Source organism: Aquila chrysaetos, chromosome 15 (genome assembly GCF_900496995.4).
Source record: "Aquila chrysaetos chrysaetos chromosome 15, bAquChr1.4, whole genome shotgun sequence".
In the NCBI taxonomy this organism is placed as follows: Eukaryota; Metazoa; Chordata; class Aves; order Accipitriformes; family Accipitridae; genus Aquila; species Aquila chrysaetos.
In genome coordinates, this window is record NC_044018.1 from 1,938,426 (window position 1) to 2,177,978 (window position 239,553).

General features: G+C 43.4%; 4 protein-coding genes and 4 long non-coding RNA genes across 12 annotated transcripts; 4 read left to right on the forward strand and 4 right to left on the reverse strand.

Annotated features, from left to right (window-relative positions):
• The first annotated feature begins 2,074 nt into the window (after positions 1-2,074).
• LOC115351088 (serine/threonine-protein kinase PDIK1L-like) lies at positions 2,075-13,029 on the forward strand. 2 transcript variants are annotated; one of them, XM_030037422.2, is made up of 5 exons: positions 2,075-2,112; positions 3,619-4,245; positions 5,309-5,525; positions 7,525-7,777; positions 10,677-13,029. In XM_030037422.2, the coding sequence occupies exons 2-4, from the start codon at positions 3,700-3,702 to the stop codon at positions 7,758-7,760; spliced, it is 999 nt and encodes a 332-aa protein (XP_029893282.1). In that variant the 5' UTR covers positions 2,075-2,112; positions 3,619-3,699; the 3' UTR covers positions 7,761-7,777; positions 10,677-13,029. The 2 variants fall into 2 exon arrangements, with proteins under 2 accessions (XP_029893282.1, XP_029893283.1); XM_030037423.2 differs by lacking the exon at positions 2,075-2,112 and adding an exon at positions 2,712-3,082.
• Positions 4,242-17,180, reverse strand: LOC121233819. The gene is made up of 4 exons (XR_005934022.1): positions 17,080-17,180; positions 15,035-15,040; positions 14,768-14,918; positions 4,242-4,493 (listed from the first exon to the last, which is right to left on the reverse strand). It is a non-coding gene; the product is annotated as an uncharacterized LOC121233819 (long non-coding RNA).
• On the forward strand, positions 14,810-19,934 carry LOC121233818. Its single transcript, XR_005934021.1, has 4 exons — positions 14,810-14,926; positions 15,254-15,349; positions 17,082-17,225; positions 19,823-19,934. It is a non-coding gene; the product is annotated as an uncharacterized LOC121233818 (long non-coding RNA).
• LOC115351089 lies at positions 19,923-21,935 on the forward strand. Its single transcript, XR_003926692.2, has 3 exons — positions 19,923-20,032; positions 20,443-20,502; positions 21,737-21,935. It is a non-coding gene; the product is annotated as an uncharacterized LOC115351089 (long non-coding RNA).
• Positions 21,936-22,166: 231 nt separating this feature from the next.
• On the reverse strand, positions 22,167-113,813 carry ELP3 (elongator acetyltransferase complex subunit 3). Its single transcript, XM_030037421.2, has 15 exons — positions 113,707-113,813; positions 112,115-112,214; positions 111,087-111,225; positions 108,559-108,629; positions 106,103-106,166; positions 104,155-104,223; positions 102,125-102,279; positions 81,235-81,396; positions 77,786-77,912; positions 61,544-61,737; positions 55,994-56,084; positions 52,710-52,775; positions 47,287-47,514; positions 44,698-44,779; positions 22,167-24,266 (listed from the first exon to the last, which is right to left on the reverse strand). The coding sequence occupies exons 1-15, from the start codon at positions 113,723-113,725 to the stop codon at positions 24,190-24,192; spliced, it is 1,644 nt and encodes a 547-aa protein (XP_029893281.1). The 5' UTR covers positions 113,726-113,813; the 3' UTR covers positions 22,167-24,189.
• Positions 113,814-117,451: 3,638 nt separating this feature from the next.
• FBXO16 (F-box protein 16) lies at positions 117,452-158,941 on the reverse strand. Of its 3 annotated transcripts, XM_030037870.1 has the most exons (10): positions 158,852-158,916; positions 157,747-157,887; positions 150,463-150,606; positions 144,209-144,244; positions 135,821-136,027; positions 134,326-134,490; positions 133,217-133,422; positions 126,873-126,978; positions 122,065-122,290; positions 117,452-119,913 (listed from the first exon to the last, which is right to left on the reverse strand). In XM_030037870.1, exons 3-10 carry the CDS (start codon positions 150,556-150,558, stop codon positions 119,846-119,848), a joined length of 1,110 nt encoding a protein of 369 aa, XP_029893730.1. In that variant the 5' UTR covers positions 150,559-150,606; positions 157,747-157,887; positions 158,852-158,916; the 3' UTR covers positions 117,452-119,845. The 3 variants fall into 3 exon arrangements, with proteins under 3 accessions (XP_029893730.1, XP_029893731.1, XP_029893729.1); XM_030037871.1 differs by lacking the exon at positions 157,747-157,887 and having other exon boundaries at positions 150,463-150,608; positions 158,875-158,941; XM_030037869.1 differs by lacking the exon at positions 157,747-157,887 and having other exon boundaries at positions 158,852-158,932.
• A 192-nt stretch (positions 158,942-159,133) lies between these two features.
• On the forward strand, positions 159,134-224,641 carry FZD3 (frizzled class receptor 3). Its single transcript, XM_030037662.1, has 7 exons — positions 159,134-159,238; positions 164,342-164,867; positions 189,871-190,067; positions 191,641-192,658; positions 216,821-216,969; positions 218,890-219,123; positions 219,817-224,641. The coding sequence occupies exons 2-7, from the start codon at positions 164,679-164,681 to the stop codon at positions 220,028-220,030; spliced, it is 2,001 nt and encodes a 666-aa protein (XP_029893522.1). The 5' UTR covers positions 159,134-159,238; positions 164,342-164,678; the 3' UTR covers positions 220,031-224,641.
• LOC115351182 lies at positions 216,973-231,489 on the reverse strand. 2 transcript variants are annotated; one of them, XR_003926731.1, is made up of 4 exons: positions 231,307-231,489; positions 227,782-227,860; positions 226,711-226,889; positions 216,973-217,037 (listed from the first exon to the last, which is right to left on the reverse strand). It is a non-coding gene; the product is annotated as an uncharacterized LOC115351182 (long non-coding RNA). The 2 variants fall into 2 exon arrangements; XR_003926730.1 differs by lacking the exon at positions 216,973-217,037 and adding an exon at positions 225,402-226,168.
• Positions 231,490-239,553: the final 8,064 nt, after the last annotated feature.

A 239,553-nucleotide genomic window follows, 5' to 3' on the forward strand; every position in this document is an offset into this window, starting at 1 on the left:
GCTTAATTATTTTTTTAACCCAAGTGTAAAAGTAATGATTCTCCCCGATAGCAGGAGTGGGTTTATGGGTGATGCTGGGTGAGGGGTGGGAAGGATGGGGTGGTCCCCTCACAAGGGATGGGGAAAGAGGCAGATTGGGGTGGCTGTGCTAGAGGTCTAGGAAAGCCTGCCCAGGCAGAAAAGTTAAAAAGAAAATGACTTTTTCCCAGGTTAAAATACAGAAATACAGCAAGCAGATGGGTGGCTGGAAGGGGAGAGGAGGAGGGATGAGCCGTGGGGTCCTTGCTGCGGGACATCATGGCAGCCGAAGGATGCTGCCATGATAATAAGGGAATAAAAATCCACCAGAGGCAACTAAAATCCTCCCCGCCAGCCGGACATGGCTGGGAAGGCGATGGGGTGGTACCCAACATCCCACCGGGCTCATCCTCCCTGTAGCATCTCTATTTGGAACCAGGATTTGGGGCTGATGTGCCCCCGGGGGGTGATATCGCATCCCTGGGTCTGGGCTGCTTGTTTTTAAGATGGAAGGAAATATTTCAGACGGATGCTGTGGTTTTATTTCAGATTGGGCATGCCGGCTGTTATTAAAACCAATATTAAGGGCGTGTGATGGCCACGCAGAGGTCGGCTGCGGGGGAAACCTCCCCAGCCTTGCTGATTAATGCCGGGAGACCGGGATGCTCCGGTCCTCGGGGCTGACACCCAGCTACAACCCCCGGGTCCCCATCGGTGTTCCCTGGGATGATGTGTGGGACCACTGTGGGTTTTTATTGGGTTGCAATCCCTAATGCAAGTGCAACCAGGGTGGATGTTCCAAGTGTTTTCTCACTGGATGACCACAACAGCCCTTATTACTGGGATGGAGATGGTCCCAGCTGCCTCTTGCTGGTCCTTCTTCCCAGCCCCATCAGTGTTAAGGGCTTATTTAGGACACACATATCTCCAGCAGCTCAACTGCACGCCCATCTCGTAAAATTGTATTTTAGTTTGGAAATGTGGCCAGGCGGAGTTAAACAGTAGTGGGAACAAAATGTGGGATGGTCTGAAATCCCGCCCTACTGAGAAATTTGCCTGTCCCAGCCATGCAACCAAATCCAGTCGATCTCTATAAATTAAAATATCAGCAAATGGCTCCATTTTCTGGCAAAATTGGAACATTAAAAACTGTTGTTTTATTAACTTCTGCAGGTGCGGTGGGGAAATCCCCATGCCCCATCTCGCCCGTGGACACCTGGTTTTCTCTCACGGCTGCAACATGGAGAGAAATAAGAAACCAGCTCGAAAAGACTCATTTCCACTGCCTGAAAATGCTGCAAATGAAGAGAGATGAGCTGGAAATCAGCCTGCCCCTGGTGAAATCCCATTCTCCTCCTCCTCAGCACAGTCTGAACCCCGACCTGGGGCTGAGAGCAAGGGGGTGACCCCCCCCAGTTTGGGGTGAACCCCCAAGTGATGCTCTGGGATTGGGGCGCATCCTTCTGCCGCTCTTTTCGAGGCGTTTGATGCCACCGTGTCTTGGGGGGGGTTCTGCATCAGCATCCTGATATGGGGGGGGTGGGTGAAGCGAGACCTGGGTGGGCTGGGTACCCTCTGGGTGTCTGCCAAAAGTTTCCAAAAATTTGTATTTAATTTTTTTTTCATCATCAGAGATAGGAGGCGAAGGCAGGGAAGCGGCCTCGCCTCGCTAACCACCGCCGGGACAAGGGGACGGACGGACGGACGGACGGACGGACAGGACACAGCCTTTGCCGTCGCGCCCTGCGCCGGCCCGCACGCGCCGCGTTTCGCGGAGGTTTGTCCTTAGCGGGCAGCTGTGGTCCGCCGCAGAGGCTTCTGGGATTTGTAGTTCCGCCGCTCCGCCACCACCACGCAAGCGCAGAACCTTCCCCGCCCGCACTGCTTGAGCCGGGGAAGGAGAAGCGTTCGCTGATTGGTCCGACCGCGGCCTCGCTCCCCCTCCCTCCCCACCTTCCCTGACTTGCGATTGGTTCGGCCGCGCCTCCTTCCTTCTGGTTGGCCGGCCGCCACTAGTAGGCGGGGCCGCGCCTCTGTGGCGGGAATTGCGGCGGCGGCGGTAGTGGGGCCGGGCGCGAGCGGGCGGCGGTGGTGGTGAGGAGAAGAGGGGGGGAACGGCTGGGGAAGGGGCTGAGGCGAGTGGAAGCGGGAACGAGCCGGGCCTGAGGGGCTGGAAGGGAAGAGGACAGGGGTCCTGAGGTGGGACAAGGGGTTTTAGGCCAGGTGCTGGGAAGAGGTGGGCCTGAGGTGAGGCAGGGGCCTGAGGTGAGGCAGGGCCCTGAGGTAGCCAAGGGGTCTTAGCTGAGATGCTGGGAAGAGGTGGGCCTGAGGGGCTGGTGGAGGTGGGGAAGGGGCTGCGGGGGAGTGGGGAAGGGGCTGAGGTGAGGGGAGATGGGGAAGGGGCTGGGGAGCGGGTTTGGGGGGAGGTTGGTGTTTGGACTGTGGTGGGGGATGCTTTGGAGAGGAGTTGGGGGCTGAGGGCTGGAGAGTGGGGAATGGGGTGGGAGGGCTGGGTGAAAATATGAAAGATTTGGGAAAGGAGCACGGCTGGGGGATGGAGCTGGAGGAGGGAGGGGGATTGAGAAGGAAGCCGGGATGGGCTGGGAAGATGGGGGGTTAGGCTGGGAGAGCTGGACAGAGGGTTTGGGAAGGGAGGAGAATTTGGGGGGAAGTAGGGGCTCTGAAGGCAGCAGCAGGTGGGGTAGGGGGGAGGTTTGAAGAGGGAAGGGTTAAGGGGATTGGGAAAGGTACATGGGGGGCATGAAAGCAGAGAATGATTAATGTGTTATTAGGGAGCAAAACTTGGGATGGTGCTGAAGAGCACTGGTGCAGGGAGAAGTGAAATGAGTGGCTGAAAAGGGAGCAGCGTCATCGGGGGATAGGGCTGGGGAGGGGCAATTGAATGAAGGACCACGAGAATTGCAGCGGGAACCTGTACTAGACAATGAAGTGAAAGATGACCTGGGGTGGGGGGCCTGGGAGTGGGACAGGGATCTGGAGGTGGAGGGGAAGTGCGGTGTAAGGCTCGTGAAGGGGTTGGAAGAGGGTGAGCTGGAGAAAGGGGGTGAGTATCAGGATGTGGACTGGTAGAAAATTGGTAGTGGAAGGGCAGGGAAGTGATGTAACCATTGACGGATAAGTAAATTTATGAGGGGGGAAAGTGAGGGTGAAAGATTTAGTGCCAAACTGGCACTTCTGGCTGACTTAATTTCTTTAAAAGTCAATTCTGGTAAAAGTAAGTTCAGCTGTTACCCAGGAGGTCTTGCCTTCCCTCTCCTGCCCTGCTTAGGAAACGTGTCTACATAGTTCTTTTCCTTTCTCGCTAAACTTTGTCTGCTGTGGCCAAATCGATGTCACTTCCCAGGTGGTTGCATCCCACTGTGCAGTCAGAATTGTACTTGATAATGTCTCAAAGTTACCATGGATATAGGCTTTCTCTTAAAACCCCGTTTTAGCTGTCAGTCCTTGTGCAGCTGCATCATATACTGATGCATAGCATATACCACTAAAATTTATGCCAGGTGGAAGTATTTGCTGTTGATTGTTGGTAAGCTGCTTTGTTTGGGAGAGTTTTAAGCTTTTTATCCCCTTCTCTTCCAGGGCTTTACTGGAGGTGACGACTGGTTGTCATGAGTTCAAATATTTTCTTCTGATTTGCCATTCACTGGGCCGAAACGAGGGATGGCTACGGAAGCCAAGTACAGCATCGTTCGAGAAGTGGGCCGAGGGAGCTATGGGGTGGTTTATGAGGCCATCGTTAATCAAACTAGAAGCAAAGTAGCTGTAAAAAGGATGCATTGTAACGTGCCTGAAAACGTAGAACTGGCTCTGCAAGAGTTCTGGGCCCTGCAGAGTATCCAGAGGCAACATGAAAATGTCATCCAGTTGGAGGAGTGTATCCTGCAGAATGGCCAAGTCTTTCAGCCAATTAGTCATCGTTACAGGAAATCAGACAGCCATTTGCTGCTAATTGAAACCTGCCTGAAAGGGCGGAGGTGCATGGATCCCAAATCGGCCTGCTTTCTGTGGTTTGTGATGGAGTTTTGTGATGGTGGCAACATGAACGAATACCTGCTGTCTCGCAGCCCAGATGCTCAGCTCAACAACAGCTTCATGCGGCAGCTCAGCAGCGCCGTGGCTTTCCTGCACAGAAACCAGATAGTGCATAGAGACCTGAAATCTGATAATATTTTGATTTCTCATAGACGTGGAAGTCCGGTAGTAAAGGTAAGGGAATAAAACTTTGCTGTAACAAGTATGTGATCTGCATGCTTACGCATCATGTGCTTTGGAATGGGCTTTTGGTATGTCTTGTGATACTTGTAATAAGCATACTCAGAACATCTGATATCAGTTGTGGGTTTTTTTTTTTTTAGGAGTTTTGGAAGGAAGTAGAGGTCATGATGGTGTGTTTCTGTAATGTCCTTCATCCACTGCTTATCCGGTTGAGTTCAGGGCTGTCTGGCTTCTGTACACTAGATAATCAGAGAGATCACGATCAGTCAAAGATGAAGCAATATCTTCTGTGCCCTTAAACTTTTAAGAACACACTGCCCTGTTACAACAGCTAGCGTGTCCAATATTGCTGCCTCAAGCACATATTGGTGTTCAGGGGAGGTGGGGAATGTCTTCATGCTTCATGTTGGTGCCCTCATTGAGGTAAAGACTGGCTAGCTGCCTTTCTCGTAGCACCAGACTGAAAGTCTATACAGCTGCTTTTCAGAGAGCTGGAAAAGCTGGGAGCCAGCTTGCTCCTGAACTTTCAATCCCGAGAGTTCCCGTAGTTAGACATAAAATAATAGGTCAGTGCATTCAGATAATTCATGACTTGATCATTCAGATCAATAATGGTATTTGTACTTCGACCTGTAGAGCTGTCAAGGGATAGTTAAATCAATGTCATCTTAATCGCTATGGATAATAATGGTAATGCAAGAGATTCAGTGCGCTCACCGTGGAACAGTAAGAGCCACTTCTACCATTGATGTTGTTCAAGATATGTTTATGCCCAATTAGATGTAATCAGAGTGAGCTTCACAGAAAGATAACGCTCAGATACCCGTTTCGCCTGTCTTAGGAAGGGGAACAAACAACAGGAAAGGAGTTGGGGAACAGACAACGAACAGGAAATAATCAGCTCTCTGTTTCACGGGGGTTGCCACACAACAAGTGTCAGTGCCATGCTGCGGTGGATTTCAGGGTGGAATTCACTGAGCCGCTGTTTGTAAACATGCTTGTAAACTTGGTGTTTGTGAATAAGTTATTTTGCTTTTCTTCTTATGCATTGCAGGTAGCAGATTTTGGCCTCAGCAAGGTGTGTCAGGGGAAAGGGAATGTGAACCAGCATCGCTTCTCCTCTGCTTGTGGGTCAAATTTCTACATGGCTCCAGAAGTATGGGAAGGTCACTACACGGCAAAGGCTGACATATTTGCCCTTGGGATTATTTTCTGGGCTATGGTTGAGAGGATCACCTTCCGAGATGGGGATACGGAGAAAGAATTGCTTGGTGAGCATCAGATCAGTGCTGTCCTGTTGTCAGTGGATGTTCTGGATCTGTAGGGATTCTCTGAGAGGTGTTCTCCCAGGCATAGTTACAAATGCTGTGCCATGTATGCTTTGGATGTGGCTTTTTCCAGGGATTTGCAAGCACCTTGCAACCCAAAGAAACCCAAAGTTGGGGGTTTTGGGGGGGTTGGATTTTGCTAAGAGAGCTGCAAAGAAATCTCTTTTTCTTCAGCATGCATTGCTCCTAATTTGGTTGCTTCTCTTGCAGGGTTTCCAAGTCTTGAAGACATATCACTAAGGCAGAGGGAATGCTTTTTATATTTACAAATCATTATTTTATTTGGAAGATCATTCCTTCTGCCAGATTTTTCAAAAAGACTCTGGGGGGTTTAAAGGTTAAGGGAAAGATCACTTCTGGCTTCTCTGCTGTCAGGCCTTCATTACCCTAAGGAACGCTCTTCAAAAATGGATTTGGCCCTTATTGTCACTAAAGAATTGTAAGAGAAAAAAACCCCTCGTAGCCGTTGGTGAGGCATCTGTCTTACAGCTATGCTCTTGATAGAGGATTTAGTATCTGTCTACTCCTACTTGCTCAGAAATGCTTTTAATGCTCTTAAAAACCAAAACCTTTCTGGAATTGGGCTTATGGGTTTGCTTGTATCCTTGACTTGGCATAACCAAGGGATGGGATCACTTGGAGTGCTGAAAGGGTGTTCCAAGGAGCCAAATAATAAACTGGGAAAGGATGTTTAGATACGCTTCACTGCCATCTGGCTGGGTTTCCTCACGGTTTAGAGATGCAAGATCTTTCAGGGATGACTCCTGATGGCCTGCTCTCCCTCTCTCTCCCCCACAGCCTCCTTCCTCCAAATCCCCCACATATATGCACACTTGAATTACTTTGTACTAAAAGATTTCAGAAAAGTATATTGCAGTGGAAAATCCATCTCAAGAGGAGAGAATGCCAGTCATTCACATTAGCATAATCATTGAAGACATCTACCCAGGCTCTGAGATCATAGTATACCTGTCTGTTTTTCTTTTAAATGTTTAAATTCTTAAAAGGAATTTCTACAGAGGAACTTTGAGAAGCTACTGTGCTACCCCTTTAATTATTTTTTTTATCTTCCAAGTAGGCTCAGTTCTAATTCTGTTATTTATTTCTTTTTAAAATGCCAAACATTGATAAATGTTTTAGTTCCTGCCTACAGAAACAAGCAAATGGCTGCAGCTGAGACCAAAGCATGAACAGATTTCATTAAAATAGCTACCCGCCAACTTGAGATAAGGAGTTTGCAAGGCCAACCTTTTCTACACACAGACAGGTCACTGCCTTTGAAACATTTATTCTTTGCTTGGTGCAGGGGCAGAACAGCTTGAGTGAGCAAAGCTGGGTTTACTGTCTGTTTTGGAAGCCAGTTAATCATTTTCAACAAGCGGTGAAATTATTTAGATTACCAGGAGCAAATTTACATTCCCCTTCCTTAATCTTGCTGAGGAGAAGTTGGCTAAGGGTAAATGGCATATGCTGTCATTTTAATTGAAAATTGTTTGACTAACTGAGCAAATAAGTTTTGTGTTTAACTCTTTCAAGTCACCACAGCCAGGCAGTCTCCCTCCCTCTTCCAGAGCTTCTGAGTCTGCTAGGAGGGTGAAACGGAGTAAAGTGGAGGAAGTTCATTTCAGTGGCCCATTTTCTCTGCAGATGGTCCATATAACTGCTTGACGAGCACGCCATGCTTAGACTTGCTCCCTCTGTTCCATGCATGGCTAAGGGCACAGCCTTGTGCAACACCTTGATTACTATTTGAAAGTAAAAGCCTCTTCTGATAACAGCCTTTCCCAATATTTGACTTGGCGGTTGCCTCTTAATAAGCGATCTTTCCAGTAATCTTTCAGATGTTTTGTTTTCCAGATTGTCTATCCGTACTGCACATGACAGCATTTTGTGTAGACTTTCTTCTACCTGTATAACCCGACTCCTCCTAATCTGTGTTCAGGAACTTACATCTGCCAAGGCAAGGAGCTTATTCCCCTTGGAGAAGCATTGCTGGAGAATCCCAACATGAAACTACAAATTCCCCTGAAGAACAAGAAGTCCATGCCGGATGATCTCTGCAAGCTCCTGCACGATATGCTGGCTTTTAACCCAAAGGAAAGATTGGATGCCTTCCAACTAGAAGTCCGAATCAGGCAAATCTCCTACGGCAAAAAGCGTCAACGCTCTGTCTCATAGAGACGAAGGACGTTCAGGTTAGTGTTTCTGCCAGGCTGCTCCCTATTTAGTCTGAGCTTACAGGGGATTTTCTGTTATTGACCTGCAGGCCAAAGCCCTCTAAATCAAGTGTGACCTGTAGCAGTTCTGAAATTTCAGCATAGAAAGATGCAGTCAAACGAGAAGAAGAAAAGGCTTCGATAAACATTTGGGAAAAGGAATTTGGCTGAAGTAGGCCTAACAAAGAAACTTTTCCCTCCTTAATGGTGTTTGTTCAGGCAATTGGTTGTGCTGTCTGTATTTGGGCCAGCCTGTCCTTTACCCTAAACCTTATCTATTCCCATAAATGAGGGCAGATTTCGGCCATCACTCCAGCATTTACCTGTGCTTTTTTGTTGCTTTTACAATATATTTGCTAACTAAGTAAAAGCTGAAGTGGGCAAAGTTACTGTATATTTGTAGGTGTGCATCTTAAATATGGTATTCAGGTATGATAGTACCTGTCACATTAAAGACAGATTTATTTTATTTTATTTTTTTAATTAAACCACTCTTAATGCTCAGAGCATATCAGAGCTGGGTGCACCAGATGATAGAGGAGCTTCCTGTCCTGAACTGTTCAACATGTAGAGGCCTTGAAGAATGTCTTGGAAAAGGCTGGGCTGGAAGTCTGTTGGTCTTGCCAAGTCCTGCAGCAAGACTGTTGTTTTTATGTGCCCACTTTGAAAAAAAAAAATTGATCCTAATCCTTGTGAGTTCTTGATGGCCTCTTTAGTATCCGCTTTGATGGAAGTTTGAATGTCCAACATAAAGTTCAAGATGGTCTGTCAGATTCCATGTCTTTCAGTAGAGCAATGAAAATACAGAAGGCAGTTTCCAGGATTTTCAAGTCCTGTCTCCTGCTGTCATGGGCTTCATATTCTAGAATTTATTTGATAAATGCATCATAGAAATAAAGGTTTTTGTGTCTGATACTGTCACTGGGACTGAGCATCTGACTGTCCTTATAGCTAAGGACATTGTCCTTTGCAACACAAATGCATTTCCGATCAGTTTAAATACCCTTGATCTTGTGACAGACTTGTCCTTTAGCTTAAAATGTTCTTCTCCTTCCCGGGTGTTTGCCCGTTCCGAACTGTTTTATAGAGAACAATTGTAACCTTAGCAGCATTTCTTCCTCTCTGAGGTTGGTTGGTTCCATCAAGGTTGGGTCCTCCATCTCCTCCATATACAAATAATTTCTGTGCTTACCCTAGATGAGTCTCTTCAGGTCCTTGTAAAGCGCTAGCGTTTACTGTCTAGTCTGGAAATACTCCTCCTGATGTATTCCAGGATCACATCTCCCTCCTTTCATATCTGTATCAGTTAATCCTCTCATAATTAGTTTGTATCCTAAAGCCTTTTTTGACTTGAGTTGCTTCAAATCAATAACATTCTGGGTTAGAGCAGTTACTTTTGTTCACAGACGCATGACCTTATGTTTTCTATTACAGAGTTTCAACCCCTGTCAGTTAGAAGAGACAGTGAATGACCCTGAATATTTTCTCGTCCTTTTTTATAACCGTAATACCTCCAGCTTTGTGTCATCGGCACACTTCTAATTGTGCCAAGGCTGTTAGTGAAAACGTTAATTAAACAAGTCTATTGCCAGTGCCAATCTTGATAAAACTCTACTCTAGCATCTTCATTTCCAAATTATCCGATTCAGTTTTCCCTTGGGACAGGTTAACTGCCTTACATCTTCCTTTTTACTAATCCCATTCTTCTGCTGTGTATCTAATACTTTCTTGTCTGGCACTACATCAAATGCTTTACTGAAATCTTAGCGGACAAGACCAACGCTTCTTTTTATCCAGAAAAATCAGTTTTATTGCTGAAAACTACTCGATTATTCTGGTAGGATCTGCAGTTCTGGGGACTCCTACCTGAAACAGGAGGCCTGGCATACTCCAATAGCAACAGTACCACTAGTTGGCAGGCCAGCCCTGAAGTGGTTAGCCTGCTAGAGAGGAATTTGCAAGGATAAAGAGGAAAAAAAGGCTCCAGCAGCACAGTGTCAGGCTTACTACTGTTGACTTTCCTTTTTCATTATGAAACCATAATGGTAAATAGGTTTGCAGACTAGGTTCAGAAGAAAAATGCCAGCACAGCCAGGACATATCCCTGAAAACCCCTGTCTGTCTCGATCTTCTTCATTTATTTTATTTCCCTGTTCGGTAGGAAGCTAGCTGAATACCTACTATACTTGCTTTTGGCATGTAATCGGAGTTGATGCAGCAATGACTTGAGGCACAGCGCTCCACGCCACGAGGCGCTCGTCTCACGCTGTTGAAAATGCTGTCAGCTGCTGTGTTAGTGTGGACTGAAATGAAAACCAGCTCGCCTTTCTAAAATGGGGTTCTCTTAAACACAAATTCATGGATGCTTCAGTCCAGAAAGCAGACAGATTTCATATCCGGCTTTCCTAATCTAAAATCAGGAGTAGCACAGAAGCTGAAAAGGATTTCTTGCAATGCTAAATCTAGGCACTTCAGAAGAAATTCTCCAATAGCAACTTCGAATCAAACAGGAGATACTTTTTTTTTTTCATAACGCTTTGTTATCATAGGGTAATGAACTCGACAGTGTAGGGCAGCCAAACACTAAATCTCCTCAGAACAGCATGAAAAACATCTAAATGAGTGTTCTTTCATTAATTTAAAGATAAGGATATGGATATAACTTGTGATTCAGGAAGTCCTTAAGTTAAACATTGCTCAGGACTGGGATTTTTGCTGAGGAAAGCCTGCTTGTGTATGTGCCCTGTGCTCTTCCTGAAGTGTATGTATGCTATTGATGTCCCCAAGGCAGAACAGTGGGCCAGGGGACCTTTGATATGGCCCAGTGCTTTCACCAAAAAGTCTTTTATTTTGCAACTTCGGTGCCTTTCTTTTGCAGGTATCGTGTCCCGCTGTGATCTGGAGGCCTTGGAGATGGCGAACAACTCTGCCTGCCTTTGGAATGAATGCATCGATCAGAAGACCATTGCCGGCTTCCCGTTCTCCCGAATGGTTATATTTAAATGGACAATAAATTTATTTATTTGTACAGTAATTTTAAGAGCAGAGCTACAAAAAACTTATTTTTATGTAAACCTTTGGTGTTTTTATATTTACGGTTTTATGCAACGAGTAGCGTAGGTGAAAACTTGGCTGAGGTGACCTTGACTGCCTGGCCATACTGGGCACAGTTGTAGAGGAGTTTCTGAACTCGCTCTTTTTAAAGCAACCCTTGTGCATCCTTTTGTTGCCGTCCTGTGACTGCCCTTTCAAAGGATGGGAAAGAAACATGCAGAAACCTTCTGGAGATGGGCTTCTCTGCCCCATTGCGTGTTGACTGCCTTTCCAGCCCTGGCTTCTCACTGAAAATGCCATGTCGCTTGTCCTTGGCACAGAAGTTGTCGTTAGGAGGCTTAATTGGAGCTTTTTTTTGTGTAATTCTTCACTCCATGCTGCTTGGCCACGTAACTGAGTGATGTCTGCTGAATGAGCTGGCAAAGTGTTCAGTGTCTATTCTGAAAAGTTTGAGCAGAAACAAAAATGTATTTTCTTCACAGTAGCTTTTGAATATTCTTGCTTAGATTAACTAAAATGCTTTCTTAAAATAAATACAAAGAATGTTAAAGATGCCAACTCTTGATTAGAACGTATGCGTCACTAACACTTAAAGTAGTTTAAGGAATCATGCTTCCTGCTGTGTTAGCTGCTTGTGCCAGCTGTTCTTACAAGGGAAATGAAAAGGACTGAACTGGAATCTTGGCAGGTAAATGGGGAGTCTAATTTGCACCCTGTTTGAAAAATATTTTAATGTATCTGTAAACTACTGCTGATCTTTGCTTTTCTTAAGGAGCTGGGAGCTCCTGGCAAAGGTTCCTCCTATGCTCTTCTGTTGTGCAGAGGTGAAATAGTGTCCTTCAGGGACAGCTTCCTTTTGTAGGAAAGGAATAAACTGCCAAAAGAAAGATAACATGCTGAGCCCCTCTGCGTCACCTATGCCACACAGAGGACAGAAATACATATATTTCTGTTAGATTATATATTTCTTCCCCCTGTCCTACTCTACTGAGATTGTGGCTGCAATATAGAAGATTCTGTATTATAAGCAGTGTGTCATAAGCTAAATTCATGGAGAGGATCTTTCTTCCTCCCATGACTTTATCCAGAGGCTCCACTGGCCTTCCATGGGGAAGCGTAAGATTTTTCTCACCTGCTTCTCCAGGCTGTAAAATATGTTTGTCCTGCACAAACAGGCATTGATGGACCTCTGTCCCCATAACAGATAACAAATGGACTACCCAATAGGAGTGGCTGCTGAAAAGAGCTGCTGTGGGAACATTTAAAAAATAAGTTAATTCCAATCTTTAAATTAAACTTGACTTTTGAATTTAGAGAATCCCTAGTCACATGCTGCTGATGTGTATGAAGTTTGTGCAGCAATGACAGACACGGTTGCTTTGAAGCTCATTCAGCTCTTGACACCTCTGCAGACAGATGTTATGGTGAAAATGGGGGTCTGGATCTGTTGTTGTTAAGAGCCACAGTCACCCTGTTCTGGAGAGCACTTCTGTCTTCTGGTAGGAGACGGGTCTGGCTTTGATCGCAGCTCTATACCTGCAGTACAGCCCGGTCTTACCTAATTCTAGTTGTTGCCTTGATTTCTAACTTGTCCTGTTCTGGGGAATCATAACTTAAGACCGTACGCTAGGTTTTCCTTTCCACAGGTTTCGGTTACAAGTACTCTTCTGCTTTGCAGAGCTGCTATTCTGAAGTAAGGTTTCTTCAGCCTTCTCTTCCTAACCCTCTAGTCACTGCTGCTCTATTGTCTGCTCTCTGCCACCTCTCCTCAGAGCATGCTGGTGGTCTTCCAGGGCTGTTTTGAGTTGAGACCAGTCCATTTTTCTGGGATACAGATAGGTTTGCACACCCTCGTGACGTGAGAAAATTGCAGGGCACAAGAATGGCTGGTTTACTCATTTTCTTCCTTGTTTTGCCATGCTAGGCGAGTATCCTCACAGCTGCTAGATATTTTTAGCTAGTCTGTACGTATGCTTTAATCACTTGAAACTCTGTACTTTATAAATTAATAAAATGCTGTGGTTTTTTACTAATGCATTATAAAGTGTGGTAATACTGAGCATCTCTTTAGAATCACATGTGACACTTTTTTTTTTTTTTTTTTTTAAGGTACCACAAGTTAGTAAGTCTAATACCTAGTGAATTGGTAAATGAACATATGCAATGACAGCCTCTAATTTAAGTGACTACTTCTTAGGGAAGGGCGGGGGGGGGGGGGGGAGAATCGTGGAGCTGCTGCGTGTAGCTCTCTGAAAACAAGCTTGATATTAAAAAGTGATCTAAAGGGTAAATGTAATGTCTGTAGCCAGGAAAGGAACAGAATAAAATGGAAAAGTGCATGAATCCGTGGTATTCTCCTGTTTCAAAAGCTGTATGCAGCTCATTAATAATAATATAGCTGAGTGGAGAAAAAGAAAAATACAGAGAAGTTTGTCAAAGAAAGACCTACAATTTGGGAATGGGGGATGGGAAGTTTGTTAAACTATGTATGTTACAGAGAAAATGAACTCCTCTTTATTGAATGGATGTTCCCGCCTCGTGCTATGAGAGCTAAGGGGGTGCCCAGGGGATGCGCAGGTTTCACGCAGCACATAGCCGAATTGGTAAACTCCCCGGTCATAGCAGAAGTGTCAGAGGGCTTAAATCACACTGATTTGTGGAAGATATATCTACAAGCGGTTACTGAACAGTGGTTTCAAGCAACCTTTGGTTCAGGGAGTTCCTAAACTGTTGTTGAGCTGCTCTCTCTGACGTGCCTTGTTTGTGGACAGTTTTTCTTCCAGCTCCTGGGGGAGATGGCGATGCTGCTGTCCTTTCTCACCATAAAGCGCTGAACCCAAAATATTGCTGCCCATCACTCCTGTTGTGGTAAAGTAGCTGAGTCTTGGTGAAAACCGCTGCTCTGGCAACTGGAGGAAGGTATTTGCCAGTGATAGCTGCTTATGTGACTTCACGTTTTAGGAAGAGAACGGTGCTGTCGAGTGCGTCATGGGGCGACAGGGCTGCAAGCGGGTGCCTCCGCTCAGCACCCAGCTCGCTGGGCTTTGACACTTGATTTTTCCCTAGGTCAGAGCATAGGCAATGATGACTAAGGATGTACCACTCTTTTTTTTTAAACTACGGTCATAATCCCTCTTGAAGAAAAGAGAAAAGAACAGAGAGGAATGTGGATCTGTGATTCAGCTTTGTATTTCAAGTGAACAGGTAGTGAAGGTGAAGCTGTGTTCTGCTTTGGTGGGGAAAAATGTGTAAGTTAAGTTCTCCATTTTTATTCTCTCCCCTGCAATGAGCCTCATGTGCATTGGAGCGGTTTGTTAGAACAGCCTCTCTAAATGCTGGAGTTGTCCATCGAGGCAGGCAGTTAAATTGATTGCTTTGGATTACGGATGCTTCAGACTAGTTAATTCTTTGCAATGGGACAAATAACATCACTCACAGAGATGCAAGATAGCTAGAGGCTGAATTGATCCAGGGGAGAATTAAATACTTGCTACTGTCCCCACTCAGGATCAAGTCAGTCAATACTATTCTATTTTTCTCTAAAATTAAGCATTGCCTCCAAATCATTCATTAGCAGAATCCTCCATTAATCATAAATCCCAGCACATCTCACCAGACAGCAGAAGTAGAAGGTCTTTTTTTCTATGTCTGTTAAATACATCATCATAGCTGGTAGTCTTACAGCTGCTGGGAAGCATTTTTTGGAACTAAATAAATTCACAGGTCTGTTAATCACAAAGACTAATGAAGGCGCTGTGGACGCCTGTCACTGAGCAGTTATCTGCAGGCAACCAACATGCAGCTGGGGTGGCTGGAGGTGTAGATCACTCCAAGGGGGGACACAGGAGCTGGTTGGATTAAGTGTCTCATCTCCGCAGGGGCTCAGGAGGAGATAAGGAAAGCAGATTTGCCGACCTGTTCTCGAGGCTTGGGAAGGAGGAGGGACCGGAGGTGCGGCGGCCGGCTTCAGCGAAAGCTGCAGGCCGTGGCGTCGGTGATCCTGGGTCATCAGCTAGAAACGTTCCCTTCGCGAAGGGTTCAGAGGAAGAATGAGATTTCTTCACGGCTGGAGAGGTAAGAACGAAGTTATTGACTTGTGTAGGTGCAGAAGTGAACTGGCGTCACTCATGGACTGACTGATAGAGAAATTTATTTTTTGCAAAATAAAGAAAATGGGGAAACCTGCAGCTTAATCCATCAGAGATGGATACAGACTATTTCCTAATTAAAACCTTCAGCACTGGAGCGCTCAGTTCACATTCCTTGTTCCTCCTCTCTCATCCTAAACTTTGAACGTGTTGCTCCTTTGTTCCATTAAATAGCTGCTGCCTCCCCCATCAAAGGAGGCTGGTTCTGCAGCGCATAAACCACTAACGCTGGATTTGCATTCTGTTTGCAAAGCATGATCCAGGTACTCTGGCGGGCGAAATGTAAAGACACCTACGTGCCATGGCTGACGTTGCGCAGGAACATCATAGAGAGAGAGGATTTGAAAAGGTAATGAGCTCGTGCGGTTCGATCTGTCAGTCCCCGTTGTTCTTTTAAGATTCTTCGTATGCTCTTAATTGATTTTGCTGAGGCTTTTTGAAGTTGGAAGCAGTGGATTGCTCTCTTTTAAACTTACTTAGCTTTCCTTTATTCTCAAAGAGCTGCAGATCAGGGAATTTAGATTAAATTGTTTTTAAATGGAAACAATGTGCAGTCTACTGGTATTATTCACACCTCCTCGCAGTGCTCCTGCTCGGCACAGCCTTGTGCTTGCTCCCTATCCAAAGGGCTGTTTGCAGAATAGCCTGGAGCGCAAAACAGCCGGGTTTCCCAGGAAGACAGGCAAGAGGGAAGGTGGAAGCCACCATCCTGCTATGTCCTGATGTACACACGGGGTGTAAAACCCAAAAGCCATCAACATGTGCCTTCTTGCAGCTTCCCCAGCAACTCTGAGGTTTAAGTTTTTGAGAAAGTGGCTTTGTGGATGTCTTGCAAACTGCGCTAAGCCGTGATGTGTGTCCCAGCCCCAAAGCAAGTGACATGGACACCCACATGCCCTGTGCCAGGATCAAGACCCTGGTTTCATTGCTCTGCTACCTCTGTCTCCCCTAAAACTTTCTGGGACAGTTGGCTCCCAAGCAAAATAAAGGCATCAAGGTTTACTTAAAGAAACTATACTAACAGGAAATAAATTTCTAGAACTGCCCTGATACACACAATGATGCAGGAGTTTGAAATCCCAGTGGCGGAGGAGAGGGAAAGGTCTCCTAAGGATGCTCCTACATGAGGATGTGTCCCAGGAGCAGCATACTGAGCTTGTGTTTCACCACTGGCCTCCTGGGAAGGGAGCTGAAAGGGCTGTGCGATGCATTGTCCTTCCCGGGATGAAAATATGTGTAGGGAAAGCTTATATGGTGTATATTAAGGCTTGGACCTAGATCGAGCAGCCAAGAACCATCAGTAGGTATTTATGATGCTGGTAGACATAGCCAGAACAAAGCTTTTATTTAATTTTCATCATGGTATCAGCTGGATTTGGACAAAAACAAGATCTGTACAGATTCTGGGAGGAAGCATCAATGAAAACAGGCATCTACAGAGGAATTTGTACACATCGACTTCAAAGTTTTATTTTTTGTTTTACCCTTTTCCCTTAAACCAGCACCAACTTCTGCTGAAGACATGTGCTGAATGAATTTAGCTGTCAGTTTGTGACTGAGGAGTCTCAGCCTTTTGCTTACAGGAAAGATTGATGCTAAAACCACTACATTTGGCTTTTTCCCACAATTGTCAAAAAACTGAAAGAGGGGGAAAAAAAATAATATAAAACCAAGTGTGTTGCTGCAAGAGTTTAAAACCACCAAAGTGCAGGGGCTGGTGGCCTTTGGCAGGGGACTTTGGGCATGAAATCCCGCAGAGCCATCCGCACCCCTGCACCAGCTGGCTGAGATGGGGAAGGGACAAAAGAGGAAGCAGGCAGCAATGTCGATAAATCGATGCCAAACCACTTCTTTCCCATTTGGAAAAGGACTTGAGATGAGCTCAAAGATTTTGTGCTGCTGTTTACCCAAGGTCTGAGCAGTGCTGTTTTACCTCGGCTTTGTTTTTCCAAACCTCCGACTCCTTATTCTTATTAAACAAGGCTGATGAGCACAGCCAGATCGTGACTGCTGTATTTTTTAAAATCGGGCTCCTTTCTGGCTCCTGCTTCTCTTGATTTAATTTTCTCCTTTTCTTACAGATTCGCCACAGATTCCCTGAGCCCCTGGCGTGACTGCTTATTGCACTGAAGGCAGGAGGCAGCCCCTGCTGCTGCCTCACGAAGGATGCGAGCGAAGAAAAACAAAATCCAAGCTGGCAGAAGGGGATTGATCCTTGAGAGCAGGTCAGATCCCTGCCACCCTGTGCCGCTGGTAATACCCAGCCTCACTGGAGAGGCTGCCCAGTGTCATTAGGTATTTCTGGGTTATGTGCTTCTTTTTTTTTTTCCCCTTTCCTCTATTTCTCTTTGGTTTTTTTCCCCAGTTCACTTTTTTTTGGTGAAGAATAGAGCTGCTGGGGTCTCGGGAAGCAACAGAGCTAACCGTGGCTTAGAGTTTGCAGCTGGACACAGGATGTGCCAAACAGGATCTGTAAACAGATACTCTTTTATTTTCCCCAAACTGAGCAGCATCTGTTCTGCTAAATTCACTCCTTTCGAATGCAGAAGGGCCTATTGGATGTAAAAATTGCCCTTAACGTTAATAACAGCAGAGCAGCTGAGCCACTCATACCCTGCTTTACAATGTTTATCTCGGTGTTGGTGTCCTCTTGTTTTATGGCTCAGCTCCTGTAACGGTGATGTTTCACCTTGGCCATCTTAGGCTTGAACACCTCAAGTTTTTGAGGTATCTCCCAGCTGCTCTTAAATTTCCAGCTCCCTGCTGCTGTTAGGCTGCGGTCAGACATCCTTCTCCTGGAGCCAGATCTCCTACCTGTCCAGAGTCGTTCAGCGCCGCGCTCTGCCAAAAGCCACCGGCACATCAGATCCCGTGGCTCCCAGCAACAGCTTCTTTTTTTGTGCCTCAAGAGGTTGTTGAATCATTGTGTTCACCTAGTTCATCTTGCCTGATCTGATCACTTGCGTAGCTTCAAGGGGCAGGAACCGCTTCTGCCTGCAAAGCTACAGGCAGCGAGGACAGATGTTGTACTGGGATGACCAACAGGCAGCTGTGGTCGGCAAAGCAACCAGCTGGAGGTATCCATGGGTGCGTTGTTGTTGGGGATACAGGACAGAGGGTTGTGCAGGTGCTGTGGCGGATCTGTTTTTGTTTTGGTTTTTTTTGCTGCAGGGCTATCAGGTCCTCCAAGCATAGGCTGAGCACTGAAGTGGAGAGGACAGAGGGGCCCAGAGGTGCCTAAAAAACATAGGCATAGAATCGGTTAGGTTGGAAAAGACCTTTAAAATCATCAAGTCCAACCGTTAACCTAGCACTGCCAAGTCCACCACTAAACCATGTCCCTGAGCACCACATCTACATGTCTTTTAAATACCCCCAGGGACGGTGACTCCACCACTTCCCTGGGCAGCCTGTTCCAGTGCTTGACAACCATTTCTGTGACAAAGTTTTTCCTAATGTCTAATCTAAACCTCCCCTAGAGCAACTTGAGGCCATTTCCTCATGTCCCTACCTGTCTCCATGCCCCTAATTTAGAGATTGCTTGCAGCCGGGGCAAAAGCTGGGGGCAACAGCATGCCTCGGCAATGAGCTCAGGGTACTCTTTACCTGGACTTTGCTTTCTTCACAGGTGGAGCCTGTGCTGGGTGGACCCACCTGGATGCCTGCATGACCCAGGGCAGCAGCTTTGATCCCTCCTGTAGCTACCACCCACTGGTGTGATGCTGCACTCCACCAGAAAGCAGGAGGTAACAGCTCCCCAGGGTCCATGCAGCAGCAGATCGAGGCAGTCCCACATCCTCAGCAGGGTTCGTCTCCCAGCAGCTCTCCTGGGCAAAGATGGGCTTCTTCCCATGGCTGTGGGGGAGCAAAAACCTGCTCTGCAGCCCTTGAGCTTACAGTGAGAGAGGTGCGCTTAGCAGGCACTTTACTAATCGCTCCAGCACTGCTAAGGCAGGGGCAGAAGACAATTTTAAAGCAATCAGGAAAAGGCATATAAATAGAAGCGAGAGAAATATTGAAGCTGGCAGAGCTTCTTTTCACGTCAGAAAGCACGACAGCAATGAAATCATGGCGTGAGCCCTGGTGCTCCTGCCCTGAGCAGGTTCTTACCACTCGAGCTGCACCTGAGCTCCCCACCACCTGGTACCCATGTGCCACATCTTGGCCATGTCCCATCACGGGCAGGCAGAGAGCTTTAGCCTCCCAAAAAGTTAGAGCAGGAAAAATGCAACAGGCTAAAATTAATGCAGAAATAAGCACGACTCACCTTTTTCTTCTCCTTTTATCTTCTCCTTCTTCAAAGTATTTTAAGCTGGTCACCACTGTTTGCCCATGAAAGGAGAAAGCAGCTTCCATTAATGACTTGCGTTCTTCATGCCTGCTTGCTTATTGACCCTTGCTGGTGCCCTCTTGCTTCCAAGCATCAGCCTCAAAACCCATTTGCCTGACCGAAGCTGCGATGAGTTACTGAGTGGGGAGGACGCAGCACGAGCAGCTGCTCTGCAGCAGTGCCCTGAATCCTCCCTTGGCACCATTTCAACCTGGAGCAAAGAAATTTGGGGCTTTCCCAGCCCCAGGTTTCATTTCCACAGGTGTGGGATCGGCCACAGCCCTTGGTCTGTTGGGGTTTTACAGGCAAATTGTGTTTTCTTGACTTTGTTCGTGACCTGAATGGTTGCATAAGCCCTTGTCTGCTTAATCGACCTCATTCCCATCATGAAGGGAGAGGAAGGAGCTGCAGCTTGTCAATACAAATCACCTTGGTGTGGGGTTTTTTTTTGTTGTTGTTATTGGTTTGGTTTTTTTGTTGTTTTCCATCCAGGAGGCTTCAATCCACTCTTCTACTGAGTCCCATCTAAAAGATACCAGGCTTTACCACCGAAAGCAACACTGTCTGCATTTAGCTGACCTCAAACTGGAGAACAAGTCATGGCTGCACAAGACAGACACATTTCATGGGCTGCAGTGAAGCGCAACTGCTCCCGGATTTCAAAGCTGCTCTCCCTTTCGCAATTAATTACACAACAGCTCTGTAAAAATGATGTACCTGTACTTAAATGGATGCTGTTTTCATGGAGGAAAAAACTCCAAACCCTAACATAATAATCCAAAGTGTCAGAGTATTGCAAAAAAACGGGTCATAGCCAACTGGAAAAGTTCTTGGCATGGCTGAGTGGCTACCAGGACCCTGCAAATGAGCAGCCTGGCCAGGAAAAAGCCAATACACCTGACCCAAACTAAATTGTAGCTGACAATTTCTCTTATAGTAAAGTATTTGGTGCTCAGAAATGCTTCCTCCTCCCTGCACATCCAGGGCAGGGCCCTCTGTTCAACTTCAGCCAGAAGTGTGAAATTCTAAGAGAGTGTGTGTGTGTGTGTGTGTGTGAGTGTAAAAACAACAGGAAAAAAGGCCAACTATATGTTTGATTTATTTCCTGGCAGGGATTGCAGAAGCGGTCAGCCAAGACAACTGATGGCACCAGGACTGCACTTCGCCTAAATGTGAGTCATTCATTGCAAGCCGGCATTAATGACACCGAGCGCAGGCACCGGCCTGGCAAAGAACATGACCATGTCCGTCCTGTACAATCCTCTCTGCAAAGAGCTGCTGTCTGTACATCTGCGCTGTCACAGCAACATCACAGGCAGGGCTACCGGTAGGAAACTTGCTGTGTGTCTCTAGCCACATCAGGACCCTCTGGGTGCCCCAATTTGTTATTTGGATACCTGGTCTCCCCATATTAATAAAGTCTAGCTCAAGAGGTGGCCACAAAGCTTCAAGCATCACCAGGGGAAGGCAGGCACAGCCCCTTTTCTCCCAGTAAGGTCTCATGTTTCCTTTGTGCCTCCCCCTTTTTTGCAGCTAAAGGTGTCTGAAATCCTACCACACTTCGTGGCTTTGTTACTGTTCGTGCCCGGTGTACTTTAAACACAAGACAGCCTGAAACCTTTTAGAATTGCTTTCGAGGGAAGCATGGTTTTGCTCTTCCCTCCTGGCAGCCACGGCCCAGGCACCAGAGTGCACCGCAGGAAACGTTCTTGACTGAATTTACATCCAGGCAACCGCAGTCCCCACGAGCCGCACTAAAACCCATGGAAATTCACACACACCTGCTAACACATCCCTTCCCCAGCTCTCCGTTGGCAACTGACACATACTGCTGTATTTTAAACTCGGGCAAACGCATAGAGGGTGAGAAGCCGCAGCTCAGGCTGCCACGCCAGGGCCTTTCCTCAAACCATCACATCCCCTGGGCCATCCCAGGCTGCCCAGCGAGGCTTTTGGCTCGTGCGGTGGCAGGGGACCCGGCTGCAGAGCCACCGCCTGAGACCCTCTGACCCCATCCCACACCCCAGCGGTGCGCAGAGCGGCAGCAGACAGGACACAAGCCAGGAACATGCGGTGGAGGAACTCCCTGTCCCCGGGTGGAAGCAATGGCTCGGAGAGAAGTACAAACCAGCTATTCATTTGGCTGCGTTTATATCAAACGGACAAATCAATACATCACACTTCAAAACAAACCCGAGCCTGTGCAGACAAGCCCGGAGAGTTTCGCAGCAGCTGAGCCAGTGCAGCATGAAATCACCCCAGAAAGAACACACAAATGGGAAGTGAAAAATAAGACACCCCCCCCCCTCCCCCCGCAAAAAATTGCTTTATTGCTTGATAAAGCTGCTATTAAACTCAAAATGCATTGGCCTTAAAAAAACCCCAAACTTATCTGGTATTTCCTAGATTTGCCGGAGGGCCACGCTTTCAGACACACAGGAGCAGCGAGCTTTTCTGGCCAGTACCTGAAAAAAACTGGGCTGTCAGAGCTGAAAGCGTCAGAGTGATTCATAATTATGTCAGTGGTACCAGAACAACAAATTTTGCGGAAAATTTTAAGGATTCTGCACAGAAATTGCATCCCCTCTCAATGCATCTCTTTCCATCTCCTCTGCTTTTACAGTGTCAGAAGCTTAACATGCCCCATTTACCAGTGTCTTGGAGGATGAAAAAAAAAACAACCATTCAACAAATCAAGAAGCAAGAACCTCCGTCTCCCTTCTTTAAATCAAACCCTCCGTACAGGGCAGGAGCCTCAAATATGCTCAGGGTTTAGGTACCAACAAGCTGGGCTGTGGTTTTCACTCCCCGCCCCTTAAAACACAGGACACCAGCATTTACCTTCAATAATAAAAACTTTATTGCCAGGTGTTTCAGTTCTCTCCTGCAAGGACGCACTTTTTCGGCGCTGCCTTTGCCGCTCGTGCGTCAGCAGACGTCAGCGCGGTTCTGGCCCCTGACCCCGCGAGTCACCGTCGGGGAAAAGCAATAGATCACGGTGGCAGAATCACATTTACTGCGCGGCGCGGCACCGCCGCCGCAAGAGCTTTCCTCCCGGAGCCGCTCCTCCTCAGAGTTAATCACGTGTGTCCGAACGCTTGTTATTGGCGAAGTTTCCAGAAGGCTCCTGACAGAGTCATTTATTAAAGTAACACCCAAAATGTCAACTACAAAACATCTCTACAAGCCGCTACTCTGGATTTCAACCCTATTTTTGATTGACATACTGTGAAAAAGAAGCGGAGGAGGTCAGAGCTCCAGCCGCTCCCTTCTGATTTTGTTAAGTCAAGCAGGCAGCACCAGACACGCTGCTTTTGAAAACCCTGAATCGCTGACTTCAAAGGACACCCACTTGCCCTGCATGTCCTGGGCTGTCCCCACCCCACCAAAGGACTGGGGAGAGGTGAGGAAGGTGCTGAGCTCTTCACTCAGGGTCACAGCTCGCTCTCACATCCCATCTCACTCCATTTACAAAAAGAAGCTTTAATTCTATCATTCCTGATAGAAATCCCAATGCCCAGAAAAGGCAACCATTGCACCCATCTCCAAGGAGGAGGATCTGAGGAGCTACAGGGCAGTCAGCCTCACCTCCGTGCTGGGAGAGGTAGGGACCAAACCCTCCCCAAAGCTCTTTCCTGCCATGGGACGGAGAGTGGAGCAGAGCTGGGAACAGCCAGGAGGGATCCCCCATGGGCAGATCGTGTCTGGGCAACCCGTCTGCCTGCTGTGATGAGATGACGGCAGTGCGGATAAGGGAGGGACGTGGATGTTGTACACCGTGACCTTGCCAAGGCCGCTGATGGTGCTGTCACACGGCATCCTCGTGCCCAAATCAATGGGTTATGGGCTGGGAAAGCGGCGGATCTGGTGCTGGAAATACAGACCAACCAGCTGGAGCAGAGACCATGAGGATGGTTACGGCACTGGAGCATGCAATATGCGAGGAGAAGCTTGGAGACCAGAAGCAGGCTTTTCCCAGAGGTGCACAGTGACAGGCCAGGAGGCAACAGGCACAAGTTGAAACACTGTGAACTCCAGTCAGATGTTAGGAAAAACTTTTGCAACATATGGGCGATCAAATATTGGAACAGGGACCTATACGCTGTGGACTCTCCATCCACATCCACTGAATATCTCTACCCTTGGAGATATTCAAGCATCGCCACCCTGATCTAACTGGACCCGCTTTGAGTGGGGTTGGACTAGAGACCTCAGAGGTCCCTTCTAACCTCAGTTACTCCATGGCTGTGTGTCCCTGCAGGGATTCAGTTTAAGTTTTAATCTCAATTCCTACCGCTAGCAAGGTAATGGCTTCCAATCCTCATGGTCTCCTACTGTAAAAGGATCAAACGGCATCGCTTGGGACGGACAGAAAGCAGCCAAGCCCAGCATAAATAAATACACACAGAGAAAGAATTAATTCATGTTGCAGAATAACGCACACAATTTAAACGCTGAAACATTAAAAGCCCGCTGACAGCATCATAGAAATAATAGATGTTTTTCCCACTAGGCTGTTCAATAGGGTCTCCAAATTCAGAGCTTTCAGTTCACCTACGCTTCGGTCCTCTATTGCAATGCATCAGAGCCCGTCCCGGAGATGCGGTGGGCTTACGCAGGTAACGAGACACAAGAATCGTCCCCAACCTCTCCTGGGGCAATGGGCAGGTCTCAGAACTGCTCTCCCCAGAGGAGATGCCCTATTTGCTGATGTGGGTTCTAGCATAAGAAAGTCCTTCGCGGTTGGCAGGCTTTGGTTTTTGGCTTACGTCTGTCATCTTGAGCTTTCTTTCCAGGATGAGTCTTGTCCCCTCTCCTCTCCTCCCAGCAGCTGGTCGGGGTGAGGACCTCCTGGGGCATCAGTCCAGCTTTTTCACCATGTAAGGCCCTTCCAGCTCGTAGCCGATCTTCCTGTAGTAGTTCCTTGTGCCAACACCTGTGAGAAGAATGATAAAAAGGTTTAATTCAGTGTGATGACAAATGAGTTGGAGAAGCCAGGGCCAGGCAGGAAAGTCATTTCCATGGAGGGATGGTGCCGAAAGGAGCTCGGCCTCTCCGAACAGTTGGTGCTGGGCCTCCCCGGCTGCGGTGCTGGAGCGGGGGTGTTGCATCTGGACTGATGATGGTGTTTTTAAGGGGGGAAGCGTAGGAACATAGCTGTTCTATCTGCCCTGAATCATGCAGCCCATCCTTTGTCCTGAGAAAAGGCTGCGAGGGAGAGAGGAATCAACACGGGAACAATGGTTAAACGTGAGTCGAGTTCAGAGTACCCCAGGTATAACAAAACCCAAAAGACAGGCTCTTGAGAGGAGGCGGCCCAGCTGCAGGCATCATTACCAGGAACTGAAGGGCTCTAAAACCAGACAAACTGTCCAATTGCTCCTAGAAATGAGCTCAGCTCCACTTCAGATAGACAAGTGGGCTCCGCAGCCGCAATCCAATTTCCTCATTGAAAAGGACAGCTCCGAACGCCTCGGTTCTCGAGCAGCCTCTCCCCTCTCCTTCCTCTCTTAACGAGACCCCGCAGCATCCCTGCCCAGGGTGAGCCCAGCCCCACCGACCCAGGCTGCCTGACCAAGGCGTCCTGCCGCAGGATGCTGAGCGAAAGGCAAAGTCCAGCACAGCAGCCTTCCCCCTCACCTTATCTAATTACTCACAGATGCAGACATTAGTCATCAGGGGAGGGAGGAGGAATTCAGCATCACAGCATCATTGTCGGCACAGCTGGTGGGTAGGGACAGAAGGACAGATAGGACACTGCTCTCCATCAAGAAAAGCAGCCCCTCTTTCCTCTAATCTCATCCCTCCAGCCAGTTCCTGGAAACTGCAGCGCTTGCAAATGGCTCTCCAGGAATCGGCTGCATCTCCTATGCAGGGAGTGACCCGGTGCAGCTGGTAACCCCTTCCTGCCCACACATCGCTGCGGCGATTTTACCCATCGCTGCTTTGACAGATTCGTTTAAAATAGCAGTAATTTATTTCCTGAATGCACGTTACAATAGTGACCAAACAGCTTAAGCACCCCAGCTCCAGACAAACCCCCAGCCAACATCCTACAGAACCATTATATTAATTTAAGGTACGGAAAAGACACCTGAAACGCAGACCAGAGATGTCACCCTGCCCCTCATTCCAGCTGAAGCTGGGAAGAGCTTGAAAAACCACAAAGAACCCCAAACTGGGCAACACCTGAGCAAATTTACTTCCAAGCAGCAGCAAAGCAGCAGAGCACCATCCTCAATTAAAACCATCCTGAAGAGACCCAAATTCACTCAGCTTCAGTGTGAACCTGAAGCCAAGGAAAATATCAAGTCTACTGCACACACGTCCACTCCCCTCTTCCTGATCTCTGCTCGGGAGTGTCGTGATGTCCGACCTGGAGTAAACCATCACCTTTGTCATTATCTTGCCTAAAAACCATCCTCTGGGTTCATTAGCAGAGATACTGGGATATGACATACAGATTTAGGCAGTAAAACAGCAGAGCCACCTCACCCGTGGCCCAGAACAACTTGGTTAAAAGGATTAGCGAAATCTAAAGCTGAAGAACAACCCCCTTGAAGCTAAAGGACAACTGAGGAATTCAGCTGAAGGTATTAAAACCATCTTGATCAGAGTTATTTAACACTTCCCCCCCTTTTTTTTTTTCTAAAGCCCTTGGGAAATGTGTGGATTTTAAAGGCGGCAGTTTAGGTTGCATCAGAGCATCGTGTGCTGCCTCCATTAATCTCAGAGCTATTAAGTGGCACTAGTTAAGCACCAACTCTTCCTCGTTTGAGGGCAATGGGTTCAAGCCATTAACAAGAATGATGATGCAGTTGGTCAGCCCTGTGCCCCAGGGGTCCCACGCTGCGCCGCTTTGCGAAGCATCTCCATCGTCATTTCAACCCTGCTCATAGCAGTTACTTCTTGCACAAAATTACTGTCCTTCAACAGGAAAGCCTTCCATGAAGAGGAGGCAGAAGGCTCAAGCTGAGGGCTGCAGGCTGAAGATATGGCATGGTTTCCCTGCTGCCCAGCTCTAATTTGGGATGTCTCGCTAGCTCCAGCGCTGCAGAAATGTTTTGAAGGCAAGAGGCTTTTGAGGGGAAAAGCTCTCACCGAGGCATCCTGTCGTGGTTTAACCCCAGCCAGCAGCTAAGCACCACGCAGCCGCTCACTCACTCCCCCCCCACCCAGTGGGATGGGGAAGAAAATCGGGAAAAAGAAGCAAAACCCACGGGTTGAGATAAGAACAGTTTAATAGAACAGAAAAGAAGAAACGAATAATGATAATGATGACACTAATAAAATGACAACAGCAATAATGAAAGGATTGGAATGTACAAATGATGCGCAGTGCAATTGCTCACCACCCGCCGACAGACACCCAGCTAGTCCCCGAGCGGCGATTCCCCGCCCCCACTTCCCAGTTCCTATACTGGATGGGACGTCCCATGGTATGGAATACCCTGTTGGCCAGTTTGGGTCAGATGCCCTGGCTGTGTCCTGTGCCAACTTCTTGTGCCCCTCCAGCTTTCTCGCTGGCTGGGCATGAGAAGCTGAAAAAATCCTTGAATTTAGTCTAAACACTACTAGCAGCAACTGAAAACATCGGTGTTATCAACATTCTTCTCATACTGAACTCAAAACATAGCACCGTACCAGCTACTAGGAAGACAGTTAACTCTATTCCAGCTGAAACTAGGACACATCCCAAGAAGCAGCCATTGGGTTTGTGTCTGGATGGGTGAAAGCCAAGTGTCCAGAATTACATCCCCTGGAGCATCAGCCCATAACTTCGTGTTGCAGCACAGCAGGACGGTGGCAGGCTGCCCTGGCACAGGGGCAGTACGTACATCTGGAAGCAGGGGGAAAGCAAGCAGGCGTGGAGGTACAAGCCAACGGGACAAGGACTTCTTGCAATCTCATCGAGTGTAGCAGGAGTGGATCAGTAGATGGAAGCACTTGGTGCTCAAGCCCACACCTCTATGCTATATGTGACTGCGGGGGGTGACTTCAGACTAGATTTTTGGTACCCTGGACTACATGTCCCCACCACACACTTGGTTCGAAGTCGGCCAAAAAGCCATTCTTTCAGACCCCTCTGCCCGCTTCAGAGGGTGGACTGCGTTTGACCTGCATCTGGAGCAATGCTTGTGGTTTAAATTCCTCTGAAATGAACTGTGCTGAAATGCACAAAAACCTCCCTGCGAGCCAAACTGGTGCACAAATGAGGATGAGGATGGGATTCACTTCAGCTGCTCTGAACCCAAAGGCTAACAAACCCAGTCTACAATATTCATTAGGATGCCATTAATATGAAGGTATCTCCTTGTAGTCAAAGTATATCAGGGAAATCACAACCAGCACAGAGGTTGGGTGTTTTGAGATCAGCATGGCACAACTGGAAGAGAAACAGGGTGTTGAAACACGGAATTAAAAGCAGACTGACAGCCAGAAACCATCCACAGCCTTTCTCATCCATGAGAGAAGTACAACACCATAGGCACTGTTAAATGGAATAAAAGATCTGTGGGACACTAACTGCCTGTAAGTCATGCAGAAGGAATCCATCTTCACAGACCTCTCCATTGTGAAATTATCACAACTTTGTATGAATGCGAAGTCCAAAAACCCAAAGTTGCAGGATTATGCTGCTGGCTTCTATTCACAAGGAGAGCATCAACACACAGTCCTAAGAAAATCAGAGCTACAGCTGTTAAAACAACGTGCCATTTCATCTGCTCACAAGTCATTCTAGGGGTAAGTGCTGGAGAAGCAACTTGTAATGCCCAGCATACATTCGATACTTGTCCACCAAGCATAGCTGAAAGGAAGGTCTCAATGGCAAAAGTTCTCTTCCCAAATCTTTGCTGCTCTAATTTACACCAAACATACCACAGAGCTGGTGGGACCTGTTCAGGCAGCAATCTTCCCACTGCTCCAAGTCACACCCATGCTTTCCAGTGAAAAGAAACATCATCCAAGAAATACCACAAAAGAAATATCATGCAGGAGTGGAATAGTAAGGCCAAAAGCTGGCCCAAGAAGCTTTTTGGCTTTCCAAGCCAGAATTGGCTGCATTTCTCATTCTGGGTCTTTAAAACAGGGGTTTAAAATTTAAATATTCCCTATCAAACTGTGCAGGAGAGCTTAGGTTGAACTCAGCAGAGCAGATTTCAGCCAACCCCTTCCAGATTCACCACCAGTGATTTGGTTGAAGGGCAGAGGCTCTGATCACGCCTGCCTGGACGGAAACCCATGGCCAGGGGCCAGCTGAGGCTTTTTGGAAGCGTCCCTCACTGCAATCTTCAAATGACACATCCTCTGGCAATGGCTGCTGGTTCATTTAATCGCCTTTTGTCCTCTTCTTTTGGAAGCATCTGAATAGTGGTGAAGCCTACTGATAAAACCCCAAACCTGGCTTTTCACTGTAACATTTAAACCTCAAAATTAGTTAAATATATTAAAAAAGTCTGCCTGTAGCAGGGGACAGAGAAAAGTGACCACAGCATCAGGGTTAAACATTCTTCTGGCCCAGAAGGACGAGCAGTCGGCATGGGACTGCTACCCAGAGGACAGCAGAAGTCGGATTTCATTGCCCATGTGCAGCAACCCCTGCCCATGACCTTTTCTGTGCAGAGCCCATAAATACACCCTTCTGACTCAGCCCTGAAATATTGCAATGCAGCATCCAAGGCTGAGTATCCTCAAAGATTCCTTCACCACGGCTCACTAGTCACAGAATTAAGTGAAAATGAGATTGTTTTCAGGATCATTAAAGAGCTACTAATAGTTCATAAAATTTCCATAGCAGAGACTTACCAAGGCACACGAGAGACTTATCTCTACACAGGCCTCGACATCTTTTGGCAACGACTAAAATCTTTTCTGAAGATGCACAGTCAAGGCATATCATGTCTCGAATCTTCTTTCCCCCTCAAAATACTTCTTAGAAGCAGTTAGCAGGGCCCTGTGTGCAAGACGGTGCACCTGATTTAGCTGAACTTTCCAAGTTGTCTCAATCCATTAATGCGCCAGCTGCAATTCTGGTGATAGCGAAGCCTCTTCCAGGTTTTTCTGGGGAGTAACTACCTGGCTCGCCACTTTGCCTGAAGAATGGAGAGCCCCAGGGTCACTGTGTGGACACCCGCATTGCCTGTAGGATCTCTGTCCTTCAAGGGTGCTGAGAAAAGGATTCATGGTTAGTCCAGGCAACAGGACAGGAAAGGGCGATACTACGTCCACCAAAGCGCTATGGATTTCACCCAGAATGAGCAGTGAGTCTCAAGCCAGCCGCAGGGATTTGGGATGGCCACGGCTGCTTCTCTCGGTATCAGAAAGGACATTCCCCCCATGACTGCCAGTGCTGCTGCTGGCACAGCGATGCTCTACAAGGGGAACGCTCTGCCACGGTTGGAATATAATTTCTGTGGTTTTGAAACGGGACAGAGAAGGAAGGAATAAAGGCTTCTGCAGTCACCTACAGTACTTCCATGGACATCGGTAAAACACAGCGATGGCACAGAGCTGGGCAGGAGGCTTGGAAGCCGCTGCTGCTGCCACGGGGCAGACCATAAACATCTCATTTTCAACACAGCTAGAAAAGTGCAGAAAGAAAACAAGAGATCTAAGAGAATCTCCTTGGCCTCCAAGCGTGTCTCCCATGATCAGACCAAGGCTGCCAAAGCACAGGAGGACTGAAAGGCTGTCATTCAGAGATCACAAAGCTCACATTTTAGAGACTCTCAAGACTCGGGGTCGGGTGACTTGGAGCCTGACATCAGTGATGAGCGAGCAAACACAACCCTCTTTTTACCACGGGTCTTGGTGGAGACTCAGGCTACTAAAAGAGCAGTTTTAGGTTTTTCTTTATACTCCTTGCTTTGACCTCCACCAAGTCCAGGAAGACACTTCGCTAGCTGTTAAACAATTGCCTTGTTGTGAAATCCACTGCTATCCAAAACCTAGACTCCGCGCAGGACTTCAAAGCAAAGCCGACACTTACTGGCCCTTGGCAGCCACTCGGGCAAGTGTCCAGAGCTTGTTTCGGAGCAAGCCCTTGCTCTTCAAGTTGGCAGGACCTGTTTATATGAGGAAGGACCAAAACTAGGGTTTCAAGTCCATAAGAGTGGAAGGAAAATAAGATGAGAGAACGTTTTCTTGCCTATTGTGTACTGGAAGCTGACCGAAAAACCCCACACCATGTTTCTGAACTGATGCACGAGTTAAGAATGCACAGCAGATCCATCCACGACCTGATGAGTTTGCTTTGGCATTTACACTTTTCACAATGCTGGATTTTATCTTCAGGGAAAACACGAGGCTGTTTCATGTGAATCACTACCAACCAACCGCAGAGAACAGTAACAATGGGGAAAAGGCAAAGGATTTGAGATAACCAAAACGCCTTATCAGCACTGAGGAAACCGGAAAAAAACAACATTCTTAACACTGCTGAGAAAACCTGGGCACGTCAGAGCAATCAGAAAAAAGTTATTAATTTAAGAAACGAAGAAACAATCCCTACATCTACCCCTGCAGCAAAGATTTTTTTTTTTTTTTTTTTTTTTTTTTTTTTTTTTTAATATTAGATAATTGGCAACTCATTTCCTGAAAGTTCCTAAAGATACCAGGAGATAAAAATCCTCTGAAAATTAGAAGCAGGGGCTTTTGGAAATGTTACCCAGTATCTTACAAGTACAGTGCTCTCAATTTTCAAATTCACATAGAGAGAAAACACAGACATGTTCACTTTTCTTTTAAAACAACAGATTCTGTTGAGAATTACTGAGAACTACTAGAACTCTGGCAGTCATCAGAAAACATAATCCAGGCAATGTGAATGGAAAATAGGAATATGATTTTTTTTTTTTAAAGATAAGTGAAAATATTTTTGTATCAATTAATCTGCTTTAAAAACGGAACACTGGAAACACTCTGATTTTTTATTTTCACCCATAGCACACAGAAGCACCAAGGTCTGAAGCATTCTCCCCCCAAGAGCGACTCTCCCCATGTGTTTCAACAGTCTCTAGAGGGACTAAATCCAGGGATGGGAGAGTTCAGTATTTCATGACCTCTTCTTGCTGCAGCAACCACAAAGAGCTAATTAGCGTCGCAGTTGAGTTGTGATTCAGACATATCTTTATGTACTTACATGATTGTTAGTATCACTGCGTGTGAAGCATTTCATAATCCTTTCTCTAGTAAGGGCTAAATGATTAGTAGAATCAAACCCACTAACAGCAACTGTGCCTAAGCTGTATTTAGTCTGTGTGTTGCTGTTTGTTGGACCTGGAAGAGAAATCCTCTGGTTTTTTCCGTTAAATGCAAGTTGTACTTTCTTCCTGCCCAGATTGCTTCCCAGAGATTTTAAATTACTATTTTCACAACACCTCTGTCTAGCAGGGAGGTACTGTCATCGCCATGTCCCAGAAGAAGAGCCAAGATCCCAGGCAGCTGGGTAATTTCTCTAAAATCACAACACAAGACTGTGATAAAAAAAAAAAAAAAAAGAGAGAGAGTTTTGCAGCCTGGGTCTCCCTTCGTCAGCTCAATAACTCACTTCACTACTGCAAAACGCTGATGGCCTTTCAGATTTGAGATTGGATTATTTTTGAAGCCATGACCCACAAGCAAAAAGCCCTGAATATCCCTAGCATGCCCTCCCAGCCTCCCACACAAATCCAATCCCTGCTCCATTTAAATCCACTCTGGATTTGATGCAAATGCAAAGAGATGTCGTCCCTTTCTGATAGAGCTGATCCTTCCTCCAACTTGTGGTCAGCTCTTGGCCTTGATAAATAAAAATGAAGGAAGAAACCACAGTACATAAATAGCACAGGAGACCTTTACCCTCCGCTTTGCAACTTACTCATTATACAGTACAGATGTAATTTAATTTAACTCAGTTTAAATCTAGAATGCCTTGGCATGATTTAGGACCTGGCCAATTTGAAAAACTCTTTTTTTTCCTCTTTTGGAGCTCCCACATGAAGGGCAGCATCCCCTCATTTACCTTCAGTCCTTTCAAACAGAGATCTCTAATCTAGCAAACCAGGTCCCCATACGCACGCCCAGTTCAGCCTGTCCTCCCGCTGTCCCCGGCTGCGTGCCCAAGTGCTTTGCAGAATACAGACACAGCAGCCCTGCTCTGGAAAAGTATTTTGGTTGTAAGAATTATAGTACCTTGATAGAATAATTTAGTGAACTGCTTACGAAGTTTTATTGAAACAAAGCAGATGTGCCACATTTCCTCCTATCCTGTCCCACTGCAGAATTTGTGTTGGTGAAGGTGCAGAGCTAACAAGGAAAACCAGAGCAAAAGCTTTATCATATTAACAAATGGATCGCTCAGGGATTTTCTGATTTGTTCTTAAGGCCAAATCTCAAAACCAAGACTGTCACCAATAACCTTTTTTTTTTTTTTTTTTATAATGAAAACAATGAAATGAATGGAAGAATTAAATAATTGATTTTACAGCATTCAACTTTTGGGGTGCTTCTTAGCATACAGGAGATGCCCTGGCTAGAACTGATTTTTAAATGGCAAGTCTGCAAGTAAGACCCATCCTAGAGCTTCCAGATGGTGAGATTACATCTCATTGATCTCTTTATTATAAAGGCAATATTTCATTAATGACTGCACAGGCCTGCCCAAACCCAGCTGCACTGAAAGCATCCACTGTCTGGAGAGAAAAGCCACCACACCAACACTGCCTTTAACTGCAATAGATGAAGCCAGAGATGACAGATCTTCTGACTCTAAAGCAAGCAAAATTAAATATTTAAGAGCTAATACCGTAACTTCTCTTACATTTTAAAGTGCTGCCACCAGGCATTAAGAGAGACAGGGACAGTGAAATGTGTCTGCTACTCAACCCGAAATTTGTTCACTTAAATGTTTGTGAGATTTTACAACTACAGGCTATGTAATGTCTTGAGGCTTCTTCCAGGGATGGCTGCTGAAATATCCAACCCAGCTGGTAAGGTATTACTGAGAGATTGGGGATTTAGGATGACTCACCAAGCATGTGAGGCATTCACAATCGATTTTCCTTCCTATGAGCTATGAGATTTTAAACACCAATGAAGAAACACTCAGCAATCTTGAGAGTGAGCCTACCAGTCATTAAATGAGCAGTGTCCCCATGCACCTACTTCATTAGAGAATCACAAAATGGTTCAGGTTGGAAGGGACCTTTCAAGGTCATCCAGTCCAACCCCCTGCCATGAGCTGGGACATCTTCAACCAGATCAGGTTGCTCAGAGCCCCGTCCAACCTGACCTTGGATGGTTCCAGGGATGGGGCAGCGACCACCTCTCTGGGCAACCTGGGCCAGTGTCTCACCACGCTCAGTGTAAAAACACAGCACATGGCTTCAGGAATTTGCTTCAGTACCTGTCCAGTGCAGGAAGGTAGGGATCAGAAACCAGCCTTTTCTTCTGAACTTCCCCTCTTACTCATCAGAACAAGAATAAGATCATTAGTGTTATAAATATGAGGTCTCTCTACTAAAGAACAACTGAAAAAGTTCCTGTAGATCTACAGTTTAATAGTGCAGATTGCTACATCAGATGTTAATGACTTCTGGTGTGTAAAAGTAGTGTGAGAAAAGAGCAGAAAGACCCCAAATGCCGAGCAGGAATCCCTGTGATGTGTTCCTGTAAGCAACAGGCACACTCAGCAGTTCAGGTGGCTCCACCTGAAGGTTATTACCATATGTATTTTTTATAAAAAGCATGAAAACACTCAAAAAAATAATACTAGTGATTAAAAAAAAGCAAGAATGACCAGGCAGGGAAAAATCCTTTGTGATCTCTTCCCGTTTTCACATGTGTTTGCTTTATTGTCCCTCTTGGAAAGTGCTGACAGTTCATGTGTTAGTCTAGACCCAACAGCAGCGCAAGCAGAGAGGGTCAGTCAACTATCAATTACGTTTGCATCTCTGCAGTGCAAGGAGGCCCTGAAAAGGCTCAGGAGTGGCAAGTAATGAATTAATACAGTTAATAGAAGTTAATACTAGCTAGCCTCTCACTTACAAGTTTTGCAGATGACACCCCTTACCTGCTCTGCAGAAATACTGTTCAGCTTAGTTCTGAACAAGCACACCAAGATGGGCGGTTAATGAGGACTGTGCACGCTACCGGCGATTTTTCTCCAGCTCTTCCCCAGCTACTCAACTTCTCTGACGATCCGGCTAATGAAGCAGGCCGGCGATGCTTGACATCACCTGATCCTCCACGCCTACCATTCAGAAATCCATCCTGCCTTCCCATCGCCACCTTCAGCCTCAGCGCACTCAGGCATGAAACATCCCTGGCCTGTGTCCATGTTAATTTTCTACTTGACAGAACACAAATAGAAGCTTGGTCTGGGGGAAAACTGATCATCTTGCCGCATAGTAATTAGCTTATAGCAGGGAACGGCAGCGGTGCCAGACCTCCACACCGCCGTGATAAGGCTGCTACGTCACCGGGATGGAGCGAGGCTACAGCGAAATCTCGCTGCAGGGAGACATTAAACTACCGCTTCAGAAGATGAGGCGTGCTGGTGCGGATTTGGCTGCAGTTCCAGACACCTCTCCAGTCTCGGGAGTAAATCACCAATGAGGCTCATTTAAAGGCGACTGGAGACGGCACAGGCACAGGTGACAAAATGCCTGCACTTTAAAGGAGAAAGGAAAGGGTGCTTATTAATGGACCTTGGTGCATTCGGTTTGAACAGGGCAAGCACCTGTGATAGGGGAATTCAATCTCATCCCCCACCTCCCCGAACAAGCGTCTTCTGTACAGAGATAAGGAGACAATCCTGTTGGTACAAGCCAAGCTAGTCTGCTTTTCTAATGCCAGCATAAACAGATAACGCTGACAGACGTCACAGCAGATACTGCAGACGAAAAAGCTCTTCCGTGCAAGAGCACTGTATTTATAGAGCTAGCTTTTAGTGTTTGAAAAAGTAATCTGCAGTCTTACAGCACATAAATATTTGGTCTGTGCATTCCTGGTCCTTGCCCTTGGAGTAGCCAGCAGCCTCACCTACAGCATCTCAGCTTTCAGATTCACTAAACCAAGGAGGCAGCTCACCTGCTGCAACCAGCATGCTCGTCAAGGACAATCAGTAAGATGCCAGCCTGTTATGGACAACATGGCAGTATAACGGTGCTATCCCTCTCCTTTTGGCAGCTGATTTAGGCTAGGTAGACAGGGATAGAGACAGCTACTCAATAGCTGGATACCTTCAATTCCTCTGCTGTGAATAAAGGGAATACTCAGTGGTAGCCTCATCTTAACTTCATACAAGAAACTCAGGTTATGGAGGTAAAGTAAATAAGCCACGTACTGTCAGTGTTAAATGCTGCTGGTACTGAAACCACCAACCTCTGCTGTGTCCATAGAAAGTGAAGTTGGAGGCAGCTACTTGTGCTCTACACATGCCAGCGGTGTAAAGTTTAGAAGAAAGTGGCTTTCACACACCAAAGACGTGTGAAGGGCACACAGAGGCAGTGGTGGACAGTACAACTGGAGTTTGGAGATGGTAACACGGAAAATCCACATATAAAGCCCACAGCTATACCTGAGACAGGAGGAGACATATCCTTTAAAAAAAAAAAAAAAAGCCAACAAGAACAGCAATGTTACACACAGAGTCAAAGCAAGACATTTTGGTGCCAGGACAGGATGTCAGTTTGGCGCAACCCCAATGCTTCTCACAATGAGGAGCAGGAGATTAGGGACTTGGCGAGGAGCTAGCAAAGCATAACAGCCCAGAGCATACTCTGAGCCAGGAGGAGCGCAGCGTAAAGCCAGGCTGCCCGGGAGCAGGCAAGCTCTGACACATAGATGTCTCGCGCTCGGTGAGTGCCAAGCTGTGTGTCGGCTTGGGCTGGTCAGAGCCGCCCAGCTATCGGCCAGTTGTGCTCCAAGTCTTCAAGGTAGAGGCATGGAGGCCACGAAGCCCAGCCAGGAACGACAGCAGCAGTAGAGTAGATCCCTTTGCCGGCTCAGCTCTGGGCTGTGATGTTTTCTCCCTCCCTGGATGAGCACCCAGGCTTTGGCCGGTGGTGCTGAGCCCTTCCAGGGGCAGTCAGTCCTCATGAGCGACCTTGAACGTGTGTGCGCTGCTCTCACACTGTGCTGCTATGTTCACTCACTCGCACCCTTCCGTCTCTGTAGACCTGCTGATTACAGCCTCTCTCCAGATTTCCTAGATTGCTACAATAGATGACGCATACATTAGAAGAACAGAAATATTTGGGATGGGAACTTTCCCCAAACTGCACCTGCATACACATTATTTATTTAAGTTCACAAAAATTATTTTAAAAGGAGGTAGGGAAGCATTTCTGCCACATGTTTTTCAGTAACACGTGTGACTATGACACTTTAAAAGAAAGAGGTATCAGTCTTGTAATTTTATTGCTCAGGTGCTTCAAGTAATTGTGAAGCACTGACTCGAATCTCTCTGGTCATTGTCACTGCCAAAGGTAACCACCAAAATCAGAGGATGACATCAGAACAATTAAGTTGCTGCTTAGAGGAAACACAAAGGACCCAGAATGAATCAATTTGTTTAAGCACACTCAGTCAGGAGCTTTATGCTTCTGTCATTTAGGAGGGGGAGGACCCAGGACTTCTAATATTTCAGCATTTGTTGTATGTTACATTTTATATACTCATCACTGGTACTGTTTTAAAGAAACGGTTTGAGGTACTTGCTGCAGGATTAGGGTCAGAAGGGGTTAATTATGGGATGTCAAGCAGCAAAGTCAAAACAGTGGCAATAGGAACCCTCAAGGAGACAACAGGAAAGCTTTTAACAGAGGACGGTCCTCTATCCACCTTCACCTAGACTGAACAATTACTCCTCCCAAGCTCAAGGTACAATGGTGAGGTAGTGCAACTGACCCCAAAAAGCTCATGGAAAGGGATGGGGAGAGAAGTTTATCAGTTGTTGCAGGCAGACAGACTGGCAAGGCAGAAAAATCCCTTGAGGGCTATCAAATACAAAGGCACCCTCTCTGACTCTAGAAGTCCTTGGGCAACAAACGGCTGGAAGCTGAGAAGATATTTCCATGCTTACTTAATATTTCCTCCCTTCCCCAGACACCCAGCATCAGCAGCGTCAAAAATGACACATTGATCCGACCCGCTGCAGCCTACTCATATGTTCTTCGGGCAGAGGCAGAGTCTGAGGTAAATACGCTGCAAGTTGGACTAAGAGACAACAGGCACGAGGGCTGCGTCGTACTTGCGGCGTGGGATGAGGGTGCGTTCGTCCTAAATCATCCTCTGGATGCTGTGCAGTTTCTGACAAAAAAACCCCTCCATTGCTTGAGTCACTGCGTGCAACTGCTCGCCACTGACTCCCAAAGGGGAGCCTGGCAAGCGCTGATACCTACGGACCGCAAAACGGGAGATACAGCCTCAGAATAAAGCTAAGAAAAATCCCATCCCAAACAGAAACAGATACAGGTCAGCAGAATGAGCGGTCAAAGAGAAGTGGAAGGGAAAGCTTCGTTGCGGATTAGAGTAGCATCATCCTACCAAAAGGACAGAAACCCCTGAATACAGAATTCAAGCAACGGCTATTGCCAAAAGGGAAGAAGTGATTATAAATTCAGCAAGCTTATAAGTCCATCCACTAGCCTCAAACACCAAGGTTTCTTACATTTTCAGTGCCTAAGGACTTGTGGACATCAGAGGAGTAACATGTTTAAAATTGTTTCAGTGTAATTGAGGTTTGGGGGGTGCTTTTTTTAAAGGGAAAAAAGATGCAAATTCAAAGTAGGTATAACTAAAAGCAAAAAACAACAAACCAAACCACCACCAACAAAACCCCACCAAAAAACCAACAAAAGGCAAAGAAAACACACATGCAATCACATGCAATTACTAATGCTGGAAAATGGAAAAACAGACATTTCAGATCAGACCTCCCCAGAGCTCTGAATAATGGAGTGATGCCTCCAGGGTCTACCATTCAGCTACCCAAGCCTGCATACTAATATACTACTCACATCAGAAGAGTAGAAAGGCACCACTCATGCAGAAAATTACCTTAAATGAGCAACGACTTCATGATAAACAAGCCACTCGCTTTTTTACTTTGCTCTTTGATTTAGGTGGTGGGGGGCACCTCCTCCCTACTGCTGAGGGGCAGACAGCACACTTCTGGCTCTGCACAGAAACCTTGCAAGCAGGCCACAAAACCACCTTGTTCTTGTGAATATTTAATTCTCGTCGCTTTAGTCAAACATCCAGATATGAGATTGCATCTTTGGGGGAAGGTTGTACCTTGCAATCTTAGCATCCAGGGTCCAAAGTATCCAGGATCACTAGCGTCCAGGCTTTAAATAGAGCAGAGAACCCGCACAGTGGCAATACCAGAGGTATAACTACAGCGTCACGCACAACATGAAACCAAAGTATCTATGGCCGATATCATTTCCCATCCCATCGGTACCCTAATTTCCCCATGTGCTGCCAGAATCCAAAATGCCCTTCCTAACCTGGCTTGCAAATGCGCTAGCAGTGCATTTGTAAGGGAAGATGAGCATTTGCCATTGACTCCATAGTCGATTAAATGCAGTTCTCCCACCGGTCCTCTTCAAATGAAGTGATATTTAACTAGACACACCACGAGGCAGCTGCTGTACAGCCTAGCTTGCTTTGTGCATCATTCCCCGGTTCATTGCCTGTGATGACTCCTGGGTGCCTGATGCAGGGGACCTCAGATTTTCCTTTGTTTGAAAGTAACCTTCCATGGTTTTAGGTACTGTCGTTATAAGCAACGGCAATACTGTTAAATCCTGCCGCATCTTTTTTCCTTTTCTGTCCGTAAATTGAACACCCCTAAGAGCTAAAAGACTTATGATGAGAAGACAGGTTCAGCTATTTACTCCAAGAACAGCCAGAAGAACAAAATGCTTTGGGAAGAGTCTGCTGGGAAACTCTGAATTTTTATTTTTTTTCCCCCAGGAGTGCAAACTAATGTGCTCTGAAGAAGCGCAGGAACTGATGGCATTCATTTGTGCAGTCTTGGTTTGATTGTGCTTTTAAAGGAAAATCTGCTCACTGTCTCATGAATACCTCTGCTCCTGACGCAGGGAGAGGTCCTCACCCTGCTCTGGGTAGGGCGATCGCAGCTGATGAGGTGCAGAATGCTGCCCAGATTGCAGGGTGAGACTGGTAAACCAGGGAGGAGCGCTAGTCTTTCTATAACAGCCATTAGAGATGAACAAAGCACACTGGAGATAAACCTGCCTTAAGCCAGAAGTAATTCTCGGCTAAAGCAGCAGTTAAAAAGCTAAAGCAGCAGTTAAAAAGCTGGACTGCAAGCGTGCTTCCAATTTGGGTTATAAACACAACAAAGAGTTCCTTGAGTTGTGGGTTTCGTCTACACTCATAGCTTTGACTAAGAACAAGCTTTAAGCCCTTAACCCCTGGTGCAGCCTTGAAAAGGAGGATTACCACTTGCAGGCAGTTTAAGAACAGTGCCAGTCAGAGAGGAAGATTCCCATGAAAGAAAACGATATTTATTTTTAAATCCCTGAAAACTGCTATTGCTCACAGTTCTGATTCAATGCTATTTATACTGCTGTGTATTACAAGTCACTAGGATGGAAATCACCTTCATTTCATCATTAATCTGGTCTCTAAATACTTTCTACCCAATCTAATTTCAGAATTTGTGGGTTTTTTAGTTGTTTGGGTTTTATAAACAGGGATAGTTTGGGCTGAGATTGGGAAAAGGGTTGTTGAGGAAGGAAGAAGCACAAAGTAGGTCTCCCCACACATTCAACTCCTGCTCACTTCATTTTGTGTAGGGTTTGTTTTACCAGTTCTTCCTCTGCCCACTCTAAGGAAAGCTCCCACAGCTGGAGGCCACACAAAAGCCTTAACAAAGTAAGACAGGTTCCCACTTTCCAAAACATGCTCAGCTGGGACGGATGCAAGACAGGTGGAAGTCTCTGGTCTGTATTATGCAGAAGTCAGGCCACATTATAAATCTTTGTTTGTAAGATACATTACGGTGTATATATAAAAAAAGCTTCCTACCAGAACACCCTTGCAGAATGCTGGCTTTTCCAGAAGTGTCCTTGCTTAAGGACAGCAATATTCCTGTTCACGCCTGCACCGAAATCCCAGTTAATACAGTATCAAGCCTGTTTTAAAAGCTGTTACATTATTAAACCTTCAAAATTGAAGTTCATCAAGAACTAGAGGATTGTACACAGTAGCTATTCCACAGCACCAATCCCCTAGTACGGGTTTATCCTTGGCTTCTTCCAAATCCCCCTAATTAATTTTTTTTCAAAGGCCATCAATCTGAAGCAGACAAACATCAGAGAGTCAATTCATTAACATTCCCATATTTCCACTTATCTTGGGCCACTTCTTCTCTTATTAATAGCTAGTAAGATTGGCATTTCTAAAAATAACCAACCAGCACTGGAAGCAGAACTCCAGGGAGCCCTCCCAAACCCCATCAATCCTCCCAGCAATACTTCAGAGTCTCGTCCTAAGGTCTCCTGAGTACACCCTGGCAGTTGGCAATCTCCGAGGCAGCCCATGAATCAACATCCAATATGAACTACGAGACGCTGATTACTCAAGTAATTTATTACTTCTAGGGTGACCAAAAGGCTGTTTACACGAGGAAATTAGGATACTTTAGAGTACCGTCAACTGTGCCCTGAAACTTTACCTCTGATTTATATGCCAGCTCAGTTTCTCTCGCCTTAATGTTCTTCATCACAGGTGAATTTAGCACTGGTATGATGCATCGGATTTACTTTTAGAAAGTTCTGAACCTCCGTTTTCTCCCTAACTGCAAAAGGCAAAGGCAAGTGTAGCACAGTTTCCTTAAACACATGAGACAGTGTGCTCAAGCAGCACCAACAGACTGGGAGATGAGTCACCGACTATAATGAACGATTTTATCTCTCGTGGAGACTATAGAAAACAGGTGGTATTAGTTTAATTTCCATTCACAGCCCTGCGACTGTGGATTCCTGGCTGCAGCAGTATGCTTAGGAGAAAGATGTTGGGATCAGTCACCCCAATCTGATTATTATGGTCTTACTGATCTTAATCAGGAGGCAATCATGAATTACTCACTTGTTTCCCATTTACATGTTTGTATCAAATGATTTTACAGTACTGCCTGATAGAGAATATAAAAATGCGAACACTTCACACTGAAATATGCCACTGACTCACTGCTGAGGGGAAAGGAGTTTTAGCCCTCCTTGAAGCAAGAAACGAGCAAGTACAAGACACAACGCCGGACCTAACGAAGGGGACATCTGCATTTGCAGGCAAGTGAAATAATGTTTAATTAAGAGTATTGACTAGGTTATACGTGGGAAGGAAGCAAGCAGAGGCAGAGCGGAAAAGATTATGCCTGAAGTCCTCCAGGGAGTCTGGACAAAAGGAAAATTGGCTCTGGCAGCTAACATGCTCTGCCATGGAAGAAAGAGGTTTCTAATGAGAAAGGCTCTAATGGACACAGCCTGAGATGTCAGGAAATGTTGAATACTACCTTGATCAGGATGGGCAGCAAATCAGCTGGACAGGAGAGAGGCGTTTCTAACATAACCTCACTAAAAGCAGATTAGTCATATGGTGGTTTTCTTCTTTCTTTCCTGTTTTTCATAACCTCTTGTAACTGTATTGCCCGTTTTGGATGTCGTACATACATATTTTCATCTGAATTTACCTTAATCTGGCTTGAGTTAAATGCATTTCCAAGGCAACTTCAAGCCATGCTTCAATCAGCCAGACTCCTGGACCCCTCCAGAATTATCTAGCTCCCCAAATTCATTCCCTAAAGGGTCAGAGGGCTCCCCACCAGCTGCATGAGCTAGGGATGGGTGTCTGGTCTCACATCTAGAGAGACAGGAATATCTTCAGTGATCAATAGTGCAAAGCAAGGCTCTGGCATACAGCAAGATACCGGGGGGACACCCAGTCGCTTGGGGTCCCTAGGAAATGGGCTGTCCTAAAACAATCAGTACGAGATGCCCCTACTCAAAGCCAGGGTAGGGAACAGTCACAGATGATCATAGAATCATTGAATGGTTTGGGTTGGAAAAGACTTTTCAGGATCATCTAGTCCAACCCCCCTGCCACAATGGCTGCTGCTAATTTCTAACCAGAGCTGAACTTGAACTGATCTTAGAGATGAGCCCTAACCTTTAGCCAATAATGAAAACCCTTCCTGCTGTCCTATCTTAAAAATACATGTATTTCTTTTTGAAGAAATCAAAGACAGAGTTTGCTACTTAGACATAACTTTCCTAAAACGTGTTACGAGTACAGAAATTCAACTGTCCACTCTGTTACTTTGCTAGCAGGAGCCCTGAGAAGGTTTCAGCCTCAATGGACTAGCACTGCCCCACGCAGTTCTCCGGCAGAGTGCATGCATCAGCATGGACCAGGGACCATTCCCTGAAGATGCAGTTTGCATGTTCTGGCACTATTTAGTTGACTAGCACTGATGTAGCCCTTAAGTGCAAGACTGGAAAATACTGTTGAACAAAAGGACATCGTTAAGCAAAACACTACAACAAAGCATTCACAAAAACACGCAGTACTAATGAGAGAGTCTCCTGTGAGAGACATCTTCAAAGCAGATCTCCCTTACACACTTCCCTCTAGACAGTAGTCAAAATTTTGCAGTATGTTGGAGATGTAACCTTGCAATAGGTTCCCAGATTAAAAATGTTTTGAAACCAAAATTAGCAAAACCAAGTTCATCCTCCGATGGAGAAAGAACTTCTAGCTGCATTTTTATTTCAGATAAAACCTACAGGAGAACTGAAATTCAAGTGGTAACATCTCCAAGGAAACAGCTGGAAAACTTGCGGTCTTTGCAGATGCTGTAGTATTCTTTATTCAAAGATAAACTGTACTATATTGTACTTTGCACTCCAGGGGAAAAAAATTTAAAAGCACAGACAAGGTCTTAGTAGGATGCCACAAACTGTGCATGCAGCAAAACAAGACTTCTTGCACTGGATCTCAATGCAAAGAATATATTCTTTACATCAGTTTGCTAAAATACAGCTAAAATGAGTAACATGAATGCTTTCACAAATCATTTTTTAGTAATTGCTGTACGTTTTCTGTTCTCGTCAAAAGAAATGTTCTTTAGCACAGAGGAATCACGACTTCCTCTCTCCAGGCATCCCAAGCCAAGACGCTACAAGCAAAACTGAAAGAAACCATTTTCACTTTCGCCTCTCTCCTTTACTGAGGAGCAACGCGGTATGGACGTTTCTTAGTCGTACGAAATTCCCAGTTCACACTGACACCCACGCAGCAGCAACAGGGAAACAGGACTGGCGTATGTCTTAAGCAAACAAGAAATAGGGAATCCAGAGAATATAGAATTATCTTTAAGTATCTGGCTACTGCCTGCATGCTCTTCTCACTCATACTCTGGCCCTTGTCACAAGTACTTGTTGAGACAGCCCACTTCAGCTTTTGAACATCCAGGGACATTACACAGCTGGAAACACACAGAGAAACTCTTCACTTCAGCACTCAGCAGCTTGGATCAAAGTTGTGGATTTCTGCTTTTGGGGTTTTTTTTGGTGGGGCAGCAGATGATGATTATTTTTTTTTAAAAGGTCTGTATTACAGCTATTCTGTTTAATTCCCCCAGCACACATTAATCTCATGCCAACAGGAGTTTCCTCTTCCCGTGCAATTCGCCAGCTTCCCCAGTTACATAACCTATATGCCTATAAAACCTTTCTATAGCTACCATAACTGCTAATGTAAGATAAATTAAGACACAAAGGTAGTCCCGACCTTGACTTCACACACACGCAATGAACTGACGCCACTCTTCTTAGTCACAATGCCTTGAAAATGAAATAGGAGAAAGGGCTGCAGCTCTTTCTTATATAGCTCCCTTCTTCATGATAATACTTAATGTATCCTAAAAGCACATCTGTCCACCCTAATGACAGTACTTGCAGAAAGACTCTAAAATGGAGGCTGGCAATTTTCTATCCTCATAAGCTCTGGAAAGCAGCCTTCGACAATAACAACCTGCGACGGGGCCAAATCAGCGAGGTCGCAAATAGCAGTGTTTGAAGGAGGAAGACACCCCTGGTGACACAGTCTGTCTCCTTCGGCACTAGGAGAAGGGTGGTTCCCCTCAGCGCGTCCTCTGGTATGCTGCTTACAATAATAGTATTGTCTGGACAAAGCTACGATGGAATTTGACTCCATTATGAAGAAGCAGCTGCTGATGCTCATTTTCTACCTAATACAAAGAAAGTTCAAAGCAGTGGCGTTGGCTGCAGTGGGTTAATTTTCAGATTAAGATATATACACACACCAAAAAAAGGATAAAGCAAAGGTACCTGAAATTACAGCAATTTTCCATGACCCATGCTCCTCCTTGGCTATTCTTTCTGCCTCCTCCATTAGTAACATACCAAATCCCTATAATGGGAGAAATAACAGGAAGAAGAGATAAGTTCTGTAAAAATAGAAAACATAAGCAAGGTCAGAACGTAAGCATTAGTACAGTTCCAAAAGACTCATATTTTTGGCACAAGAATGATCCTGTGATCACGACTATTGCTGAATATTGCAGGAGAGGGCTTGAGAAGAGGTGTACCAACACTAAGCTTTAGAGTGGAGCTTTCTCAGGGATTTTTTTCTGATCATGAAATTATTCATAGACAGTTCTAGTGTCTGACTGCTTCTTAGTGGCAGAAACAGAATGAAGTTAAATCCACTGGTGGTAAGTCAGCTTGGTAGGCATTCCATAATTCCTGTCGCTGAACAAGTCTATCCTGCTGAGATAACCAATCCTAAATAACAATCACCCACCTTAACAGCTACCTTACTAGACCTGGGTTTGTGTTAGTGAATTAAACAAAGCCAGAGCACAAATGCCAGATGCAGTTGCGTATGCTGTCAAATTGCGGAAGGATCCCAGTGCCATTCTGACTGGGGACATCAGCTGAAACAGATGTGGCCAGACACTACAGACCCAGAGACAAGCCCGGCTGCTGTTCACTTTTCTGATGTACGTGTTGCCTTAGCGCCTTGTAATCTTTATTTCCACAACCCCTCCAGGAGTCAGGAGCTGTTACCGTGCTCGTTTCAGGATGAAGAATTGAGGCACGCAGCAACCACGGGGCTTGTCGGGGCTACCCACAAAGGCTCCATCAAACCGCTGCATGACCCTTGCACACCTAGGCTAGGCTCAAGCTCTGTACCGCTCTCCCAGGCTCAGCTCGTGACACAGGACATGCCAAATCAAAAAGAATTGCAGAAGAACGTGTTAATATTCTGGACCAGATCCATGCCTCTATTTACATTCGGAAATCTTGCACAGCAGGAGCGCTACTGGAATCACAATAATGCTTCAAAATAAGCAAATAGCCTTTCTACTCTAACAACTTCGTTGTCCTATATATCTGGGTATAATTGATTGGATTAATTCACTCCAAACATTAGGATGCAGGAATTATACTCAGCTCTTTGTTCATCTGTTTTCCTGACAAGATGTACCAAATGGGGATGTGGTGACACTGAAGCACATGTGATTTAATTCTAAAAAACATTTAACTTACAGGCATTTTTAAATAACACACAGAAATCTTCATTCTAAAACGTCCTTCTAATCAGAAATTGCCCCTGCAACTGTAAAGAACACTTTCTGATTAACCTCTTGAACACTGACTATTCCAAATGAACATGAGTGCGTCATATGCCACGAAATTTCAATTTGCAGCCTATTTTAATGTTTGTAGTTGGCTACTTCCAATTGATTTTTCTCTCTCTCTTTTTTAAAAATATTTTTTCAAATACTTAGGATGACCACTTTTTTCTTCCTAAATTTTTAAGTGTTAACTATTTTATAGTGGAAATATCCACTCCCCCTGCCAGCCACTGCCTTATGGTCACACATCATCAGTATCTAGCAAAACTGCATCTTAATGCATATACTCGGGGAAAGATTAATAAATACAAGGAAGTTAATTTAAAACATCAGCCTTGAGCACTTCTGGCAAAGAGGACAAACTGATTGCTTTTTTAAAAGCTCAGTCCAAAGGTTCAAAACCTACCAGAGCAAAATTTAATTCACATTTTTGCTCACTGCAAGCCACAGCATGTTACATGCAGCAGAAGGATAATGTGCCATTTTCATATGAGTCACTGCAAGGAATTAGAAACACGGCTTTCCACTCCATTCTTCACATGCTTTAAGATATATATGAAATGGTCTCACAAGTGTGTCTGAAGCAAAAAACTGTCTGACCCAACTAAGAGAGTTTAGTCAGGAGTCTCACCAAATCACTTAAACTGATAAACATCTCGGAACCAAAGTTGGATTTCTTCTGTTTTGGTAGGAAGAATGCATTCAATAAATGTTCCTTTGAAAGAAAACTGGGTAGTACCAAATAAAATCTCACCTTCCCACATGTATTTCAGATTTCAGAAGTGAAATTAGTCTATTGAACAAGATCAATTTTAGAAGGAAATAAAAAGACACAATGGATGTACCCCCTTTGTTTTGTTTTTACTCCGTTTGCAGTCAAGTCTGATGTATCATACAGGGTATCAAAGGAAAGATATTCAGAACCAAAGGTGCTTAGTCCTCCAAAGTCAAACTAGCACCAGCATACGTGAGCTCGTATTGTATGGGCATGAAGAAACACTGATAGCATTCAGCCATGCTTTTTTTTTTTTTTTAAATCTCAGAGCAGTTGCAATTGTCTAAACATGATCACACTAACAAAAACTCAGAAGCAGCATGATTTCAGCAGGTGAAATGCAAGAAGAGGCTCAAATTCAATTCTGTTTCTATTGCAGCGGATTGTAATTCAAAGCAAGTGAATGAATCTCAGATATTAAAAAAAATTCTTCTCCAGTTGTGTTGGGGAGAAGGGTGCAAGAAAGAGGCACAGATGAAAAATAAATATGGCTTGGAGTACCTGGTGTTGAAATTTTGAAGGATCCCGACTGCTCACGGGGACAACGCTCCCATACACGTGCAATTCCCGGACAATGGAAACCCCTCCTTTCAGCTCAGGTCTGAATGACTCTTCTGAACACTTCCGCAGTCGTAGGAGGCCAACAAGAATATCCTGCTCTGGATCTTCATAGGACAGGAAGGTCTCCCAGCCACCATTAGCCACATAATCTCTTCTAACTAATTCAATCTGGTCAAAGAGTACAAATACAAAGAGGAAAAGAGAAAAGGACAACTTCTTTAAAAATATTTAAGCAACATGTTGAACAGACCAAAACCAATTTCATGGATCCATAAACTATTACAATTCAGAGGAAGCATGCAGTGCTTTCTTAAAGGCCAATTTAATTCTAGATGGATTTTAGCAGTACTGGATAAGAACTGCTGTTACTGCAGTCATATTAGAGATAAAACATGTGACTACTTTAATAGAAACGTATTTGCCAATGGGACAGAACTAGTCTTCTATTCCTATTTGCAAGCTTTCAAGAAGGGCTGGTAACCCCCATGGTTTCCTGTCTGTAAGTCAGAAACCTAAAACCTGTATTTCTTGAGTTACTCAAGTTTCATAATCACTGCAAAATCAATGGGGGCAGCAACTCTTGCCTCTAACCAAGGGACTTGCTCTAATTGAAATTCAGGTCCAGTTACAAACTTGCTAATATAGAATGAGTAGTTTTGCATCTGCCTTCACTAAACCTGTGTTTAGGTCCATGTCTCTACTGCTTTGCAAAAGAAATGGCTTGAGATGTCTACAGAACACGAGTCTTCTAAGCAGTAGTCAACTACTTTACCAATTAGCTCCTTCCAGCACCGCACAGGATCTACCTACATGAGCAAACTGTGTAGTGCAACAGGAGTGGGTCTGAAAGAGTTGGTGTTGAGTGAGTATTGCATTACATGTGCTTTACAGAATCAGCAGGAAGTGTTTTCTTACTCATTCAGATAGTACTGAAGACACCAAAACCATCCAGACGTGTACCCTGAGAACTGACCAGTGACAACATATTACTTGCCCTCAAATCCAATTTTTGATAGCAATCTAGACAAAGGCAGCTCTGAAGATCACAAGTGGAAGGGAAAAGTGAAGTGAGAGTAGGCTGCTCTGGAGAATACAATAAAGACCATGCCTGCATAGAAGAAATAACTTCTGCAGAGCACCAAAAAGCTATAAAGAGTAACTGGTGGATAAGAGAGTAGAAAGAAGAAAAAACTGCTTTTTCAGAGAGTCCTGACCTACCATCATCAAGGAGCAGCCCCAGGGCCCAAGATGAGACTCCCTTACAGCCGCATGAGACCTGATCAAATATCACATAATGGTAGCTGTGTTTATAGGTAGCAGAGTTACCACTGAGTTAATTTGATGTAACCTGTAGCCGGTGATGATAATGTCACATCTCCGGTGACATAGTGAGTCACTCTATTTGCATTTTGAATTGCTATGAAATAGCTGCCCATCCTTGCTGTAGGGACTCCCTTGCCCACCTGTAACAACCAGCTGCTAAGCAGACCAAAATTATTTCCCAAATTGCCTGGCTCAACAGAGGAGTGGCAGGAATAGTTTGCGATATTGAGAGCCTGGTGACAACACGGGATATGCTGGGGGGGTTTCAGTACAGACTAGTCCCGGTTCTCTTCCAAAGAGCTAGGCACCCATTAGCAGCTGGCACACATTAGGTGCGCTCCTGGAAGGCACTTTCTAAATTAAATCTGAACAGAATCTGGTTTCTGTGCTTCCTGGTGCTGTCAAAGTGGGGAACAATCAGAGGATTTGCTTCAAAAGCAGCCCCCTGATCGGAATGAAAACTGTCACATAGGTACACCTGCCATCATTTTGACAGCCTCCTTTCACTTTAGGACTTCAAACATGAATGGCAAGTGTCAGTGGATGCCCTGTGCACCAGCACTGCACTGGCGTTTCTAACATTTACATCCCGACAGTACAGTATAGGACTGATCCCTATGTATACCTTGCCATGCTCTCCCCAGTACTACTATAAAGACTAAAGCAAAAGACCTCAGTGTTTTTTCTGCAAATCCTCTAATACCCAGAAATCCATGAATTAAAGATTTGTTTACAGAAAAGCCATAAGGGATTCTGTCGCCTGCCTGCCTTACTCTGTGATGAAGTCTGGGTGAACACAGCTCACAATTAAATCCCTTACTGACTACAGAAGCAAGGCTCATTTCAACACTGACGTACAGCTCACGGGGTAAGCGCCCAAGCAGATGTCTGCCAATGTGCCAAGTTCTCCAAGAGCACAACTCCACTCCAGCTTGTGTGTCAGGCTGACACACACTGATCCAGATCTACCACTAGGTACACAACGCCCCTAGTAAAATGGAAATGTACAGGAAAATAGCAGAGCATAAGTTTTTTAAAATACCCAGATTTTGCAGTTAGTTTCATATGTGGAAAAGCAGTTAGGTTGAAGCTTACTGCTAATGTTTGAAAAAAAAAAAAAAAAGGCAGAAAATATTATTAAACACTGCTATACTAAGAATTCAAAATGGCAAGATTGGAGAACTCCTGGTTTCTCCTGAAGACAAAACAAAACAGGTAGAAAACATGGCTCCATTGCCTGTCCTCTAGCAGGGACTAGATGCTGTGTTATGCCCACATTAAGTCCAAAAGCCACTTGCAGACAGAGATAATGCAAGACTACAGGAACCTTCACCAGGAGGCTTTATATTGTGTGCATTTTTATAGCATCATAAGCACATATCAGGTAAGCTGATCTGCTCAGAAAAGTCCCTACTGATCTGAGTTTTTTGTTCTCCCCACTTCCCTGGGCACAGAGGGCCCTAGGATACGTAAATCCCTTCAAAGAGTTTTCAGGGACTCACGAGACCTACAAAGCCTTTTCCTTCTGGGATACTGGTATAAATGTGGCAAAAGCCATCCTGAATCACCTCCCGGTTGGTTGGTACATAGCTATGTACAGCAGCATGCTGCAGTCCCCAGTGTCAGTCCCTTGTCCGTAAACCATCCCGTGCGCTGGGTAAGAATAACCCTCATCAGGGTGTATCACCATTTCAGTACGCAATCCTAGTAAACGTCCAACACAGTCTGTTTTAAACTTCCTTCGACAAACAAAGGGAAAACCCAATTGCAGATTACACACTTAAGCTAGAACAGCTACTCCCAGCTTAAAAGTCTGCCTTATTCCTATTAGGGCTCTATATCAAGATCATTATCTTGATGCAACCCTCCCCGCTTCGCAGGAACAACAGCAGCTTCTACATCTTGCACTTTCTGCTTTAACGCTAATGTAGGTTCGTAACCTGAACAGAGCTATTATTGCCCCTTGCCTTTCAAAAACTGTCCATCCAACATCTCTTTACAGCAACAATTCACTAGAGCATTTTTAAGGCTATTACGTAGCACTATGCAGCCTTAACCATTCTGAGAGCAAGCAAATACCTTCCGCTGCTATGGAGAAACGCCACTAATTGAAAAGGCAGCTTAGAGACAGCTCTGTAAATAACCAGCTACAGGCAAGTAATCTACTTCAAATTGATTTAAAAAAAACCCAAAACTTTTAAAAGCAGACACACTATTGCCATTATAAAAATACATACAGCCTACTGATCCTTAACAGAAAGAAGTTGCATAAAGTATAACTAATTATAGCAAGCGATTAATTTGGTTTAGATCTGACACGATAGACTCTCTTATCAAGAGGATGCATTGTTTACTTATGAAGCTAAGAAAAACATCATACCTTGTCATTAGTCTAAAGCACATGAAAAATTATACCATCTTCAGAACATTCCTCTTGCTTGCTGTCATGATAAATTTTACTACGACTACATAATGACATCCTCCTGCCACTCAGACAGATGAGTTTAACAAAGGGAATTTTCAACAGAACGTTGCTTTGAAAACCCTGTGATAAGCTATTTGCTAACTACTCAAGAAATTTACAATTTAAATTAGATTAGCACTGCTGACAACAGACGTCTTTGGAAAATATTTCGTGAGATGACCGCAGATTAGATAACAGGAGCAGAGCACAAAGGCTGCACAGCCTATGTACAAACGAGTCTGTACAGCCTCAATTCTTGCAGAAATCTGGTAAGAACAAGGTAATTTATTTGGGGTCGTTACACATTTATACACATTATATCCAGTTATACTGGATTTCTGTTATGCAAGATGGGAAGTATTGCACTCCATCTGAATTCACATAATGGCAGGAGAAAAAACAGAATATGGCTCCTAGTAATCTCTGATTTGCAAAAGCAAGAACATCTTTCAGATGCTAAACTCAGAGAATATTCATTCTACTTAACTTCTGGCACCAAACTCAGAGCATCTCTGAAGCCTAAATAATCAGTGGAGCTTCCAAAGCACAAGACCTCTGTCACAAATCTCTCTCTGTGCTGACACATAGAAAGCCCAACCCCAGGTTTAATGGCTCACTTTTAGGAAGTGGGTACGTGCCCATTGCACAGAAGAGAAGAGAGGTATCCAAGTGTCATTCTGATTCAGCTTTCTACCTGGGGGTGGCAGTATCTTCTGCCTGGCACAAAGAATTCTTGTTTGAAAGTAAAGGCAATATATGATGGACAAACTCCAGAATCATTTCAGTCCCTCCTTAATGTCAGCAAAGGAACAGGAGGGGAATACTTCCAGGGTATGATTTATTAGTCACAGCAGACATGTATAATAAGATGGATTAGACCCTTTGCGATCTTAGAAAGCTCATCTCCTTGGGTGCCATGGACCTCCTGACCACTTTCTGGAAGGATTGATCCCTCCTTGTGACTACAGTGAACTGGAGAATGTTTCCTAAATTGGATGCTTGAAGTTCGGCAGTGAACATTTTCCTTTCTATAAAATAAGCATAGCAATCTTTTTGTGGACTGTTTTAGGAAGGAAAAACACAACATATGTGTCATATGCTAAATGGATCTACTGATATATATATACACACATACATGTGCAGAAGTCCATTTATACATATACTGTTTGCCTATATAAACATGTACATTCACAAAAAAAGGCTGTAAACTCATCTTGCTAAACATTCATTCCTGTTCAGCACGCACACATGGTGTTATTGGTATTTTCTAAATCCAAATTTGTAATGAGGAGGGAGAAAAGGGAAGGCAGTTATTTTGTTATAGCAGTGCAAATACCAAAATAACTGCTCACTGTAGTCAGTTTATTGAACATGGCGGTCCATAAATTTCAACATGTGACTGTGCTCAAACAGAAGACATCCAAAGCTGCTGTGAAAATAAATGGAAAATTGGATCCAGCTACAAAGGTAAACTGCAGGATTGGACGTGCTACAAATGGGTCCCAATGCCTCCACACAAAACACATGTAACAAATTGTGTCTGAAACAAACTCCTAGAAAAAAAGACAAATCTCACCTGATATGGTCTCACTTTATGGTGAATTTCTTGAATTCCAACCTCTCTTGTCCTTACATCACGACACTATAAAGAAAGGGAGGAAAAAAAATTACATGGGAGAAAAACATTAAGCTCTGAAACATACAGATTTCCAGCCACCTGTTGGGTTCAAAACTAAATTGAAATTGCATGAAGTTGCACGGGCGAATTTCAAATGGGTAGACTTCAAAACAAAAATGCTCACCGATCCATCCTTAACACACCTCAGAAAGAGGTCTTAGTGCTAAATGGAAAGACATGCTGACAAAAATCAATTCACTAAGCAACCATTATGGTTCATGAGGAAACGTACCCTTTGATTCACGAACAGTAGGGTCTGGAGGCAAAGTCAACATACATAAAAAAATAAGAGGGGAAAAAAAGACTTCAGCATAATCCATTTTTACCCTGCATTGGGAAGGTCTAACATTGGCAAAATCTACGCCAAAGCACCAGAGTCCTTAAGTAGCCAGTTTTTGAATCTCAGCAACTTTTTCGTTGCTTTTAAGTGAGAACTCTTGCAGAAGCCCTATCCAAATATCAGAAAGTAAAGCTAACGCTGATCTGGCATCCACAGAGCATCACTGAGGCTTGGGACCAATGATGGAGAAAAAGACAGCCGAAAGAAATCCTCCCTCCCTTAGAAGTTAGACAGAGGAGGAGATGAGGCTCCAAGCTCAGTGCTTGAGGCATCGGTGGGAGAATATATGCATTCACATCTTAGTGGGTTTACTGGAAAGTCCAATATTAAGCTTAACCCAACATTTGTCAGCAAAGTGCAGCCATAAGAGTTTTACCCAAAGCAGCTGAGTTGCAAATGCTTGTTTCATTCCACTAGCTCTACTGTACTTGGAGGGAAGGTAGACAACCTCCACCAACAGGCTAAAATTGCTCTAACAGCAACACCACCTACCTGCCCATGCATTTCCAAAAGCCAGTCTTTTAGACATGTGCAAAAATCCAATTCATACAGAAACTCCAGAGTACCCAGAAGCTCTATCTCATGCCCTGTCCTTCTCTGAATGCTTTTAAATTCCATTATCAATATAAAGCAACAATCTCCCAAATAGCAGAAAAAAGTGGGGGTTTGTGGTTTTTTAGAGTAGGCTATGGTAAAACCAGGATTCACTGTCGTACCAGGATTCTAGAGTAGACAAACTCTTCTCTGCTTTACAACTTCCTAGCTACACAAACAGCACAGAAAAAGGCAGAGAAATATCCACTCTTCATTAAGAACCCCAGAACTGAGGAAGGACAATGTATTCTGGGATGCTGCTTTAAAATTCTGTGTCCCAACTGTGTATCTCTACTTGCACTCAGTGGCTGGCAATCATGAAGGCCAGCATCTGGTCCCTTCAACAAGGCTCCTCAAGAATAATTTCTTTCCAACAACCACAGACACAAATTGCAGTGTTGGCATGACTGATCCCCATCCCTCAAACACACTCCTCACCAAACCATTCCCCAAAGATGGATGCCAGAACTGCCAGAGCTGGTTGATCCTTACTATCGAGCCTGCAAATAGATAAGATTCTTACAAGTCCCTTCCTTGCCTTGGCCTTTTCCTCTCCTTTTCCAAGCTAAGAGACAAGAGGACAAAGCATATTTATAGTTTTCTCCTATGACACAAGAAAAAACACAACAGTACCTTACATCTCAAGCTATATTGCAGCAAACTGTTTGGTTCCTCATTCCACCAGCTGCAGTGTTTCTGCCTCACTAAATTAAAATCTATAATCATCTGCATAGCAGAGATATTTACAGATTTGGTTCTTCTAAAAGCGATGAGTGCCAGCCTGACAAGCCCTTTAATGGTTCAGCTCAGCCCCGACTGCCCCGACTGGATCAGCTATCCCTGCTTCTCCAGCTGGTCTTGATCAGGTTCAGATCAAATGATGTAGTTTTAGTATCAAATCCAGGGAAGAGTTCACTAGTAGCCCTAAAGAGCTCAATTGAAAAGGCTTAGCAGCACCACAGAGGTTGTCTACCCTGCCTGGTTTTGAAGTGAAAAGTCAGCAGGAGAGATGGAAGCTTCTGTGGCTGGCAAAGCTGTCTGCCAAATCCTGGCTTGCTACTGGAGAGAGACTGGGAGGAACGATTTAAGGAGAAAGTCCAGGGCATCAGCTTAGGAGACATTAAGTGGTATGGAAAGCCCAGCTAGAAGGAAGACAGTCTGGAGTTTCTTTTCTGATCTTTTGCACTGCAACTGCAAGATCCAAGTGAGATGGCAAAGGCAGTAAGGAGCCAGATGTAGCCTAGAGAACTATCCATGTTAAATACCAAAAATATAGGTCAGCAGCACGAGTTGATGTGGGACTACAGGCAGCAGCCAAAGACTTTACTATTGCTGGACACAGTAATTCCTTAAAACCTCTTTAAGAAAAGGTGAGCTAGAAAAATGGAATGCTAAATCACAATACAGACGCATGGAACAGTTGTGGTGAGTATCTGTTCCTGCCTAAACACCAGGACACCAAAGCAATTAAAGCCCTTTGGAATAGTCTCAAGGAGCATGGGGTTTGTGTGATGTTTTGTTTAGGAAGTCGGACAGCCCAAGAAAGGAAGAACTTGGGCATAACTCTGCTGGAGGATCTGCAAACTGTGTCTCAGTGGGAGGTTTAAACAGTGAGCGGTGTCAGAGCAGACCACGAGGGACACTGTGAATGCCGACTGCTGCAGCGACCTTCCGAGAAAAATTAAGACTGGGTATACGTACCTCCTTCTGACTTCAAATACAAATGCAATTCCTCCCTCCCCCTCCTTCTCTCCACCCCCGCTCATATTTTTATTTGACCTTAGAAATATCAAGAATATCAAGTCTCATTTGTTTGTGCTGAAATCTCTCTTGCAAGATTTCTCTGGCCTCAGACTAAGAGCTTTTCTTCCAATTGTTCAGTCAAGTAAGTGCATGCGTGGGAAAAAGAAAGGAAGGAGAATTTCTAATAGCATAAATTAAAAAGAAACCTTCCTGCCTTCTCTCTGATTTAAGGGTTTCATTCTGCTAAAAAATGGAATATCACAAACTAGCTACCTTTGGGAACAGCATGAAAGTGCTAAAATCAACCAAACAAAAACAGCTTTTCAGAAGAATCATCAAGGTGCTTTTTAGTCATTAACATTTTTTGGAAAGACTTTTGCAGATTGTTTTAGTTCAGCAGTAAACCTGGCTCCTCTCGTGTCTTCTAGTCATTACTTTCCTCTCTGCTACTTTGTGTAAAGCCATCAAGCAGCTCTCCCTCCATACCAACTGACAAATATTTTACCTGTGTCCCAAGATCTTTCATCCTGGCCAAGGCAAGCTCTCTCAGGTTCCCGTGCTCCACTCCAGAGCTGACTAGTGGCATTGGGATATCTCTGCATATAAGAGGAAAAACAAAAACCTCAAACAACTGCATTAGCAGACAATACACCATAAAGCGCCATTACGGTCATCTAAGCCAAGACCCCAAATAGCAGACCACAACCTATTTCAATTACCTTTGTTTCAAGTCTTTGGTTGAACAAGAAATAACACAACTAAAAGCAGGAGAAAAATGAAGGGAAAAAAGCTACAGATTTTATTTTAGTAAAAAGACTGAAGACAAAAGTAGGCTTTTACAATCCTAAGAAATAGGTTATAATTTTGCTCTTAGTTCTTCACTTGGAAGTCTGGAAAAAAAAGGATCATCCAGCCGAGCCCGTGCCTTGCCTAGGACTCCAGGTCAGATGTTCTTCATGGTTACCTGTTGCTGGAGAAAAGCAATTGGGAACCAGATAGTGTCTTTCTGCAGTCTCCAAGTTGAATGCCCGTCAGGGAAAATGGATCAAAATTACAACATTTTTATATTGGGACGCTAGCTGCTTAAAAGTGAAAAAATTCTGTTTAGCAAATGATTTGCAGCAAAGCCCAGCCAGAAAGTCTAGGGTCTTCCTGCGGGAATGTAAATCATGAATCTGCAAATGGCAGAACTCCTTCCTTCAGTTCTCCAAGGAACGTATTACAATGAAATTTGAAAGCAAGACCAGGTTTGGCCTCTCCGCTGCCTTCCAGGGCAGTTTGTCCCACTAGAGATTATGAAAGCAGGATACCATCCCTTAGGGAAAGGAGGATTTACGCACCCAGATCAAGCTGAAAAAAAACCCATGCAGATTATTGGCACATCCCACTCCACGCTCACCTTCTATCTAATACTACTATACGGTGATCTCAAATGCTTCCCCCCTCCCCCTGCTCAAACACCACCCTGGCACCTCTGATAATACACCACCCAAGTGCACAACCCTGTAATCCAAACCCCCTCAGATCTTCTACAGGGAAATAAGGACTATACAAGCATGAAAGATACTCAGTAAATTGTACAGCAGGTTGGTCTCAAAACAGGGCTCAAACATTCCTTGGTGAGTATTCCTCCTTTTCCTTTATCTGTGCAAGCATTCAACAGAGTAAAGAACAGAATATCACAAAAAAACATACAGAGAATAGGATGGTTCAGGGAATTGGTAATGTAATTAGCTTAATCCATGTTGGTTCAGTAGTGATTGAAAGTCATCACCATCTAGCAGCTGTCTGATGACCTCTGTAAAATGTATTAATTGATCTATTCAGTTCCTTGAGGACTTGCATTCACACCATGGCCCCCATTAACAATTACTATTTTTGGCAGTAGCTGTATAAAAGATAAAGGTCTTCAGCGGTCCTAAAGACCTGATCCTCGTGCTGCTTCAGCCTTGTAGAAGTCTGAGACACTGGCAAGGGGGGCTAGAAAAGGAGTTTTCCTTTACTGTTAGGAATGAAAACAAGGGCTTAAGAACTCCAGGATTCTCCTCCCATTTCAGCATCGCACTCCAATTTTGGTACGACTTTCCCCAGCATAATGGAGGCCCTGTGTTTTACTTTCCTCCCCTGTTTTCCCTGCTCTTTTTTCTATGAAGCCAAAGCGTCTATGAAAAATTCCTCACCTCTTACACCCACATGCCAAAAAGTTGAGGCAAAAATACAATTAGCCAACCAGTTCATTTATTCAGCGGATTTCTTTGAGCAAATAAGACACAGCAGAGCCAACACAACACACTTTAAAGAGCCTCAATTAGAGGAAATAAGCACTTCACATTGTGACTGAAGGACACACTAGAGGAGAATGGCATTTTCATCAGGGTATGTTAGATCTACAGTGATAATCTAACTAAATGTCTTTCTTCTAATTATGGAACAACTCCAAGAAGTCAGGCTGTATGTATTTTCCCTACAGGGACGTAGATATAACATCCTGACATGTTCCAGTACCAGGTCTTTAGCTAAATCCAGAGTCAGCTATGAAATAGTAAATGAAGTCCTGCAAGTAAAAGGTAGATTACAACATACAGTAACTTGAGCCTCTCTCATCTGCCTACCAGGGAGAAACCTAAATTAAAATATGAATGTGAAAAATAAGCTTTTTAAGAAAGAGAAAGCGAGAAATAGGTTTTCTATTCCCACTTCAGATTACGGCAGGGTATTTAAATAAGTACCCTGTGTGCATCATGAGTGTATGCGCTAACTGCCTATTTTGAATAGCCACAAGACAGCATTGCACCAGTGGTTTTAGGACTTGTTAAAACGCTAAACAAATTCAGGGATACAGGGGATTAAATCCTGACCTTATTAAAGTTAATAAGCAATTTGCCAGAAGCTTCGACAAGGCCTATTTAATCTTCTATTTTTCAAACATTCTATGTTACTTAGGACACTTGTGAAGCAGTTGATTGAAGCATACAGTGAAAGTCTAAAGACCTTGAGTCTGCTCTCAGCTCTGACTTACTACATGATCTCGGTTGAGTAAGGTATTTTATTTCTTCATACCTACATCTCCCCATCAGTACAGTGAAAATAACATTCATATGAAACACTGAGATAAACGAAAGAAAAAGTCTCAAGGTGTGTGGCACTACTTCTGTCATTTCATACCTTCTCACGCAGCATGCACTTCAGTGACAATGAGGTTCATGAGCATTCAGGATAAATACAATATGAAGCATCTCTGACAGTTATAAAACACCCTGGAAAATATAGTCTCCTCCAACCAGCCATTAGCAACACCATCTCTTTTTTTTTTTTTTTTTAAAAAACATATTTAACCTGGTTTCCTGAAGCAGAAAGAGTTCTACAGTGTTTTGTCAGTGACACCTCTCCCATGCTCACCCGACTCATTAAACTGATTATTTTGAGCACGTGATGGACTACAACAACATTGAATCCCTTATGTTTCCTCAAAACCTGGTACTAGGGAACAGAGATCCCAAACCATGGTCCTAATAAGGAAGGGCATAGAGAGCTGTCTTTTTCTGGTGGTGTTTGCTGCAAAACCTGAATGCACATACCGAACAGCCAGTCAATATGCAGAGAGTTTGGGACAAGTTGCCGTCCAGGGCACAAGCTGAATCTAAAAGGACTGTGGAAATAGAGCCTGAAATGCAAGATGTGAAGGATGGAGGACTCGTGGCAGCAGGGAGATGGAAAGGGCCGGGGGCAGCAATGGAGAAAGGGAAAAAAGTTGCTTGTCCTCAGTGAAGCAGTGTTGGGAACAGGCCACAAATGTTTTACGAAATCTGGCTTTGTTCATTATTCTGTTACAGAGTCACACAATGGCCCTGAAAGCAATTTAGATCAAAGTAATAGCTTTTGGACTTTGCACTGGAGGTGTAAAAATCTGTAATCGCCACGAACAAGTTTCAGATAACATGAGCCAGTCAGTAAGAAAACAGCTATTCCACTGGAACATAATAACTGACAACCGGATGACAGCTGGATGGAGGCTGCTGCTGTTGACAGAAGAAATCAGTCAAGCTCAGGCAAATCAGCACACCAAGCAAAGACTTTTCCAGACCTGTGCTCCTTAGAAGACCTGCTAGGCTGCAAACTCATGCTGTCCTCTAAGAATAAACCTGTTTGTTTTAGATACAATGCTATGGTGATAACATCATGAACAAATGGGCCATTGCGTCTGTAGTGGAATTGATGAAGAAGGAGATGTGCAGGGAGAAAAGGTAGGAGTTTTGCCTTTAATAATGCTCCTACACGTGATGTGAAAAGCCTGGGGGATTACCAAGGAGATATTTCCTGTAAGCCATGTTTTGCTTTCTTGATCAGTATCACATCCTTCTTCTGAGTGTTCAGCTACAGCCACCAGTTTCTCACAGTAACAAAGACCTGAAGAAAGGATCTCCTGGTCACTGAAACTGTGTCTCAATTACTACAGACTGCTGTATCACAATCACATTCATAAGCCTAATCAAGCTTCACCATATCCATATTTAGCTTCTCTTCCCCTTTGGTAACTTTGGAAAGCTACTCCAGAATCTCAGTCCTGACCAAAAATTCCCAGCTTCCTGCCTTGTTTTCTGCAAGGCTACTTCTTATTTTGTCCTCTGCCCAAATCAATGTTCCTATTTATTAAAAGGCTATTTTCCTTCTCTCATAGATTTACAGAGGTCATTTATGTCCACAACTATCCTTCAAACAAAAGACTGATGCTCCTCTGCACATATTTCCACAGTTCATTTTCTTGAAGATGAGGATTATTCCAGACAAGGTCTTATCAAAGCCTTGTCTGGCTGCTGGATTAATACTTTCATCTCTAAAAAGAGTTATACTGAAAAAAATGCTTTTCACAGCTGCAGTCACCAGTGGCTTATTGATATTACAGACCGAGACATTAAGAACTTCTCCTCCTCTGCTATTTTCACATGGTGATCTCATGGTTTGCAGCAAAAACCCCTCCAAGCTTGACCTCAAACTTCCCTGAACTGCATCCCATCCCATCTCTGTCACTCTAGCTTCACCACCACCAGATCCTGCTTGTGCATCCTCTCTCTTTCAATGACGCTTCCCAGACCTCCAAGGTTTCTTCAGCATCCTATTATTTTTGTGTCACTGTAAATAAATACAATTTTGAGCAAGATTAGTTTGTAAATGGATGTTTGAGAAACTCCACTGATAACCCTGAGTCCATACTTTCTTTGTCAAAGCTACCCAGCTTTTCTTGCCTTCAGCCACTTTCTTCTCTACCATGTTTCTCAGCTTATCCCCACTCTGTCACATTTCTGATAGGACACAAAATCAAACGCCTCAGAGAAGTCCAGGCAGGTAAGGTCTAATGCACAAGGCTTTCTCATTCGGCATGCTGTTGGAGAACTAGGCATTGGCACTGTTTCCAGCTCATGTAGCTGGAAGCCAACTGAGTATTGTCTGCACATGCAAAAATAGGCAAGTATGCTATAAGCCTCCCTTCCTATTATCAGACAGATTTAGAAGATAACAGAAGAAAAATAATCCAGGGAAGACTCCACGCTGAAAATACAGCGCTAAATGGAAGTATTATCTATTGTCCTGGGAGGTGAGTGCTGGAAATAATGGTATTACCATAGTATGGGTATGAAAACCCCGCAACACCCACAGGGAAAGAAAGGAAGTCTATAGCCAAAAAAAATGACACACCTCACAGCTCCTGCAATAGATATCGGAAACTTCACGTACAGGCAAGAGGCAATTATCCATCAATATCATTAAAGTACTGTGTGCCGCATCCTATGCTCTTGTCTGACTGGCAGCGACAGTGGGGCCTCCAGAAATCTTGAGGTTTCTGGGTGCATTATAGAGGCAGTTCAATTTAAATAGCTTCTCACTCTACTTGGCCTTTCCCATTCTGAATAGATAGGAAGCAGTTTTAAAAATCTTTAGTACATTAATGATTAAGGCCGAAAAATAATAAAAGCCTGAGTCAGATCTCGCTGTAATTAAAGTAAGAATGCCTCCAAGTGCAATAAATCAATATACAAGGCCCACCACAGAAAATTACCTCTGAACACGGTACACACGTGTCCATGGTGGGACAAGGGCCAGGATTCTGGCCACCAGATCCACAAGAGTGCTGGGGGGGTAGCTCTTGTATCTTCCAGTCTTCCAGAGCTCATACAGACCAGTGCCACGGATCACTAGTGTCGGATACAGCTTCATGCCGTCTGGGCGAAAAGCAGGATTCTCAAAAAACTCCTGCAAAAGTGGAACAAAAAAATGCAAGTCAGGGCAAAACAAACTACATTTCCTGGGGCTTCAGAGCCCCAACAAAACTAATTTCAAGACAGATTTTGTAAAAGACAATTGTAAGTATGTTTTAAGAATTACTGGCTTACATTGAGTTGCCAGTATTTTCTGGTTTATGACATTTTTTGAAATAAAGAATATGTTCTAGATTTAAAGAGAAGGCCACTAAAGAAAAAAAAATCCACATGACAATGCTATGAGTCAAATCTGTACATTGCTTCTACCTTTCAGCATGAATTCAATAGATATTGCACCATTTATTGTAACAGACTCTGCTCAGAATTAGAATAATAGAAGTGAGTGTACTTATCTTCAATCTCAGCAGACCACATTTAGAGATTAATCAATGTGTCTGGGACACATCATTTGAATAGCAATGAAGAAAAACAGATTTATTCTACAATGACGTTCTGAACAATCCTGGAGAATGGGAGGGTAAACTGTATCTCCTGCTAACTCCTATGACTAAATCCCAGCACAGAACTGCAAATTGAACAGCACTAGCTCGCACAACACAACAATCACATTGTTTTTTTGCAGATTGAATTTCAGTAATGACAATTAAAATAAAATCACTTACAAAAAAATCAAAAACCACGCAAGGCACCCTGAACCAAGCAACCATTAAACTGACTTAAGCATTGACATGGCCCTCATTGTAACAGCATCTACAGGCCAGATCTAATACTGGACTGTTGCACCCTTGAAATCCACCGCTTGATCCCTCTCCAGCATAGTATTCTCATAGTAATAAAAAAAAAAAAAAACAAAACACAAGTTTGTTAAGCGGAGTTAATGGCAGGCTGCCATGGTCCCACCAGTTGCTGCACTAGGTTTGGTACTCACCAGCACTTTGCTGAAGTGCTTCAACACATTCATGCGGCCCAGACCCACTCAGACATTTTGCTGTTTCCTACCACTGCTGCGTGTTAAACCAGCTCCTGGAGTGCTCCAGCAAGGCCTGGCGTTGGAATAAAGTCCCATTAGCAGCCTGCTGGGAGCAGGACCTCCCCACCTGGGCAGATCTGAGTGGCTCTGTTGGCTCACTGTGCTTCACAAAACCATACTTCAACACAATAAAAAGCAGCAAATGGATTGCTGCTAGCTTAAGCACACCAAAATGGATCTGCACAGACTCGAATGCATGCTAGATCCAGCACAAGGACGGGAAGAGGCGAGCAAGGTCAGAGAAACGGCAGGACCACGTCAACCCAGGCCGTTTCTGGCAGACTCCCTGCCTAAGCCTGCGGCCGGCTCCAGCAGCCTCTGCCCTGCACGCCCGCGCTTCTGTGCCACCCTACCTGCTGTGCAGCTACAGAGAAAAACAGACCAGAGAGCTAATCCAGCTGAAAAAAGAAACCAGTCAAAAAATATCTTTTCCAGGCAGACCAGCCTCTTAAGTCATTTATACACATCCTCCCAGAGAGGCAGGGATAACTGAGTCAGTTTAACAGACAAAACAAGGTCTGGACCATGGATAAAGTCATAGAATCACAGAATAGTTTGGGTGGGAAGGGACCGTTAAAGGTCATCCAGTCCAACCCCCTGCCATAGGCAGGGACATCTTCAACCAGATCAGGTTGCTCAGAGCCCCGTCCAACCTGGCCTTGGATGGTTCCAGGGATGGGGCAGCGACCACCTCTCTGGGCAACCTGGGCCAGTGTCTCACCACCCTCAGCGTAAACAATTTCTTCCTTATATCTAGCCTGAATCTGCCCTCTTTTAGCTTAAAACCATTACCCCTTGTCTTATCGCTACAGGCCCTGCTAAAAAGTCTGTCCCCATCTTTCTTATAAGCCCCCTTTAGGTACTGGAAGACCGCTATAAAGTCTCCCCAGAGCCTTCTCTTCTCCAGGCTGAACAACCCCAAGTCCACACTGCTGCTGCAAAATTAACTGTCAAATCCTGGATTCATGGTCTGATGAAGCTTCAGCCATCACCATCCCAGCAGCACTGCTGGCTTAAGGAGCAGTAAGTCCCAGATGGCCCCATAAAGAAAAAAAACCAACACCACAAGGAGGAGGTACTGGTTTTAAATTTTGCAGGGTTGTAAAACGACTCTGATCAACTGATGGACTTGGGTTACCTGCAGCTTCGCAAAACGGTTGTGCCAAAAGCTGCTGCTGCTGAGAGAACCCCATCCAGGCACAGCCTTGTTGTGCTCACCTCGTTACAGAATTGCTAAACAAATTGGTTCATGCAGAAAGTGAGACCCACATTCCCCACCCTCAGCCGCCTGGAGGGATAGCTAACTTATTTCTCCTCAAACTGTATCCAAGACACAAGACCAACCACCCCAGACAGGTAACACACCTTGTATCCCATTAAGCTGCACTATCAGTAAAGTAAATGGTTTACAAGGAAGTTGGCCAAAGGCAGATAAAGGCAGTTGACTCTGAACCCCAGTGTCAAGGTGCTCACTCTGGAGCATGTGTAGGTATAAGGTTGGTCTCCTCCTTTCCTCAGATCTGTTTATGCACTCCATAAACTCTCCTGTTCACCATGAATCTCCCATCGCCACCATGAGATGAAAAAACATACTTATCTTGGCAGCTCCATGAAATAATAAATCATCATCATCACCTCTGAGGACAGGACATAAATGACGTATTCGGAGACACCCTGGGCTGGTTTCTGCTGCAGCTCCACAGGCAGCAGATGTGATGGCTCCCTGCCCTGCCCACGCTGCCAGCCACGTCGTCCTGTTCCTAACCTTGTGCCAGCTCCGATTCCTGATGGACCCTTGACCAGGATGACTCACGTCACTGATGCAGGAAAACCCAACATGCATTTTGGGGAGAGCGCCTTTCTTGTTTCAGCGTTGGGCTGGGTTACGGAGCGGTCTATTGAGCACCGCTGATGAATCCTAGAATATCTCAAGTTGGAAGGGACCCATAAGGATCACCGAGTCCAACTCCCAGTAAGGAAGTAAGGTCAGAAACAGGATCTGCCCCCATGTGACAGCAGGGGACCATTATGTCTGCTTAATGCATCTCTTGGAAGCCTGTATCCTCCCCTCTGCCCCGAGGGTTCAGTTTGACTTTGCAGGTCAATACTCTCATTGGCGGCTGTCAGAGAAGGCAGATATGCTTTGCTCTTGGCTGACCACTCTTACCACATCTCCAGTGCTGGCCCTAGGGTGCATCTGATGCTCAAGATGTAAAGAGGGGGAAAAAGAGAAAAAAAGATAAATCACTGGACTAATTTTGAAACCAGCCAGCTGAAGCAGGCATGTTACCCAAAGTCATATAGCATATGAGATAGCGTAAGGTCAGAAAAAGAATTCAGAATCCTGTTGTCCTGGAACAACCCAAAACTTCCATCTTTTCTGGGTGGTTAGAGGTGCTCTAATGTAAAACAAAGCAACTGTGAAAGAAGGAATAAGAAAATCGTGTAAGAGGTGATTGTTCTGACAAGAGAAGCTCTATGGCCCAAGTGGCACTGAAGAAGAGAAAGACATTAAGGTGAGAAAGCAATGATGCTTCCCCAATGAGATATAGGAAGGTAAATAAACCACTCCAGCAAGGAAAAAAGGCTTCCAGTAAGGTTATGTATTAATATTCGCAACGATACTGAACCAAATGCAAAAGCATGTATGATTCACCAGGCAGAATATTTAAACATTCACTGATTTACATTGCAGATTAAAGGCAAAGGCACCAACACAGCACTAAGGTTAAAGCCATCCAGCAGTCAAAGGCAAGGTCAGAAGTTAAGATTTCTAATCACATCGTCAATTTTGCCACTTCATACATACAGCATATTAAGCTAGCTGATAATGCTACTTCATATTTCAGTAATGCTGCCATTAAAAAAGCAACAGATTTTCATATTTATTTCTTAAACTATTTCTCAAAATATCCCTCAATTTTAATTATTTCAAAAGTAATTAATTTCAAACAATACAACAAAGCAGTGTCTCCTTTTTTTCCTGAACCTCTTTTTCCAGCAGCAAACTTTAAATAGTTTCTGTAAATCCCAATATTTAAAGGCTTAACCTTTTCCCATTTACAAACAGCTTTGATTAAGTCTCTCATGAAACAAAGGAACTATAAAATGCCAACACATGCCAAGCTTTAGTAAGAATTGTAGCCTTTTCTTTTTTTAATTAGACCCCTTAAAAGGTGTCTTCAACTGATAAAAACGTTCAGAATAGTTTACTGCCAAAACAAATTCAATCCCTAAAACAACATTTGTTCCAGAGAACACCATCCCTAGCATCACTGGAGTCAACAGGAGGCTTTCCATCAGCTCTAGCAAGCACTCAATCAGAGCTTAAATCCACGTCTGCTAACGCACTGTGAAGTTAGAGGTTAAAGGTGACCCAGAGAGAAAGGATCCTTACGTACTTCCAGTCTTTTTGAACCACTTGAGGATGCAGCGTAGTGCTCTCGCATGCATGAATATTCTAAACGGAAGCACGTACAACTTCAAAGCTACTAAACCAATTTTCTTTGAACTTCAAGTTTTCCCCCCCCTAGCTAAAGACTGTAAGCCAACTAGCATTTAACACGTCTTGTATCATAAAGATGGATGCTAGAGTAAAATTTTAAAGTTGTGCATGTAGATGATGGACATGACGTGAGAGGTTATCATAGTGGTTTAATTGTAATAAAAAAAAAGGTCAATTCAGATCAGCTGAAACTTAAGTTATCTGGAGGTTCATAAACATGGACCTTTTCATAGCCTAAAATAACGTTTCTCATAACTTTGCCCAATTTATGTGGTATTAGAAAAAAGTTGAGTACTTTCTCACAGCAAATAATATAACAAGTAACCAGAGAATCATGGAATTCACAATTTTTTTTTTCTTCACCTGAGCTCCATTAAACATACTTTACTTGTAGGAACAGCTGCTCTGTGAATTACAAACAATGAATCTTAATAAGATCCCATCAACACGCATTCAGTCTACAAGGTTATACAAGTTAGCTGCTAACATGTTTTATGAGAACAGTAATTGATTTTACTAGCATATGCCTTTGTTGTAGAAGTTCCCTGTTATTAAAGCTAATGGCATCTATAGGATCCATTCATCCACCACCTCATAAACTCACTGCCACTATGAATAATCAGGGTCCAACGGGTGTAAAATTAGTCATTTAGATGCCAAGAAGCCACTGATTTTTCCATCAAGGCAGACATATCAAAGTGCATGATGGAATACTTTTGTCCAACTCCCACCAATTGCTTTGAGACTTAAAAATTGCATGACATCGTAATTACCGTCCAAGAAAACAGACATTAGTTGAAAACCAAAAGTCAACATAACACTATGTGAACCAAAAAAAGATCAGAATATAAGAAGAGATTGAATCAGGAGATGAAGTCCTGAACTCAAGCATTTCACTTTCCTGCGTGTTTGCAATAACCTTTATAATAGAAAACCTTTTAGTCACCCATGTATCTGTTCAGAGTTGCAACAGGAAGGTCAAATGATTTGGGATCATAATGAGACCACACAGCGGTTTGCTCCCATTCTCAAGTTCGGTAATAGCACAACTCAGCCAATATTAAAAGATTATGCTTTACAGTTTTAATCCGATTTTGCTGACCACTTTAAGTACAGAACAAATTAGAAACATGTTTTGAAGACACCCAAAAGCTGCAGTTCTCCAAAAAGAGAAAAATATTATTTTATGGGATTCCACTTCATCTTTTTACAGACCAAAGACTCAGTTGCCATCTTTAATCTTCCTGCTCTCAGTATGTTCAACCCTTCTAGAAGACAGCAGTTATAGGATAAGCACAGCAATTTTTTAAAGCAATTCACTAAAATGTCAGGATTTGTTAAAAATAAAGGACACCAAAATCTATTTTTTAATGACTGTCCACTAGCAATCAGGTGCCACTCAACCCGATTCTTGAACTTGTTCCTTTACTGTAGTCCCTGCATGATACAGATGATCAAATTCATGTCCGACTACATTAAGATGAACATTATCTTAACTCTCCATATTACAGCATTCCTTATCTCCATCAGCTGTATTATTTATAACTATGAATACTGGTAGCACTTGAAAGCTACCGCGTTGAATGACACTTCCAACTCTACAGGGAATGAACAATCACTTAGTAGTTTAATTATATGCATTAACAGAAGCTTGTGGCTCAAAAATGTGGCTCCGTTTTAACTCTAAATTTGCATTTTCCCCTTTCTTGTAAATGCTAGTCTAATTAAAATGTAATGATAGTATCTGCATTCACTGATACCGACAATGGCCTACTGACCGAGAAGCATGGACTAAATTCTACCTTTTTACTTGCCTTTTGGAGCAGCCTGGGAACACACACATCGTCAAGCACCAGTTGTCACCTGGGAAGCAGGGAAACGCGGTGCCAACAGCAAGCTGAGAAATGGTCATTTTAAAGTCACTTAACGTCAATATCTTTCAATTATGTGACCTTAGACTTCCTATTAAGTTACCAGAACATAGTAACATACTACTTGTTAGCTGCTCTGAACACCATCTGTTTTCAGACTTTGACTTGTGATAAATGAGAAGGTTTTAGATCTAGCTTACCACGCAGTGGGATAATGATGAAAAAGAATCGTATTTACCATGATGCATAAGTGCATATATGTTACATCCTGCGTGCAAAATCAGCAGAGCACACGTGAACATGAACACAACACAGAACATACAGTGATGATAAGGCAGATCAGCCCTCTACGAAAGGGAAGCAAACTCTCTAGCATTTCACCTGTGGCAAGCTGGAGCTTGTTCTGCTAACTGCGTGCACACCCACTCTTCAAGGTATCTTTACCTGACACTTATTTTAAATACACAGAATTAAAATACAATTGAAACATTTTTCTAATATAACCTGGGGAATTCCCAAAGTTGCCTTGGGTTTATATAAAGATGGTATGTTGATATTACTTGTGCCAAATATACCACTATTTCAGAGGTCCATCGGGTGTCACGTATCCTCAAAGAGCAACACTTCCTGTCCATTCAAATGTTCTTTGAAGGAGTGACTTGACAGCGCAATTAGTAAATCCTGTTGCTGAATCACTGATGTCCGAGGCAAACACAGTACAACATGGCAACGTTTTTAGTTAGGCTCTTCTGAAATGCACGTTACTTTATATATGGTGTCGTGAATCTCTATAAAATTGATTCAAAGGTAAATGAAAGGCAGAAATAAGTCGAGTCACTTCTGCACTCACGACAAAATCTCCTATAGATGTGACCACGGGGCAAAACATTTCTAAAGCAGATGACCCAAACTTCCAGCTCTCCTGAGAGCATGTGTAAAGCATTCTGCAATCCCAGGAGGAAAGACCATTTTCCGGTTAATTGTTATAATTTTCCTGACTATTGACAGCTACGTAATAAAATCTTTTCCGTTCCTGACACATTCAAGCTGTCATATTTCACCATGTAAATATGATTATGGAAACTACTAAGCCAAGAAAACAGTGACATAAAGCCCAACGTTTCTGCCATGAGAGGGTCAGTTCTGTGATGGTGACCAGCATCTATTTTTAGCACGTCCGCCTGCAAATCTCTTCAACACTAGTATATATTAGTGTGCAGAAAAGCAGCACATCAGAGATTGTAGCATGGTAATGCACAGTATGTGAAACAGAAAAGTTTGTTTCATGTTAATTTTGCATATTGATTTTGCTAGTCTTCAAATTCCTGAAGGAAGACACTCAAAATACTAGAGAAGTTTATCAGCAGCACATCGCTGCAGACCTTGATATCTCTTACTGAACTATTACAGTAGTGCAAATTAACAAAAAAAGTATGGTTTTGGTTGCCACTTAACAGACTAATCTATACGCTTATTTTAGGATGTTCTATAATGCCTCATATGTAGACTTTGAATGTCAAGTAAGAAAAGTGGATTTGCCTGCTAACGTCCAGAGTGAACAGGGTAAAGGACCTTGTAACTCACCCTCCAAGATGCAGGAAGCCTTTACACCTCCTTTCTTCCCCAACAGCCTCAAAAACCCCAAATCCACATGCCAAAGGGAACTTTTCCAAAAGCGTCTAACAAGTGAATTCTCATGATCTCCAGCTTCAGTAAGAAAACATTAAACCCATCACACTGAACTCAGAAACAAGCTGCTCTTGACTTGCAAAGCAACCGTTATGGTAGAGACAAAATAACTGACAGGAGCATTTAGTCCACAGACGTGAAGCTGTCTTCAGCGAGTTATTTACCAAGACTATGCACCTCAGTGTCATAAATACCCTAATTCTCTACGTGGTATAGGAAACTGCTGCTGCCAGACAAGGAGGGAACATGCCTGCCTCCCATCCCATCCCTCCCACGGTCTCTTTTTACCCCTGGACTGTCAGGATCTACAGGTTGCCTTCTAACACTCTGTTGGATAGTTGCTCCCTCCAAGTTTGCACAGAACTTACCGCAAGGAGATCGTAGACTGCAACAGTCCCTGGCCCTGCTATAATACAACTCAATAATAAGAAGAGACATTTAACATTTGGGAGAGGCCTTGGGCATCAGCAGCATGACCTTGGAGCGTGGTTTTGACTCCTGAACACAGTATCTATCTGAACACCAAGACAAATCTCTCCAGATTGTGCTCACTGCACCGAGCAGTCCCATCTGCTTAGTCTTGCAGGTGCTCCAAGTGAGTCTCCATTTATTACGCAGTTTTGGAGGAACCCATGAGAATACCTCAATCAATTTGCTGTGAAGTTTCACCTTCACTTTTACCAAGCACAGAACTCTGGTCTTTATGTTTCTGGAAGGGTCAGCTTTCCCCTAGGGCTAAGTACAGGAAATACAGCATTTTTCATTGTCTTAAGTACACAATTTTTGAAACACAGATCCCTGTAAAGCATGTCTTCTACCCTAAAAAACATTGAGATCAGCAACTCCGTAATGTTTTTGATAATCTAATCCTCCTTCATCAGACCTCTCCTTTCCATAAGGAGCATCAATACAACCATGTGCTCTCTCCCACCCCACTCAGCCCTGCAAAAGCTTCTCTCATTTATGTTCACAGCAAAACCACTATGCTTTTCCAGTATGCTTTTTTTATTGAAAAAAAACCCATACCCCCAAAACAACCCCCCCCAAAACCCCCAACACAACACAAACCCAACAACTAAGTCCTCAAAAACTTAATTTGGACATCATGGTTTATCCACCCTGATGACAAGCATTCAGTTGCTGATGATGATTTGTGCTAAGATACATATTTTACTGAATGATGCTCTCTTTGCCTAAATGCCTGGCAAATTTTAACTCTCTGTCCAAGATACATCCCTTTATTCCTGTGCTCCTTTCCACTTGCCTGTATGTTCCCAGCCATATGCTCATTATTGACTTCAACAGCAAGGGGCCTTAGTGAAAGAGCCCCAGAAAACAACTTTTGAATGCTGGCATGAAAAACCACCACTTGAACAGACAGAGCGGCTGTATGAGCCTATGCAACGCACAGTTGTTAAGCGCAGAAATGATCTTTTAGTTCAGGTAGAAAAAGGGTCTCAACTGTACCTTTATATTTAGCAGAGGCTTTTTCTGAATGGGAGGCTATTTTAAAGGTAGTGATTGTTATTATCGTAACTTTTATGGCTGGCATGCTGGAGGAAAACGTGTGTGCAGACAAAATACTAATTCAGAAAGACAAAGGAAGCAATCCAAGATCCATAATAAATGCAGTTTTTCCACACAGCCGTCCAATTTATCATGTCCATACTAATGGTATAGCAGTATGTACTGTTCCTAGGCAGTACAATGCAATGTAGCAAAGATCACGCTGCTACTGAAACTGCCATCCTTTGCATTTTCTGGTTTAAATTGCGTCACCCTATCCACATTATGCATGCACCCCCAAATGATGCAGAAGATAAGGGACCAGTTTTACCTGTACTATTCAATTGATTCAGCTATTCTGCTCCTGTACAGTGGCACACCGAGGGCTGCAGCTTTAACTTCTACTTTTTTTCTACGTCACACATACCCAGAGAGAAGTCCGACCCGCTTTATAGGAAACGTACCCAGCGCTGCAGCAAACACACCCAGCGAGCCAGTAAAAGGTATTTCCACACAGACACTGGAGAGGGAGAGAAGCTTTGCGCACACAATTCAACCATCTGCAGAAGTGGGTACACACTGGGCTTTACGTAGATATTTTATCCACAGAAATATGCACGCAATTATCTGTGAAAATAATTTCTAAAAATAGCCTGTTCCTTACTACCACGATTCTCATTAACATAAAAATTACCACAGCGTTGGCCATAGTTCATGGAATTATAATTGTTTCCGAAGTGAAGAGCTTTTTAGCTCCAACAGTTACTAAGACTCCAAGAGAAGCTCTAGTAACTGAAGGACCGATCATTAAATACCGCCTAATCTGTTTCAGCAAGCGTGCCCATGAAAAAAAAAAAAAAAAGACAAATTTTCAGAGGTAATGCTGGCTACCTGCCCAATAATAGTGTTTCAATCAGATATTTGGTAGGAATTGAAAGGAAAATAATTTACCCCACTAAACATTTCAGAGCTATATTTAAAAACACAGGTAATTGTCCTCCCAAAAGAATAATAAAAAAAAAATAAAAAAAATCAATGTAGATCAGCAATTTAACTGTCCTTTATTACAGTTATTAAAAGCTCCTGACAGAGGTGCAATATATTTCATTACGAACTTAATCTCCTTAATAAAAATGAGAGCCCTCAGGAAAACTATCTCCTTATTTACAGCTAAAGGCAATACAACAGTATTTAAAGTTTTACAATAACATCAAATACATTGCAAAGAGAAAGGACACTCATATAACCCACTGCATTACTTGGCCATTATTTTTCTCTCCTGTGTTCAACACACCCAAGAAGGCTGTAGCCCTCTGCATAACTTACACTTGGATCACAGATGCATCAGGCATTTCACTAAAATTAGTCTATTTCTGGGAAATGCTTATTTTGCAATTCCTTCAGAAAAAAACCCAGCCTGACACAAGACTGTAAGAAAAGGAATTTTCACCAGACTAAAATCATTCAACGATTGCATTTTATTTAAGGAACGCAAGATTGGCTCTGCTGAATTGAACCAAAAATCTCTTCAGTCTGATACTTGTCTCCTGTAATGACCAGTAAATGGCCCTGCCTATGCTTTTACCCTCATCATTTCATTAATACAAGACTTTAGATGGACAGAGTGAAGCCACAGGACCTCCTCATGGGTCTCCTCAAGGAAAAAGAGCTTCTCAGCAACTGCAGGCCTATCTGATGTTTCTGGGCAGCATCCACCAACTCCCACGTGCCTTCAGAGCTGGAGGGTTCTGCCAGCAACTTGCTATGACACTTCCCCTGACACCTCCCACACTTGAAATTTCTAATCTTCTCGCTCTCCTGCCCTGTTTCCTTTCCTTTTTTCTGCTCCCCAGATTTATTTCATCTATGAGGGGTCTTTAAAGTTGTTTGAGATGGGCTTACAGCCATCCCTCCCAGAGGACCAAGAAGAACAGCAACAGTAAATCATGCTTAGGCAAAGACCATAAAAATAAAATAAAGGCAAACATAGCAATATCATCTCCATTAATGAATATGTTACTAGCTTAATAATATTTATTCTACAGTAGATAAAGTTTGTTGATTATACTATTGCCACTCAGTGGCTCTGCAGAAACAGAATGAGGAATTAGTAACAGCATCCTGGGAATTCTTTAGCCTCCTAAAGTTTTTGCTTAAATCCCAAGTTCTGCTTGGTAGCCCTGTTGGCAAGTGTGATTCATGAATCCTCCCAACCATTTACCCCTAGAGTCACCTCATCTCTCTCGTGCTACAACAGCAAAGCTGAGTGTTTATCGCGTTCCACAGAATGAGGTGTCTGCTCTGGTAACAATTCCATTATTCCCGCTGAGTCCTTGATTTATTCTAGCTATTATTCTAATTATTTTCTCCGACCACCTGCTACGTGAGGCACTGTGAATCAGTCTTATCTGTTATGCTTGCATTTGCCAACGAGAAGTAGCAGAGTGTGTGTGTGCGTGTGCGTACATATAAACTACCTGACACTACTGGCACAACCACATGGGTGGTGGGAGGAAGCAGAGCATACTCCCTCCCTGCAGCGTTTTCCCATATGTGGAATGGGGTGGAAAGACCTGAAGTAGAAAGGAAATCCTCTGAGGCTATAAAAAGAATCAATAATAAGGGAAGAAAAGAGGCATGATGGGGGAGGGAGTGGAGAAGCACAACATAACTGGGACACAGGACTCGTACATCCACTCTGTTTAAAAAAAGTACCTGTAATAATCTTCATGATGAAGGCAGGCAAAAAGCCAGTCACCTGCCACTTACTGTAAAAAAGAATATATACATGTAACAAAAGATCTAACATACTCAATCCTATCAGTAAATTAAAGATTTGCATACTTATTAATAAACTCCTCAGGAAAACAGTTGCTATACACACACACACATAACTTTGAAAACCTAGATATGGTTGCAAAAGAGTAACCGATGGGCATCCTAGCTGCTGGACAGAAGCAGCAGGAAACACTTCCAAATCAATAGGTCATAAGGGACAGAAGCAATGTTACTCTTGAAACCATAATTACCTGTTCAATTTGAAGAAGCACCCAGTATTTTTAGTACGCAGTCAGCACAATCAGCAAGTTATTACCTTCCCAGGAGAAGCCCCTGTATTTAATATATCAACTGGTAATGAAGGCAAGGTGCTTAGACCTCCTTCTAAAGTCAACTCAGCTCCTTTTTGTCCTGCCTTTCCCTGGTCTGAAATGCACATGGCTAGAAAGGAGGTTAGTACCACAACAAATCAAGCTGTTTTTTTCCAAACTTACCTAGAACTACCACAAAATAAAAAAATCTATAAGGATCCTTGATAAGCCACAGGTATCTGTCCCAAAAAGTCATAGGTATTTTCTAAGAAGATTATACATTTTAGGAGAATACTGCATAAAAGAGCACTACTGCTGCTCATGAACAGCTTAGTACTGTTGCAAGAACACAACAGATGCTCTCCACTCGGTTCCTCTCTTCACTCTCACATTATTTTTTGTCGTAGAAGTGTCTAAATATTTACCAGCATGGACTAACATTTATACAGCACAACATAGAAATTAGTTGTTTTAATAACTCAAAACCATGATATAAAATGTTAAGGTAGGAAATAGAGAATGTACTATCTAGCTGAATCCCTGAAAAAGAAGGAATTACTGTCTGCTGAATACTTCTGTTATGTTCAGTAGTGCAAGGCTCTGGGGAAGGGGGGAAAAAAAAAAAAAAAAAAAAAGATGGTTGTTTTTACCCTCTATTCTCTCCTATTTAAGACAAAGGATCTTTTAAAAATAAATTATAAAGCATTTAAGATAGTATGAGAAAGGCAGAGGAGAAGGGAAAAGGAAGAGGATAGTGGTCTCTTGTTTACCGTTCCATCTTGAAACATGTCACAGTGATCCACAACCTCTCCACTCTCATTCCCTGCAGCTCCATTTTCTGAAACGCACAGCGATCACTTAGCTGGGCATCAACTCTGCAGCTGCCTCTTTCACACAGGTCTTCTTTCGTGTGCTGTCTGGTCTCAGATCGTGGTGGGGACCCTATGCACCTCTCTAACACAGGCATTTTTGATTCCTTCTTCTCTCCTTTCCCATACTTTCTTCTCTTTAAAACAAGACACATATAATTCTTCTCCATGTTGATGTGATCTATCACCTCTTCCCCACCAGCCTGCCTCCCCAACTCCCATTTTTCTTCCTCACTCTGCAGCATGCACATTACTTCTTGAGGGCTTCATCCTCCACACTGATTACTCATCCTCCAACTCCTCATCAGTATGTTCACTGGCATCAAATCTTAATTTGATCTGTGAGTCCTGCTTCAAATTTCTGAACTCATTAACAGGGCTGTCACTTGAGTTGGTCTTCACCCCATCAAGCTCTCTGTATTCTTGAATTCCTCTTCTTAACCTATCATCTGGTTTTCTTATTCCCCTGGTTAGCATTTCTCTTTCCTGGCCCTCCAACCAGCCTTTTTGCCAATTCCAGCCCTTCAGCAAAAAAAAAAATCTGATCTTACCTTAACCCTTCCTTTTCTAAATTGAAAAATTTCTTAATTCTCTTTGGACCTCATTAACATCTGCTCTCACTTTTCCCATTCTTCCCCATCACAACATGCAAATTCCTTCCTGCCGTGTCCCAAGGCTGGCCCACCATCAACATTGGTTTTCCCAGGTCCTAAAGCCAAGAGACTTCTCTGGCAGAAATAGTCTAAACCAGTTGACCTTCTCTGTTCTGTTTTCTCCTTCTCTTGCTTTTCTATCCTCAACTATTTTCCCAGCTTTCTTTTAGTCCCCCCTTTCACAATTCCAGCCTTTTCACATTGTTGTCTCCTCTTTCAGAAAACTTTGCCTTCTGCCTCTTCTATTTCTGCACAAATTGTCATAAATAAATTGACAAAATACAGCATGGCACAACCCTTCCCCTGACAAGCAGGGGAGCCTGCTGACCTGCAGAAACTGGAGGCAGTTCAGCGTCACTTGAAGTTATACCTTTTAAAGTGAGTCCCCAAATCTCCTGCAATGAAACAGGAGCAACTCCATATCCGACAGTGGAAAAGCCTTAGCCATTTATCATGAATAAGCAGCAAAGAGCAATAATCACTAAATACTTTCTATGGAAGCTTGTAATTCTGCATTAAATAATTCCTCCCTCTTCAGTTTTACATCTTGCAAATACCTTAGATTACTGTCTCCTTTTTGCTGGGTCTTACCCAAGGTTAGCTCTTTAAATCTTTTTGTCAGTATCGCTCCTCTTCCACCACAAATTCTCTCCAGCCTAATAGTACTTCACTAATGACAGGCCCGTAGAGAATGCAGAACTACAGCTGTGACTTCATGAGATACTGAGTAAGGGACTTGGGTTCTGCTGTACCCTGCATCACAACTAATTCTATGAAAACACAGCTAACATGATGTCCACCCTCCACCTCCTTCAGCATTATAAGAAAACAATCCAGGAGCAACAGAGTCTGGGGCAGGAATTTTGAGTTAATTTTAGCTCTCTCACTGACATCACCTCCAGTTTTGTGCACATTTTGTGCACAGACTTTTCCCCAGTCTCTCACTTTGTCACATGAACATAGTATTTGCTATGTACCATGACATTATATTTATGAAGAGTTCAAGGAATTCTGCACAAAACCCCTTAGAAAAAGTACCTATCACAGGTTTCGGAATTTCCTTCATGTACTGTACAACTGCATTTTCGATTGGTTCTTTCTAGACGTGCCTGTTTACAGCAGAGCAAGATAAACCTTTGCTTTCTGCCTGGACTTCTAATCAATATGTTCCATTGCATTAATAGCTTTTTAGTGCCAGAAAGCACCTAGTCTGACCTTGCACAAAAATATACCTGGGACTCCTGTGTCATGACTGCAGTTTCTGCACTATTTTAAAAAGATGACCAATTTTGACTTAAAAAGAAAAAAATGTAATAATGAAAAAAAAATCTACCATGCTACCAGGTAATGTGGTTAATTCCCTACACTGTTCACCATTTGCTCTTCATTCCTCATTTCCATTTCTGTAGAAATAATTTTATATTTTCTTCCACATCATTGATAAAGATATTGAATAGCACTGAGCCAAGAACAGAGATGCTATATAATACACCTATACACTCTACTTTGCAATTAATTACCTTCGAGATAGTATGCTTTTAACTTTGAATCATGTACTATTCTAAATCCACGGAAAGAAAACCACCTTGGAAAAAAGTAAGAGCCCTAGTTAATATTGGAAGAGCTATATTCCACAGAGACCCGAGTGACTCAGTCTTTCATGAGGCAAGGATATAATTTTCTGGATGAAGTAGTTCAACAAATCTTTCTCACCCTCCACCTTCAAAAATGAATTTTAAATTATTTGTCCTTAAGAAACAATTCTGGCCTGGATCGTAACTAATAGCTGAGCTAAGAAAGAGAAGCAGCATGAGATGAAAAAGCTGGAACACCCTAGAAACTCCCGGTTATTTTAAGGCATACTCACAACAAACTGGTCCATGTCCCTTTCAAGCCCCATGTTTGGTAGATCAGGCATCATGTGCGCCACTACTTTAAACCCGGCATCCTTGGCTAAGTGAAAAGACTCGCACACAGCCTTCACAGTGTGACCTCTGGGAAGAGAGGAAAGAGATTAAGGATCATACAGAAAAAGACATATTTTGATACATTTAATTGACATTCTCTAGGAAGCAAGAAGGGTTGAGTTTGGAACATGACTGCTAATAAAGTATAGTTTATACTAGGGGCTAAAAGTAATGCAGTTTGCCACTTCTATAGCAGGTGAACCCCACCAAGGCTACGGCTATTCAAATCACAGCCTGAGAAACTTTGGAAAGCTGCTGAAATTTGATTTGTAAAGCAATGACACAAGTTGATGCCACAGCACAAGCTAGGACACACTGCACTGAAGACTCTGTATAATCAGAACAAAGCATAACCAGAAACAAAAGCAACAGAAGAGCAAAAGGAGAAGGATCGGGGCTAAGTAAAACCAGCTAGCTAGAAAATCATTCTGCAACATGCTTGCCAAACTCTCAAGTATTCCATTTAGAGAAACATAAACTCTTCTCAACTTCCGAGAGGTGCCAAACCTCCAAAGCATAGGCTGGATTAGGACTCTTGAAGGATTTCATGTTCTTCTCCACTGACATCAAACCAAACTAACTCAGGCTTGCTCTGCAGAGCTCGGGGAGAGTGGGAGCCCAAACGATGGCAGGAACAAAGATTGAATCTCAGTAACTCATTAGCCTCAAGCAAATTCCACTCTCCTCCCACCTCCATGGCTCAGGAGCCACCTTCTGCCTCCACAACAGCAATCACTCACTACAACCAGCTACGAGGAGGTGCCCATCACATGTGAGCAGTCTTCCCACAAAGTCCTTGCTTTTGCTCTTCCCCAGCTGGGAGGGGTCTTCCACTACTAGCTGACATTTCTGGACATTTCTTTCCCTCAGCATCTGCCACCTTCTTCCCTCTCCAATCCCCGTCTTCTTCCCGTCACACTTTCATACCAGTTCACCCCATCTTTTGGAATTCCTTGCCAAGAGATTAGCTCAGCAGTGACTCTTCTTCTCCTCCACAGTCCTTTGGATGAAAAATTAACACCATCGGGCATGCCTTCTGCCAAAACCTAATGTTAACCAAACCAAACAGCTATTTCCCTTGGTTTAAGGACCTCTTCCTTCCTCCCTACTGGAAGATCCTGCCTCCATTAAATCCCTACATGTAGTTTTATGACTCTAGTTTTATTTATGATTTTTTTTTTTTTTTCAGAAGTATTACGGTGTTTTTCTGAGATTGTTCAAGGACAGCATTACTCAAGACCTTGAGTAGCCTGAGGGGAGTAAATGGAGACTTGCTTCATAAATAAAAATTATTTTCTTATTAGAAGTGGAATTTGAGCTGCATCAATAACTTGATTATTTGATGCCTAGATCTGTTCTTGAATATTTTTCTGCCTCACAGCCACCAAAAGCACTCAAAAACCTCACTAATGACTTATGGAACATAATAGAAAGTAATTTCCAAACAGTTAGCCTAATTGGTTGTAATCTGACATTTTGCTACAAGCAAAATATTAAAAGTTTAAAGCCAAAACACATCCCCCACAAAACAGAAGAACAGAAGCAAAATGAGGTCATTTCAAAAGAAAGAGAAACTTGAATCACCCTTCTCTGAAAGTATATTCCAATTCATTGTTCTAAAAAGTTGCAGGCAGATATCTGAGTGAACAGCCTGCATTTTCCCTGCTCTGAGACAGCCTGCAGCAAAGCCTTTTAGGAATTCTGCAAGCAGCTTTGAAAAGTGCCTTTAAAAATATAATTCTACACAGGATTACTTCTGAGTGAAATCAAGTCAGTAATATACTACTTCATTCTTCTTCTGATTCATCAGCAGGAAAGCAAGGGTTCATTAGCAAACGTACAAGCCAAAAGTGATGTACAGCTTTGAACGATTTATGGTACCAGCTCTGATGTGACAGACAAAACTGGAGGGAAACTGAAGATGACTGAAGTGATAGCTAAGTGAGGTTTTAAAGTTCCACCTCATGATAGGACACCTTTAAAAGATTTGAGGTGAAAAAAAGGTTTTAAAAGCTGAAGAGAAATCAATTGTTAAATTTACAATCTGTGTCAGAATTAACTGTAAATGAATACGTCTAGCCTAAGAGCAAGATCTAGCTTCATTCCTTAGTATGGATCTTTTCATTTGGAAAGCTCTGACATCTAGAGGAGGAAAGTACCACCAATAAATATTAGCTCTTAACTCTTGGACTACTTAATAACTGGCTTTTCCTGTCTACTGAGACCTGGAGCCTGACCATTTCATAGCAGTGACATCCTGCACCATGCACCAGCAATACTATAGCTAAACCCACAGGGGGAAACTCATTTTGGATTCTTTCTTTAAGTCTCTAAAAGAAAATGTCCAACATTTTCAGTTTTGCACTACTGCCTTTAAGGTAGGTATTAACGAAAATGTGCTTTTATTGAACCATAATCTCTCTGTCATTACCTATGATTATGGTTATTAAACATCTTTGGTAGGTGACTGGAATATGCAATAAGAATGAAAGCAAGTTGAATGAGTGTCAGAAGTGAAAAAACAAGAGAAAAATCACTTCTTTCAAAATCTCAACAGAATTATCAGACTTGCAATATAAAAAAAAAAAAAAAGATTGGCTTATTTGCCTTTAAGAAGTGGGATGAATGATATATTGCACACTCTCCTATGTAGGACAACTGTTCTTTTGGCCACAGGTCCAAGATGACAAGGAATAAGTCACAGGCCTCTTGCAAATATATTTTGCAATCCCTAGAGATACTGTATGCTTAGGATGACTGTGGTTAATCTATCAACAGGCGTTGTTTCTGGCTATGTCTCACCCTCTGTACTTGCCAGTGTCATCTCTCCTCTCCAATACTCAGCAGAAAAAGGTATCTGGGGTAGAGAACATGCTGTTTGCTGGTAAAGTACCTCCAATAGATTATACTGCACTGTATCTACTCAAGGCTATAGATTATGAATTACATAGGATAAAAACTATGAGCTCTCCCTGGGCACAAGTTCCACTTCAGAAAACTGCATTTATTTATAAAGCAATAAAAAAAAATAATAATTAAAGAGGTGTACGTTACAGGAATAGAATATGAGTTTAAAATAAAACATCACAAATAACTCCATCTTCTCAAGCCATGGTCTACACAATATCACAAAAAAAAAAAAAAAAAAAAAAAAAAAAATCCATGAAGCCACTGCAGTTTATTAGTTCTTCTTAACAGATGTATGGCCACACAAGCAAGGAAATGAGCTAAATGTTTCAATGTTAAATGGGTGTTCAAGCAAACAGGTCAAGACACACTACTCAAGAGTATTCCAGAAAGCATACAGAGAGCAGCCACGCTCAGCTTCGCACTGAAGCTTTCTTCTCACCTGTTGGTGTCCCTGGCCACATCCTCGTACACGCTCTGCACTCCGATCTCCAGCCTGGTACAGCCGTAGGATAACATGTCGCTTAGATGCCGCTTCAGGCAGTAATCTGGTCTGGTCTCTATTGTTATCCCAACGCATTTTGTCAGGCTTCGTTCTGAATATCTGCAAAAAAACATCCCCTATTAGAATTGTGAAGGTGTCACAGGGTAACATCAGAAGAGTTTCCAACACCTTCCAGGTGAGGGTTTCTGTGTCCCTACCAGAATCAAAATCCAGGTTAAAACCCTCAAATATCCCAGCAGCCGGGGTGCCCTCAACCTTACGGCAATGCATGGATGAAACAATACGCAAATATGCACACTAATAAAAGTCTGGGGTTTGCTTTGTATGAAAAAAGAACTGGGCTGTGGCAGCCTTGCAGGGCTTTTTTAAACAGTACTTGTTAGGAAGACGCTCCCAGACCAGACTAAGCCTTCAGTACTCATTGTCTGGAAACGAAGCCTGGGCAAAAGGGAAAGTCAGAGTAGGCAATGAGAATCGTGTTTAGTTTGGGGGACAAACCAAAGGCGGCCTGAGCACTTGCTCCCATTCAGACACTGATGATAATACAGGACCTCGTGTCAGGGAAAGTTTGGTACAGTCAGTATATTTTCATTTGCTTCCCATGGTGTACAGATAAATTGCAGGGATTGCAACAAGATCCAGCTGCGTTCTCACAAGAAAACATACAAGACTGTCCATGAAAAATTCCACAAACCACTTCCCTTTGTGAGCAAGCAGCAGGCTCACAACTTCATTGAAGTCTAATGCTGAATTGAAATTCATTGTTACCCTTTTCCCCCCTCCTCTCCCATTTATCACTGCATGTCTAACAAAGGCTAATTATTCCAGCTAGTAGAAAAATCCACTATTGATGACAAATGGTAAGTTACTGACTTACGAGAGAGTAAAACAAAAGAAAAAAGGAATCCAAAGCAGCCTTGAACCAAAGTTCACAAAAGGAAACCATCAATCAACATAATCTCCAACACTACCAGCAAGGATAATATTCCTTTCCATAAAGGAATCACTTCACTTGACCGTCTTTCCTGCAGAATATGGTGGTTGTATAACGGAGGACTGCAGCACAAGAGAAAAGATTTACAGCAGGAAGAAGGAAACTTCTTTTGAAACCATTTGAAACTGCAGAGATAATCTGGATAATTCCCAAACCAGGGTGTGGGCAGGATTAACAGCCACTGTTTGAGAGGAATATCGGTCTCTTTAATGGCCCCAAATGATGAAGGTCTCAGTATTAATATTAAATGTTGCTGAAAAGAGGACACCTTGAGTAAGAGAAAGATGTTACGCTGATACCTGAAAGAATACTGCACACCAAAATCACAAGGATGACTAACTTCAGCTATTTATTAGGTGTTCTATAAAGATTCATCATCTGATTTCCAGCTCTGGATAGCTGGAAACTTCTGAATCAAAGTAGAACTCCAGAGCCTGCCTCAGAGCATGATGGAGGTCCAGTTTGACCACCCCCCCATCTCCTCCAGCCCCCCCCCCGCCAAAAAAAAACAGCAAAAAAGCCCCAAGTGGGCTCAGACTCACAAGCAAAAATATTAACTCCCTTCAAACTGTTAAAGCCTAAGATACATAAAGACCAAGATATTTGGGGGATAGACTGCAATGGCTGTCAAAACAAGCATCTTACAACCCACCCCCCCCACCCCAAAACCCATGTAAAACATTTCAGAGTTTGCGGCTCACTAATCCGACAGACTAACAGAACAATTGTTTATCACGTCAGGGAAAACATTGTGAACGTGTGATTCATTAACATCAGACTGAAAAACACCCACTTTTGAAGATGTGATTTGCAAAAATTAAAGAGAAATTTTAGCTAAGGGGGGGATGGGGGGGGAAGTCACCAGATAATTCACCCGTCATGCCAGAAGGTACATGCTCATATTAAGCACCTGCAATCAGGCTAGAAATACTGAGGGGAGACAAAAATAACTGTATCCCACCCCCCCAAGCAAATTTATGGCCAAGATATAAAACGCTGAATATAATGAACACCAATAGACCCTAAACTATAACGTCTGCTAAGGGCATCTACAGGATTTCAGTATGGTGTAATGGCTAGTAAAATTGTCTTGCCCAACTCTACGCTGAAAAGAGAAGTGTGTCTTAATGATAACCAGAAAAGCAAAACAAAGATGAACCCAAAACAGATAAAGTAACAAAGATGGCATTTCCAAGGAAAGTCACAAACCTCATCAAATCACCATCTTCTGTAAGAAATGGGTATTTTCAACCCAAGCCACAAGTCCTCCAGCTCTCCCCAGCAGTCCCAAAGACTTGTGGTGAGCAAACAGAGCGCAGTCTCATACTCTACTTTCTCAACGTAAAATAAAAGCTTGAATCAAGTGGTCCATATTTAATAAAGACTAGAGATTTCTTTCAACTAATTGGAAAAGAGAAAGAAGTGTGTGATAGTCAACCTTCCATGGAAGACGATTCTGGCAACACATCTCCCATCGGTTCCTGAATAAAGAAAGAGAAATTTGACTATTCTTCTGTTTTTTCTCAACTTTCAAACTTTAAACACCATTTCGATAGTTAACATTTTTCCTATTTGCAAAATGAGCAAGTTTATCTCATTTGAAACCTAATACTAAATCTAAGGACAGGCACAAATTGTAAGATTACAAGTTAATAAGCCAAATGCAGAGTATCAGAAGTGGACATGAATTAAAAGCTTTACTAGATCTAAATAAGCTGTCATTTTATGGAAGGAGTTATCAAAAAGTACCCATAAAAGCTGTACTGATTATTATTATTATGCAGCACAAAGCTGCATAATAAAACTAAGTTAAAAATTTATTTAAAAAAAAAAAAAAAATCTGTCAGTGTTTAACGTTTAGTTTCAACACTTTCCTATGCATGTCCAGCACCTCCTTCGCTGACCGAGTCAATGGTGAGCTGTAAGAGAGAGCTTGGAGACCTGAAAAGGGCAGGAAATACTACATAAAAGGTTATCTCCTAAACACTGGATTTGCATCAAGACAGACACTGATTTTTTTTTTTTTTCTTTACATCAAATTGGTAAGATATCTTATTTTAAAGCACAGTCAGGATCTGAGACAGATATTTACCAGCCAGCAGAAAAAAAGACAAACTGATGTATGCTGAAGAGTAACACTTGAAGTGGAGAAAGCTCTTGGATTTTTATTTTTTTTTAAATTTTTAAAGAAGTAACATCTTTGAAATCTGATCCCGATTTGCAGATCAAGTCACAGATTATTTTTTTTTCTTACTACCATTACTAATCAGTGACTTATGTAACAACTTATAGCAGATCGTCTATTTCAAGACTGACTTTGCTTCTCCTATATCTACTTTCAGTACCCAGGTTTCATCACAACTGCCCGCTGGAAACATGGTTTCCCACTTTTCTAGCAGGTTGGGTAGGCACATTTTTGCCCTTGCAAATCCGTGCTGAATCCCCCTGGACACCTTCCCGACCATGGAAGCAGCTTCCACAGAGACATGCTCCACAAAGTTCTCAGGGACCAAGGCGAGGCTTATCAGCCTGTAGTTCTCCTTCTCACCCTCTGAAGACAGACATGACATTTCCAGTCACTTGGGACCTCTCGGTTGTCACGACCTCTCTGATGTGAGATGGAGCTGCCTCACCCATCCTCTTCCACAGAGACTTGCATGCCTCCAATTTGCCAGTGGTGCCCAATGCAATCCTCTGCCATGGGCACTACCTCTCACCCCAAATCAGCACCTAGCAATAGCAGATCTTGCAGATAAAGACCAAGGCAAAGAAACACTGCAAACCTCAGTCTTTTCCTGTGTCCCTCCATCACAGAGTTGCCTACCTCATCCAGCAGCAGACCCACGTTTTCTTTTGTCTTCATTTGCTGACAACGTACCTATGGAAGTCCTTCTTGTTGCTCTGTAATCCCTTGGAGTTTCAGCTCCAGCTGAACTTTCCTAATGTGCCCTCTGCCTGCCTGTATCCCTCCTGGGTATCCCATACCTCTTTTCACCTTCTGCACACAGTCCTTTTTTCATGTTTGAGCTCCATCAGGACTTCCCCAATAAACAGTTAAGCAAAGCTGGTGACCTGTCGTGCCTGCTTGGTTTCCTGCACATCAGCATGCACTGTCTTTGCAATTTGAAGAGGTTGTCCTGGAAGATCAGCTAAGCTCACCCGGGCTTATTCACCCTTCAGAGCATTCTCCCATGGGATCCTGCTTTTTGGTTCCCTGGAAAGGTTTGAGTCTGTTATCCTGAATTCTGACGTCTTGATTCTGCTACTCACATCCCTTGGGATCTTAAGCTCTAATATCTCAGAGTCATTGCAGCCAAAACCACATCCCTCCCTCAACCAGCTCTTTGCTAGTAGCAGATCCAGGAAAGCACCTCTCCTAGGCACTGGATGAGCCACCTATTTCAAAATATCATCATAATGTACTCCAGAAATCTCCAATTAGTTGTGTTCCACCATGTTGCCCTTCTAGCATTGCAGGTATCAGGGTTTCAGACTAGATTCAAAGAGTTTTGTATATTATTCATTAAGTGCATATATTCTAATGCTTACATCATTTTCATACCTTTTCTTAGCACTATCTCCAGTTTTAAGCATTTCTGTCGTTGCCTTTGATACCAAAAACAGCCACAGAACTTTGCAGACACACCACTACTATATGCAGATGGAATATGATTTGCCTATTCCTGTCCAATTTTCCACTATTTATACAGTCAAGGGTAATTTGGCTGCTGAATCATACAGAAAGCTCATGATAATGCGACTTAACTCCTAAATATTTTCTAGATATTTCGCTGCTTCTCAGAATAGAATCCTGCACCATTCCTAGAAAAACAGCTTTACATTTTCCCATAATAAAGTACACAGCTTGCTCATATACAACTTACTATGGAATACAGATTTATCCCTTATTTGCCCATCTCCAATATTGATAGCTCCTGCCAACCCTCAGAAATTACTATTTTAACATAAGTATTAAACAGAAGGCCCAGAGGCAAAAACAACAGAATCCTATTAGAAACCATTCAGGTCAATGACAATAATTTTCTGCTATGCCTGTTTTGAAAACCAATGTAATGGGTAACACGTTGTTCTAGTCTCTTTTTTAATGTCAAAATACCTCACTGTACCAAGTCAATTCTCTTGCAGAAGTTTATGCATATTACACTTCATTTCTCAAAAAAACCCTGTAAGCTCACTAACAGGAGTTATACAGTGACTTATCATGATAATGGACATGACGGATTTGCCTTCACTTAATCTTTAAAAACAACAGACATGTAGCCACATATCCTACAGGAATGCCATGCTAGCCAAGGCAGATGAAGAGGGAACAGTCTGTATCCAACAAGGCAGACAGCCTGAAAAGCAGGTATCTAGAGCTCTGAGAGAGTGGCTTCAGGATACTCAGACACAAGAGGTTAAGACGACCTTGATGATGACCAAGACAAGCAAAACTATTACTAACTGAAGACTAAGAAGAGCAAAATAGAGAAAGCCCTGAGAAATTAGATGAACCCAAGTTGGAAACTCCCACGATGGTCTTGTATATACAAGTTCACCCGATTTCCAGGTTCATTGTGGCGTTAATATTTATGATGTGCAGTTCTTCTGGAACCTGAAAGTGGAGACGGATTTTATTTTCTCAAGCAGCAACAAACATCTTACAGTATTTCTCCTCCTTCCCTGGAACAGTCTTATTTGTTATTTGTAATACAGCAGTCCTGAGGAACCCCACATAATCAAAAGAATAATCAGAAATCAAGACAAGTGTATAGCACAATATGACAGCGGGGCAATTTTAATAATGGACTGACCGCAGAGGTGAATTACGCAAATAGAATAGATGTTAAGCCATACAAATGAAGTAAATGAGATACAGAGAAACATTAAGATTTCCACAGACATAGCTATTGTAAAGGCAGTTCTTTTCAGCATGATTACAGAACTGTCTGAAATAGGAAGAAGTAAAGGAGAGATTATTAATATTAATCATTGGAGAATATTTGACTGAATTTTCAGAGAAAGCTGGTACATTAAGCAGACCTTCAAATCAGAATCTGCCTCTTAAATAAGCTCGTTTTTTTAAGATAAAAAAGGCACCTACCTCTCCACCAGACACAGCAGTTTGACATAAAGTCTCAAATCCTTTCGCACTTAGAGAAAAAACAGACAGCACAGTTCTGGCATAAAACAACTAATTTAATAAAGCCTCTACTCGCTCTCGATTAAACTTTGGTCTACAAAGTCTCATCAACTAGGAGACCTGAACATCAAAGACTCAATTATTTACAATCCATACTACAGCAGCTTCCAGACTCCATGGTTGGGATCAGAGTGGCAGGATGCCAGACGACACAGAAAGACTTGCCTCATCCCAGCAAGCTCAGTAAAGATAAACTATAAGAATAAAGCAGGTGAGTTCACACAGTGCATATACAGCACATTAATCACACGCCTTTAAACCATCTATCTGTTTTACATGTTTCAGAGTAGGAGAGTACATAAAGAGGAGGTAAACCGAGAGGCAAAAGAGCAGAAAAAGGTACAAGCAGCCGCAGAAGCTCAAAGGCAGCATCAAAGAGAACCAATCACCACGAGCAAGAAGTGTTTAGGTGTACCTGTCTATATGGAAAGAAAGGAAGGGTCTAGAACAACTCATCCAACCCAACAGTCCCCAAAAACTTGCCTGCAGGACATTCCAGCATTACTTTAAAAGCCAAAGAAAACCTTCTTAAAAGGTGAAGATGGAATAAATTATGAAGATGCTCGTATTACTTGATCACCATTGTTGCTAATGGATTATCCCACAGCAGCAATTTCCACAAAATGTGGTGCTCCGTACTCATACGCATCGCAACGAGTGGTAACAGCTTAGTTGGCTAGGGGAAGGCACTGCTGCTCATCTACCCTTAGCCTATCCCCAAGAAAAAAAACCACAAACACCCCCCGAAAACTTGCAAACCTGCCTTAGAAGAGGTGCTTAGAGTCTTTTGGAAAGAGGCAAGTATTGGAGGGCTGGGTGGGAAAATCAAGAATTTTAATCAGCGACCAACAGAGTCCTCAGCAGAAGGTTCCTGGCCTTACCTTTGTGAATGACAAAGATTGTGAATATCTAGCATCTCAAACAAGTCTAACATCTTGGAAAAAAACCCAACATTCTTGTGCCCTTGACTACGAGGGTGTAACACAATTAGAGGTTTTCAAGACAGACAATGATGTCTATACACGTGGAATTAAGACAAAGTGACACCATTGGTTTCTGAAGAGGAAACGGCCAATATAATACACAAGTATCTTATTTACCACATCCTCACCTACTACTTAAGTGACCTCCTTTTTCTTGATCTCTAATAGCTCTGCTTTATCACAATGCCAATCTCTGAAACACAGCTAGCAATAATTAGTTCAGTACCTACAATTTCCTGCTAGTAAACAGAACAGGTGGCATCTTACTCATCCGACATGTTTCAAAAGTTGCATGTTTGATGACTGCCCAGAGCAGGTACTTCTGAAAGCTCAAATACCAGTTATTTGCCTTTATACTGCTCCCTTTTTATTACAACCTTTCAGTGTTTTCTTTATCACCACTACCAGGAATATGACAGACTGCTTTGGTTTCTTAGCAGCATCAGTTTCCCAAGGTTCACCTTTCAAATACTGAAAAACTTGCAGTTACTTAAAATACAGTCATTTTTTGACTAAAACATAATTTTCCAATTTTGATAAAGGAACAGTATTTATACCTGCTAAAAGGTAAATGAGAACAAATCTTTTTTTTTTTTTTTTTTTTTTTTCATGAAATGCCATTAACACATAAGTCATACATAATTATGCTCCCTCCTGCTGTGTCACTTGGTGTTAGAAATCCAGGGTAGGATCTGTATTCAAAATAGTATCCATTCTGAAGCAAAAAAACCCTAACACTTACCAGTCTTCTGTCCTTAATTTGTTTACCAAGTTGTAACCACAATGAATGGATCTGACATCTGAAAATCCTCCGAAGAAAAAGCACAGCACGAGCAGAAGCGGCACAGTTATGTTAACACACTTCAGGCCTAATCAAAGTAGGGCTATTTGCATGGACTAATTAAATGCCTGGCTGTAACGACAAGGAGGTAATGATGTTGGCTATAGAGGGAAGGGGGTGGGAGGTTTGTTTGGTTTATTTTTATATCATTCACAGCTTTCATAGAGCAACGCCATGGAGAGGAGCTCTGGGCAAGGAGGCTGTAGCTTTGCTGGAGGGACCCTGCCGTTCACGACAGCCAGGACGGAGCCGTGCACAAGAGTTGCTCTGCTCTTACCATGCTGGGCTAATAAATGCACAATTATTTCAAAAGCCATAATCACTGCCTGTTCTCAGGGGACATCTGAGCAGGGCCTGAAAAGCTTGTCTTAGCTCAGGAGGCAAAAGAAGGACACCGAACAGAAAACCCTGACAGGACCTTCTAACACTGCAAGCTTATTTTCTAAGCTCCCATCCATCAAGTTCAAGGCAAGAGCAATACAGATAATGGGTTTTTTCAGCAACAAATTATTAGCAAGCTGTAACTGAAAACACCAGGATGAATAAGCATATGCTAGAGTGAAATATTTCAAACAAGAAAAACGCATATGTATGGCTCTAACTGGAGCTGAATTGCAACCTCTTTTTTACCTACCTCTGTCAAAACCAAAGGTTGAGGGGGGGGTAAAAGCTAAAACAAGGCTAATATAGGCAAGAGAGTGCTTATCTCCTCCTCCCTTATCTTAGCTCTTGGCCTCTCCCAAACCTGTCCCAGTGAGCACAGCCAAATTACACTCTTGGAGAGGAAAGTCTTCACGTTTCTCCCAGAACAGAAGCATCAACACGAGCTACCAGCTTCCTTGCAGCGAGGCTTAGGGAGACCCGAGTCTCTGAACTGTTTTCAGATGGCAGCTGGAGTGCCACTAACAAGCTGACCTGGTCTGGAGATGGAATAAGGAACCCGCAAGCTCCAGGAACACACAAACATTATCTTGGGTAAGTCCAAAGGTCTGTTTAGCCCAATATCCCATCCACCCACAGCTGTTGCACATGCTTAGACTAGATAGAACAGTAGCAGCAGGGCAAGCTGCAGTGGTATTTTCCTTGAATACTCTCACAGTTGCCAATTATTTCCTCTTCATGGATTCCCTGAGACAGAGGTGATGTCTTCAGTAGTAGTAGGTGTCTTGAGGACTTAGCAGCTCTCACTGAGTATTTTTCCTGTGAAGGTGTTTGGTCACCCCTCAGTCTACCTATGTACTGCACAAAGAATTACCTCCTTTGTATTTAATTCCCATTTCATCTGATAGCCCTAGTTCTTGTGGCATAGTAGATAATCATCGTTTATCCTTTTTTTGTCTTCTCCATGCCACTCAGGATTTTATAGATGTCTATTATATCACTCTCAGATGTTTTTTCCACAGTATTTTTTTTCCTTCTCCCCTCCCTTATTTTTAAAAAGAACTGAACATGGGTTCAAGCTGTGAAGGCACTGCTGAATTACACAGCAGAATAACAGTATTTCCCAGTTTGGTCTCTATTCCCTTCATTATAATTCCTCACACTGAGTCGGTCTTTTAACTAATATTGAGCATCAAGCCTGTGTTTCTCACAGTTATCAACTATAACTTTAAAATCTTGTTCCTGAGTGGCATTAGCTAACTAGAAGATCATTGTTCTGTAGTAAAATAAGGAAAAATCGTTCTTATGCACATCGATCTATATCTACATTAATTTTTACCTGCCCCTTCACCACCAACCCAGCATGGTCAAGACCACCTATTCCAGCACAGACTCCTCTGGGACACCACTAATGACTTTCTTCTGTTGTGTAAATTGATCATTTAGTCTCCTAATATCTTTCAATTATTTATGCATGCAAAGCCTTCACTCTTATTCCCACAATTTTTAAAGAGGTTTTGGTGAAGGACCTAATTTTTGGAAATCCAGGTAGAGTTACACGTTTGTCCAATGCTTCAAAGAAAACTACAACCTAGACACTTCACTGAAACATTAGCCCATTTCAAGTAGCCAGAGGAAAGGAGTTCCCCTGTCATAAGATGAAAACGTGTACTATAGAAACAAGAACCTCTCTATATTCATTCTACACAGAGGGAGGTGGTTTCAAACTGTTATCCTAATAAAGACAATTGAGGTCCAACCCTTCAGCAAAACACTTTTCCCCAGGATGTCTGAAAGAAGAAAATACATAAAGTGCTTGTAAAATGTCCACTTCCTAAGCTCATACCCAATCTATTAGACGAGGAGGGTACACACTTTCCTTCACCACGAGCCAGACACTTTAAATTTCAGACTAATATATGAATGCCAGTAAAAAACCCAACTATCCATCTTCTACGTGGAAGACACAGCTAGTCCAACACACCATGCTGATCATTCCAGCTTGGGTTTTCAGCAGCTGAGACAAGCAAATCAATGAGCCACACAAGGATGAAACGATACATTGGTTGCCTATGCATTCAACCAGTTCTAAAACTCCTGTCCTTGCTTCCAGGATATTGTACAGACTTTTTATCTCCTTTAATTACCACTGATAGTATTTGAAAATGACAACCAAAGAAAAGAAGCCATGAACATCATCCTGAAAGACTTGATAAAACTGCAAAAAGGAAGAAGTGGTTCAGATGACCAGAAGCTTGAAGGCACTATGAAGCTCTGGGCTTGCTACAAAAGAGGGTAAGATTTCCTGTGCCAAACAGCAGCTCCTCTTCTACTTAAGAAAAGAAAATAGTTTACAAGTAATTACATGGCCTCCCAGGCTGCCAAAACCACAGAGGTCACTTCTGAAGTGGGAAAAAGGCCCATGCATGAAGGTTATCAACCCCAAACAGTATTATTTTCAAAACCATTTGTCAGTCTATAGTGCAGGAGAAAAGCTTGGGAAGAAATATGCTCACCACAATGACAGAAAATTGGAGACACTTTAAGCTATGAAGTTTTAGAAAGAATCAAATGCATTTCTCAGTAACAACTTGGGAATTTCTGTCCAGTAATCAGGATAAACACTAAATACAGAGTCCTACTCTTTGCTTTAAGCATCAGTTCTGGGCAGCATGGTGGCCTTAACCCAGTATTTCAATATAAATGGTATTTCAAGGGGAGAAAAGCAGAAGGCTGTAGGCTGCGTTTGGTTAGTATTTCATTTTGGTCAATTTTGCCTTTCTGGTATCTTTTCACCAAGCAATATAAAATTTAAAAAGAAGTAGCTCTTAGTCCCATCTCAGCCATCCCTTATGTGGATTCCAGTACAATTTTATCTGACCTTTAATTAAATTCCACCTCTACCAGGCAATCGATATCAGCTATTCCCACAGGACAGGTTTTACTCTACATCCTTTTCTCTTTTTATCCAAGTGTACAGAAGCAGATAACACATCCCATGAACAACAAACCATGTCACCACAGTGACACCAAAGTGCAAGCAGCTCGTCAGCCTGCTACGTACACTGAAGCAAAGACAGTTACAAAACTTGCAGGAGGAGATGCCCAAGATTTGTCCTTGATTTCTCACATCTTTGCTGTGCAATTTAGTTCAGGGAAACTTGAAAGAACAACAATTTAAATGTCTGTTGCCAAATCAATATGATCAACGATTAGGTCATAATTATATAGACAGTCTACCACAGAATAGTCAATATGTAGTTATAGATGCAGGCTAAAAAGGGATTTGGGGGAAAAAAAAAAATCCTTACATATCTAAAGCTATGAAAGAAATGACACGACGGTCTCTTTTATTAAATCTAAACTGAAGTTCAAGGTTTTCTTGCTACAGTTGATGAGACAGACTGCACTAGGTGAGACTTACATGTATTAAAAAAATCTAGTTCCAATTTCAGTTCTGATATTGACTCACTGTGGCCTAGGGAAAGTTGCATATTCTTAGTAACAACCACTTCCTAGCTGTTATTGAGGAAAATAACTACTTCTGCCGCTGCAGTACTGCATATAGTTCCAACAACTCAATGCCCTAAAAGCTATTGTTGCATAAAGACAGTGTCCAGTAAAGTCCTTGCTTTGTAGTTTCTGCATCTACCTAAACAGAATTCATCTCGCCCCCATCTGACACGCTGATATAAAAATTTAGCTTGAGGAAGGAAAAACAGCTTAATTGCTGCTTTGAGGAAACAAAGAAATTGTGTCAATAAAATTATAAACAGAGCTAATAAAAAGCAGTCATCAGCCAAAACTGCCAGTGAAAAGCTATGGTTTAGCTCATCTTGTTCTTTTGCCAAAGCAACTCTCTCACCTATAAAGCTGCAATATCATCTCTCTCAAAGAAAGTGCTACAAAAACACATGCACTCATTTTCTCCGTGCTTGTAAAACCACATGTTCCGGAAGAGGCTTGCTGCAGTAGACTACAAGAACTGATGGTGCCATTTCCCCAGCTCCATTTGCCATCCACTATAGCTCCAACTAAGGTGCCAACAGCAACTCAACTTTTAATGGTGATAGAGCTCATTGCTTTGGAAAAGTATTTCAGCTTTTAGCTGCTACAGTAGCTTAAAGCTGCATACTCCCTAGGCACAGACATCCCTCACAACTCCAGTGAAGATACGTTGGTCCCAAGGAGCAAGTTCCTGCTAAGGAGTGAAGTCAAACATTTCCTATCACAGCTACAACCCCCTGCGAATGGCACAACCTGGCTTACGACAAGACAAATACACCAGAGAGGAGACAGAAAAAGAATATGACCAAAGAAGAGTGACCACTTGGGTCTTCCTAGAGGTGGGGAAAAGCAGAGACCTGGAAAGGAGAATGGGACCAAGAACCAATGCTGGAAGAAATAGGACTATCTTGCAAAAAGCTACGCCGCATCAAAAACCGGCATGAGCTCAAGGAGTCAGAAGTCAGAGATGAAGAAGGAAACACCTCCTGCCCAAGCCTGCAGGAGACAAGACTCTTGGTGCGAGATCCAGTTCATGGACACAAACACCTACACTGAGCTGGGGTTCTCATCTCCTGTGCCCCGTCAACAGAGCCCAGAGAGCGATGCAGACCCATGGGTGCCTGCTTCAGCATGAGCTGGATCCCTCTCTGGGCTCTGCTGATGACATCTCCACTGGCTGTAAGGCACTCAGTTCACATGGAAGCAGCTGAACTAAGATGTCTCAACCCGTAAGCTGGACCCGCATCTCACCTCAGAGCTGTTAAAGGCGAATCTTATTTATATCAAAGGAACAAAGGCCCTTCCCACTAATTTTAGAATTTTTAGAGTAGCGCACAATCTATCTTTGGAGGCGAACCAGGCAAAGGTCTTGCAGAAAGAGGAAAAAAAGTAGGTAATCATATAATCCAAAGCCCAGACAGAGGGTGACCAAATTAAGGCGGCACAAACACCCCCAGCTCTGCCAGTTCAAAGCTTCTGAGTACTTGACTTTGCCAACTGATGGGCCACGAGGAGGCACAGAGTCCCAGAGCGCATTAGCTGCAACACACTGCAGAAAGACGTATTTCAAAAGCAAACAGCCTCTGCTCTGCTTAGTACAGCGTTCGCAAAACAGTCACAGGAAAACCACTTCTTGACATCCTTCCATAAAAGTATGAAAATTAAACCTGCCTTTTTTTTTTTTGCATGCCTACTGCACCCACCATGTTAGTAGAAAATGACTTTTCTTTCAAATCAATTTAGCGCTGTTGAAAGGCAGTAGATCTCAGTTTACAATATCAATGAGGCAAGCACAGCACAGCCAAGGGAACTATAAGCTGCATCTCACTATTTTACCAGCCCATTTTAATTTGGGCTGGAAAGCAATCTCTGCTGAAAGAAGGAAAAAAGATGGTGCAGGTCCCACATTAGCTCTCCAGGGCATGGGAATATCAGTCTAGGATTGCTTGCATCCTTACAGAGCTCAAAGCAATCGCTAATACTTGATCTTCTGCCCACTTGGAAAGTCAGAATACAACAGAAACTAAGGCTATGCTTCTGTATAATACACAGGATGGTGTAATACTTTGCGTGCCAGGGAGGAAATTAACCCAGAAAGCTTACTTAGTACATGCCACACCATTTCTACGTGACATTACCTTTGGATCATCAGCACAGTTTGATCTAGAACCATATAATAACCAGGCCAGTTCATATTCATACAGGTGACCAAGCCATGAATAAAATTCCATCTGCAGTTACCAATCCCAGCTGACCACTCAGATCCCATCCTAGCATTAACATTTTAGTGCAGGTCACCGGAGAACTTGTTATGCTTGCCAAATTACACACGCACAGCAGTGAAGCAGCAAAAATGAGAAAAGTATTCCCTTTGGCAGGTGTTCAGCAGTAATTTGCTGAAAATGTACAAAAAAGGCACTGAAATTCATTATTTAGCTTTGACAATGTCATGACCGCTAGGGCCATCATCCTTTCCACCAGCATAGGATAAAATACAGATCAATAGCATTTACAAATATTGCTAAATTCGGTGTAGCTCAAATTTCTGTTATGAATAAACACTACCACCTCGTACACATTTGACAAAGATGTGTTTGGTTCCAGCATCCACCTTAGAAAACCTGAAGTCACATAATATCATATGTGCTGTTGCACATGCACAGAAATACGTGGGTATGGCTTCCCCGTATCTACCTTCCCCAGTCATCTACATTCAGTCACAAACCTGAATATTTTACATGCAGGAGAAAATGCTGCGGAAATACTGAACGGGACAGATAACTGGATAGGCAATCGCTTTCCGTAGCTGCAGGATGAAAAAAGATGAAAAGCTACCCATAACAAGATTAGGATCTGATGAAATGACTTTCACTTCTGCATCTTCCAAATAACACACACTTCAGCACCTAAAAGTTGGGTCTTGCAGTAGAAAATAAGCAACGCAAAAGTAACAGGATGCCAACAAAGGCCAGCCAGCTTTGGGGTAAATTTCCTCAAATTCTGCAAGCTGGAAAGATGTTCTCCATACTGAAGGCATTTAGGGGTAAACACTCGGCAACAAACAGGTTTTAATGGCAAACATGGCTTTTGCACCATGGAAGAGTCACATCCAAAGCTGGAAACAAAGAAAATCTGCCTGCTTCTCCAGAAGGTTAGGAACTAGTCTCCAAATCTCTGGGAACAAAAGGAAATTTAGGCAGAATCTCTGTTGTAAATGATCTGGCACTAAAACAATAGCCAGTTATTTCCTGCCGGGCACCAAAAAAAGTCACTGCCTAGTCAGATGTCCTGAGGGATTTGACAGACAAGCTCTGATGGATACTGCCACAGCAATTTGCAGTGTTGCTGCCTCCTGCTATTCACTTCCTTCTCTGCCAGAAGCTGCTGCCTGCACCGGCAGGGATGCAGAACCGGGTAAGTACCCACACACCTCCGCTGCCCAAATTACTGCTAGAATAGGAGCTTAAGCCGGCAATTACAGCAGTTTGAGCTGGAGCTGCTAGAGCTTCAAGAGCCTACCTGTCACAGTACCTACTCATTACAGCAAGTCAAGAGGTGAGATCTGACACTCAAATTCTGGCAATTTGTAGCTGGGCAATTTAACAGGCTGGGCTCCCCACAGCCAAAGAAGTAGCATATCTTCTTAAATCACTATCCGTTCTAGATTACATTAATTTGCCACAGGATGAACTCTGGCAGCTGAAGGGTGGACGACTATGTTTAGCTGCCTGTTTTGGAAGTGGTAACCTCAAGCAGAGGGTCAAGGTAGATAAAAGGAGAACAGTAACCTCTTAAATTGCCCCAGCATGAATCCCTGGAGCTAGTGAGTCAAAGCCCTCGGTTATTTTTGCTAGAGTCACAATTAGTACTCAGAAAGCACAATTAAGATACATTAGTGTTAACAAGCAACCATATGTCAATGGAGCCATCTGAATTGTAGGAGAGCATCTTCTTTGCCTACACCAACTGCGAGGTAAAGCATGTTTGCTTAAACCTCTTTCCCTGAGATTCACAGTACACTAGAATTTCTCACAAGCGGGGCCAGTGAAACACATACAAAAGCCAGCTGCGACAGCACAGGCATAAGATGCCCACTTGTTACCCCATGTAACTTCATTGTGGGTCTGTGCCCTAGAAGTCAAGCAACCAGGCTAAATCTTGGTAAAAGTACAGCACTGGCAGCAGCAAGACTAGACTTACCTGCAGAAATCTAGATCTTCTAAAAAAACTCCTAAAGTCTTATTTGGGAAATTTAAAACAGACTTCAACTTTGAAAATAAAGTGTGACCTTTTGAATGGAGGTTTATTCCTCACTATTGAAAAGCAAAATTGGGAGTTGCTTAGTTGCCAACCTTCACAATCACTATACTTCTTGTGGAGAAACTGCAGCTTCTATTAGAAGAACTACTGACACATGAGACCTCATGTATTTAAGAAAAGAATATAACAACCTTTCTAGAAAACACATCATCTGATAACCACATAAACCCCATTTTTCATGGCTTGCTCTGGTCTGGCGTGTTCAAGAAGAGTGATTTCCAGCTGGGTTTTAAAAGGCATCAGGAGCTCCACATATCAAACCAACTGCTCCTGAAACTGCCAGTGCTTGGGGCTTTTTTTTTCTTCCTCAGATGGGTTTAAGAGGTCTTAAACTGGACACACAATAATCCAGCCCTAAGCAGTTGTTATTTAAAACCCATGTTTAGAGCGAAGGCTCTAAAGTAGCTGGATCTATCTGCTTACCACTTGCCAAAAGATCAGTAAGGCTTTTGGGATACCTAAAGGAAATTTCCTCGTGCATAATATAAACATTTGTGGCAGCGGGAAGAATTGCTGCCTGCTCACCAGCTCAGCAGAAGACACAGCTAATGGTGGAAACACAAAAGGACACTTGGCAAAAGCAATCAATGACAAGCCTAAGTAAAAGGCAGTCTCACGGTGTTGTCTGGTATTAGGAGCTACAATTTCTCCACGAGGAATCAAACGCAGACGACAATACTCACTTCTGCAAGTTCTGGGCTTCAGCGCATGATGCAAGTGGAAAGTGAGTCTTTTAAGAGACTACTGACGGATGAGTGGATGTAAAGGTGAACTAGTCTTGGATAACGGACCTATTATGGAAATAGTTATTATGTCTGCTGTACACCTGAATACTGTCACATGAACATCAGGTACACAAGATACCTGAATACCAGAACATGAGGTTCCAGCAATTTTATCCCCTTCTTACTTCGCCATTAACAATGTGATTTATGATCAGATTGAACATCAGACAACACATGATACTGTTAAAATAAAAATTTAAAAATAATTTCTTTGCATTTTTAAATACACTAAGAGAAGCCAGGCTTGATGCTGCCATCCAAGGAGCTGCACAAGCACGTAGCCTAAGGGGACCGACCTTTCTGACACCTGCCTTTCCCAACACAGGCAAGTTCTCCTTTGGCCTCTTTCACTAATTAAAAGTCAGATCCTGGCTCAGAGAAGAGGTGCTCAGCCCTTGGAGTTAAGTGGTGAGTCATGGTGGCAGTTAAATATGCCCAGCACCTCTAATGACTCACAGGTCAGGTGAGAGGAGCAAAATGATGGGGAGCAGCAATTCTCATTTGCATGTGTATTTTACACCTTCTTGGTTCATTGTCCTCAGGAAAAGAGCAAAAGCAGCCACAATCAACACTTCAGCTTGATAGGAACAACTCCCAGAGAAAGATGTATTTCTCTAGTGTACAAAATGAAAAATCTGTCTTATAGTGATTTTTTAGCAGTAATTACAAATCTCCTCCTAAAGAAGGGAAACTTATCACCAAGTCCACAACCTTGCTTGACAGGCATCCAGAACTGCACTGAAATCTCCTAAGTGGTATTCTCAGCAGATAAAAATTAAAACTTCTCAGTCGTGTTGCACACTCTCTACAAAACAAAGATCCCCTCCGGCCCTGCAATTCTTTACTCATTCCTTGGCCAACTTATTTCTCAAGCATACCAAAGCACCTCAAGCAAAGACTTCTGTCTGAATAGTCTAAAAAGTGTTTACTACCTCAATAGGGAGGTGCTACAGAAATATTAAACACCAGCAACACTTTCTCAGGGAATTAATTTCCTTCCTCCACTCACAACAGAGTTGCTATGAAAGCCTAGCAGTTTGTCTGTTTATCTTTTTAAAAAAAAAAAAAAAAAAAAATCACACTTTTGGTTGGTGAGTTCATGTATGTAAATACAGTCACTTCTACACTTGTGTCCTGTTCATGTATCCATAAAAACCAAAATCTTAACTCACTTTAGGTTCACTCAAACAAAAAGGATCTCCTACCACTTTATAAATAGAGGTATAAAGGGAGTTCTTCACACCCGAGTCAGCTGCCCAGTTAACCTGGACACAATTTAAAGCAGCAACCTATCTTAGACGCTCTGAGCCATCCCGTGAAGATCCTGCTCTCTCCACTGACTATAAAGCCACAGTTTCAGACTTATGTATTTGGCAGCAGCTGGCTAGAGCAGTGCCCCACTTCCCCAAGACAGATCATTCCCAGTCCTACATCATTTCTCTCATACAGGCACTGCTGGATTTGCAGCTCTGTGATTTACCACCAGGCTGGATTTACCCTAAGACTCTGTATCTGCAAGAAAGCCAGCAGCCAACTCAGAATATCAGCTGGAGTCCAAGGGCCAACACAGTTTGAGGACTGATTTCTTTAGTCAGACTTGCAGTGCTGGTTCCTGGTGAGGAACAGTATATACTCCCACGGCAGGCTATGGTCGTACTGTACTGGTTGAAACTGGACAGAATCACATCCTTTTTATCAGATTAACTGGGACCAGAAGCTGCAGTGGGCTGATCAAGACAAAGTATTATAGGAAGAAAATTAAAAATTATGTCAAGAGGAGGATGCCAGATTGATGAGCCCTTCAGTGCTGCACAATTCAGACCGTATAGGTCAGCATATCACTATCACTGGAAAGACAGCATTGCTCACAGAAGCAGAGCTTAAGTTTAGGACAAAGTAAAGAAATGACTGGACAAAAGGGGAAAAAACTGCGTTCACTGTTAGGTGAACTGTAGCCTACACAGATAGATGCTCCACTGGCTTAATCAAAGGTCATGCTCAGAAGGACTTTTAAAAAAGTATCCTGGCTGAAGGTCTTTTTTCCCATTAGGGAAGAAAAATTGCAAGGCTACCATAATCCCATTCAAAGTAAGGGGTGAGAGACACCAGATCCCAGTTTACTGCTGAATGCAGTGCCCACAATATAAAACAAGTAAAATACTGTCAGTATTCCCCATGTAGCAGGGCCTCTGTTGATGGAAGTAGTGAGGGAGAAGGGCTGAATCCCCACGTACAAAGAGAAATAAATTCAACCTTGAATGTTTACTTCAAGTGTCATTGACCATCTCAAAACAGTACTGCAGTGACACAGTAAAAGAGCTAAATGCAAGAACCACAACAAATAAAAGGACTGATTCATCTTGAACCAAATTTTCTTGCCTGTAGAATATTTAGGAAGTGCAACTTGAATAACTCCCACATACCTTCATTTACTAAGCATTTAACATGAATTTTACGTTAAAAATATAAACCTTTATTTATCTGCTGGAAAAAACCACACGTTGTTAGTGCAGGTTTTCTCACATTGCTCAATCAGCGTGCTTGCAAGGCAGTACACTGACTTCAGAGTCACTTGGTTTTTGCATGCACTTAAAATTACTTGGTCACACAGTCTGTGTCATAAATAGTTTCCTCAATAATCTGCAGAGCAAAGGACAGGCTACTCAAAAAACAATTTCAGGTCCAATAAAATTAGCTAGACACCTGCAGCAGAAAAAATATAGAATAACCACCTGACGTATGTATAAGGACAGCACTAATTTCAATAGACAACCTGCAAACTCCACCCTTCTTCCATAATGAGCTGTGTCCTTCAGTGCTCACAACCAGGGCGCTAGAGCAAAAGAAAAGCAATTCTTTTCCCAACTTGTTCATTATTTTATCTTGATAAAATCCAATTGGAAAGAGCAGCATAGCACTTTTTGTCTGGTCTTTGAATGCCGAGGAAAAAAACCCAAGGAAAACCAGCAGAAGTGTTTGCTGCCCTCAAGAGGAAAACCAAATGAAATTACACCTTTGTAACACGAAGGTAGACATAGAACTACGCAAAGACTAGTAGTCCTAGTCAGTTTTAAAACCGCTTTCTTTAGTAGATGATAATGGTATCAAGGAAAATCCACTGCACTGAACGATGACAAGGTAGCAAACTAAAACCGTCAGTAGGGATGCTCACCTAGTTTTAACAGCTCCAAAACGTCAAATCTCTCATTTTTCTTCTCAGTTTTATACTGCAAAATGCACTGAAAAGTTATGTATTTAATGACCCAAAGCACACATAAATAAATCAGCCTCTGATTTTCCATTCATCAACTGTAAAATGAGAAGAGCATCTCCCTGTCACACCAAAATACTGCAAGGGTAACTGCATTTGAGATTGCAAGGGGCTCGGAGCTCCTGAGCACTGACGCTCTTGGGGGTGAGTCATCCCTTACGGGAGCTGACGTCTGGCCTCCCTCCAAGGCAGGATCAGTTCCCCTTCCCAGCTAAAGGAAATAAATCCCATGGCAATGTGATTCATCACAACTCCAAATCAAGGTGATGAGACATAAAAGGTAGAAGTCCAGATGGAATGCCAAGAAATTAGAAGCTTAGCATTTCCTACATGAGAGAACAGATAAACCACAGCCCTATCTTCTGCTGGTGCTATGCAGTACACAGAGCAATGCTGCAAGGTGAGCTATAAATATTCTGTGCCTAAATACATATCTGGATAAACACTGTCTTTCAAAAAAACCTTTTGTCTTCCGTATTTTTTCTTACAACAGTTAAAGAACATTTTTAAACAATTACATTAAGGAAAACCAAGATGCTTACTTGACAGCCTCTGCTACATTATTGGAAGTGTGACCTGACAAGGCATCGTGAAGGTTTCTGATGAAGTAATCTCTGTAGTCTTCAGGCAGGGCCATAAATGTTCCACCCATCACAATAAACTCTACTTTATCCACGCTGTGGCCCAACTGCTTCAGCTGTAAAATTAAAAGTACCAGGAAGAAGTTACCAATCAGGGACTAAATCTAAAAGACTTCTCTGAAAACCCTGACATTTTTACACTGCATTTCCTTCTTTAGTTGTCATATCTTTTATGAATGACAAACCATTAATACTTTTGTACAGATTTCTTACAACCCCGCCAAAAAACCCTCAAAAGTTAATTTTTCTACTGCAAGAACACAACACAGATATTGAGCCCAGCACATAGGTTTTCTTGACAAAGCAGAATTATTTGAGCCTAGCATCTTGCTGATGGAGTTACACTGGGTCCAGTTTGAAGCCAGCTTAGATATGGCCAGTAGGAAAAGCTTCCTTGCATCTGCTTCAGTCCATGGAGAACTAACTTTCCTTACAAACTTGTGAGAGAAAGTGACTACAATGAATCCATGGAGAATTTTCCAATGGATTTGGAGATAAACAGGAAACCAGTCAAAGCAGAACAGGATTGAGAAACTCTTCAAATCTTCCAACTCTCCAGCCAAGACCCCCAAAAAATCATTTTGGTAGGAATGCCACTATTTGAGTACTACATTCTCCATGTAAGTAATTACCAAGAACTAGCAACTGTCACAGAAGTCCAGTACAATTTTGTTGTAATAGGATCTCCTATTAGTAATCAGGTATTGTTCAGAACAGATAAGATCTTATACAAGGTTCAAAACTTGCCATTTATCTAATAGAAATGACAGTTAGACAACTAAAAGGTCTATAAAAAATATTTCCATGGGGATCAAGTCAGGCTAAGGTAGAATTACAGAATCATGAAAAAGTTGAGGTTGGAAGGCACCTCTGGAGATCACCTAGTCCAATCTCTCCTCTCAAAGCAGCATCAGCTACAGCAGTTTGCTCAGCGCTCTGTCCAAACAGGCTTTGAGTATCTCAAAGCGTGGAGACTGCACAACCTCTCTGGGCAACCTGGTCCGGTGCTGGGTCACCCTCAGTTAAAAACTGTTTCCTGACGTTCAAATGGAATTTCTCATGTTTCAATTTGCTCCCATTGCATCATGTCCTGTTCTGTCACTGGGCACCACTGAGAAGAGCCTGGCTCTGTCTTCTTTACAGCCTACCACCACGTATTATACACGTTGGTAAGATTCCCCCAAGCCTTCTCTTCCCCAGCTTAAACAGTCTTGGCGCTCTCAGCATCTTTTCAGATGCTCCAGTCCCTTCAAAATCTCAGTGGCCTTGTGCTAGACTTGCTCCAGTATGTTCATGTCTGTCTGCTTCTAGGGAGCCCAGAACTGGACACAGCTCTCCAGGTGGAGCCTCAGCAGTGCTAAGGTGAGAGGAAGGATCTCCTCCCTTAATGTGTTGGTAACACTCCTCCTAATGCAGCCCAGGAGGCTGCTGGTCTTTGCGTCAAGGGCACAATGCTGCTCATGGTCAACTTGGTGTCCACCAGTAGCCCCAGGTCCTTTTCTGTCAAGCTGCTTTCCAGCTGGCTGGCCCCCAGCACGTACTGGTGCCTGGGGTTGTTCCTCCCCAGAGGCAAGACTTGGCATTTCCCTCTGTTGAACTTCAAGAGGTTCCTGCCAGCCCATTTCTCCAGCCCGTCCAGGTGTCTCTGAATGGCAGCACAATCCTCTGGTCTATCATCCACTCCTCCCAATTCTGCTTCATCCACAAACTTGCTGACAGCGTGCTGTCCCAACACGCACACCATTAACACAGAGGTTAAACACTATTGGCCCCAATATTGACAGCTGGGTTTTATCATTAGAGACTGGCCTCCAGCTGGACTTAGTACCGCTGATCACAACCTTTTCAGCCCACCAGTTCAGGCAATTAAAAGCATTCTCATTATTTTCATCACAACCACAATGCATCCCCCTCGCACTGTAAAAATTTACCTGTTCCACTCTGTGTCTTGTCTGGAGATAGGGGTCGTATCTAGCCCGAATGGCCCTCATGGACGTTGGCTAAAAAACACAAGGATGCTGACTTTGTAAACTTTTTTTTTTTTAAAGAACACAGTGAAAAAGAACAAAAGACAACTTTTAGCATTGAAACAGATGCTGAAGTTTTCAAATCCTAATTGACCCTAAAGCCTTCAAACTCACAACCAAAGAGTCCATCCAACTGTAAATATGAATTTGGCTCCTTAAATTTTTAAAAATTCTAACAAAATACATTTTCCTCCTGAAATGGTAACATGACATAAAAAGAATGACACAATTTTTCAAATTTTTAGTGCATTACAACAGGATAGATAAAGAATCTCTGTAGCGAGTCACAAAAAATATTGCAAAAATCACAAATTGTTTTTCAAAATACCACTTTTTCTGTCCTGTTCATTTTAGTTTCTCTTCACTTGCCCAAGTTATCCAAGCAGCGTCCTCTAGAGTTCAGTCTAAACTTCAAATATTCTTTATAAGCTAAACATATTCTTTCAACTGAAATCCCTAACAACTTTTTATATTAGTAGCTGATGTAAGCCTATTAATAATACTCTAAGACAAGGTTTTCAAGTATCTTATGTATCCCGGATTCGTTTGGTATTTCACATCTGTGGTATTAAAAGCTCTAAAGGATGAGGACTCTTTTAATCATGCACAACTCCCACATGCTGTTAGTACTAAACAAATGAATACAACATATCCAAACCAACACAAATTATAAAGCGGTAACATATACACAGGATTTTCCTACTTTGCACTAACAGGACAAGTTTCAGGTCACTGAGAAGTAGATAACAACAGACAAACTCCATACTAAAAGGATGCTGCATCACTGTTTATCAAATTAATCCAGTTTGTATTTTACCTCATTTTGCTACTTTACAGCTGTACCATAGTTATGAGTTGTTTTGTTAAAATCAGTCACAATAATTTAGTCACCATGAGATCTTCTGCTGTTAAACTTTCTCCAGACAACAGGACAGCACTACTTTGGAAATACATATATTTAGTGAGATATCACTGCAGATACAGAGACATAAAAGGGCATGAATGTAATTTCAGAAGCATGGACAACTAAATAATGGGCTTTTTTCCAGAGCTTGACCTTTGCTGATCATCTGGGTCCTGCAGGTTGGACAGGACTGAAAGCAGGTCCAGTTAGGACAGAATGCTCAGGGCTGTGTCCAGTCACTGACTATCAAAACCTCTCTAGATCCCTACTCAAGCGTTTGACGACTGTCACGTTAAAACATTCTTTTCTTATATTAAGGCACAATTTTCTGCATTCTAACTCATGTTTGTTGCCTCACATCTTTCCACTGGGCACCTCTTAGGAGGAGTCTGGCTCTGCCTTCTCTGTACCCTTCCCTTAAAACCACATTAAGCCATGAGTAAAACTGTATGTTTCTGCAGGACTGTTTAGTTAGGAAAATTGATGCAGATTGATAACTGCTGTAGGAATCACAGCTAGCATTCATTTCAACAAACTGCATGCAGCGGTGTCCCACGGGACACGTCACCTTCAGCTTCTCTTACTCACTCATCGCTTTCCACAGCTGGAAATTCAGATTAACAGCTGTTCCCACACCAGCAAGTCATGGAGTACAGCCACAATGCTGCACTTGCCCTGCTCAGAATCACAGGCTGCTCACTCCTGCTCTACAGCTTATTGCATGTATAACAGCATAAAGAGGAGCAAGGTGAGGAGAAAGAAACAACTGCTACAGTAATTGAGAAGAATTTCCAGTCCTATAGCTGAGCTGCTTTAGATCTCAAAGTTTATAACGTCTTCTTTTGTTTTGTATTCTTGCAACATGAGTGAATTGGTAGAAATAGAGAGCAGCTTAACCCAAGTTTATAGAGAGTGTAGGCAATGCATTATGGCAGACAAAAGTAATACCTCATATCCAGTGTAAGACTGTGTTGAATATTCAAAATCAGAATCGGGTCCACCTGGGCAGTATCTGCAAATATAAAAAGACAGAAAACAGGCATCAAACTCATACAACTGCAACAACTTAATCTGTCTGAGGTATGGATACACAAGCGGGTGCCGGCTGAGCAGACGCTGCTCTAACTACCCCACCTCTCATCGGAAACGCAGGGGAACACAGACTCGAGACAGCCTGACCACAGCAACACGCCAACTGCTCTCCTGGCATCTGGGAGCTCTCATATAGGCAAAAAAACAAAAATCCACAAAAGGAAGGCCTTATTAGCTCAAGCACTACGGTACCTTAATGCTGCAATACAGCTTCCAGACTAAAGCTGGCTCATGACTGGTCAGCTGAGAGTACGGGGTACATGAATGAATTCCAGTGTTTCTGCTTCACCCGATGTAAATATAGTTACAGACCCAAGCACACATGCTGAAGACAGCAGTTCTGTGATATCCAGTAACACTGAGAGGAAGCAAGCCGATGTATGTTTACAAACGCTAAGTATACAGTGCAAAAGAGTTGTTTCATTTAATTTTAATGAGAATGGGATGTCAAAAAAAACAGTTCAGACCTGTCAAATGACTACAGCCATATAAAACAACTTGGTAAGACTTACTAGAAGCAAAATGTACTGTGAACATATTTCTGGAACATGGCATTATTTTAGGGCGCTGCCATACAGTTTTGGAGTAATAGTTACACACAGATTATTAGATATTAAAAAGTAATTTTACAATCATAAACAATTTAACTATTTTCCACCATTCCATCAAGAACATCATCTCATTTGATGTAACATATTATTTTTGTTTGGCACAGCAAGACGTAAAAGAGAGATACCATCCTGTTACACAATCTACATTTCTTTTCCAGAAATTTATAGAACTTAAATATGTTGATGGTGAGAAAGCTCATTTACATTTGTTTTCTGAACTTAGGAACGTGCTATTTAATGAATCCAGCATTCTAAGACTACTTCAAAAGAATACAGTCCATTTACTCTGCATAACTGTATGGCAGTTTGGTATTAAATTACAGTTTCTGCATCTAGAGGCTTGTTTGAAACTCTTATTCTGTGACACAGCAAGACAGACTTGCGGGTCTCACAGCATGACTGCTAGCCAGGAGAGGAATGGTACTCAGCAGATAGTAATTAAAAGGAATATAAATTTATTCTGAAGGGTCCTTAGCTCTTTTTTTTTTTTTTTTTTTTTTTTTTTTGAGAGCTGTGGGATTAATGACCAATCTATAGCCATTCTGTGCTCAAATATGACCTGAGACAGGAGGGTTGACAATCCCTTCTACTTTAGCTGCAGGTGCTGAGCACCTCCAACAGAAAAGGTAATAGAGCAGTCAGCGTATTGTTACTTACGATGCAGATCTCAAATGCACAGACACCAAGATAATGCCGTCTCTATCAAGTCAGACACATTCGGTTCACAGTATAATTGATTAGTTTCCTCACTGCCTGCCCTGCAAACTCAACCCAAGTCATCTGTCACTGTTATAAAATTAATTACCAAATTACCATGGCCAAATTAATTTGCTGGCAAAAGTTATGCAATCCAATTGAAGACATTTCATATACGTAATTACCTGGAACATCTCAAACAGAATAGCTGCTCGTGTGAAAACAAGAACAGAGCCAGCTCACTCTGTTAGGCAGCTGGTAGTGAAACACACCGATGTTTCAGGAGTGACAAGGTGGGAGAGAGAAGCAATGGTTTGAAATAGATGAACTGACATTGTTTGAAAAAAACCAACTGACAAGATTTCAGGTGCACAGACTCTGAAGTCAAGCAGAGTTAACATACTTCAAGGTAAACCCAGCTTGGGTTTCTCAACTCAGATAAAACTCAGAAGCTATTCCCTTTACACCACAAGCTCTTGGCAGCTGGAGGCCTTCCCTTCCATCTGTGCTCTCATTTCATTCCAGAGCCAGGCAGAACCAGACTGTCACACCAAGCAAGTTTTTGCAGACAACACCTGCACCTCCTCAGGTGGGTCTCAGTTCAGCAGTTTTCAAACTTTTCAGATTGAGCCCCATTTCTTTTCTGCAATAGTCTTCTCCAATCTGCTTACATACCCAGTCATATGCACATGACACCTACGCACCCTAACACAGTAATACAACTTACATTTGATCATTAATACATTCTCCCAGTTAACTATATTCACAAAACTGTACATCTACTAAGGTAAGCAGGGTTTGGCCCATGAAAGAAAAAGGTTTCTTCCTTGAAGTAAGACTGAAAACAAGTAGACTCTTTAGCGTAATGTGCAGGTATCAGCAGTCGGCAACTTTGCGCTTGTGCAGAAAGGAAGCCTGTCCCCAGTACAATGCTACCGCAGTACTAGATTTATACAGAAATACTGGAAAACAGTCCTCTTAGGTCATCTAAGCTGTCATACTTACACACATATGTTGCCTGTAAAGTTAATGTGTGGACACCTGTGTGGTTTACACATCACAGCCACGACAGCAATCTGTAAGAAGCAGAGTTACAGAAGAGAGAAATTATAGTAATTGCTTCTGAAGTTACTAAAATAAAGTGCATCTTGGAAGGCTATGTATACATGCACATGTATTGGGTTTGCATTGCAAGGTTTTGGTAGCAGGGGGGCTACAGAGGTGGCTTCTGTGAGAAGATGCCAGAAGCTTCCCCCATGTCCGACAGAGCCAATGCCAGCCGGCTCCAAGTCAGACCCACCGCTGGCCAAGGCCGAGCCCATCAGTGACAGTGGTAGCACCTCTGGGATCACAGATTTAAGAAGGAAAAAAAAAGTTGCTGTGGAACAGAAACTGCAGCCAGAGAGAGAGGAGTGAGAATATGGGAGAGCCCCAGCCCTGCAGAGCCCCAGGTCAGTGCAGAAGGAGGGGAGGAGATGCTCCAGGCACCGGAGCAGAGATTCCCCTGCAGCCCGTGGGGAAGACCATGGTGAGGCAGGCTGTCCCCCTGCAGCCCAGGGAGGTCCACGGTGGAGCAGATCTCCACCTGCAGCCCAGGGAGGACCCCACGCCGGAGCAGGGGGATGCCCGAAGGAGGCTGTGACCCCGTGGGAAGCCCGCGCTGGAGCAGGTTTGCTGGCAGGACTTGTGACCCCACGGGGAACCCACACTGGAACAGTCTGTGCCTGAAGGACTGCAGCCCATGGAAGGGACACACACTGGTGCAGTTCGTGAAGAACTGCAGCCTGTGGGAAGGACTCACATTGGAAAAGTTCGTGGAGAACTGTCTCCGGTGGGAGGGACCCCACACCGGAGCAGGGGCCGAGTGAAGAGTTCTCCCCCTGAAGAGGAAGGAGCGGCAGAGACAACGTGTGATGAACTGACTGCAACCCCCATTCCCCATCCCCCTGTGCTGCCAGGGAATTTAACAGAGAATTTAGGAGTGAAGCTGTGCCCAGGCAGAAGGGAGGGGTGGGGAGAAGGTGTTTTAAGATTTGGTTTTGTTTCTCATTACCGTGCTCTGGTTGATTGGTAATAAATTAAGTTAATTTTTCCCCAAGTTGAGCATATTTTGCCCGTGATGGTAATTAGTGAGTGATCTCTCCCTGTCCTTATCTTGAGCCATGAGCCTTTCCCTATATTTTCTCTCCCCTGACCAGCTGAGGAGGGGAGTATTAGAGCAGCTTTGGTGGGCACCTGGCATCCAGCCAGGGTCAACCCATTACAGCACACCTGCGAGAGACAATTTAAAGATGTTTTCTGCTTAGTCTGCCACCTAGAATATCTGTGTATTAACTCTTGAAGGAGATAACGAATATATCAAGAAATAGGAATCCTATTATTTAATATTTTCACAATTCAGAAAAAAATGGCAGTCTACTATAAAGAACCAGGTGTCCTATACCAAATCTGATTAACCACCCTGCCAAAAAGATGCACACTGACTTTCAGGCATTCACTAGGACCATCTAATATGTATCTAAAACAGCGCAAGGGTGAGAGTGTGCCACCAAGCATACCAAACACCACCTGGAAGATGAAAATGGGGAGAGATGAAGAGAAACAAAAAGATGTAAACCAAAGAAAATAAACATAGCTTCCTGCCTCCACCTAACTGAGCCAAGCCTTTTTCCCCTGGCTGATCTCACAACTGCTTTTCATACACTAAATGCAAGCATAACATAAGATGCCATCTTCTTTTGTAAAAAGGACCAGAGGGAAGAAGAGGCAGACACATCAAGATTTTCTAGTGTCCACTAATTTGGGGCACCCAACTCAGAATACCTAATTTCCAGTTTTCCGGTATCCAGATATCGGATATTTCCAATTTCCAGATATCCTGGTTGGAGTAAGAGTTTAATGAAATATTCTATAGCCAGAAAGAAGAAGTTAAAGAAATTAAGTGGGGGGCTTTGGGGGTGGGGGTTTTTTGTGGTTTTGTTTGGGGTTTTTTGGGTGCGCTTTTTTTTTTTTTTTTTTTTTAAGTTATAAAAATTGAACACTTCCTGGATTTTGGTTTCTGGTTTTTTTTTGTTTGGTTGGGGTTTTTTTTTAACTTGACTTTAGACATGCTATACATACCGTAGGGAAGCTTAAAAACACACAGCTGAATGTTAGTTGTACCTCTATTCCTGTTTTCAGCCTGAACCACCTTTCAAAGAAACAAGTTGAATACTAACATTTTACCTTTGTTCACTGAGAGGGCCTGCAGATTAAGCTGCACTGTTTCTACAGCAACTAAAAAACAAGGCATGCTGCTCTGAAACAAAATCTCCACACCTCCTCTTTCTCTTCTCCCAAATGTTTTGAAAGCAATCGCCCTGTGGGCACAACATCACAGAAAAGGCAACCTGGAAGCTGGCAATGCAGCCAGTGCATCTATATTAAAGCTTGTGGACATTCAATACCTTGGTCTTTGAAAACAATTAAATATAATTTATTGGTGACAGCAGGGGAGGATGGTGGTGGATGGAAAGAATGATGTACGTGCTTACCCCGCTAGCAGTCCTTATAGGCTTGGCCTTCAGCTTTGGTACTAGCACCTTGCGGTACTGTGGTGGAACAGCCGCGATGATGTCAACCAAACGTGGCTGCGCTGAAAGCCCATACTTTGCCGATGTCTTGGTTTTCAGCCTGAAAGCAGAAATACCTCAAATTAACAACTCCATTCTGACTTGCATATCCATATTCCACAGCAGTGCTACTGTATTACTGTTCAGTTACACGGAGATCTATGTAGGTTGTCCCCGACTGCCTTTCCAGGTAACTTAGTTAAACTTGCAACAGCTGCACTGTGTACTAAGACACTGAAAATACACTCCAAATAATGCTGATATGCAACAACTGCCAACGTTCTCAGTTTCTGTATGTTTTCCTTCTAAATATGGTTTTATCAAAACATTGTGAAAGCTGCCAACAGACCCCGGCTTACGCGTTTTCAGTAATTTAATTCTTTTCATGTCTTCCATGTGATTAACCCCTACACATGCAGACTCAAGCTAGTTCATTTCTAAGACATTCATGTCAGTTATTTCCAGCATCAGCAAAAAGTTTGCAATTTTATCATGTAAATGAAATGGCAACAGTGGGACAAACTCAGATTTTATTATTCCACATATGTAAAGAAGGAATAACTTTCTGTAAACAACAACTTCATTTGTAACACATTGCTAAGAAAATCTGATTTATCTTTAACCCTATATTAATCTCTCCTTTCCCTGAGGGAACCGACTTTGGGACTACTGAAGAATGAACACACATGGAAACACAAAAAGGCAATGACAAGTTTCTTACAGTTTTTCACCAATACAACCCATTTTGTACTCTGAGCATTGCCAATGAAGTAGCAAATCACCATAGAATTTACAGATCTGGTGTCTTTATTATCAGATAATGTTAAGAGAAATGACAGTAGCCTGTGAAAATATAACATTTTAAAATAAAACCTGAACATAGTAAGACTGTACAGGACACATTCATCACTGGTGGACCAGCTCTTCAGCATCATCCCAGAGCCACTTACTTGTTCAGATTCACATCTTTTCCCTGCTCATGAGCCTCAATTAATTGCTTTATGATGTCAGCTATCGTCATCATCATCAGCTCCGCGTGGCTGAGATCTCCTGAAATGAGAACAAAACAACAAACCATGTGTATAGACAGTGTGCTTTCTAACTGCTTGTGACAACCTGCTCTATAGTTCGTTTTTAGTATTTCCTACAGTTGCTGCCTACAGAGGGAATTTTGCCGCTGCATTATCACTCTAGACTTGCAGCATTCCCCGACAAAATGACAGTCACAGCCTTGCATTGCTGGTTTTCTCCTACTTCTAGGACAAACTCTGCCTTACATCAAGGAAATCTGCACAACAGCTAGAAATAAAAAGTCATTGGAAGTTAAAGACGATTAGTAGAATAGTCTGACACTACCGGTACACGTGGCAAGGAACAGAACACGCTCATGAGAAGGACAGTTGGGCAAGCTGAACGAAGAGGCCAGCTCTGTGAACTCCCCTCCATCACAGAGAGGGTACGCTGCATCGGGCAGTGCTATCAGTGCCTTAAAGCTTCCCAGCTGCACCTCATACACCCACCCCATGCTGAACAAGGGTCCGCACTGCATAGACTGTACACATTGCTTAGATTTCTTCCATACCAGCTTTGGGAGAAGAGGGGCATTGCTATTAAGAGAGATCCATCCATGCTTCCTAACAACAATGTGCATTTATTTCACCTTGTGCAGCACTGTCTACACCAACAAGTGTTGGGACAGCAAAATATACACACCAAACTTATCAGAAAACCCACCAGCAGGGACATAGCTGGATGCAAAACCACTCCAACAAGCTTTTCTTCTTGCCAGCTGTGCTGAAATCTGGCAGCATTTACACCCACCTGGGAGAAGCACAGCAGCAATGCTCCCATCTGGTATCTCTCAGCAGATAGTTTTGTGGGACAGAGCAGGCCACTGCTAGCCCTGTGCTGCCCTGCACCATCTTTGCTGCCCCACATCCTTCCCCCAGTTTTTTTCTGCTCTGCCCTAAGGGGAAAAAACCCACCAACACCCAGACTTCCCTGCCCCAGCACCCCATTCTGCATCTGACAGTCAGGGCACCGGTCAGGAGCAAGGCAAACTCCTGAGCACCCACACGGGTGCAAAGGCTTCTGCCTCCCAGTGACAGCGCCCAATTCAACGCTGGGAAAAGAAAACGGGTGGCTCACAGAGGGGTGCCAAGTCCCTCCAAACCTCAAGCAAGGTCGGGGCTGGCCCTTCACCCGCCTCCAGAGGAACACGGAGTGGCCAGAGCAAGGTCTTGTCTCGTCTTCCCGCTCCACACACACACAGAGGGTTAGGGGAGGTGGTAAAGCCCTGCCACCCCACGGCTCCCACCCCCACAGGGCCGGGGGGGAGCATGAGGATGAGCCCTGCCCCACAGGCCCCCCGCCATACCCAAACACGAGGTAAAGCGTTGCCCCTCAGCCCCCCCCCTACACACACAGACAAGGCCGGGAAAGGCAGCAAAACGCTGTCCCACCACCCTCAGCTCCTGGGAGAAGAGCAGGGGCCACCTTGCCGCCAGATCCCGGTCCCTACGATTCCCCCCCGCCCCAGTACCTTTCCTCTTCTGCTTCATGCTGGCAGCTCCCCCTCAGCCGCTCGGTGCCGTAAAGCGACACCGCCCCCTCACCGTCGTAAAAACGCCGCACCTCCAGCCGCGCTGCCGGAAAGCGGCAAGAGGACGGCGGGTGTTTGGGGGGGGGGAGGGAGTGGCGGTGTCACCGTGCGGCGCATGCGCAGCACCGCTGGGGAGGTGCGGCGGTGCCTCCGCCGGCCGCCAGGGGGCGCCATGAGGAGACAACCGCGGGGCGGGGGGGCGGGCGCGGCGCGGCGCTCCTTCAGCGCTAGATGGTAGCAAAGCGTCGGCGTGAGGAGAGGAAAATAAACTGGATTTTCCTGATAAAAGGCTAAAAAGCCCTTCCCCGAGAGGGCGTCGGAGGCCTGCGCGTTCCTGGGGAGCAGGAAGGAGGGCAGCTGGGGGGGGGGGGGTTGAGGGGTTCCCTGTGGGGAGAGGCTGAGGGGTTCCCTGTGGGGAGAGGCTGAGGGAAGGGGCTCGTTCGGCTGGGAATGGACCTGGACGGGAGGTAAGGGGCGTTAAGTTTTAAGGAGAGAGGTTCAAATTGGGCGTGAGGAGAAATTTCCTCATCGCCAGGCCGGCCAAATGTGGAGTGGGTTGCCCACAGCGGTTGCGCCATCTTCGTTAGAGGATTTGAAGAGCCGGCTGGATGAAGCCCTGAGCAACCTGGGCTGATCCCAGAGCTGACCCTGCTGGGAGCAGGAGGTTGGACCAGAGACCTGCTGGGGTGCCTTCCAGCCCTAATTCTCCTGTGGTCCTATGAAAGGAGCTCCAGATCCTTCCATGAATCTCCAGTGACTTCTAGAGCCCCCATGAGAGTCAACATCTACCACTTCTCCAGGCAGGGAGTTCCACGGCTGAATTACATCTGGTGTGGGGAACTGTCTGCTTTTGTTTCTCTGTTGCTGTTGGCAGAGCCTCGCTGGTGCTGCCAGCTCCCGACTCTCCTTGCTGGTCAACCAGTAGATGCTGGTGGATCTCTCTGTGAGTAACATGAACCTAGCAGTGAGCAGAGGGGAGAGGCTGCCTGGATGAGAAAACAGGACTGCGGAGGAGGAAAGAACAGGCAAAAAGGAAAAACAGGCCACCAAAAAGAGAAAAGAAACCACCACCAAATGAAAGGAAAAAATGAAGAGAGATGCTGGCAACTGCTGAGTGACCTGGTTTTATGATTTACCCCCCTGGATTTCTGCGTTCAGCTCTGGGTCCTCCAACATAAGGACATGGACCTGTTGGAGCGGGTCCAGAGGCGGGACACAAAAATAATCCAAGGGCTGAAGCACCTCTGCTATGAGGACAGGCTGAGAGAGTTGGGGATGTTCAGCCTGGAGAAGGGAAGGCTCTGGGGAGACATTACAGCAGCCTGCCAGTACCTAAAGAGGGCCTACAGGAAAGCCAGAGAGGGACTTTCTACAAGGGCATGTAGTGATAGGACAAGGGGTAATGGCTTTAATCTGAAAGAGGGTAGATTTAGATCAGATGTAAGGAAGAAGTTCTTCACTGTGAGGGTGGTGAGGCACTGGAACAGGTTGCCCAGAGAGGTTGTGGATGCCCCATCCCTGGAAGTGTCCAAGGCCAGGTTGGACGGGGCTTTGAGCAACCTGGTCTAGTGGAAGGTGTCCCTGCCCATGGCAGCGGGGTTGGAACTAGATGATCTTTAAGGTCCCCTCCAACCCAAACCATTCTGTGATTCTATGATTTATGGGCTGGTAAAAACCTTTTTTTGAAAACCTCCTGACTGGCGGCTGACCAGAAGATTTTTGGCATCACGCTTACGACCGGTGTGGGCCTGGGGACTGAAGGGTCAGCAGGGTTTGCAGGGAGGGAAGAGGGCACGTGGTAGGAGCCGCAGGCCGGCTGTTCCCGCTGTGCGGGTTGGTTTATAAAGCAACCGGAGCCTGCACTGGTGCCTGAGGTCAGCACACGCAGCCTGGCTGGCACCTTGTACGAGGGTGTATGTGTGTGTGTGCACGTGTTGTGAGACCATCCTGCCTTCCCCACCTTGCTGGGTGGGTTTGGCAGCATCCTGCCTATACAAAGCAAGATCCCAGGATGGAGCAGGTTGAAAACATGGTTTAGACCATCTGCTCCCGTCGCTACCTCTCTCCTGCCTTCAGGGCTTTTTGGAGAGCTGAATTCAGCTTCCTTCCTACAGCATGTGCTGGGAGTGCCCTGCAATGTCTGGACCTGTCCCTACCTGTGATTTTACCTCCCCAGGGGTCTCCCAAGCATCCTGTGCCAACCAGCAATTTATCCATGGTTCGGAGAGTGGTTGTGCTCAGGATATAGGCTGCACAAACAGTTACAAAGCATCTATCCAGACATGCATCTTCTGCCATCTCAAACCTATTGCAGCAGCTGCTGTGCAGCAAGGGACATTTCAGATGCAGCCACGCAATCGAGGGTTGTCTGTGTGTCTCGCCATGCCCTGCTTTGGGCTGGCTGGGCTATGAAAGCAATCCCTTCCCCTGAATTATTTGGTGGCGCACATACTACACAGCGTCCATCTGGAGGATGTCGTCGTGTGTTGTTGGGAATGGCACAGAGCACAGGACAGGTAGGATGCCCATGTGAGACGCCCGATAAGGCGATCAGTCTAAGAGCACGCCAGGAGGGAGAAGGCGACTGATTTCAAACTGATTCCCATACCCCCCTCCCTCCCCTTAATCCACACCCCCTTAAACACAACCCTACACACCATGTCACTGCCTCCTCATCCCCTTAGCCTTTCGTTACGTGAGCCAAGCTGTGCTTTCCATTTGTTATCGGCTTCATCCACCTATCACAGCAACTTTTTATCTTACATTTAGCTACTATCATTAGGTGCTTTCCCTTTGCCGCAAGGTCTCCACGCTCTTCGGTAACCGTCCTTTAACCTATTATAACCCCGATGTCGCTGCTGAGACTTCGCTCTCTGAATGGTCGCTCTTCCCTGACAACAGCTCACGTTCGCTCATCTTCCATCTTGCCACACAAGTTGGACGTTTCCAACAATCCTCAGTTTTAATCCAACCGTGCTCCCACCTGCAACTCCCCATCAACTTCAGTTACACACACTCCTTTTCCCAAGTTTCTGTTTCTGTAGCTCAGAAGAGCAATAATTAGGATAACTTCATTTTGGCTACAAAGCCAAACTACAGTACCAACCTCTGCCATTGCTCCCGGCAAGGAACACCAGGTAAATGCAGGTGGAGTTTTGGGCAGAAACGGATGGTAAAGCTTAGGTAAGAGGGCGGCTGGCATGTTTGGGTTTGTTCCCCACATCTGAGCAGGGCTGTAGCCTAGGGCTCACATTCTGATCTTGCTTGTACTGGTGGAATTCAGATGCAGCAATGCTGATTCATTGGCCTCTGGGGTTTAAAAGGTACTTTCAGTTCTTTAATCAAAGGCTGTGGCTAATGAGAATTGTGCAGGATCTGGAAATGCCAAGCAGTGCAGGGAAATGCACATCTACAAGGAAGGGTGAAGGCATAACAACCTTCCTCTGTACTTGTTTAGCAATTTCTTATCAGCGTATCTGGAAGCGCACTATAAAGGTGGGTAAATAACCATCTGCCTCTGCAGATCAGCAGCCCGGGGCGCAGACGGTGATACGGCTTGCCTGAGGCCAGCCAGCAGCTCAGTGGCAGAGGCAGGTGATGGAGACTCTGTCTCTCTGTATCTTTTTGTCTCCTTTTCAGATTCTGACCCATTTCTCGACCTCAGGAATGAATGTAAAGTATGTTGTAAGTACACATATTTTTATTCTAATAACATAATTGGTACAAGTTACATCAAGGCGTTACGTAGGTCTGCTGTTACTTCAAAGATAGACTACTTGGCTTGGTACGTTCCTGGACATTACTGTTAGTTATTTTACAGCATCATAAATACAAAAACTTTATAAATCAGAGAAGGCCTAAGCCTTAAAATGTACAGTGAGTACTTAAGATGCATGATCTGGTGCAGTGAAGGCACAGCATCTGCAGTAATGCCCAAGCACTCAGCTCCAAGACCAGTCAGACCCTGGGAACTTTATGTTTCTGGCGAGTATGCTCATTAGTGAGATAAGAAAAACCATTGCTGCAGGGTTCCATCATTTCCTTGCATAGCCATTTGCTGTTTGTAACACGGACCTAGCGCTGAACTGCTGCCATGAGAAGCTACAGGCTGCCTAACAGAGACCAAAAAAAAGCTAGAACAATAGTTTGGACTTAAGAAGCCAAGGAAACACCCATGAAGCAATCAGTTTAACTTGATTTCCTAGGGGAAAAGGCTTGTGAGGAGAGATTTGCAATACAAGGGAATGATGCCGATGAATGTTTTGGATGTGATTTACCCCACCTGACTTTAAATGCTCAAAAGTTAGCTTTCTTAATCAAAATTAGTCAGTCTGGTCTCTTGCATAATCAACAGATCCTAAGATATATGAGCTAATTGCCATCTGCAAGTTCCTATTTCATCTGATCGCTTGAGAGGTGACTAGCTTAGACTTAACTAGCTCTTAGGCCATCATGTTGGTTGAGAAGAACTCCCCCTGCCAAGCATCCAGGGCAGCTAGAAAAGATGAAGGAACAACATCTGGGAGAGGGAGATGCACTGAGTTACCTAATTGATTTGGAGCTGTAATTCACATGGCACTCGACCAAGTACCCCAATGGGCTGAGTCTCCTGCTGGATGCTCTCCCTTCAGGTAAGATCCATGGTACATCGTGCCCAGTGCCTGGTCTTGACAATGGTCAATGTCTTTCACGCCAAAAAACTTGAAACCCTCAAGTGACACAGTGCAGAATGATCTGCTCACAGAGCAGAAGTCTTCTTCTAATCCCTGTCAATCAGTAGTTGGCATTTTCTCTGAAACATGATTTCTAGTCCATAGATGTTGAGAATTCATGGGCATGCTGTGGCTCTTCCTAAACTGTGGAAAGGTTCGGTTTTATCCCAGCTCTCTCAGTCTGGGTTATGGTAAGGCAATTAGTTACAGTTGCTGTGCATTCAGTCCCCTTATCCTTAAAAACGGCTATTCATTACGTTTACTGGATATTTCCTTAATTGTGGAAAAGACAAATAAAAGCACATGATTTACATTCTCTTAAATAAGTAGACTAGTGCCAGCTCTCCACACAGAGCCATGTGCAGTGCTGCAATCCAGAGTGTGGGATTTGATTTCCTTCTCACTAACGTGATGGAAGAGATCGAGTTGGCTTGTCTAACATGAGATTCTGTCTTCAATACAGTTCTAACTAGGTTTTTCTTCAAATGTTTTCTCTGAGCCTTCCTTCTCCCACATATTAAAGGCTTTTCCCTTGAACGCTGTGGCGCTTTCTTCACAGTCTAGCTGATTTGGCAGGGTCTGTAGGTTACAGCTGAGGGGTCACATTAACATTGGTGGTAAACCACTCGCTTTGTAGCGAGGGTACAGTTTCCATCACTCAGGCTGGTAGTTCCCCCTTGTCTTCCACAAACCTCTCGGTGCCCACAGAGACAGACATCTTCTCTAATTCACTGGCAAAGCATCACGGAGCAGCAGTGCCCACATGGGATATGCCCCAAGATGTCCAAGTGACGCACAGGCAAGCTCACATGAGGTCCAACAGCTCTAGCAAGGATCTGCACAAGTGTCTCCGTGGTCAAAAGCCTAGGTAAACTCTGAAGAGATGACATACCCAAAAGGAAAAGAGAATATAGCAGCAGCAACAGGAAACAAGGCTGAGAAGCACAACAGGAAAACAGACTTAGACTGTCCTCCAGTTTGGAAACAGGAGATCCCACCTGGAGGTCCCAAAGGCAGGCAGGAGTCATTGCACCAAGTATGGTACTTCCAAAAAAAGTATAAAGCCATTGCTCCGACACCTTGCTGTCTAAACTGGCTGCAAGGCAGTTAAGTTTTCTTTTGGCCAGCCTAAGTGAGAATAGGTGCAGGACCTCCATGCTCCTTTCTTTGCATTGTGTAGTGAGGTCAGTGAAGAAAGTCTTTTCCAGCAACAGTTGAAAAAAAACTAAGCTGGGTCCTTATGGAGGTCTCAAAAGCAGCTGTTCTTCGAGCACAGCCTGTGACTCGGGTAACATTGCTGGTGTTTCCCCAGTGCCAGGCAGATGAGCTTCTGTTCTGCTGGGATGAAGGATACTTTGAATTCTCCCTTACTCTGTGTCAGATCCTTGGTTAGATGGAGGAATGTGCCAGGGCTGAGCCTCAAACAGCAGAGATGCTAGATGAAAGAGAAATAATGTAAGAATCAGACAGATTAATTTAGTCAGAAAACTCAGATTCTAAACGTATTTAGGTACTCGGCCAATCCTTGGCATTTTGGTAGTATTTAATACCTCAAATACCTTTACAAATCTGGATTGAATGGAAAGACCGTTTCCCTTCATCCTCTCATTATAGAGGAAATAATCATCAATCAAAACATCTTTACTTTTCCTGCACACCTTTCTGACAATCTGCAAACATACCCTGCTAAATCCCAGCTGGAGCGCTATCTAAAGTTGGTAAATGTACCTTGGGAAAAGCCTGGCAGAGATCACAAAGGTCCAGGAGAGGTCACTGTAGGGATTAAGATAGGATTTGTCTCTCTCTGATACAAAAAAATACATAGTTTTGCCTTGCAAATTGCCCCTAATCCAAATGCAATCCCTGAGGGATAATTTAGCTTGGTAGTTTTTATACTACAGCAATGGTGTTTGTAGGTAGCTTGCTTCCCCACTCTCCCTAGCACTTCCCTCGTGCACAGTTTTAAAATTTCTTATCGTGTAGAAGACAGTGAATGCAGCAGAGCTCAGACAGGTCGCTGCACGTCCCTGCATGTGCCTTTATCTTCCACCCAGATGGACTCGTTAATAATCACTGGGTGGGCACTTCCCTGCAGGAGCTGCCCTTACTCCATCCCCCACTTTCTCTTTGAGGACACTAAACGGCACCTCTACAGCAGTTGAAGGTTGGTTCACAGAAGTTAAAAGACTGAAACACCTTCTTCCCATTCCCAGCGCCTCCCGGGTGGCAGCAGTCGGAGCAGAGTGCCACATTCCTGGGAGGCCACAACACTGCTGCCAGACCAGAGGAATTCCCTTGATTGACTGGAACAACCAATAACGCAGCCAAGGCGTACGACCTTCCTAAGGCTCTGTAACGCTCTAGCCTGATCTTCATGCTTTCCTCTCTTGGCTTTTATGGCCAGGATGCCTTTATGTACTGCTTCCTACATGAAGTAGTCTTCATGTGTTTTCCTTGGGCCTCATCGTACTCATTCCAGTGCTTTCCCCTATGTATCATCCTTCGTCTGTGTTTAGATCCTTTCTTTCATCTCCCACAGAAGGAGTTGCGGTCACTCATTTGCACTGTGGGTCCTCCTTGTGGGGGTTAGCCTATGGACCTGCTAAAACCGCTAGATGCTAGGGAGATCCAAAGGAATGTTGGAGATCTCCACGTGCTCCATTATCTCCCTTTCTAGATCAGATCATCATTAATTACTGGATAGTCACTGCCCTGTAGGAGCTCCCCTCACTCTACGCCTGTGATCTCTTTGAAAATCCTAACAGTATGACATCAGAAGCCTCTTCTCCTTTGTTCACTCCAGGTTCTTTATCCACTACCCTTCTTGCACTCTAAAAAATCATCAGGGGTCACAGACTGCAATCCTTACATTGACAACCCACTAACTAATAGGACTGTCACCAAAATCTACACAAATGATGTGTGCTTCTGAAAGATACTAGAAGACTTTCCCAGGAGGCTGCAGGCACTGAGGACCTTCAGAGATGCTGGGTGTATCAAGAGGTGAGGTCATCCTGAATAGCTGCCCAAGTCAACCCTAGACTGAAATGGCATAAAATTGTTTTTGATGGTGTCAGTCTGCCTCCTTATTTTTGGAAGGCATTCACAGATCAGCTGCTTTCTCAGCTGTTGTCTCCCTGGAGTTGATTGCTTTGTCCTGTAATTTGCTGAATGCTCTGATTCCAGCCCAACCATACCAGCTCCTCCTGGCATCTATCCAGGACCCGGCAGAGTCCGTGGACTTTGGACTGAGCCTGCTGTCACTTCTGATTTAAGATCTCTTGCTCAGCCATTGAGTATTAGTGAGTAAAACCCATGTGAAGCCCATGCCAGTCTTCAATACCGAGATGACAGTCGTGACAGACAGGTGGATCTAGCAAGTGCTAGATGTGACGTCTTTGGCCATATGTTTTCTTTTGACGCAGCAAATCACTGTCATCTGGATTCCCACCTTCCCTTCCACAATGACTGCCTTCTTCGCCTACAAAAATGTACTGCCAGCACCGTCTCCTTCCCTCTGTGCACTAAATTTGGATATTGGCAATCTCTACAATAGCCGCCACGTGGGACGTGGCAGCATACTCACATGGAGACCTGGTGTTTGTCCTTGTGAAGTCTTTCCTTCCTCTTTCACGTGGCTTTGGCACTGGAGCTCGAACAGGTGCTGGTCGTATCCCAGCATTCCACTGGGAGCTCTGGGCCAGGGCTTTTGCCGCTGCTTTGGGGGGCAGGTTCCCGGTTGACTGGTGAGTGGCCCAGCTGGGACGAACTGGTGGTTTTGGAACAGACTCAAGATCTGCAGAAAGTGATAGCTAGGAAGAGAAGGCAGAAAGTATCACATCATCCCAACAGCTTCAGAGGGACCGAAAACATTGGAGTCCACTGAGAACTTTTATAAATTCTATACATTCTATATACATTCTATGTACATTCTAGAAATTATATTCCTAAATTTTATCCCTAAATTATATTCCTAAATGATGCAAACATAATCTGCATTATTTTCATTGAGCTGTGCTCTGGTATGAGTTTACCTTAAGGACGAAAGGACCCAATTAGAAATTGATGCTAGTAAAGCCAAACGCACATTAATTGATTCTCCACATCAATTCATATGTTAATGCACAAATTCTCCCCCGTGCATATGGCTGTGACTGATCCCAGTCTTGCTTGCTGTTTGAAGTCTCGCAGTGTAAAGGATTAAGTTTATTTTAGCATACTGTTCAATGAGCATTTTACTAAACAGTATAAAAATAAGCAAAAAAAACCCAACTTAGCAACACAGTGATTGTTTATTCCTTGAGAAGGATCCCAAATATTCAAAAAGCACAGGTTCTGCAGACAAACAGCTTTGGCTTTTTTTAACTGATACAAATTATTTGGTAAGAATAGTGAACAAACATTAACAAACCCAAACATTTACATAGGAACTCATTAAAAAGCAATATGGGTAGATAGTCTTATGTGAAACTAGTGTCCATAGTAAAATGGTTGTGCAGAAAAGTCAATGCTGTTCCGTAATTCCTGCCCGCTTGTTTCCCCCTTCCATTATTTGAATTGGCAGCAGTGGCAGATATATGGTGCTTCGTGCCTAATTGTCTAGTTAAAAATAAGCAATCCGGCAACTGCCGAATCAACCTAAAGAAAGGCCAGTGATTATACAACTGCCGAAAGTGGTCCAGGATCTTAGCAGTACTTGATGTGTGACAGAGATGGTGTGATAAAAGCAGCTGCAGTTTCTCTGTCCTAGGGAGAAAAGCCCGATATCACAGAAGCAGTAGTAGCTGCAGCACAGATCTGACTATTCCTTGCTTTTCAGCTCCTGTGTTGGTTGGTGGTTCAGTTTTAGAGCTCAAAGGGACAGATAGGCAGAGACTATTAGAGCCAGGCTATGCCTTTAAAATTAGAGTGACATATATAAGCTGAGTTTGAATATGCAAACATTATACTGAGTTATTTTCACTTTCAGGAGTGGTCCCATGAAGCTCAACAGGATTTCTTGTATGAATAAATAAAATTCAAAATAAGGTTTGCAGAATATAGGTGGTATAAATATACACTGGACAGTACCGTGTCTCAGTGCTAAGAGCCCTGGATCTTCATGTGGGCTATACCCACCCAGTACCTAAACGCAATCCATACTTAAAACATCAATTCCCTGTCAATATGTCATAGGAAAATTTATTCCTGACTTCAAATGCTGCAATCTTATTACCTTAGGATATAGGCAGTGGGGCAAGAATGACTGATGCTGTCAAAAAGATGTTATTTAGTAAGTACTAAAAATAAGCCAGTAATTCAAGAACAGCTGTGAGGGTGGAGCAGTCTCAAACAGAAACAAGCAGACAGCCTGAAAGGCAAAACCAGCCCCTAATTGCTGACATTGCAGTCATTTGCAAAGCTGTCAAAAGCATCAATCAAATTTTACCTTCCTAATAAAGTGTCTGGGAATTTTGACATTTGGGCACGAGGCTGCCTATTCTGCTGAGACGCTGCAGAAGACTCCTCACTGGAAGTCCTCAAGGACTTGTGTAAAGGACACTGATGTGGCAGCAGGGATGCTGCGAAGGGACCTGGAGGGCCAGAGCTCAGAAATCACAGCAGGGCAGCGCAGCTCCATGTCGGAGTGAACAGGAGGGATGATAAAGTGGCCCAAAACAGAGATCAGTTTCCATGCCCAGCCCAGTAAAAGCTTGGACAAGTCACCGAACTCGTTGCGTTCTTCACTTTTCTTTATATAAATATAGGGACAGTAGCTGCTGAAGGCAATGTGAGCATCAAGGTGGGATAGACAAGCCATAAAGCCTTGAGCCAGCAAAGTGCTTAAAGAGCTGGTTAACACTGGAACTAAACATATTCTTAGAGTAAAGCATTTCCCTGGATAAAGATCGAGCTGGAGTTCCCTCCCCGCTGTAGAGACATGGGGGTTGCATGCACATTCATAAGAAAGAATGTGGCCCTTCATTCAGAGACCTAATTAACTTAATTTATTGTAATTTACTATTTATTGTAATTTAGCTAATTTACTTTAATTTATTCTAAATTAAGTGTGAGCCTGGTCACATTTTATGCTACTGTTTCCATGATTACTAATAAATTCCAAAACCTCACAGGTTTACTAGGAGAACTGATTCACCACATGCAAATGTGGAGCCAGTGGATGTAATTCCAGGACTCAGGTCATCACCTTAATTATGTGTTTCTTCTATTTTGGTGTGCTGTTGTTCAGCCTCCTGAGCTTGGAGCTCCATATAATAGCCTTTTTCACATCTTCATTGTTGGCTGTAATATACTTTATTCTCACCTACTTTCTGCACTTGGATCATTGATCTATTTAAGAGCTTCATTTTAATTTGACTTGATGTTTGCTTGCTTGGGGCACTTATTCTTTCATAATAGTCTGTTCTTCTTCTAAGGATTTACCAAAAGATTTGAGCATTAAGCCTCTTTATTTGGACTTGATTAAATAAGAGTCTTTTCACAGGTCTTCATTTCAACAAGGTTTCCCAATGCTACCTTAATAATGAATGGAAATTAATTCTGGATTATTCCTACGTTATATATTCGTTACGTATATATTCTTTTTCTGTGCATCGGCCTACCATAACCTAACCTTTATTGTCATGTAGTTTTGTCGTCATTAATGGCCAGCATAACAGCAGGCTAATGCATCAGAGAATAAGAAACACAGCTCCTCTACTGAGATTTGGACGACTCTAAACTCAAGAGAAATGCAAGCCTGTTTTCAATGTAAAGGTCTAGGAAAGAGTGACACGGCAGCACAGGCTACCTCAGATTTTTGACACGAATAGAAGCCAGTGCTAGCAAGATTGCATAGGACAAAGGCATGGAGCTCTGCTCTGGGCTGGTGTCACCAAGGTGTAACCCCATGGCTTTGAGGACGCTTACCCCAGGGTTAGGCTGTCCTAACTCCCTAGGAGGGATTATCCAAGGGAGGATGGTGGACCTGTCAGGCCTTGGCAGCAGGCAGTGGCTTTAAGACTGTTCCCAGGGCTTTTTGTGGTGTGAGAATTCAGTACCCACTAACTCTGCGCGCTCCCTCAGACATCTGTCTGCGAGCATTTTGTGTCAGCTAAATGCTTTCTGGTGACTATTTGCTACAGGAATAATAATAATGTCCCTTTTAAACTGTGAGCAGCCAACAGAAGGTGACAGACGTACATGCTGTACTGCTGCAATTTGTAGGAAAAACTCAGTTCACTGACGTTGTGCAGAAGGGTTTGGACTTCACAGTGGGAGTCAGACTAGGTGCTTGTGCCTTCCTGACTGGAGGTTGCAGGTTAAGTAACTTCAAAGAACACATAACTTTCCTAAAATCTGGGGAAAGAAAATCAAATTCCCCTCTTTTTACCCTGGACTAAGATTCTTTCACTGCTGGACTGACAATAAAACAGCTTTAAATTTGAAACGGGAAGCGGTGGTGGAATGGAACCGTGTAAAGGCGCCCTGATCTACGGGCTACAGAGGAAGCCATTGGAGAATGGAAATTGTAAGGCACGGGCTGAATAACTTTAATTACATTTTCCATTCTTTAACACTGACTGAATCTATTTCCTTGCGAACAGGCTGTATTTGGGTCAGGAGAATGCCTCCCAATCTCGGGAGACAATGCCTCTCTTTTATGTAAACCTTCTTTAGCTCAACTCACATGCGTTCCCTGGCTTTCATCACTTAGGAAACACGCTTCCAGGTCCGCAAAACCCCCCGATACGCTTGTGAGCACGTCCTTCTTCTGGCAGTTATTTGTTGCCATATCTACAAAAGCTTAGACTCATGATGCTTTCTGGAAGCCTGACTTCCCTAGACTCCTTTCATGTGAGGATGCCCTATTTTACCAGAGATGAGCACAATGAATCCTCAGTATTAAGACCTTGGGGCTGCTTGCTCAGGCTCAGCGCAGCGACAGAGAATAAACTAACATCAAACTGCAGCGATCAAAAGTCACGAGCACAGAAATTAAGCTTTGGGAAGAGCTGCAAGTGTCGGAAGAGAATCGATCCAGTGCTTTGTAAAGCATGGAAATTGACTGTCGGGATCCTGTGCAGTAAGCAACGTGAGGGAGGAGCAGATAACAAGGTCACTGTCTACACACAGACAATTGCCGTCCTTTTCCCACCGAAGGCAGATGGACTATGTCTAGGCTGCAGTGAGAGATTGCCCCCGGAGCAGCCAGACGTGGGGTGCTTTGTGTCCTCCTCCTGCCCATGGATCTCCCTGGGGGATAGGCAGCAAACGTGCCTGGCAGCCTATTTCTTGTAGCAGGAGCAAAGCTTCACAGTTAACAAAGTTAAGGAAAAGCTCTGCGCTAAAATGTTCCTGGGTGTACCTGCCGCTGGGCCTCAGTTGATATAATTACAAGCCGGTGATACTTGCCAGTGATTTTGCCTTCGGGAGCTTATTAGATCCATGACCCGCTCTCTTTTTTTTCTCAGCTGCCTGCCGGCTAAGGTCCGGGGTCTCCCCTCCTCCTTTCTTTCTCCTGCAGAGTAGAACAGAACGGTATTAACAAGTGCTATGGAGTTGGTTCCCTGGGGTTGAGAAAAAGAAAATCCCTTATGATATTGCCACCCGAAAAGACATGGTTTAAGATAATACATTTTATCTTGCACCTGGGGCAGACCAAGAGCGCACAATCAGATATCGTGGCTCAGAGGAGGGTGGTAACTTGCTATTTTTTAAGTTATGATAACTTTATAGCACTCAAACGCATGCCCTTAGCTCAAGACTTACTGATTTAAGCTAAATCCACATAACATGTTACATCAGCTGAGGGGAATTCACAGAAAGGCAAGTTTAGCTACAGCAGTTTGAGAGTTTTTAGTGAAGTCCATGTAACTTGTAACATAAATAAGGCTAGGGGACTGCCCCTCCGACAAGTTAGTTATTCATTGGTTTTATAGCCAAATAATTCTTCTTGTATACGCATATGTATACAAATTTATAAATTTATATGCAGCTATTATTAAAGTCAATACAATTAACTGGCAGAACAGGAATATTCCAGACTGTGAAAATTAAGTGAAGTACACTGGAATATGGCCAGTTGTCACATTTTTCCAGTATCGGGAGTAAAATCCATACTACGAGGAAGCTTCTTCAGAACTCGGGCAGGTTCTTAAATGCATTTGCTCTGAAGGTGTTCATTCCCCTTTCACATTCAAATTCTGCAATACAGAATTAGTGAATTTAAAGCAGCAACTATGTGTGCCCTCTGAGGGCGTCTCGCAGCTCCATCAGCAGTGTCTCTGGGCTCTTGGAAGGCATGCTAAAAAGCACAGTATGAATACAAAATCATGAATATAAAGGGAGGAAACAGACTCTAAAGGCAACATTTATCTTATAAAGAAACAGAGCCACACCACATAACACACGCATCCTCAAAACAGCCAACACCAGCACGTATCTGGTATTTGCTTGTCCCAGACCAGCTGCAGATCAAGAACCATAAAGACAAATCAGACATTATTTCATATAGCAAATTGAGGAGAACTGCCGTCTGTTTATAAACACTTCACTAACAGTCAAGTGAGAAAATTCAATCCAAAATATTATTATTATTATGGGGAATGAACTGGTCACCTTGGTGGACTTGGCAGTGTTAGGTTAACAGTTGGACTCAATCATTTTAAAGGTCTTTTCCAACCTAAATGATTCTATGATTCTCTGATCTTTAAATAGAATACAGACCTGGCCTTGTGGTCCTAAATTAAGTTATTAACCTCTACTGCTGTATTCTAGTGTCCATGCTCATGGTGTCAGAGCATCCCCCCGCAGCAGGTTACCACCATGGTCTCACTTCAAGGTCAGGAAGATGTAAGCAGTGAGGATGAGTTTCTCAAGGCTGTAAAGGAACAGGGCATCGGAGCCGAGATGAGGACAGCAGGTCTCTCACTCCCCATGCTGAACTCGGTGTTTCTCACCCCGCTTTCCTCCCTTAAGGAACGTTTTTCATTCCCACAAGCCTAACAGGCGGAGAGTACTGGGCTGGCTATTCAGCAACATGAAAAGCAAGAGACGAGCGTTAGGATTCGGCAGGACAGCGAAACACCATGCCCTTCTCACGCAAGCAAGCCCCTTTTTGTCAGAAACTGGGCCCAGGCTGCTGACAGAACAATTACTGAAAGTAATTATTTTCTCGTTGGGTAAACACTCCAGTACAATATGCAACTGTTTGTAGAGCCGGCCTATGTCCATAAATTATCTAACTGAATTAGTCTGGCTTCCAGAAGCCTGAGCTGGTTGGGGCGGGGGTGAAGGAGCTTGCATTTTGGCTGAGCTGTTGTCATGAGAAGTAGCAGGGCTCTTTCTTGAGGCACAAGGACACAATCTTGGCGGGGGTCCAGCGCTAGGCTAGAATCGGAATTCATTATTCATGATAAAGTGGGAGGCAAATCTTTTGATTTATTGGCAACAAGCAGCACAAACACCAGATGCCTTCCAGCAGAACTGTACATGCATGGACTGAAAGGAACGCCCCTCCTGGTCCTTTTTAGGCAGACCAGAGTCCCAGAGAAAATTTGCTAACTTGGTTCCACACTTTAGATAAAAACCTTTCACTTCACCTTTGCAATATTGCTTTGTACCCAAAGAGACAAATCCATCCTTGCTGGTCTCTGTTTTGTTTGTATATACACAAAAAGCTACCTGGACAATTCAAGCAGAAAACAAACCAGACCTACCAGAAATCATCCTTATGATAAATTGCACACATACAAGCAGCAACACCGAAAGTCACAGCTATAATTCTACCGAGGGATTTTGGTAACCCCTTCCAGGCAATTTGTAATTCAACCCCTGTCGGTATCTCTTCTCTATCGCCTCACCACTCCCTCGACTATGCATCTGATCATTGCTATTCTTAATTTCACCGCTCAGTGACTATGAAGCTTTTCCCACACTCTTCCATCTAAACCAAATAATCTCTCAGTGAACAAATTCAGGGATCTCTGTCCCATCTCCTTCATGCTGCAGTGATGTTTATCACTGAGGCTCTTGGGTGCCATTCAGTTTTTATAGTACAAGTTCATGCCTTTCTGAGCAAGCAGCAAAAAAATCCATCAGTAAAAAACCCAGTCAAGTCTCAATTATCATCCAGATTGCAAATTAACACCATTCCGCCATTTTGGGGGGCACGACCCAGCTGTGGCGCAGTGTTATGGTTCTTCTCCCCATTGGCACGAAGCACCAACGCTGTCCAGGCAAAACCCTCGCCCAGTTGCTCTATAGAAATCTGTTTGTTTGTTTTTCAAAGGTAAATACCCAATTACAGTCTTATAGCCCGAAGTGTATGTTTTGTGTTACCTCTTTTAGGACTCCCTTCGTCTCTGCCCCCCTGCATAACTGAGAAGTGACTGTAGCTTGTTATGCTGCCCACGTTTCACTTTTTTTGGCTAAGCAAGGATAAGTTCTCTGCTAGGAATTCACAGCAGTGTAGTTTTGATACTGCTGTGGAAGGGAGCATGTAGCTAATGACTCCTCTCAAAAGGCCAACAAAGAATCAGATGACAACTCTGCCATTTAAATGACAATATTTCAGCTGCAGTGTGGAGATCCTGTTACGATGAACAGGAGAGTTCTTACCTCTCTTTGAACCAGAAAGCAAGTGTAGAGTGAGGTCCAGCTCAGAGGAGATGTTAGCCAGGTCCAAGAGCTAGGAAAATATTTTTTTTTGTTGTTACCTCTTAAATTCTGCAAAATTTAACCTGACATTAGGCAGATTAACGTTGATTCAAAGAAGTAGCCAGTGACTAGTCTCACACATTGCTTTGATGATGGCGTCAGGTATTCCTTTGATGTAATCTTGTTTATTCACAAAGAATTTTCTACAAGTCCGGTTTTCCTCAGCACAGCAGAACTCAAATGGAAAAAGCGGTTTGTTGGCTCACAGCTTTCCACTCAACCTGCTGGCCTACAAGTGCTCTGTCTGGTCCTTCTCTCTCAGCCATCACTTTGGCTTTCTGCTGCTTTCCTGCAAGTTCTGCTGCATCTTTTCGCACACGCTCGTGACCTCAAGAAAATACTCGTTCCTCTCTATATGCATTCAGACTGCAGCAAACCCCATTTCCTCTCCCAGACTACCTTTGCAAAACCCTGTATTTAGGGAAATCACTCCTATTGTTTTAGGAATCTCATTTTACATAGGTGTCATTGCTTCTGACATTCATTTTACATGAAGAGTGGTTGTTACGCCCTTGAGCTCCAAGAATTCATCTAATCTGAAGAATAACTATACCTAACACAGCCTGGGGGGTCAGCGATTTTTATCTTGGTTCTCTGTTCTACTTTACAACCCTTTACACTGGTCAGGCAGGGTCTGCCTGAGCCTGTAGCCTGCACCGAGGTAGATCATCTTGCATAGCATTCATATGAGACTCCTAGCTCAACCGACTAGACACTGGCAGTTGGCTGCCCTTCCTCAGCTGTCCAAAAAAATGCTTGGCATCGCAGCAGGGCACTCTGACCGCTCTGCCGTTGTGCAACCTACGCCTGCCCAAGCCACCCGTCAGCTGCCGTTGCCACCTCCACCAAAAGCCGGCACTTGAGGAACACTCGAGCGCGGAAGGGGGTCTCTCACCGCTCCCGCTGCCGACACGGAGCCCGGCAAAGCGCTGAAGACCCGATCCCTATAGGCAGCTTTTGCCTAGAGGCAAAAGATGGAGGACGCAATAGAGAGCCTTAGGGGGAGGACTTCTGGGACGGGGCTGCAGAGGGGACGCTGTCAGCAACGTGTCCACAGAAAAGAAGCACCAGAATATCATTATGTGAGTGGGAAGCTGGGTCAGCACCTGAAACGGCACACCTGCGTTGCTGAATAATCATTACAGATGAGACTACACACTAGCAATTACTTTCAGCTTAAGTGATATTAAAGGGAGATCCTTGATAAACAAGTGAATCTCACAGAATTCATTTCTCTCCTTGCAATAATCCTCTATAATTACGGATAAGTGCCAGATTTGCTAGAACATTCGGCATTAAAATATTCTCCATTGCACAAATGGATACAGGCTCAAATCTCACTTAGGAGAAGAAAACAGTCAGTGTGCTTACTGTATCATTAGCAACTCAGAATCATTTGCATCTGGTTGTCAGCTGCATCTACAGCTCACTGCTGGAACAAGCGACTTTTAAACTCTTCAAACAAGGCTTGTCCCACTTTTGACACTGGGTCACGGCCGGCACAAGGGAACCCTAAACCTTGCAGAAACCTTTGGGAGCCACTACGTAGAAACATTTAGCACAGCTGAAAAATAGTATCGGACATCCACTTGCAACTAGAGGCATTCTGTCAAAATATTTAGTTAAAAGCCTCAAAGAACTCTACCCAAAATGGTACTAGAGTTTGGAAACATACCACAGAAAGAGGGTGAGGTGGAAACTGGAAAGCTCTTTGAAGTAGTGCAGTATCCTAGGACTAGGGGACGCGGATTAAAAAATGATTCATAAAAGGCTTTTGCTCAGACACTGGGAACTTTGTGGAACACCCCGGAGGAGTGGTGGGTCCACATTGAGAAAGAGCCTACGCAAGTGCACGACTGCTTAGCCAAATAATCACTGGGCTGGGGTAATTCATGGGTTGATTGTTCCTGTGCACAGGGCTAATCTCAGCTCTATCAGTTATTTACTTAAAGTACAATCTGGATACTTTCATCGTGGCTCAATTGGTTCCCAAGGTTTTTGTTGGCACAGCGAAGAGGAATCTCCTGCTCTCTGCACATTCAGTTGGGTGAGAGGCTGTGCAGTCCTTTTCACAGGGACTCGCACAGGGACTAGGCAACGGTCAAGCTAATCCATTACCTGTTCACCAGGCTCAGATTAATGACAATATTACCAGTCTCACAAGTTACTGCACATCAGCTGAATTAAGGTATCTGCTGTGAGCCTGTGAAAAATGAGAGCTGGTATTAACAGAGACTTAAACGAGAAATGGGCCAACACTGCACACAGGTGACTACCGCAGCTTCCTTGCTATTGCTCCTGCTGATGCTTGTTAATGCACAGGAATTTGACCACAGATCTAAGATTCTGAAAATATCTGATGCCAGATGTGTCAAAGGAAAACATGGGGCAGTCCTAACACAAGTCGATGTGCAAAACTGTACTTCAGGGTGGAAATGCCTTTCTTTTGCCAGTTGCTGACCAGGTAATCCTGACAGCCCAAGAACTGATGGATCTAGGCAGTCTATCCCAGGCAGCATAGCTACAAATACCACTTATTACTTAAATGTTCCATAGTATATACATACTCTTACACCTGCACCCCCATCCAATCATCTAAATATCTTTTCAGCCAGAAGATCCTTGAAGTGATGGAATTATATTTCATTGCAATTAATTCATTCTTCCACTTCTGTGCAAAAAACACAGATTCCTCTCAACCTTGCAGCTTTATTTGAAAACTCTTGAACAAACTCTTGTCCTGATTCTTCCCATTACAGCTGTGTAACATCCCCAGGAGTTACAGCCTATTTTATAGGCAGCCACTAACAAGCTGTGCCCATGCTCTGCACTGAAATGACACAAAGTAGTGCAGCTGCAACTACAACTGGACCAAGATCAATCCAAGAAAAGCCAAAAGAGCAGCAAAGTGGGTTTGCAACCAGGTTGCTGAACTATAAGACTTCCAGGCAGCTTGGAGCACAGGCAGAGTGAGCTTGCAAAGGACACAGACATACTATGCCACAGAAAAAGCAAAAGAGAAGAGATCAAGCTCTTACGCCTGCCTAGCCTGCTCGATGGGATCGTAGTTGTCGAGGTAGTTGAATCGGATGGTATCTGTAGGATGCCTGTCTGATGAACGCCACGGTGGGAGCTCTTTTTTCTCCTTGCTTGTCCTCCTTCCTGGCACGGAAAGTTTTGCCTCTGGGATGTTGCTTCTTACCGGTTGCACATCAATAACTACAAACTCATCTTTTGAAGGAGTCTAATAAGAGAGATTAGAAGAAGAAAATAAATTTTAGCCTATAATGAAAATGAGATTTATTTTGCTTAACTTTAGACGTCTGAGAATTGGGTATTAACTCAAAATTAGTCTCTCCAGGCTCTATTATGGGCAGTGGACAGAAATAGGCACCCTGACAGTGCATGTCATCACCCACGTCCCAGAATCTGTATTAAGATGAGCTGAGCTGCTTTTGAGATGCGTTGGTTTCTCTCTATTGGCTGCAGAGAGAGTCTACAGGGGAGTTCAGTTAAAATTAGAGGGCTGAGTTTTGAATTCAGGGCAGAAGAAACCCACCCTTGCAGCCCCACAAACCAGGCATGGCATCAGTGAATCTCAGGAGAAAGCAATGGCTACTGAGTAATCCTCCACCTCCCCAAAATGGCCCTGCCACCTTTGAAGAAGAGAGAAAGAGAGAACACCAGGGACTATAACAGGCAGAATGGGTGCTTTTTTCCTTTCCACTAGGTAAACTGACTCTGAAGTGTCAGCAGGGGTGATGCTGGGTACCCCACGTCTGCTTATCAGATTGAGGCAAGCTATCATATGCTCTATAAACTAGGGAAAAAGAGAGGGGAACAGCCTTGACCGCTGGAGAGGGAAATTTAGAGGATTACTCCAGAACAGCCTGAAAGGATAGCAGGATGAGACCTTGGTGATTGCTTCTCCTAACCAGTGAGATTTTCACTTCCCCCCTACCAGGGGTGGATGATAGGAAAGTAGAGCGCATGGCAACACATGAGTTTAGATTCTAATTTAAAATTATATATCTTCCATTTTACTAGTGGGAGATTACAGAAGGATAAAGAGGCAAAGGGCTTAGGAACCCAACCAGCCCAGTTTTCCCACTGGCCCCAAACATCTCTAGAGGTGGTAGGTATGTACCTTTGGTCTCGTGACATGCAGCTCTTTCACCATCTCAATGTAATGTTTCTTCCAGATTCCTTGCTCAAAGGGTGTTGGAGAGAAGTTGATGTACCAGCCAAAACGTAGGCATTTCAGCATCCAGAGCTGATCCAGTTCAGACAGGTACTTCCAGTACCAGCTCACCTACGAATGCCCAGTTAGTTGAAAACCCTGGGGTTTCAAGCATCCAAGATTGCAGCTAGAAACTTCTGTGCTGTGGATGTAATTCCCCTGTGTTCTTAAACTAGTACAATTCTTCAGCACTGTTTATGCTCCATTTAAACCTTTCATTAAACCATTTAAACCATTCAAGGTCTTCATGACATGCTCAGTGCCTAAGCGTTAGCTGAGCTCCGGCACAGCATGAAATACTCCAAAAATCACAGGCCATGAGGAAAGATTTCAGCTTGTTTCGAGGAACTTCCTGCACTTCTACTCAATAACCATACAGTAGTTGGAATAAACCCTTTGTTTCCACTGAGAAAACAGCATCAATAAACTCCCCAAGACTGATAGACCCGTTCTGAACATTTTCTTCCTACTCATATTCTGCTATTATACTCCATCACACAGTCACCTTGTGTGCAATGCTTCTTCCAGCTTAAAGACAAACATCATCTATTGGCACTGCCATGCTTATAATAGCAGCTGTCCAATGATGACACAGGTAGCACTGTAAAGACCTTTTTTTCGAAGTAAGTAATTTCCTAACCTGTCTTCTCCCTGCCTGTGAATTAATAGTGTGAGCTGCATCCACATAAAACATGAAATACTGGAGAAAGATACTACAGCAAGCTGTAAACAAGCTGAGATTCTGATATATTTGTAGTATTATATGGAGTACTATGTTAGTGAGGTAATAATGTCACCAATACCTGAACTTATTCATTCAGAACTACTTTGGGCATCACCTCACAGCACTTTATCTCATGCAAACATATTTTTGGAGTCTTAGCCACTGTGCTCAAAAGCACATCTGTAACTTCTCTGCTTCTCCACATCCAACACTTTACCCTCAAGCGTTTTAAAAGATCTGTTTTTCTTAAAGCATCATGTGCAGTTCTTTGCAAGTAGCACAAGCCAATACTTCTCAAAGCAATTAATGATTCTGCACACAGTGCAAGGTACTTTAAAAGAACATGACTTTCAGAAAGTACCAGGCCTCCTTCTTGGGAAGAATCAGTCTTGTAAAGTGCCACATTTTAAATGCCTTAGAGCTCAGCATCTAAAATTACTCTTCACTTTTGTAAATCTTGGCCAATCTGGCTTAATTTAGGATCTGTGGAAGTGTTGCATTTGGTCTCATACAAGCGTCACTAAGCATTTGGCATCAAGCTGCCAAGTCAGAAGACATTCTTGCATTATGAAGAACAGCACTGGTACGTCTTTGCTGAAAAATAGTGCTGTTTCCTTTTTTTTAACTAGCTTGACCTGATTTTCTGAACCTTAGGTGTGCGTTGGTTGGCTTTTTTACCTGTGCACATCGACAGAGGCTCCGTGGGTCCAGGAAGGAAAAGATGTATAAAGAGAGGACTCTGGGAAGCCTTGTGGTAAAATCTAGAGCCTCCGTGGGGACTCGATCCTGTAGCTGCTTGGCACAGAATTTTTGCTGTGATGGGGAGCAGCGTTCCAACAGGTCCACCAGGATCCTCCGCCTCTGACCATCTGTCCACTTGTCAAACTGAAAAAAGGAGTTTCACGTTCTGAGAAACCGGAGATTCAGCTTCCTAAAATAAAGCGCACATTTAAGGCAAGGGAAAGTGCATAAGCAGCAGCTTCTGGTGACTCATTCAGGAGCAAAGCACATAGGAACTGGGAACAAATGGAGAGGCTACATGAAAAGAAACTCTGAAGCCACGTAACATGTGATTTATAATCCTCAAAGGATCCAGGATGGCCTAGTCCAGGACACACTCATGCTCACAAGACTCTTTGCTCCTGGGACCGGCTCTGAGACTTGGCTTTGCTCATGGAGAGGAGGAGACTCGGATCTGTGTTTACAGGATCAGGTCCCAAATTGCAATGAGTTCACTGCTGATTCCTCATCTATCCTGACACTTCTATGGTCCCCACTACCGCAATATTCGAGTGCCTCACAATTTGTAAAGCATTTATTCCCACAATCCCACTGCATACGAGAGAAATCCCCACTACAGAGAAGTGGAGCAAAGAGAAACTAAATCAGCTGCCCATGTCTCACAAGGAAAATCTGCAGCACAGATCCGGCGGCACGGTAACGAAGATTTTTTGCAGCGTTTCTATGCTTATGACAGGTATCTAAAGAGGAGGATTGAAACGGTTGTGGGAAGAAACGAGCCCTTAGGTAACCACACAAGCATTTATCGCTTTGCTATGATGGCAACAACAACGCTGCGTTGAGCGGAGTGGGGCAGAGCTGTGTAAACAGGGTGGGAGCAACGGTGGCGGTGGCTGGTGGTTAACTGGTGTTGATAGCAGAGGATGGAAAGGGCCCCGTCAGCAGGAATCTCCTGGGAGGAGACTGACCTCATCACCACAATCTGTGCAATCTGTCTCAAAACCTGCAAGAGCAGTCCTGGCTGCGAGGGTAGCGCAGAGTGCCAGGAGGGAGGAAATGTCGGAGGACCCGGCGTGGTTAGAGATGGCTTTCTGGAGGCGAAATAGGGATTTCGGAGAAGTCCCGCTTCATCCTGCTTCCTAGCACAGCAAGAGCAGCCTCGACCCAAACTCACCTTCTTTTCAAAGGGAAAACTGAACTGTTTGGGGAATTCCCCTGTTTGGGGAATGTTGCTTTTCCCCGTTTGTTTCTTTCTCACGCATCGGCCATCCCCAAAACACTCGGCTTTCACAGGATTGTTTCCTGAAGCCAGCTTTCCACAGCTGACAACTTGCTCTCCACAGGTCAAATCACAGCACATTCATTTTTGCATTTAACCTCAGGGCATTAGAAGTTCTTACTTAAATGTGACCTCCAAAAATTAAAAATAATATGAAAAAACACGTGTTTCTTTCAATATATTTTTTTATTTATTGTGGGTAAATGGCTTAATGTCCAATGTCCCTTCATTTCCCTTTCACGACAAAACAGACTAGAAACTCAGATTTTTTTTTATTCTCTGCTTCCCCTGCCCCAAAATCTATGGTCAAGTGGAGAACTGGCAGAATAACAGTTTAAAATATACTGTGCAGATGAAACGTAATTGAGAAGTAATTTCTTTCCAGATCATTTGAAAGAAGTCTTTGTTTCTTTCTTTATTTTTACTTCGATGTATTTAATTCCAGTACTGGAGAATAAACTCTAAGAAATAAATAGCTCTTCTCCTTCTTGCAAACACCTCTGCAAGACCTTCAAGAAGGTCAGCATGAAGAAAGGGTGGAATTGGCATTCCTGAGATCCCGGAGAGATGAAAAGCCAAATAGAAAAAAGCTCCCAAATGTCCATGCCTTTTCAGACACAAACAGCGAATTAAGGAATACACCCTTTTCCTCCCATCCCTGTTTTGCATATAACTTTCACCTCTAATGATGTTTAGCAGACTGCTAAGGAAAAACTGAAGCAGGACCTTTGGATTTAGGATTTGGAAACATGTTCCCTGAGAATAAAACCAGACGAAGGTGTACCAGAGGGGAACAGAGGAGGTTCTGCCTGTGCCCTTCTCACCCTCAGCTTGATATAAAAGGCTTTCTCTGTCACATGGGGAAGGGGAAAGCTTCTGCTGCACACACTCCCCATTCATGATCACAGCTACATCCTCTTCTCATTAAAACAAGCCACAATCACCAATTTGCAAAGATAAATTTCTCCTACATAAGTTCCAGAGACAAGGGAGTATACAGCTTACTCTCTTCCACACCAAGAGATTAAGTGAACTAATCAAAGCAAATCTAGCTTCTCTTTAGAAGGCAGAATATTTGCTCCTGTTTAACTCTTCCCATTCCGCCACGGTTTTTGCAATAAAGCAATTCCTTCCAGCATCCTCAGCCCATGCTTACACTGCAAGGGAAACTCCATTTAAATCAGCGCCACACAGTTAGGAGCATGGGAACACACAGCTTCTTCTCCACTGCATTCAGCAGCAGCCAAGTAGTTAAGTAGGCATAATTTGTCTCTTTTCCAGTATTAACAAGCATGTCCCCATCCTACATTTGGCTGCCTTTCTCCACAGTTCCTCCCCTTGCATCTGATTACAGCAACCCAACCAGTTGGACCAGATTCCCCTTTTCAAGGTGCTGCACCTTCTCTAGCCGCAGCTAGGAACACTTTTTCCCTTTTCTGTGCCTTTCCCCGAGCCCTGGCAAACAATGTCTCCCCAGGGACTGTATGACATAAGGCTACACTGGCAGTGCAGAGTGCTCAGTCCCCGCTTCTGCGATCAGTTTACAATTAATCCATGAGTGCACACACACAAATAACACAGCCTGACACTAAGGGGAGAGCCCAGGACCTCAGCGCCAAAGTACAGAGGCTCTGCCGCTTAACCTAAAGAGGCCCCTCTCCGCTGTAAGAGACAGGTTGTTTTACTGACTTGAACTAGCCACTGAAATGGGACATAATCCTCATCTCCAGCCCAGCGTATCGACGTGAGTTCACAGGGTTACAATCACACGCAGGCATCCCTGTGCTCTGCAAACGTAGGACCCAATTCGCTAGTCAACGAGGCTCTTTTGCAGAATGGCTTGCAAGTAGATGGAGATGATTCACCGAGGGAGAAGCAATTTTCCCCTCCCTCCCCAGCCATCTTCTCCCAGTCCTGATAAAGGGATTTGTTGGAGACCTGGGACCTGGGTGAGAAGAGAAGGGATGAAGCAGACAGGCACCTGATATCCATGATACACTAATCTACCCAACCAAACCCTAAACATCCCTGCCACCAAGCAGCAATGTGTCAGCAATTAGCAACTCGCCCCTAAGATCTGTTCGGTTTTGCTTTCGCTACTGTAGTTAAACGACTAAACCTGAAATTTTGCACGAGGAGACTCCTGGGAAGACTGCTGAGGAAGGCAAGCTGGCAGCCTGGTGACAAGAAGCACCCCTGAGCAGGAGCCACGGCTCCTGCACCTTGGCACCTAGCATGGGTCAGCTTCTGGGTAAAGAGGTGTCTAGAGGTGGGGGTCTGCAGTGACTAGGTGTCCTGGTTTCGGCAGGGATAGAGTTAATTTTCTTTCTAGTAGCTGGTACAGTGTTATGGTTTGGGTTCAGTATGAGAAGAATGTTGATAACACACTGATGTTTTCAGTTGGTGCTAAGTAGTGTTTAGACTAAAGTCAAGGATTTTTCAGCTTCTCATGCCCAGCCAGCAAGAAGGCTGGAGGGGCACAAGGCATTGGGAGGGGACACAGCCAGGGCAGCTGACCCAAACTGGCCAAAGGGGTATTCCATACCATGTGACGTCATGCCCAGTATATAAACTGGGGGGAGTTGGCCTGGGGTGGCATGGATCACTGCTCAAGAACTAACTGGGCATCATCAGTCAGTGAGTGGTGAGCCATTGCTTTGTGCATCACTTGTTTTGTATATTCCAACTCTTTTACTATTATTTTCATTTTTAAATTGTTATTATCATCATTATTATTTTCTTCCTTCCTGTCCTATTAAACTGTTTTTATCTCAACCCATGAGTTTTACTTTTTTTCTTTCCCGATTCTCTCCCCCATCCCACTGGATAGGGGAAAGTGAGTGAGCGGCTGCGTGGTGCTTAGTTGCTGGCTGGGGTTAAACCACGACACCAGGGATGGGGTCCAGCTGCCCAAACACCAGTGCCCTGCGTTGAGGGGTAACCTGCAAAGCCTAGAGGTGCCACTCCAAAGGTGACAATTCTCTGCAAGTCCTGCATCATATCTGCCATGGTATCTGCATATGTCCACAGTATCGTGCTCTCACCCTTCAAAACAAGGTGGCTGGATCCAAACCGTGTATTTGGCATGGTTCCTGGCCCAGGCTAATGTCCAAATTGTGTCTGAACAATGTCTAGAAGAGTGCTAGCGACCCAGGCCAAAATCGTGCCAGGGAGCATGCTAACAATTTCATAGTGTGGATGAGCAAGTTCCAGTACCTGGGAACACTCAGATCTGCTGTATGAATTATTAGCACAAGATGTAGCCCACCGGGTGAGCTGAATCACTGTCTGGGCTTCCCTGACATGTCTCCATCTCATTTGGCTGTAATGGAAGCTGAGACACTCAGATCACCTGGAGACACTGAAGTTTAGGTGTCTTAATCTACAAGTTCAACCCCAGCTTCATTGTCAACTGATTAACCTGGGTGTCAGCATGATAGCACTGAGCATTAAGGTAGAGCAAAATGCTTTTATGTTTTTTAAATTAATGGGAGGAATTTTTGGCTTGCAGAACACAGCAGAAAGGGAGGCTGAGAGGCAGAACGTCAAGGCATCTGCCCTGGGTGCAATACAGAATAAAAGCAACTAGAATAAAAAAGAAAAATTAAGAGAGAGATGTTAACCCTTTCACAGTTTAACCATCAGAAGGGTTTCAACTGAAAGACAGCAGCACAATTTCTCTTTTATATGTATCTCGATAGTATTTGGGTAAAGGAGTTGGTGTAAAGAAATTCAATGCAAATGCCTCCAGCAGGATCACAGCCTGCAAATACTCAGGTATGGGAACAGCCATGTAAGACATGCAGGCTGCTGCCACTACACACCACCACTGCTTCCACTCTGTGCAGCAATAATACTTTGTGGAACTGAGCACAATCCGAGACAGCCAAAAAATTGTAGAGGGTCCCATCGTGCATCTTGCATACTGCCCTTTGGGGCTGCCCAGCAGCGCAGAAAACAGAGAAATAAAATCCTTTTGGGTCAGCTAGCTCATTGCTTCTCAACCTGTGTTTTATGGACTACAACAGCCTGGGAGACATCAAAGATGTTCTGTGGCACAGCTGGAAAAAAAATAACTAAATGAAAATGCACATACATAGTCCCTGAATGCATGCAAATAAAATCAGGAAGCATAAAATAAACAATGAGCATCCAAAGTTTAATCTAATCTTTATTTGGCTGTAAAGGAAAACCACTGCGGCAATGCCGCACAAGGCAACCTGTTCTGCTTTCTCAGAAGGCCGGCTGGTCCTTCAGTGTAAAAAGGTTGAGAAACACTGAGCTAGTTCATCTCCTGCCGCAAGGCAGGATCCACTCTACCTAAACCATTCCTGACAAGCGTTTGTCTAACCTGTTCTCAAAAAACTCCAGCATTGGAGATTCCACCACTAACCTGTAGGCAAGCTATTCCGGCAGTGAATTATCTGTAGCATTGGATTTTTCTGGTGTCTGAATTGCGACTCCGTCATTGCAATTCAAGCCCATGATTTGTTGTCCTATCTGATGTGAACGCAGAGATCAGATCATTCTCTTCGTCTTTTTGGACATCTTTTGTGTGTCACTGGAAAGATATTATTAGGTCTTTTCTCCATCTTCCCTACAGTAAAAGGATTGTTTTCATATTTTCTGGACCTGAGACTGTTTTCACATATGACTTGTTCTCAGAAGTATGTCCAATTGATCCTCTGCTTTCTCAAAATGCAGGGACCAGAAGTGGGGATGGCTCTGCCTTTCAGACAGCTGTTTGGGATATTTCCCTTTACTACAATTATAAGACACTGTCAGCTTATATTCAGTTTGTGATCCACCATAATTCCCAGCTATTTTTATGCAGAACTGCTGCATACTTGGCTTTTCTCAGATCTGCAGTTTTTGTAAATGTCATTCTTACATGCAGCACTTTTTACTCGTCCTCATCAAACTGCAGATCATTTCATTCTGATTTCCAATCTCCAAAGTTCATTAAAACCCTTCAAGCCTGGTGTCACCTGCAGATGAGTATATACTTTCCATTCTATCACCCAGATACTACTGAAAATACTTAACAGTTCTGGACTTAGGACAGACTTCAGCCTTCCAGTTTCATAATAAAGCATTTCCAACTACACTGAATACGGGTTCCCAGCCATACAAACCCATCCTTCAGCAGTTTCATCTGGTCCGTACTTCCTGAGAGGGCTTTGAGAAGGTCATGTGAATCAATGTAAAAACTCCTGCCCAGAGCACTGTGATTTCTTGACACAGTTTCTCTCAAACTCAGAGTGCTCTAGGCTTTGCATACCAGATATTATAATGCCACAGGCTTTGAAGGGAGTTAAGAGCAGCTTTTGTGCTTTCTGCACCCATTTCATTGGTATGATGAATGACAGAAGTGCAAGGAGAATTAGCTCTGAAGGAGCATGATGAGAGCTACTGATCTAGTGTCATATGAAGGGTCAGAAATTTAACCTTTCAGAAGATGATTCAGCACTCTTATATGTGTTTGCAGGAAGGTTGTTTCCAGATTTTGGCTCTTTCAGTGGGGGTTCTAATGAAAACATTTTTGCCCTTTTGCCGGTATATCCCATGGGCATTTTAAAACATCCAACAATCTTCAAGAGACAGGTTTTAGGTCTATCATGCTATTCATGACTATCATGCTAAAAGGTGTTTTTTGAACAATAATCATTCAACTATTTTGTTTCCTTGGTGTCCATGAAATTCTTTATTATAAAAATGCATGCATGTCAACAAGTTATGGAAAGCATATTTCTTATAAAGATGAATAATCCTCATCAGTTTAAAATCAAAATACTTGTCTGTAAAGACCAGTTCATATGCAAAAAAATTTCCATGAGTGACCTATTAGGCATAAAGAATAAGTGTCAAATAAAGTTACTGTGCAAATACTCTTTATCAAAGAGTGCTGACAAGGAGCATCATTTCTGTATTTCTGTTTAGCTTGTGTATCATACGTGACCGTGTAACTGGTTCTTTGGTTCCATTTATAAAGATGTGCACAAGGATCAACCATACAGTTACTACTGAGCCACATTAATACATTCAGCTGAATTCACTCATTTATTGCAACAAAGTCCCTGAGTCTGTATTCCTGCTTGCATAGGAGACTGAGCAGATTACGGCTGCTTTCCCAGAATGGCCTTTAAATAGATTTTGCCGTATAAAAGAGAAAGCACAATGCGATATTTAAGGGGTGAGCTTAGGACTAGGGCAAATCTTGTGCCATTGCATGCTCTGCCATCAGCTTCCTGGGTAGGTCAATTAGAGTTGTATTCCTTTCAAGCAGCCAGCTATGTCTCCCTTCATAGGCTATGGAAAGAAACAGACATCTCTAGAGGGCTGATCTTTCATCCTACATTAAGTGAGATTAATTACCCTCTGGAAGTACTGCTTTCTCTCTGTTGACTCTACAAGGAGCCTGTGATGACCAGACCAGCCAGGCTTAAATATTATGTTTCAGACATACACACCCAGCCAGAGAAACCCCATCCCGAATGCCTAACTTGCGGTCATTTGTGGTTGGGGCAGACAAATTCTATCTCATATCTTTCTGTGCCTCATTTTCTCATCTGCAAAACAGGGTGACAGCACTTTCCTTTCTCATGTTGGAGCTGTGAAGATAATGACAGCAAGAAATTGTGAGGTGCTCAATGATTACAGTATTAGGAGCCACATGTGTGCACTTGCTAGATAACATGTCGTTTATTACAGGTTTCAAAGACCTGCTAGCAGGCAATGGTAATACCTAAACATCCAGTATCTTCTTTGAAGTCTTGACAGACTTTTCCCAGGGTTTCTTATCCCATTTCAGATCATTCTGATGATGGAATCTGATTTCCCAAGTTCAGAGCTTACAGAATGTGGGCACTGAGGGAATTTACACCTTTACCTTCCTCATAAGTAGAGCAGTTACAGCTCACTTTCACATCAAGAAAATGAATCCCTTTTTCAAAATAGGATAGGTTTTACATTCGCATTATAGTAATCTCTTGATCAGTTCAGAAATCTAGCTGTATTTGAATATATATTTAAAGAGAAAAGTTTACCCATTTTCCAAGTAGGGCTCTTCTTTCTTCAAATACCTATAAAACAAACACACACAAATAAAACTGAATATTTAAAGGGGATTCCATATGTCCTAAGAGAAATATAGCTTGAAATACAATCTACAAAATATAAACAGAATCACTGAATGGAAGAGTTTGGAAGAAACCTGTGGAGATCTTTTAGCCCAAACTCCCTGCTAGGGTCAACTAAAGCAGGTTGCTCAGGGCTGTGTCCAGACGGGTTTTGAATATCTTCTTGGATGGAGACTCCACAACCTCTGTGGCAACTTGTTACAGTGTGTGACCATCCTCCCAGTAAGAACATTTTTTCTAATGTTTAAATGGAATTTCCTGTATTTCAATTTGTGGCTATTGCCTTGCCTTTTCACTGGATGCCACCAAGAAGAGTGTGGCCCTGTCTTCTTTACTCCCTCCCACCAGATATCTATACACATTGATAATGTCCTCCATGAGCCTCTCTTCTCTAGGCTGAACAACCTCAGATCTCTCAACCCTTCCCTATACATCAGGTTCTCCAATTCCTTAATAATTTTTGCAGCCCTATGCTGGCTTTGTTCCAGTAAGTCCATGTCTGTCTTGTACTGGGGAGCCCAGAAACAGACACAGCATTCCCGATCTGTCCTCACCGGTGCTGAGTAGAGGGGAAGGATCACCTCCCTTGACCTGCCACCTACACTCTTCCTAATGTAGCCCAGGATGATGGTGGCTGCCTTCGCTGGCTCATGGTCAACTTGGTATACACCAGGACCCCCAGGTCATTCTTTCCTATGCTGCTTTCCAGACAGTCAGTCCATTTCTCCAGCCTGTCAAGGTCCCTCTTAATCACTGGAACAACCTGCTCAGGGACATTGTAGGGTCCCCATTGCTTGAGGTTTTCAAGACGCAATTGGACGGGAGGCTAGATAATCTCATCTAGCCTCCCTTTCCCACGAAAGCCTGGACCATATGATCTTTTCAGGTCCCTTCCAACCTGGGCTGTTCTATGATTCTATGATTTATGAGAGCACAAACACCTGGGCTATCAACTACTCCTCCCAATTCTGTATCGCCTACAAACTTGCTGAGGGTGCACTCTGCCCCATCATCCAAGTTGTTAATGAAGATTTAAAATGATCCTAGCCCCAGTGTCGACTCCTGGCGTACTCCACTAGTGACTGGCCTCCAGCTGAACTTCATGCTGCTGATCACAATCCTTTGAGGCCAGTAAGTCAGTCAGTTTTCAATCCACCTCACTCTCCATTTGTACTTCCTCAGCTTGTCTATGAGGATGTTATGGAAGAGACTATTGAAAGCCTTACTAAAGTCTGAAAATCAATCAGTTGTCCTGGACCTCTGTTCTCTCCAGGACCACATCCCATGTGATTCTTCCACATAGATCCCTGAAGAGGTCAAAGTCTGCTCTCCTGAAGTCGAGGGTTGTGATCCTGCTATTTGTCTTGCTCTTTCCTCTCAGTATCCTGAACTCCATCATCTCCTGTTCACTGCTGCCAGCATTGCCCCTGACCTTCACATCCCCAACCAGTCCTTCCCTCTTTGTAAGTATGAGGTCCAGCAGAACATCTTCCCTTGTTGGTTCTTTGATGACCTGTGTCAGGAAGTTATATCATCAATGCACTCCTGAAACCGCCTGGATTGCATGTTGCCCTGCTGTGTTGCCCTTCCAGCAGATATTGGGGTGGTTAAAGTTCCCCGTGAGGACCAAGGCATGTGAACATGAGGCTTCTTTCAGTTGTCTGAGGAAGGCCTCATCTGCTTCTTCCTGATCTTCTTCAACTCTACAGGCTGGTTCCTGTGGAAGGTTCCTTTCACTGAATAAGACTCCCTAAAGTTCAAGGGCTATGTGTGCACAACTTTGACAGCTCTGCAGACTTGCTGCAATGTGCTGCCTCTCATCTCCAGCTCCCTTCTTTGTAGCTGCTGCACACACGATGTGCCAACATAGCACTCTGCTCTCTTGGGCATACAGTGATGTGTGGTGCGTCACGTGCTTTGGTGAGACCAGAGGCTGGGCTTCCCACCTCTTTATTTTAGAAATTTCAGTTCTCCTGAGTTGGAGACATTGGGTGCCTGAAATGTCCTGGAATGGATACTGGATACAACATTGGTAGCTATCACACAGTGCTGGTGATAGCTTCAATCTTAACACAGCCAGACCATTAGGAGTAAGATAGTAAGACCAGTCTTCGTTCCCTGGCCAGTTTACAGTGACAACTAATCATAGAATCATAGAATGGTTTGGGTTGGAAGGGACCTTAAAGATCATCTAGTTCCAACCGCCCCCGCCACGGGCAGGGACACCTTCCACTAGACCAGGTTGCTCAAAGCCCTGTCCAACCTGGCCTTGAACACTTCCAGGGATGGGGCATCCACAATCTCTCCGGGCAACCTGTGTCAGTGCCTCATCACCCTCACAGTGAAGAACTTCTTCCTTACATCTGATCTAAATCTACCCTCTTTCAGATTAAAGCCATTACCCCTTGTCCTGTCACTACATGCCCTTGTAGAAGTCCCTCTCTGGCTTTCCTGTAGGCCCCCTTTAGGTACTGGAAGGCCACTATAAGGTCTGCCTGGAGCCTTCTCCGGGCTGAACAACACCAACTTTTTCAGCCTGTCTTCATAGGATAGGTGCTCCAGCCCTCTGATCATCTTCGTGGCCCTCTGGACTCACTCCAACAGGTCCATGTCCTAACAAGAAGGATGATCGGTATCAAAATACAGCAGAGGATTTATGATGTTCACCATTATCCATAGGGAGCTAGACCTGAAAGCACTAGCATGTAGCTTCCCACTACCACAAAACTGCCTTCTGTACTGAGGATTGTGACCTGGGAAGTCAGGAAATGCTGTAGATGATTCTTCCAGAAGACAGATCAAAGAGGAAAAAGCCCAGCTTATAACTGCACATAAAACCAGCTATTAACCACAACTAGGAAAACATACTTGATCATTATAAACTCCAAACATGTTACTGCTATGACAGTCTGCAAAGGTTCCTGCAGAGAAAGACATTATCAGTGCTGATGTCTGGTACAGCAGTTGACAGCATTAGCTCTGTCTCTCTCAGCAGGAGTGTCTCTTGCGAGGGGTGAAAAATGACATTTCTTTTATTTGTATGTTGACAGTTATTATTTGCTTTATTTGCATGTGGGACACTTGGCAAAGTAAGAAAAAAAACCCTAACAAGCTGAACTTGGAAGAGGATTTGCCACAAGCAAGTGATGAATAGTCAAAGATCTAAGTTTGGGGTTGGATAATTCAAGTGAAGCAGGGAGCTATTTATATAACTGAAAGCAATGTTAATGGTCTTTGATCAAAGAAAGACACGTACTTGCTTTCAGCAATCTTGGAGATACATCTGAGCCAACTCTGACAGAGAGTTCTGCCTACTCCAGGCACTTGGAAGCATTAATTAGCAACAGAATGGCCCAAAATAGGTGTAATCATCCACTGCCTTAATCAAGCCCATGTTTACTGTCCTCTCCTCCAAGGCCTTAGAGTTATACCTATAGTGTGCCTAAGGTGGCTGGCTTTGGACACAGCCTGAGGCCGAGGTTGCTCCTGAGATCTGCCATCTCACATCCATGTCTTCAGGTGGTTTTAAATAAGCTGAAGTTCAAGGCTGTTTGGCAAATCCCTCCACACTTTGCTGCAAATGCCACTGGGGACTCTTCTACCCAACACCTGAATTACTGCCCAGCAGAGGGCAAATCATCTCCCAACTTCCAGTCCCTCCTTAAAGGCAGCACAGCCCTGTACTCAGCAGGACTGATGCTGAAGTCTGTCCAGTTTTGCTGCGGGCGAGGAGGCTATCCCGTCTCCTACCCTTACTTCATCCCTAACTGTAGCACAACCTTGGCATATCTAAGACTCCACCTCTGGTTTTCTGACCATGAATGCTGCATAATTTGAGGTTTCCTAATTCTGGCTTCTTGACTTTGGTCTGTCCCTGATGGTGATCCTGGCTTTAAAACAACCATGACTGCTCATGTCCCAGTAGTAACACCCTGGATAGTCTTTTCTGTTCTAACAGCTGTTGTAAAGGCAGAAAACCATAGATGGAGGCAGCAGGAGTCAGGATCTACAACAAGCAGGAGAGAGCTGGGTCCTACCAACAATGCAGACATCTGTACTCCTGAGCATGTTTGAAAATCCAGGGAAATCTACAGGAACTACTAATGGAGTACCCCCAGGATTACCCAAAATTAGACAGGTAGCGAATTTATGCTACTAACTGTTCTTGGGTCTGCTCCTAACAATGGTTTAGTTGGAGGTTAAATGCTTCTGCCCTGGATCAGCTCTGAATTCCCACCACTCCTGCCCCTCATTGCCTACTCTACTAACAAGTACATTTTTTATGCATCTGTTCTCCTTACGCTTTCACCTTCTCACTGTTTTTCACATACACTCTATCTATAAATTCTTTTCTCTCTTCATGCTTTCTCTTAACTCGAGTGAAGAAATGAGCAGAGATATGATTGTATGAAAATGGCACCTTGTCACTGACTAGCTCCCTATATATATCAATTGGACTATCTCCTGATTTCAGCTGCCAGCAATATTTTTGTTGCAACTATTTTTTTTTTCTGCTAACACTGCAGAGCAGTATAGTGATATACGAAAAGGAGTTTCAGGCAGGTCAATGCTTTAAAACCTGGATCAGAAACAAGCAAACACTTTTTATCATGAATTTCATCACTGAGCACAGGTCTGGGAGCTTATGGTATGTTCTTTCCTACCTGGAACATCTTTAAGCGTTGGAGTATACAAAAATCCAATATGAGCTCCTAAAAGTTTTGCTGCAGCCCAATGCAACATGAGACTGCCTAAGGAGCAGAGGAGTAAGAAGGTGGGAAAGGGTGGTTTTACCCACATACTTATTTCTAATTAGATCATACTTTATTGCATAGTGATGTGCATCTGTAAAAATATGTTTTAAAGGGTGTAGGAAACAGACATTAAAATGATTCAAAGGCTGGAGAATATGCCAGATTGAAAGGACTTCAAAGAGCTCAATCTGTTTAGTTTATCAAAAAAAGTTCAAGTGTTGGCTTGAAGCAGGGTAAAAGTCCTTCCACAAGGAAAAAGTACTGGTTACAGAAGAGTTTAATAAGCTAGTAGGGGAAGATTTAAACGATGGAAGCTAATGCTAGAGGTATTCAGACAGGAGACAAGGTTTCATCTTTTCATGGTATAGGGGATTAATCATGTGAAAAATTATTAGGGAAGTGATGAAATTCTCATTTCATAAGGAATGAAGGTCCTTAACTCCAAAGGAAGTCTGGATATCTTCGTGGAAGATGTATTTTAGCCAAATTCTAGTTAGTGAGCTCAAGACTGGGAGAACTGTGTGAAACAAAAGGGCTCAAGAAATCCAGGAAGCCAGCCTACATGATGTAATGGGCCTCTCTGGATTAAATTCTATGAATCATCAACAGAAATTTAAACTGAATTCTGAGGGAGGAATAAGCTTCTGGTGATACATGAGCCAAAAAAACCTCAGTTATGTTAGCAGTTCCCAGATATAGTATACAGAGTGGGAGGTTAGGAAATGCATCTCGTTATTTATAAATTGAGTGCATCATTTCAGTTTCCAAAATACCAAGCTAGGCTCATCACTGCCAGGCTTCGCAGAGAAGTGAGAGCATGGGTACTAAGGTCTCTCCTACGAGCTGAGGTGGAGCACTCTGGCCACTCAGAAACTTACGCTGACACTCAGTTTGCTCTGGGGTTAACTGAAGTCTTCTGGTGCAGAAAAAGAATTATTTGGTAACTTTCACTAATAAATGAATACACATTTTTTGTTTAAAAACAACTGATTTGGCAAAATAACAGTACTTGAACTAAATACTTGCATGCTTTAAACAATGTACATTAGAACTTTCCATTTTTACCTAACAATTTTTATATATATGTATACATAATAAAGACTGTATGTGTGTTTGATATATGCATACTTCTAATAGTAAACACAATTTTTAAGTTTTTATTCCATTACTCATGACCTACACAGGCAAAAACATAAGTTAAATTTTTCTAGGACTTGAGAATTTGTGAAGTGAACCTGAGAATTTGTCTTGGGATTTGAGAATATTCAAAACTGACTGGACAAGATCCTGAGCAAATGCTCCAGCTGACTTTGCCTTCAGAGTTTGGACTAGATGATCTCCGTAAGTCCCTTCTAATCTCAACAATTCTGTGATTCTATGAATTTCACCCATTTGCATGGAACTTGCCTTGTCATTCATGAGTTGATGGTTCAGTGGAGTCCATGTGCTCATCTTGGTCTGTAGCTTGGGGCCATCCATGTTTCTAGGAGGTGCAAATGCCATAGATACAGGAGATGGTGGGTCCTCTGACGGCTCGGTCAGCACGGCTGGCTACAACAATTGAACAGAACAAAGACCAACATTATCTCTGTGCTACTCCATTACAGTATGTTAGTGAAAAGCAAATAATTTTCAGAAGGAATCCAACGATTTCATAGCATAGCAATGATACAAGTAAAATTATTTGGAAGTCAGTTAGAGTAAGGCCTTTTATTTTATGTACCCACAGTAACCATGATAGTAAAGGCCAGATTTCCTGCCACTAACATCATATAAATAATTAAGAGTTAAGCAGTTCTTCCCCATCACAAATGTTATTGAATATGCCTTTGATTTTTGCTGCATGAATGATCACAAGAGGATATATGCAGCAAGCTAGAAAATACACAAAATTTCTCTTTCCAGTTGTTGGCACTGACAGTTGGAGATAACTTGGGCATCTACTTAAGTGACACTAGCTAGGTTTTTACTGATTTTGGTGGGCATAGAATCATAGAATTGTTTAGGTTGGAAAAGACCTTTAAGATCATCAAGTCCAACCGTTAACCTAGCACTGCCAAGTCCACCACTAAACCATGTCCCTGAGCACCACATCTACACGTCTTTTAAATGCCCCCAGGGATGGTGACTCCACCACTTCCCTGGGCAGCCTGTTCCAGTGCTTGATAACCTTTTCCATGAAGACATTCTTCCTAATATCCAATCTAAACCTCCCCTGGCACAACTTGAGGCTGTTTCCTCTTGTCCTATCACTTGTTACTTGGGAAAAAAGACTGACCCCCACCTGGCTACAACCTCCTTTCAGGTAGTTGTAGAGAGCGATAAGGTCTCCCCTCAGCCTCCTTTTCTCTGGGTTAACAACCCCAGTTGCCTCAGCCGCTCCTCCTAAGACTTGTGCTTTAGACCCTTCACCAGCTTTGTTGCTCTTCATTGGACACGCTCCAGCACCTCAACATCTTTCTTGTATTGAGGGGCCCAAAACTGAACACAGTATTCGAGGTGTGGCCTCACCAGTGCCAAGTTCAGGGGAACGATCCCTTCCTTAGTCCTGCTGGCCACACAATTTCTGATACAAGCCAGGATGCTCTTGGCCTTCTTGGCCACCTGGGCACGCTGCTGGCTCATATTTAGCCGGCTGTCAACCAGCACCCCAAGGTCCTTTTCTGCCGCAGAGCTTTCCAGCCACTCTTCCCCAAGCCTGTAGCGTTGCGTGGGGTTGTTGGGACCCAAGTGCAGGACCTGGTACTCAGCCTTGTTGAACCTCATAGAAATGGCCTCGTCCCATCGATCCATCCTGTCCAGATCCCTCTGTAGAGACTTCCCACCCTCAAGCAGATCAACACTCCTGCTCAACTTGGTGTCATCTGCAAACTTACTTACTGAGGGTGCACTCGATCCCCTCGTCCAGATCATTAGTAAAGATATTAAACAGAACTGGCGCCAATACTGAGCCCTGGGGAACACCACTTGTGACCAGCTGCCAACTGGAGTTAACTCCATTCACCACAGCTCTTGGCCATCCAGCCAGTTTTTTATCCAGCGAAGAGTACACCCGTCCAAGCCATGAGCAGCCAGTTTCTCCAGAATGCTGTGGGAAACGGTGTCAAAGGCTTTACTAAAGTCCAGCTAGACAACATCCACAGCCTTTCCCTCATCCACTAAGCGGGTCACCTTGTCATAGAAGGAGATCAGGTTAGTCAAGCAGGACCTGCCTTTCATAAACCCATGCTGACTGGGCCTGATCACCTGGCTGTCCTGTATGTGTTGTGTGATGGTACTCAAGATGATCTGCTCCATAACCTTCCCTGGCACTGAGGTCAGACTGACAGGCCTGTAGTTCCCCGGGTCTTCCTTCCAGCCCTTCTTGTAGACGGGCATCACATTTGCTAATGTCCAGTCAACTGGGACCTCCCCAGTTAGCCAGGACTGCTGATAAATGATTGAAAGTGGCTTGGTGAGCACTTCTGCCAGCTCTCTCAGTACCCTTGGGTGGATCCCATCCGGCCCCAAAGACTTGTGTGTGTCTAAGTGGTGTAGCAGGTCACTAACCATTTCCCCTTGGATTATGGGGGCTTCATTCTGCTCCCTCTTCCTGTCTTCCAGCTCAGGGGCTGGGTACCCCGAGAATGACTGGTCTTACTATTAAAGACTGGGGAAAAGAAGCCATTAAGTACCTCAGCCTTTTCCTCATCCTTTGCCATTATGCTTCCCCCCGTATCCAATAAAGGATAGAGAGTCTCCTTAGCCCTCCTTTTGTTGCTAATGTATTTAAAGAAACATTTTTTATTGTCTTGTATGGCAGTAGCCAGATTAAGTTCTAGCTGGGCTTTGGCCCTTGTAATTTTCTCCCTGTATAACCTCACGACATCCTCCTAGTCCTCCTGAGTTGCTTTCCCCTTCTTCCAAAGGTCATAAACTCTCCTTTTTTTCCTAATAATGCCAAGTCTCAAAGGGCCAATTTGTTTCTGTAACACTTAACTGAAAGAATGAAATCCAGAATGGTTCAGAATTGACTGAAATCTCTTAAGGTCCTGTGTTCAGGCAGATTGGTTTTGACAGTTTGGACTGACTGTGCTGCTCTTTTAAACAAAAATTTCTACATGAAGTAAATCAGACATTTAACAAAATTTTCCCTTCCCTTTTGTGACACCAAGTAACTGAACTTTGTTCAGACAAAGTAATTTCTTCATAAATTCTTGCCCAAATATAGGAAAAGCTTTTTTCCTTCATCTTCTGTCCTGCAGCTGTATTCAGCAGGATAATGTCATTGCTCACCTCAGGCATCCAATTTCCAGACTGGAGCCTTAAGCTGCAGCAGCCTGAAAACCAAGTAATTTCTTTACCACATTAAAAAATATCTCAGTTCCCTGCATACAGTTATTAGGCAATTTTTCTGTAAACACTTCAGATCGCTTTAAAGCTTCACAGAGGCAAGGTGAATAATAGGACTTCTGGAACAAAAGAAAAGGCAAATCCACTAAGTAACTCCAATATTGTGCTGCCAGCCTACCCCGAACCCAAGCGCCTCAAAACCCACCCAGCAAAAGGACCTTTCTAGCTAATAGAGCTCTGAGGCTCACAAGACACATCTTCATGAAAGCCCAGTCCCCCATTCCTCACCCAGACAAAATTCTTGTCTATACCAATGAAATATTAATCTTCAAAACCCACTGCAGGATCTGTCTGGGCACATCACCTTTTTGATTAGTTTTACCTCCCTTTCTTTCCTAAGTTATTATAGAATCAAAGAAATATAAAGAAAAAAAATGAAAAATCTGTTACATCTTTCTCTCTGCATCTGGTGATGTAATATGGACCGTGGTTAGGAAATAAGTTCATTAAAAGAGTCTGAGTTCTTTCTCTTTCTTTTTTTTTTTTTTGCTAGAGATCCTTAAATAACTTATTGTCTGCACACTGCAATTTTAACTTCCCACAGAGAAGCCACTGAAAGCTAAAAGACTTACTTACTAAGGTTTCAAAGCCTCATATTCTGTAGTTGGCCAATGTTAGAGGCTTCTTGTGCAACTGAGTAGGTGCATTTGGGATATGCATTACGATGGGATCACTTACTGGGTTGTTTTTGTTTTGGTTTGGTTTTCTGCAAGGCCCCTGCCCTTTTCAATGCACAGAAATACAACATTACAAGCTAGAGAAACAGCTCCACTGCCAAAAAAACAGGTTCAGGCAACCATGTCCTGTTTTTCAGGGACAACCTTCTACATTAGTCACAAAAACATCAGTTGTCACTGCAGCACACTCCCAACCCTGGATTCATGTTCCAGTTTCCCTACGCAGACATGCTTTCTTGGTGCTGGAGCAGCTGCGTTCACAAAGCGTCTCTGTGAACTGGCACGTTAGCAGCTTGCAGCCCAAAGAGACAGTCTTGCCTCTGGACTCTTGTACGCCCTCCGTGCCAAAAATGTGGCTCGGAACACACCTGGCAGAAGTCATGTTCCCAGCTGCACACGCCATAAAACGGCCTGAATTGCACTTCATGTTTGAGCACAATGTGTAAACGGGGCTGCAAAGGCAGGTACATTCAGGTAAACAGGTGAGCATAGCCAAACATTTTAACTTTGTAGATGATGTGCCAGCTCGCCATCCCTCCCTCGCTACCCCTTTGCTAGCACAGTCACACAACCACCGTCTGCTCTGCTCCTTATTGCCCCAGCTACGCTCAGAATAGTGATGAGGGGAGGGAGGTAACCCCAAGTCCAACCTCAGCGGCTTGTGTTTACAGGGTGAATTCTTTGGTGAAGTCAGGACTGTGCAGTGTCACTTTAGAGCACATGTTTTACTGGGGTTCCTTAAAGGCACGCTGTACATGCTGGGACTCAGTGCGCTTACTTATTAGGTGGCCTTGAACTTCATGGGATGCATCAGAGGAACCAGCAGTGTTAGAAAATCTAGAAGCACCTTACCTGTAACACGCAGCTAGCCTAAAAATTGGACTGCAAGTTCTTTATAGGCCTTCTAAGAAGAGACTTGGTTTACCAACTACAATTTAGCTACCTGTTCCCCAAAGCAAAACCTGGGCTTCTTGTCTTCACCTTGAACTCCCTATCCCTGGCAGGATTAACAGCTAACCTGGCTTCTTCAAGAGCCTAGAGTAACTCTGATCAGAGTTAATCTGTGACATGATACTGAGGTGGCTGCAGGAGCTTGCTCAGGATGCATTAAAAAGCAGCTGGTGTACTGTGCAGACCAGCGATTGTCAAGCTGTTTAGCCAGGGCCCTGCTTTTCTTCTGCAATAGTCGTTATCTTTGGACTGGCTGCCCAAAATAACATTCCAGAGATTGCTCCAGCTTGTTCTTCACATATCCTGGGATGAAATTCATAAGGCTCAGCTGATCTGAAAACATTCAACCAGCAAGAGACGGGAGATGAGGTTAACAAGAAATTAAGCTTTAAATATATATAAGGAAAATGTTGGTTTACTACCCAAAGAAGAAAAGCTATTGATACATGATGCTAAAAAAATTATCTATTATCCTTGTTCTAGGAAAAATAAAAAAGCAATGTAGGAGCAGGTGGCAGGCATAGTAAATACCAGTGCAAAAGAGATTTGGGGGAAAGACCAAGTTTTGTGAGTACATACAGTGTTTTCAAGCTGGTTGTGTTTGATTAACTTCACACCAAGGTGGTCAGAGATCTCCAGGTTTCAAAGCAGTTACCTTACACAGTTTGCAGAGAGCAGGTGAGCCTGGCAGAGTGCAAATATTAAAAAAGAACAAAACTGCCTGGGTTACTACAGCCAGAGAGTACCTAGGAATGGTTCACAGTTCAAATGAAAGGATATACTGAGTGGGGATCCAAGAGATTTGTGCTTTTTGAGATATATGAAGAAGACACACATTAATTTCACAGGGCAGAAAAGACAAATGGTGTTGTCTAACAGTGAGACAATTTTAAGACTGATCGAAATCCTACTGAAGCCCATGGAAATACTTTCACTGATTTCAGTACAAGTTGGGTCAAGCCCTTGGTTTAAAACAATGTGATTGCATTTAAGAAAGATTAACAATACATAATGATCATATCATATTAACTAAGGGCATTGGAATAATTTCTTTTAGCTGGGTTAATCTCTGCTTAACCCTCTGGAATGGCATTCCAGAGGTTTGTGCAAACCATACTCAAAACAAGTCCTTCAGAAGCAGACCCGCTTTATTAATGTTTTTGACCACATCTCTATAGCAGTAAGCCTTTGTGGTTCAACAGAACCTGGTGCACTCAGAGGTTTAAGGATGCATTTTGCAGAGAAAGAGCCTAATCACATTAATCCATGTGACGACAATGGCACAGTCAAGGAGTTCAGTTGTGAATAAACAGAATTTAACTGAATCAATCTCAAGCTCAGACAGGAAAGTAATTTTTATAGTAAATTATTATATTGACAATAAACAGTGCGATGATTGATGCTATGGAAGAAATGCTTTAAACAGTAGGAAGAGAAAAACAATCTAGAATGTAGGCCAAACTATAAGGCATTCAAAATAGAAAAAATCAAGGGGATAGCTCTGGGTGGAAAAGATAATGTGGAACAGATCCTCCTATGTAGGGGGACACCTAGAAAGATGGCAAGAGGAGAAGGGCAGGAGGCTAAGTGCACGTTTGCAATGATTTACAACAGGGAGGCCAATACTGCACTCCTCCTTTCCCTCTAGCTAGCCCTTAACCCACAAGCTGCAAAGCACTGATATCATCCAGCCTTCCACATTTGTCACCTGCACTTTGCATAGTGATGCCCTGTCCTCAGTTAACATGTCCACTCTGACTGCATGATATCGCCAGAGTTCCCCACTACCACATCAGTCTTCTCACAGTTGTCCCCAGTCCCGTGGAAGACTCTGTGACCCTGACACAGATGTTTTCCCAGCTGGCTTCGAGGATCTCTGTGGTACCAATGCTGCAGCATCAATACACCCCAGAGCATGGCATCGCCACGGTACTGGTAAACCCAAACACCTGCAGCACCTTGTGCCACTGATATTTCTGCCTCTCCCCAGCACTGTCACCTCTGAGCACCCTACACTGCATGAGACCAACACCCTTACCCCTGCCAGGGTGTGCTAGAAATATCCCTGTGCACAAGAACACAAGGTTTGAGTACCCCTATGACCCACCTTACCCGAGGCAGTGAATAACTAACTCTGTGTTCCTCACTGCTCCATGATGCCCACCAAGGCATCGGTACCTCCATATACCATCCCAGAGGTGATACTCTCCACTGACCCACAGACCTCAGATCCCTTGTGGTCCTCCATACCATTGCCCTCTATCAATGCCCTTGCTATGCTGCTTTAACTTCCATACCCATTCTCTTCATAACCATGGCTCAAAGCTGCGTCAGATGAGGTTCCAACTAGATATCAGGAAGCATTTCTTTACCAAGAGGGTGGTCAAACACTGGAACAGGCTTCCTAGACAGGTGATCGATGACCCATGCCTGTCAGTGTTTAAGAGGCGTTTGGACAATGCCCTTAATAACATGCTTTAACTTTTGGTCAGGTCAGAAGTGGTCAGGCAGTTGGACTAGATGATCGTTCTAGGTCCCTTCCAGCTGGAACTACCCTACACTATCCTACCCTATCCCTTTTATCCCACAGCGTTACTCAGCTCCAAAGGACTGGTACTCTCTTTGGTCTCCAATAAGCCCAGTAATCTCCCCTCCCTGATCGTGTCAATACCTGACTGCTCTCCTCTGTGTCCTTGCTACAGATGTTCTCCAGGATCTGCTCCGAGCCCAGAAGCGCTGACTCCCACTCCTGCTCCACATCAGTCTCCTTGCGTCCTGCAGGGCCAACGTCCTCCCAGGAGCTGTCACAGCACTGTATAGTCCCAATGACATTACACCCAGGGGAACTATCAGTATTGATCCCTAACACCTTTTCTCCCCTAAATAAGACAACAGCAAGGTCCCTTTTATCCCTAGAGAATAAAGCATTTCCCTTTCTACCTCAAGCCTCACTGGATTTATATTCTGTTATGCAGTTGGATGATCCATGATGTTCTTACCTCAAAGTCCACCAGAACTTCCCTAGTCCTGCAGCACGTAGAGTTACACTGCCCAGCGTCCCCATGTCCCGTGATGCCCCGATAGCTTTCCCCACCCCACTTTAAAAGGCGGTCGCAAACCCCAGCTGCTCAGTACTTGTGTCCGTAGACACCAGTGCTTTTTCTACCCATTTACCGAGTTCGTACTCTTTGCGTGATGCCTTTATGCCCCGTCCCTTTGAGCGTTAATATTTCTAAGTACCCCTTCCACTCACACGCTGAAATCTCTCCTGGGACCCAAAGGCAGCAGCAATCCCCTCGGGCCCCACGCCTGACGGTGCTGGCAGACGGGCAGACCCCAGGCCCTTTGAGCCTCAGTGTCCCCCACTGTAGCAGTTATACCTCCATCGGAGGCGCGTCGGAGACCCCCTTCCCTCACAGCATGGGCCGTGCTGGGGTCTGCCATCTTCCCGTCGGACTCCCTCCCTGCCTCCTATTGCATCTCTTATCCCCTCCGCGCACCCCGTGGGGTTCGTACTCCCCTCTCTTTCCACCGTCCCACCGTGTCCCGCCGCATTTGTAACCCCCTCCCCACGCCACACCGCCTTTGTCCCCCCCCCAAATGTCCCACCCACGGCGTCTAGTCCCCCCCGTGCCCCGCTGCAGTTGCACCCCCGCGGCTACCCCACGCTCTGCCACAGTGATCCGCTCACCCCGTGTCCCCTCAGACCTCGGTCACCCCCCCCCCAGCCTCGGGACCCCCGCGGCCCCCCAGCACCGGGCCGGGCCGTCCCTCACCTGCCTCCTCCCCGCCCGCGGGCGGCGCGGCCTACTCCTCCCGCAAGGCCGCTTCACGTCGCTATGGCAACCGCTTCCCGCGCCCCCACCCGCGGGAGGCCGCCAGCCAATCAGCTCCTACCAGCAGGGTTGGGGAAGGGGGGGCCGGCAAGGCAAAACGGCCGGAGGTTCCGATCCTACCTAGCAACCTGTTCTGATTGGCTCGTTCGCTTCGGGAGGGAGAGGGGCGGGGCGCGGCAGGGCGTGACGGCGCGAGGGGGCGGGGCGGAGGCGCGGGGCGGGGCGGGCGCTGCGGCGGGGTCGGGCGCGAGGAGGCGCGGCCGCTGCCTCCGCCGCCACCTGAGGGGAAGACGCGGGGCCGCGGCGGCGGCGGGACCCCGCGCTGAGGTAACGGCGGTGGACCGGGGACCTGGGCCCCGGGCGGCGCGGAGCGGGGCGGGATGTGAAGATGGGCAGGGGGTTTCCCTCAGGGATGTGGGTTTTTTCCCTTCCCCCCCCCCCCCGCAGCGGCCGTCTCGCTCGCCGGGGGCAGAGACACCCGCTCCCGGAGACGGCGCTGTGGGGGGGGGGCGGCCATGAAGCGTCCTCTGGGCGGGGGAGTGAGCGGAGCGGAGGGTTAAGTCCCTCGCTGCGATGCAGCGGGCGACCGAAGGACGGGGGATGCTCGTCCTGTCCTCCGCTGAACGACATGGAGGTGCTGGATCCACCCCCTCTCCCTCAGCAGCGCCTCGGGGCCGGGAGATGCTGGTCCCGTGCATTCCCGCTCCCCCTGTCCCTACCGGTGCGCTGGGGAGCCAGCAGAAGGGGATGCTCGTCCCGTGCGTTTCCCCTCCCTTTCCATTAGGGACCCAAGGGGAGGGGATGCGAATCCCAGGTACTCTCCCCGCTTCCCCTCACAGTGCGCTGGGGACCCGGGGGAGAGGGACGCACCCTGCCCCCGGTTCTCCTTGCTGTGTGTGGATCCCGAAGGAAAGGGGACGCGCTGCCCTTCTTTCCCCCAGCAGTGCACTGGGAACCCGAGGAGAAAGGGATGCCGTTCCCCCCTCCACACACACACACGCGCGCACCTTTTCTTCTGCAGCGCACTGGGGACCCAGGAGGTTGCTAGTCCCACGCTTCCCTCCTTTCATGTTGCAGTGCGGTAGCAGTGACCCAGGAGGAAAGGGATGCGAGTCCCATGCACACCTCCCTCCCCCTTTTTCCTTTGCAGTGCAGGAGGGACCCAAGGGGATGCTAGCTCTATCCACACACTCTCCTTTTCCTTTTGCAATGCAGTGGGAACCCAGGGGGAAGGGGTGCTAGTCTTATGTACATATATATCCTTCCTTGTCCTTTGCAACGCAGCAGGAATCCAAGAGGATGCTAGTCCCATGTGTGCACTTGTTCCTTTTGGCTATAAAACACAGTGAGGATTCAAGGGGAAAGGGATGCTAGTTCAGTCTGCACCCTACCTCCTCTTCCAACCTCAGGGATGATGGCTAGCTCCCCCTCCAGTTCCTTTAGCTTGCCATGCAATATGAACTCAAATGGAGAGAGATGCTAGTCCTGTCCCTCCACATACATGGAGAATCTCACCAGAAAGGGTTTCTGCCTTTCTGTCCTCCCTGCGGGGAGTGGAGCAGGGACTGTCATGGTGTCACTGTGCGGAGGGAGAGGGGAAGAGGAGATACTGTGCATTTCTTCATTCTGCCTTGAAGTACAGTGAGGAGGAGCATGGAAGAGTGGGAGTGTGTAGCATGTGCCTTCTTTCCTCCATGGTCTCCTAACTGAAATAGAGGATTTGGAGGTTTATGGTGTGGTTCTCCCTTAATACGTAACAGAAGTGAAACAGGGGAGTACAGCAGTGGAGTTTCTTTCCCACTGACTAATTAAAATGAGTTGGGAGAATAATGTATTCTCCTTTTGTGCCTTCATGTGGGTGGGAATGGGTTGGGGAAACGCTGCCAGTGCTTGTATGCAATGAGTGAGTTCCTTTCCTTTCTCCATGATCAGAATTGGGTGGGGAATGACTAAGGTGACATTCTCCTCTTGTCTTCTCACTTGTACAGGAGGAGTCTAGTTTGTCATTTTATCACCCCATTTCTCTGGGACAGGGAACTGTGAATTAATCCACCTACATACTTTCTTCCTAAAGTTTTATGACTTTTTTTCTCATTGCTCCCTTAGTAACTTTGAAATTTATTTGAAAAAAAAAATATTCGCTTCTGGGATTCAACCCTTTAATTTCATGATTTTCACTCTTTATAATAGTTGTCTATGCATGTCTTAATTTATCCTTTACAGCAGGAATTGGATGGGCTTCGTATGATTATAAATAAATAATACATAAATCTGTAACCACACTAACAAACTAGCTGTTTCCTACTCCTTTTGCCTGCAGGTTTTTTTGCAGTGCCTTGGGGTAGATGGGTAGGTATCCCCTCCTCCTCTTTTATCCCCAGTGTCATCGAAAGTGTTTTGTTTTGTTTTTATATACATATACAAATAACCACAAAATTTCATATGTAGAGGCTTAACAAAGTGTATATGGAACTGGATCTGTGGTAAGAAACTATCTTGACACTAAAGATTGCTTATTACAGCATTCGTCTGTCTACACCAATTAATAGGTCATCTATATACTCGTTTGCAAAACTTTCGTCTCCTTTCACAATGATATGGTTGTCTTTTTTTCTTAATTTCACCTAGATATTTTTTTTTTCCCCCCATGAAAGGGCAGTGCATGACTAGGCTATATAATTTGGCGTTCTTTTCTGGCTCTAGTAAATATATTCTTCATTTCCTTTATGATACTATATTGTAATAAGATCTTGAGCATAAAATGGAAAATTCCTGAAAGAACATGATGAAATTTTTTCTGCTTTTTGCACAATTAAAACTTTTCGTGGCTTATTGAGTCCAGGTTTTTGCATGTTTTTTTCAGTTTGAGGTTGTGGAGAAGTCAGAGGATGGGTGGATTTGTTTGGAGTCCCTGCTTTGAATGTCATTAATATGATGATTTGTGTGAAGTGTTCTTGGAGTTTTTCCCAAGATTCTAGATCCTGACCTGGGTTTGTCCAATGTTTGTGCTTCCAGCTTTAACACAATACCTGGTGTGAGTACAGTTCATCTTATGTTGCTTCTGAACCTCTCTTATGAAGCGTTATCTACCGATCACTGCTGGAAGGGCACTTGAATTACAGGGAGCATGCTAAAAAGTCAATTCCTAATCCACACTACAAGTTGCTTTTACTGAAGTTGTTAAATAAAGTCTTTTGGAGTTGGTGGCCAAAGTGTTTGGGAAGAAGAAAAAAACTGCTTGAAGCCAGTGTTTTGGAGATGACAACGAACTGAAAAGGCTTCTTTTCCTGAGTTTGGGAAACTATTAGTAAAATGTCAAAATCCAAAGGCCAGATTCAAAGGGGATTAGGCACCTTGTACAAAACTAAGTAGGAATTGATTTTCGTCTCTCTATAACTTGTAATTTCCTTGTAATGCTGGCCTGGAAGATGGGCTAGTGCAGGTCTTTGGTTTTGGGTTTTTTTTGAAAGAGGCACCAAATTCTTGAAAAATAAATCTGAGAAATGGCATCCGTAGATCACAAGGACATAACTTTTCAAGGCCATATGAACTTGAAGTTGGACTGAAATCAGGTGTGGTTAGATGTAGCATGTCTTTAAATATTGTGGCTAATTTTGATCTTTTAAATTCAGTGTGTTGACTGCTCTTCACAGCAACACTTGCTTGCTTCAGAATATAAGCAAGACACTGTGATTTGAGCTGTGTCGTCAGGTTCTACCACCTAACTTAAGGTGTAGATAGTTCTCCTTTCTGCATTTTTTTTTGGCCATGTTTTGTTTTTCCTAGGTTTGGAACAGTTTTACTATTTATATTCTTTATGTACTTCAGTGCTGCTTCAAACATAGATTCCCCGTCAATAGCTGTGAGAGAGTAAGCAGCCTGTGAAAGCAAGTTGTCAATGAACTTAAATTAACATGGTTATGTTTAGCATCTTGGTCTTTTTCCTATTTGCATGTTTGTTTTTACCAGCCTGTCTCGAACAGCTACAGCCAAAAACATTGCCTCACATGCTTTTAAAGAGAAGCACAGAATTGTTTAGCTTGGAAGGAACCTCTCAAGATTATCTAGTCCAACCCGCAAAGTATATGAGGGTTTAAAGAGGTCTATGCTATTTAATTTTTCTGACCATAAGATGGGCCTATGTAAACAAAAGCATGCATACATAACTTTTTTGATCGACTGATAGCAGCAGAAGTCTGGTAATTAACCCTTTTGTATCTCTTACTACATTTGCATTAGGGAGAAAGGAAAAACTTTCTTCCTCTCTGAGGTGTAGAATTTATTTCTCTTCCTCAGTATCGAAGGAAGAACATTACTCTCTGAAGATTGGAAGTCTGTTCAAATCTGTGATTGCCTAGTCTTGGGAATATTGATGGAGTACTTGGGGTCTTCTGGTTCAAACAAAATTTCCAAATTTCTGTTACCTTTTTTAACATTTTTTATTTGAAGCAATTGGTTAGAGACTGAATTTTGCAAATTTCATTGCTGTAAGACAAAATTGTGTTAAGAAAAGAGCCTCTTTGTACTCTTAAGACTGTCAACTTTTTCCATGCTTTAGCCTCCAATTTCGGAGTTTGTTTCAACAGTTGATGAGCACAATATGCTGAGTCCCTGTTCTGCTTGTTCCACTCCAGCCCCTTAGTGCTGAGAAAATGCAGATCCACCCCTGGGGAATGATTGCTGTTTAAATTGGCTCTATAGGTAGAGTGGAACTGGCAGAGCAACCATATGTAGCTACCTTTGCAATTTCTGTCTTCAAGAGTGTGTGCAGAAAGGGGTGGTCAAAGAATGCTGTCTTCTGGCTTATCCTTAGCTGTTATGATGGTTTCTGGAGAGGAAGATATGAGATACGTGTGCAAGTAAAATGGGTTAGAGACAACAAAAAAGCTGTTTACAACTAGACTAAAATTACATATTTGAATACAGGTAGCCAAACCATGACTGTAGCTTGTTGGGCAAAACAGTAGTCTTCAGTCCTACAAGTTGGGACTTGTGTATTGGTGGTGGTGACTGTTTTGTTTTTGTTTTATAATTATTCAGCAGAAGTTACGAGGCCATGCAACTAAAGAGATGCTATCGATGGGAATGTACCAGTGGAGATGCTGAGTCATAAATAGCTTGGTTTCATCATGGTCAACAATTGTAATGCTCACATGGTTAAATTTAAAGTGTGGGGTTTTCTAAAAATATTTCCTTCATAGTAAATACATTCCCCATTTTCACTATCCTTTTTGGGTAGAGTTTTACAGCATACCAACTTTTTTTCCATCAGAAATAGTCTGAAACCAGGATTAAAATTTGTCAGGGGACCCTCTAGTCTTGCACATGAGAACTTGAAGCAATCTGTCTGCCAGGCTATTTAGAGCTAAAATATTTTTATCAATTACAAGGCATTTTACTGTGTTCTGTTTGTTGTTTTTTTTATTCTAGATTACCTAAGAAAAGAAGAACATAACTCGACTGCTGTTCTGTCACGATGGGGTCAATTGTGTGGGAATGTGGTTAAATATTTTAAAACCTTAACCTAATACATGCTATATAATACTGAGAAAAGAAAAGGCAAGGCAAGATTTCTCATACATCTGTCTCAAATACATCATCTTCTGGACTGAGCTAAGAATGTTGCATACAAAGAGTATTCCAGTTGTGAAGAACCTTAAACATGGACTGAAAATATTGCTGTTGAAGTGAAACCTGGGGGTACATGAGGAGTTGAAAGAGCTTTCTGACTGGGCTCGATAGCTGGCCCCATTCCCAGTGTGGAAGGATGGCTGTTAGCTGGATGTTCTGTTACCTTTGGCTTTTGGATGTTTTGGTGGGGCACACAAGAGGGCACAGTTTATTTTCTTGTGAGCCTATCATCTTGCGGATGTGCCAGGATCTGCCTTACAATACCACCTTTATGCCTAATCTTCTGAATCATTATGACCAGCAAACAGCAGCATTAGCAATGGAGGTAAGACTATTTTTTTCAGCAATATATATGTTTTTGGCCTTTAGTTGACAAATGATCGATAACAAAATCCAAGAAGATATTTATATTAGAAATAAAAAATGAAAAAATCCAGATTGTTAATAACTTAAATATAAAAGACAAATACCACGTGCATAAGATGTATTGTAATATATACTAAAATATTCTATGACTACAAAATTTGCCTAATTTAGTGTAACCAAGTGTGAAATACTCTGGATGTGTTTGTATGTTACTCTGTTACTTTAAATATTTAGACAGATCAAGAATGCATATTTTGAATGGTCTGTCACTTAACTAAATGCCAGAAAAATAGCATACTGAACAATGAATAGAAGATTTTCAGTTCTGAAGACTACATTCTTTGGTAGCTTTGTAATATTTGGACTTTTCTTACTCACCTAAAATTTGGTGTGATGAAAATGAGAGTAATAAGACATACAGTGAAAATAAAGGAAATTGCTCATTTATTAGTACTGCTTTTCTCAGCTGCAAGAAAGGCTGTTGTCCTGCACAATTTAGTTAACCTGTTTCAGTTCCATATCCTGGCAGACAAGCTTTTAGACTTGCACTTTCTTTGTTATAATGGTACCTTATTACTGTTGCCACTATTCCCCAAAACCTTCTTTGGACTTACATGTAATCATTTTCTCCTTTTTGAAAAACCGACACATTGCCACTGATATTTGTTTAACCTTTCTTTGGAGAACTTTCTCGATGGGGCTTCAACCACATGCTTACTGTCTTTTTATCTGTAGTCTAGTTTATACAAGACTTTTTAAGTTCACTTCAGTCTGTTCTCTATCCTGCCACCCTGCCTAAGGAGTTTCCTTACTTGGTATTCTGTGATGACTAAAATTGATGGAAATTCAGAATATTAGACAAGTCTAGCTGTCAGCCTATTCAAATTTTCATGAGAGATTTGTGCAGATTAGGTTTATTTGTATTTTTGAAGTGCTTGGGAATCCTTGCTGGTAGATCTGTGTCGCTGTACACCGAGAACAGAAAGAGTAATCATATGTTTTTATCTTTGAATGCTTTTCCTGACAATATAAAAACTTAATTGTTCTTGTTAAATAATATAAAGCCAAGCCTTTATATAGTCTTTCTATGGAAGAGTTGTGAACCAGACTTGACAGGCTTTTTACTGTAAGAAGAAAATAGAGACTCCTACCCTTAAATTTGCTTTGTTTGAAAGAACTATGGACTTGCATTTCAAGGGCTCATTTGGATGTGGCCAGGGATTTCAATTATACTAAATACATAGCAACAGGAATGAATTCTATTTTGGAATTGGTTCTGGTAAGTTCTGAGGACCTTTGATGATCTAACTGTAAGGAGGAAAAATGAAGGCAAAGCAAGTGAGCAAGTTTAATAGGATAACAGTGTGAACAACTAGGTGTGTACAAACTGTTTATTTCATCTTTGAAAGGTGGAACTTAGGATATTAATGGAATTGTTGAAACCAACTGGATTGAAGACTTCTGGGACTTGGCTTGTGGAGGTGTGGAGATAGTGGGCTTTGTTTTTCTGGGTGGTTGGAGAAGCAGATTATCAGTGGAAGGCCTTGGGGATCTGTGCAGTTCTGTATTTTCTTAAATGACCTAGAAGAGAACACTAGCAGTAAGATGAGAAAGCCTATTGATACTGTTGTGAGTAACTTAGTTAAGGTCAAATCAGAATAAGAATTGTAAAGATTGAGATTATGTAAATTGAGATTATTGTAAATTGAGACTATGTTTGAGATACATTGAGCCATAAAATTGTTGAGGACATTCAAAGTGATAAATATGTATGTGTTGGGGGGAATAATATTCTTCACATCAGTGGTGGTGGTCAGCTTATTTCATTGGATTTATGATGGTTTGCTCTATTGAAATATGAGTTGAAAGCTTACTGAGCAGTAAGAAAGCCAAAAGGCAAATCAGATGTGGAATAATTAGGAAAGGAATGAAGACTAGACATTGCAGTGGTGTTATATAATCCTGTGGCTCACAAATAGCTGGAGTGTTGTGTGAAGTTCTGAGCTATCTCAAAAAATGTGTGTTTGAACTGAAAGAGGTCCAGAGAACAGGAAGAATGACCACAGGCTTATGGAACATATCCCATAGGAGGAGTGTTAGACTATGGCAGGGTCCTTTAGCCTACTTTTAAAATAGGAGAAAAAAACCCCAACCCAACAACAACAACTACCATCATAATTGGCATGCAAAGGTTTATAGGGATTGACTGTACACTGTCTCTTCCAGCGCAGGAACTAGGCTCCATCAAATCAAGATGGTAGACTTGCTAGAAGCCAAGTCAGAACAAAGAGGAAGAGGTGGTTCTTCAAATAGCTGGCAGTAGAGCCGTGAAACTCATAGACAGTATTGTGGATGCAAAAAGTTTGAGGAGACTGGACGATAGCTTGGAACATAATGCTGCCAATGGCCAATGAGGGTGACTAGGTAGAAAAAAAACACCTCAGGCTCTTCCCCTTGGCAGAAATTGTCACAGGCTGGGGGGGCATTTAGGGAACGTAAGAAATGTCCTGCTCATGGTCCATCTTGCCAAGTGTTCCATATCTGCTAATGGCAAGAGGAGGTACTGTTTAGGGAAGGGATGCAAACCTCTTGTCTGTGGGTTGGTTCTCTGGTGCTTCCCCAGTATCCACAGTCCCTGAGTTATGGATGTTAGAGGGTACTTCCCTGCCTGTTCCCTTTAGTATCATTTAATGCAACTATTTTCAATGAATTTCTCTAAATTATTTTATGAATATAATACTGTCAGCCAGTTCACTAGCCACCATGTGAAGAAGTACTTATTCTCTAACCTGTTTCAAACCAGTTTCCTGCCAGTTTCATTTAATAACCTTTTGTTCCAGTATCATGCAATATTGTGCTGCAGTTAAACCCTCTGTTACACTTGTGATTTTGGAAACCTCGGTTTTATCCCCCAGGCTTTTCCTCTCCAAATTGAAGTGTTCCAGCTGTTTGGGCTTTCTTCTTGCAATTCAGCTGGTTCATTCCTGTAATAATTTTAGTTAACTTTCTCTGTCCCTTTTTCTACCCTTGTCCTCGCTGAGGTGTGGAGATGAGAATGGCACACTAGGGATTTATTTATAAATAAAATCACACTTTTTGCTGCTAATAGCTTCCTAGTAATGACCAACATTATGTTAATTTCTCTGGCTTTTGTTGCATATTAAACCAATGATTTCAGAGAACTGTCAAAAGTATAACTTTCACTAACAGTCTGTTTATGTCCACTGTTGGAAGCAGAGCAGTAATTATATGGACCTTCAGTCTGAGTCAGAGTAACTGGTGTAATTATTCTTATCTTTGTAAAGTAGCTTTCTGCTACAGAGATAGAAACAGTTGAGAAGGGAATGTTACTTCTCTGCACTCTGCGGTATAAAGCTCAACTTAATAGCATAAATTAGCTTGCATGAAACACTGTGTTGCTGCAATTCATGTACTAGCTCAATGCCAAAGCCATTCTTAAACTTAGCATGGGTGCATTGGTGTTGTGGGTGTATGTATAGTACTCCCTTCTGCCAATGTAATTAGCACATAGGCCAGTGGTTTCAGTCAGGGGGTGAACTATAGGCTGCTTTGGAATGCTTCATGAAAAATGGTGAAGGCTGTGCAAGGAAACAAGGCTATTATCAAGCTTAAAATCACTATGCAGTGGCCTGCGCCTCCATGACAGAGTTTTTTAGGGGTTTGAACAGGAAAAAAAGAATGAAAAGGCACAGGTTTTCCTAAGTATATTTCCACTCCTTGTATTAGTCTAGGTTGCCCCTTAAATCTGTACTTAGCAAGAAGGAAGTTTTTCTTATTTGGCTTTTTAGAGATTATTTAATGTTGCAGTCAAATGGATGGAGCACTCAAATTTTGAACTGAATGGAGTCTATTAAAACTTGCATTGTGACATTTTCTGGTAAATCTCTCTCATCTCCAAGCCCTCCCAAATAGCTGCGAGCATAAAATAATATAGCAGCAGAATCAGTCCGATTCATCTTGTGTATTGGGGGGGAAAAAAACTTGTAATTCTCACAGTTTTTCAGTACCACTTTTTCCACAACAGTTCCTAATAAAACCCATAAGAAAAATTCAGCTTGCTTGTACTGATAGAGTACAATACAAGAAAGAGTGAAGTAACTGTTGAACTTCAACTTCATTGAAGGAACTGTTTAAAAACTTACTTATTGTTATTTCTTGAAAACTCAAAAAATCAGTAAGTTGCCCTTTTGAGACTTTATTCTACTATGATTCCTTCATAATTATAATAAAGGCTAATAAGTCATGTCATCGCTGTCATCTTGCTATGTTGCAGCAATATTGGTATTAACCATCTTGATTAAACAAAGAAAAATAGAATATGACATCAGGAGTCCCTCTTAATGTATATTGGTCCATACTGTAACTGGTTCCTATGCCTTTCTTTACTCCTAGGAAAGATAATGCCGTAAGCTTTCTGCTGTGCTACATCAGCAAGGCCTGCTTTAATCCGGGAAGATTGAAGGGAGGGCTTTCTGCGTTCAAGGGCCTGGAGTGTTATTTTACCCCCAAGTATCTCTAAAGGGGCTTACTCCTTTTGGTAGAGGACAAAACACCAGTTGTGCTAGTCCAACCTCTGCTAACACCCGCTTGGCTATAGCGGAGGCTAAAATGAGAGTCATTTTACATCTGCTTCTTTCTAAAAGGAGTAATGCTGGTTAATACGGACTAGCACACTAGTCACAGTAGAGTATGGAGATAGGAGATGCTAGGTGTAAAGGGCAGGTATTTTGGGGAGCCTGCGGGCAGGCTGAGCTGTCCGGGCAGGCGAGGAGCTGGGAGCTGTCCTACCCTCCAGTACTGCACAGTGGCTGTCGCTGTGCACAGCGGGGGCCTCACGATGCCTGGCTCTCCGGGGTCATTCCTTTTATGTGCTCCGTGCTGTCGTGTAGAACATATTGCAAGGTATCTTGAAAATTTTCTATAATCTGCTAACAGGTTGTTTTATTACAATAACCATTTAGCATAGTCTCTCTCAGCTATGCTGTTAAAACTTCCCTCTAAATATGTTCGTGATGACAGTGTGACATTGACATGATGTTGCACTGTGCTGCTGCCACAGTTCTGCAGTGTTACATAGATCGTGTGCTGAATGAGGCAGTGACAATCGAGAAGTTAAATTACCCCTATCCCCCTGAGGGATCTGACCTTGTTTACCCATCTCTTGGATTATTATTGATACCATATGAAGAATTATCTTCTGTCCCTTTTCCACTTAATATTCCTTTGGCCTTGAAGGATTTGCTTATGCGTAAGACTAGCAAGCAGTGGTTTTTATCTGCCTTAATGCAATTTTTGTAGACAAATATGTTTATCAGAGAACATGTAACTTGGTAGCCTGTTGGAGCCTGGAAGCATGCTTTTAAAGCTTTTTGTCACTGATGAAGAGAGGTGGTTTAATATGATGATTGCCAGTCTTTTTGCAGTTAAATGTACTGCCAGCACTTCCTTCTTCTTACCCTGTTTTTTATGGAACCTCACAAATGATGCTAGGCATCAAAGAGGCTTTAAAGGACAGGAACCAGACATAGTTGAGGGCTAAATGGGTCCCTCTGGGTGAACGCAGAAGCATTGTCTTTTGGGATTATACTGGTGGTCAAATGCTCCAGAAATGAGATGATACAGTCACCATACGGGCAGACAAGATAACATGCTATTCCTTTGCACTGCCTCACAACTTCCATTCCCATTTTGCATATCAAAAAAGAGTAGCAGTAGGGACTTATAAATGCACCGTAGCTAGGTTGGCTAGTGTGTGAGAGATGCAAAGGGGGAAATAGAGAAATCATGTTATCCTGCAGTTGATTTGGTTTTTTGCCATGTGAGGGAGGTAGCTGGAAGGGGAGAGGAGTAATGTTGACTCTCATATGCTCCTACTCCACCAGCGTGGCAGGGTTCACCAGCTGGGAATCATTGGATTAATATAAATAAACTATCCAGTCATGGAGTTTTGAATATTTAGAAGCAGAGCTAGTGAATAGTTAATGGACTTTGTCACAGAATATGCAACTACAGATGTGAAGACACCTGATTTTTCATACTCTTTTGCAAATCTAGTAGTTTCTTGCTTGTACTGATTCTTGCAGAGGGTAATGCCATTGACCTGCTGCAGAGCAGAGTGCGTGCTGCAAGATTTGCATACCCTTGCTAACTATATTTCTGTGCGTATAGCACAGTTTCTTTTTTGTGGCAATATTTTTTTTTTCTCCTCCCCGCAGTGATCTTTGGAGTCGTAGTTAATTTTTTTGTCTTTTTTTAAGTGGAAAAGAACTGGAGTATGCTTAAAAATGGCCTCAACAGAAGACATAGCTATATTTATTCCCAGCCTGGTCTTAGCATCTGGGATAAGAGTTAGGCATTTTTCCAGTATAGGTAGGTCAAGTGTTAAGTGGCTCCTTTTAGTGGTGTTTCTCAAACAGCTTTTCTATCAGGTGTATATTACTACTGATTTCAGATAATTGGGGTTTGGACTCAGCATGGAATATTGTCTCTCAGTTCTTGATTTGCATAACGGCCAGGGACAAGTGTGCAAAATTCACTGATCTTGGTTTATGTGATTATGATTCCCACCCTCCTTGGAGCTGGGAGGTAGTGCTGCCCTATTCCTCCTCCTATTTCTGAGCAATTTTTTTGGATACAAGTGGGAAGCATCTTTCTTTCGCACTCATCAGCAAGGATGGGGAGAATGTACGGTGGAAAATACTTAACTTCTTCCCCTCTTAATTTGATATTTATTCCTTTCCGCCCCCCATCTTCTTTTGCCTTGCCATGCACTATATCCTCCTAAACCTCAGCACTTTTCCTTGGCTTTCTGTATTCTTCAGTTCTGCATCCAAAACTCATAGAAGAATATAAAGCTAATGGAAAAGTAGGTTTTAATCAGCTGGTGTTTTGTAAGCACCCTAATCTTAGACACTAATTTGCAGTAAGGATTAATTTTCTCTTTAGTGTGTAAGATTATGATGCCTACTGAACAATGGAACTGTACATGATCATAAGAATGCAAGTTGTGCACCAGCTGATTAAAGCCTACTCTTTCATTAACTTTGTATTCTCTTATTCTGACTCTGACTTTTTACCTTAAAATAGTCATGTAAAGATATAGATTGGTTTATTGTGAAACCAGAATGTCTCAAAGCTAGAATTGCAAAGATGATTCTGTAGACTAGAGGCAAAGCAAAGGACTGCCTGATAATGCACTGCTTAGAAGTTCTTGCTTTAGGAATACCTGAAGCTTGTCTGTTTGAAACACATCAGCTTGTGGTTTCAGTCTTGACCTGTAAAGGGCATGAGTGTTGTGCAAAAGTGGTGGAAATCCTGAGTGGGTAAGGACAATTTGAGAAGAACTAGAACTGTTACATCCCCAAAGAGATCCATAAAAAAGTTAGTATGATCTGACAATTTTGTAAAATGAAGCTTCTGAGGAAGCTGTTTCTTGAACATAGCCTTAGATGGTGTCATATTAGGACCATCAATTCAATCCTTTTCACATTAAGGTCCAGTGAACTTCAAGATAATCTGAATGAATATTAAATATTCAATGAATACTGAAGCATTTAGACCCTTCGGACAGGAAGAACAGCCACGTGTGATAATCGTTTGCATTCAGATAAAGCATAGAGCTATGCATGTGTACCTGCTTTGAAGTTGGTAGAGGCTTAAATAAGGAAGAAAGGGAAAGAGCCTTGTCTTTGGCTAGAAATCTTTTGAAGCAGTTAACCCAAACAGAGTAACGTCCAGGAATAGAGGCACAAAAGATGGACTTTTTGGCTGTGTTGCCTGCAGCTTTTTGTGTTTGGGAAAGCATTGCAATTCTGACAATCAGACTGTCAAATACAGACTTGCTGGGGAAGGTATTTGTCAATGTGGAGGTACCCACATCCACAGCAGCAAACCGAATGATTTGTGGACCTAGATCATACCTGAGCATGTGGTCCATCTTAGGACAACAATCAAAGGGAATATGAACTATAACTAGCATTTTAAGGTGGAATGGATGCTTGCTTAATATGAGCAATTACGATGGTGAGTCTCCAATTTTTTCCTCCAGGGGCCATATCATTTCACTTCAAGAAACCAGATAAAGGTATTATAGTGCTATGCTGTACAGAGCACCATGAAAGAAAAGAGTACTAAAGAGATGCTTCTTTCTAAAAGGAATACAAAGAACACAAGGGTTAAAACTTCTCCACGTAGATAATTAGTGCTCAAATAGTAAAGCTAGATAGCAGGTGTTAGAAACCCTTACTTTCTTTTGCCTGGCTAATAGATGTTCTCCAGAGAATAATTTCAGAAATACTGTTTTCTAGTCTTCTATGTTTGTTAACGAGAACAAGATGCCATATGAATATTTTCAAAATGCAGACTAGTAGTGAGAGAGAAAATGAAGAGAAGTAGAGTTTGGGGTTTTTTTGTTAAATCAATAAACTACTGCTTGCACATTGAAGATGAACTCTGTCACCATGTTCATATTTTCTTGAATAAAAGATTAATTCTGAATGATGATTCAACTGGAAATATGGAAACGAAGTTTAGCCTTAATAGTTTAGTGCAAGCATATGAAAAAAACATTAGTTTTATGTAATGATTCAGTTTAAAGTGAATGATCTACATCTTAATCAACATCTATTCACAGTGGGCTTGTTTTCAGGGTCATGAAGGCAGATGGCTCTGCATTGTGGCTAATTCTGTAGCATCTGGTGGAGGCTTAAAGAGGAATTATTAGGAAAGGTGGAACACACATGAATTTATTTTGAATAGTTAAGTGACAGTGTACTTTATAGTCAGTTTTAGATTTATATCTGCAAGTGTAAACTCAGAAGCAAAAGAATGTTGTGTGGGAGCATTAAGGGAATATTCGTCTTACTATTTACCATTCCTCTTACCTACCACAAGTGTACAGACATTCATTCCTATCTTTGTATGCTTTTTCTTTACCTTAATCAAAATCAGCCAGCCGATTCTCTTAGATACAGCTATTGTGGGACAAAAAACATGTTTATATCATATATTCAATGCTGTAGTAGCACAGGTTAGTATTTGTTACAGTGACTAGACTTAGCCTTATATCTAGTAGTATGTGTAACTTGGAGGATATAGTTCTGCTATATTAGTACTGAAATAGCTACCTTGTATTCCGGACGTACATGCATTAGATTCTGTCCCTCATAAGGCAGAGATCTCATGTGTCTGCTATAGAATCAAGTCAACACTTCTGTTTAGTCCAAGTTACTAGCACTACCTCTCTCTTCCCCCTTTACACTCTTCTGATACAAAGTTTATTTAGATATCTCAGTTATAACTTGTGAGCTGACATAATAGGTTGGAAGCTCTTTAGTTTTCTGTCCTTTAGACTTGCCATTCTTTCCAAACATGGGTTTTTTGTGTAGAAAGTTGTCAGTGATGTAAATAGTGGTGGACTACTTAAAAGTTGTGTGGCTTCACTAGGGTGTACTTTTTATTTTGCTGGTCACTTGGAAGTGGTATTTTCCTTGCTTTCTCTAGTGTGTGATGATGGTTCCAATTATAGGGTAGTTGGATTCAAAAAGAAAGCCACAACAGACTGACAGGAGGAGAATAAGTATGAAGTAACAACTTAGGCATCAAGGAGCAGTTGTCATAAATTTTACCATTTGTCTTGTTGGGATGGCTGCAGTTTTCTTCTTGTGGTGATTTTAGAGAAAGTTAGGATGGCTTTTGTGGATTTGAATCATTTTTGTATCAATGGGGTGTTCCTGTTTGGCTGTGAAGCTATTGTGTTCTGTGGTATGGAAGACTAGTTCATCAAAGCATGTTTTTAACGTTCAAAGGACCAATTGTCTTAAATTTACATGTGCCTCATTTGTGCATTGCTGCCTTACTCCCCATTTTGTATCTTGGTCATTAAGAGATGCAAATGCAGCAGGGTTTTGTGACTTTCTAGAGGAAACCGAGCCAGTGTTTGTCCTACATCTAACACCAAACTGGTACAGAAGGTAAGTAGCCTGTGGGCTGCAAAATATCCCTAATTGTTGAGGAACCCAGTGCTCTTGAACTGATTTCATTATTCAATCTTGCAACACTTTGGACCTGCAAAACAATAACATTTTTATAAAATACACTTTTAAAGACTATATTTGGTGTGAGAGACAGGCTAGTAGAAATGAAACTGGGGAGGAGATGGATAAATGTAAGAACCTAAGAACAGCGACACGAAGTCAGACCGGAGATCTGTTTAGCCTGGTACTCTGTCACCTGATGGTGGCCCACCATGGGTGCTGTGTGGAGCAGATAAGAACAGGTCAGGTATGTAACATACATCTACCCAGGCTGTTCTTCCATGTTCAGCAATTTGTGGCTTGGAAATGATGTCTTATGTTAGTAACCATTGATGTATTTTTCTACAAATTTATCAGTTTTCTTCCTGAACTCATATGTTCTTTTAGCATCCACACAAATCAGTGGCAAATAGTTACATAAGTTAAAGGTGCTGTGTGAAGAATTTGCTGTCTTTGGGGTTTTTTCCCCTCTTCAAACGAACCACCTGCTGTTTTTATGTTCACTACTTTTTGTGCTGAAGATGCAGTGAACAATTGGGCCATATTTTTTCTTTATGTATCGTTTGTGATTTTATAGAGCTGTTTCATGCCTCATCCTCCTGCTGTCTCTTTTACAAGGTACAAGAATAAAAGTATGCTGTATTTATATTTTTATGTAGTGTATGAATGCGATACCATGTTAATATACTGTATGTAAATCTGCGCTGTCAGATTGCTCTTGCAGTAACAATAACGACTAGACTACCTTCCATATTCTGCAGAACTGTTAGTGTAAACTGGCTCTGCATGTTTGAAGCCATCACTCAGTAGCAATCTTCCTGAAGCTGAGTTGTTTCCAGTTATCTATGAGGCATTCAGAAAACATCTCCAGAGCCCATCAAAGTCAAGGGGAGTGTTCAGCATCTTTTCAGGAGAACATTAAATACTCGTGTTGGAGTTGATAATTGGATCTGCCCAGTTTCTTTGTGGTCTCATATAAATTAATTTGATGCAGTTTTGTGGACTTAAAACCAGCATGAAGTTGGATACTCGGTCCTTAAAGTTTTATTTTAATTTTTTTCATTTGTAAGACTTTTTTTTTCACTGTAGGTTCTAGCGTTGCATTTTTAATGACACCTTCCCCATTTTGTTTCCCATTTTGTGAATTTGGCCATGATACTCCCTCCTCCTCCCTGCCCCTGTCCCGCAGAGTTAGTTCCTATGGTTACCCCCTCTTTGTGGGGTGACAAAGGTTGGCATCTTGATTCTCCCGAGCCAAATTCTGCCCTTTGACTCTCTCCCCTTTTCACACCCCTTGCTAAGCTTGGCCTCTTGCTCTGCTCGGAGGCTTGTCAGCGAGGGGGTTCCCATGGAAACGAGGAAGGAAATTTGAAAAGAGAAGAGGAGAGAACAGAAGCACAAAGGGCTGGTTAATTTGAATTTGAACAAGGAAGGAAGGCTCCTTGTAGTTCATCTTTGTGTGTTGTAGAAAACTGAAATTTATCTTTTAAAAGTTGCTTTCAATTTGTAAACTTGTTTATATTCCCTGTTTCTTGATTTATAGAACAAAAGTTGTCATGTTTGTGGCACTGAGCAAGGAGAAACATCTTTCTTTGTAAATTCAATGAGAGAATTCTTGTCAGCCATTCACTTAGCTTTTTCCCCCCTTACAAGTCCAAAAGCATCATTTTTGGTTTTAATATTTTTCTCTGAAAACTTACATGTATTACATTTTTTCCCTTCATAATGATTCAGTCATACTGTCAATTATCTAACATCTGTGCATCCTTTTTTGTGGAGGAGTAGATGAATATATGCCATTCAGAATCAGCAGACCCATTAGTTGAATCCCTGCTCATGAGTACTCCTTCTGGTTTCTTATTGTACATTTTTAGCATTGTGGTCTGATCTGGGCAGGTGCAATATGGAATTATAACTGCAGAGAAGAATGTGGTAACAAAGTTTGACCTTGGATTTCAGTTTTTATGCTTACTGTCAATAATAAAGAAAAAAATCAAGAAAACAAAAATGTGTGTCACGTGATAGTAAGTGGCTTTTGGGACATTTTATCTGCTTATTTTACAAATGTGTTAATTATTTAAAGTTTGATTTAAATTTGTTAAAGAATGGTGAAGTTACTTTGTCTTCAGATTTTCCTCTGTAGCTTTTTGAATGACAAATAGTCTGTCTAGTTCTTACAGAAAAATAGTCTTTACCTCATGTGGAAGAAATACCTTTTAAATAGTCTGATTTGAAAATTTGTCTTCCAGTGGCACTTTTACAAAGTCTTGTGGCTAAAATACTGCAAAATCTCAGACCCTGAAGAGTACACAAACATTTTCCTTAGTCTTACTTTGCAACTAAATTATTCCTGTTATTCAGAATAACCTTAATTAAGTGGTATCACAAAAAGGCGACATAATTCTTCAGATCCATCAGTTACTTTTTTCTGACACAATGGGAGGCAGTTGCTTTTGTCTGGAAATAGTAAGCTTTCAGGCTTTTAAAATTTAGGCTTTGGTTCCCCTCCCACTTTGTACTAGTTGCGATTAGTAGCCAGGGTCATGGAGGGGACCCAAGAAAGGGGCGTTGAATTGAAGCCAGGACTGTAAAAGATCTGCGGCTTACGTTTCTCCTACAGTGGTAGCAGATTCCTCTGACATAACCTGTTGTACCCATCAGAGAGGAGCCAGTGTGATGGGTTAAAGGACACTTTTTGATCTCTGGGTGTTAGTCCTCATCCGTGAGGTGGGAGGCAGTGGGAGCCAAGTATTAGTGAAACTGGCAAAGAGCTATTGAGCAGAACTCATCATGAAACACTAACAAATGCACGTACGTACACTCCTATCCACTATCCTGTCCCCATCCTGCTGCTTTTGAGGTTTAAGAGACAAAGGGAGCTGGAAAGCCAGCTCAGCTGTATGAACTTCCTATGGTTCTTCAGAGCAGAAACGCCTTCTGAGTGGTCTTCTGTGGTCTGCCAGATGAGCCCTGCTGTGGCTAACCAAATGGGGCTTATCACAGCAGGCTTCTAGCTCTTTTCGCCTTCCCTACCTTATAGCCCCACACCTGGTCTTTGCTCAATTGCATTTTCTATCCTTTTAGACACAGATATATATAAAAGGGATTTTGCAATGTCGGGCAATTATTCAAAGAGGCAATCAATGGGAAAACACACTTACCCCCTCTTGTCTCTTGTACCACCTTTGAATGGTTGTATCTCCAAGCAATTCAATGCAGTCTTTCCTATTTATCTGACCTGCTCTTTTATAGTTTGATCCCACTGATTCCATTCTGTGTCAACTCCCCCATTGCAAACACCCCTGCAGTGTATTCCATACAGAACCTGACACACAGAGTACATTTACAGTGCTTGTGAGTGTCACTTACTATTTGAGATACATTTTGAAGAGGTACTTCTTCCACAGCACCCACAGATATTTGCTTCTCTTTATTCTTTTTAACTGGAAAAGAATTTGGGTCTATCATCCTGTGTAGGGGCCTCACAGAGTAGTTGCATAATCTTTTTGTCTTCCCTTGTTTTCTTCCATCTGTGTCCCCTCTCTCCTCCCACTCTCTTGTTAATCCTGTTATTGTGTTAGGTCTTGTCCTACTTGTCTAGAGTGTTTCAAAGACGTGCAGGATACACTGTGGGAGCAATTTTTCCCAAACCTATGTTAGTGATACAGAAGAGAGCTAGGCATAAACTTCTGCCCTCAACAGGGAGAAACTTCTGGACCTTTGAGGGCAAAATATTATTTAACCTATTTTGAGAGAAGTAAGCACGCTTTTAGGGTGCCACAGAAACAAATAAGCGGAGGCACTGTGGGAATTCCTGTCAAATATTTATCTGGTAAATTATTAACTGTAGGGAAGAAAAATCAACTCTGCGAGCTTGGTTTTATTGTTAGATTGATAGTTTTGGTGAGGCTTTCAGAATCGGTCATTCAGACACTTGTGAGGTGGGTAACAGCTTTCTGTCCAGTGGAGAAGTGGTGTTCAACTGCAATTATTTTTAGTTCTTTTCCCCTATCCTCCCCTGTAGAGTTCATCTGTGACCTCATTAACTTGGCACTAAATGGAAGGGATAGTATCCCCTGATGAATCTTAAATTTTAATTTACAGCTGCTGTGTTCGGACATGTTTTTTAAAAATGGTTAATGTTTTTAAAACAGTTAAAAATTGAAGTCACCAACTCATTATCTTAAAGCTTCTATTTTGATCAGAAATTAATTTTCATTTAATATGTTGGAGTAAGTTGAGATTTTCTCAGTCTTAACTTTCCTGTTCTGTATTACTGTCTGATGAAGTAGAGGCACCTGTTTAGTGACCCTCTTGTAATTCTGTAATTGGGTAAAAGAAATGTATTTTGGGATGGACAATCTCTTAAAAGTTAAGAGCCATCCCAATAAATGTAGTTGGCATTTGTTCAGAATGGAAAGACTCACTGTAGAATTATAATAAAGAAAGCCTCTTTCCAAAGACTGAAAATTTCCCCAAAAGCTGCCTCATTTTCCCATTGTTTGTGTCCAGCTGTACATGCTGTACAGATAGCACATGGGAAGAATTTAATGCATAATACCAAAATATAGAAAGTTAATCCCAAGAATCAACTAGCCGGGTCACCTTTTTTTTTTGTAATGGCTTTATTGTACTTGCTTGCAGTAACAGCAACAGTACAGGGTGATTCTGCATGGAGCCCCTGGTAATGCTGAGACTCAAACTTCCAGGTAAATACACAAGTTTTCCTGAATAAAATCTGGCTTATATAATTATCTGTCCACATCTACCCAATTAATGCATGTGACGAGTACTAAGTACTTGCGGCTTTACTTTTCTTGTGTTAGAAATTGGCTAAAATAATCGCAAAACCAGATATAATCCCCTGAGAACCCTTACAATCAAAATAGTCTGAAAACTGTAATTGTTATACGAGAGAGAAGAGAAATGGTAACAGCTGTAGTAGAGTAACTGTAAAATGAAGTGGAAGGTGCTGTCGAATTGAGATTTGGAGACGGTGCAGCTTGCTTTGGATTGGATCCTACTCTGTTAAATTCATCTAGGGAACAGCAGGACTGCAGAGTTTGTAGAGTGTAGACCACACATCCAGGAAAACCATCCCACATTACTTATGCATGTGAAACAATCTGCTAATTTTTAGAATTAACTATACCAAAAGACAGCTTATTATACTAGACTGATAGTGTAGCCTTCCTGGAAATTAAGCGTGAGGGAAAGAAAATAAATAGTTGTCAAGCCAGTAGACAATATGTTTTAAATGTTGCCGTGAAATATCCTTACTTTTGAGGCCCGAAGATGCAAATCTGCTCTTCTATCCAACTGTTGACACGTGTGTGTATGTCTGTGTGTGAATGTGTTTTTGCTGGTATGTAGGTATACCAGCAAGGTTTGTAATGTTAGATTAAGACACAGCTGTTAGAATATTAGCATTCATTTTATAGATACATTTTGTTTGCTATTCAGAATAATTTTTATAGCATTAATCCAACAGATTATGTTCTTTCTTCGATTTGCATCATATTATTTATGTACATAGTTGTATTGGATCAGTGTCATGCTCTGGTTCTTTCCAAGCCATAGATACCAAAAAACCTGATTTTTCCATTGTTAGAGATGCATTATTGTATTACCTGAGTATTCCTTTTGATTTTCAATTTGGACAATAAATATTGGGCAGAAAAAAGAAAAGTTTCAATGTGTAGCCAAACACATTTGTAAAATCAATTGGCACAACTGTGTTTGGTTTTTTATATAATAGTAAATTACAAAGCAACAGTCTTGGTGGATATTGCAAGATCATTCTCTGAAGTATTTAGGTTAGATTCATTATGGGCTTTCATAGGAGCAAAATTAAGTCACTGAAGCTATGCCCAAGGAGATGTTGATCCTAAGGTAGCCAGGTAAGACGTGACAGTTTTTGAATGGTAATTTGTTCTTTGAGAACACTGTCTGATGTTCATAGCTAAAGCAGTAAGTTTATTTATTACGACAACTGAATCTGCCATTGTACTCTCATATATGAAACCAGGTGTTTTGGCTAGTAAGACAATTGTGTGAGAGAATTTTGACAGCAGACTGGCTACTAAGGCAGTAGCAAATAGAGCTTCCTGATTCATTTAGTATGTTTTTTCTCTTGCAGCCTTCTGCAAAAGGTTATACTCCTGGGCTTTAATAGCATCAACGCCTGTTCTCTGCCGTAGCAAGAAGTCTTTTGTCTTCCATGTTGTGGAACTAATGCTATAAAACTCAAGGGTTTACCTTAAACATATCCTTGTAATGTTTTTTGGGTCTGGCTGGGTCCAGGGCAGTTGAACTCTATTTTAGATGGTTATGAACACACCAGATGTCCTGAGCAGCACAGCTTAGGGTTCAATGTTACCTAGCTGTAAGGTCAGCCTAGCTGTGCCCCATTCTTCATCCCCCAGTAACATGTCCCTTTTGCACATTTTGCACTGGCACCCAAACCTATTGTAAGGTTGTTAAGGAGCTAAACCAGTAAAAAACTAAGCTTAGAAAAAAGTGAATTGATCAACCTAGGTGTATTATACAGGAAAGATATTTAGATGGTAACACTTAAAGGTGTCAGCATTCAGGACCTTATCCTGGCTTTTTACACTACTAATGCTCCAAATACAGCATGTGTGGCTTTGAGGTTAGTTTCATGGACAGTTTAAATCAATCTTAAACCCAAGTCAGTGCAAAGGAGGCTGGTGGCAGGGGAGAAGGCAGGGGTCGATAAACTTACACGAAACTGCACCCTGAAGTGCGTTAGATGACAACTGTAATTTGTCTTCATTTCACAGCCATATAGGAGGAGGATGATGACAACTGTACAGTTCACGTTCACTTTTAAGGGAGGCAGCATAATATAGATTCCCTTGGTTAGTCTGTCAAGAAGCACTTTGGCTTGAATGTCAGAATTCAGAAAACAGAAGCCTTCTTCCACCCTCATCCCGGTGGAAAACATGGAGCTTCATGTAGTCTGCATTGGCATGCAGTATTAAGCTCTCTTAGATACTCTGCTATTTCAGCTGTGTAAAAAACCACAGTTAGCAAAGTCACACATGAAATAGTAGAAGTCATCAAGCCTTTGAGAAATAAGAATTTCTCTTCAATAGGATTATTCAGTGTTGCTTTCATTGTATTTTAGAAATCCAACTTGTCTGATTTTATTCTGCAGGGTATTAATGTTGTTTATTATGTGGCAGACACTGTCATTCTGTATGCTGATGGCAGTAAAAATGAAAAGGTAAAGAGAATCTAATTGGTGATTTTGGATCTTGGCTATGTCCTGATTTATATTTTCCCTCATGTTTCCGATTTTTAGAAATTCCCTCTTTATGAGCTCTGAAGAATTTGATCTGGCTACCAACTCCATTTTGTGCTCTCAAGTTAGTGTCAAGTCTTCTAACAAATATTCATACCAAATGCTTTTCCTCCTTCACTCAGCAAGATAAATTTTTAAGCACCATGCCAACAGTGAATTGTTTATACTCTTCACTCCTGTTATCCTTCAAGGAGACAGACATCCCTTGAATAGGCAGAAATAATCCATGAGTCCCTGACATGCAGATCAGTCGGCGGTGGCAGAGTTGAGGGAAAGAAAAGTTTGTTATCCCTAACACTCCACCTTTCGTAATGGGTATCTTTCTCCTTCCCACAGTGACAACAGCACTGGAGCATTTTTTCGGCAGGCATTGGAGCAGTGATCACACTCAGTTTGTACTTGGAAGGTTGTCTTTGCAACCACAGGAGATAGAAATGTGTCATTTAAATGAAAAATATTATTTTATCAAAAGTTACAGCTCCTGCCCAATAGTCTCTTGCTTGTCCAGGCAAGTGTGCTTTATAGAGTCTTAACTTAATAGTATCTAAAAATATGGTCCAGAGGACTATATATTTATTTTTTGGTGATACTTTGGAATTCTCCCAAGCCCATCGCAGCAGGCATGTAGAGAGGAAGAAGGAAGTCCAAGCAGTCTCAGCTGTCTTACAAAAACTAACGCTTCTTGCAAATGGAAATTGTTACCAGGACCACCCATCTGCATTCATCGGTTCCTAAAACCTAAAGACCACATTTAGGAAAAGTGCAAATTGACAGATGGATGCCATCTTTTTAGTGTCTTCCAAAGGAACTTCAGAATTCAAAATGAAGCAGGAGACCTCTTTAAAGAACAAGAGCAGATGGCTTTGCTTTTTAGTCATATAGACAGAGATTAATGTCATTTGCTGTCTTTTAACTACTTTCATCTTTATCCTACTTTTTTTCTCTCTTTGAGAAACTGACCTCAGCTGTCTGTTTACAGACCAGAAAGCTGAGGATGGGTTGCATGATTGCTGCCCTTTCACCAGTAAGGCAGGTAAAATAATTGGTCTTAGGTTTTAAAGTGAACAACAAGGTGATTGTCTGGTTCAACCTATATAGCATGAGAAACCTATAGCATGAGAAAAATATAATTTAAAACCATAATAATTTCCTGACATTTTTATTGTTGGAATGACTTAATAGCTATTTAAATGCAGACATATATTTTTACTAATGAGGTAAAACATTCTGAAATGTTTTACTTCCCAGTCCCTAAAGTAGTACAGTGTCATTCTAATCCTTATTTTAACCACAATTTTTCCAGCTAACATCAAATTATGAGACATGGGATATTGGAAGGCAGTGGGCTATGTGGTTCATAAGGGTTCATACAGATAATGTGATAATAGCTTTTTTCCATGCTAAAGAGGAAAGCTTAACAGGTGGCCAGAATTTTGACCCCATTTGGCTTTTCATACATGTATCACTGTGCAAAGCTAAAAAAAATTACCAAAAAAAAGTATACCTAAGTTTCTTCAGACAAGGAAGTTAATGGTGAGGTAAGCTTTGAATGAACATTATGCTAAGTATTGTACACTAAGTTTGTCTTGGCACTGTGCATTAAAAGCAGGCGTTGGCAAATTAGCCTATTGCCTTTTGAAAACAGAACAAAGTGTCTGTGCAATAAAGCTGCACTTCTATAGTCACATTAAGTTCAGCAAGTGTGGATTGATTCCAAAAGAAATGGACTTACACACCTGACCATGTATTTCTGGCCCTTTCTGCAACCCTTACTTATGTGGCACTCTCTAGGTCAGGCCAAACTGAGTGGAAAAAAAGTAGCTTTCTGTTAGGACGGGCTATGGTTTTTTGAAGAAGTCAGTGCCCCGGATCACCGCTCTTTGCAAATCACCTGCTTTGCTGTGCCTGTGTGAGCACTCTCTAATCTTCTTTAGGAAACACCAGTTAGGTTAAGGCAGGACTCTCAGTCACAGCCCCATTTGAAGTTAGCATCAGCAGTTTAAGTACTACAGCAGTTGTTCAGCTCAGGATATTAACTTACAAGAAATATTTTCAGGTTAAGTTTGTGTATCAGCATGGCTGTGGGCTGTAGGCTCCAGCAAACCTAGCAGGATTCGGAGGACCGTGCAGGTCAGAGCCATTGGAGAACAAATTTCCACTGTCTCAAGAAAACCAGTTCTGCTTATAACAGTCTCTAGAGAGCATTCACATCAACTGTCAGAGCTGTGAGAGCAGTTCAATCAGAGAAGACGTGTGGTTATCAAAAGCAGGAGGCAGTAACATGTTCAGTCTAACTAGCAGTTGTCTGAAGAGTTAAATCTAGCTGCAGCTTCTGCCATTCTCCTCGGGAGGTAGCCTGGAAAGCGTTTTAGTCCATGCACTTTGAGATACAATTCAAGGGTTTTTCCTAATGAATAGCAAGCTAAATTCAAACATAGGGCAACACAGGACAGAAAGAGCAGATCATATGGCTGGCCTGAGACAGGAGGCGCCCTGAGGCAGTTGCTTCCACTGGAGAATTGCAACAGTAATTGATAGTCATAGCATCACTCTTTTCCCATGAGCCTGAGGGAAGAAAACTTCCCTCCTTCCATCTGTGAGTTTATGACAATGCTTCCTGTTTAGTTTTCTGTTAAAAGAAAGGAATATATAACAAATAGAATAGTGAAAGATCACCAAAATAATTTCATTTAAATCTTGCAATAATGTCAATTCCCAAATAACAGCCAGCTAAATGACTACTGCTGTGTAAAATAAAAGGTAGAATTTAGTTTATTATCTCTCAGTAATATGAGAAGTCTGAAACTGCAACGCAGTTCCACGGTGTATTTATAGTTAGAGTTATTGCTCTTGCTTTGTAACCAGAAGTGAGTATTTGTTTAAAAAATTATTTGGGAGGAAAAATCTACACATATCATTCCGGCTCTCCTTTGTCTTTCATCCCCTCCTGAAAAAAAAATAATGAAAGAAAACCAAAGGCAAGCAGGAAATTTCTGCTCTCTGTTAGACCATGGCCATTAAAATATTTTCAGGAGGTAGGAATTGTATGGAGGGAAGGGGCTGGGGCCACACTGCTGGGAATTGGGAACTTTCTTAAAGCAACTTTGCTACCAGCAAAGAAAATTCTGGGGAAGAGGGAAAGAAGAGATGGGTAAGGTTGTACTGCAAGTTGGACTGCTCTGAGGAAAGCAGTGATACATGATTGTGGCATGTTATTGGGTACACAACACCTGCATGGCAAAGCAAAGGAGGGATGAGAGTGTTCTGACTCAGTCTGAAAAAAAGTTGAGTTCATAATGCTGCTGTTATCACTGGGTTTGAAGGAATTTGCATGGTCATAAAGATTGTTCTCAGAGGTAGAAAGACCAGTGGGTATACAACTGTAGATATATTATACAGTTACATGATCTGGCATATTTTAAATACTTAAGTACCTTGAGGAGCAAAGAAGTGTTTATCTCTTCTTAAACTTTTATCTCTTCCCTTTCTTGGATTTCCCAGGGCTTGGCCTGAATTATTGAAATCAGTTTGGCTATCACGTCTTCTCTTGTCCTTGTCCTCTTCCTTTTTCCTCTATATATTGAGTTGTTCAACAGGCATTCTTCAAAAGCATGTCCCATTTAAACAGAGCGCCTTTTGTTAGGCACCAGTGGAGTAGGGCTAAATGTCGTAACTTGCACTGTGTCCTTGGACAAGAGCATAAAAAAAAGTCTTTTAATCTCCCTGGCTTTATTTTTAATAGAGAACAACATAACCAGTAGGTGGAAGTGACTTTTCATCTTAGGAGCCACAACGGGGTAAGATAATTTTAGAGATAGGGTACTTACAGACTGAGCTGCTTACAGGCATGAATGCTGCTGTTACTGGTTGAAAGCAAGTAAGTCTCTTTTTCTGCATTATGAGGCGTGGTTGTAGGGTTTTTTCTTCTTCTGTTGTCTAGCTTAGCATCTTCATGATTTTAAAATAAACTGATTTGATATAATTCATAAGAGAGTTTTTGTCTGCCTGCAGTTACTATTTTGAGAGACAGAATGATGTGAGAGGGGCCTGGAGTTGCTGAGAAACAGAACAGCCAGCAATAGGGGAACAGTCCTATTAAATTACCCCTGCTTTAAGTGTATTTCTTCAGTGTTGTTGGGGTTGAGTATATCCGTACTGTGTTTTGACGAGTATGCCGAGGCCATGCTCAAAACCAGACTTGTTTTCTGCAGCTCTAAAGAACCCTAAGTGCAGCTAACGTGCCCTCTGGGGGACTTTGTCAGGGAAGATTCAGTTACACTAGTGTTTCTTCAGATGTTTCAGCATCTTCAACCCAGCCTCCAGCTGCCATGCCAGAAGGGAGTGGGTCTCTGCAGAGACCCTGCGTCATATCTGTAAGGCCCAAGAGAGGGCAGGTCTTGTGCCTGATCATCCAGGCCCATGTGGATGTCTTGGAGAATAAATGGCATCTTAGATAGCAGAAGAAGCCGGTGTTTAGGCAGCTGTCTCGCATCCTGCGTGTTTGAGCCCCCTGTAACTTAGCCCTCGGGCTGCTGAAGGGGACAGCCACGGAACGCGCTGCTCTTGCTGAGAGTGCTCTTTCAAACCGTGGAGCCATTGCCAAAGAGCACCTTCTGCATCCCCATTTTTGGACGTTTCCTGTCTCAGTTCCAATATTCCCTCGGACACCATAGCCCAGTGTCGTTGGGTGTTGGCTGAAAGCCATTACAACAGCCACCTGTCTGTAGCAGCATCAACAGGATACAAGGAAATACTGGTACCTTTCTCTTCCCTTGAACTTGCTTTACTACTTTTCCTTTGCTTTGCAATAGCCATGATCTGGAGCTCTGTTTGCACAGTTTTCTTACGTGCACACCTTGAGATAGTCTGGGATCTTCCTAAATGGTACAGCTTTCTGCAAATCACCCAAAACCAAACAGATCTTTTAGTGAAGGTGAAGTAGCAGGAAAAGAGAAATTTCTGAAACATCTTTTCATAATGGAAGGTGTATCAGAGGAGAGTAGTAGTAGACCATTTGTCAGGAGAACTTGAAATTTGGGTATGGGTACATGCAAAACTGCAGTGGCAGGAGGCAAGAGTTTGCGGAGTGCAGGCATTAAGCCAGTAGCTCTTTTTCATAAAGATATAACTTCATTTTCTTATTTTCAAGGTTCTTTGAAAAGAAAGTAAGTTAAACACTTTCCAAAATAAAACTGGCGTTTTCATTTTATTTTCCCTTTCCATCAAATAAAGGAAGACTATTATCTTCAGCTTTTCCAGTCATGTCAGGTGTCATAACTACCTAGAATCAATTTCTTGGATCCTTGTTGTCAAACAATAGCTTTAAATGTATCATAAGCAATAAGTATTTAAAAATAAAAACATATGTGCATCTGCAGTAAATGTCTAGCCAAATAGAAAGTGTTCCTTGAGTAACAATGAGCTTGTAAATGTAAATACTTGCCAACTGTTGCTTCCTTTTTCCTTGTCAATAGCTCTGAAGGCTTATACTGCTCTTCATACAAGCTATCGCCACATTGCATGGCTCTGTTTTTATGTGACAACATTTTCAAAAATGCATAGCACTGAAGAGAATTTAATCACCTTGGTAGATAATAATTATGCTTTAAAAAAAAAATCAGTAAAATCACAGCATGTTTGTGTCTTGTATTCCAAAAATTAACCTTTTGCAGAGCAAAGGAGACATATAGGAAGAGTTGGAAGACTAAGGAGGTGATAAGGAAGAACTGAAATGTGAAACTTTTCCTCATAATTTCTAGTAATTGTCATTTATATTGCCACAGAAGATGACCTATTTTTTGTTGTTGGGTCTGTTCTGTTCTGTAGTTCGGAAAAAGAAAACATTGAATTGGTTTAAAATACTTCTCAGGAAATTGCTCTTTGAAAGTGTAATCTTTCTACAGCCTAGTCTTCAGTTTCAGTTATAATAAGATTTAGGTTTTATATATAGAGAGTGAGCAGGTTCATTTGTGCTTCTGCTATTGCACCACAAATTCTGAAGATAAGACTTCTTGCTGTATAATCCTGCTAGGCTGTGGAGAAGAGGAAACTCTGGTATCAAGATAATGGACTTTTTATAAAAATCTATCTAGAACAGAGTTCATGTTAGCATTACCATTGATCAAGCAACTGTCACCTTTTCCCTTCAAGCTATCATTTGAAATATAAGTCAAGGAAAAAAAGTGGCTTACTAAAATGTCACTGCTGTTTCTCCAGTCTGGAGGAAGCAGAGTAACTCAGCATTCATACGCTGTTTTGTTTTATTCTAGAGTTGTAAGTCCTAATGTATTTCAATATTCTGTAGTTCCACTCTTAAGAGAATATAATTGATCTTGTATTAATATCCGAAGATATGGTGAGGCTTTGTATAGTGGTAGTTGCCACACAAACTCAGAATAAGATATTGACTCCTGGAGAGTTTTAAAGACAAGCCAAAACAAGCAAGAGGAAAATGAACCCAGGCTGGATAGTAAGAAGATAACATGGATTATCAATGTGCACCAGTTTTTATTAAGACATAAATCCCTGTCCTACATTTTTCCTTCTTTTTCATCTTCAGAAATACTTAAGAAGAGCTGTATATTGGCTAGTCGTGATAGATTTTCTCTTGGAGCTTCCAAGGAGTGTTGCTATCATCATTAATTAAACCTGTTAGAAAGCAACACAGTAGCACAAGACACCAGTTATTTTTGCTGACTAATTTTTTCTGGCTTTGATTTCACAGTGCTTTCTGATAGTTAGTCAATAAATGACATACTTAATGTGACATCACTGTGACTACAGCCCTGTTCTGGAAGCTAGAAAGTTCTATGTCTGTATGAGAATTTATATAACAATGATAGCATGCACACTGGGACTGTTTTCTGTCTACAGATATACTCTGATGATAGAACTGAGATTTTAACAGATGGGTTCTCTTCAGTTCACAAGGTACTGTGGGAAGAAGGTGATGGAAAATGTCCTGTGTTTGCATTTTGTAGAAAGATATGAAGAACACTGCCTCGCTGAAGAAATTCAAGAAATAGAGAGATTCTTTAGAATTATTATGTCATGATCTGAAAATAATATTTGAAAGATCACACTATGCTATATTTCTATACTGTCAAGGAATCTTGCATTATCTAACATTCTTCAGACTGTATCCTCATCAACCAGATGCAAGTTTTTCATATTATCCTACTAAATAAGCAGCTAGCAATTAATGATGTGTCTGTCAGTTACACAAGCACTAAAAGGAATCAAATTTATGTGACTGTTATTGGAGAGTGTGAAGCTAAGCCTGAATCCTCAGAGGTGTTTAGCTGTCTTAATTCCCATTGATTTTAATGCAAATCAAGTACATAAATGTCCCTTGTGAATCTTTGTCATTGTCCCCAGGCTTCTTGATTGCCTGTCTTCCTAAAATACGTAAGTGCTGTGTTATGATGATCTCTTCTTCCAACAGACAAAGTTCAGAAAAAGAAGGTCGTGGTTATGGTTGTGAAAGCCCTAACACCTCATGAGACAAATTACAGCTTCATGCTGAAATGTTTTACAAAACTGCTGTTTGTAGCTATTGAATTCTCCTTTTTCTTTTCTAGCCATTTCATCCAATGGTGAATTTGGAATGCTCCAGAGATTTTCGACCATTTCTGTGTGCCCTCTATGCTCCTGTGTGCATGGAGTATGGCCGTGTTACTCTCCCTTGTCGCAGACTCTGTCAAAGAGCATACAGCGAGTGCTCCAAACTCATGGAGATGTTTGGGGTCTCTTGGCCCGAGGATATGGAGTGCACCAGGTGAGCAAATATGGTTTTTTTGGAATCCCAGGATAAAATGTTAGTATGATCTAGGATGTTTTATGATCTAAAATAGACATTTTAAACGTGTTCCATTACAAGTGTCCTTATTTTCCCTTTCATTTGTGTAACAGCCTGTTTCCTGGAGTGGAAACTGTGTTCATATTTCTATCAGATAAGTTGAAAATTTCTGTGGGCAATTACTGTAAACTGCACATGCATATTCTCAAATGAATGAATATACCCATCTATTTTTCTTCTTCTTTGTCATTTGTGCTGACCTGGTTTTGTCTGCTATACCGAAGTTTAATAGGTGATACTGCTATAAATTTCTCTGAGGGTTAGGCAAAATTACATAAGCTAGAGATTAATAGTCTCTTTTTCTGAAGGGGGAGCTGGCTGGTATTGATGAGTGTATAAAATCTCAAGGCTCTGTTTTCAGAGCATCTACCTCTTGTTGAGCTTGTGTGCAAACAGATGTTTTCAGCTTTACATTATACAAATAACTTTATGGCAAAGTACTTGATTATCTTCCAATCTATTTGAAACAGGATATACATGAAAATGAAAACAGTATCTTTATGCTTTATTTTTTTTATAAGTGACTCCAACAGCTACTAAAATACGGGAGCAGAAACAAGAAGAAATAGTCTCTCTTACAGTTGGATCGGAGAGAATGAAAAACAATTAAAACTTCTTTTAGCAAAAGAGTAAGTCAGAGGATGCTTCTAGGTCCTGATAATCTGGATCAAAGATGGCTCTAACTCCATACTCCAAACAGATGCCTGGACCCTTTAGGTCCTCCCATCTCCTCAGTAAGGCCCAGGTAGTGAAATTTCAAAACCAGAGCTAAAACTACTGAAACTTTGCTCGTGCTGTGTTAGTGCCATTGTGCCAGAACATGAACTGTGGCAGAGGAACAGGCATACTTAGCTTACGCTGTGCTTGTTGAGGCGATAACATCTAGCAGAGGGAGGAACTGGACAGCTATGCGTGGAATCCCTCCAGTCTCTCCTTCAGAACTTCAGACTGCACCTCCAGCGGTCTTTAGCCTCCAGTCAGAGCTTTACTTAATTACAAAAATATCTTCATCATAATTTCAATTTATTAATGCTAGTAGCAGTGCTAGGTTGGATTTTTGGTCTGACTAGCTCACTGTCCTGCCTGATAGCAGCTAGTACAGTTGCTTAGGAAAAGGTTTTAGAATGTTCTATAAAATCATTCTTCCTTGGGCACATAGTCTCAGTTTACAGTGAGCCTAAATTTATAGACTTCCTGAGATGGATTTTGTATCCTCACCTTTATGCTTAAAGCCCCAATGGGCCCCTTGTCCATTTATTTCTCTGTTTTATTTGTAAACCTCTTTTACAGTTTCAGCATCTACTGAATTCTGGGACAATGAGTTCTAGAGTCTGTTTATACATAGCACAGTATTTCATGGATTATCCATTATTTGGATTGTCTTTGTTTTCGCTCCAGTTAGTGTGTCTAAAGTCAGACATATAAATAAGGTTACTAGTCTTTGCAAATTATGTGTATATTTCTTGTAAATAATTCTTTTCTTACTTTTTAGATTCCCAGATTGCGATGAGCCATATCCTCGTCTTGTTGACCTCAATTTAGCTGGGGAGCCCACAGAAGAGGCCCCAATGGCAGTACAGAGGGATTATGGTTTTTGGTGTCCTCGGGAGTTGAAAATTGACCCTGACCTGGGTTACTCTTTCCTGAGGGTACGGGACTGTTCCCCTCCTTGCCCAAATATGTACTTTCGGCGTGAAGAGCTCTCCTTTGCTCGCTACTTCATCGGAGTGATCTCCATTGTCTGCCTTTCTGCTACCTTGTTTACTTTTTTAACTTTTCTGATCGATGTCACAAGATTTCGCTATCCAGAAAGACCGATAATATTTTATGCTGTCTGTTACATGATGGTGTCATTAATTTTCTTCATTGGCTTTCTGCTTGAAGACCGAGTAGCGTGTAACGCATCTAGCCCTGCCCAGTACAAGGCTTCCACAGTGACACAGGGCTCTCACAACAAAGCTTGCACCATGCTTTTCATGGTGCTCTATTTCTTTACCATGGCTGGCAGTGTTTGGTGGGTCATTCTTACCATCACGTGGTTCTTGGCAGCTGTCCCAAAATGGGGCAGTGAAGCAATTGAGAAGAAAGCATTGCTCTTCCACGCCAGTGCCTGGGGCATTCCAGGAACTCTAACCATCATCCTCTTAGCAATGAATAAAATTGAAGGTGACAATATTAGCGGCGTATGTTTTGTTGGCCTCTATGATGTGGATGCATTAAGATACTTTGTACTTGCACCTCTCTGCCTGTATGTTGTTGTTGGAGTTTCTCTTCTGCTAGCTGGCATTATCTCTCTCAATCGGGTTCGCATTGAAATCCCATTAGAAAAAGAGAACCAGGACAAACTGGTGAAGTTCATGATCCGGATTGGCGTGTTCAGTGTTCTGTACCTCGTGCCACTGTTGGTTGTAATTGGCTGCTATTTCTATGAGCAGGCTTATCGAGGTGTGTGGGAGACGACGTGGATTCAAGAACGCTGCCGAGAATATCACATCCCATGTCCCTATCAGGTGAGGAAACCAATGTGACATACTCAGGAGTGCAGAAAATGGGTAATGAGGGGATATGTTAAGACTTACTTGTCATCCCTAACTGAAAGTGCTGCTGTTCCTACAAGGGAAGGTTCTTGCCATACTCAAATTATTTGGATAATGCATTAGGCCTTCTGGAAGACTAGGTATTATTGGACAATTGGAGGCTTGCATCAGCTGCTTGGTGTTTTGTGGGGTTTCTGAGCTGTATGGGACCTATACAGGATATAAAGATGCTATTTTAAATGGACTTCAAGAACAGGACTTAATGAGTTTATTTTTGATCATTAGAGATGTGTTAGAAGTTTTGCTCTGAAGGAATTTTGGCATTTAAACTGAGTTGTCATCAGCCTGATTACTGCTTTTTCTAGTTTTTGTTGTTCATCTGTAACAGTTTTGTTGCTTTGATTAGCCTAGAGGTTTTATGCTCATTTTAGAGCAGTCTCTGCATGTGTCAGAAACGTCTATACAAAATCTTACTTGAAGTGTCTTCTGAAGAAAACCAGAGCTTACAGCTCATCAGTTCTGGGTTTTTTTGAGAAAATGACACTTACCTGCTCAAATTGTTTAATTGAGTTATCACAGGAATAGAAGCCTCTAAGAGCACTAGATATCAAACTGTCCACTGTTTACTTCAGTATTATGCTGGTGAAGTTGCAAAGAATGTATTGTAAGTATTAATTACTTGAAGCCTACTTCCCTTTTTGAGCCAAAGTGGCAAACTGGTTTTGGAATGATATTGCATAGATATTTTCTGCAATTTATTTGAAAGCAACTTTATTTCAAGAAGGTTGTACAGCAAGCATCTATTGTATAGCTGCACACACAGGGGTATAAAAAAAAGTTAGTATTTTGGCTCTTAAGCAGTTAAAACACCAGCTGCATGATCAAAGCTCACATTTTAATGCAATAAAATATCACTTAAAGGTTTGGCTTAGTCTATATAGCTTGATAGTAATCCTTTTATTACCTTTTAACCCTTTTTATTGTTTTCTCTGTTAGATTTTATTAGGGTGTGACTCTTCCCTCCCATCCAATGTGTGAGCATTTTTATGGCAGGAAATATCTGTCAGTGGGTGTGTTCAGTTTCATTTGCTTGATTGAGTCTTCATTGCTGCAGGTTTTAATATGTTAGACTGACTGATGCTTAAAAAGAGGGACATGCAGTTTTCTCTCAGTTATTTTCAAATACCCACCATATGCCAATCTAAAATTTGTATAAGAATCTATAAAATTAAAAGGATATTGCTATCTCAGAATGTTGAACAGAATCTATTTTAAAGCTTGAAACTTCAGATGTCTCAGGGCTAAAATCCTGGCTAGTGGAATAACAAAAACATGTAGTAAAATGCTACTCAAATCTCTAGAAAACCGTTAACATAATGGCTCAGCGGGAGTCAAAAGAACAATAATGGTTTCATTCACATCAAATTGGGTTGAAGGACCCGTAGACCCTAGGGAGTATTAGAAGGGTTTTTCTTCTAACCCATCCAATTTTTTTTCTTAAACTAAACATGCTTCCCTAATTAAACTATCCAGACTTACAATTGAAACAGATTTCCAAAGCTGTGGGGAAAAATAATTTTATCCTTAGATCATGCTAGTAAAATATATTATTAAATTAGGGGAAAATGTAAAGCTTTGTGCAGAGTATCACTCACTTGCAAAATAAGACCATATTTTTTCAAAGCCTTGATGTTATTTAACCTAACTTCAAATATTTGAATATCGGTTTCTGAGATTAGACTAGTCTAAATTGAGAGCTGTAGCTGATTCCACAGTGGACATAGGTTTTATATGCAAACCTTACACGGGGTTGTGGTAGTTGGAATTTGCTGCTTGCATAGGCATACTGAGCAAATCTGAGGTTAAAAATTCATTAGTCCGTTCAACCGTTACATCATCTTTGCCATCAGAGGATGATGCCACAGTAACTCATTCTGGAAAATTGCTAATGGGGGAGTTTGAGTATGCAGCTGCACCAGGCATGCCTCCCTCCTGTGTGACTGCTTCATGCAGGAGATACAGGGGGGTTAATAATTTGCTGCAGATTCTCCTGGCTGCTGCTAAACCAAAAAGAGCCTCCACAGCTGGTGTTCAAATGAAAAATAGACATCATGTTTCTTTGACTGCCTAAAGGGCTAAATAGTCCCAAAATGGAGGAAGCAACAGGATACCTTTATGCTTCAATCTTGATTTCTGGCTACCTGGATGTTTCCTGGGTTGACCTGGCTACGTATTTTGTTTGTCAGATCTGGGAGGCATCTGTTGCTTTCCTTGTGAAATAAAAACTTTTTTTGCCACAAAGACAGGAAATCAATATCCCAGTATTCCCTCTCTTTGAGGAGTAAGTGCAGGGCAAGAAGGAGCTCCTGTTACCTTACCTTGCCCTCAGTGTCCTCGGTGCTCCACGTTTCTGGGAGAGACTAGGAAGGAGGGGAAGGGTTTGTAAAAGGTGGCAGCAGCTCTCTCCCCATGAGCGCATCCTGGTCCTCAGTTTTCTGTAGCGTCGTGGGCTGCTGCTGTTCAGGCAGTAGCTTTAATCTGTTGCCTGGGCAGCAACAGCAGGTAAAACAGGCAGCAGTCGCCCCTCTCGTACCATGGGTGTGAGGGCTCAGATGACCTCTGAGATGAGCTGTCAAAAGTTGAGTGGAGTGAATATTGTTTCCTTGAGTCTCCTTTAGTAAGGAAAAAACAACTACTACATTGAGAGGTGAGGTTTATTTACAGTATATACAATGTATCTAATATAATTAAGAAATTTAATTGCATTTTCCACACTGTAGGGGAAAGACATTGTTTTTGTGGATGTCACCTTAGGCAGCTTAGGGAGCTGTGTTTTGTATCAACCTGGACAAATCTCATAACTTAGTTAAAACCACCAAGGTTGCTATATTAGAGCATCCTTCTTTCAATATGAATAATGGCAAATTGCACAGGCAAGTGCTCCAGCCACGCTGCCCAAGTCAAGGCAAAGGCAGGGACTGGGAGAATGAAGAACTGCCCACCGTAGGAGAAGATCAGGTCCGAGACCGTCTAAGGAACCTGAAGGTGCACAAGGCCATGGGACTTGATGAGATGCATCCGTGGGTCCTGAGGGAACTGGCAGATGAAGTGGCTAAGCCACTATCCATCATATTTGAGAAGTTGTGGTAGTCTGGGGAAGTTCCCACTCACTGGAAAATGGGTGAAATCCCCATTTTTAAAAAGGGGAAAAAAGGAAGACCCGGGGAACTACAGGCCAGTCAGTCTTACTTGTGTGCCCAGCAAGATCATGGAGTGGATCCTCCTGGAAACTATGCTAAGGGACAAGGAAAATAAGGAGGTGATTGGTGACAGCCAACATGGCTTCACTAAGGGCAAATCATGCCTGAAAAATTTGGTGGCCTTCTACAGTGGGGTTACGGCACTGGATAAGGGAAGAGCAACTGATTTCATCTACCTGGACTTGTGCAAAGCATTTGACGCTGTCCTGCACGACATCCTTGTCTCTAAATTGGAGAGACATGGATTTGATGGATGGATAAGGAATTGACTGGATGGTCGCACTCAAAAGAGTTGTGGTCAATGGCTCGATGTCTGAGTGGAGAGCAGTGATGAGCGGCGTATCTCAGGGGTCGTTGGTATTGGGACCAGCGCTGTTCAACATCTTTGTCGGCAACATGGACAGTGGGATTGAGCGCACCCTCAGCAAGTTTGCCGATGACACCAAGCTGTGTGGTGCAGTTGACGCACTGGAGGGAAGGGACGCCATCCAGAGGGACCCTGACAGGCTTGAGAGGTGGGCCTGTGTGAACTTCATGGAGTTCAACAAAGCCAAGTGCAAGGTCCTGCACGTGGGTTGGGGCAATCCCAAGCACAAATACAGGCTGGGCGATGAGTGGATTGAGAGCAGCCCTGCGGAGAAGGATTTGGGGCTATTAGTGGATGAAAAACTGAATACAACCTGGCAATGTGTGCTTGCAGCCAAGAAAGCCAACTATATCCTGGGCTGCATTAAAAGAAGCAGGACCAGCAGGTCGAGGGAGGGGATTCTGCCCCTCTGCTCCGATCGGGTGAGACCCCACCTGGAGTCCTGCGTCCAGCTCTGGGGTCCCCAACATAAGAAGAACATGGATCTGTTCAAGCGGGTCCAGAGGAGGGCCACTAAGATGATCAGAGGGCTGGAGCACCTCTGCTATGAGGACAGGCTGAGAGAGTTGGGGTTGTTCAGCCTGGAGAAGAGAAGGCTCCAGGCAGACTTTCTAGCAGCCTACCAGTACCTAAAGGGGGCCTACAGGAAAGCCAGAGAGGGACTTTCTACAAGGGCATGTAGTGATAGGACAAGGGGTAATGGCTTTAATCTGAAAGAGGGTAGATTTAGATTAGATGTAAGGAAGAAGTTCTTCACTGTGAGGGTGGTGAGGCACTGGAACAGGTTGCCCAGAGAGGTTGTGGATGCCCCATCCCTGGAAGTGTTCAAGGCCAGGTTGGACGGGGCTTTGAGCAACCTGGTCTAGTGGAAGGTGTCCCTGCCCATGGCAGGGGGTTGGAACTAGATGATCTTTAAGGTCGCTTCCAACCCAAACCATTCTATGATTCTTGACTAAAGTGTTACCACAAATAATTATTTTTATTGTTTCTGATGCTAGGACTATTTGCAGTAATTGCCTGATGTAATTAGTCTTGCCAGTCAGTATTACTTCTCTGTGAAATATTTGCTCACAGTGGCCTAAAAATGTCTTAACTCGTCCACCTCCATTTTCACCAAAGTGGGGACATTTCTCTTTTCCTGGAATGGGGAACAGTGCCTTTGTAATCTGCTTTCAGAACAGTAATATTCAAATAAGGAACTGAATTTTATGTTGGTATCCCACTTTTCACTCATTGCCTTAAAAAATGAATTTGTGCTTGGCCTCAAAAAATGGATTAATGTTTTTGTGCAAGAGTTCATGCAGTGGAAAATGAAATTAATTTTCTTTAGCTATAGAACCTGGTACCTTCATCATAAATGTAGCATTTTAACTGGGCCGTGTGCATTACATGTTCTTCAGGTCAGACTTTTATCTCATATGTAATCTCTTTTTATGAGAGTATAGCGTAATTTTACAGCAAGATAAAATGCAGAAATGAAGGGAAAAAAGCAGGGAAGTGTGACATGATCCAATCATAAAATAATCATATCTAGTCATCTCTTTTGCTATGGTTGAAAATACATGCTTTGCTGCTCCTCCTTCTGTTTCTGTTTGTAACAGCAGTGGTTCTACCAATACCGTATCGTCATTCAGAGGGCAGAGCCTTGAACAGAGAGTTGGATATTTGTAACCTTGGGCTCAAGGAGGGACACTTGGGGAAATAAGATGCTGCATGCTCCTGTTGCTGTTTAGTGTGGCTATCATCATCATCATCTCTCTAATAATTTTACCATTCTTAACAAGTTCTTGGTACTGGCTTGGCTTTTTAGTCAGCAGTCCTGACCCAATGGTTAGCTTTCAAAGTTTCTCTTTCCTCTCTTACTTTGCAATTTCCACCTTGTATGTTGACGGAGCATGTCATGCTATGGGAACTAATTCAGATGAAGTAGTGGAGTGGGATAAAATTTTGGCCAGTCGCTTTACAGAAGCACAGAATCGCTCAGGTTGAAGGGACCTCTGGAAATCATCTAGTCCAACCCCCAGCTCAAGCAGGGTCAGCCCACGACTGTGTCCAGTCAGGTTTTGAATTCCTGTTGCCATAAAAGCCGTAAGTTCCTTTCTATCAGATATCTAACCTCAGATATATCTGATGTAAGGTAAAAAGTAGGGTAAAAGGGGAAAAAAAAAGTGTGAAGTGCATTTAGCTGCTGTTACATATTCTTGTCCTCTGTGCACCACGGTGTTTTGTTCTTTACAAGGATAGTGTCAGAGTTTTGTTCCTCTTGGAAATTACAAAGGCAATCAAACTGGGACACAGTGACCTGCCCCAGTCTCTGAAAATATGTCTCAACACTGGGATGAATTTGTCTACAAAGTGAAATAGATACTGAGCAAAGTCTGTCTCCAAAGCTGGTTGTAATGTACATTTCTCTTATGAAAAGTAGGAGTCCAAATGGTCAATACAGCTTTTCTAGCCCAGAGGAAAGGAAAGGGCTGCATCAAGCTGGAAACATTCAAAGGTAGAAGAAAGTGGTAATTGTCATCTTCCCAAGATAAGGAAATGTGTCTGCTTTCTTGGAATGGCAGAGTATGGTCTTAAAAGCTTTTATCTCTTTTCTTATTCCCATAATTGAACTGTGTAAGATAGTTTAAGCCTGGAAAGGTATATTGGGCTGAACCACAAAATCAGATTTCCTGCAAAGTTAAGGAGGTCCCGAGTTAAATTTCTCTTAAGATTTAAGATTTCTCTTAAATCTAAACATAAATAGACTCTCCACAGTTTTCAGGAATGCTTCAGGGCTAGGCTAGGCACTGTGCTGATGGAAGAGACATCTAATTTAGATATTAAAGAGTAAAAAAAGAAAAATAAACTATTTCAAAGACATTTTCTACCCTAGTGGGAGTCCTTGAGCAATGAAACTAAACAGTATGAATTATCTTTGCTTGTGATCTGATATTCATAATTTTCTTACTCTTGTGGCTTTACCGGATTAAAAGACCTTGGTGCTAACTTGCTAAGAGTGAAGGTGGTGCTCCCCACTTATCTTTTTGGTATTATTTAGAGGAATGGAAGCAGATGTGGATAGCACATTTGATTCACTGTTGATGGGGAAGACCTAATAGCAGGGTGAGTTTAGAACAAATTGCAAACTCTGATTTTGTATTGGAAACTCTTACAGTTTTTCATTAGGAACTCGGGTTTGTGCTGGATGCTGAATATCCATCTAGTCTTGCTCAGTCATTGTTGTAATGTACTCCAGGTAGATTGTAGATTCATAAGCCCAGAACCAGAAGTGAAAATAGCTATGAGTACATTTAGACATGGAAGGCATTGAAATATATAGATCCAGCTATGGAGTCTGTTTACAACCAACTTAACCAACGTATGGCACTGTGTCTGTGCAGTGTCTTCTTCACTATATCATCTATTTTTTTAGCTTTGGGCTTGATCTCATATAAACCAGTGGAATTTCAGAGATAAAATAATGGACATATATTAGAATGACAACAATGTGAAAATCCAGAACAGCTACTGAGACCAGCGTTCATTTATCTAATTTCAGATGTCTTCATCTGAGGCAGCCTCCTTTTCTAGCTGAAGCAGAGAAATGGGCATTTTTTTAATGATTCATTGGACATTCAGATAAATTGTACGCAGACTTAATTTATTATCTGTTTGAAGAGGTCACATTTGCTCTTATTGGATATTTTTATGTTAGGATTTTTGCCTCAAAATTCTGGGGAATTTTTTGGGGGGAAGGGGTAGGAGAGGTTGGGGGTTGGTTTGCAATCCGTCCCCTTCAAAAATCAGAATATGCCTCAACACCTTTTAAACACACTTTTTAGATCCTGTCCAGTCTTGGCTTGAATAGCAGTCATTCCAGAAAGATAACTTGGTAACATGTTTTTTGCTCATTTTTGAAGAAAGGACATAAATTAGCACCTAAGACAGCAGTACCTAGAAGGACATAGGCTTGCATTTGGGAATCCCATGGAGAGATAATTTTGCTTTGCTAAGCATCATATAAACATCCTTCAACTGCTAATGGAGAAGACTTTTTCTGCAAGAACAATGAGCACAACACAACTATTTTTGCAAATACAATTTTAACCAGCTGAGTTCTTGAAGCAGTTACTATGCTTATCTCTTTAAATCTTTTCTATTTTCCTTCTGATCTTCACTTTAAAAAATGAAAACTGCCTTGGTGTTTTTAAGGACTTATATTACAGCATTGCTCTTAATAATTAATACCAAATATCCTTTCTATCAGCAACAAAAATAGACAGTCAATCCAGCCAATTTTTTTTCCTCTCTGCTCTACCTTCTTCAAGACAACGCCCCAGTCTTGCTGTGTAATAATGTCAAATGGGTTTTACTGAAGATGGGAGTTCTCACCCACTCACTTCTGTTCGGTGCTGGTGTTGGATAGAGAAGAGAGGGTTAACTGTGGTTGCCTAAGATACCAAAAGCTTAAATGGAAAGAATGTTTTGTTAATAGTACCTCTTGTCTGTCAATGGCAGTTCTAAGTATCTAGTACAGGCACAAAGGAAAACAAAGTACAAGCTTGCTAATATATTTCTGTTAATAATGAAAATATACCGTATTACAGATTATTTTAAAGCACTATTTGACAACTAACATTGGAGAAATGGATTTTAATATTAGGATTAATCTCTGTCACCTGATAATTTTGGCTCAAGAATTTGTCAGTTTTCTTCTTTCCCATTTTCACAAATGTACTTTTTGATCTAATCACAGTTAATTTTTTTTTCCCTGTAAATTCTCAAGATCATTTTAGATGTCTCAAAATTAACAGTGTTGCAATAAGAAGCTGTTCATTTCAGACTGGTTTGGATCACTAACAACTATAAATTGCTTTGTTTGTTTTGTATCCTTTTTAAAGGTTGCCCACGTAACAGGGGTAGGGGTAACATTTTCAAGTATGTTTCATTCCCACTTGGCATGGCTTTGTCCTTCCTTTACTTTTTGCCTGGTGCCCTGAACAAACACTGCAGGAATGTTACTGAAAGCAAAGACTATGCGTAGCCGTCTTGCAGAACCGTTTCAACACAGGGAAGCTTTCTTATGAACAGGTGCCAACTGAAAAGCGACTATGGTGGTAAAGTAATGGTAGGCTGAGAGCCAAGAATATGGGAGTATTTAGTCATCTGCTCTGCTGTTACTTCACTTTGCTGAATATTATGTCTCCTAGTGCCTACTTTTAAATAAAATTGGGCAGAAGCAAAAGAGACACTGAGACGAGCTGTTGTAAGTTCCAGCTCAGGCTTTGCAGCTACGTCTCTTCATTTCTGCCCCATCCCCCCAAAAAGAGAAGAAAAACAAAGAAAAAAGCCTAACTTTATGAATTGTATCTGTATTCAGTTTTTATAGTGCCCCCTCCCAAATTCTTAATAGACATTTGAATTTACTGTAGAGATTTTAAATTTTGTGATGGCAAAGTTGACTCGCACGCACTTAAGAAATGCTCTTGTAGCAGACTGTCTTTTCCCATGCCTGCATTATGGGTGAAGTGTAGCCCTTGTTGACACAGGCTTTATTTTCATGCACAAGTGCTTTAGAACAATTGCATACGCAGACCAAAGAGAAGAAAAGATGAGGCTTACAAACATCTTGCCGAAAACAGTGGCAAGAAGTAATTGTTGAGATGTAGACTCTGCGTTTTTGGGGTGCTGATTAAGTTGGGGTGGAGTTTCCCCAGTTTTATTGGCTGCAATATATGGCATTTTCCAGGTTTTGCCTTTTTCTCCACTAATCAGGGGTGTTGCCACTATCTTTTTAAATACAAAATGTCTCAGCTGTTTCACCATCTGTGTTACAGTGGGTCTTCAGAAACATGCGGGGGAGTGCACTAAGCTGGATACAGAAAAGAGGCTTTGTTAAGAAATGTCTTAGCACCGTTTGTGTGTGGCAGGCATAAAGAGAATACATTTAGAGATGTCTATAAATCTAGATTTCTCCTCCCCCCTCTTTTTCATTAGTTATTGTTTAGAATTCCTCTTAGGAGAGGTAATGGATTTGCTTAAATCTGCCCTAAGGAATTGCTTCTTGTTGAATGTAATTATTCTGTCCTAAAAAAAAAAAAAAAAAAAAGAAGGGATGAGATAAAAAACATATTTTCCATATTGCTGTTTACTCAGAAGAGACTGAGCAAATCTGAGTTATGAGTTAGGCTTCTTTCAAAAACAAAAGTAGTATCAGCTCTGAACAACAACATTAACCACAGTATTACACTGTTACCTGGCAGTGATTCAGTTAATTTCTCCTGGTTTAGGTGCTTAGGAAAAAGAATATATTCAATGAAAAGAATATACTCAAGTAATTTCTGAGGATTCTCCTTTTCAGCATTAGTAATATCAGTCCTGTCTCCTCCTTGCACATCCAGGGCTTTGATAAATCCTACATAGGATGTATTCTCTTATCGCACCTTGGCATGTATGCAATTTCCAGTCAATTAACATATTGAGTGAAAGCAATCATTTCATTCACATGACTCATTTCTGGCTGTTTTTTTAATTGGATTGACTGAGCTAGAGACAAAGGGAAATGCTGATTTCTCAACCATTATCTTCAGACAGGTTGATTTGTACTTGTACCCAAGTATGACTCCTCAAGGTCATCTTTTTCTTTTTTTTTTTTTTTTTCTTTCTTTTTATTCAGTATTTTGCTGAGGGTGACTTGCCAAAGGAGGTCAGATCTTGCTGGTTTTGAGTTCTCAGTTTCATTCATTTCTCTTTTTAATAAGCATGCTTTATATCTAGAACAGCCTTTAATTCTGATTATTAAGGAAGCTCTCTTTTTCCACTGACTCTTTTAATTGCTGTTAAAATGGCAACAAAAACTAAGTTAAAAGGTCTGATTTCTCTGGTTTTGAAGCACCAGTCACTCTTAACTGTCAGAATTGAATATTGCGGTACATGTGTTAGGAAATCAGTCACCTAAAAAAAACATTTAACTTTTCATTTTAATAAATTAAAAGAAATTGGTTATAATTTGCGTTTGCAAATTCTGAATAGCAATGCATTCATTAATGATTGCGACTCTTTCACTGGGTTTCAGAGTTGCTTTGAGATGTTGGACAGTCATGTCAAAATAGCTGTAGACTGGCTTGCAAAGAGAAAATCTTTAATGGGGTGTTAAGTGTAGATCTCTGCCAAAATCTCAGTGAATGCTGAACCTTGATGTTTGTAAGTCCGAATATTCTGCATCCGAGTGAATTTCAGTAAGATGGCTTCTGTTGTGCTCTCTGTAGCGTTCCTTGACTAGTGAATGACTTGTCCCATCAGCATGCACAGAAACACAAGGTCCAGTAAATTTCGGAGATACTGCACTTCTGTGCATTTATTCCTAGTGATTCCAGACTATCATTATTATTTCCAACAAATTTTTAAAACTTCAGTCCTGAAAGGGTATTTACATTTGAATGTCATTGGTCTCAGGAGTAAGCAGCTCTGACAGTTATACTGCTGATAATAGCTTTTCTTCTGAAAGCTTCGACTTTTCAGGGAATTGTGATTGCAGTCACCATATCTATAATGCCACTGGGCATAACATGAGCAACCAACTCCCACTGTGAGTGTTTTGAGAGGTTTGCTTAGTGGTGTAACATAAAGCAGTTCAGAATACAGTCTGTAAATACACAAATATAGAAAGATGTTTACTCTCTCTGTTAAAACAATGTGTTTCTAGACCTGAAATCAGTATTATTAAGTAAAGACTACACTCAAAAATAATAGATCTATTCTAATGATGGAATATAATGAGATATATGAACTAAGTTCACCTATAAGACTGGTCCAGATCTCTCGGACACGTTCTGTATGTGCCTTGATCTTGGTAAACATCCGCTTAGCTTAGACATGGGTTGGCTATATAGCACAAAAATGTAACAAATACTTGCACATTTCAAGTTTGATTTTTCTTTTACATTATTTGTATGGACAAACAGTGCTCCCCAGTGTCATCCTTCTATTAGTTCTTTTTTATTAACAGAGAATTATTCCGTTTCCTAGAAATGTAAATGCAGACAAAGAATACGGTATCTCTTCCCAACATGTATGAAGGTTTGCTTTCCACAAGATCTAAGCCCACTCAAGAATCAGGTGCAGCATCAAAATTCAACTGAGGAACATAAAAATACTTTTTTTTGTTCTTATAAATAAGAATCTTTTCATATGAAAAAAGACTATATTTGAGTTATCTAAAGAGCTGGGTTACTCACATGTTTTCCATTAACAGATTATATTCTTAGTAATACACATATTTTTTTACTTGTGTTTTGCTCATTTATTTTTTCTTTTTAATAGAGTTTCTGAAGTCATTATATGTAATGTTTAATGCTGAATTATGTTAAAATATCTATTATGCTCAAAAAACCTAAGACTAGTGCCTATTTCTCATTTTCACCATGAAAGAGTCAAAAGTATGAACACAAAACTGATAAGCAGTATCATAAACTGATGAGCTGTGTTGTCTTCCAGGATGTAGAACACTCACAGATCAGGGTTATAATTCTTTGACCAGACTATGTTACTCCTTGTGTTTGAAGTTTGGGACTTGTCTTTCTAAAAATGCATCATTGTATAGGTTTAAGACCTCAACTTTAATATATGGAAATACTTTAATCTCTAGTCCCGAAGCAGTTCTTTCAGAGAGAACTAAGAGGAGTTTTAAGTAGAAATAGGGCATTAATAACTCTTGTTATTATATTTGAGTTTATTATACTCTTGTGTTTATTTGAGAATAGCTGAGAGTGGAAGGGACCTGTGGAGATTGTCTAGTCAAGCCCCTGCTCAAAGTGGGGTCACCTAGAGCAGATGGCTCATAGCTGTGTCCAGGCGAATTTTGAATATCTTCATGGACGGAGACTTCACAACTTCTCTTGGCAACCTGTTCCACTGTTCAATCACCCTTACAGTATTACAGTATTCAGTATTACATTCTAAAATTTTCTCAATTGATGTAGTAATGCTGACACCAAATTATTTTTCAAAGATTCAGTTGAACTGAGATTTTAAGATCAAATTATGTAAATGGTCATTAATATTATTCCATTCACACTATAACTTGAAAAAGAAGGCCTTTAGACTAATGAACATAGTATTTCTGTCTGTGGAGAGTAAGAAATATTTTATAAATACCATGTTTGCTAAAATAGCTGTTTGTTTCTTCTCCCCCAGCTTCCGTACTTGTGCTTTAAGCTATGATTTGGCTATTATTTGCATATTTACAAAATTACACTAATCTGTTTCGTATGACTTAATCTCCAGCCATTTCACAGTGTGGTAATTACTCATTCCAAACCATTTTTGGAACAAATATAATCTTATGTGCAACTGGTTTTTTTTCTGCATGGCATTATGTGACTGACTGCATTGTGTTGGATCAGAAAAGACTGCAAGAAGAAAACAAAAATAAATTAAAAGTAATGAAAGGGTGCCAGGAATAAGGTTCTGTTAGAGGTTGTCTTTGGAGGAGGAGTGTACATAGCCTTGCCAAAGAAGACTAAGACAGGACATAGTTGCAGTTTTAGAAATCCATAAAGGACATGAAAAAAGAGCTGTTAAAGTCAAATGACAGTCCTGGCAGAATGATAACATGGCCATGAATAAACTTCAGCTGGAAATAAGAGAATTACATGATGAATTGAGGAGGGGAGCTCATGATTTCAGGGTAAAGCTGGATAACTGAATAGGCTTGTGTGCCATTGCTGGCTGGAGCAGTGGAAGACTTGACTTGACCAAGGATGTTTCTTTTGTTCTGTGTTCTTAATGCCAGTGTCTTCATTCAAGTAGTGGGAGTTTATTAATGGTGATATATTCCAAGCTTGGGTCGTAGGAAGCTTGCTAAATTTTGTCTTGTATGAATTGAATAAATTCAAGAAAGAGTATCTACTGCCAAAATAGATATTAAGGCTGCAAAGATTTTAGTCCAAGTTAATTTTTAGCAGCAGGGTTGACAGAAATAAGATTTTCTGAAACATTAGGGTTTTTTTCCTGTCTTACTGTTTGATTGCCAATGAAGTGCTAATACCTGAAGAAAAAAAAGCTATTTTTTCTGAATGGCAACAGGGAGCTTCCAACTTCTCTGGCCATGGGACAAATCTGCCAAATGCAACCTACTGCAGCAACCCTCAGTATCCCTTATTTAACAGATTTGCCAGTAATTCAGGTAGGCATCTCTTTAATCTTGTCTTAATCTCTGTGAAAGATAGGTGTATCAAGCAGTGTGTTGTGGGTGCCAGTAAAGAAGCAATTGCTGATAAAACTTGGTTTTAGCTGTTAAGTTTATTGACCCATTTTAGCCCATGCCAACTGCAATCCCTGTTTGCACAAAGACAGAATACTAAGGTAAGGCTATCTGGTTCCACAACGAGGGTAAGGACAACTGCATGACATTTTTTTTTGTAAGCATTGGGATTTAAGTAAGAGAAATCATAGTAAATCGGGTTTGTTTCATCTTCTGTGTTAGACACCTTTGGGTGAGTCATGCTTTGACTTGAAGTGATACTTTGTCATTTTAATCCATGTGTTATTCACAGGTCTGTAAGGAAAAAAAGAGCTTATGCGTTCTCAGACCTGTTATGTCAAACAGCTACAGCTCATCCAAAAGGGGGTATTTGGGAGAGGGGCTGAAATGGTCCAAAGTGAGGAATATGTTCAAATGTTGTGACGTGATTCTTTTATTCCAGTGACAAGAGGAAAGATAAGCTGTGCTGGGGAAAACAACTTTGTGGCAGGTGGGGATTTGTTTGCTTTTTCCTCTCTGCAGAGGACACCCCACTTCAGCTTGTACGTGTCCGCAGGAAAAGGAAAGAGAAGTCCAAGTCTCTCATGGGTAGTACGCTCAAGTAGACTTGCTTTTCCCATGCTTAATGCCTGGCATTAGTGCTAAGAGGCTTGTGATGCCAGTTCCACATAATGGTAAAACAGAAGGCAGGTGCTTGGGCAATCTCTCTAATTACAAACGATGGCTAGCACTTAAAAAATTAGTAGCTGTGGTTGAATGCTGTCTTCTGTTTCAAGATAAAGCCACAAACTATGAGACATCCTGATAGCTTCACTGAGATTCGGCTTTCCCTTGATAAACAGGGCGTTCTCCCAGAAGCAGTCTCCTGAAGCTGCAGCATCAACCTGCCCGAAGATTGTTGCGAGATACCAGTAAGATGATCACTGAAGCTGTAGTCTTCTGCATTCTTGTCCCATGAATGGAAGAGCAGTTAGCATCAAACTTCTTGATGATTGCTGGTTACTGACACTGTGACTAACTGCGGGGCCTGAAGGGCAAAAGCGTTGGAGGCGAGTTATTAGACTCTAGTCATGAGTCAGGACCTTTTTAGTTGTCCTCTGGGATCCCTTTTGAAGAAGGAGATAGATGAGGAAAACCTTGCAGCATTACCTTGTGAGAGGCTGCTCTCTGCTGTGTTATTCTTTATTCAAGCTATTTTTCCAGCAGATGATTAGACTCCAGTGTGTTCCCCTGGCACAATGCAGACAATGGATGACTTCTGGTGAAAACCAGTGCAGTCCTTCCATGAACTGAATTATTTCTTTCCCATATATTTCTCTCCCATAACATGCCGGAGAAACTCAAGAGAAATTATTCTAAAATATAATTCATTACATTTTAAATGTTCTGTAGAGGCAGTTTTCATAAGGATGTATTTTTTAGGTGCTTATGCAGATTAAATTCTTGAAAAAAATGTATTGCGGATGAGTTCGGCACGGTGACATGGATCTGCAGTGCCTGGGCTAATACTTAACTTCTGTGGTGAATAAGTTTCCTCCAGAATAGCCTGTATCCCATTAAGATGGTAATTTTATAAGCTTTTATTACAGTGTCTTATTTATTTATTTTTAGCTCGGGTTAGGTTGTGAAGCTATCTGTTACTGGCCCAAGCCTTCCATAGGCTGATCACTTTGCTTTAATTTTCACTCTGGGTATATAGCAACTCAGGAGTTATTAAGTAAGTCTGGAGAATAGTTAGTAATGCTTTTTCATAATTGTTCTAACAGTTTAATTGTTTTAATGTGAGCCAATGGGCAAAGTTAATGCACGGTGCTTTCATGCTCCTGCGGCTGAGGAGAGTGCAACTGAGAGCAAGAAACAATGAGCATCCGTGTTCTCATGTGATAGCGCAGAGCTGCGCCTTCAGAAATCCCGGAGTCTGAATGATCGTATTTATTCTGCTTGGAATAGTCTGGATATCTCGTGAGCCATGTGGCTTTTGGTATTTAGAGCCAGAGAAGTTTCCTTTTGTTTCTTTTAGATGCAGGGAAGTCTCCTGATCCTGTTGACACTGTTTCACACAGACAGGCTGTTCTGAAGCTCCCGAAGTATGTATTGGCTTTGTCATTAGCTCTTAAATGAGGGCTAAATCAGGTTAGCCATTACCTTTTTTTCAGGTCTTTTTAGTTTCTCAATACTTCAGCTTGTGCAGCCTAGTAGCCAGACTAGTGGCACGGATTTGCTTGTTGGATAACAGTAAAACAAGCAAGTTGCAAGATTTTAATAACTTGAAAAAAGTATTTTATTTTACAGTGACAAATGCTACAACACTTTACTGGGAAACAAGCAGTGTGAGTATAATATTCTAAGTCTCAAAGCAATGACAGTGATGGAATTGGTTATGAAAATGAGACTGTTGGATCAGATTCCCTTTGGTCTTTCCCCCACTTCTCCCATTTTCAACAAAAGGATGGGTTAATTTGAATTTCATTGCTTTTTATCCTTAGGGAAATATCAAATGATCAGCGTTGTTGTGGAACTGTGCCCCAAAGGAAGGGGACAGGTGTTGTGTTTGTGCTTTCACTTCACATAGGCAGCAAGCTCATTAATTTGCGATTTTAGTGGGAAGAGGCCACTGGTCTCTGTCACTAAAAAGCAACTGTGATTGATCATTCAGGGGCAGAAGGGGAAAATATTCAGAAATTAGTTATATAAGCATCTTAAATTAACAGTGTGCCTACAAAGAAGCATTGTTTTTCCCTGGAGGAATGCTGAAATTGATGTTTTTAACCTCCTTTCTGAACACCTGCCACTGTGTGTTTCAGTAGGGAAACAATGCATTCAAACTAATGTCTTTTTGTATTCACTGAGGAAAGTACATTTCTGTTTGATGATCTGCACCAACCCAGCTGCTACGCCAACCCAGCAGATAGGAGGAAAAAAACGGGTTACAGAAATCTTGCTATCGCATATGCAATCTTTGTATCTGACAGAACTTGTTTGTTGGTCTTCATTAGGTGAAACATCGGTGCCCGTGCTGCTTGCGAGACGTGTCTGAACAGAATAGAGCGGAGTGTAGAGTGCACAGCCCAAACCCCTGCGTCTACATCTCGTATCTCGTTGCCTATTTTTTCTTGTTAGCTGAATGCCGCTGAAGGCCTAGAGCTGCACAGCAAGACAAATTCAGTTCAGGGACTTAGATCTGTGCAATCTAGCATTCACACGGGTGTCTGCATGAAGCCTGTCAAGGCTTTCCAATCACATCTTCATATGTGGCTGCCTTTGCAGCAGGTCCAACTCAATGTGCAAGGAACGGGCTGTCACTCAAGAATGATGCTAACTGATGTGTGCCGGCTTTGCTAAATTCCCAAGTTCTCATGTTGCTAGAGTGCACAAGCCCCTCTTGCATCTCCAGGAAAGCAATCGGGTATGAAGGAAAATGGAGAATCACCACCAGTGTTACCTTTCCTCTAGGCGAGGTTTTCATCTTGAAGGACATCACCACTGGCTGCCTTCTGGTCTCCATTTCCTTGACACTGTCTGCCCTCATGGAAAGGCAGCTCCTGATGTTCAGAGCAGACCAGCATGCTTGTAAGACAGGCTTTTATCTAGAAAGAAAGGCATTATCACAGTTTTTTGAGGCCCAGAGGAGATCTGCAGTGTCTCTAGATTTGAGTCAGCGGCTTGCCAATATATAAGAGGTATTTTGAAAGCCTTAGATACATGATGATGAGGGGAGCGCTGAGGTTAACAGACGTAAAGAAGGGTCTGGCAGTGGTGCCACGTGAGAAACAGAAGAAATGACTCAATTAAATTACTTAGTAGATGTTCACAGTTATTGTTTCAGCTGATAATGTGAGTGTAGCAGGCCTAAACTGTAGTAGTAGTTCTAAGAGGGTTTTTTCCTCATTGGCTGCATCTGCAGTGGAACTCAATCTCTAATATTAAAGGGGATGTTTCTCCATCTGTGCCGAAAAAGTAATAGTATTTGAGAGCTGTTATTTTATAGCTGAAATAGTGTTCGCCCTGTACTTTTAGATGCACATTGGGACTTTTTATTAGCATTTCACAACTTGGATTACTTGCAGAACAAAACTGAAAGTTGAAGTGAATGCTCATACAGAACTAATTTCAAGAGAAATTGCTGTAATGTATAATCTGCGGTTAACACTGAAGTCCTAAAATAGACAACTAAGGTGAGCTGGATGGTGCTGCGGTTGCAGAGGGTATTTTGTGATCAAGTACCCCTTTAGACCCCCACTTTGAAAGCTGAATATCTAAAACTCCTTCAGTGTTTAAACCACTGGGGGAGGGCATGAGGATGTCCCATGCCTGTACAGGAGGGGTAGAGGGATGTTGCATGTTACTATATGAAAATTATTCCAGTACATCAATAACATGTTGTAACCCAAAACTGTAACAAAGAGTACCTTCACATACCTTGCTAAAATACTCTTAAGTCTTTAATTGTAGCTTCAGAAGCTACACACCATGCACTTATCAAAGCTCAAACAATACTAGGCTGTATTTCTAAGGCTCTTTTTTTCTTGTGCCACTAAGAGTGTGCTTTTTATGATATTTATCAGTCTATCTCCCAAGTAAATTACAACATAATAACTATTAGCAGTGCTTTGCTTGCATTGTAGTTCTATAAAAGAAGAGGAAATTCTGCATAGAGGGTTCACATTAGTGATATTTACTCCTTGTTCTTACAGTATTTGTTATGTGTAGCTGTATGGAGCTCAGCGTAAGTCAGCAGCTGTGAAGGATTTTGTAGAAAAATAAGAGGTGAAAATACATTTTAAATTCTTAGTAACTGCATTTTAGTTTCTTTTCCTCCTTTCAGTTATGTCAATAGTTTAGCTTTCAGGGATGTTTCATAAACTTTGGTATTTGTAGTAAACAGTAACAGTGGTGTAAGTTCACCCAGTTTGTTGTTGTTCTCATAAAAGAACTGCCACATTTTCATTCAAAACTTCTTACTCTAGAGATTTTCTCCAAGAATACAATTGTAAAAGAAAAACTTGTCTTTGTGTTCTTGCCATCTATTGATTTCCAAATTGTATATTCCATCACACTTTGATTTTAGTACTTTTAAAATTGCAACCGTTTTTCACTCAAAGTTGAAATATTTCTGTTAGAAAGAACAATAAATACATACTATTTCTTTAGATGTTTCCCAATATCCTCATTTTTAAGGAAGTATATAGACCCAATTAATGCTTAAAGAAGTTTGCGTTTGTTTAAGCTCAAACATATTTGCTTATATTCTGAATTTTTAAAAACAAAGATGGAAAGTGCATCAGGTGACCTTATTACATAAGCATGGATGGCGTCAGAGACCTGAGTGTCTCATTTGTCGGTTAATCAGTCTGCCCATTTTTCTTCATTTCTGTTATACCCCAGATTTGGGTGACTTCTTTCTTGTCTCAAATTTGCAAAAGGCTTTCTGCACAGAATCGGACAGAGCTGAGCTAACAGGCTGGAGAAGAGGAGAAAATTATAATCTCTACAGACATGGGAGGATCGTCTTCCACAGCATCTAGGACCACATTATATATTCCCTGCATCATCATCTCTCTCCAAGAATATAAATAGAAACTGGGAATCTTGTCCAGTTTTCACTGTCGTCTTCAAAGGTGGTTGCACACGTAGATGTCTCATGGTTTTAAAGAAGTCTGGAATTTAGTGAAGCGTTGTGTCTCCTTTTTTAGTCGTTCAATTGAGACAAGTTGTAAAAACGAAGATGCTGATTTTTTTAGAAGTGTGGACAGGGTTACAGCAGCAGCTTTTTGTCTAAATACTCCCCCAGGAAATTATTGAGGTTTCATGTGTTGGAGTTGGATACTTCTGGAAGAGTTTGGATCCTGCACAATGAATTTGTTGAGAAAAGGAAGAGCAAGTGATTTTGTGGTGCTGGAATTGCTGCTATTGTTGCTTCAGCTGATCCATACTTGCCTCAGTAGTCCTAGTTACTTGGATTTTCTCAGCAAGAGGCATAAATAGTAATAGGCAAGCTGAGCTTTCAAAGCTGAGGATATATAAAAAATGGTTTTAAAATAGCAGAAGTGCTACTGAAACAGTTTCAACATTATACTCACTGCCAGTGGGGATTTACTATAAATAAGGACCCTTATTTCTAGAACTATCAATGCTGTGGTTGTGCAGCAAAGCAGATCACATTAGCAGATGCTTTTGGAAAATATTTCGCATTTGAGTAAAGTGGTGTGTGAAGTTTGGATATTCCAGGTCAAATTATAATTTCATGTATTATGAATATATCTAACCACGTTAAAGTCTGCAATACTTTGTTGTTTAAGTTGTATGTTTTATTCTTCGTAAATAGCCAGGCAGTATAGCAAAAGTGAAAATCTCCTGGATTTAAGTTTTGAGGGTGAACAGGAGTGAGCTTTTCTGTAGTTTTACTGCTTTTTAAAACTGTGCAACCTGTTCTCTGTCCTAATGAAAGAAAATGCCAGCGTTTTGGGCTTGGAGTTACATGAGTGCCATGCTTCTGGGAAATGGGCTTGGAGGCTTTGGGTTTAAACACCTGGTATTTTCAGTTTTATAAGCCTGAAATAGTGATTTAAGTTTCATTTTTCCTGTGTTAATTATTATAAGTGTCTCATAATCTGCAGATATATGTTGTTTAAAACAGGTGCAGTCACTTTAGTATTAATGATCAGTGAGTCTAATATGTTACTACTTGAATTGCTCGCTTTGCGCAAAGAGGCTTATTTTCAAGAAATGTATGTAATGATGTTTAATAACTTGCTTTGCCAAAGATTAGGATGTTCTTCCTTTCACCTGAAAGTATTTATTGTATATATTTATTTTAATTTTTGCTTGGAATTATTTATAGCACCCAGCATGAATATGTTGAGCCAGAAGTTTTGCTATCAAGTGATTTACTGTAATATCTTCATGGAAGTAATATAATTTACTTAGTGCAATAGGGATTTGTAATATATTCAGTATGGGCAACAGTACACATCACAGCACCTGATTTCTGTTGGCTTGAGCATAAAACAGTATGACTCAGTCAATAAAATAAATAAAGATGTCCTGTGAGCAACTGAGAGCTGTAGCACTAGAACTGTTGTTTTATTCTTAATGCAAGAATCAAAATTAAATTCCCTTCAGGCTGGTAGTTATGCCAGGGGAGACTTGGCCCAGCAGACAAGCATTATATGTAAATATAAAAATTTACCTGAATATTACCTTCATTAAGAAACGATGAATTTCACCATTTATTCCACTTAATGCCACATTTGCACATTATGAAATGAGATAATAAGGTTAATTTTTGAGAGCTTAATTTTGTTGGATACTTTTTTATTGGGTAATTGTTAAGGTTTTTTTTTTTTTCTTGAGTGGAATCTCACAGGTTGACTACCTGGAAAGCCTTCAGACTCATTTTGCATGGTTAAATGGTTGCAAGCATAGGAAGGTCCATAGTGTTGTCAAAGACCTTTCAGCATCAGTGTTTTTCCTGGGGCAGAGATTGGTGGAAAGCATACTAAGCAGTGCTGAGGAAAGAACTGACATGGGGAGAGCCTTGATCCCACTTCATACGAAGATGAACTCTAGCAGACATCTTATAATAATGCTCATTATGTTTCTACATTTAATTGAAAGATGGGCATGTAGCTACCAAAGACCAATATTGATGTCCTGAATTCTTGTCATGTTCTAGCCTGCCACAGTTGCACTGTGTGATTTTGGGCAAGACACTTAAATTCTCATTTTCCATCTACAATGGTGATATTATTAAAAAATGTGTAATAATACAAAGTATTAAAACCATGATTGCTGTATTTTCACTGGTCCATATAGAAGCTCTGCTGCCCCTCAGCATTATGTGGTTGGAGAATCATGGGGCATGAGCCTACTTCTGGCAAATCATCTTGACACAGTGACTACATTGAATTTGGATTTTCAGTTTGGGAATAAAAATGGTTCTTGATGTTGTTTTAGGAGATCGCATACGTGTTTCTACATTAATATAGGCTTATAGGGTCAGAGGGAAGCTCTGACCATCACTGTCAACATCTTTCATAGACTGGTAACGCTAAACCTTAAAAGATGCCCGTCCCCACAATTCTTGTTTGAAAGCTATTCCAAAAATCTTGCTCCTGTAAGGATGGCAACTGTTCATGGCTGATGCAGCCATATTTCTTTCCTATTGCTTAGCTTAAATACTCCTAGGTGGTTTTTTTTCCCCGATGTTTCAGTGTTTAAATATTTCATGTTACATAACAATTATTTTTTTCACACCTTTGAGTCTTTATAGGCCAGACAAGCTTCTTGCAAGATAGGCTGGCTGTTCCCTGTCATCCTACTAGCTCTTCCCTATAACCCTCTGCTTTCCAGGAACATGAATTCAAACTGAATTCCCAGAACTGTACAAAGTATTTCAGTCTCACTCTTACCTTACAGAGCAATGTTCCCCTGGCTTGAAACAGCTTGTTTGATATTTTCTTCTGTTTTAAACAGGACAGTAGATATCCAGATCACTTTCTTAAGTCTAATGGTTTTTATCAGCTGTGTCGCCATCAGTCCCAAAGCTGTTCCTGCAGGTACTCCTTGTTGGAAAGAGACCTAATTTCATGAGCATCTCCCCACGATTAAACAGCCCCAAACCTTCCTGCCATACTAATCCTTGAGCCATCTGTGGATCTTTGTTATCCTATTATGTACCTACTTTATTTCTGTTGGGATCAGGAGAATTTAACGGAAGGTCATTCGAATTTCCACTTGTTTAAACATCTTTCCCAGCCTTAGCATTACACATCCTAAAGCCATTCTACTGAGAACCTCATACTGTCAATGTGTCACGATACGAGACAATCACTGACGTCTTCCCCTCACCTGTCAAGTTCCTTTTCTGCCTCTACGTCCGCCGCTTTGAGCCATGCTCCTCTTGGGCAGAAGGTCCTTCTGCTCTGGATCTATTCTGGTTGAAGGCCTGTCAGTCCTTACCAAGGAGTCCCCAGCTACAGGATCTCCTTCCCTCCCTTCTGGTCCACCTTCTGCTTGTGCCATCACATCTGCTGTCCTTTCACGTCATCTGCTTATCAGTCTAATTCTCTCTTGGTTCCTGCCTGGCTTCATTTTCTTTCTCTGCTTACAGGACTACCCATTCTTCTCCTTTGTTGTGCCATCTCTGTTCATAGTCCTCATCCCCTGTTATAATAAAAATTTTCAAGGTGTTTTGCAGACCCATTCCTTCAGACTCAGCCTTGCAGTGGTCAGTTTTATTGTCTTCCCTGGTTGTTGACTGTGTTGAGTCTTTTGACTGATCCCTCATTTAGGTTTTCTGACCAGCTCTCCCTCAGCTGTGATGAAAAGCAGGGAACTTCTTCTTCCTATACCCCAGTCGTTTAATGGCCAGTGGATATTTGAGATCTAGTGTACCTTCCATGGTCACAGTGTAAGTGATAGTGTCACACAAATGCTTACAGAGAACTTAATTACACCAGAATAAGTTAGCTCCTTTCCTTTACAGCCTTCATGTGAGAAGATGGTGGTATCTTTCAGGCTTGCGCTTGAAGTTCTCTGTCCTTGAAGATTCCATTTTTGAGCTGGGTTATCGATTCAAGAGAGTGCCTGGATGCCTCTTTGTTTTAAAACTACCTTACAGACCTTCCTGGAAATAATATCTTTGTATCTTCTCTGCATCTTTTCCAAACAAACCCTTTGTATACCAAAATGTTTGCAAAAACAGACCTCGTGAGCTTTTTCAAGTTCAGTTGATGGCCCTGAAGAAATGGGGAGAGGGTAGGGGTTTTGCCAGGTCAGTAAGAATCAGGCAGTCATACCTTGCGATGCCTCAAATTCCTGTGGGAGGGAGACTATGGGTATAACCCTCCACTGAAGGCTAAGGAATAAAGGATCAGCGTTGAACATCCCATGAAGCATTTCATTGGGATTTTTCCCAACAGCAAATGTAGCACCTGGTTTTATATACATTAATTCCATCAAAGAAACGAGTCGTTATAATCTGTAGACTAGAAAATACTTTACAGTTATTCAGGGCACACACAAAAGATGAGAAATAGAAATAAAGGCCAAGACCTCACAGCAGTTGAATCTTTTGTTTTACTCAACAGTGGACTGTACAACACACTCGGTCATGCTCCCTAGAGCCACGAAACAAAGGAACCCTGTTGATGTTTACTTTGGCTCAAAGCAGAGACAGTTATTTTAAATGAGTTAATAAATGGAGTAGTGAACTATGATGGGTTGTATAATCTTCTCTTCTTTTTTTTTCTCTCTAGGTCACTCAGATGAGTCGTCCAGATTTGATTCTCTTTCTCATGAAATATCTCATGGCTTTGGTCGTTGGGATACCCTCTGTCTTCTGGGTTGGAAGCAAAAAGACCTGTTTTGAGTGGGCTAGCTTCTTCCACGGACGCAGGAAAAAAGAGTGCGTATTGATATCTAATAGATAAACTGGTTGAGTACTGGCAAATAATCTCCTCTTCCCTTGTAGTCCTGGAAGAGTGTTTTGGTTAGTTTTTCACAGAGGCAAAGACGGGAATAGATAGGGGCAGTTTTCTTAGAAATCTCTCACTATCCAAAATGGAGCAAGGAAGAACAAGACAAGCAACAGCTCAACCCCCCCCCCCCCCCCCGAAGAACTGTTGCTTATTTTTCCATAATTATTCTTTGGTCCCAGAATCAAATCTACATTGCTCCATCTGTTTTCAAAATACTTTTCAACAAGAATTAGATTTCAGTTGAATACTACAGCTTCTCTGCCATTTACTGAGAGGTGGAGTTGGAAGTTTTTATTTATAAACGTGCTTATCTAGTCAACTGAATCAGACCTTTAAATTGAAATTATATGTCAGTTCTTTTCACCATGATTGCGGTTAAAAGCAATTGTCTCTGCTTTTAATCTTCCATTACGCATTAGTGCCAAAGCACAGGTTGACAAGATGACAATAAGAATGTCGTATAGCTTCTGTAAGGTTGAAATTAATTTAGGCTAAGGTATGGCATAAATTTAGAGACAATCTATATGATTTTTTAATAGTTATGAATAGCTATTTTCATAATCATAAATACTGTCTTTTAAGCAGACATTTCAAAATAGATCGACATTTGCAGCAAGCCTTTAAGTGACTACTCCATGATGTTGACTTGTCCATCCTTAGCAGAACTGGCCTTCTGCTGAGGTTAAAGTAAAATTACCTTCTCTAAAGTTGGAGTAAATTTTTCTTTGTTCAGAAGATAACCTACTAAGATATGCATGGGGTTAACAACAACGTAATATGATTTTAATACATGTACATAGATTTAGATAGGATTTACATAGAGGTGACGTACTAGTTTGGTGGGTAGAGGACAGGAATAGAGTTAATGAAGGCAGAGGAAGCTGTTTTACAGGACCGGCTATCTCCAGGAGAGCTGGGTGGCTCCTGGAAGTGCCATCCTCTCTCCTGGTGCAGCCAGGCAGCAGAGGAGCTCCCACGCACAGCAGCAGCAGCGTCTGGCTGGAGCCAGATTCCTTTGCTGGCCCCATTCATTGAGCAGTAAGAGGCAGAGCCGATACAAACCTCCCTGCTTAGGTAGCCTGCGATCCTCCGTGAGCAAGAAAATTACGAGGAGGAGCTGGCCAGGAGGAGGAAACAGAACATGAAAGTATAATATAGAGAATGGGAGGGGAGGAAAAGGCCTCCCCACAAAAAAAAGATTAAAACAAAAAAAAGGGAATGTAGAGGATGTGATAGCACCTCCTTTCATCATGCTATGGTAGAGCGGCCAAGTGTGTGCCCCTCTGTCAGCCCTTCCCAGCAAGGGATTTCAGCAAACAGAGGAGCTGTGAGACTGTAACCACTGATCTAAGGGCTACAGACCAGTTGCTTATGCATTATTGTGTATGTTGTATTTCCTCTGGTGTTCTCCTCCTGCTGCCACTTTTAATCCAGATTTTAAATGCTCAGTTGAGTGAGGAAGCGCCTTCCTGTGTTGCCTGAGAGGCAGTTCCTTGGGTAATCTGAGCTTGCTGAGTCACAGCGCTATCCCAAGGATTTCTCCTGCAACGATATTCGCAAACTAAGGCCATAAGCAAATACACTGCAATTATTCCACATGTCTAGGCTAGAGGATCAGATACAGGGAGTGGGAAGGATTCAAGAATATGAACTTTGCTAAAATATCCAAATGTACGGGTGCTTCAAAATTTGGCAAATAGGGACGTTATAATGTAAATAGACGGTCTTATTTGCCAAGCTGTAATATACGTCTGTTCTGTTTGTAAAATAGTTACGGTGCGGTTACTGCAATCGCTTTTATATTGCAGTCATTAATGTTAACTGTTCAAATTGCATGTCTGGTTCAGAGTTGTAAATGAGAGTCGTCAAGTGCTGCAAGAGCCAGACTTTGCTCAGTCTCTTCTGAGAGATCCCAATACTCCCATCATCCGAAAGTCAAGAGGCACTTCGACCCAGGGCACCTCGACTCACGCCTCCTCTACCCAGCTGGCAATGATGGACGACCAAAGGAGCAAGGCAGGCAGTGTCCACAGCAAAGTGAGCAGCTACCACGGCAGCCTGCACCGATCGCGTGATGGCCGGTACGTTTCTTCTCTTTAAAATCTTGTGGAAAATTGGACAAGCGTCTGCTAGCTGCACGTTTGGCCATCATGTTGCTAAGACTAGAAGTTCTGCTAATATTTACTTGCTCTGATTGCATCTCTTCTCCCTGTTAGCGTCTGGATTGGAAAGAGAAAAAAATACCCTGGTATTTTCAGAGTCTACACTGGTCTTCATGAAATACACGGCATGAATGTGTTCAGTGCTGGTTTTCCTGCAAAGGCACTGTGATCTGTGTTACATCATCTCAGTGCATGGGAAAACAGATCTGACCTAAAGTCAGCTCAGTATTTTTATGGCTGCTTTTGTCTGTGTGTAAATTGATTTTGTTTCTGTAAATAGTCCTAGCCCTGCTGAAGTAAACAGTAATAAAAGTTACCCACTCTAACTTGAGGTGTAGTTAAGGTTTATAACATAATTTATTGTCAAGTATTTTACTCACCTAATTATCAATACTATACATAGCGCTGTAGTAAGAACCAAGCTGCATAAGGAGTTGAAACAATTTGCCTGGGGCTGTATAAGCTGAATGACTGAGCTAAACAGAGAACGACTTTTTTCACAAAAGCAGAGGGTTTGTGTGCATGCGTGTGCACATGCACCGAGAATTATTTACATTCTTTCATGACTGGCGGTAACAATAGTAATAATTGTCCTCTATTTTTATAAATTAGGTACACTCCCTGCAGCTACAGAGGCGTAGAAGAAAGACTACCTCACGGCAGCATGTCACGACTGACTGATCATTCCAGGCACAGCAGTTCTCATCGGCTTAATGAACAGTCACGTCACAGCAGCATCAGGGATCTCAGCGGCAACCCAATGACACACATCACGCACGGGACCAGCATGAACCGCGTTATCGAAGAGGACGGCACCAGCGCTTGAGCCGCTTTTGTTGGAAAGGAGTAGTTGATGTGGTTGCACGGCTCGCGGTCCCTTCCTCAGTGATGTGATAATGCTCAGTATTATCATGCCTCTCATCGGGTGCTGATTTTGTGCATCAGGAAGCCGAGACTGGCTTCTTCGTGTTGAAGCCAGCGTTCTTGTACTTGCGTCAGAGCTAGTGTTCAGCAATCTTGAATTATTGAGTAAAAAGCTGGTTGCCTCATTTGACCCTATCTGTAGGTAATTATTTATTCGATAACTGTTACTCATCAGACACCATTGCTGAATTTCTTATTCTTTGTTGAAAAAAAAATCTCCCCCTCCCTCCAATGGCTCTGCATGTCGGTAGGTGTTACCCTCGAAACTCGCTGGTAGGGTCACGCTGAGATTTTTTCTTGTAAGGCATAAGGGAACTGTTGAACATTGAAGGAATTCCTCTGCGCACCTCTCTGATTAGATAACAAACTGATACAGGTTTTCATCAAGCGCAGGGGGAGGGTACACATATTAAATGCTGTATAAAGGACATCTGTGCGAATCGGCAGGCGTTTTTAATGATTACACTGGAAATGCAACACAGGAATGAGCGTTTTGGAGAAGGAGAGGAAACTCCGCTGATGATCACCAGCTCTTACCAGAGCTGTTCAGGCTCAGTTGTTGGGATGGGGTGGGAGGGTGGGGGGAAGAGAGAGGCAGGGAAGAGTGATTTTTTTATAACTTGTATTGTCCTTGCTTTTTTACAAAAGACTATTTAAATTTTCTACTTGTTTACAATTTATGTAGGAAGAGATCAATTTTAAAACCAGTTATCTAGATAATATTCAGCCACTTATTTTTTAGATTAATGTACAAAAGCTGAGATTGCCTGTTCCTGACCTATTTAAAAAATAATAATAGAAAAGCTGAATTTGTTGCCCAAACTGGAATGTACAGCCTTTTCCGTACAAACAGAAGAAAGCCTGTTTACAAACCCCATAGCCTGGGCGAGGAAGGCTGAGGCCAAAACGGACAGGAGGAGTTTAATCAGGGATAGCCCACCTTCCTTGAGATATCATGGCTGGCTTTTGGGAGGATTCTCTTTGCGCTGAGCGAGCGGGGAGCAAGAATTTAGAAATGGGTGGGAGAAATCAAGGCAGGAGCTGCCCCGCAGGTGAGGAAAGAGCGGGATGCAGCAGCCAGAAACCCGCTGCATGGCTCTCTTGAGGAGGAGGAGACAGGTATCCACCGTAAATAGTTGGCTCCTTCCCAACCGGGGAGCTTGCATTACTGGTCGAGCTCTACTGTAGGTTATTGTCTTTTCATTCCCTGCTACAGATTCACGGTAGAGGATTCTCAGTTTGGGCTTTTTTGTGTGTAAATAGTCTGTTGGGGTACAGCAAGTCTTCGCTGACACTGCAGGCAAAAGTCGAGGCATGTCTTGGATGGTGCAGTAGATCTTCTGAAGCATCTACTGTAAGATTCGTTCAGCATGAGGAAACACTGATTGCATTTAAACCTACCTCAGTAATTACTACAGATCATTGCTGGGAAATGAATACTTATTTTTTCATTGTCCTTACATAATTCCCTTTTTGACCTGTTCGAGGCATGTTGAAAAGCCTTTGTACACGCTTAGATGGCACATCCTCAAGGGCAGGAATAGGGCAACAACCCGTGGTGCGTACTTCAGAGGCTTTTGCGAACAGCAGAAACGGAGCTGCGCTACAATTACTCAATTTAATTGTAGCTGATGACACAACAGCAAAGCACGTAACCGTGCGCTCTTTGAAATCAAAGGTTGCCCTGGGAGTCACCGTGTCTTAGAAATATATTTACTGTAAATTGTCTTTCTTGCTTCCACCAGGCTTTTGCTCCAAAGGAGAAGCACAAACCAAACCCAACGTGGAATAACAAAGCTTAGCAACAATGCCGCGCTCTCTTTATTGTAAATCCAGGGAGGGAGGTTGCTGCACCGACCGCCCCGGGGCAGAGCAGACTCTCTGCTTTGCCCGTTTGCTCAGCAAACAGCCCCGGGGGACGTCTGCAGGGATAACTGTCCAGATACGCTAGATCACCTCTTTCAAAGCAGATGGGCATGAAGAGTCCTTTGAGTGACTTAAACTGGCAAAACGACAATTCCCTGTAAGCCACAAAGGTGGAACCCTTTTTTATTTTCAGATTCGGCTTCTACTAAATAACTTGCTGCTTCAAAGGGATGACAATTTGGGGAATCTGGATCTGCAGAAGGAGCCAGGTAGCTGAGTTTTCCTAAACACTGTAACTGAACTAAATAAGCTCAAGTGTTTATGTTGATCTTCTTGGCTCAATTTCCAGTACTTTTTTTTTTTTTTTTAAATTGTAGCAATGCTTTGACTTGTTTAGAGTCAGGGAGGGGAATGAGGATGGAGGTTTAAAACACATCCTGCTTGAAATTTTATTAATTGTTGAGGTTTAGTCCCTGTGTTGTTCCCAGATGGGAACATCTAAGCTGCTCCTTGCTCACATGTCCTGTACGCGAGGGACAGACTCCTGTCACCCCAGAGAGGTGATTAAAATGTAAAACTCGAGTTCTGGCTGGGTTTTTTGCTCTCCCTACCCCTGTAATCCCAAACCCTCCCTTTTATCTTCAACACCTGAATTAGCATGCCGCGCTCTTATTTCTGCAAAGCATTCCTTCCTGGGATTTCAAAGCCCTTTACCAATGGCTGTTTCAGGTTTCACGTGTAAGATTATTGCCCCAGCCCTGATGCAGTTCCCCGGCGGGGGCACTCGCAGGGCTTCAGCTCCCAGAGCATCGTGCCTGGGGGCCCTGAAATGTGTCTGAGGTTGAATGCAGCCCAGCCGCCGTCTCTGGCAGGGGTACCTAGGCGTGGTTTTGGGGTGATTTCCTATCTGGCACCCCCTGCTAACTGGCGAGAGCTCCAGCCCAGGTGCTTGGTTTCTGGGACTGGTGCTAATCTTTAAATTCCCCTGGAGCTTAAACCCCTGCCCAGGATGGCAGTTCTGCAGTTGCTTTGGGCTTGTGCTGATCTAACGTGCCCGTAGCTGAACACATGTTCCTCGGGATTTAACAGCAGCACTTTGTCCCTCTCCAGCAGATGCATGCCACTAAAAGCTTGACCCTCTCTCCTTTGAAGCAGGCAGAGAAGTTGTACATAGCCCAGTTTCTCCAGCTCGTCCCAACGGCAGGTTAACGTATCTCCATCCTACGCATATGATGACTGAAGCCCTGAAATACTGCTTTGCAAGATCGCAATATCAAAGCTTCCTATAAAATCCACAGCTTCTTATTCCCATTATTCCCAGGGAACTGAATCTCCCGTTTTATCCCATTGCGAATGCATCCCCCCCTTGGCAGGGAGCAACGTGGCACAGCGTGCTTTGCTCCGAGACCTTCACTGTCCCGTCCAGGCAAAGCAGGAGGTGGCTGGGGGCCGGCAAGCGCTCGGCTGCGGCTGGTGAACACAGACGTCGGCCTGATTGCCGCTGACAATAGATTCCCCCCAGTTGGTGATCTTCCTTCTTTCTTAATCCCTTCGTTGCTCTCGTCATTCATTGAAATATCACGAATGAGAGATGCGAGCGTGTTGCATGGAAAAGGCTGTCTCGGGACCACGCGCGGCTGCCCTCCCGTTGCATCGGTAGCGCTTGTCTTTTTAAAGCGTAAAAAATCCAACAGCAGCAAAAAGCCACAGTTAATTGTAAATTTATTTGTCCGCTCTCAAGTGCTCTCCCTTTTCTTAGTGCTTAGACCTAAACTTTGCTACAGAAGCTGTAGATATAAGCTGTACCCGGGGTCAGTGGTGAGTTCGGGGCTGCACTGGGTGGCTCCAGCTGAAATCCAGCTGCAGCCAAATCCAACACTGCTGCCAAGTTGTTCCAGCAAGGAGGGGAGGGAAAACCCCTCGGGAAGGGCCTGGGGAGACCACAGGAAGAGCCGTGCGAGTTGGGGTCAGCCCTTAGAGCGATGCCCACCCTCCCAGGGGAGCCGGCCCCGCAGCCCAGCTCCGGGGGGGCGCTGAGGACCCCCCGAAAAGACGGTGGCAGGGAGCGAGCAGCCCCGGCTGTGCCGTGAAACCGGGGTGCAGGGCGGAGCAGCCCCCGCGCAGGAGACATCCCCAGGTTCATCTTGAACAGCAGAATGTCGAATTGAATGTGAAATTTCACTCCTATCGCAATGTACTTAGTTTATAACCGGATCGGGATTTATTTTCACCCGAGGCGGGATGTTTTACGTGGTTTTTGCCTGTCGCGAACGGCCGTCGGGTCCGTGCGCTGGGGAACTGGGTGCATGTAACGGCACTGCCACCTCTTCCAGCGCTTTCCCTGGACGCGCTCGTGTTGGTATTGTAATTTCATCCATTTCTGAATGAGAGAGGAAGAAGCTTTCGTGTTCGTGAGACCTGTACGTAGAGGGTGCACGTGGCTTTAGCATGGGGTAGTACCTGACCGTAGCTGACTTGACTTGCACTCAGCTCTTGGTAGACTTGTTTACAGTAGTCCAGTGTCGGTTTTGTAATGTTTAATTTTTAGCACTTTAACTGTGAGTGTACAAACTGATTATATTGTAGTAGGTGTACATTTTCATTTTAGACATTTAAAAGTTTTTAATAAAACGATGGAAAAACCGCAGTCTCTTTGTCAACAAGCTTTCACACCCCCTCCGATATGCGTAGCTACACCCCCCCTTTAAAAACCCAGTTTAGAGGCAGCTCAGATTTAAATATTAAATTTTACTCTGCCTAGCGGCGCTCTGAATTTGAAGAAAGACTTTCTAGGCTTAATCTTTCCCTAACAGCTGTACTCCTGGACGCCAGGCACCCTTCCAGCAAACACAAAGCTCTCCGCAGACTTCGGGCTCTGGTTTGTCCCACCCTTTTATGAGCAACAGACCACTCAAACCACCGGCATTTCGCGAGCAAAGAGACGAGCGAGCTAACGAACGGCGGCCGGGTTTGGGAGCAGCAATACTAGGGCTGTTTGGGGGTTTGTGCTGGGTTTTTTTATTGCCAAATCAAACCAGAGAACAGGATGACTTATTTTTTTTTAAGTAGCTGTCTGGCATTTGGGCGGATATGTGGTTATTTCAATTTGGGAAGCCGTACGCTCCGAGTCTCGCATGGCTGGTGATAAAATAACTAGCTTTAATAATCACAGATGGTGCTGTTTTAGCACACGGTGCTGTTTTGGGTCTCGTTAAGATACATAAGTCAGTTCAGGGATGAAACTTTAGGAGCTGCTGGTTAAGACACCGCTCCTGCGGGGCCACGTGGAGATGTGAAATCAGCCCTTGTGTGCACGCAGCCCTGCACAGCATCCTCGGCAGAGCAGCTCTGTCCCGAAACATCAGCCTCCCGGGGGATGCTGCAACTGCAGCTCCCGAAGAGCCCCTCGGAGCGGTGGCAGCCGGCTACGGAAAACTCCTTCCAGGGAAGAAAAACCAAGGTAGGGCTGTGGCTACTGCGCGCTGGGGACTCACGGAGCTGGTTGGGGATGCTCAAAAGGCAGCTGCCCGTCCTGCCGTAAGGACCTGCGCCACGGCGGGGAGGGCAGAAGGGACAATATCCCTTTGCCTCCGTCTTCCCTGAGTTTAAACTGTCGCTGTTCTGGTTTGTGAGCGTGCCGGCTCCAAAGTCGAGCAGTTGAAGAAATGATCCACCTCGGCCTGTCGGGGCAGCCGGGGGGATTTCTTACTGCAGCTAAAACCATCAGGGATGGGGAATCGGAGCTCACGTGATTTATCTCTCCGCTTTTGCGCTGCATTAGCAGGTCCCAAAGGGGTTAATGTAGGGGACGAGGGGTTGGGGAGGAGATCAGAGTCATCTGGAGTGCACTTAGCCCTAGGGATGGGTGGAAGCAAAGTTTAAAGATGGTTTTAATGACCTGCAGGCAGGACAACAGGATGAGCATGAAATAAGAAAGAGCAGCTGGGAGAGGGGACAGGCCAGAGCTGGAGGCAGAGGCAGCCCAGACCTCCGTTCTGCCCTGGGCTGAGATTAAGGGCAGCGAATTTTAGTCGCTGTCGTGTTCCTGATGTGCCTTAACACCCTGTTTGCTAGTTTGGGTCCAGCTTTGCCCCTCAGCCCTGCCGACTCATGCCCCTCCTTGCGATTTCTTCACCAGTTTGAAGGCAGAAGAGCATCTGGCCATGCACAAAGCCTAAAGAAATTAAAATTTCCTAGAAATACTTGATAACAAAAGACTGAAATGAAATGAGTGGAAATAGAAGGATCTTTCAAAAAAAGTAATTTTCTTTAGGCGTTATTGCCAGCTCAGTGCAGCTCCCGTGCAGCAGGACAAAACCGCCGACCCTTTAGCGTGACCGTGTGCTGGGATCCACGTTTCAAACATGCTTCACTACCGGTCTGACTGGTTTTTATGATAATACTCGGAGTGCGTTTGATTGATATTCAGTCTCCGGTTTCGGTGCCTGCGCGCGTTCGCCGCCTGTTCCCAACACCCACATCCCGCTCCCGCGGTCCCACCGGCATCTCCTGCTCCTCCTCTATCCCACGGGGACATCTCTGAGGGCTTCAGCTCAGCATGGGGAAAAGCCACTTTCTCCTCACCCATCTCTTTGCTTTTGTGTTTTATTAAATCCCACCTGACATCAGGACCCTTTGCTTCACGCCCCTGTTTATCCCATCGCCTCCGCAACTCCCCCTGCAGCGCTTTGATGCATTTTGAAGCGACTTACTTACCTCTGCATCGCGGCTGGCTTGAAAAAGTTTCCTGGGTGGTCGGAATGTCTCCTGAGGGATGAGGGGGCTGCTCCATGGGTGCTCTGCAAGTTGGAGGTATCACAACACCTGAAATGGTGGGAAAGCTGAGGAAGGATGGATCTGCAGTGCCAAATCACTGTCAGCCTCGTCCCAAGCTGCTGTGATGTAACATTTATAACATTTTTATACAATTTATACAATTTATAACAATGACAACATTTATAATATTTTAGTATAATATGTAAATATAAAAATACTAAAAATATATTTCAAAACATATAAAACGTAATAAATATGAGCAAAAAATAATCACATCACACAGACCTATATGCCAATATATCCATATATCCAACATATACAATAATCACACAGAGACCAAAGCCAGCACCCAGCAGGGACTCGCATCCTTGCAGCTAAGCCGCTGCATCTGCCCTGTGCAGGGCACAGAGGTTATGTTTGGGTGCTTTAATTCTTCATTTCCGCATTTGTCCCTGATTTCTGATTTTTTAGGGTTTGGTTACTATATTGTCCTTTGGGGGTTATGTTCGTTTAATCAGAAAAATGTTGATGGTTTCACCCTCCTCAGCTGCCAGCTCCCAGAGCAAGGGCTACAGGTACAGGTGAGAAGAGCAGCTGATGTGGGTTTGTTTTTTTTTTATTTCACATCGATCTGCACAAGCAACACAAGGAAGAGGAAGGTGTGGGGCTCCTGTCCAGTGCCCGTCAGTCTCCTCGTGGCTTTGCAGCCCTGTCAAAAACAAGGGGATTCAGATACATTTTTGGGTCTCGGAGCTTCAGATACTGACTTTATTTCTTACTGTTTTGCCTTGGGATCTACAAAACAACCTTTGTTTTCTTTCTTTTAATTCTGTCTTGTTTGGTGTAGATGTATCCTCCACAGCTTCTTGTGCTTGTTGGCCCAGTGCTGGCGCGGAGGGTTCCTGCCTTTGGGAGAATGTGCTGAAAAAATCCCCTAAGGCCCTGAATTGCAACATAATCCAGCTACAAATCCCACCTGGAATCTGTCAGCAGCGACGAGCCCTGACATACCTCCGCCGAGCTCCCGCGACGCCTTCAAAGCCCTCTGATCTCCTCCGTGGAAACGCTGCCGTCAGATAAGGCTCGGCTCCTGCCAAAAGACACGAAACATCTGCTTGACTGCAGAAAGTGGGGTTAGACAAAAGTTAACCTTGCTCCTAATTTTTAACTTTTGGGGGAAACCAGCTCTCCTCGTGCTGGTTCTCCCTTGCATGGGGGGGTCTGGGGCTTTCACAGCAGTCCACGAACCCTGAGGACGAGGTGCTGCCGAGCCCTTGGGGACGGTGGCACGGATGTATGGAGGGAGTGGGGCCAGCCATGTGCCAGTTCATGGAAGAGCAATAAAATGTGGGATTAACCAAGTATTTGGACCCCATCAAAACCAAGAAGCCATCTTTATATTTCAAATCTTTTTTTCCACTTGAAAAGTTTCCCCCTAAATGCAGTTTTGAAGCACCTGGTTGCCTAGAAAAGCTCCTGGAGCTCCCTTGGGGGACCTGAACTTGGCAGCAGCCCCACAAAATGTGAGCCCCCAGCGCTGCTTGGGCATGGCTCAGCAGGTGAAGGGTTAACGCTGGTCTTTGGGTGCCTTTAACTGTAAGCAAAATCCCCGAATCCTGCCAAATCTCGTTAGTCCATGAGCAGGGTGAAGAGCAACAACGCTAATTGGAGTGACGGCTTCGCCACGGCAGCCATCGGAGCTGTGATAAATTAGCAGCGGCGCAATAAGGAGGTGCTGAGCTTTGCTGCCGTTAACAGGTGCTGGGTCACCCCCAGCCCCCCCCAAAACCCTGACCCCCCCCCTGTCACTTGGTGTGAGTGACCTCTCGGCCTGTCCCTGGGGGCATTTCTCCCTCCAGCTGCCGGGAAGGGATTTTGATCCATCTGGGAACTGTAGCGGCAACCTGTGTCCCCAGGGCCGTGATGGGGTACGGGGCCCCCCATCCTGCACCCCAGCATCTTGGGGGGACACTCAGCAGGGATGGGATGTGCTGCAGACTGTGTGATTAGGGGCATTGAGATAAACCGGGGGAGAAAACACAGAGCTGCCCCCGCCCCAGACCCTCTGGGGCTTTGCATTAATCAAATTAGTTGGATCAGGGATGGTACGGGAGCAGGCAAAGAGCTGCACCATCCTGCAAGCTCGTGTGCCCGATACCGGGGCTGAGGCTGGGCTCAACGCGGCTCCTGGCATCCAGTGAGCCCCTGTCCTCGTCTTCCAACTGAGCTTGTTGTAAAATATTTGCCCCCCCCCCCCCCCCAATGCCCTGTTTCCTCAAGCACAAACCATCCTTAAAAGCCTTTCCTCCCTCCTGGGACAGCGGGAAAATGGGGGCCTCGTAAAAGAGCTCTTGGAGCAACCTCGGGATACTCGCAGGTATGGAGGGAACCTCACAGGGATGGAAGGATGCTCCCAGGGAGGGAGAGATGGATGCTCATGAGGAGGGATGCTTGTGGGAAGAAATTGATGCTTGTGGGGATGGAGGTTGGCTCACAAGGAGGGAGGGATGCTTGTGGGGAAAGAAGGACGCTCATGAGGACAGACGGATGCTCCTGGGGGTGGCTGCTCATGGAAAAGAGAGTGGGACCTTGAGACATCTTGAGATCTTGCCTGCTTGGAGTGAAGACAACGAGCCTGGACTCGCAAAGCTGTTGAAGGGTGTAAACAGCTTTGTAGGACCAAACTGGGCGGGTTACGGGAGGATGTTATGGGAGAAACCATGACGTTAATCCTATGCAAGGTCCTGAGCACCGGCAATGTCCCACACCGTCCCTCGGTTGCCTGTTGCTCAGAGTGGTTTGGCAGGACCCACCGTGGCCTTTCCACCCAGAGCCCAGGGCAGAAACCCCTCCTTTGCCCTGGAAAAGGAAAAACCCCAGGGAAACGTGAGGTCTCCTCCCAGCGAGGCTGAGCACCGGGCTGAGCAGTGTCTGGCCCGACTTCTCCGCTGGGTGTGGGGAGCCCACGGGGAAACCCGTGGGATCAGGAGGGCTGCAAGGAATCATTCCCAAAAAACCAGCATCCCCAGAGGCCAGCTGGGATTTTTTGATGCAATAGTGCCACCCTGTGCGCCATGCGAGTCCCGGGCTGCGGTGACAAGCCGTAACAGTGGCCCAAGTGGCCTTGGCTGCGACACAGATGGGAGACAGGCAGGGTGGGGTCCCCACCACCACAGTGGAGTGGTGGCACTGGGGATCAAAACACCCGGGAGTGGGACACACGGCCATTGGCACGGCAGCAGCGGGGAAGGGGTGACGGCTGCGTCCCCGCGGGAATCACTCCGTCCTGTTGCATTTGGGATCCTGCAGATGCCAAAAATGTCTGTGGTTTGTAGGGACACCACAAAAGCCAGAGAAACATGAAATATGCAGAAATCACATCAAACTCGGTGCTTTCTCTAGTCGCAAAAGGGAGTTTTATGCTGTTTTATGCTCTTTATCTTTGCTGGTGGCCTGTGCTGGTGAGCAGCGCCTGGACCACACGGTCACCTTCTCTGCTCCGTGTCCTGCCCTGGAGGGAGATGGCAGGGGGAACATGGGAATATCCCGTCTCTGACCCTGCGAGGGGAGTCCCATGTCCCCAGCCCTTCCCTGATCCCCGGGAAGGGCCAGCATCACCAGGGAGAAACCTCACATGGGATGTTTGGAATCATTTGCGTGGCCTATAGGAGGGTGGGGGAGGAAGCAATTATTTTCTGCATGTATAGAGTGATGCTTAAGGCGGCGGCAACGCATCCTGAAATCCCCCTGCCAGACGAGCTACAGCAGCGAGGATGGATGAGCGATGGCAGTCTCTGCAACACCCCAGGGACCAGAGACTCCCCGACGGGTGTCTCCCCGACAGCCCAGTGCAGCTCAGCTCGTGTGAGATGAGCACCCAGGAAGAGGGAGCAGAGCGATGTCCCTGGTTTCAGCTCCCCAAAATTTCTTGCGGGGATTTCAACCCGCCATCACGACCCAAGTCATCTGTGCCCATGTATCCCAGAGACTGTGTCAGGGCATCAAACAGGGTCAAGAAGCTTTCAGGACAGGACCCCTCTTCCCCTGAGCATTTTTAGGGTCAGGCTTTGCTATTTTAGTACTCCCGAAGTGTGCACACACCCAAGGGCACACGTGCAAATACATGAGCATAACCACACACCCTGTATGGTCCCATCAAGGGTGTTGGGAGGGTACCCACCATCCTATAGGGTCCATATGGGATCACCATGCCCCTAAGGCTGGTGGAGGGATTTGTTGGACATACGGCTGGAAGGAACGAGACGCCCCCCCCCCCCCCCCCCGCCCTGGGCTGTGCAAATAAGCAGAGAGCAGCGTTTGCATGCTGCCGAATTAATGGGGGGGGAGACGGTTTTGCGACTGATCGCTGGCATGACGCACACCCCCAGTGAGGCTTGGGATGCAGCCACCTCCCTCCGCTCAGATCAGAAGGGCTAATCCTCTGGGAATAATAGACGTAAGCCTCTTAGCTGGCTGTGCTGTCAATGCCTGTCACTGATGAGCTGATTAAAATCAAATGGAAAAGATTAAACTCACCCCCTCCAGGTACCCCAGGAGCCACCCCTGCAGCAGGCAATGGAGAAGAGATGGTCCTTGGTGGGCTCGGTGGCTTCGCTCTGCCCTGTCCGTCTGTCCATCGTGGGTCTGCCCAGACCTGGGTGCTCCGTAGCCAGGAGGGACGTTTCAAGCCTTTGTAATCTCCACAAATCCCCTCCCTGTGCTGCACCAGGAGGTCCCAGCAGCAACTGGCCCCTTTGAAGATGCTGGATTATCCGTGTCCAAGCCGCCACCTAGAGATGGAGGATACGGTGCCAGAAAAATCAGTTACGGGCAAAATTTCCCAAAAGGGACCCCCTGCCCCAGTCCTCAGTCAGCCCCAGGGAACATCCCCAATGTTTTATTTTATTTAAGCAGTTCGGTGAAACAGCCATCATTGCTCCAGACACGAGACTTGGCAAACACACCATGCCCAGCAGAAAAACATGGGATTCCCTTGGATTGAGAAATTTCTGCAGCCCCCTGCCCAGAACTTGGCCAAGTGCTGCTTGGGAAGAGGACCCCACTCTCCCCAGAGTCACATGCCTGCTCCTGGGAAGCAACAGGAGTGTGTGGAAAGACCTCAGGCAAACAGAGATGACGGGATGGGGAATTTGGTTAAAAAAAGGCTTTTTGAGTCAGAGCAAGCTACTGGTGGGATTTGCAATGTCATTTCACATCTGCAGCAGCCACAGGGTGGCATCAGAAAGCCTGGTCCTACCTGTGAGGCTGCCCATGGACACTCAGCGGCTCTTGCCCTGGTAAAGAAGAGAGACAAAGCGGGAGCTCAAGCTGCACACACGTCTGCTTGCTTGTGCCTCTGGTTTTCCACTGATTCCTTCAGTAAATCCCCTCTGTCGTTGCTGGTGGCTCTTTTCCAGGTCTTGTCCATGACCTGCAGTTGCTTCTGCTGTCAGAAGAAAACAGGAATTATATTAGAGGAGCCCACTGCAAGTTGGAAATGTGGAACAAAGCATGTGGGGTCTCCTGTTGACCTCCTTTCAGAGCGGTATTTGGGATTTAGCCCCATTTTTGGGGCAATCCCACCCTGGCTGGGTGCAGGGTGCCACTCTGCTGCAGTCATCGCTCCTGTGGGATCCCTTTTCTTCAGGGTTTTACTGAATTATTGGTTGGCCTTTGAGTAGTATCCCACCGCTGGGCTCAGCAGAGCAAACAAAGCTCCTCCAGCAGTGACCCAGAGAGGTGACATCTCCTGCAAGCCACAAAGTCTCGTTAATATTTAGTCGATCCTTCTCCAGAGCTGCATTAATTACCCACCTGAGCTGCATTAATTACCTGTCCCAGCAGCCCAGGCAGAGAGGAGATGCCTGCAGGGAAAAGCAGGGCAGAAGGAGTCGGGGCTGCGACTGGGGCTCCGACCCAGAGACCCCAGATCCACCCTGGCCCCACATCCCTCCTGCAACACCCGTGGGGTGTATATAGTATAGCTATCTATACATTTCTATAGCTGTATGTTATACCATATGTGTGTCCAATACATAAGCTCTCGCAACAAGGGGAATATTCTGAATTTCACACCTCCAGCCACAAGCCGCACCCCAAAAGCCGATGTACCCCAACATCTGCCCCTTCCTCTCCAAACCGGTGCGTCCCATGTCACTTATTTTCTCAGAGGTATTTTAAGGCACCTTTTTGGGGTGCTTTTGGGATGCCACCTGGGAGCGGGCAGAGATTTGGGGTGCTGCATTGGCACGGCAGGGAGTAGCAGCAGTTTCGTGCGAGCCCCCCGCTGCTCCCTGGCACCCCGCTTTTGTTTGCCTGTGAGAAGCCCCCCCAAATTCCTTAGAGGTGGGGTCAGAGCCCATCAGGGGTGTGGTTCAGATAGGTTAATGTACATGGATACCTATATATATATATATATGGTGTGTGTATACATATATATATATGCCCTTACCACGCCCCCGGTCCCAGGGACCCCCCCGTCCCTTCCCACCCGAGGGGACCCCCACGGAGGACCTGCCACCAGAGGGCACCGTGCCCCCATTTTTGGGTCCCGCTTCCCACAATGCAGCGAGCCGGGCCGGGGGCTCCGCGCCGCTCCGCACGCCGGGCTGCGGCCGCAGGGCGAGCGCGGAACGCCGCGGAGCACCGCGCAGCCCCCGCCGACAGGTAAGCGCTGCCCCCCCGGCCCTCAGGGCGAGCTCGGCTACTTTGGGGCGTTTATTTGATATTTTATTTCATTTTATTTTAAATTTTCTATTTTTTCTAATTATTTTAATTTTATTTAAATTTTTATTTTATTTATTTTATTTTATTTATTTTATTTTATTTTAATTTTTAATTTTATTTTACTTTCTAATCCCTCCCCCTGGCACTGGAGGGTGGCCCGGGCTCTGCCGGGGAGCAGCACCATCCCCTCCTGGGATGGGTCCCGGCTGGAGAGGACCCATCACCCACCCACCACCCCCCTTTCCCCTCCCCATCCCGGGCGGAGGGTGTCCCCGGGGTGGGGGATTTTCGGTGCTTGCAGGGAGGCAGCATCGGCAGTGGGGAGAGCCCTTGCCGGCCTGGCAGCTGCCTTCTTGCGGGGGGGGGGGATTGGGTTTTCACCCAGACCCCCAAAGTTACGGGAAACTTGTGTCTGCAACTCTGGGGTGGCACTGGCTCGTCTCCGGCTCCTCTGGGATGGTGCAATATAAATTAGGCTTAATGTGAAAGCAGCTGTTTAAATAGCAGGCAAGGGTTCCTCTGCCCCTGGTGAAAGTTGCTTTTGAGTTTGGCAATTTGGGCCATGGGGGGATGCGAGAAAAATTGGCTGCTTTGAAAGGGTTTTCGAGCCGCAAGGAGAAATCCCAGCCAGGAGGGAGAGAGGAGGTGAGTGGCCCCCAAAAGTGGAGGAATGGCTTTGGCTTCTCCTTAGAGAGGGATCTTAGGAGCCCCGGCATGCCCACCGCTGCTGGTTTAGTGGTACCTCTCCATCATTTGGCTATGGCTGCATTAACTCCTCGTCCCGGGATGTAAACCAGGAGTGTGGGGAGAGCAGAAGGGCTTGGATGAGTCAGGATGCCTCGGTTTCGCTTCCTTGTCTGGTTCCCCCTTCGTGTGATGGATTTGGAGGTGCTCGGGACTCACCAGCTGCCTCAAGCTGTGTTTTGGGTCTGTGGGTTGGTTAAAAAACCTCAGTTTTGCACAAAAGCCCCCAGCCACAGCAGCATTAAAGAAATTTTTCTGTGCCAGGGAGGGAAGGTGGACACAGGCTGAAGCAAATAAACTTGTATTTCATCACACTGGGGTTGGGTTTCTTTGTTTTCCACTCTGCTCTGGGCAGTCTGGGCTCCCTACGGCCGCAAATGTTTCCATGTCCAACCCTACCTTCAAATGCGTCTCAGTGGCCGAGCAAAAAAACTTCTGCTCCTTTCTGCAAACCTCGCTCCCTACGGAGGCTGCTCTGTCCTCTGCCTCCCACGTGCTCTTCCTTTGGGTGTTTTTCCTCTCGGTTGCTGCGGGGAGGGGTTTTGTGGGGTTTCTCCAGCCCCATCCCCATGAAGCAGCTCCGGACCAGGCTGAGAGATGCTGCAGACGTGGAAAGTGTGAGCACGGCTGACCTGACAGCGGCTGTGCGTCAGTCGGGGCTGTGTGCTCTGCCGAGGGATGCGTGCCGGCTTCGTGGCTCGTCCTGCTCAGCTCGGGAGGTAAAGGATGCTGTAAATAAGGGAAGCCAGTGTTATTTTTGTCCGTGGAAGGGGTGTTAAAAAAACCCGAAAAGCACTGAGATTATTTCTCAGCCTGTCCCCACGGCTGCAGACTTGTGGGAGCTGGAGCCCAGATGCAGAGCAGCGAGCACAGGAATGAGCATCTCTAGCGCAGGAACCGAGGGGCAAGGGGGGCTTCAGGGCTGGAGGTGCCGGTACATATCATTTATATGGGGCTGTAAATGTTCCCAGTTGCCTGTGCAGAAACCTCGAGCAAGAGCTTTCTCCTTGCTGGAAGAGCCTGCGTGGTCCCAGCGACGCAGGATGGGCGCTGTGTATGTGCGGGAGCGGCAGGGTCGAGGCGCGGATGTGCGAGGGGATGCGCTCCCGTGCCATCCGGGAGGATGGCAAAGACCAGGGATGCTGGGGGAAGTGGGGTATTAGTGGGAAAAAAAAAAAGATCAAAATTAAATTATGTGTTGTGCCTTGATGTGCTGTTCTAAAATAAATAAGAGGGGGTGTGAGCCCACTGACCCTGTTGCAATGGGCTGGGGGGAGCCTGTGGCTTCTTTGCTGCAATGATGCCAGCATAGAATCTACAGCTGAGACTTAAAATCAATGTAATTTGTTAAATGTATTGTGTCATCTTATAAGAAAGCAGATGAAACGTAGGTGCCAACATCTAAAGTGCATGCAAAATGCTGTTACATCGGGAGAGAGGGAAGATTTTTACACTGTGCAGGTTCCCATCCATTAGTCACAATATTTCTAGCACGCAGAAGGTTGTTTTTTTTTTTTTACCGTGTATGCACTCACATTTCTGTATAAATGAATGTATAGGAGGCAACATTGGAGGTGACACGAGGGAATGGAGAAACCCAGGTGGGGTTTTCCCCAGCAGGACCCTTTGTTCTCTGAGTGGGACCTCCGGCTTCAGTCCTGATTTCCCAGCATTTGTGGCTGGTGTAGGTGATGCTTGCTTTTCTCCAATACGTTTTTGACTTCTTTATACCAGTCTTCATGCTTTGTGGGGAGGGAGGATGGAAATGTAATCATCCCTGTTGAAAAGTTTGACATTTTGTAGCAGATAAAGCCAAATGTAGACAGTTGCTTTGATTTGGCTTCTTTTTGCTGAGTTTAAAGGGAGACAGGAGGGGATTTAGGCTGGAGGTAGAGAAAGAAGGTGGCACATACGCCCCTTGTGTCACAGTGACATCCAGCTCTGGGTTTTTTTAGCAGACATACAGCTCTGGAAACAGGCTCTCTCCAACTTTACTCCTGCCCACAAACTTGAATCAGTTGTATCCAGCAAAAATATGAAGGCAAGGGAACCTCTGCTCCCATGTCACCAACATCAATTTTTGTGGCAGCTGTGATTTGATCACTGAGGATCCCAAAAAGGATTTTGTGGTTGTTGGGTGAGTTGGAATCAAAGGTTCACGGTTGCTTCTTTCATCTCTTCTACTTGTCTGGTCTCCCTTGGGAAGGAGAGAAGGGTTTCCAGTCCTGTGTCAGCATTTGTCGTTTTATCTATAGTTGTTCTCAGATGAGTCCTAGGAGCAGCTGTCTGGAAATGATCAAACAGAAGGTTTTATGATGTGTGTTACCTCGTAGCAGGACCAGGACAGGGTCCTCGTGGCCTTTTGGATGGGAGAGGAGAGGTGGGCACTGGTGGCTGTCGCATGGGGTGGACACAGCTGCTGACTGCTCCCACCCAGGGATGGCTCTTTCTGGATGTGCCATTTCTTTGATTTCTTTCCCAAACATCCACTGGCTTTTGCCAGAGAGGAGGTACTGGGATGTCCAGTTATGACTGGTGCAGAAGGAGATGGTGGCATCTTGCCCGGCTGCTCTCTGAGCTGTGTGCCACCTCCCTGCCCTTTTTGTATTCCCTTGGAAAAACTAGAGGGTTTGCCATGGAACGTGGCCTGGGGATGCTTTTTCCTCCAAAATGTGTCTGAACTTGTCCATTTCTGTTGCAAAATCTTCAGCTGCTTGCCTGGGCCATTCTTTAAAAATAAAGGCACTTAAAAAACTGCTTCCCCTCCCCTCCAAAATAGTGTTGGTATCTGGACTCTGGCAGGGTTGTGTTCCCAATGGTTAGGGGATGGCTCTCTTCTTACTAGTTAATAAGGCAATGTTTATAATAGGAAATGAATAGGAAATGCTTAAATTAATTAATTAAATTAACAGGATATGCTAAGGACTGTTTGCCTTCCCCTGGGGCTGCCAAGGGGTGATCTCTGCGCGAACCCTGGCTGGAGGTTGGAGCCGTCGGAGCCTGTGGCAGCCCAGACGTGGGAGCAGAGGGACTCACTGGGGAGCTGGGAGCCCCGATTTGGGCATGCCGGTTTCACACGGGGATCGTTTGCTCGCCAGCCAAATGGCTGGCGTGGCGAGGTGCGCATCCAGCTCTCGGCGGGAGCTGGCAGCAAAGCGATGCTTACTTTCGGTCTGATCTGGCTGGGAGGTGGGAGCGTATCCTGATGCCAAATGCGGAGAAACTCCTTATTTCTGCAAATACTGCAGAAGGAAGAATCGCTTCCAGTCACGTAAAGGGACCAAAAGGAGGCAAAAGGGGTGCTGAAAAGGCATGAGATGGGTGCAGGTTGTTCAGGCCCCCCATCTACCCTGACCCACCTCCAGTGCGGCTTTAGGAGCAAACTGACCCACCCTCAGAGTGTGTTACAGATAGCATTGGGCTTGTCCTCCTGCCTCTTGGTGGGAATTCCTTCAGTGAGGCTTGCCTGGATCAACTTCAAACCATCTGCCAGCCCCAACCCCGGTAAAGTGGCTGCAGAGAGCAAAGAAACCACCTGGGAACTGCTTTGCTTCTTGGACTGGCTTTGCTAGCTTGAAACTAAATCTGTCCCCATGAGCTGGGGCAGGGGAGGTCACACACTGGGTTGCAGGGCAGACATAAACACTGTTATTTAGCAACGTGTGAGGATGAAGTAATGAAATAATAAGAAAGCTATTAAAAAGCATCCTAAAGCAAAGGCAGCAGGCACTAAATGCTGCTGCGCCTTTGCAGTGCTCTCAACCTGGCTGCGTGCTATGGTTTGCTTAAGCTCCTTGCAGGGATCGTGTTTTGCTACAGTCACATCAAACCATTTGAAGGTGCTGTATAAAAAGGGCAAAAAAAAGATGTTCCTGGATGCCTTGAGTGCTGCTGGCCTCGTGCTCTGCTGTTCTCTCCTGGACTTTCGCTAAGTCCTGGCTCTGCCATCGGTTTGCAAATCTGAGTGCGTGGCTTCGTGGCACACAAACACCGTTCCCCAAGCCTGGGCATTTGCTAGAGAATTACTAATGCTGGTAAAAGGGTGAGGAAATGTCATAGAATCATAGAATCGTTTAGGTTGGAAAAGACCTTTAAGATCATCAAGTCCAAACGTTAACCTAGCACTGCCAAGTCCACCACTAAACCATGTCCCTGAGCATCACATCTACACGTCTTTTAAATACCTCCAGGGATGGCGACTCCACCACTTCCCTGGGCAGCCTGTTCCAGTGCTTGACAACCTTTTCAGTGAAGAACTTTTTCCTAATATCCAATCTAAACCTCCCCTGCCGCAACTTGCGGCCGTTTCCTTTTGTCCTTTTTGTCCTTTTGTTATTTGGGAGAAGAGACCGACCCCCACCTGGCTACAGCCTCCTTTCAGGTAGTTGCAGAGAGCTATCAGGTCTCCCCTCAGCCTCCTTTTCTCCAGACTAAACTACCCCAGTTCCCTCAGCCGCTCCTCATAAGACTTGTTCTTTAGACCCTTCACCAGCTTCGTGTCAATGCGTTTGTATTTGAAAAGCGGCTCTGTGGAGGAAACCCGTGGGGACACACATGCCGGCCTTAATCGGAGGGTTTGGCCATGTATGTCAGTGATGGGATTAGGGCCAATACTTTGCATTTCCATCACTTTCAGCATACTTTCTTTTACTTGGCTGGCATTGTAGAGATTTCTTATAGCTAAAAATGAGAAAACTCTGGGAAAAAAAAAAATCCCAAGCAATTTTTTCTCCCCCAACTTTCATTTCACAGTTCACCTTTCTTTCTGGCTGTAATTTCTGCTGGGGCTTCTGGCTTCCTAGAGAAAGGGTAAAAAAAAAGAAAAAAAAAGCAAGCAGGCGTTTAATAATAGATCAAAAATGAGATTAAGCATTAAGTCAGCCCTCCCCTACATTCTCCCTTCCCAAAAAGCAACCAAAGACATTGCAAATTGCCTTGAAAAAGGGGAGTGAAAACAGTGAAGATCAAACCTGATGTTAAGTATAGATGAGGTGTTTATATTTTATTTAATGACTGTATACAGCCACCCTCCTAGAAAAGCTGCCCTACCCTGAATTTCTCTATGTGATTAATAAAACAGTAGACATGAACTGGAACGGGGAAAATTCAGCAAGTATCGAGCTCTGAAGGTGAATGCAATGGGCATCATTGGCAGGCACAGGCAGAGTTTGCTGCTTGGTACACCTGAAGGTCTGTGCACACCCAGTGATGTCAGTGGCGGCTGTAGTTGGAGGTAGCTCCCAAAAACCAGGAGGCATAACAAGATGCTGTTTGTTGCACATCCCCAATGACTCTTTGAATCAATTTTGACCA

Coding starts and splice junctions, on each gene's coding strand:
- LOC115351088 (XM_030037422.2), top strand. CDS start 3,700: ATGGCTACGGAAGCCAAGTACAGCATCGTTCGAGAAGTGGGCCGAGGG. Junction 4,246..5,308: donor GTGGAAGTCCGGTAGTAAAG/GTAAGGGAATAA, acceptor TATGCATTGCAG/GTAGCAGATTTTGGCCTCAG. Junction 5,526..7,524: donor TACGGAGAAAGAATTGCTTG/GTGAGCATCAGA, acceptor ATCTGTGTTCAG/GAACTTACATCTGCCAAGGC.
- ELP3 (XM_030037421.2), bottom strand. Junction 44,780..47,286: donor CTTCAAAATTTCAACACCAG/GTACTCCAAGCC, acceptor CTCCCATTATAG/GGATTTGGTATGTTACTAAT. Junction 24,267..44,697: donor GAAAATTGCTGTAATTTCAG/GTACCTTTGCTT, acceptor TTCTTCTCACAG/GTGTTGGCACAAGGAACTAC.
- FBXO16 (XM_030037871.1), bottom strand. CDS start 150,558: ATGGCATTTGCACCTCCTAGAAACATGGATGGCCCCAAGCTACAGACC. Junction 126,979..133,216: donor ATCGAGCAGGCTAGGCAGGC/GTAAGAGCTTGA, acceptor TCTACTCTGCAG/GAGAAAGAAAGGAGGAGGGG. Junction 122,291..126,872: donor TCCCGAAGGCAAAATCACTG/GCAAGTATCACC, acceptor TTCTCTTCCTAG/CTATCACTTTCTGCAGATCT.
- FZD3 (XM_030037662.1), top strand. CDS start 164,679: ATGGCTGTTAGCTGGATGTTCTGTTACCTTTGGCTTTTGGATGTTTTG. Junction 192,659..216,820: donor ACATCCCATGTCCCTATCAG/GTGAGGAAACCA, acceptor TTTTCTCTCTAG/GTCACTCAGATGAGTCGTCC. Junction 216,970..218,889: donor CACGGACGCAGGAAAAAAGA/GTGCGTATTGAT, acceptor TGTCTGGTTCAG/AGTTGTAAATGAGAGTCGTC.